The 278,271-nt window shown below is 35.2% G+C and overlaps 1 protein-coding gene across 6 annotated transcripts; it reads left to right on the top strand.

The window, feature by feature from the left end:
* Positions 1–21,817: 21,817 nt before the first annotated feature.
* On the top strand, positions 21,818–209,582 carry LOC143235442 (transcription factor AP-2-epsilon-like). 6 transcript variants are annotated; one of them, XM_076473615.1, is made up of 7 exons: positions 21,818–21,932; positions 160,179–160,688; positions 178,724–178,787; positions 180,037–180,286; positions 190,940–191,058; positions 203,461–203,602; positions 209,096–209,582. In XM_076473615.1, the coding sequence occupies exons 1-7, from the start codon at positions 21,894–21,896 to the stop codon at positions 209,388–209,390; spliced, it is 1,419 nt and encodes a 472-aa protein (XP_076329730.1). In that variant the 5' UTR covers positions 21,818–21,893; the 3' UTR covers positions 209,391–209,582. The 6 variants fall into 6 exon arrangements, with proteins under 6 accessions (XP_076329730.1, XP_076329731.1, XP_076329726.1 ...); XM_076473616.1 differs by lacking the exon at positions 21,818–21,932 and adding an exon at positions 82,687–83,216; XM_076473611.1 differs by lacking the exon at positions 21,818–21,932 and adding an exon at positions 151,054–151,805.
* The last annotated feature ends 68,689 nt before the right edge of the window (positions 209,583–278,271 follow it).

A 278,271-nucleotide genomic window follows, 5' to 3' on the forward strand; every position in this document is an offset into this window, starting at 1 on the left:
TATGACATCACACATATACATACCAAGGTTGTATCCACCGAGATGTTGGCCATCTCCTAATTGTTAATGTTTTTTGCTTTGTAGCCATTCAAATTCTATGCTAATGTATTTTGGTGGGATAGGAAGTTTGATATCCATTAAGAACTCAGAAACCTAAATATTTCAACGCTGATAAAACACTAAGATTAGAAAACAGCTGTGGCTACATAGTAATTTGTTCTGTGTACTCTGCCTTCCCAGTTAAATATTTATAAAATACCGGGATTACAAGTGAACAGTGGCTAGAAATAATTATTCCTGTTTATTCTTTTTATTCAGTAACATACTGATGGGATACTGGTTTCAGATAACTGTGGCAACATGGTAGAGATTATTCTGTAAGCTCTTTCTACTCAGTTAAATACTTATAAGATACTGAGATTAGATGTCAGCTGTGGCTATATTACAGAGTTTGTTCTGTGTGTTCTGTCTGGTCAATTAAATGCTTATAAGATACTGAGATTAGATGTCAGCTGTGGCTATATTACAGAGTTTGTTCTGTGTGTTCTGTCTGGTCAATTAAATACTTATAAGATACTGAGATTAGATGTCAGCTGTGGCTATATTACAGAGTTTGTTCTGTGTGTTCTGTCTGGTCAGTTAAGTACTTATAAGATACTGAGATTAGATGTCAGCTGTGGCTATATTGTAGAGTTCTATGTATTCTGTCTCGTCAGTTCAATACTTATATGATACTTGGACTAGATTTTAACTGTGGCTACATGATTACACGGCTTAGTACTGGAAATGATGTCCTTTAAGGACGTATGTGTTGCATCTTGCAACTTAAAAGCTGGTAAGAAACTTGGCCCTGGACATGAACTGTAGCGATGTGATGGACAATTAGATTTATGTTTAACATTCGGTTAAGTAAACACGAATAGAAAAAATATCTAGAACTGGTATATAATAGAAACTGAATCCTGGGCTCAATTATATTATCTTAATAAACTTTAATATTGAAACACAGATAACAAGGAAAAGTTTGATACTAAAAGGTTGCCGAAGGGAATGAATTTCACTAATAGTTAGCTCTAAGGAAAATAAAGCGAAATTATCTGAAACTGTAGGAAAACTGGAATATGTTTCAGCTTCTGAAGGAGTTTGTGCATCACTTAAAGTTATTCCCTTCATTACCGTACGCATGCCGGGAAATGGGAGGAAACTGGTTCCCAGTGATAAAGTAATTGATCCTCCTCATTCAGTATTGCTTGAAAGAGGCTGCAGGCAAATAATATTGATTGATTTCGAATAGTTTTATTGAGCTTCGTCCACCTGTGTTGCTCGAGATAGAGACGTTTCGAACTGCCAGGGGAGATCTTCATCAGTTGAATGAAACTTCCACAGGTGACGAAGTTAGTGTAGAATATCTAAAATTAAATCTTTATAAAGTTACCTGAAATATCGATAGATATCTGATGACTGACATAAATAAAGTCAAACACGCATCCTCAACATCATTGTGGATTTCTTGAACTAGTATTATAAAAAAGAAAAAAATCTTAGCGCCACATTTATAAACACTTTTCAACTCTTTGTATATCATTAGAGTTATGAACACAAAATAGTCCTGGCTCCACAGTTAGAGTTATAAGTGAACTCTTTGTACACCATTAGAGTTATGAACACAAAATATTCCTGGCTCCACAGTTAGAGTTATAAGTGAACTCTTTGTACACCATTAGAGTTATGAACACAAAATATTCCTGGCTCTACAGTTGTAGTTACTATTCAACTCTTTGTACACCATTAGAGTTATGAACACAAAATATTCCTGGCACCACAGTTGTAGTTACTATTCAACTCTTTGTACACCATTAGAGTTATGAACACAAAATATTCCTGGCACCACAGTTGTAGTTACTATTCAACTCTTTGTACACCATTAGAGTTATGAACACAAAATATTCCTGGCTCTACAGTTGTAGTTACTATTCAACTCTTTGTACACCATTAGAGTTATGAACACAAAATATTCCTGGCACCACAGTTGTAGTTACTATTCAACTCTTTGTACACCATTAGAGTTATGAACACAAAATATTCCTGGCACCACAGTTGTAGTTACTATTCAACTCTTTGTACACCATTAGAGTTATGAACACAAAATATTCCTGGCACTACAGTTGTAGTTACTATTCAACTCTTTGTACACCATTAGAGTTATGAACACAAAATATTCCTGGCACCTACAGTTGTAGTTACTATTCAACTCTTTGTACACCATTAGAGTTATGAACACAAAATATTCCTGGCACCACAGTTGTAGTTACTATTCAACTCTTTGTACACCATTAGAGTTATGAACACAAAATATTCCTGGCACCACAGTTGTAGTTACTATTCAACTCTTTGTACACCATTAGAGTTATGAACACAAAATATTCCTGGCTCTACAGTTGTAGTTACTATTCAACTCTTTGTACACCATTAGAGTTATGAACACAAAATATTCCTGGCACCACAGTTGTAGTTACTATTCAACTCTTTGTACACCATTAGAGTTATGAACACAAAATATTCCTGGCACTACAGTTGTAGTTACTATTCAACTCTTTGTACACCATTAGAGTTATGAACACAAAATATTCCTGGCACCACAGTTGTAGTTACTATTCAACTCTTTGTACACCATTAGAGTTATGAACACAAAATATTCCTGGCGCCACAGTTGTAGTTACTATTCAACTCTTTGTACACCATTAGAGTTATGAACACAAAATATTCCTGGCGCTACAGTTGTAGTTACTATTCAACTCTTTGTACACCATTAGAGTTATGAACACAAAATATTCCTGGCACCACAGTTGTAGTTACTATTCAACTCTTTGTACTATTCAATTCTGTATAGATTATGGACTTTATTATAAAATATTCTGAATGGGTTATTATGGCATAGGATATTATTAACCCCTTTATATAATGCTGCATTTATTATTATGGATTTCATGTACAATGTGAAGATTATTAGTATGGACTTTCTGTTTTATTAGTATGGACTATCTGTTTTAATATATTGAATGTTACCTTCACCTCAGTGACTCAGCGAAAAGTCTAAATACTCGTAACGTTAACAATCTGTGTGGTGGAAACAACATAGAAGCCTGTTGTGTAGCTTTATGTTTAACAACACACAAACTAGCGCTACAGAGTTCTTCTAGACCTTGTCATAAGGTTATAATCTGTTTCAAATGCTTTCCATGCCTTGTACCCCATGGCGATCCAAATTCACAACAATCTATTTAACATCAAGTTAACGGATTTTTTTCTCTTATTATTTTCTTACAATAAAAAAAAATTGTCTAGAGTGAATTTTCTATTGTTATCTTCAAATTGAGGCTCGTGTATATGTATATTAAATGTGTAGTTGCTACGAAAATTGGTGGTAAGCATTTAGCCTTTGTGTATTTTTCATCCTGAGTAATATAAAAAAAAATATTTAAGTATATTTTTAAGCCTCTCAACTAAAAATACCTGAAAATTACAATAAAAACTGCTTATGAAACGTGAGACCTGCTTAGTATTTATGAAAAGAAAGGATGTGGAATATGAGCGGTGAAAAATAGAGAGAAGAAAACAGATAGCGAGATAAGGGTATAGTGTGATGTGGGAAGAGAGATGGGGTACTTAACGACTATGTAGTATCATTCTATAAGAGGATTTGAACCCTCTTTCACTGGGGACCCGTCCATCCGTCTTTTTCTTCTATGATCCGCTGTGATAGCCGCCTTGTGGTGACATATTCACGCCTTAGCGTGGCACTTGGCGTAAATCGCAAGTTCGCTATCGTAGTAAGCTTTTAGCGTGACGGGTGACATACTAATGGAGTCTTTAATTCGCTGCAGCCTGTGTGACGTATAAAACTCCAAGAGTGGTAACTTCATCTTTACGTGTATTCGCACTTCATGTAGTACAGCTGAAACTTCAATCGGTAGATATAAAGAAAAGAAAAACCTGAATACTCCGATGAAAGCCCGAAAGCTTCCGATATCAGTTCGAATGTTTTCGATAAAATCTCGAATGTTTCCAGAGAAGGATAGATTGTGTCCGACATTGAATTACTTTTAATATCAAAGTGCATGAGGATACCTGAACGTCAATGAATCAGTTTATTATCTTTATATCACGTCAAATATGTCCATATTATAGGGAGCAAGTGAAGTGTTATTTTCATGTGGTTAGTACTATACTGCTAAGTTTTATATTTTGTTTTTCTCCAAGTCCGAATGTGATCTAATGATCACAATGTCGAATTACGGATCAAAAAGTCAAGTGCTCGAGACATAATGCTGCTTAACGCGCTTGGCATTTTCAATTGTGGATACGAGATAAACGACATCAACAACAGAAAATTCTGTGGCAGTGTGTGCTTCTGACTGGCCGTCTCCTTCTGGGCAGTATTTCAAAATTAAGAACGACTGACTATATCCGGACTCTAGGGGTCTCTTTCTTAGCCCTTCAGTCCATGCGTATATAAAATGCCTCAGGCTGAAAAGTTCAATTTTTCATGAACGAAATATTAAATGATCACACCTGTCTCAGCCCTGTATGGCCAGGTGGTTAAGGCATTCGACTCGTCGGATTCGAACCCCAATAATACCAAACATGATCGCCCTTTCAGCTGTGGGTGTGTTATAATGTGACGGTCAATCCCACTATTCGTTGATAAAAGAGTATCCCAAGAGTTGGCGGTGGTTGGTGATGATTAGCTGCCTTCCCTCTGGGCTTACACTGCTAAATTAGGGACGGCTAGCGCAGATAGTCCTCGTGTAGCTTCGCGCGACAATTCAAAACAAAGCAAACCCTAGAACAAAAATCAGTTATACACGATTACAAATATGTAGCCTCATGTGCAAAAAAACAACATTATTAAGTGGAATGATACAGTTTATTTTTAAATGATAGTTATATTTTTATAACATATTTCCAAAATATGGAAAATAATGCGTACATAAAATATAAAACCCATATAGTGAGTGGTATATTACATAACTTCAAATCGTGAAGTGCGGCGTATTAGTGTATATATATATAATTGCTGATATTTTACTGAGCAGAAGAAGCTATAATATTATTTATTGTAAAACTTACATATAAATAAATAAAGCCAAAATATTTTAAGACTTAATGTACTATTAACAAAACGAAATAGAAAAAGAGGGAAAAAGATATCGAGGAAATAATAAAGGATAGCACATTATCTATAGCTAAACATCTACCAGTACAAATACTGTGAAATATTTAGCTATATGTAATATGTATGCTTACTCATACATAAACTGGTAGATGTTTAGATATAGCTATAATTAACATGCATGCTGACCAATACATAAACTAGTCGATGTTTAACTATAGCTATAAGCAATGTTCTTGCTGACCAGTACATAAACTAGCAGGTGTTTAACAACAGCAAATGTTTAATTGTACAAGTACATAAACTAGTAGGCATTTAACTATAGGTAATGTGTAATAGTACAAGTACATAAACCAGTAGGTGTTTAACTATAGACGATGTGTAATGTTCATGTTGACCAGTACATAAATTAGCAGATGGTTAACTATAGGAAATGTGTAATCGTACAAGTACATAAACTAGTAGGTGTTTAACTACAGGTAATGTGTAATCGTACAAGTACATAAACCAGTAGTTATTTAACTATAGGTGATGTGTATGCTCATTAATGCATAGACTAGTAGAAGTTTCGCAATTAGCCCACCTGTGGCTCAGCGGTAAATCTGAGGAAATAAATAAAACTAAACATCTGGTTTTGATATGCTCATCGGCCATAGCATAGATAGTTCATTGAGTAGCTATGTACTGCCCCTGCATGGCCAAGAGTGTTAAGGCGTTCGACTCGTAATCCGAGGGTCGCGGGTCCGAATCTCGGTCGCACCGAACATGCTCACCCTTTCAGCCGTGGGGGCGTTATAATGTTTCGACCAATCCCACTATTTGTTTGGTAAATGAGTAGCCCAAGAGTTGACGGTGGGTGGTGATGACTAGCTGCCTTCCCTCTAGTTTTACACTGCTAAATTAGGGACGGCTAGCGCAGCTAGCCCTCGAGTAGCTTTGCGCGAAATTCAAAACAAACAAACGAACAGCTATGTACTTAACAACAAAAATCAAACAAAGTTTAAAACCTCGTAAACAGACGTACAGTTTACAAAGAAAATTCTGTTTACAAAGTTGTTTTATTACATGAAACAAAGGATTTAATACCTCAAACAAAAAATGACATTGGTGGAAGGATATGTTTCTTTGTTTTATTGCTTATGCTTGGATGTTTATATGAACCTCCATTGTAACACCGTGTGTATTTGAGACAACGCTCAGATTTTGTCCGTTTTAACCTGGTTATTTGCATTCGGATTTCTACATAGAACAATTGCTTTAGGATATCTGAAAGAGACACATGAGTATTATGTTTCTTGTATTGAAACAGTGTAAAAATGGTTTTTAGCGATTTTTTTTTTCCTTTTACAAAGTGTTTCAGGGTTAAATTTTGTTTCTGAGAAAATTGCCTATTTCTGTAGATGTCACTTTACTCGTATAATATTTTAAATGGATTTCATTTTATGTTTTCTTATTTGTCAAATACGCCAAGGGAGAACACTAATAAAATCTAAAACAGTCCCTTTAGTTCAGTAGAATAAAATGAAAAGCCACCAGAGGGCCTGCCCGAGGGGTAAAATAGTCTACAGTTTTGTAACCAAGGCAATCGAAGCAGTAGCGAAGGGTTTAATAAACTATGCAGGCTCTGTAGCTGCTGAAAGGCGAGGTGTGGACGCCGGGCACGTAATTCGTGGGGCGGGAGATGTTTGCATAGGAAATTGTCTGCTTTCCTTTTCTTCCTTAGGCAAAAAATCTTAAAATATTTCCATACGATTTCCTTCTAATTACAGAGTGACGTTTGATAACAAAGTTCCAATGGAATATGAACCTTTAGTATTGAACTTATAAATTTTCCCGCCCCAAGCAAAAATTTCTCTCCATGCCTGGCATTCGAAACGAATCAGGACCATCGTGGCTTCCATAAATGTATGAATTGGTGATTGAACTTTTGACTTGTTATTTCTCTAATACTAATAACTTTCCAATTTTTCTTTTCCGTGTATTAGTACCTAAAGGTATTGTAATGGTAAAACTGTTTACGTTTAGACAAGTTGCTATTGTAATGGTAAAACTGTTTACGTTTAGACAAGTTGCAAAGCATAGGAAAACTCGTAATTCCTTAGAAGAGGTGAAAAAAACTCAAAACTTTTCTTACAAAGGTATCACGTGTTTTAGCTCAGGCTAAGAATAGCTTAGTGGTTAGTGTGTCTGGTCTGTGAGTCCAAGGTTTCTTGATTTTCTGCGACCTATTAATATAAAATTGCGCTTCGTACTTTGTGGCTTTGGATGCATAAGAGTCATCATGGTTGAATCTGATTATTTAATGAGAGAAGCTCAAGATTTGACGGTGGGTTATGTCGATTACTTGCCTTCTTTCTAGTCTATCAGTACAGGATCAGGAAGTGAATCAGGCACAGTGCAAGTGCACCGAATTAGACACCTTTGGAATGAACTGATTCAGATGTGAAATACGCACAGTGGAATTGCACCGAGTTATAAAGTAAATTGAAGAAGGGATAATCGAAGTGAACCGTGTAAAGTGGAAGACACTAAGAGAAAGAAACCCGAATGAATTTCTTTGTTTCTTCGTTTCATACCAAAGCCCCGTTGGGCTATCTGCTGTGTCTACTTCGGGGAATCGAACCCCGAACTTAAGTGTTGTAAGTCGACAAGCGCACCTCTTTGTAAAATCCACTTTGGTTTTTGCTCAATGAGTAACGACATTGTGTAAGTTACTTTTCCTGAAAGTAAAATTATTTCTCTAACGTCCTTCCCCAGTGGCTCAGTGTAAGGCTTGAGAGCTTATAACACATACATACACACACAAAAATCGAGAGCACAGCGTAGATAGTTTACGATAGTTCTTCGTGCTTAGAACCAACAAGACAAACAAGTCTTCTGAAGTGTTTACTTTCTATTATTTATATTAACAATGTTTTGTGCATACTTAATCTTACGTTTGAAAGGAAATACGAATTGAAATTTAAATATTTCATTTATACAAAGTTGTTTAAACAGTAAAATATTTAAAAGGGTTTTATATACAAAAGAGAATTAAGTTGTACTCGTCCCAATATACTGTTAAGCTTTCCGGGTGAAGTTAATGTAGTGTGCTCTTGAGAAAACATTTTCTCTCCATAAAAATAAAATAATCTCATAAAAATTGTACAAGAAATGTGAAAAATTCTGATCTGTTAAATAATAGCTCGTAATCGCCTATATTTCTGAATTGCCATAAGCTAAAGCCTATTAAGTTTGCATTTTCTTGAATGGTCTTTAATAAATTATTTACGTAAAGTTGGGTTTACTTTCTGATTTTGTACATTTATTCAAACACAACTTTTAGTTGCTGTCGGCAAGATATTCGTGCTTGTTTCTTTTACCAAAGGTCCATGACACTTTCGAGTTTATCTGAATTTCGATAACCAATCCATTATTTATTTATATACAGATGTTTAAGCGAGAAAACGTTAGTGCAGCGAACTCTTCTTTAAAACATTATTATAAAAATATAATGTTTTAAAACTATTTCTAAAATAACTTTGCTCCAAACATGTTCTTTAGATAAAAGGCTGTAAGATCTAACTATCTGATTTCTTTTCGAGAATGCTTGAAATAATTCGATCAGAATTGACGTGGAAAACATCACTAAAACTAAAAAATTAATTAGTTGATAAACATATTGAATACTTAAATTATTGACCTAACGAGGAAAGAACGTATATGAATTATAGTAATTTAAAATGCCGTCATGAATGTAGAATTTTAGAGAGAGGGAAAAATGGAATAATCAGTTACTCCTCAGAAAAGGTAGAACTGAAGTCATTCATTCTGCACTCATTGTTCCAGATGGAACAGGTCTGGATTTAATTAGTGTTCCAGAAAGAGTAAGATTGCAGTCTCGGGATCTTTCACAGAGACTAGGGCTAGAGTCACTCACTATTCAAAATAAACTTGGAAGGGAATCACTCATTATCACAAAGACATTTGGGCTAAAATCTCTATGTGTTACAGAAAGAGAGACTGGAGCCAGTATTCCAGAGAAAGCAGAGGATTGTAGTCAGCTGGGGCTCCAGAAAGAATAGAACTAGAGTCACCAGTATTTCATAGAAAGTTGGATCGAAGTTACTAAGTGTTCCAGAGAGAGCAGGACTAGAGTCACCAGTATTCCAGAGAATGTGAATATGATATTATAACACCTGTTCAAGCCTTGTCGTTAAGGTTTAAAAATATTATTTATGCATTTTAAATTAGTCTACCCTAAACTCAGAAACGAAAATATGACACGTTTTTAAGTAAGTGTAATTTACTACAGATTCCTTAAAGAACAAGCTTTAAAATTACTCAGAATGTGACCTTTGGTCTGCATGTATGAACGTTCTTCCTGCAACTATATTAGTGCTAATAAAGATAAGTAAATACGTCACTGTCTCTCTATACAGCACCTTTTAACACTGGTGCTATCGTTTTTTTAGGACTGCTTTCTGACGACACTGAACACGTGGTGTCAGCAACCTGAATGATATTGGCCTCGAAGTACGCAGGAAATTGTACCTAATCGGATGGACTATATGAGAAGTTCCGTTCCCGAAACTAATTAACTAAGTAAAACTTAATCTGAATATACTGGATCATATTCAGCATGAGTTTTAGGCAGGGTAATATAGCAAACTTGAACTAAGCTGCTATATATATATATATATATAGAAACTGTGATGTGCGAATATACATACAAATACACGTGCATCAAACAAAATAATCGGATATTAGCCATTTGTTACTTAATAAAAATGAAGTTTCTGTTGCAGGTAACCAGACTGTTGCACATGAAGCTGGGACAAGTTTCGTCAAATCTAGTCATTTTAATGATTACTCTTAATACAAAGGATTATAAAGTAGCGACAAGATTCTTATGACATTTGGATTTTCATTTTCATTGGTATAAACTTGAATTATGTCGTTAAAATGTTCTGCCAGCATCCATCAAATTAAAAAGAAATGAAAAAGATATCTTTGAATTTTGGCTGAATTTTGACAAAATAAAATTTCAGATCAGAAATTAGTATAGAAGGTAACAGAGGCAAGTTATCGAGATTTTTTTATTTTGTTTTACTTTAATACAACTGTACAGCTATCGTATTCCACGAAGTTATCCCCATCTCATTTGTAGGTTCGGATATGTATTTTTCTGAATCCAATTACTAGACCTCAATTCCCCCCCCCCCCATTTCTGTTCTGGATTGACCTTACTTGTTAATGCTCGATTATTTTCTTACCCTCTCCCAAACTAATGAACAGAGTTACACACACTGATAACTTCTGACGTGTTTCAATAAATTTATAGAATAAGTAAACGTCAACATGTCTGTGTGTGTGTATCTGTTCCTTATAAGTTTCCAAATATTTTAACTCATCAGCACCAAACTTGACACAGTGACACAGGATAACATTAGAAAGGTCATAAAAGTGGTTGGACTCAACCATTAAATTTCTTGTGGATATAATTATTGAAAACAGTACACCTTTCGTTTCACTATTGGTACCCTAATTGCACTAAGGTTTATTATGCTAACAAAAACCTAGAAGTATTACTGTCTTTCCTATGCTACAAACGAGTATCTATGAAAATAAAATTCGGAATGATACAAAATGTAAGAGAGGTAAATACCATATTGGAAAAGTTACATGTGGAGTATTATATAGTTTATAACTGAGGAAACTGAAAATGAGGGACACTATATAATAGTAATTCATTAAAAAAGGTCAATCTAGTATCAGAATGTAAGTAATCATTCCGTACTTTGAGTGCTCAGGTAAGATTCGAACACTAGACTCCTTAAATCATGGAACGGTAGCTCCCTCTGTGGGCCTTATCGTTACATGTTTCATTATACAAGAGTCTTGTTTGTTTTTAAGGGCAAACAAAGCTACTCAACGGGGTGTTTACACTCCGCTCAACGCGTGTATCGAAACCCGACTTTTAACCCTCAGACTTACCACTGTGTCTTCGGGAGGGCAAAAAGAGTCGAGTTTTAACGGAAGGAGGGAATCGCATGATGACATGAATCTGTCTGGTTAATTTTCTGTGGCTCTTCGAGTGTAAAGAGGATAGACAGCTTTAGCTTAACGCTCACCACTAGGTGTTATTTTATCCGTATAAATGACTTTATAAAAACCCTATTTAGTAGTGAGTGTAGGATATGCTTCGTGTGAAAACCCAACTCGTGTCTGTGCGGCTCAGTATTATGTGTAAAATCATCTAGAAAAGCCCACCGGATCACATTAGTAACCATCCTTCTCAGACGATTTCAAAATTCCTGTCAGTCTATTGACGTTATGTGTAGTATATTCTTTTGAAAACGAGAAAAATAAAGCTTCGCTTTAGTTGTAGCTTCATTATTGTCCTTTCTGTGTATTTCCACAAGCTGTCTATTATGTGGTCCTCCAAGTTTTATTTTTAAGAGGTGGGAAGGGAAACAATCGCACATAAGGAAAAGAGGAAACGCGCCCAAGAGTTCGTTTCTCCCCGCCTTCTTCAGCCCGCACATGGGTCGGTTATCTTTTGTGCAACCAGGGTGTTTAAGCTCGGTTTAAACGCAACGAGATGGAAGTAATTGCTCTTCTCATAAACGTGTCAGGCTTCACGCCTAAGATTTTTTTTATTCTCCTAATAGCCCCTGGGACGACCAGGAAAAATTGTAACCTGACGTCATGTGGTCTTCGACACAATACGTAAAGAAGCATATTAACGCTTAGTGGCTTCCCTGTAAAGCAGGTGGTTTGTTTCTTCCTACAAATAAAAGATGGAACGTTTACCGAAGCTGTGAGTGGTAATGTTAACTACGGTATTTACACATACCACAGAGAAGGATGGTTTTATAACGGTTGATGCATTTACTCATCACTTTCTGGCTGGTTAAGCGAGGTAAGCCCATATCCTGTATCAAATTTAGTACCTAATTATTTCTTCTTCTCTAACTCTTATGATATTTATTGAAATGTCACTTCATACATTTACACGACATACGTTTCTTTAAGCATAGGCCCCACGCTAGTACAGCAATAAGTATACGGATTTACAAGGCTAAAATCAGGGGTTCGTTCCCCTCGGTAAGCTCAGCAGATAGCCCGATGTGGCTTTGCTATAAGTGTGTGTGTTTTCTTGTTGTAAAGCCACATTGGGCTATCTGCTGAGCCCACCAAGGGAATCGAACCCCTGATGTTAGTCTTGTGAATCCGTAGACTTACCGCTGTACTAGCGAGGGGCTTTATTATAAGAAAACAAACACATACACACATTTTAAACATAAAAAAAAAATAGACGCAACGAACAGACTAGTGGGTTAATTGAAACAAAACAAACACCGATTTCTTATCTCCAACGTAGGTCATATCATGTTATAGCTGCGTATTTAATAAACATGACAGGTGGTAGGTGACCTTATTGTTTCTCTGATCTCTTTCTGTGGTTCCTGCTAATCTAAGTTTTTGTTCCTGGAGATAATTATTGTTCTGTTGCAGTGTGACATATTTCTTTTGAGTTAACCTAATTGTAATAATCTGTTATTATGTAAAGTGTTGAGCTGCGTTGACGTGGAACAATTTCTTACTGATTTTATATCATCTTTCAAAAGCGGCAGTCGTGAATGAAATCCATTTTATTTTATCAACTGAACTTCAGGTTTACAAAGAATGTGAAAAGCAGTTGACATTAACTCTGTTTTTAGCACAACGCTACAGGATGGACAATTTGCGCTGTGTCCACTTAAAGGATCGAAACTCTTATTTTAGCGTTATATGCTCACTAGCTTACCGTTAAGGATATTTTTGAACAGAATAAACAGTAAAACATGATAAATTACTTTTATACCAGGCAAATCTAGTTAGTATGAACAATAAATTTATCTTATTAGTGGATTTCAGCATCTTAAAAAACAAAAACGCACACTAAGAATGAACAATTATCCGCCAATGTGTAATATCGTATTTTAACACGGGAACAATCCCAATATACTTGATTTTTAGAAAATAGACGATTTGTAGCAGTAATTTTAAAGTTTACAAGTATACAAACATATATATAACAGTAAAAATACTTGCATGCCACTAAGAAATGCTTATGTCAGTTTTCATCAGCCAGCTGTATCATTAAATCTTAGTGGAGGTCAGTTAGGTTTTTTTTTTTTTTTTCTGTTCAAACTTTTAGAGTCGTTCAATATAGGATAGATTTCAAAAATGCTCATTTTTCTAACTAGGCTTAACACTTGGAATTTCTTTACCTGTTTTGATTTCATTTGCAAATTCAACTACACTTAACGGTCGGGTTTTCTTCACCTTGTTCTAATGTCACCTTTAAGTTCAACTAGGCTTAACGCTCGGGTTTTCTTCACCTTATTCTAATGTGAGCTTTAAGTTCAACTAGGCTTAACGCTCGGGTTTTCTTCACCTTATTCTAATGTGAGCTTTAAATTAAACTAGGCTTAACGCTCGGGTCTTCTTCACCTTGTTCTAATATCAACTTTAAATTCAACTAGACTTAACGCTCGGATTTTCTTCACCTTATTCTAATGTGAGCTTTAAATTCAACTAGGCTTAACGCTCGGGTCTTCTTCACCTTGTTCTAATGTCAGCTTTAAATTCAACTAAACTTAACGCTCGGGTCTTCTTCACCTTCGTCTAATGTCAGCTTCCAATTCAACTACACTTAACGCTCGGGTTTTCTTTATCTTGTTCTAATATCAACTTTAAATTCAACTAGGCTTAACGCTCGGATTTTCTTCACCTTGTTCTAATGTCAATGGTAAATCCGACTAGGCTTAAAATGTCAACTTTATTTCTGCTATGATCGCTAATACCTCTCTAGTTACCTTGTTTGTTCTTCGAGATGGAAAAATATTCTAAGATATTATGCAATACATTGTTTAATACTAATACTATACTGCATTTACGCCTGTACATTAAATAAATAATTCCAATATTTTATGAACATAATTTAATTAAACTGTCTCTAGGAATTTGGATTTAGAAGTACAAGAACGTAAACAGCGGTTACAGATCGTAACTCCTCTATAACATAATGTGAAATAAATGATAAGAATAGTTAAATATCTACAACAGCTTTGTTCTATAAATTTAACATACAACAGTCCGTTTGTAACTAATATGTAACTTATTTCAACATACGAGTTAACACTAACTTGATCATTTTCATGAAGAATGTGTGTGTGCGTGTTTTCTTATGGGAAAGCCACATCGGGCGGCTATCTGCTGAGTCCACTAAGAGGAATCGAATCCCATGAAGAATGTGTAGTCTTAAAGGATTGGCCTACAGTGGCACAGCGGCGTGTCTGCGGACTTACAGTGCTAGAAACTGGGTTTCGATGCCCGTAGTGGGCAGAGCACAGATCGCCCGTTGTGCAGTTTTGTGTTTAGTGAAAATCAATGAAACGAACTTAAAAAAATTGTACGAGCACCGACTCAAATTGTATATTGTAAATTGTATATCAAATGCGTATCTGTTCTACAATAACTTTTGTAATATTTCAAAGCTATTAGTTTCTTTTCAGAATTTATTTATACTGGTGTTTGAGCTTAGAATTTGTTTTTCCCATTTCTATCATATCAAGAAATAAAATAGAGTAATTCTGTAGGCTCTATCTTCCTCTTATCATTTGATGGGATGTTTGTTTCTCAGCGACAAGTCTGAAAACTGATAACACCAAAAAAAATCAGATTTCCTTACTCATGGTGGGCACAGCACAGTAGTTCACTGTTTAGCTTCGTGCTCAAGATTTAACAAAATATATATTGGGTTGTTTTTAAATGCCCCAATAGCATAACAGTATGTCTGTGGACTTATAACACGAGAATTGGGTTACGATACCCGAGGTAGGCAAAGCACAGATAGCCCATTGTATAGCTTTGTACTCAACTACAAACAAATTGTTTTTAAGTGAGTAACTAAAATTTACTGAATTTTAAATGTGAAACAAAACAAAGTTTACGAACATGTGCAAGTCTAATCGCATTCCTTTTCATATTAGGCCCACATTTGTTGCCACGAGCGATTAAAGAAAAATAGCACACCAAAGGTGTATTAAAGTATTAATTATAGTTCTGTATATTTGATTGTGCTGAATAACACTTTGAAAATTTCATATGACAACAAATTTACTGTAAATTAATAAGGTGCTGATCAGAACCCAAACACCTCTGAATTGGGCGTGGCCTAGTTGTTAGCGTGTTGGGCTGCGTATTGTGAGGTTGGGAGCTAGAAACGTAATGCCTCATCAACATATCGCGAGGAGTACTGTTGTCTGGCCATTACGAGTCGCAAAAAATTAGAGACTGCAATAGCTGGACTGTAGTGGTCTTTTTGTTCTTCCCTTTTAGTACGTAAAACAGGGCGCTTTGCAGATTTGGTTTGGTTTCTTTTGAATTTTACGCATAAGCTACACAAGGGCTATCCGTGCTAGCCGTCCCTTATTTAGCAGTGTAAGTCTAGAAAGAAGGCAACTAGTCGTCACCACCCACCGCCAACTCTTGGACCACTCTGTTAGCAACTAACAGTGGGATTAACCATCACATTAAAACGCCCCCAGGGCGAGCATATTTGGTGTGACGGGGATTCGAACCTGCGACCCTCGGATTACGAGTCGAGTGCCTTAAGCACCTGACGATACGCTAGTCGTCCCTAATTTAGTAGTGTAAGACTAAAGGGAAGGCAGCTAGTCATCATCACCTACCGCCAACTCTTGGGTTACTCTTTTACCAACGAAGAATGGTATTGGCCGTCGCATTATAACGCTCCCACGACTGAAAGGGCGAGCATGTTTGGTGTGACGGGGATTCAAACCCACGATCCTCGGATTACAAGTCGAGTACCTTAACCACCTGACCATACTGGGCCCGCTTTGCACATGTATAATTCCAGTTACATTTCCGAACATCATTTCACAGAATTTTAGTTCTAAACTCTTTACTTTCTAAGTAGATCTTAAGCCTAATAACGGTAAAAATCAGGTTCTTATACCCGTGACGAGCAGACAAACAAAATTATTCTTTAATGCTTATAGTATTACATTTTTATTAAATTGGGTATAGTCTTATCTAAGGACTGCACATATGAAAATATTCTATCGAAAACTATACAATGGGCGAACTGTGCTGTGCTCACGACGGGTTTGGAAACCCACTTTTTGGTGTTGTAAGCTTTCATGCTTACTTTTTAGACACTAGAGGGCTTTTACGTGTTATATAACTTGGTCTTGTAATAGAAACTACAGTATTTCTTTCTTCTTCAACCTTTCAAAAAATTTATCATTGTATAACAATGGGATTGACAATCACTCTTATAACGTACCCAGAGCTAGAAGTGGAGAGCGATATTTTCAGTATTATAATCCGTAGCCCGATATCCTACCATAAGGTCAAACCCGACTATTTAAGTTCTGAAAATCAAGCAGTTTCGAATACCAATAACACATTATAAGTAGTAGGTACGTTGTAGGAGTGACGATCAGGCCCTACTGGTTGATTGGGATAGCATCCGATGTAGCTGTGGGTGTTGTGTTGTAGTAGTGACGATCAGGCCCTACTGGTTGATTGGGATGGCATCCGATGTAGCTGTGGGTGTTGTTAATTCTAATCTATTGGGTCAAAATTATGGACGGCTAGTGAAGGTATCTCTGAGAAGCTTTACACACATGTCCGAAACAAACAACAATTGATAGAGAACTAACTCATAACGTACTAGTTACTAAGTGGTAGAAAATGTTATACTGTCACATTATCCCAGAAATGGCGTATGTACTACAATAACTATTTTCTTTCTATTGTAACACACTGTTTCAAACCATCCTCCAGCTTCTCCATTTGTTGTTATTCACTGTTTCAAACCATTCTCCAGCTTCTCTATTTGTTGTTATTCACTGTTTCAAGTCATCCTCCAGCTTCTCTATTTGTTGTTATTCACTGTTTCAAACCATCCTCCAGCTTCTCTATTTGTTGTTATTCACTGTTTCAAACCATCCTTCAGCTTCTCTATCTGTTGTCATTCACTGTTTCAAGTCATCCTTCAGCTTCTCTATCTGTTGTTATTCACTGTTTCAAACCATCCTCCAGCTTCTCTATTTGTTGTTATTCACTGTTTCAAGTCATCCTCCAGCTTCTCCATTTGTTGTTATTCACTGTTTCAAACCATTCTTCAGCTTCTCTATTTGTTGTTATTCACTGTTTCAAACCATCCTTCAGCTTCTCTATCTGTTGTTATTCACTGTTTCAAACCATCCTCCAGCTTTTCTATTTGTTGTTATTCACTGTTTCAAGTCATCCTCCAGCTTCTCTATTTGTTGTCATTCACTGTTTCAAGTCATCCTTCAGCTTCTCTATCTGTTGTTATTCACTGTTTCAAACCATCCTCCAGCTTCACTATCTGTTGTTATTCACTGTTTCAAACCATCATCCAGCTTCTCTATTTCTTGTTATCCACTGTTTCAAGTCATCTTCCAGCTTCCCTTCCTGTTGCAATATACTATTTTAAACCATACTCCAAGCAGCTTTTTCCACGTCCTTATTTGACTTATTCTGCTTTCATTTACTTAATTTCAGTTTTATCCCTTCACAGAAATCGTATACTTTACACCAAGACGTGGTTCCAAACTTTCTACCTGGAACACGTGACTTCCATTAACATCGTGATTTTGTATTACCCACCAATACCTCAATTAAAATAAGATTTTCTTTCTTATATAGGTTTTCTTCTCACCATCGTTGAAGTGTTCTTGACCTTAAATTATTTAACTTATTAATATTTAAGTATATATTTTTTCTACTATAGAAAAGAAAGATGAATTACAAAACACCAATAGAGAAAAACGCACCCTTTGGACAAGAAATAGAAACTGAATTTTTTTATTTTTTCTGCGTAATAGTTTTACTAAAACTGCCTCAGATATTTTTTGTATTGAAATGGGTTTATTAAGGGCGACAAGTAAAAATGAATAAACTGCAAATGTTAATACATCAAAATAAACCAAAACTCTGTTGCTATACACCGGCCTGGCATGGCCAAGCGTGTAAGGCGTGCGACTCGTAATCCGAGGGTCGCGGGTTCGCGCCCGCGTCGCGCTAAACATGCTCGCCCTCCCAGCCGTGGGGGTGTATAATGTGACGGTCAATCCCACTATTCGTTGGTAAAAGAGTAGCCCAAGAGTTGGCGGTGGGTGGTGATGACTAGCTGCCTTCCCTCTAGTCTTACACTACTAAATTAGGGACGGCTAGCACAGATAGCCCTCGAGTAGCTTTGTGCGAAATTCCAAAAACAAAAAACTGTTGCTATAGAAACATTATACATAAATACAGTTTTTCCCTTTTATAATCTAACAATTTATTTTATGGATGTCCAAAGTTAAGTTGAACATATGAGAGAGAGGAACAAAAGATCCTCACATAAGTGTGTCTGTAATTATGATAACCGTATGAAGTGTTAATATAATTGCAGTCCTTTTAAAGACAAAATTAAAAGATTTGTAATCATAACCCTATAAGCTCAGTAACGCAGTCTGCTCTCGAAGAAGCGGCATCTATCTTCTGAAAAACCTAAATTCACCCTTGAAGAAGGAAGGTCGACATTCCCTTCCGAAGTTTCACACTTCAACTCTGTTGAAAGAAGGTTTGCACTCTGATCATTCTCTGTATAATAGAAACTTGTATTCAACAGTTTTTTTTTACGTTGCTATTTCAGCGCAAAACTACACTATGGGCTGTCTGCGTTCTTGCCATCGCGGGGAATCAAACCTTGAATTTTGGCAGTGTGAGTTTGTAAACTTACCTCTCAACTACTGGCGGAATTTAAACAGATAAAGAAAATGACCTGTAAGTACGTCTATATGCCAGTCTGCGACTTTCATTACAATGAAAGAATTGTAATATTAACCTATTTCTCTTTGATATCGTGTTGAGACGGACCACAAATTACTTGTTTTGTTTAGTGCAAAATTTTCGTTCAAAGTCGCAGAAAGAGCTATGTGCTTATAACGGATTTTAATTTAGAGATGATGGTCTAGAAGGAAGCAGTTAGTCAACAGTTCTAGCCGCAAGCTGTTCTTTTGTGAACAAATATAAATATCTAGTTGTCACTATTATAATGTTCCCCGGCTGGTACAGCGGTATGTCTACAGATTTATAACGCTGAAATCAGTGGTTCGATTCCTCGTGGTGGACTCAGCAGATAGCTCAATGTGGATTTGCTATAAGAAAAACAAACACTCACTACTATAATGCATTCAAGTCCCCCAAATTTAGGGAGTTTTTGGCGACAATGGGACGTTAACAATAAATCATCAGAAGTTACTATGTTTACAATTAAAATAATTACTTTATTTTGTGGAAATAGTATTTAAAAACATTATTTATCAGTTCTTTTAATCTTATCACACATAAAGAGCTAGCCAGCCTCTAATAACTTGCATTATAACTTTAAAATGCTAGCAATTTAGAAAACTTCTTTATGTCAAGATGTAGCACATTTACGTATTTACAATTAAGTATTATAACTTTTAAATTACTTTATATTCTAGATTTAAATATTCTTTTTGTTGTTGTCAAGCGTAAAGTGGGCTACCTGTGATGTGCCCTCTTACGTATTAATATTTCAAATAGTCAGAAATCTAAATTTAGAAGTTAATTAAATTATGAAATTTATTAAAGTTATGAGATTTGCCAACAAGATTGAAACACGCAGTTTTCTTTCTTAATATAAATATATTTTAATATACACAAACAACAATTTATAATAACGGTCATTACAAATAATTATTTATATACAAAAAAAAATTGCAAACTCACAAACAATATTCTGTCTTTTATCTGGACTGGAGCTGAATATTTTATCGAAGATTCAAGTCCAAGAGGTGCAAAGTACTTTTATGTTGATGCACAGATACCTTTCACTTGACGGGAATGCTAACTAGCTCTATTTTCCATACCTGAATTTTTTTTTTCTGCGAACGGTATGCCATGAATTCGTAAAATACTAAGGTTCGAAATTAAGTTACTGATGTTGAACTGTTCTTAAATCTAAAAACGTTTCTTGTCAAATTTTGTAGCTTTCCTATTAATAATCGTTAATCACAATTATAACTTCCGAGGCTTATAGTATACTGACCTGCGACCAAACAATATTCCCTCTCTGTCTCTAGGCACGTCAATTTATATACTTTAAGGCAAGATTCTCGAAAGTTGAACAATATTCGAAGACACACTAGTATTTTTGTAAAACATATATTGTGTATTCTTAATCTCGAGAATCTTTCACAAGTTTAGAGAACAGGCGGGACTTGTGCAATACACATTTAACAATATACGTTACATGCATTAAACTGAAAGAAAGTTATTAAAATAAATGTACAAAAGTAAATCCATTACAGCCCACTGCGGGTATCGAAACTCGATTTGTAACGATATAAGCCCTCGTTCCTCTCGCTCATTCAAGTATAAGTCACGTTAAAGTAATGTTTCACCGAAAGGGGACCAAAGACCACATGTAGGAGTCAGCTGTTTTAAACAGTCACATCGCTAAACAGTAGTGTATTTTTGTCAGTAGATACTAAAATGAAGTCACATAATGGATGTGTAACGTATTTCATTACGTCAGTAAACCGCGCGTATGCCATGTATCATGAAAACAGTTATTCGCTCTTTAGGTTACAACATGGCATGACATAAGAACTTGAAAGGCAAAGTAGAAAAATACTTGTTATTGTTAATTTTGTTTTATTCACTCTTGAGACAGGACCCTGCGGAATTACATCTAGTAAATAAATAAATATATTTATATCTTTATGAACATATATATACATTTTCATGAAGAACTGATGATAGTAAAATGTAAAACTGACCTTAAAATAAAAACCATTTATGCGTTCAAGTCATTTTAAACTGTCTTTATATGTGCATTAATGTACTTGAGTTTTTACGTGGAAGAAAAGTGTTAATATGTCATTTTTTGTACGTGTTAATGTATAAGTAGTGTCTAAACTTTTTGTTACAAGGTTTATCTTTTCGAACGGACTTTGCACGTCTTTGAAAGAAAAGAGAGGAACATATTTCATCTTGTCTTCATTAGATAATTATCAACTGTATGAACTTCTCTATATTACCATATATTTCCTGTATGTAAAATACACCTGGAAGCAGTATCTACTCACCTTCATCTTAAAACACTTCACTCAAGTTCTTTTTCTCTCTCTACCCAGTGCTGACGTGTCATGGCTTCTGCTGGCGCGTGCCCGGGAACCGCCCCCCTTGGCGGCTTGTGCGAATGAAAGTCTGCGTCCAATCACAGTAGAGCACCCGAATCTGTTGTTCCTGCGATGTCTGTAGTGTTACTATCAAGTACTGTTCTTTTAATCTGAGAAAACTGGTAAGAAACATCAGTTTACTTATTCTCTGATATCATCGTACTCGGGACAGGTATCAACACTTCGGGTTATCTGTTCAACCCGCTACTTTGGAAAACCCCTACGGCTAGATCAATCGTCTTCTTTATATCATCAGCTGCCCGCTTCCTCTGCATCCGTTTGGCCTTGAGCCACGCCCCGCGAGCAGGCGGCGCAACAATACTGAACGAACCATCAAATATCCTCCTACCAGTGCTCTCCGTGACCGTCGTTCAGAATCTGTTTATCCAGTGATCCGACACGTTCACTCTTAACTGTCGCCGGAAGCAAGGTCAAGTTACATGATGTCCTTTCTAGCTCTGGACTCCTGTGCCTGGCAGGTAAGTAGCATTTTATTCACTGTGTTACATCCTAGAGCTCTTCGTAGTCGGGAAGAAGTTCCGATATCTACCTTCGGTAATAACGTAAACCACAGTCGAACTTAAGATTATTTAATGTGGTTATGTAGTTTTATCTTCTCTTGTTTCCCAAACCATAAGCTCATCCTTAAAGCTATTGCTTGAAACTAATACTTGGAGAAGACGGTATCTCTAGTGGCGTAAACTAAATCTTCCTAGATCATACCCCTTAGCTTAAGAGTCACTCTACTGTATCCATTTCAAGCTGTTCTGTCTTCATTACCATCTTTCCTCAGGGTACAGAGGGATTTGGTAGGATAAGCGTGTTGTTTATAGCTGTGCACTGCCGATCCACACATACGTAGAGATGTCAGAAACATAATAAAACAATTCCAATCTTCCAAGCACTCGCGGAAGACCGCAGGTCAGTAACTGTTTGCTGGCAGCTCTGTTTTTAAGGGCTATTTACTTAAAGTAAACACGCAGAGACTTTGGGTTTGCTTTTTCCCTGTTAAAACTCATAATGGTTTCCCAGGAGTACAAAAGTATTTTGATGGAATCAGTGTATTGTGTGATGCGCCCTACTTGGAGATGTGCGGAGTTTATGAGTAGCACCGCGGATACCATGGCGCAGAGACGACCGTTGTTCTGTCCAGTTGGTCCACGTGGAAGTTTCGTCAACAATATTGGTCACTTCTATAAAACAGAGTCTGCCAAAGTTATTACCCAGGTTTCATGATGACGTTTAACTGTAATCATATTCGGTAGGTTAAACCGCAACCTTTCTTCTCCGGTTTATCAAGGTTTACTTGTTTGAGACTTACACGCAGCATCGGCTATTTTGGGGTGTAAACTATGATTACAGAAGACAGTTTAACGCTAAGAAACGCATAAAAGTGCGTTTTGACTTTTCATATCTATTTAATACAATTGTTACTGCAAGTACAAGAAGAAATTTATCATATATGGTCCCCATTTCTTGCTCTAAATATATATCTTTAAACTATAATTCATTCGATAGCTTAGTGTTAATAATAAATTTTGTTTATTCTTCGTTACAGTTTAGTTTTAGTTCTAGATTTTTTGAAAGTGACTTTTCATTGTGAATTATAGTTTGTTGCTTTTTGGAAAGTCACTATTTATAAGAACTTTTTCTTAATGTCACTGTTAGTCCTAACTTCTTTATATATTACTGTTAACTACAATTTCTGACATAACAGTCACTTTATGACAAAAGTTCCTGTTTTAATATTACTGTGTAACCAAAGTAGAAGTCTGTTTTCAAGTTCACCGTTCTACAGATTTAAAATGCGAAAATCTGAAACTCGATTCTCCACGAAAGACATAGCAGATACCCAGTGTGTATCTATTCTCAAAAGACAAACCAAACCTTTGTATTCAAAGTCCCTGTATTAATGCTATTATTATTATTATTTTTTGACAAAATGTTTTTCTTGTACAAAACTACGCTCGCGCTGTTAAATAACTGAACTGAAAATTTATTTACGAGTATTACTTAATAACTATTCAGTCGGTGAAAATTTTTTCTCTCAGTATACACTTTAATATTACTCAGTAAAATAACAGTAAAATTTTTTTTCTCTATGAAAGTGTAAGTGTTTGTAATTCGTGGTTTTCCTTCTGAGTCGAGCGTATCTCAGACTTTACGGATCTCTTAGTCCGGCACGCTAATCCCTTTAGCGCAAAAAACAAATAAAATTATGTTCCTAATTTTGAAGCCATTGGTGCGTTATAAAATAACCATTAACTAGCCTTGCGTGAATATTCAATAACAAACAAACTACTTGTACATATTCAGATCAATTAATAACAAGAGAACGATGTAGGCCCGGCATGGCCAGGTGGGTTAAAGCGTTTGACTCTTAATCCGAGGGTCCCTGGTTCGAATCCCAGTCGCACCAAACATGCTCGCCCTTTCAGCCGTGAGGGCGTTATAATGTGACGGTCAATCTGACTGTTCGTTGGTAAAGGAGTAGCCCAAGAGTTGGCGGTGAGTGGTGATGACTAGCTGCCTTTCCTCTAGTCTTACACTAATATATTAGGGACGGCTAGCGCCGGTAGTTCTCGTGTAGCTTTGCGCAAAATTCAGAACAAATAAACAAACTAGAACGATGTGAGTTTCTATAGTTTTGATTCCTTTCACTTGATCATTTAGTAATTTAGAAACGCCACTGAACCACGTGTGGTTTAATATTCAGTGTGCTGGACTGTCAACCTGAGGATCCATGGTTCGTGTCATCTCATCGCTAAAATTCGCTCGAACTACGTTATAAGCGTGACTTTCAAATCTCACTGTTCTGTTATAGTATCTCTAGAGCTAACGATGGGTGTTGTTGACTGCATGTCTATCCTCTAGTCTATCATTACAAAATTAGGGACGATAAGCGAAAAAAACTCTGGTGTAGCTTTGTTCAAATTTCCAAAACTAACACTGTTAAGATGTTAGAAAGTCAGAACTTCACACAAGACATGTAATTTATTTTATATTGATATTAAAAAATGCCAATTTCATTTAAAATCACGGTAACCTTCAAGTTTTCTTTGCCAGAGTGGTTAGACCTTTTTGATAAACATATCTTTTGTCTAGATTTGTAGGTAACCACCCAATCGATAATGAACTTAAACAATGCAAAATTTTAGGTTTCAGACCGACGGTAGCACACAACCTTTATATGGGTGGCTCAGATTAATTATTTAAATGGTATTTTAAATATCTCCTCAATAGATCAAAACTGTTTAAACCTATTGAGAAATGGCTGGGATTTTAGACAAAAATATCGTCATAGGTGTATATAAATCAATATATTCAAATTATTAGATTTTTTAAAATTTTCTAAGGGGCTTGATTTATGTATCGTAATAATAATGTGGTTATTATTAATCTGACTTTAAAAATTTGATAACGCCTTCTAATACGAACTATGTACTAACTATACCTATAACAGCAAACTATATAATACATGCGTACCAACTAATTTTCAATAACCTTAAAGAATCTGGTAAATTAACCCTAGAATTTCCGAAGAGGTCTATACGTCGGCATTTCAAACTCGTATTTCTGAACTATTTAGACCTGGCATGGGCTCATCGTTGGGGCTTGGATAGCAATTTGAGGGTCACGGTCTCGAACTGCTTTTCGAACATGATCGTGGAGGTCTTATAATGTTTCGGCCAATCCCACTATTTATTAGTGAAGAGTAACTCAACTGTTGGTGGTGGGTGCTGTTGAATAGCTGCCTTCTCTTTTGTCTACCACTTCGAAATTAAAGGCGGCTCATATAGATAGCCCTCGAGTTGTTTTGAACGAAATTTAAAAGAAATAAACTGTTTATGCAACAAATTACGAAATTACGCGTGGGTTCATTACTTCTTTTTTTTACTGTAGAATCTCTAATAAAATATAAATTACCACGCACTACGTAGTGGGGTTTCGGCTGAAACACCTACTTTTGTAATGTAACAAAATTGTCCTTATATAGTTATAGAACAGCTGCTTATAGTTTTTAATGTTTTCTATGTTTTTATATCGAGAAACAAAGTTAGTTAATACGTACATGTAAAGAAATAGGTAATTTTAGGTTAATATTACAGAATATCAACACGATCATTTATTTACAACTTTTTAACTTGGAATAATTATGTGTAGGAGCTATTAATAATTACATGTTTTTTTTTAGTTGTAAGAATTATTAATAATTTCATTGTTTCTTACCTGTAACAGTTAATAGTAATTATTATAGTTCCATGTTTCAAACCGTTGTTAACCTATTTATCTCAGAACGGCTGGTATGGGTATTAACACTTTCATTGATAAGCAGAGAACAACGTTTCAACCTTCCTAAGTCATCTTCAGGTTTGTTTGTTTTTTGTTAACCTGAAGATGACCTGGAAGGTTGAAACGTTGTTCTCTGCTTATCAATAAAAGTGTTAATACCCATATCAGCCGTTCTGAGATACATTCTTATTTCAAGTGGGTTTCTCGTTGTTCACCTAATTTCAGACTGGGAATTAGTGTTTTTCTACAGTGCAACATTTTGATTCTTAACGAAAATTTCTTGTAAATTTAAGATGGTTTACTGAACTAGTGAGTTCAATACAGGCTAGCCCAAAAATGCTAAAGTCAGGTGATAATTTAAAAACTTATTATATTGCATTATGACTTCGAGTATCCGTGCAAGCAAGGGGTTTTTATCTACTTGTTTATTTGTGCGTGTAAATAACGCCATGAATGCTATGCTATATATCTGCTCACCAACTTTCATGATAAGTAATCTCCGAAAGGAAATCAGGAACAGTTATACTTAATATAGTCCTTGGAATTTTCCTCCTTCAACACCCAACTTACGTTTCTATAGAAATGTGTCAGTGTAAAAGAGGTGTGTAATGATGACGTTAATCCAGGAACATGTTTAATGTATGGATGTCAGGCAAATTAAGAGGCAAACTAATGAAGCCCCACAAATAAATGTAATGATAGCAAAGGTATAAACGTGATTTGAGTTATATATAAACATATTTATTACTGTGGTTGTTGTATCCAATAACATTTTAAGTTAAGATTAAGTTCTTCAAGTATGGTTCTTCCTCATTATATGTATATATCTATGTATGTGTTTATCTTGGAGCTATAACTTCTTCAGTGTTACTTTTTGTTCATTGGGGCTCCACTTAAAAGTCATTGTTAGTTCCAACTTTTTTGTAAGTCATTGTTCATTACAAGTTCCTATAAGTTCATTGTTGTTTCCAGCTTCTTCTGAGTTCTCGTTTTTGAGATAGGTTCTTGAGTTTACTGGTAATTTTATCTTATTTTAAAACATCACAGAAATGAGTAATACTTCCTAAACACATAACACTGTTAAGACTCAGAATACTAGTTTTTAGTGGAATTTACAGAGAGAATAAATATATTTATTAGCTGATTGTAACGCTTAAATTAATAGGCTCTGACCAGCTTTAGCCACTTATATTTCGTTCCTTATCATATATGATTTAAACACTACAGTTTCCTAGTTAGAGCTAACTAAGCCTAACATCTGTACATGACATGGTGTTAGTAGGCGTGACGTGCTTTCACTTTTCATTCTGGTTCACGTGCTGAGCATTAATGTATTAGGACAGTTTTGTTTTTTGTTTGTTTCTAAGAACAATATCTTAAATCCTAGATTGTACTACGAATATTTCAAGCAACAGAAAACGACCTAAGACAATGTACATTACAACGCTTTCATACAAATGTAGTATGTCATCTACTGTCCTTTCGTATATTTAGCATTGTGTTTTTTTGTATATCTTATCGCAGTAAGCCCAGTGTATTGTGATCTATATAATTTAATGTACACTATAGCGTGGTAATTTCATTTCCTAAACTACAATTGCTCATCCGTAACCAAACGATAAGCAGCTTATGGTCTTATAACGTTAAAATTAGTGGCTTGATTCCCACAATGGCCATATCATCGATATCCTATTGTGTGGCTAAGTTTTAGTCGACAAGAAACATCATTTTTAAAGTATATAATAGAATGGAAAAGTAGAATATATGCACTATGAATTAATGAATGTTTATTATCCATACAATATCAGTTTGTTGTTCAATGTGATGAATATGAGATAGTATTATGTATATACAAGCCATGAGTTAATTGTTTTCTGTGACAAAGATGTGGCCGTATTATATTCATGCTATGAGTTGATTGTTTATTGTAATAAAGACGTAACCGTGTTATATGTTTGCTATGAGTTGATTGTTTACTGTGATAAAAACGTAACCGTTTTATATGTATGCTATGAGTTGATTGTTTATTGTGATAAAGACGTAACCGTGTTATATTTATACTCTGAGTTGATTGTTTATTGTGATAAAGATGTAACCATGTTATATGTTTGCTGTGAGTTGATTGTTAACTGTGATAAAGACGTAACCGTTTTATATGTTTGCTATGAGTTGATTGTTTATTGTGATAAAAACGTAACCGTGTTATATGTATGCTATGAGTTGATTGTTTATTGTGATAAAGACGTAACCGTGTTATATGTATACTATGAGTTATTTGTTTACTGTGACAAAGACATGATCATGTTATACGTATGTTATGAGTCGTATGTTTACTTTGATAAAAATGTGATCGTATTATGTACACACTACGAGTTAATTGTTTACTGTGGGAAAGGTATGGTCGTATTATACGTACACTGTGAGTTAATTTTTTGATGTAGTAAACTTGGTGTAATATTATATATAAACTGAATTAATTACTTGTTTTTTTGGTTTTTTTTAATTTTTGTGCAAAGCTACTCGAGGGCTATTTGCTCTAGCCGTCCCTAATTTAGCAGTGTAAGACTGGAGGGAAAGCAGCTAGTCATCACGACTCACCGCCAACTCTTGGGCTACTCTTTTACCAACGAAAAGTGGGATTGACCGTCGCATTGTAACGCCCCCACGGCTGAAAGGGCGAGCATGTTTGGTGCGACGGGGATTTGAACCCGCGACCCTCAGATTACGAGCCGAACGCCTTAACCTACCTGGCCATGCCGGGCATAATTACTTGGCATGGTGAAAGTTTTGATTGAGGCCAGTTGTTCATATAGGTGAACATTTTGTTCGACAGTAATGTTGAGGCAGGACCAGAACAACGTTTATGTCATAGAAAAATGATCACACCTGCATCGTCACATGAACCACTTATCAGACGTTTCGTTTTTACGCAAACTCAATGGTCAATATATTTGCTGGTACACGAAAGAAATAGCAAAGCATGTGAAATATTTAATGCTATGTATAAACGCCTAAAAGTTGCGTGATACTGTAATCTAATAGGCCTAATATATATGATACAAATAACGCTCCATCTGAAATCTTTAATTTTGTCACTAATATCAGGTTTTACTTCTACTTCATTGATTTTAACAAGTAAGGTAGAGGTGATATTTAACATTCTTAGAAGTAGGGAAATACCTCTGCATGTTTATCGTTGATTTTGCATGATGCCAGAATGAGGAAAATATTTCGTCATGAATTCAATTTCTCTCATACAATGCTAGTCATAGTGAAGAGGTTTTTCACTGTTTTCTTCCTTCTTTTATTGCTATGAACATGAAATCTGATAGGAGCCAGTGGAGCCATCTTTATAAACATTGTTTCATTAGCACATTGCTAAAAGTTGTTCCTTCATCCGTACGGTTTCTTTTTAAACCATACAAGAAGTTGAGGTCATGAAGTTACCCAGACATTACTAGCATGTTTTTACTTTGTTGTCTGATAGAGTGAGAACTGTCCAGAGTTTGACTAGTCTTTATATATAATTCTAATGTTACTACGTAGGTGCGCACTTTAAGAAGACTCCAGCGTAGGAAGATTTACAGCTACTAAACGCATAAATGTAAAAGCTATGAAGCGTGAAAATTGCGCACTCGTCTAAATACAGTCTTCAAGTCTTTCATGCAGGCATTGACCAATGGTACCTTGAATTTAGTTTCAGGTTCTAAAGTCTGATATGGTAATATTGATTGACAAACGCTGGTATTTATTTTCTAAAACGTTCGAGCAGAGGCACTAGGTTCAACATACATTTTTACAATTAAAAATATATAGACAAATTTACGTCTCTTTTCGTTCTGCAAACTGAAACATAGGAACCAATGGAGTCGAGATTAAGAAAAATAGCTAACAGTAGAATGGCATACTTCAGTTAGGAAACATATTCTGCTAATATAATGATTAGACACAATTATACATTTACAAAAGTAGCATTCCTTGATTTGGTTTGTTTTGAATTTCGTGCAAAGCTACATGAGGGCTATCTTCACTGGTCGTTCCTAATTTATCAGTGTAAGACTAGAGGGAAAGTAGCTAGTCATGACCACCCACTGCCAACTCTTGAGCTACTCTTTTACCAACGAATAGTGGGTTTGACCGTCACATTATAACGCCTTCACGGTTGAAAGGGCGAGCACGTTTGGTGTGATAGGGATTCGAACCTGCAACCATTAGATTATGAGTCGAGTTTCTTAACTACCTAGACATGCCGGACTGACGTTCCTTGAAGACCTGTAATAAGTATCCAATGTAGATTCACCGTTACAAAATTTTGCTAAATTATTCGTTAAGAAATTAAACCTTCTAATTTCAAACCAACTCGCACTCTCTCAAAATTTTTGTAGCTTTTGTTAATAAAATAAAAAAATGTAACTAAATCAAGAAGATATATTATTATATTTTGACGTAAAATCTTTATTTATCTCATAACCTGCTGAACAAGCCATACAGTGTTTAAAAGAAAACTAAAGACAATCCTGTTACATACAGCGTTTAAAAGACAATCCTGTTACATACAGTGTTTAAAAGACAATCCTGTAACATAACACCTTATTAACCTCACAGAACTGTGCATAAACAACACTTATTTTACATACGAAGCCAACTTTACAGCAAATATAATTAATTAGGGATAAAATTACTATTTCTTCTCTACATATTGACCTCTGCATGTCTGTTCTGGACGAAGAACTGTTAGCAAAGAAATTCTGACGTACCAAGAAACTTGAAATATGGTTGAGATACGAAAACGATATCTCCAGTATGTGACAACATGTGAAAGAGACGCTACTCAATTCCATTGTATTGTTAAACATATTAAACCAATGTCATAGACGGCCCAGCAAGGCCACGTGGTTAAGGCGCTTTGACACGTAATCTGAGGATCGCGGGTTCGGATCCCTGTCACATCAAACATGATCGCCCTTCCAGCTGTGGGGGCGTTATAACGTGAAAGTCAATCCCACTATTCGTTAGTAAAAGAGTATCCCAAGAGTTGGCGGCGATGACTAACTGCCTTCCCTCTAGTCTTCCACTGCTAAATTAGGGACGGATAGCGCATATAGCCTTCATGTAGCTTTGCGCGAAATTCACAAACAAAAACAAAACACACCAGTGTCATAATTTTCACACTTGAAATATAATCCAGTAGTTGTCTTCATTATTTTAGATATGAATTTAAAAAGAGAATATAATAAAGTGGTCCCCAGCATATAGAGAAAAGCATTTTCATTACGATGTCACCACGTATAAGATCTAATCACCACCTAGCACAGACAGTATCCTTCTACTTCACCTATTAGATCGTGCTATAGAACTGTCCACCCACAAAGAAGACTTACTTATTGAATTGAACTACCTACAGAACATAACACCATCTAGAAGTTTCCATCCAAACATAATAGATAGGGTTGTAATAAATAAATATGCGTTTTCTATTTACACAATTTAAAACTTCAATGAAGCCGTACGTATCCAATTTAAAACGTATCCATTTTATCACGTTTCGACGTGATCTACGTCATCCTTGTAATTGTTTTGCTGTAAATTCCCGTTGTTAGGTTCGGAAATATGAATTATCAGCACTTGCGTAATATTTTAAATTATATTAAATAAGTAAAATAAATGTTTCATATTTAACACATTTTAAAATTGTATTGAAGCTCTTAGGCTTGTACTTTAAAATGACACTTCACATGTACAAGTTTCGACGTGATCTAAAACTTTTGCTTCATGTTGAGTGTCATTTTAAAATGTAAGCCGTACCTACATTTTCAATATTGCTTTAAATTGTGTAAACAGAAAACGTTGATTTTAATTAATTATTAGAAATTAACTATTACACAAGTGCCAGTTTGTTTCTTTTTTATTTGTTTTTTTTTTAATTTCGCGCAAAGCTACTCGAGGGCTATCTGCGCTAGCCGTCCCTAATTTAACAGTGTAAGACTAGAGGGAGCTAGTCATCACCAGCAACCGCCAACTCTTGGGCTACTCTTTTACCAACGAATAGTGGGATTGACTGTAACTTTATAACGCCCCTACGGCTGCTCGGGATCCGAACGCGCGACCCTCGGATTACGAGTCGAACGTCTTAACACACTTAGCCATGCCGGACCCAAAAGCTAGTAATTCATATCGTGGATAAAACTTGTATTAAAGTTACACCTTCTTAATTCTAATTACAAGCTCTGTGATGCGTGCGTAGTGGGACAACGGTAAGTCTCCGGTTTTACAACGATGAAAGTTGGATTCTCCTCGATGAACACAGCAGATATCCCGATGTGGCTTTACTATAAGAAAAACAGCGAAAAATATTATTTTAACTCCAAACTTTTACTTCTCAACAACATACAACAAAGTAAATTTGTTTCTTTCTCTTTTGTGCCAAAATTTACTAATGAAATTAATAGCCCAGTTAACAATTTGAGTATTGATATAAAAGCTGTATTCACACTTTAACGTAAAATCATTATCTTTCTACCTAACACGAAAGAATCTGTACTAAAAGAACAAAACAAGGCATGTACACTATCCCATGTTACTGTGGAAAGAGACATAAGAGACATAGGAGAACGTCACGTTTCTTAGAAATAAGACGCAAAGAACACCAAGCCCACAGACATATATATGAGTCCTGTATCATCAGTATGAAAGAGGTCATGAAATACTTTGGGATGACATTTTTCTCTTACACCAACCCAAAACTAAAAAGAAGAGGTCAAGACATATGACCTCTCACTAAACCGTGATTATGGCCCTACCAATATCAGTCGTATTTGGTAAGGTCTGGCCACCGTTCATATACTTGACCAGCCTTGACCTTTACCTATATCCTAATATTGTTTTTGTCACATTTAATCGCCGTGTCTTTTGTCTTTCTAGAATTATATAAACTTAGCATTGATGATACATGAAGCTGGAGAAGACAGACCATGTAGTATGGTCCACCATCAATAACATTCTTTCTTGTACTTATAAATGGTTGTTTAGCTACCGATTATTGGTACAATAGCATAGATTGTGTTAGAATAGCATGATAAATTGTCCACAATTAATATCAATCACCGAAACTTTGTTAGTGTGTTTCAGATGCATTGAGATGTAATTTATATACCAAGCCTACCTTGTCCAGATGCTGGGTGTTAAAGTTATTACTAAACTTTTTTAGTTTAGTTGTTATTTTGTAGGGTAATTACTGCGTTTTTCAAGATTATAAGGTTACTAGTAAACCATTCTTGTCCAAATATTAGGTTATAGAGTAGTTACTAAGTTTATCAAGTCTAGTTACTAAGGTGTTTTTAATTACTAACCTTACTTGTCTTGGTGGTAGGTTATAAGGTTATTACTAAGTCTACTAACCCTAGTTGCTAAGATTTTTGGTATTTACTAAGCCTACCTTTTCTAGTTTTTGGATTATAGGTCTCACCATTTTCTTAGAGCTGTTTCACCAAATGTTGCCCAAAATTTACCGTATGGCGTCACATACGTTAAATATTTTCATATATTATATAATCTCTCCAGAGGCGGGATCTCACCACTGTGTAAAAACGCTGAAAGAACTGAGAGTCAAAAGTTTTTGTCAACGTAGAAGATATAAACAACAAACCTTAGCAATCTGTAAAAAGAACTTGGCTGGTGTTTTGTAACGCTGTTTGAATAAATTTAACACACACTTTAAGGCCTTTTATGTATTGCAACGATTTGGTTATTGCTACAAAAAAAGTCGATAGTGCCAAATATTTTTGTCCTGATGTGTTGTTTTTTTTTTCCCAATGGAATAATTGTTAATAAAGTTCTATTCTATTCTTTCTTTAGAATTAGTTCCGTTAACAATATTAATTTCTTTAACTATTAGTTATTATTCATACTACTGCGGGGATCATTATTGCACTGTTACCTTATTGTATGGATTTACGTTAGTTGTTCTTACGCTGTCGCAAAGAATTGAACTCCACATTTTAGCGTTGTAACTCTACAAACCTATCGCTAACTCTCGAAAGAACATGGATTTAAGAGTAATTTATATCTCCTTAATTGTTCGACATTGTGCCCAACTGATGAATTACTACATTTTAATCAGTATAAAAGTTTTTGTTTTATGACATTACATCACTTAATTAGACCGATATATCAAATAAGATACATCAGTTACACGTTGTTGTTGTTCTGATCTATATAAGCAGCTTGATCAGAAGTTATTGATAATTACAAAGGAACACATAATAGAATATACAGCATTCATGAATCATTTCCAAATGATGATACTATTACATTGCCTGGAGTAAGCACGATAGAACGCACGTAGAATATTAAGACCTGAAACCAGTGGAAGATGATCTGTTACTGCAAACTGTTTTTATTAAACATTTCATAAACTTCTTGATATTCAATTAAAATGGTAAAATCGTGATATCTTATACCAGTTCTTGTTTTCGTAGACTATTCATTAGCGTATCGTATTACAGATCGAAATATCCTGAGTTCGAGGTGTGATGCCACTATACTCGTTGTAAAAGTGGCAGTCAATCCCATTATTTGACTCAAAGTACCAGATAAAGCCTTCTTGGTAACCAATGCTTCTGACTGGCAGCCTTCCCTCCGTCAGTAATTTAAATTAGGAATGCAATAATAAAACCTCAGGGAACTTTTGACGTGACCATTCAGAGTCCCTCAATGGTTAAAATTTCCAATTCTCAAACTTCTTGAAAAATTTCTGTGTTTACAAGAAGCCACAAAATTTCTCAGCCCACCGAGGGAATAAACCCCTGATTTTATCCGGAGACATACCGCTATACTGGAAATGAAATGAGCAATAGTTGATGATTTGAATTAAGCACAAAGCTATCTATGCTCTGTCTACGACGGGCATCGAAACCCGGACCTTACCGTTGTAAGTTTGCAGATATACCGCTGAGCCACTGGGGGACTAATAAGGGGGTATAAGTCGAAATATATTTATATTAATATGTACAAGATTAATCGGATTTAATATTTGTTTGTTGCTGTTATATTTAATGTATAATATATTAATATATATTGTGAGAATTTTAAAATATTCAATTGAAATTTTAATTACTATAAATCACTTAATTTATAGTAATATCCATAATTTATAATAACACAATTTTCAACATATAATGCAGTTTCTGTTTCCACTGCTTTTTGATAATACTTTTTATTGTTCTGTGTTTAAGCCTATTTTATAACTTTTATTTCTGTTACTTTGAACCAAGAAAAAAGTAGAACTCCTGAAACTGAACTTATGTCTTTTATTTTATCCCAAACTTCTTATAAAACACAAGCCTCCCGCTAGTACAACGGTAAGTCTACGGATTTACAACCCTTGAATTAGAGGTTCGACTCCCCTTGGTGGGCTCAGCAGATGTCCTGAGGTGGCTTTGTTATATAAAAAAAAAAAAAAAACACACACGAAATTAAAACTTTGATGTATTTTATAATTTGCTTCTAAACAATATCTCGTTGGACAGTTTGAAGATTTATAGGTTTAGAAAAAAACAAACGGAAAAAGTTTAATTTTGACAATGTCATTGCGAAAGAAGTGCTTCAGTGTCGCTTCAAATTCATAGAAAGGATCTAGAAAGTTCTTTAATAATCAAAACCCATTTAATCGTTTTCCATATAGAATTAATACCAGATTACCTACAATTTTTATTCTGTTTCTCGTACATTGATTCGTTCATCAGGAAACGTGCTTCTCATATTTCTAATACACTTTACCAGATCACATGTTTTTCTTCAACAGTGTCTAACACTTTAATGTAGAAGATGTCAATTTCTCTAATAAGTGATACACTTTTATATTCAGTAAAGCGAATGTTTTTGTACAGTAAGACGGCAAATCTGTACTGATCTATTTAAAACTTTCATCTTTCTGTTTCAAATAGACTAAATAAAGACAATTAGCATACTTTGAATACTTTAAAATTTATTACAAGTAGAAATGGTGGCTCATTTCACTAAGTAAAACCCGAATACAAGATACTCTAATTTTCTTTGCACTGCAGCATTGTAAGTTTTTCAGCAATGTTACAATTCACAAATATTTAAATGCTTACACTTGAATGAAAAATATAGTTCTCTCTTCTAGTTCATAGTTTCCATTTCACATGATTTGTACTAATGGTGGAAGTCAATCACGGACTCATAACTCCAGCAAACACTTTAAATAACATAATTTCAGCCAGTCCATTGAATCAGACGTAACTCTTGTGAAAACTTTCAATACGACATAATTCCAGCCAGTTCATTGAATAAGACGTAACTCCAACCAGACCATTGAATAAGATATAACTTCATTCTGTAGGACGTAACTCTTGGTAACATTAGGTGTTACATAACCACTGTCAACATTTTGGATGCGACATAACACCTCACAGTACTCTGAGTGTTACACAATCCGTGGAAATATTTAAAACAAGATCGAATTCCTTAGCCTTGATCTATTTCAAATGTTGGCAGGATATGTGACTTATCCAAAGGGTTGGCTGAAATTCTTTTCACATATATTTTCAGTCAGAAGTTATGTAATACCCTGCAGACAGTTTTGTTTTTGCCAAGCCATATAAAGATATTAATCACCATAAAGCCATGATACGATTGTTTCAATACGATTTTATATTTATATTTATACGATTTATGTATCTTCACCAAATTTAGCAAATTTTCAGTAAACATAATACGTCTTTCGTACGGAAAAAAATCAAAGTTTCTAATAAAGTATTTTTGCTTAAAATTAATGGCATAAACAAAGATGAGTGTTGAGTGCTACACGTTGTCTTCATTTCTTTTATCAAAAACATTAAATACAAATTAACTTAACAAATTAAACACAAATAGTTATTTATTTTACCTCTCTTCCCAGCTGCTATTTAGTTTATCAAAGCTAAGAATTTAATAAAGTACTATAAAGTGTGAAGCACTTGAATAAGACAATGTCAGTAATATAGATAATAAATTACAGACAAGACTGTTAAACTACGTAACAAGCAACTTGGTACAACCTCTGTATCCAGGTGCGTATAGAGTAGACTATAATAATAAAATACGCACCCCTACTTAATACTAACAGCTAAGAATGTAGAGAAGAATGCATAACTGCATGTTACCTCATCTGTCACATCCAATTCTGATGAGGTCATTCTCCCCACACCAGACTAATCAAACTAACTGGAACACACTAAACACAGTAGTGGTTCAGACGCCATGATAACTAGTCATACAGTGAAAGTTATTACCATAAAATGATCGTAACACGTGAACAACTGCAAATACATTAATTTCCTTGACAACCATATAATGTTTGCTCTTCTACTAAATAACTTCACTGTTAAGAGATCAGCAGAATGATTGTTTTCCCAAAATTACCTCAGTTCCATGTGCCTAAATGATTTTTTTCTCAGAGGTGACCTCTAAGTTCCTTATCTTCTCGTGATTGTTTTCTAAAAGACGACCGGTCAGTTTCCTCATGATTGTTTCATGACACGACATATTTCTACATCCCCAAGTGAATGTTTTCCAAGACACTACTTATCAGTTTCATATTCTCTAGTGTTTGTTTTCCCGAAAACCTGTCAGCTGTACATCCCCTAGCAACTGTTTTATTAAACACGGCTTCCTAGATATTTATTCTCTAGTGATCGTTTTCCCTGACATAAACAGTCAGTTTTACATCTCCTGGTGACTGTTTTCCAAGACACTACTTAGCAGTTCCATATTCGCAAGGTATTGTTTCCAGACACGACTTATCACTCTCATATCCCCTGCAAACTGTTTTCTCGGACAAAACCTTTCATATCTGCATTTGCTAATGATTATTTTCCCAGACATGATCTGTCAGTTTTACATAGCCTAGTGACTGTTTTCCCAGACAATACTTATCAGTTCTATATCCCCTAGTAATCGTTTCTCCAGACAAGACTTATCAGTTCTATATCCCCTAGTAATCGTTTTTCCAGACAAGACTTATCAGTTCTATATCCCCGAGTAATTGTTTTCCCAACACAACTTATCAGTTCCACATTCTCTTTTGATTGTTTTGCAAGACAAGACCTTTCAGATCTGTACTTTTAATGATGATTTTCCCAGACACGACCTGTCAGTTTTACACCTACAAGTAACTGTTTTACTAGACACGATCTGTCAGCTTATTTCCTCCAATGACTGTTTCCCAGAAACCACTTGTCAGTTCTACAACTACAAGTAGTGTTTTGGTTTTTTCACCAGAGACGACATACTATTTCTTTATCTCGTAGTGGTTTTTTCTACAGAGGACATGTCAGTTCTATATTTCCTAGTAATTGCTTTCCCAATTGACTGTATGTTACTGCAAAGCTTAACACACAATAGTCTTTTAAAGTGAAATATGAAAATAAAACACATTGATCATGTTCATTAATGAGTTATCCCTCCAATAATCTATTTTTAAAGGATTTCCAAATACTTTCCATCTGAATATCTAAGCATAATGAAACCAAGTACAGTGGAAGTTGTAATTCATTTGATTATGACAGTATTTTTCTAGTTTTGATATAGTTAATGGTTTGTGATAAAATTTTGTAACGATCAAAGTTACTTTGTCTAAACGAATTGTTTTAGTTTCATCCAAAAGGCGGCTTGATGTCTTCACAGTGCAGAGGAAGCTTTAATGTTTAGACACCAGGTGACATAAATTCTGGCACAAATAATAAATAACAAGTATTCTAGTTTTTGTATTTTTAATCATCTTCCTCGTAAACTTCCTGTATTAACCTTACTTTTCTCACTAGGTATTGAATTGATTACTATGTGTAGATATTGTAATGCGCGTGACAAAACGTGAAATTGATCTAACTTCTTCAGTAAAGCGCGAAGCCTGATTCAGAACAAGTCCCTTGTCATTCATTTGTTTTATTAACTAAGACAAGCCAGTAATCGCTTACTCGAGAAACTGTCAGAGTTAATGTTTCACAGGCTCCGCGGGGATAGCCTGTCTAATACTTACCGTATAATCACTTTTTCATTATATTCACGAGTCTCTTGTGCTCCTTTCGCTTTTCTTTTTTTTTTTCTTTTACGTTACTGCGTCATCTTTCGTCGAATTAATTTAGAATTTGATGAGATGAATAGGTAAAGAGACACAGTAATGTTTTGGCGAAGTACTTTGTAGTTTATATGTTGCTATCACAACTCTGAGTTGTCACCCGAAGTAACATATTTTTAAAAAAGGTTGTATTTAACTTCAATATGAATGGATTTCTTAACCCTAATATTATTGCTATTTAATCCTGTTTTACACCAGATTGCTCACTTAGAATCATGATTTTATTAGTTATATTGTTCCTAATAATATACGAATCACGCACAATGGTTCTACAGATACATACCGTCAATAGTAAAATTAATCTTGCTATTTATGGCAGGAAATACCAGAGTAATTTTTTATATCGTAGATGGACGATTTCACCCAATGTTTGGTCTTTATATTGACTGTTGTGACAACAAAAACATGTAATTAATTAATTGGATGTATATGTGTGTGTGTGTGTTTTCTTATAGGAAAGCCACATCGGCCTATCTGCTGAGTCCACCAAGGGGAATCGACCCCCACCCTCCCTGGTTTTGGTGTTGTAAATCCGTAGGCTTACCGCTGTACCAGCGGGTGTCTAGCTGGATTTAGTATGCTAACGTTGCCGATAGTAAACGATAAACAAACATGTCAGTGATTCGAGGGTTAACACCCTACCTCGTTACAAGGTGTCCAAGTACGCAGAGTAATATTACCCCTTAACTTATTGGCGTTGCTTAGAGAATTTTACACCTATCTTTTTTTTTTTTTTACTTTCACTGATAATGGTGGAAGAAGAAAAACTACCACATCACATACTTTTGTATTTCTGTAAACTTGGATTTATATATTACTGCACAAAATAGTTACCCTTATAAAATTAGTTTTCACCATTTGCTCATATGACTGCATAAAATTAGTTTGTAAATTTGAACCTATAAAGCTAGTTTTCACGACTGTTGCTCGTGTTTTTTGTGTTTTTCTTATAGCAAAGCCATATCGGGCTATCTGCTGAGCCCCTCGCGGGGAATCGCACCCGTGATATTAGTATTGTAAATCCGCAGACTTACCACTGTGCTAGCGGAGGACGGTACTGTCGCATTGTAGTACCTGTTTGGATGTTTCTTAACCGATTTAAGTTTTATTACTAAATCAACAAAGCTGACAGTTACTTACAAAATTCGCTCAGAGGCTCCAAAAGCAGTAGCACACCTTTAAAGTTGAAATAACTGTTAGCCACTGTTTAGATTCATCTTAATTGTTTATTTTATTAGACCTGACGACACACAAATAGAACAATCTAAAGCTGATGCGTTAGGCCTGTCCAGTTTTCTTGAACTGTACATCTTGTTACTTTGAAACAAAGTACTCTTAACGACAGTGAATTATACGATAATAATACTAATTTCATTACCTAATAATAATTAATATAGAGCTGAACTAAAAGATATAAAAATATTGTTTTAAGTTCGTTAGATTGTTTTTGTTTGTTTGTTTTTTGAATTTCGCACAAAGCTACTCGAGGGCTATCTGTGCTAGCTGTCCCTAATTTAGCAGTGTAAGACTAGAGGGAAGGCAGCGAGTCATCACCACTCACTGCCGACTCTCAGGCTACTATTTTACCAACGAATAGTGGGATTGACCGTAACATTATAACGCCCCCACGGCTGAAAGGGCGAACATGTATGCCGCGACGGGGATGCGAACCCGTGACCCTCAGATTACGAGTCGCACGCCTTAACACGCTTGGCAATGCCGGGCCAGTTCGTTAGATATTGTAAATTACTCTATTGCTAATAACCAACAATAATAATAATCGTTTATAAATTCTCATCGTAAATGATATTCGCATATCTTTAGTTGGTACTGACCATATAACTTCTTTTCACATCTAACCTGTATCACTTCAGTAGTCAAGTTGGAAATGACTATAGAATCACTTCTTGTCATTTTTAGTATGCATCACTTCAGTGATCAAGTCGGAACTGACCATATAACTTTTTGTCATGTCTAAACTGCATCACTTCAGTGGTCAACTTGGAACTGATTATAAAACTTTTTGTCAGATCGAACACGTATCAATTCAGTGGTCAAGTTGGGACTGATAATGCCGTGAAACTTTCTAAAAAGAGTCTCTTGTCAATGAGCCCTGCATGGCCAGGTGGTTAGGGCACTTAACTCGCAACTCGAGGGTCGTGGGCTCGAATCTCTTTCCTAACAAACATGCACGCCCTTCCAGTTGTGAGGGCGTTATAATGTTTCAGTCAATCCCACCATTTGTTGGTAAAAAAAGTAGCCCAAGTGTTGGCGGTAGGTGGTGATGACTAGTTGTCTTCTCTCTAGTCTTCCAATGCTAAATTACGGAAGGCTAGTTAAGATAACCCTCGTGTAGCTTTGCGCGAAATTCAAAACAAATCCTTAAATTGCTCTTAATTTACTGGTTTTAATAAAAAGAACAAATTCCGCAAAAGTTGTGTTCAGGAATTTCAAGCACCGGGAGTTCTGGACTGTGGATCCAACGTTCGCATCCTTGACCACGGAATAAAAACTCAAGTATCGTGCTTTGGACGTTGATGCGTTATAACATTGGGAATCAATCCACCCGTTATACTAGGTCCCCCACTGCGGTAAGTCTAGGGATTCACAACGCTTAAAACAGGGGCTCGATTCTCCTCTGTAGTCTCAGCAGATAGCTCGATGTGGCTTTGCTCTAAAAAGAAAAGAACACACACAAGTAGTTCTAATGTACAAGAGTAGACAAAGAGATGGCTGTGGATGCTGGTTACTAGCTACTTACCCTTTATTCTATTTATTCAAAATTAGAGACAGCTAGCGCAGATAGCCCTTAAGTAGTGTTGTGGGAATACTCGAAGCAAATAAATGATACTTTCTACCATATTATTTCGTGGAATATTAATAATTTTAAATAAATAAGACATGCTGAATCGAATACGTTAGACAGAGTTTGATTTCACATGGTAAAAGGTAATCTTCAAAATAAAAATTCAATCCCAAAAATAAAATATTTACCTAACCTTTGGCGTGAGCTAGATGAGTTCAAAAGTCTAAGAACGAATCATCCAATAATATCAAACAATTATCCCTTCTCACTCCAAGACATGTTTTTCATGCTCATATACACGTATATACCTATTCCAGATTTAATTCTTGTTTGATCAATGTATCACTTTGTGCATGTCTTCTAGTAACCTGTTGTCCGTAGGGTTTTCGCATCGCATGATTCTCTTTAACTTTTTCTCTGAATGCAGAAACCCTAATCGGCTTATTTACGCTTTCTAAAGTCTTTCCCTTCACTGCTGCAGGCAGAAATAACATGCAAAAATTGATTCTTCCATCTCTGTGTGCAACTTTTGCGGCAATACGTCGTAGCAGATTAATTCTCTTATTTGTCTTAGAACAGGCGATACCAGTTTGATTCTATAAACAGTTTATGTGACGATCTTACTGAAAAAAACAAAAACAATACTACGACCGAAAAGATACGGTAATCCTTAAATATAATAAAACGCAATGTTTCAGGCTAGATTAAATAAAAACGATAATTCGTAGAAAGTTCAATAACAAGATATTAACAGAACTATAGAGAAAGATATATCGATTGTTAACTTGGAGAAAATTTAATAAAATATTCAAATCATTTTCAGTAACATTAATATTCACTGGAAAGAACAACACAATTAGAGATTATGGAAAAACAAACCCGAAGACAATTTGGTAATGATTGTCAAATTGCATTTGAAAAACAAAACAAGAAAAAATCACTTAAAAAAAAAACAATTACAAGAAAAATTTGTTTTTTGGAATTTCGCACAGAGCAACTCGAGGGCTATCTGTGCTAGCCGTCCCTAATTTAGCAGTGTAAGACTAGAGGGAAGGCAGCTAGTCATCACCACCCACCGCCAACTCTTGGGCTACTCTTTTACCAACGAATAGTGGGATTGACCGTCACATTATAACGCCCCCACGGCTAGGAGGGCAAGCATGTTTTGGCGCGACTCGGGCGCGAACCCGCGACCCTCAGATTACAAAGCAAACGCCTTAACGCGCTAGGCCATGCCAGGCCTTAAAAGAAAAAAGGAGTATAGTAAATGGCATCACGTGCGTTTTATAAACAGTTATATATACACACACATAAGCACGATGATGCTGCTAATCTGCGTGATACGTTTCTTAAATATACAAATATTACTTTTATTTGTATTGTTTCAGCGACATATTTACAAAACAAATACCACTGAATTTGAAAACCAGACACTCTCTTAAAGTTGTAAAGCCTCGATGAGTCACTTGACCAGAATTACTTAGTTTCTCAAATAACTTGGTTCGAGTTCTCTGTACGTTTTGTGCAACTACATATGAAAATTTCAATAAACGTTTCCTCTTCCCCCCTAAAAGGGGGGTGTAGTTGGTTTTATTTGATTTAGCGCTTTTAATGAAAGTACCACTTTTTTTTTTTGGTTTGGGGGAGGTTTATTTTCATATCAAATGTAACGGCTTATAATAAAAGTGCTATATTTTTTGAGAGAGGTAGTTTATTTTTGGTAGGTGTTACTTAACAGGCTATTATAAGCGTATTGTATTTTTCAATGTCAGCTGATCAGTCGACGAACAAGGTAGATTTGACCTCGAGGAAAGTTCATAAGACATAAACTTCGCTACATATGTTAATTTTAATTTAATATTTCCTTTGAGATAGGTCAACCACAAAGCAAATTACTGTCGCTTGTATAACTTCTAACCGTGTGTAAGCCTAATTAATAATCAACTACTCATTTTTATAGCAACTAATTGTTAATTAGTTTTTATCTGACGTTTTGGTTGCTGATTTGCTGTTGCCATCAGTGCAATTATTACCGGCAATATTTGTTTTTTGTTTGTTTGTTAGATTTTGTGCAAAACTACTCGAAGTCTTTGTTCGTTTGTTTGTTTGTTCTTGAAATTCGTGCAAAGCTACTCGAGGGCTATCTGCGCTAGCCGTCACTAATTTAGCAGTATAAGACTATAGAGAAGGCAGCTAGTCATCACCACCCACCGCCAACTCTTGGGCTACTCTTTTAGCACCACCTACTATCAGTTCTTTTCAGGCCGAATAATGGGATTTGACTATCGATTTTCTAATGCAGTCAGAGTCGTAAAATACAAAACATGATATTCTTTTTCTTTCTTTTTTTGTGAAGTTGCGGAACGTAAACCATGGAGCCTCATAAAAAAAAGAGGGCTAAGCGTTGCCCCGTGGTTATCGTGATAAAGTACACCTATTAACAGGCATCTATCTCGATAGTGCTAAAACAAATTGCGTTCCGCATTTTAGGTCACGAATGAGTTGTAAAAGTAACAGTCAAATTCCAGTGTTCGATTAGAATTACCATCGAGGTGGCGGTGAATGGTGGCGCTGCCTTCCTTCTGGTCTATTACTAGTGCAAATAGTCGGGGCCTGGCATGGCCAAGCGTGTTTAGGCATGCGACTCGTAATCTGAGGGCCGCGGGTTTGCATTCCCGTCGCGCCGAACATGCTCGCCCTTTCAGCCGTGGGGGCGTTATAATGTACGGTCAATCCCACTATTTGTTGGTAAAAGAGTAGCCCAAGAGTTGGCGGTGGGTGGTGATGACTAGCTGCCTTCCCTCTAGTCTTACACTGCTAAATTAGGGACGGCTAGCACAGATAGTCCTCGAGTAGCTTTGTGCGAAATTAAAAAAAAAAACAAAAAAACAAAGCAAATAGTCTTCGAAAATTTTAACGCAAAATTCGATAAAAATAAGTTTAAAAAACAATTTCACTGTTCGAGATGCAGCAGATGAGCAACTGAAATATCTCTAAAAGCATTTATATTTCAAATTCTGTTTGTTCGTTTTAGCTTAAAAGCACGCTATACAATGAGCTTTTGTGCTCTGCCCATATCGTTGGATCTAGCCCTGAATTTTAGCGTTATAAACCATAGGCTTCAAATCTCTAAAAATAATTCGAAGAGGCGGTTATAAATCAAAATTTGAAAATAATGAGCATTTAGAAAAGTAAATAAAGTTGAATTTCTTGTATCAAGTGGGTCTGCTATTATCATAGCCAAAGATAGATCTGACGTTTTTGCACAGATGAAGACAGGCTCACTTCTCGAAACACTAATATTTCATTGTTTCTTTATTTGGTTGTTCTTGTGTTAATGTGACGATTTGCTATTTTTTTGTTGTTGTTTTCTATAAATGAAAAGATAGCCTGTTATAAGAAAGCAAAAGATGGCCAAGTGCATATTCCTAAACTACAAAGTGGTTAACACCTCAAATTCACACAAGTAATATCCCACTTATTTTCTTTCTTTTTTTTTTTTTTGGTCGTTGTTGACGCCAAATGGTACCGATATGGCATTCGAGAGTTATTGGATTTGTTTGGTCCTAGCGGCTTCCCACTTTTGAGGTGGTTTGTTTACAGATGAAATTACGGTAACCTCTGAGGACTTTCAGCACCTCTATCCTGTCTCCATTCCAAGCCCTTGGCACGTTTGATTATGTGTCTCGCGCCTAGTTGAACGTCACGACCAGTGAAGCGCGTGAAAGATGTCACGCGCCGGTTCTGTCCATTGGGATCTAAAATAGGGAGCGTCATTGTAGTGGTCCCCGCGGGAGACTTTCGTTTCGTGTAGCAATAATTAGCGCAGCAAAGTCTTGGATACTCAGTGTTAATTTACTACAGTGGTTAACCTGCTAACAGATGGGTGTATGACATAACTTGTCTCTCTGTTATTACGTTATTGCCAATTATAAAGGGTAACACGTGGGTGTGAATACGGTTTCAGTAATTAAGCTGGCGGACCGCTGTTTCAGCTTGTTGTTTAAATATGCATCATGTATTTACATGCGACGTAGGACGTTTAAGAGTGTAGACCTGTAAGTCAGTTTTTACATGCGTGTAATGTATGAACCCTGTCGTAAACTTTAAATAACACCGAAACAATATGCTATGATGGTTTCGTGCTACAGCTCAGTTAAATTTCATAGGTAATTACTATTAGAGAACAAGTCTTAAAACAACTAATTTTATTCCCTATGTTTCCTGTCTAGCAGTTTAAGTAAGATAAAAGTATTATTTCTATTAATAAAGTTATCTAGCAGATGATTATTGAATTGTAATAACACGAGCTGTGCCTAGCCTATAGCGTATTGGATTGTGAATCTGAGAGTCTACGCTTCAAGTCCCTTTGCCGCAAAATAGCGCTTCGCACTACGGGGCAGTGGATACGTAAAACACTAGTAGTCAAATCTCACTATTCGATTAAAGTAGTCAAAGAGTTGACGATGTAAACTGTTGACTGGCAGCATTGTTCCTAGTCCATTATCTCAAAATTAGTGACTGCCAGCGCAGAAGTGTCCTTATGTAGATTTCCAACAATAATCCGATACAAACAAACGTAACTGAAATATGGATCCCTGGTTGGTTAACAGGACTTATAGTCGAACAAAACCATCGGAGAGGTGGGATATCTCGCTAAAGTTACACAATTCCAACCCTAAAATGTGGGGCTCGATTTGCATTGTGTTCGAAGAGCAGACATCACATTTTGGTACTTTGTACAACAATCAAGAAACAGTCGAACAAACGTTTTTTAGTAAGCACTACAACTTTCACATAATTTGTGAAATTTAAATTTCAAGGGTCTCGTTTGTGAATATTTTCTACATTTAAAAGTGATCTTTATAGGTATTTCCGTATTACCAGCAATACGTGATTCTAGAGTTACTTTACTCCCTCTGTGTTTTATCCACCGTGAATGTCGAACTCAGATATATTTGCATTATAAGGCCTCAAACTTAACATTGAGTCACTAGGGGCCTTGGACAGTCCCCACCCCCGTGAATATAGAAACAAGTGTGAGAGTATAGGTTTTGTTTGTTTTGTTTGTTTTTGAATTTCGCACAAAGCTACTCGAGGGCTATCTGTGCTAGCCGTCCCTAATTTAGCAGTGTAAGATTAGAGGGAAGGTAGCTAGTCATCACCACCCACCGCCAAATCTTGGGCTAATCTTTTACCAACGAAAAGTGGGATTGACCGTCACATTATAACGCCCCCACGGCTGAGAGGGCGAGCATGTTTGATAGGTTTTGAAACTTCTATTTTTGTACAGTATTTATGTTGTAATAAAGCTTTTTTTGATCAAACTTTACATCAAATATATGAATCGCTTATATATATGAATATATATAAGACATAGCTACATAATGGCTTACTTGTGCGTTTTTCACCACGGATATCGAAATCCGGTTTCTAGCGTTCTAAGTCCATAGCCATACCACTGTGCCACTGGAGGTTATTTTAAAATAAGATATATTAATGACCATTAAAAATAAAGAAATTTCGAAGTTAATACAATTCGAATTTCCTGCAGGCACGAAAGTTGGAGATTCTTTAAAAATGACTTTTAACTTTAGTGTTTATCTCGAAGCGTTAGGTATGCTGAAACTACGGAGTTATTATGTAATTAATAAAATACGTTAACAATTCTAGAAACAAAGTTGGTTATTCATTTATTTTGATTTGTTTGTTGTTGTTTTTTTTATTCACAATAAGAAGTAAATTTTTTCAGATACAATTTTTTTCTAAACTAAAATCACCTTCTCGCACAGAGATAATATTTTGTTAGGTTTGGTTTGAATTACGCGCAAAAGCTACACGAGGGCTATCTGCGCTAGCTTTCCTTAATTTAGCAGAGTAAGACTAGAGGGAAGGCAGCTAGTCATCACCACCCACCGCCAACTCTTAGACTATTGTTATACCAAAGAAGAGTAGGATTGACCTTCACATTATAACGCCCCGAGAACCGAGCGGGCGAGCATATTTGGTGTGACGGAAATTCGAATCCGGGACCCTCGGATTACGAGTCGAGTGCCTTAACCACCTAGTCATGCCGGACCTGCCTGCTTTTGTTATAAACTGCAGTTTATGTTATTCTCGACTTGCAATCTCTGTGTCGCAGAATTGAATCCTGTCTCCGAACATGCTCACCCTTCTTTCCGCGATTGGGGCATTATAAGTGATGCTCAATTCCGTCATTTGTTTGTAAAGTGTATCCCGAGAGCAGGCGGCGTGAAGTTTGATTAGCTGCATCCTCTCTAGTAGCACTTAAAAGTAAAGGACGGCTTAATGCAAACATCTCTCAGGTAATTTTCTTCTTCTTTTTTTATAAACTGATGAATATCTGAGCTGGGAGCTTCAAACGTCTTTGGGTGCAGTCCACTAACAACGTCTTTCATGAATAATTAACTTTTCTTTGTTCTCAGTTGCAATCAGAATACAGTTAGTAAAATATCTCCTTGTAACAGAAGACTAAATAATAATTTTGTACCGATGTAATATTTTCCTTTTGGACGAGCTAACAATTCAAATAGGTATTCTTATGAAGGCCCGGCATGGCCAGGTGGTTAAGGCACTCGACTCGTAATCTGAAGGTCGCGGGTTCGAAACCCTGTCACCTCAAACATGCTCGCCCTTTCAGCTTTGGGCGCATTATAATGGTACGGTCAATCCCACTATTCGTTGGTAAAGGAGTAGCTCAATAGTTGGCGGTGGGTGGTGATGACTTAGCTGCCTTCCCTCTCGTCTTACAGTGACAAACTAGAGACGGCTAGCGCAGATAGCCCTAGTGTAGCTTTGCGCGAAATTCACAAACAAAACAACAATTCTCACGAAACTTGTCAAATTTTCTTTCTCGTCAACTTTTAAAAAAATCGTATTAAAATATATTTCTGTTATTAAAGTCATTGAAATATAATTATTAGTCGAAGTACTAATCTTATTTTGTTGAGTGGTTTCTAGTAATAAAACTAGAACTAGCCTGCTAGAAACATCGTTCAAAGTCACTTTCTTTCAAGTTTGTGGTTCTTTGTTTCTTTAGTTGCTAATTTTTTGCAACATTCCAATCTTTTAAAACCAAACTTTCGCTTTCTGCAGCTCCATGAACTTGTCGACACGTTCTAGTTGTCTTCACAGCGCCCTATTCAGGAAGAACGTCGCTGGTGGTTAGATCGATAGGGCCACGTCGCCTCGGGGAAGAGTTCGGGGCCGTTGTTTGCTGATCTTCTCTGTCTTACGACCAGATATTTTAATCATGTGCTTCTAGGAGGCGCATGAGCGATCGAAACATAAATATTCCATTGGATTTTTTTTTTCCCTTTGTATGATTTTTATACAGCACTACGTGTTCTTCACTCTGAAAACAAAAGCAAAACAAAAAATAACTGGAGTCTTACACTACATGAGAAACTGCGTACGAATCGAAGCTTTGGATATCAATAGAAGTGGTAAAACTTCAATTCAGTCTGTCGCAAGCTAAACGTACCTCGTCATAAAACGGAAACTTAAAATTTTATCAGTCAGACATAGATTGGAGGTTTAAAAACAGTAGTGTCAAAATTTCTGTATTCATAAGCGTTGTCTATTTTGTAGAGACTGGAAAACTATTGAAGTCACAAACTGCTTGCTTTATAATTTCACAACTTATTTCATATTCAGGTTTAGGCACGCGACTCGTAATCTGAAGGTCGCAGGTTCGAAGCCCTATCACACTAAACATGCTTACGTTTTCAGCCGTGAGGGCATTAAAATGTTATGGTCAATTCCACTATTCATTGGCAAAAGAATAGTCCAAAAGTTGGTGGTGGGTGGTGATGACTAGCTTCCTTTTCTCTGGCCTTACATTGCTACATTAGGAACGGCTAGCGCAGATAGCCCTCGAATAGCTTTGCGCGAACTTCAAAACAAACAAACAATATTTCACATTCAACTTTAGCGAAGATAACCCTCGTGTAGCTTTGCGCGAAACTCAAACCAACCCATTCAACCTTACCTGTCAATATTAAATTAAATGTATTTGAAAAATAATGCTTCTAAAAATGTTCAATCCTTGAAGCACTCTTATTAAACTTTTTAATTCTTTTTCTAATCTTAACCTATATAGTCTCTTTTTGTGTTTAGTTTCTGGAACTTTTACACTTATGAGCGCCATCTAGTGGCTTAGAGCATTAAACTATTCATATTTTATGTTGTTTTTTTGCAGATTGGCACAGCCCTAGCGCTCAACATTCAAAACGATATTCTCAAATTCATCTATGAATCTGATTTGTAATCGTGAATTGGCATTTTTACCCATAAATCCCTTGCGTTGTAAAGTATGTCTTCTTTGAAAGAAGAGAGGATGTAATCACGATGTTGGAATATTTTCGAGTTCAAGATGCATTTTTAAGGTCTTAGTTCTACCCAGAGTTGCGAGATTCATCGTTGCTCTAGTAGTTTTGTTATATCTATAAAACCATATGTGAAAAGTGCAATAAATAATATATATATTTATATAACTTGCTTTGCTGTTGTGATTAACCAATACCAACTATGTCCGAGTGCAAAACAACCTTTGCTATCAATGATTGCCCATTGAACGCTGCTGTAGTCATTTGAAGAACAATAACCATGTATATGTGTATGTATGTATCTACTGGACTGAATTGGATATATCTAATATATTTTATCCGTGTGAAAACCCCAAGCCTAATTGTCCACTAGGAAAAAGTGGTGTTTTAGAAATAACCTTTATCGTTCATGCACAACTTGTCTTGTTGGACGATTCTATATATCAATTCATTAACTCTTTAAAGATGATAGAAAAAATCTGAAGTTTCGGGGGTCACTTTACTTGAACAGTGAATTTCTCTGATAATTATACATAAATATCTATCCCTTATTAAAAGGGGCACTTCACTACTGGATCAAAAGTTGGGAGCACGTTCCCCCAGAGTTCCTTTGTCTCGTACAACGGCTACGTATATGGCAGAGAAGAAAGGAACATGTTGAGACGGGTCTTTTTGTCTCAAGTGAATTCTACGATTCCAAAGAAATATATTATCTCTCTCCTGGAAATCCTAGTTCATAAAACGTTAAATTATCAGGTTATATGATTTCAGATAGTAGTTTGTATATCAAACAGTCTTAATACTTGTGAGGTAGTGGAACTTTAGAAATAAGAGAATACTAGGATGTCAAATAACAATGCTTGTGTAAGTGATATATGGTCAAGGAATTTTAAAATTAATAACAATAAAAAATTAACTTTAGGAAATCGTACATCATACGAGTTTTTAACGGATAATGTACTATGAGTCATGTTAAGACTGATTCTATGATGGCTTGGCAGTAAACTTGTAGGCTTATAACCATAAAGTTGGGGTTTCGATCCCTGTTACGAGATAACACAGTTTTCTAATATTTATCTCAGTATTACCCCAAAAAACTAAGGTTTTGCTATTCATAATATGTATTTTTTGTTGACTCGAGTACTCCAAACAAAAAGAGATACTATGTTTGTAAGTTTATTAACATTTCAAAGACGTAGGATTATGCCTCTGTCATAACAATAATAATGCGTGAAGAAAAATAATAATAAAGTGTTTATGTCGTTGCGAATTGCTCTTCAATTTTCAAAAAAAGAAAAGTGTAATTTGTTTCTTTGTGGTTTTAATTTTTAACTTAATTTCAAAGTTGCTTATCAGAATCAAAATCTCGAAGTGACTCCGAAAATCAAGTTATGTCAAGTGCTGTTTACTGATGGTCTGGTAAGAAACCAATGGAATGTTCGATAGCCATCCTGATGAAAGGGGCTGTTTTGAAGACCTGTGGTGGATTTTTCAATCGATCATAATATTTTGGATGAAAGATTTTTTTACGTTTATTTTTGGCAATTTACACATTACAGTCGATCCAGACCACTTCCACTTTCCATTCATGAAGAAGTCCATAACTGATCCAAGAAAGCAGTTAAGTATAATGCTCTACCACTCGTAGCTCTGCTTTTCTCTTTATTTCTGAAAGAGGGGTTCAGGCCCCTTAGACCTCCCACCTGGATTCATTAGTGTTTGGAGAAAAAATGAGAGTCGTAAAGTCGACATATTAGGGAGATATATGTATATATATATACATGTATGCGTGTATCCATTTTAGTAAAGTAAATACTGTCCAGAAGACAAAGAGTAATTAATCAGTGAAATGGCATAATGTGCTTAAAATATAGACATTCATATGTCAAGACTTGCAAAACTAAAAACCATAGGAACCACATGAGTGAAGATTCTTCTGAGAATATACGAAATAACTTTTGACGAATAAACGTTGTTTTTGGATACTAGCGCAAACTAAACAAGGATTATCGCGCCATCCATCTAACAGATTGGTGGAAAGGGGGACACGTCAACAGCACCCTCCGCCAATTCTTGAGGTTACTCTAAACAATGAGATTTCATTCATTGTTCAAATAACGAATCAGGATTTTGTGGCAAACATCGACTCACAGACTCACAAGCCGGAACGCTATGCTCAAGACGACGCCTGTCTATTGGAATTGTCTCTTCACATGAAGAGTTGGTGTAGATGCCTTTTTATACATTAAGCTCTAGTTAATAGAAGTTTTAATTCTCAGTTCTTCTATTAGTAGCTGCTGATATCCATTGCACAATTTATTTATGAATGTTACTTACTTAATATACTTCATGCCATTACAGTTGATGTAATACACCATGTCTGTCGTATCCCAGCCGGTCCAATGAGCTCTGATATTGAGCGAAAGACCTCCTTCTCGCCGGCTCAAAACAGAACAGATAAGTGTGGTTGACAAATCATTAAATATTTTTATTTGCTCATAGTGAAAAGTTCTCTGCAATTCTGCCAAGCACAGTTGGATTTGTCGCATTGTGAACATTTTTACATTGGCAAAGTAAAAACAAATGCATTTGAAACATGTTCAAAAACCTCTGTTTATATATTTTTAGTAATAAATTATTGCACCATTCTCGCCACTTGATCAACCTAACACTAATTTTAGCAATAATGCTGTTGTTAAACTGATAACAGCCATAACTTTTAGCAATTGTAGCATGTCGTTAGGTCCTCAACAATACCAGAAAGACACAAACTAATGTTACAATCCATAAAATAGTGCTAGATTCTTCAAATAGCCACGAACTCATGTATTCACTTTTCTTTTTAATAAACAGTTTTACTAGTTAATATCTGGATTTCATAGAAATAATGGATAATTTTTCTATATATATATGTATCACAGTGAATAAAGTTGAGTTACATAATATTAGTTCAAACGCGTTTATCCTAAAATATAATAAAAAGAGCTGAAAGTAATTCATCCTTACGTTCGTCGTGCATGTTTTGTTTCTTACTCAATCATTGAATCACAATATGTATGGTAATCAAAACTGGGTGTCTACTGAAAGTGTTTTTTAAAAAAAAAAAAGGCATTTTTATAGCATTGTTTTTAACGTCTAACAATAGATGGCGTTGCAATATCAGGACAATTCGTCATATTTCCAGCATAATTTAGCATATCACTTCATCCTAAAATGTTCTTTGGTTTACGTAAAAAAAAAAGAAAGAGAAAGAATAGAAAAGAAAAGCGTTCTAATAGATACTCTATAAATCAAACTAGTTTTTCACAGCACTTATCGACGTATCATTACTTGTATCAGATGATTTTAAAATTAGAACACATACATGTTAATGACGGTTTTGCCCTATTCTTGATGGAATTTACACACACAGCCTTAGTTTTTTCATGTAAGCGTAAAAAAACTGCTGAAAAATGAAGTACATAAAATATGTAAACTAGGTGATAACTACATGTGTATTCACCGTTCTGCCTGGTAATTCATGGATGGGCGTGAGTTGACCGTTTTAGTAATGGCAGTTTGAAACGGGTTAGAGCAAGTGACTAATTCGAGCTTTACATAGCAGATTTTAGGGTTAAGAGAAAATGTTATGAGTTTCGTTCCAAGCCTTTTGTTCCACTTGCTTTTACGCCTTTTTTTTTTGCCTCACATGTTTCATTGCTGTTACTTATACTTTTTTGTTTGTTTTGGAATTTCGCACAAAGCTACTCGAGGGCTATCTGTGCTAGCCGTCCCTAATTTAGCAGTGTAAGACTAGAGGGAAGGCAGCTAGTCATCACGACCCACTGCCAACTCTTGGGCTACTCTTTTACCAACGAATCTAGTCATCACGACCCACTGCCAACTCTTGGGCTACTCTTTTACCAACGAATAGAGGGATTGACCGTCACATTATACGCCCCCACGGCTGGGAGGGCAAGCATGTTTAGCGCGACGCGGGCGCGAACCCGCAACCCTCGGATTACGAGTCGCACGTCGTACGCGCTTGGCCATGCCAGGCCTCGTTACTTATACTAAAAGACGATTCAAACAAGTTAAAGAAGTTAAAATAGTAGATTTCACACAAAGATAGCTCTGAACTTGTTTGCTACTAATTAACTCAACATTGGTTGATGACAATACTTAAGAAGTTTTGGTTAAAAACCGAAATCCGGTGAAACATTAGAAAAAAAGGCCTAAAATTTATGATACAAAAATAATGTATACTACATCTTCACTGCATACTAAAATTGATAGACATGTAAAAAAATTATATTTCAGATTTATATTATATTAAGCAATCCAACTGTCAAGTTCTGGTATAGTATATTGGCTATTGGCTTTTAGGCCTACTGATAAATGATAATGTTTGTCGCTGTTATGAAGTGCTCGAATTAAAGGAAAACACTCTTCGAATAATTGCAATAACTATATATTTCGCGCATTTCATCTTCTGGGGTAACTTTTCGACAATAATAGTAAAATGACTGGCCTATCTCTGTTGGGAACATTAGAGAATAAACAGTTGCAGTTGTGAGGGTTTTCCTTGTGACAAACGTTATAGCCATCAATTACTGGTAAATATGATTTTTTTTAGCTGTTCTTAATGTTTGTTTTATTCGTTTTTCTTTTGCTAAGTCTCAGTTTTGACGTAATTAGTGATTGACCAATGAGATGATTAAATCCGCAGTATATGGGGATATCAGTGTAATATAAATTTTTGATTCGACAAGTGATACAAATAAAGTTTGATTTTAAACTAATAAAACATTTTTGCTGAGGCTGACTATCTGTGGTTCTCACTAAAAACACTACATCTTTCAAAGATTTCCCGCTGGTACAGCGGCAAGTCTACGGATTTACAATGCTAAAATTAAGGGTTTGATTCCTCTCGGTGGATTCAGCAGATAGCCTAAATGTGGCTTTGCTATACGAAAATACACATACACACTTTCATGTGAATAGGTTTTCTTGAAGGTTTTGTACTGTTCACGGTAAAGACATGCCATTTTTTTTTAAACTCATAGATTGATTGGTTTCGGTGTGGGTAGTGGATTTGTTTGTTTATTTGTTGCTAAGCGCAAGTGGGATATTTGTTTTGTTCACACTGCAGGCATTGTAACTCGAATTTTGGCATAATAAGTCTTAAAGTTAAACCATTGTGAAAGTGGATCGAATCTCACCAGAAATTGTTTTAAAAATCCAATCGTTGGTCATGTTATTTTTAGATTATAGTATATATTTCTTCATAAATTTACTGGAGTTTTCCTTGTGAATTATGTACAGTTCTACCAATGGTGTTACGACCATGAACCTCACATGTAATTCAAAATTGATTCAATATTCAAAACAAACTAACAAAATCAATATCTTAAGATAACTCTTAAAGAACAGAAGACAAACTTGAAAATGAGTTATTTCGATAAAATAAGATACCTCTATTTTCGTGCTATCTATCTTCATCGTTCTTTTGTTTAAATAACTATAAATAACTATTAATAACTATTAAATAGCTATTGATAAAATAATTATTATAAAGTACGAATAAACTTATTCTCTCCGTCGATAAGGCGAATTTTTTTATTTCACGATCATCCCTTTATCCATCACTCCTTCTTCTATGAAACTATCTAGTAGTTATCTGATTATCTCACCATATATCATTATCTATGACTCTCGTTGATTGTTTAAATCTCTTACTATCTGCTTGTATCTTTAATAAACTTTCCGTGCCAGATATATATAGAAAATCATGTGAAACGGTAATGCAACAAATGCATAATAGCATTTGATATTTCTATATCCTATTATATGCACCTTCGTCTATCTATATATTATCTAGATCTGTACATAGGTACAAATGTGTATGTATTTTATAACGTTTCATAACTTTCATATATATTTAATCCTTGTGTCTGTTTGCCTGTTTATAAACCTTTCTATCTATCTTTCTGTCTGTCCACACGCTTATCTGAGCCAAACACAGAGGTCGAGTATCATCAGAGTGACCCAGTCCCCTATCAAGACGGGCCGCAGCGCTGCTGTTGTGTAGGGTCTCTAGGGTGTCCGTGCACGGTGCTGATGGAAAGCGTGACAATTAAATTACACCAGGCACTGGGAGTTTAATTTTCCCACCACAATTTCCTAGATGCTCTTCGTGCGTAAAACTTAAAATCCAATCAACCAAGACGTGAAATTAAAGTCAAGGTCCAGACTGTTGTTTCACTGATTACCCACCCGTACGTAGGTGGATTACGTCGCCGTGAATTATTATATTGAAGTAATTTGAGTTACACGCGTACGCTTAGGAACTACATAATGTTTTTACATATATTACACGTTTGGGAACGGAAAATGTTGAGACTATTCAGTAGTCCTCGCAATGAATATTACAGATTTGTGTCTTCCAAATAATAAGCGTGTTACGTAAAACCCTTGGTGTAGAACAAGTAACTCTAAAATATTGTCTGGTTCAGGATTTTAATACTGGATTCATGATACGTTAAACCTTGTATCTTTTGTCCTGATAATGACTGATAATTGGAAATAGTCAATGCTGAAACAAAACACTTTTTTATATGTGCGTATTGAGTACAAAAATATGAATTATTTTGCTTAGAAATAAAAACAAAAACATTGTATTGCTTTGTGCTTACAAAAAAAAAAACTATTATACTCAATATTAGATATCCATGTAAACTGTTACTCTAATAAACTCAAATATTTATATGTGTCATAACGTCATGGAAGGAAATGTCAAGTTAAACAGACCCAAAATATAATAGGATTTGTTCTTTGTTTTGTTTTTTTTAATTTCGCGCAAAGTTATTCAGGGGCTATCTGCGTTAGCGGTCCCTAATTTAGTAGTGTAAGACCAGAAGGAAAGCAGCTAATCATCACTACCCACCGCCAACTCTTGGGCTACTCTTTTACCAACGAATAGTGGGATTGACCGTGAAATTATAACGCCCCTACGGCTAAAAGGGCTAGCAGATGTTTGGTGTGACGGGGATTCGAACTCACGACCCTCAGCTCACGAGTCGAACGCCTTAACCCACCTGACCATGCCGGGCTATATAAGAGGAAGGACCCCTCGTAAGCCAACAATATTTTAAGGACTTCCAATGTTAAAATCCTGGGCTAGGTTCTTTGTGATGGACAGAGTACAGTTAACACATTGTGTAGTTTTGAATTACAAACAACAATAAAATAACACGGTAATCAAATGTAGTGATTTTCACACCTCTGTTAACTCCCTTATAACTTAGAAAAAATAAACGCTTTACATACCCACTATAATAAAATATTAAATTTGAGGTTTATTTCAGTTTGTGTATATATAGCAAATCTGTATGTATTTTAGTTCCTTCTCATGTTTACACGCATATATATTAAATTGACAGCTATTTCAAGTTCCTGCTGATGTTTATACATGCATATACGTTGACAGTTACTTCAATTCCTGTTTACGTTTACATATACATATTAAACTGTATATAGTTGTCTAGCCCATGTACCATCATTTACATATACGACAATTTAAAAGGTTTGTATTGGGTAAGCAAATTAATTTTATATAATTATTAGTTTTAAGTAACAAATAAATCAGATTATTTTAGCTAAGAATTAACAACACAACATTTTCTATTTAGTTTTATTTCAGCACTGTTTATTCGTTTATTATTTTGAAGGTAGAGAGAGGCCCGGCATAGTAGGTAGTTAAAGCACTCGACTTAAAATCCGAGGGTTGCGGGTTCTAATCCCCGTCACACTAAACATGCTCGCCCTTTCAGCCATGGGTGTGTTATAATGTGACGGTCAATCCTACTATTCGTTGGTAAAATAATAGTTTAAGAGTTCGCTATGGTTAGTGATGACTAGATGCCTTCCTCTAGTCTTACTCTATTAAATTACTGACGGCCAGCGCAGATAGCCTTCGTGTAACATTGCGCGAAATTCGAAACAAACCAAATCACAAGAGCTGGCGTGCCAACAAACTATTCTTCTTCTAACGTTATCAAATCTATAGCAGACATATTGAAAGGATCTGTTGAAAAGCTTTTAAAATTGACATTGTTTTAAGCTTAGTGGTGGATAATTCATTCAGACGAATGGAATTAGATTAAAAAATTTTAATAAGCTATGCAAAATTGTAAATCTAGTTTATAAACATACATTTATTTGTCTATATGTTTCAGCACTCTTTTTACAGTTGGTCTTTTGTTTTAATTAGAATAAGTTAAGAGTCGCGGGTTTGAATCCTCGTCTCACCAAACATGCTCACCCTTTCAGCTGTGAGAGTGTTGTAATGTTACGGTCAATCCCACTATTCGTTGGTAAACGAGTAGCCCAATAGTTGGCAGTGGGTGGTGATCACTAGCTGTCTTTCCTCTAGTCTTACACTGCTAAATTAGAGACGGTTAACGCAGATAGCCGTCGAGTAGCTTTGTGCGAAATTCACAAAACAAACAAACAAATTAGAACAAGTGAAACAGTTTTTTTTTAATTACTTACCAGACTTGAACACAAAATAATGAATGCCCTATCATTTATCCTCCTGTGATACTTTTGAAGTTACACCATGACTGCTGCTTCCTATTGCTCGTGTAAAGAGAGTAGTTTTAACATTTTTAATCATTGATGATTTACTTATAGCTGTATCTTTAATAGGTTTGTCTCTCGATTACTTTCTTTCTCTATTTCTGTCTGAATTTTCTAGTGGCCATCGTTTTCCTCTATTAGAATGTTTTAATTGTTCAGTGGTTTCTTATGTCTTGTTCTTTCTTTGCTTCTTAAATGATTTTTATTTCATGTTTTGTTGTTGTTCAATTATTATTTAATGTTTTTTGTAACCTTGTTCTGTTACTCTTTGGTTGGGTTTTCCAGAGGTTGTGTCCTTCAGTTCATTTAGTTCATAATATTTGTTTTATTTGTTGATTGACTTCTTGTTATTGTTGCTGTTTTTGTTTTATGTTGCTGTTTAAATTGTTTACCATCAAATAAAATAAATTAGAGTTTTGTGCACACTGAAAATTTTCCTCCATCCTTAAATTAGACATGGTATGTGGTATACAACTTGTGAATATCAGACCTTCTCAAGATATCATTATTATTTATGGTAAAATGGTTAAATCTTTCTCAGCAGAATGCACACGAGACATTCTGAGAGTGCAAGGATCTTGTGTTCATACTCTAATAACGTATTATTAAATACAAGCTGAAATACCCATCAACCGACGGGGAATGTTTAAACTTCATTAAAACAATGTAGCAACATTCATATATTTCAAAATTGTAACTTGAACATAAACTTTATCTCAAAGTTTTAAAATTATACAAAAGCCTCTTCATAAACACTTGCCGTTTGCTTTTCATCTACCAACAAATAAAGATTTTGAGGTGATCCCGCCCTTGAACACCCGACGTCTCACTGACCATGAGAAAAACATGGTTGTTTGAGAAACAATCCAGCAACTTTCACAGTTTTATCTTAAGTCTCTTTACAACATTCAACAATGTTTTAAACGTCAATATGCCAAACAGACTGGAAGTAATTCACCAACATTCTACATAGTTCAAATTTTGGTTGAGATTGGCTCAATAGGCTTCAAAATTAATTTAAAAAATTCTTGTACCCTGTCCTTGTTAAGTAATAGATAGGCTGAGAAAGTATTATGGTCGCTGTAGAATATGAAAAAAATAATAATTTTATATTTTAAAGAAGTCTAGATCTATATTTTGCACCAAATCACTTTCAATGGACATGAAAGAATCTAGACGTTACCTCTAAATTGATCCATGGTTGAATGCTCAAAGGTTTTAATTCTCCTTATTCTAAATATAATGGATTACCTTTATTCAGTATTGTAAGGTAAATACAAAGCAGAATGTTTACCTATGGAAAAGTAAATTGTAGATGGCGACACTCGAGTTGCTGTAGAAGCTTAAAGCTTTATTTTCCATGAAATATTAAAACAATTCAAAGCTACTTGAGACGAATATTTTGAATATTAGGCTATAGCTGTAAAACAAGTCTCTTTAAGAGTCATATTGCCAAAGTTGGTTAGGAAGTCAAAATCTTTTTTCTGAACGACTAAACAATTCCAGACGATGTTTTGCAAAACAGCAGAACCAGGACTGGGCTTTAATTTATAAAATGAGCAATCAGTTTATTGAAGTCATTGAAGGAATCCAATGACGGAACAGCTAGAAGTGCACGAGCTTACAATACTAAGTTCGATGCTCGATTCTATGCGATGGACACACTAGGCAGCCAAATGTTGCTTTAAAACAAACATATAAATCATTGGAGAGAACGACTCCATGATTCTGACTTGGAGAATGTAAGTCCAAGAACGTCCATCTTGTCTCACGGTACCGGAGCTTCTATTTATCTAGCCTCACTTTCGGTAGTGTCTTCGTTAAGCTTATGTAGGGCGTCTGGTATATTTATGTAATTACGACATAAGGCTATTGAGGATTTAGTATAGCAAAGTCATAATACACTGAACAGAGATTTTAGCACAATGCATAATACGATTACATTAATTTTAAGTCCGTATTTTCCAGCGATATATTGAACCCACGCAGAAACAGGAAGCACTCAACGAATCTAACTCTTGGAAACAATGCTAGCTTAAAATTATATAAGATTAAGAGAAAGTGTAGCACCGAAGGAACAATCTCCTGAAACATTAATTTCTCTAATATGTGTGTATGAAGACAGCCATCTTTTCCTGACAAGCTGGTAATATTATCAGTCCAGTGTATCAAAACCTAAATCGTTTAAAGTGAAGAATAAATTATCCGCTCGTTCCTGAACGACCGGAAGTGGGTAGACATTTTAGAAAGACTTCAGTAAACTTTGCGTTTTCGTTAAAAAACGAGCAACAAACACCAATTGATCGACATATACTGGTTGTGTGAACTTCCATACACCTTTCCTTCATTGTTTGTATAAAATATGCTGAGATTTTCACTGTGACTTGCGAATACTTTTTCGAACTTGGGAGTCAGCTCCAAATCTCCAAAAGAAATTCTCTCTGTGAAGAAATAAAAAATCAGTTCATTGTTACTGCCAAGAAAGAATCATCTTTCGGCAAGAAATTTGATTACCTCCAGAACTTTCTTTATCCTTCTTTGAAGCGCACTATTAACATAAATATTTCACTCGGTTAATATAAGTGATCAGTGATAAATGCCACTCTCTAATCCGAAAAGCAGAACAATACCAGTCATTGAACTTATCATAAAAAACACGCTTCTTGCCTGTACAAGGAGCTCACTGAACTTATAATAAAAACACGCTTCTTGCCTGTACAAGGAGCTCACTGAACTTATCATAAAAAATACACTTCTTGCCTGTACAAGGAGCTCACTGAACTTATCATAAAAAACATGCTTCTTGCCTGTACAAGGAGCTCACTGAACTTATCATAAAAACACGCTTCTTGCCTGTACAAAAAGCTCACTGAACTTATCATAAAAAACATGCTTCTTGCCTGTACAAGGAGCTCACTGAACTTATCATAAAAAACACACTTCTTGCCTGTACAAGGAGCTCACTGAACTTATAATAAAAACACGCTTCTTGCCTGTACAAGGAGCTCACTGAACTTATCATAAAAAACATGCTTCTTGCCTGTACAAGGAGCTCACTGAACTTATCATAAAAAACACACTTCTTGCCTGTACAAGGAGCTCACTGAACTTATCATAAAAACACACTTCTTGCCTGTACAAGGAGCTCACTGAACTTATCGTAAAAAACACACTTCTTGCCTGTACAAGGAGCTCACTGAACTTATCATAAAAACACACTTCTTGCCTGTACAAGGAGCTCACTGAACTTATCATAAAAAACACGCTTCTTGCCTGTACAAGGAGCTCACTGAACTTATCATAAAAACAGACTTCTTGCCTGTACAAGGAGCTCACTGAACTTATCATAAAAACAGACGTCTTGCCTGTACAAGGAGCTCACTGAACTTATAATAAAAAAAAAACATGCTTCTTGCCTGTACAAGGAGCTCACTGAACTTATCATAAAAACATGCTTCTTGCCTGTACAAGGAGCTCACTGAACTTATCATAAAAAACACGCTTCTTGCCTGTACAAGGAGCTCACTGAACTTATCATAAAAAACACACTTCTTGCCTGTACAAGGAGCTCACTGAACTTATCATAAAAAACATGCTTCTTGCCTGTACAAGGAGCTCACTCAACTTATCATAAAAAACATGCTTCTTGCCTGTACAAGGAGCTCACTGAACTTATCATAAAAAACACACTTCTTGCCTGTACAAGGAGCTCACTGAACTTATCATAAAAACACACTTCTTGCCTGTACAAGGAGCTCACTGAACTTATCATAAAAACACACTTCTTGCCTGTACAAGGAGCTCACTGAACTTATCATAAAAAACACGCTTCTTGCCTGTACAAGGAGCTCACTGAACTTATCATAAAAAACACGCTTCTTGCCTGTACAAGGAGCTCACTGAACTTATCATAAAAAACATGCTTCTTGCCTGTACAAGGAGCTCACTGAACTTATCATAAAAAACACACTTCTTGCCTGTACAAGGAGCTCACTGAACTTATCATAAAAACACACTTCTTGCCTGTACAAGGAGCTCACTGAACTTATCATAAAAACAGACTTCTTGCCTGTACAAGGAGCTCACTGAACTTATCATAAAAACATGCTTCTTGCCTGTACAAGGAGCTCACTCAACTTATCATAAAAAACATGCTTCTTGCCTGTACAAGGAGCTCACTGAACTTATCATAAAAACACACTTCTTGCCTGTACAAGGAGCTCACTGAACTTATCATAAAAAACACACTTCTTGCCTGTACAAGGAGCTCACTCAACTTATCATAAAAAACATGCTTCTTGCCTGTACAAGGAGCTCACTGAACTTATCATAAAAACAGACGTCTTGCCTGTACAAGGAGCTCACTGAACTTATAATAAAAAAAAACATGCTTCTTGCCTGTACAAGGAGCTCACTGAACTTATCATAAAAACAGACGTCTTGCCTGTACAAGGAGCTCACTGAACTTATAATAAAAAAAAAAAACATGCTTCTTGCCTGTAGAAGGAGCGTAACCTGACCGTTCTCGCTTAACTGTCGCCCCCTGGGTTAACGTTTGAGTAAAAATGTCTTCGAACAATTATTGAGTGTAAAACAACTGACCAACCATACATATCTACTTCCGATCAGATGTTTAGCGATCCGCATTCATATTTTGGTCACAGAAAGACTGGTGATCATTCCAGTACTTTTGGACATTGACATCAATTTCTAACTAGTCAGTTGGACATGACGATAAAGACTCTCCATGTAGCTTAATGATATGTTTGATGGTCTGTATCGCTACAAAATAGGTTTTGATACTGTAGTGAACAGGGTCCATTGTATATTTTTGTACTTACCAATAAAGAAACCGGGGATAAAGAGACAAAAATGGTTTTTGAGAAAAGTATTTTGTGTAATAGGATCTACGATCTGTGTTTCACATTCATATATCCTTAGCTGAAGTTCTACTTTATTATATTCCACTTTCAAATTCAGATATGTCTATGTGGGACTGGTTCTACTTTAGACTGTACTGGACCTGAAATTGAGATTCTTTTCACCATAAGCACATGTGTATAATGATGAGGGGTCAGCATCATCTCTCGCTTACGATACATTTCAATTAGTTTTCATTTGAGCAGAATTAGAAGTAGAAGATGTGGTTATTCGGGTAATTTTTGTCGACATATGTGAAAATATGGGAGCAAACGTTTCTTATTCATAACCTTATTTATGCAAGAACTATCCTATCCTACCTCTGAAAAATCACCCGTGTATATATGACTATCAGTTTCAGAAATGTCTAGCTGAAGTCCTACTTCAGACTGTACTTGGACTTAACTTGAAATTCCTCCCACTATTAGATTCAAATGTGTCTCACTGGGGTTGTATTTCAAACTTTACTAGATCAGAACTTGAAATTTCTTTGACTGACAGATTCAGATGTTGTAATAGATCAGCAGCTGAAATTTCTTTCACTGTCAGATACAAATGTGTGGTGGCTCTACTCTAGATTGGCTACCTCTTTGTTTTAAAAAAGTCATTTTTGATATTCTTTTATTTGGAGCAAACTCTAATGAATCAGCTGCAGTATATTATTGTGTGTTTTTAATGTGTGTGTTTTTTTTACATTGTTTCATATTGTATAAAGTTAAGATTGAACCACGGTAGCATCAAAGGGGCCAACATTAAAGAGCTTGAATGCTCCAAGACGCAAACGAAAGCAGAAAAATGCCCTGTTTTTTATTTTTAATTATAAAACACGACATTTACGTGTACATTGTCTATTAAGACCTGTTCTGTGTGTTATATACGCATGTTGTTTTTACCTGTTGTTGGGACCTAGTACACATTAACCAACTCGGGACTGTATTTAGTGATCATTGTACCTTTCTTTGCGATCTTTGTTTTGAAACTGGAGTAGCCAATGGTTATCCTTTTCTTATTATGTTTCTTTAGTTAAATAGCTCAGTGGTTATCTTTCACTTCTTATGTTTCTTCGGTTGGATTGTTTAGTTGTTACGTTTTTTTCCTTTGACTTGTCTCGTGTATTTTGTATCGCTTATTCTTTTATTTTATTTTTTTTAGAAGGCGAGATTGTTTATTAGCTATTATTTCCTTCGTTTGATATGTTTTTCAATTGGCTTGTTTAGTAACTCTAATGATTTTTGTATCCTTCTTTTGTGATGTCATTTTGGTTGAATTGTCCTTCTTTTGCACTGTCTTGTGTTTCAATCATTCAGCTACTGGCTGATGTGTCTTTTTCTTGTTATATTTTTCATTTGAATTATATAATTATTTTTCTATCCTTTACTTACTATCTTTTTCAGTTGGATTGACTAATAATTATTTTACTTTCTCTTATGTATTCTGTTAAATTGTCCACTGTTCATTGAATTCTTCTCTTATGTCTCCTGTTTGAATTGACCAGTATTTATCAGTTCTTTTTCTTTTAGTGTTATTTCATTATTCAGTAGCTATCATATTTTTTTCTTGTGTTTTTTACTTGTATTGTCTGTTAGTTATTTTACAATCCTCTCTTGTATTTTCTATTATTTTTTTGTTGTTGTCTAGACCCTTCTCTTCTTAAGTTTTTATTTGTTTGGATTATCTAGGGATTACTCTATTCTTTGGTCATGCTGTTTGTTTTGATTGTGATTTTGTTTTTTTTGCTTGTTTCACCAAAAATATTATCGTTCATGTTTTATTTCTCAGTGTAATGTATCGAGCTAATTTAACTCTAACATTTTTATACTGCACACAACAACTGCTTAGGGATTATCTCCATGTTATCTATTGTACGATTGATTTGGGAATACCGTGTTCTTCCATTTACTCAAATTTTGTTTCTTAGGCAATAAAATCTACTTAGAAGACTTGAAACGTTCTTCAGGTTGGCTGGTGTTTATTGGCGCAAAGCAAAGGGACTATCTTCTCCAAACAACCCTTTATAAAAAACGTCAAAGTAAAATCGTTATAAAATGTAAAAATTAATAAAAAAAAAACTAAAAAAACTTGAAAAAGCAGATAAAAACTTAAATAAAATTAAAATGGCCAATGGCTCTTAAAAATTTAAAAATACGAGTAAGGCGAACGATATCACCATCTCCAATGACACTGTCCAGCATCAGGGGTAAACCCATGCTAGAAACATATCTAAAATGGTGCAGTCGTTCAGAGTTGTAACGACGGCTCTACGGTAAAACATGGGCTATTGTGACTTAAATTATATATTGAAAAGGAAAAACCGTTTGCTGTGATTCACTTCAATAAATGATTGAGGGTGATCTGAAGCTGCTGCTCAAAAAGACTCATGGTCGATAACTGACACAAGATGTGGAAGTCTTTGACACAGAGCCTGTTTGCAACGGTAGAAGGAAGTTGTGCAGTGATAGCACTGAAAAATGTAACTCTTAAGACACGTACTTAAAATTCTTGTAGAAAACAACGGGAAAGCGTTGAGCCCACACGGACGTGGAATCGCCAGTCCATTAAGAAGTTTGGGATAAAAGTGGGTAAATGGTCATTTAACCCAAATGTGTGGAGGTCTCGCAAAATGATGTACCTGCATATGGTATCGTAAGCCTTCTCAGGGTCAAAGAATATGAAAAAAAATGTGGCTTGAGAAAGGCTTCTCTGATCGACGATTCAAGTCGGATCAGGTGTCCCACGGTGGAGTGCTGTCATCAGAACCCACACTGGGTGGGCGAGAAAGGTTGTTTGTTCGAGGAATCAAACAAGACGAGCATTAACCACCCTCTCAAAGACCTTACAGAGACATGTCGTCAAAACAATTGGATGATAATTTGAAGGAATCTTGGGATCTTTCTCAGTTTAAGAAAGAGGAAGAACAGTATCCAGGCGCTGAGTATCAGGAAAACATTTTCCTGTCAGATGTGGTTTAAAACAACCAGAATAATAGCAGAAGAAAGATGGCACAGCAGCTCGTAGTGAATTTCATCAGGTCCGACTGATGTCCTGCCAGATCGATGAAGAGCAAGCTCGAATTGCACTAGGTTAGAGGGGCAATTATAGTCATAGAGGGGATCGCCCTGCCTGGGACTTGATAGTAAAGAAGGTGGGGGGAAGAAACAAAAGGGCTAGATGCACGAAAAGAACCTCTGCTAAGTGGACCAACAACTTCCTGGCGATCAGAGAGCAGGATCGAAGGGGGAAAGGAAGTATTATGCTCACTGACCTTTCGATTACTGCCCATATGATTTTGAAACTGGTGATAGAAAAGATGCCAGTTGTGAACTTAATCCAAGATTTCTTTTGGTCTTCACGTCTTACCTGCCGAATATGGACATAGGCCTGCTGAAAATCAATGCTGTTTGAAAGTGTAGGATACATATGAACGGTGTCCCAGGCCAGTATTTGAGCCTTTTATTCTATTTAGCACGCAGAACTCCACCACAAACCAGAATACCGTGGAAAACGTGTCGAGGTTTTAGGATATATTGAGCAGACGCCTAAACAATACAGTCAGTCAGTGCTGCTACACAGTAGTCTATCGATGTCATGCGAATGACGACAGAATCAAATTTTGAGAAAGCACTGAAAGAGAGTCAGTTGGCCTGATCTAACCTCCACTGATGCATGCGAATCTGGTGGCACAGACCACGATCAGTCAGTCTCCCTCAAAGTGATATGAAATGATCACTGCCCCATGGGTCACTGTCTACCCTCCAAAAAAAGTTAAGGGGAAGCAAATAGAGAGATTAATAGCAACAAAAGACTGACTAGGTGCATGAAAACAAGTATAAGATCCACTATTGAAGAGAGACAGGTTGTGGTCCAAAAGTATACGAGGGCTGTTCAAAAAATACGCGGACTGTTTGAATTGCGCGGCCCCAGTTGGTTCCAGGGGAATCCGCTTGGTGTCGCTAGGTTTGCACAGATCAGTTGATTACGACGCCATTTCCCGATTGCAGATATCTTCATTTGTGTATTAGCTACGCGGTTTTAAGTGAAGTGCGATTTTATCGTTTGGCGGATTTCAGAATGAATGACCTGAAGGAGCAACGACTTGCTGTAAAATTTTGTGTTAAACTTGGAAAATCTGTGACTGAAACTTTTGCTATGCTTAACACGGCTTACGGTAATGTTGCTATGAAGCGTACGGCATGTTTTAAGTGGCATGAACGTTTTAAGGATGGTCGACAGTCCATTGAAGATGATGAGCGTCCTGGACGTCCTTCCACGTCAACTGACGACCCACACGTCGACAAAATCAACACCCTGTTGCGGGCAAATCGACGTCTGACTGTCAGGGAGCTTGCTGAAGAGTGTGGGATATCAGTTGGATCTTGTTACGAGATTTTGACCGAAACATTGAAGATGCACCGCATTGCTGCGAAATTTGTGCCTCAGAACGCGTGAGTTTTTGGCCAAACACTCGATCACTGTTCTTCCCCACCCCCCTACTCACCTGACCTTGCTCCGTGCGATTTTTTTCTTGTTCCCCAAACTCAAAAGACCCTTGAAAGGAAGAAGATTTGAGACGATTCCCGAGATTAAGGCAAATGCGACGAAGGAGCTGGAGGACATTACAAAAGAAGCGTACCAGGACTGTTTCAACAAGTGGAAACACTGTTGGGACAATTAACACAATTCATACTCGTAGGCATCATGGTCTTTGCGTCCCCAATAAGCACATGTCAGGGAACCACGACGTGATGTGTTTGAGTGACAAAACTGCTGACGGTCGAAACATCTGAGAGGGTTAGGAATATATTACTGTACCTTATAGTTCAAATAATCTGTCACAGTGACAGGTAGACGAGGTGATGTAAATGTCAAAATTAGAACATTGGTAGGCAATATAATTCCGTCCTTGGAAGTGGAGATACGTCTCACTGTATTAACTCCTTGGATGAAGAAACCAGCGAGGATCTCAGACTAGGGAATGTTCTTTAAATCCCTCTCAACAATAATGCCTTGTGAGAAATTCAAAGTAACGTGGGGAGTAACCTCAATGGGTTTATCATATCCCCAATGGTCTTTGATTGCAAGAAGAGTTCACTGAATTTTGGGGTGACCGTTTCCACTAAGATGGCTCAAGAACGTAGCTTCTTGACTGACTTAGAACAGCCAATAATCCTCCCTACTCCTTTCTAAATAAAAACGGGAGACATTTGCCTTAAAGGTTTGTCTGACAATGAATGAAGTATGAGTAAAGGAAGTGCAAGTGTAGAGGAAGATGAAGACAGCTATTTAGAGTCTTCAAAAAGCGGTCGTTTATCAATGAGCTGTTTTTTATTATTAATTTATTTTTATTTGGATTTGGGGGATCCATAATAAAAGAAGAAAGATTCAGTTCTCATTAACTCCGCCCACAATGGAGCCTTACCCAGGAGATGTACTACAATGCCAAACAAGAATACTGCAGCAACGTCAGGGTTTTGTGAGCACTATACTTAAACACCAGCGTCAGACTCAATATCTACAACACCCGTTGAGGACGTCCAACACTGATATTCTGTTGACCCTAGCCTAAGAGGGCTAGCCGATTAACGCTGAGGGCTACCCCAAGAACACCCGTTTACATGAACTCAAGGCTAGAGTGGCGTGTTGGAGTTGTACCCCTCAACCATCAGGATTCTCTCCTCCCCTTCATGGGCTTCCATGCACGGCAAACACGAGGATGGATATTTAGATCACGGAGAAGGTAAACTAAAATTACAGAACCTTCTCTAGGAAGTGTCCTCACCACATACGGGAATTTACCTCGAGGGGTACGTTCTTCAGTTTCTATGAACTTTAATTAGCTTTTTTTTTTAAAAAAAAGCTTTCCTCATTTGTCCATGCTTAGAGTTGATCCAATATTACCATGATTAATTACAAAATATACTACACGTTTCTATTTTAATTCCAAGTTCAGAAATAGTTTCTCATTCTCTTAGTCATTATTTTTCAATTCTTTTTCTCTCTTGAGTAATTCAAACATCGTTTCACGACTCTTTTCTCTAAAACATTTAGTTTTAGGTCGATAGATAAAACTGTCACATATTCAGGATATAAAAATTGTACATGACTTTTCAGATATAGTTAATTTCTCCCGATAGGACAGTAGTAAGTCTATGAATTTACGACACTAAAATATGTGGTCGAAGTTCTATTTCCCACGTGGTTACAGGTGATAACCTATTGTGGCTTTTCTCTCATCCAAACAAAAGCTTGATTCATTTTTACTATTGTTTCTGTGTCATTCAGTTTGTTTGTGTTTTTTGTCTCTTTTTTTTTTAGTCGCTCGGTAGGTCAGGGACAAGAGTTGGTACTTTATTACACTGAAGTAAGACTTCGAACACTGCAATGGAAGTGCATAGTTTGCAAGATTTCATTACAAACAGACTTAATTTGTGTCGATTTGATAAAGCATTGTTCCATATAGTTTGCAGGTGTCGTTCCTTTAAGTGCTTATAACTCTAATATTATAGATTCGAACCCTGCGATATCGCAGATCATTTTGTAGTTTTGCACTATATAAAGAAAGAGACTCCACATGGGTTGTTACCAAAAATAAACGTTTTCCGTGCAATTTATATGTTATTTCTTCATGAATAGAATATAAATCTATATTGTTTGTAAACTTCTCTCACTTCGTTGACGTATCCCGCTGGTACAACAGTAAGTCTACGGATTTACAACGTTAAAATCAGCGGTTCGATTCCCTTTCGGTGGACAGAGTTTTCTGCGTTGAAAGAAAGCATAGACATACATTGTCATCATGCTTAAGGTTTTAGTGATAACTTCACTAAAGCTCATTGAAATACTTTAATCAAACAAAGATAGTTAACTTTTGTATAACTGTTAAAAAAGACGTTCAACTGTGCTTTAAATCATTCCTGATAGAAAAGTTTCAAATCTCTGAATTTTGCAAATAACGCAAGCTATTGTCAATGTTAACGATAAGGCACTGTAACAGAAGCATTGACATACTTGACCAAAACTAATCTCCTAGACAGGATCTCGTTGAAAAGCCAGTTAGAGCTGGGGACTATTATGTCTTCTGTTTCTCTAAGCCAGTTAGTTCAATTGCCGTTACTCGCGTATTCTGAAAACACACCACTCGCAACTCCTGCAAAGATAAGTAGCGCCATTGTTATTTATACGTCTTTATGAAAGGTGTTTCCATAATATATGTACATACGAATTAATCTATTACCACAGTATGCCATTTCCTTTCCAAATGTATTGACGATGACGTCAGAAGTGTCACATCTGGATCAAGAAACGATAATAGCATTATGAACTCTAGACCGAACAATGTCATAATATCGTCATGTGCTCTGCCGTTACGTCAACAATGACATAATAATTTACTCATTTGCTTTCCTTACACAGCTGTGAATAATTAATGAAAAGAGAAAATGTAATGTTAATTCGTTGTAGAAAGGACTGAATATGTTAATAATTCATATTATAGTAAAATAATAAACGTTTTTTTTTTTTTTTACACGTAAAAGTTCTAAACGAATATGTGGGTAGTATACAAATTAGAAAAAGAAATCTTACATTATCGGCATAACCACTACCATATCGGATACCGAAAGGCCCGAGCATGGCTTCATGTTAATGTGTGGAGTGCACATCAAAGGGTCTAAAGTGAGCTGCTGAATATGTTCCACACTTTCAGCTGTGGGAGATTTATAAAAGCGCCAGCCAATCCAGTTGTTCAGTTCCAGTTATATAGGCCCGGCATGGCCAGGTGGTTAATACACTCGACTCGTAATCTAAGGGTCGCGGGTTCGAATCCCAGACGCACCAAACATGCTCGCCCTTTCAGACGTGGATGCGTCATAATGTTACGGTCAATCCCACTATTCGTTGATAAAAGAATAGCCCAAGAGTTGGCGGTGGGTGGTGATGACTATCTGCCTTCCCTTTAGTCTTACACTGTTAAATTAGGAACGGCTAGCGCAGATAGCCCTCGAGACGTTTTGCGCGAAATTCAAACCAATTAAACCAAAATCCAGGAAATATTTAATGATAAACTAGTTTCATTTTGCAAGGCAACCGAAAAATTCAGGCAATTTTTTTTTTGCAATTTCAAACAAGTTGTTGTTGTTAAGAAAAAAAAGAAATAATACTAATTATAATACCAAAACACAATATTTAATAATCATTTTACGACACTTTCTTCCAGTATCTCAGCGGTAAACCCGAGGGCTTATAACGTTAGAATTCGTGGCTCGATTCTTGCAACAACAATAATTGTCAGCTATGCGAATTTGTACTTAAGGATGAACAAACATGTTTCACAAACACGTTATTAATTCTCATTGTTTCTCGAGCATTTCAGTTTATCCGTTACTTGACGTCGCTAGAAATTACAAATATACGGAACTAGTTTTCAGTAACTCACTCAAAACACTACACTCAACCAAGCGTAAGATTAATAAGGACGTAAACATTCGGTTACCTATTTTCAATCGGTTAGGTGGAACAAACTTACAGCAAAATTGAAAACAATCAAAGCGTTAAATATACTCATTACATGAGATTTTCCACTCCAGCGCAGTTTAATTTTCCAATTTAGAAATAATAACTCCCGTTTCCTCAAAGTTTCTAACACTTGACTATCTACCAGAATTTCACTCCGATTTGTCGATTTAAATTTTCTTTACTTCAGGATTCCGAGATTTATATCATGTACATATTGATAATTTGAAACCTCTGAGTATCATAAAATAATATCTTTCTTATCTTCAGTTAGGGTCTGGACACCATCGGTTTTGAAGCATTTTCTAACGCTGTTTATGCATCAGATAACTAACACTATTTATGCATCAGATTGCAGTTTTGTGGATCCAAGAGTTTGTTGGATACAGGGTTACTAATCTATAACTCTGTCAGTCTTTGTCTGACACGCGTTTTGAATAATGGCTTTTATATTATGTTGCTTAGCAACAAGAGTATTACTTGATATTTTTGTTTTTCGTGCCCTCTAGTGGCATTTTACGGACTTACAACACTAGAAACCGGGTTTCGATACCCTTGGAGGGCTGAGGAAAGTTAGCCAATTGTTTAGTTTTGTAATTAATTACAAACAATAACGAAAACAATTGTTATTTGTATACTGAAAGTGTGAAATAAAATATCTAGACAGTTAAACTGGAAAAATATTTGTAGTTTTCTTAGTATCTCGGTTGATTAGAAAGGTATATGTGGTATGCATTTTTGAGAAGCGGAATGTTTGAAAGGTAGGTTTAAAAGTTATATTTTGGCCTATCATATATATGTGTTAGGCAGTAGAATAACATTATAAGTTTATATATGACAGTATTAAGCACGACAAAGGTTAGCCCTAACTAAATTAAAAATTTTCTCTTTATCGAAGTGGTTTCCAAGCTGTGCGTCTCAGCAAGTTGTTAGGCGTGTAATAAGTTTTAGCAAACTTAGTGTAATTAATAACGTAAAAAACAAATTTTACAATATGCAGTGGCATATTTAGGTAGGAACTAGAAAGGGCTCAGCCTCAGGACCCATGGTGTTAATGGGAGCTCATTGATAATTTTATTCTATGTAGAATTACCTGGGACCCATAAAAAGTATTACTCCATGGGCCCACACAACATTAAATCTGCCACTGAAATATATATATATTATATGTGGCAGTAAGGTTGTCGAGCGAATCAAGATAAGTCTGTGAAGGTGGTAATCGCCCAGTATTTTGAAGTCTGATATTCAATGAATAAAGACATTTGTAGGTCCATAATAGATTAATATACTCTAAACTAAAAAGTTTAAAGATTATTTTCGAGGATTCGGGTGAACCAGTCGACCCTGACGGTTTGCCTTCATTTTAAATACAAACACGAGAAATATTGGAATGTATAGCTCATTCAGTATCCAGACAATTTTACGGACTGAAAGCTTTCACCATGTTTAATGAGCTAGGAATATAACATTCGTTATCACAGCACTATGGAATAAGAACATTGAATGTTTATTTTCTCAGAAGAGTAAGATTCCAAAATCCATCCCTGATGCGTAAATGTATGATTTGTGTAGCTAGCACTTTTAGGTTATATCCTAGGGTATTTTTTTACAATATTTCAGAAATTTAACAAAACAGACATTTAACATTTTGACTGTTATAAAATAATTAGATGTTGGGACTATCGATCCTTTGGAATAACAGGCTGTAGGACTAACGGATCGTCACCGCTAGAATGTCGCCTGTAAAAAAAAAATCAGAAACCACTGCTTCGTCGAATATAAGCCGTACTTAACAAAGATTTAAGTAATATTAGGCCTAAGACAAGTGTAGTTATAGGTTTTGGTGTCTGTGATTGGAATTATTTTATATTGTTTTGAAACTGAAACTTCTCGTACATCAGCTCAATTACCATTCGTTTGCTTCTTGTTAAATTGGTTAACTGGAAATGTAATTGATCATAGATTAGGCTTACGATCTTGTATTTAAAGTAATGTTGCAGTAGAGATACTAATTTGGTTGCAAATGTTTTGGAGCTCTGCGTTAGTCAATATATATAAAAACCAAGAGGTTTTGTCAGTCAGACAGTAACACTCGATCCCTCCGAATTCGCTAAAGTACAGGTAAATAAATTCTAAATTTTGGCAGGACCAGATCAGGCATGGCGTTATGTGTGTGACGCCACATCATCCACATCATTATTACGTCAAGCTGGCTAGGATCCAAATAGAAAAGTTGAGAAGACTCCTGTGAAAATAAGTAAACAAATTTAGCGCAAATCTATGCTTGGGAATTATTACAATAAAACCTTTGCTAAAACAGACTGAAGATGCCAACTGTATTGTGTCTGTTCAAGGGCAGCAAAGTTGCAAATGCACATTGATGTTTTCAAATTCGATAAGCCTTTGTTTTCCTTTATTTTTACGGTGTTTTATACTGAAGAAATATAAATGACGTAAAAAACGTGAACCAAATATCATCATTATTCCACTTAATACCATTAATTACTGATAGATTACTCTCCTGTAATAAGTAATTTCAGCCAGAATTAATTACTCAGTATGACGCAATATGTTGACCCCACAGGAAATGAATAATATAAAAGTAAGTTGATAATTTGAGAATTAATGTGTGCATATGTACTTGGAATTAGAGACACTCAGTTGAAGGAATATCCCACAGTGTTGTAGATATTAAGATAAATGGAGAGAACAAAAGAAAAATATTTTAATTAAAATTTCAAAGTGTTAAAGCCCCGGCATGATCAGGTGGTTAAGGCGATCAACTCGTAATCCGAGGGTCGCGGGTTCGAATCCCTGTCACACTAAACATGCTTGCCCCTTCAGCCGTGGGAGCGTTATATAATATGACAGTCAATCCCACTATACATTGGTAAAAGAGTAGCCCAAAAGTTGGCGGTGGGTGGTGATGACTAGCTGCCTTCCCTCTAGTCTTACTTTGTAAAATTAGAGATGGCAAGCGCAGATAGCCCTCGTGTAGCTTTGCGCGAAATTAAAAAAAACAACAAACCAAAATGTTAAGCAATGTTTTGTTGTTTGTTTGTTTTTTATATACCGGTGTTAAACGTCTCAGTCATGTTTCTAACGTTTTAGTATACATATCGGTGTCAATTCTGCCAGTCATGTTTCTGACGTATTATTCTGAAAAATCGTCACCAGACAGCTAGCTCTGTGTTGGGTAGTGTTTAACTTTCCGTAAAGCTTGGTATTGAATTCAGGGTACATACTTACAGGGTATTGAATTCAGGGTACAAACATACAGGGGGTACATTTCTCCACCTCTACACACAAATCCCCCCCCCAAAGATTTCGGTATCTTCCAATTTTTCGTATTTGAATTCATTTTCACAGAGCCCGCTAAAATCTGGGTTTCGATACCCGTGATCGAAGAAGCACAGCGAATTGTGTAGGTTTATAGTTAACTTCAAAACAAACACACATTTCGCCAAGTTCACATCTTACTGCTCCCAACATAGAAAGGTCTTAATTCAATACTGGCAAAGTTACGCTAAGAATAAAGCTTGCAAAATCACGTCATGTTTAGTTCATGAGCCAACATGCCTATTTTTTTCAAGGATTCGGGGTTTGCGTCTCGGTGCGTTATTAGAGAGACTGTCAAATATCATTATGCTCTTAGTGTAGATCAGAAGTTGTTTAAATAATTCCTACATGTGCGTTTATTAGCTTCTCATTCTATAATTCAGTCAACTCGTTTCCAAAACAAACAACTTTAACCTTTTATAAACCTTACTTTTGTCAACTCGTCTTTTTTGTTGCCTTCAGAATATCACAGGAATTTATCCTATCGATAATCTTTTAAACCTTCATATGGTCAACTCTTATCCATATATCCTTAACTTAAATTATCTTAAACTATTAGAATAAGAACAACTCATCTCTAGTATCATCCTAGTAAATATCCTCTTAACTGTGTCAAGTAAGTCAAAATCAGTAAAATATCCTGGTTTTCAACATAATTTACTTTGATATATTTTGCGAGGAAAGAAATAGGTACAATAAATTTATTCTTTTATTAATATTTTTGAATCTCTTTCGTGTTACAACATTGATTTCTTAGTATTTATGAAATGGATAATGTCACAGCAAAGATTTCTTGATAATTCTAATTTGGATTTCCATTTTATTTTAAATCGGATTATGTAACGACTTAAGTTTATTAAACCATTTAGTTTATTTGCAGTTTTAACGTGGATCCTGTTAGTTTTTACTTGAACCAAGTTACTACTTGGGTTTCTTGGTAGTTTTAACTTAGATCATGTTTCAGCTTGGGTTTATTAGTAGTTTCAAATTGGTTCATGTTACAACAGATTTGTTGGTAGCTTTAACTTAGTTCAGGTTTTAACTCTAATTTCATAATACTTTTCACTCGATCACGTTGGATCTTGGGTTTCTTGGTATTTTTAACTTTGATCATGACAGATCTTGTTCTTTTTGTTCGTTTCTGAGTCGGATGAGAATTATGTGTCATAATTTGCATTTCTTGTTAATTTTAGCTTGGATCATATCATAACATAACATTCTTGGTACTTTTAGCTTATATCATGTAAATTTGGATTTTTTGGTGAGTTTAATTTTGATAATATCACAACTTGGGATTCATCGAGGGTTTAACTTGGATCATGTCAGAACATTGATTTTTTTAGTATTAGGTTGTCTGGAAATAAATCTCATTCTTGAACTGCAAAGTTTGGAAAAGTATAAATCAGTGTTGTAAAACATGCTTTAATCAGAGTAAGCACCATTTGCTTCAAAACGCTTTTGCTGACGTGTAACGTTGCTGTTTATGCCGCTGCTGTAGAAATCAGAGTTTCTATGGTCAATGCTCTGCCTGAAAGCTTCTTTTACAGCTACCTGATTTTGAAAGCGTTTATTGTTCAAAATGTTCTCAAAGTGCTCGAAAAAATTGAAATCTCTAAGAGAAAAGTCTGGGGAATAAGATGGATGAGGCAGAACCTCGATTCCCAATTCGTTCGATTTTTCTAGCGTCATCCCTAACCGGTCTTATTAGAATAATGTTGTTGATCTTCAGTCAGATCATGCGGAACCCACTTATCCAACTTTTTCACCTTTCCAATCACACTCAGGTGATTGGAAATGCTTGATTTGCTTGTGCCTATCTTTTCTGCAAGCTCACGTACTGTTGTGTGAGGGTCTGTCTCAACTGCTCCTCTTAATGCGTTTTCATCTAAGGATGACTTCCTTTCACGATCTTCGTGGTCTTCAAGACTTTCATCTCCATGTCAAAACCTTTGGAACCAACGCTGAACCATACGTTCAGTAAATGATCCATGACAAAATGCCTGGTTAGTGTTCCATGTAGTTTTGGTAATTTTATGTCCACGTTTGAAGTCGTAGTGGAAAATCAGACCATTCTACCTTTGGTGTTGCGAAACTTACTTTGAGTAGAGTTGAAACAGTAGAGAATTAAGACACCTTGTAAGCGACAAACGTTGGATTAAACTAACCAACCAATGATAAGTTACTCAATATTCAACTTCTAAATGTCATCGTGAGAATTCCAACATTTATTTCTGGACAACCAAATAGCTTCAACGTAGGCCATGTTGCAGTTTAGGTTTCTTTGTAGTCTTGACTTGGATTATTTCACAACTTGAATTTATTCATAGATTTAACTTTGACGATGTCAGAACTTAGATTTTTTGGTGTTTTTAACTTTGATCATGATCATGTCGCAACTTAGGTTTCTTGGTAGTTTTGACTCGGTTCATGTTACAACTTTGAACTCGTAGTAGTTTCCACTGCGATCATGTGACATATAGAGTGTCTTAGTAGTATTCATTCTAATTAATTCACAACTTTAATTTCTTTTTCATTTCAACTTGGATCGCGACACAACTTGGATTTCTTAGTAGTTTTAGCTAAGATCATGCCAGAACTTCAATTCACAGGTAGTTTTAACTAAAATTTAATGTCTTGAACTTTTTGGTAGTTTTAAATTGGGTCATTTTACAACTTGGATTTCTTAGTGGTTTTAACATGGATTATGTCAAAATATTGATTTCTTAGTAGTTTTAAGCTGGGTCTTGTCAATACTTGGACTTGATAATTTCAAGTTGGATCTTGTCACAAGGTTTGTTCCTTGATACTTCTAACTAACCTTTAACTTCTATCATGTGACTACTTGCATTCCTTTGTAGTTAAAGCCTGTACCATGTCACAACTTGGAGTTCTCTGTAGTTTTAGCATTTCACTACTTTAATTTTAACTTGTATCATGTGAGAAGTTGAATTTCATGGTAGCTTTAACTCTGATAGTGTCACAACTTGATGTTCTTCTTACTTTTAACTTTGATCATATCGTAACTCGGAATTTTTATAGTTTTAACTTGGATTATGTCATCACTTGTATTTCTCCTTAGATTTAATATGGATCATGTAGTAATATGGGTTTCCTGGAACTATTAATTTGGGCCATGTCACAACTTGAATTTGTTGGTAGATTTATCTTGGATTATGTCACAACTCCTATTTCTTTGTAGTTTTAATTTCAATAGTGTCCTGACTTGAATTTTTTGGATGTTTTAACATGGATAATGACATAACTTTTGACAGCTTTAACTTGGATAATGACATAACTTTTGACAGCTTTAACCTGTACCATGTCACAACCTATATGTCTAAGTAGTTTTAACCTGTACCATGTCAGGACTTTATTATCTTGGTAATTTTAATTCGGATCATTTTATAACTTGAATTTTTTCAAGGGTTTAACATGGATCATGTCACAACTTGGTTTCCTCAAAGTTTTAACTTGCATTATTGTAATGTCAACTTGGATCAAGTCATAACTTGTATCTTTTTGCAGTTTAAACATAGATCATCTCCCAACTTGAATTCCTTGATTGTTTCAACTTGGATCATGTTTCAACTTGGATTTCTTTGTATTTTCAAATTGAAAGACGTCAAAATCGTGATTTCTCGGTGAGCTTAAGCCACATCTCTAATTTATTAGTGGGTTTAATTTGGATCATGTCACTACTTGGGATTCTTGGAAGTTCCAACTTAGATCATGTTATAACATGGGTTTCTTGGTACTTTTAGCTTGGATTACGTTGCAGGTTGAGTTGAGTTTCTTTGTTATTTAATTTGAATTATTTCACAACGTCAGTTTATTGGTAGTTTTATCTTGGATCATTTCGTAATTTAGATTTCCTGTCGGTTTTAAATTAGAACATGTCACAGAAGCTGCATTTCCTGGTTGTATTTATTTGGATCATGTCGCAGCTAGGGTGTCTTGGTTCTTTTAACTTGGATCATGTCAGAATTTGGGTTCTTTTTTAGTTTTAACTTGGCCCATTCCGCAACTTGGTTTGGTTGTCAGTTTAACTTGAATTATGTCACAACTTGGATTTCATGGTAGTTTTATTTGAATCATGTCACAGCTTGGGCTTTTCAGTGGTTTGAACTTTAATTATGTCGCAAGTTGAGTTCCTTGATAGTTTGAACTTCTATCAAGTTACAACTTGGATTTATTGGTAGGTTCACCTAGATAATACAACAACCTGAAAGTCTAGATTGTTTTAACTCTTATCATGTCTTAGTAGTTTTAATTTGCACCATGTCACAACTTTGATTTCTTCGTATTTTTAACTTGTATCATTTTGTAAGTTGGATTTCTGGAAAGTTTCTACCTGGCTCAAGTCGAATCTATGGTTTATTGGTAGTTTTAACTTGGATCATGTCACAACTTGGATTTCTTGGTATTTTCAACTGGATCGTATCAAAATATGGGATCCTTGATTGTTTTAACTTCGATCATGCCACAACTTGTATTTGTTGTACTTTTAACTCGGATCAACATCTTATCATAACTTTATAGTTTTAACTTGGATCATCTCAACATCTTTATTTCTTTGTAATTTTATGTTGGACCATTGAATTTATTGGCAGTTTTAATTCAAATAATATCACAACTTAGTTTTCTTGGCAGTTTTAATTACAGTAGAATCCCTCAAAGCGGCCACCTCTCAGATTTGGTCACCCCTTGAAAGCGATCATTCGATCACAGTCCCTTTTTTGTTTACATAATCCCTAATTATGTACAGTGGAATCCCTCTATTCAGGCCAGTTTTTCTCAGTCCTGAAGGTGGCTGCTTTAGAAGGGTTCAACTGTATATTATGCCATAACTTAGGTTTCTTGCCAATTTTAATTCAGATAACGCGAGAATTTTTCTTGGTAATTTTTACTCGAATCATGTGTCATGTCTCAAATGTGTTACAGTTGACTAGAGCAAGTAGCTCTTAATAAGATTTTTCATTTATTTGTGTGTGTTTTCTTATAGCAAAGCCACATCGGACTTTCTGTTGTATCCACCGAGAGGTATCGAACTCTGATTTTAGCCTTATAAATCAGTATATTTACCGCTGTCCCAGCGGAGAACTTTGATTATCTGAAACACACTGAAATAGTGGCGAAACTTTTCTGGAAGAGTCACCACTCGCACCAGTATGGAGTAGTATGTTATCTGTCAGTCAGTCAGTAGACACTAAAATGACGTCAAATAAGGGATGCTCAACGTTGCAGTTTGTACTGTGTGACGTTAGTAAAACGTGCACATACAATGAATCACAAGAAGATTATGCACAGACACACGAACTTGAAAAGCAAGGAATTGTGTATTCTTAATTTTGGTTTAACTTTCTCTTGGATCAGAACATTTTCAGGGGTTCTGTGGAAGTACATTTAATCTATATAAGTTCACCTGAATAGATATGTGACGGATTTAAACAACCCTGAAATGAACTTAGTTTCCTTTCTAGCGCTAAGCCACATAAGGGACTTTCTGCTATTTGTCCACTGAATTTATGATTTTAGTTTTGCACATTCATAAGCTTACTGTCAACTCACCAAGGGATCTTTAGATTAGTGATTTTGCTTAAGAGGTTCTTCTGTGTATCTTTATCATGCGCTTTATTCACGGGCTCAAAACTTTCGTGATTTTGTACTTTTGAACGTTCTCTGAAAATGTGTCTGAGAAGTTAGGTCTTCGGGGTGCACATTGAAAGGTTCAAGGTTCGAGCTAATAAAACCTAACTGAAGACGCTCCACATATTCATCTGTTATTGCATTATAAAGTGGCAGCCAGTCTAGTTACTCAGTTAAGAGCAACCATGTTAACGGCAGGTACGGCTGACTTATACCATCCTTTTCGTTAGCAGATTTCCTATTACGGGCCATTATGTCTGAACCTGGAGGTCATCTACACAGCCATTTAACCCATGTGTCGAATAAGATTCCGCTGTAGTTGAAAATGCTATACCCGTTTCGTCTGTTTGAAATAGACCCGGCAAGACCAGATGGTAAGAGCGATTGATTCGTAATCTGAGTGTCGCGGGTTCGAATCTCCATCACACCAAGCATGCTCTCTCTTTTAGTCGTAAGGGCGTTAATGCTACAATCAATCCCACTTGATAAAAGAGTAGCCCAAAAATTGACGGTGGGTAGTAATGACTAACTGTCTTCCTTCTAGTCTTACACTGTTAAATTGGACACGGTTAGCGCAGATAGCCCTTTTGTAGCTTTGCGCGAAATTCCAAAAATAACAACTATTTAAAGTCGCTTGGAGACTGTGGTTTAGGCAATAAAAGATACGTTTTCAGTATTTAGTATGTTAGAAAGTAATTCAAAACTGAATGGAAGTGTTTTCATTATTATGACGGTCTGGCATAGTACTTGACTTGCAAATATACACATATAGTACCTGGGCATTGTTACTCAACAAAACCCACCGCCGTCTTTTGAGTTGGTCTCCAGTGGGTAAGCAGTTCACGGACTTATAGAACTAAAATCTGGGGTTCTATTCCCCACGTCGGATAGAGTGTACATATATTCTCAATGAATAATTGGATTTGGCCATTATTTATACGGTACACCTGAGGCCCCAAAGTGTAGCAACAGGGCAAGGACCCTGAAATAATATCATATGTGACCACAGTGTTCTTATTCTTGTATTTTAAAGTATTTATTCATCGAGTATTTGACAGCTAGTCCCTAAAATTAAAGATAAGATGTTGGTTATTATAAATTGATTAGAGGAATTGGATCCGGAAATTACTGAATGGAATTCTCAAATTTGTTAGTTTTTTTCCTTCCTTGTTTTTGCAAGGTATTTGATAACTAAACCAGGATCTTGTTTGCTCTAGTTTAGTGTTTTGTGCCTTCAGTAAATTTACTTGGATTTAAATAGAACACAATAAAGTTATCTTGGCTCTTTTCTCAACAGTCATATCGTAATGTGAGTCAATATTGACTATTACATGATTACGTACAAAGACTGTGCCCGTGTAATTATGTGTGATTCGGTAAAGAAGGTGTAGGCGAGAGGTAGGGCGCTGTATAGGAAAAGGCATTGTATTAGAAGTTGGAGATTGCACGTTGAGCCTTAGGCAGTCGGTAGCCGGAAAGTCATCGCTACCTCTACGCACATTAGCTCACGACGTGAGAGCATCACAGCAAGTGAATCCACGATCTGCGCACACTCCTGTGGAGAGTATGCGATTGCCCGCGGCCGCTTGAACACCCGCCTCCAGGCTCTTTGAGAAATACTCCATTTCGTAGGCAGTAACGAGAGTTTTCACTATAGGGCAAGGCAGAAACCATCCCTATTCGATATTACTAACTTCGTCTTGGCCGTCACGGCTGTAAGCACAGGCCACTGGACGATTTGTGTTTTCATAAAGCGTCAGCCGAGCACGTATCAAGAACTAAAGAACTTTGCTTCTTCTTGACCATAAAGAACGGCAGACAATAACCCGTGTCAACTATCCATGATAGTGCCTACAGTTTAACGAAACCAATACGACATTTGGAATTGGACAAATCTCGCGATAAAGTAACTGTAAAGGAACGCGATACACACCACCTCCACTGACGTGCCACGAAATCTAAACACGTGCCGTTACACGAGGCTAGTGGTGACCGCTGTCGACAGTTCCTGCAGAGCGAGCACAGTGTGAAGCCGCTACCTTCCCGCCGTCAAAAAGTTTGACCCGCGTTTAACTTGGTGAAAAACTCACACACAAAAAGCAATTAAAAGTAACCATTCTCTATGCTGGCTGCCGAGTTAGCTATGGTAAGTGTTCCTTTTTCTCTCTCTTCTGTAAACAACAGAGTACTTGTAAAACTTTACTCCAGGCTTAACAAATTAAAGAGCAGTAACCGGTAATGCGATCGACAGGAACACTAAATATTTTCCGTTTAGACTTTATTAACATGTTTTTCTGAACTACTGCAAGGTTTAGAATATCAAATTATTCCCTCATTCAGTTATACTGTTATACAACTCAGGTGATTTATACACGTATTAACATTCCATTGTGGTTTAAAAAAAAAAGGCTATATATCTTTTCAAACTGATACTTAGCATTTGTTGGCTGGTACATAACTGAAAAAATTCGAGTTTCTGATAATCAGTATACAATATTTCAGCCATTTAGAATTTTATGATCAACACATAATACTAACAAATTCCTAGTTTCTATTGATCAGTATGTAACATTTCAAATGTTTATTGTATTTTGATCAATATATAATACAAAAATTCTCGATGTTTGTTGTTCGGTAAATAACAAAAAAAATGAAATCCTAATGTCTATTCATTGCTATTTGATACAAAAAATCCTAGTATCTGTTGATCAGGACATAACACAAAAATGATTGTGTCTTTGATCGGTACGTAACATAAAAATTCTAGTGTCTATTAATTGCTACGTAAAAATTCCTACTGTCTGTTGATTGGTATGTAAAAATTCATACTGTTTGATGATTGGTACATAACATAAAAAAAAAATTGTTTGTTGATCCGTACGCAACACAAAATATCCTGGTTTTTGTTAATAGGTATACATAACGCAAAACATCCTAATGTCTTTGATAGGTGCATAACACAAAATACGGTAAGTCCTAGAATCTGTTGATTGGTACATAAAAGTTCCTAGTGCCTGTTAGTCGACACATGACACAATAAATCCTATGTCTGTTCATCGTTACAGAGTGGTACAAAAATTCCTAATTTCTATTGATCAGTAATACACAATGCATTCTGATCATTATAAGTAAGAACAAAATAATATTATATTAAGTTACACATACTCATCACGATGTTAATATTTAGTTTTGATCTACGTAGGTTTTATTTTTTTACTTTTACAGTTAACATCTTTACTTTTACAGGTGACTTTCTTACTTGTTTAATTTACCCTAACTGAAACATTTCATTCTCGTATTTGGTACAGTTAACACTTTATTTTTAGTTAATCATTTTACTTTACAGTTACCTATGACGCTTTTACGTCACTATAAATAATACAAGAAACTAAATGAAGAAAAATAACAAGAAATAAAACTACACCTTTAAAAGTGTTATCTGTTCGAAATACGTTTTGTGGGTAAGAAATGTTTCAATCATGTTAATGTGTATGACAAAGTTGAATCCAAATTATTTGTGCACCAAAAAAATGTTCTTAGTTTCAAAACTTTAGAACTCCACGTTTCACAAAACGTTATGGAGGGCCTCAGGCATCGGCCGGACGAGTGCTTGTTGGAAGTGGCTTCTCGTTTCTCGGGAGTTCGGACGATTATTTTAGCGGAAGAAAAAGTAGGCTTGTCTGCGTCTACCAGCTGCGATCAGGGCTGTTTTCAAGCTGTCTTACCCGATTTTACTAAAGCGTGGGTTATGCTTCATTTACTTTGAAATAGGCTAAATATAATAACTAATAGGCCACAACAATCCTATGAGTTTAAAGTAGGAAGTGGTAAGTGCACAAACACTATTAATGTTGTGATCTAAGAATAAACAAGTAATTCAACAACCGAATTGTTGACTATACAAGTCCCAGAGTCAAAATAGGGTGCGACAAGTACTGATCACAATTACATGTCATCAAAAAATCAGACTCCATGATTTGTAGCCTTGGGTGCGTTATAAGAATAAAGGTCAAATCCCACTATTCTCCTAGAGTATCTCAAGAATTAGCAACGGGTGTCGTAAACTAGCTGGCTTTCTTCTAATCTGTGACTTCAAAATTAGGAATGCGAGCGCAGGTAGTCGTTTTGTACAGTGTGCGGACGTGCGAAGAAAAAAGCAAACAAAGGATAAACAAATCGTTAAACAATGATAAAAAAAGAAGCCTTTAAAATGCTAATGCTAAGAATAAGCTACGTTCTTGGAGGAAATGAAACATACATCGTAAACATCCCTGAAAATATATGATTGACTCTGAACTTTTAACTGTATAGATATAGAATCCATGATGAAAGAATTTTACCGTAGATTTCAAAAGACCTAACAACTCCAGCGCCCTCACTAGTTGCTTGTTCTTATTGTAGATTAAAATGATGTAATAAGTGGTGATCACAAACACATTGTAAAAGTAAATACATATAACAGAGTGATCTAAGGAGGAAAATGGAAATATAAGCCTCATATTGGGGGATTTCATTGTTTGTGCTTATTCCAATATTTTACATAAAGAACTAACCAAGACAATAAGCTGTATTTTATTTAGACAACCAGAGTAGTCGAGCAATAATTAGTGGGACTAGCTGTAACATTGGTGGTATTTTGTGTATTTACGTATTATATGACTCGCATCTTATCAAGAACCCTTTAAGAAAAAAAGTCAAGGAACCGACAAGTAATATGGGAACGCATGGGCTGTGGGAACATTATAAGGGTGGTGGTCAACTCCCAATATTCGGCCAAATAAGAGTACATCAAGAATTGTTGTGGCCCGGCATGGCCAGGTGGATAAAGCACAAGACTCGTAATCCGCGGGTTCGAATCCTCATCATACTAAACACGCTCCCCCTTTCAGCCGTGGGGGCGTTAAAAGGTGACGGTCAATCGCACTATTCGTTGGTAAAATAATAACCATAGAGTTGGCGGTGGGTGGTGATGACCAGCTGTCTTCCCTCTAGTCTTACATTGCTAAATTATGGACGGCTAGCGCAGATAGCCCCTGAGTAGTTTTGCGTGAAACTCAAAACAAGAATTGTCGTTAAGTAACTGACTTTCGTCTAATTTATTGGTTCGAAAAGTAGAGACATGACTAAGGCAGAACGATGTACAGACTAAAAAAATCACGCTGTCAAAATATTATTAGTTCGATTGCTTTTTTGTTTCCATACATTTTAAAAGTGTGGTTAATATTTAGAGTTCGCAAAAAACTAATTTTATTTGCAACATTTCACTGACTTAACTGAGGTTCATAAACAGAACAAACAGATCATAATTAACTTTACTGAAGAATGTACGTAAAACAACATAACTTTAACTCAGTGAATTGTAGAAAATAAGAGTAGTTTATCTCAACCCTAAATTATAGCTGTATTTAAGTTTCAATTTGTTCTATAGGGTATATTTTTTTACCTGATGTTCATTCATGTCGCTTGAGCTTCCACTAAAGTTTTTTTTTAGTTTCTTTCTTTTATACTGTTCAGTATAAAGCTACACAATCACAACGGTCTATTTGTTCTTAGTCCACTGTGAGTACCACAAATTTTTTTGTTATAAATTCACAGACGTACCGTTGAACCACGGTGTCCGTAAGCAAAGCGAAAATATTAGAATAGTAATATAAATCAGATTCATTCGATAATTTGCTGATGAATGATTTGAGTTTTTACAGTAATAATAATAATAAAAGCAAATTACCGGAAAGGAAATTCAGTGTCACTTTAAATCAAGGGCATTCCACCGCTTGGTTAGGCTCTTAATGAAGCGACACCGCCGGCACTGCCATCATCAAGCTTAGCCCGTCACCATACATAACACAGTGGCCGCAATGGGGCGTGTACTAGTTATTCCGGGTGGCGAAACAGTTAAGGACAACGGATAGTGAGGTAAACAGTGGAAGATACAGAGAATGTTTTCCGTAAACTTCTGTAAAACTCACCCCGAAAAGCCCACTTTCAGGCCTGACTGTTGTTGAAATGTTAATCTGTTTTCATTTATTTTGATGAAATACCTTGCATTTCATAGGCTATTCGTTGGATCGCTCTTTTTCTGAGCAATTCGTGAACGTAAAGTGTGTGTGATAAATCGATTCATTTTCTCTTTTTCTTTTTTTTTTTTTTTAATAAGAAGGATAACTTTAGTTTAACATCACATAGATCTAAAAAAAGTAATGGAGAAACTCGGTAACTTGGTGCCATATTTTTACTATCGGACTACACGTGCAGGTATTATTTAATTCAACTTTTAAGAGTTTTCTTTTCTTGTTTCTAGTTGACCAGTTTTAGGCTTTTAATGACATAATATTAATATTTGTTTTCAACTGGCTTGACTAATCATATGGCTTTACTCTGTAAAATAAAGTAGGTATATATTGTTTGTTTCTCTCAGAGCAAAATATGGTAAATAATCAGTCAAGTTTTGGATTTCAGGTTTCAGTATTCCATTACTTTATTAGTGGATGTAATTAATTGATATTTGAAGTACATTTTTTCTAATGTTATTGTTTCTTGTTAACTGCAAAACTGCATAAGCACGCAGATTAAAACCCGGTTTTTAGCGTTATAGACCATTAGAGTTGTCGATGAGCACTGAGAAGCAACCCTACTAAAGTTCATTTTGTTTCATTTGTTTGTTTGCTGTAAAGCACAAAGATAAACAATGAGCTGTCTGTATAGTGCTCACTACCAGTATCGAAACCCGTTTTTAGCGTTGTGAGTCTTCAGACTTACCACTGAGCCACTGGAGGAAACCCTACTAATGGAGAAGGTTATGATTGGTGTTTTATTGAAGTTCCTGACACAAATAGCGCTATTATTGTCTATTTATTTGAATTGAAAAATATGCAAACAAAATAATTAAAAAGCAAAGCAAAGAGGGTTAAGAAAGCAAGGAATAAGAAGGGCTTGAAATGTTCTAAGTAAACATTAACTTTTTACAACTTTAAACGTTTATGTTCTCTACCCGTAGATAAATGTTTATAAAGTTTAGCTTTAAAAATAATGAAACATATTTTGTTCATATTTTAAAAGTAAATATATAAATATATATAAAAGGGTCTTCGTGTATACAAGACCCATAGCTTGATAAATAGTGTTTGATAAAGAAATACAATAGGTAATTCAGTCAAGGTGAAGGTTTGGCCACCTGGCGGTGAGGGTTTCGTGTTACAATTCTGAGAGTGATAGAGCTAAGCGTCAATCAGTACTCAAAAACGCTATAACCAAAACTTCACTCAGTTAAACAGACGAATTTTATACCGTTCCTTACCGGGAGAGCTCACATATTTTATTGTATTTGAGTATTGTTTTTGCTTGTTACAATACTGAGTGTGAAGAATTGATCAAGAACAACTTGAGTATTGTTTTTTGCTTGTTACAACACTCAGTGTCAGAGATCTGACCAAATACCTGGGTGCAAACTTTACATATAAAATATAAGAGAGATTTCATGAGTAACTAATGGGATGAACTAAGTTATTGATAGCGTTTTTGTTGTTGTTGTTTTTATACAATGGGACTTATATGCCATTAGGAAACTAAACTTACCTAACATGTAACAAACCTACATACAATTTGGTGTATAACTAGTTTGGAAAACTGTTAAAAAAACGATTGGGTTTGCACTTCATTTGTAATTCAAGGGTTAATAAAGTTAATTGAAACTGAGAAAAGCAAGAAGTGTGATTTTAGTCCAAGTTGTTGATTGATAAGCAAAAAAAAAAAAAAAAGTACCATGAGTTATCTGGTACTATGCTCACTATAGAGATTAAATCTCGAATTTGTGTTATAAATCCTCAAGCTTACTTGAGACTCTATTTTGGAAATAGGTCTCTATACACATATATATTTATTTAGATTGTTTGTTTACATACGTATTCATTGCCCACATGTACATTTATTAATATTTTTTTATCAAGTTAAATATGAAATTCTAAAACTGTGAACGTTTCACAAAATAATGTGTATTTATTTGTTAGGACCTTATCTCACTTTGTGTTTAATTGTCGGGCTCAGTAGCAAAGGTAAAACATTTAAAACTTATATTAATTAATCAACGTAAACTGAACCTTCAAGTATACTATATTTCGATGGTTTTGTCGGCTATAAATCCAAATAACGTGTTTGAAAAGACATGACTTGCATTTTTGTAGTATTATACCTTTTCGATTTTTATCCAAACCTCAGTTTCAGGTAATAATGTGATGTGTGGTTCTTTCTCTTTCTGTCTTTTTTTTTCCTTTGAGAACCAACATGATATTGCATTAAGGAAAAGAGCTGAATATTTGCGAAAAACAAAAGAGATAAAATTAAGTTGTATCATATCTTTTTAACTGATGTTCGTCCCCAGTGTTTCAGCAATAACTCAGAAGAGGTTTATAACGCCAAAAAAACCGATACCTGTGATGGGCACGTCACAGATAGTAACACATTGCTTTATGCTTAACAAGTAAAAATATGAAACGAATGTTTGGTTTCTATTTTATTTTCACAGTTATAATGTTATAAAATGTGATGTTGAATATGTTTTTCATAGTTTTAATGTCATAAAACATTATATTTGTTGTTAGGTTATTCATCTTATGCATACACTGGGCTAAAAACAATAGAGGTTAGAGGTGCTTACCTCTCCGTTCATCACGGTTTAGACGTAGTCGTTTCACGTTTCGGCTACTGTTAATCTATTTGTCTGTCTCTCTTATAACACATCTACAACTGAAAGTGCAAAGTGAACTCAAGACCTTCCAGTCTTCAGTCCGATAGTCTGACTATTATTAGATTACGCTTTGGTTTTCATTAAATGTAATTTACCAGTCTTGTATCGATTGGGTATGTCTTCCTTTGTCTTTCCTTTTATTAAAGCTACTTACGTTTTTCTGTGTATTTTAGTTCGGTTTTTCGACAGTTTGTCATAACCACTTTATACCAATGTTTAATACTATTGAACATACTTATAAAAAGTTTTCCGTACTTCCAATCTATCTAAAGGTTTGAAGAATGAATATGGACCATTAGAAATCGCTCTTATAAGAACGCCAGTTAAACACCACATTTTTTCAATGTCTTAAATATCACTTTCACTAAAACCTATATGGTTGTTGTACGACACAATCGGTTAAATCATACATTATCTTTTATGGCCTTTAAACGAACACAAGTCCAGAAACAAGTGTAGATGTGAACACTGTGGAAAAGGATATAAGATATTTTCTGTAGCTTTTATTAATCTCTAACAAAAACATTAATGCATTGTTCGAACTGAAACTTCTTTCTTACCGCCTTAAACCTACAATTTTATAGATTTTAAAAATGAAAATAAATGAAATATATAGCGTCTCATTGGTTTCTTACGTGTTCTTCTTTTTCGTTATTTGTTAGTGTTGATAGTTTTAATAAACTAAAATTAAACATTATTACTCTTTCGTGTCTGTAAATAACAGCAGATTTCATTACTTTTCATATACAAATAAGTCAGTCTTTAAATTACAAAGTCTGTATGTTATAGAGTTAGGCTTAAAGAGTGATTGAAAGCGGTTCACTGTGATGAGAGGCCATTACTAAATTCATGGAACTTACAGTTACCAGTTTCAGATTCATAACTCTTTATTTCATATCTTCTGTTTATAGTTCAAACCGAAGCTCAACTCTCTCTCTCTCTCTATATATATATATATAATATTCTCTGTTGGATTCCATATTTGATGACTCAGCTGTAAGACTGAGAACTTTAATCAATACAAATTCTAAGGTTAAATCTCTGAGGTAGAAACAGTGCCCATGGTAAAGTTTTGCGCTTAACTAAAAGACAAAACGCTAGATCGGTATTTTAAATAACAAGTAGGACAAAACAAGTTTTACAATTAGTATATTTCCAGTTCTCTGAGTCTAATGTTGAGCAAACTTTCAGAATCATATTACACTATTGTGTCAATAGAGTTTAACATTGAAGATAACTCGGAGTCATTCTTCCAGGGAAGCCCGATAGGAAATATAAGGCTCACATTTATTACGCGATTCGTTTCTTTTAGTTTAGATGGACTAAGTTTGATAATTATTCTTAAAAAAAAAACCAAGATGAAGGCTGGGATCCTCCATTGTTTGTAAAATATTTTAACGAGTTCTTCTCAACATAAGTAATTAAAAAATAAAATCAAATTTTTAAAACAAATAGAACAAAACACGCACGGGCTATGAGTCGTAGAAACTTTTGTCCATTAGCTGAGAATAAAGTAGCGACATTGCTCAATTTATATTTAGATATGTTTTAAAGTTGAACTGGCAACTTAAAGATTACGGGCAATAAACGAAGTTACGTCACAGTAAAGTTTTTATGCCAAGGTTTATATGTAATTTTTAATGACGTTTTGGCCGCACAGAAGCAATTATTTGTTGATGGAGCAAATAAAAATGAGAGACATTCATTACTAGATATGGCTTTCGTCAAATTCCAGAAATTTCTTCTCCTATGCGCTGAGCACAAATCACCATCTTCATTAACATTACAAGTGACTTATGACGTCAGAGCTCTCAGTAGTTTCTGAAGGTCAAATTTCAGTCTTGTTGAGTTCTGCCATTTTTATTAAGTTCTCTAAAAATCAAGCATCTGTTCCACCTTTACACCTGAGAAGTTTAGCCTTCGTGACTATGTAGCTCAATTAATACGAGAATTATGTTGCGGGTTTGAACCTTGCCTAATCTGTGTTTACGCATCTTTATAGATATACTGTTATCTACAAAGTTGACAAAGGTGGTTGCGTGTAGCTTCTTAAATAAAGCTAAATGTCTCTTTAGACAATGGAATTTCGGGGGCTTATGTGTTTAAATATTTTGAAAAGGTAACCTACAACTTAGGATATTAATTAGGGTTGTCTGTATGCCCCATTGTAGTAAATTTTGTAAAACGTTTCATTTGTGTATGCATGAGTGAAATATGTATGTTTTAGTTCTGTTTATGTTTACATATACTGTATTTGGAGCCAGTGTTATCCTTTCCGATCTGAAAACTGCACTAATTGTGTTTATGGCTTGAAATTACAGGGAAAGGGAAAAGATTAAGTGGTACTTTAATATTTTGAGTTTATTCGTAATTTGGTTTGTTTTCAAACATTTAATGGGTCGAATGCTGCCCAGTAGTTAGTGTGCGGATTATGGATCTGTGGGTCCATGCTACCAAAAACAAAATAAAACTGCGCTCCGCAATTTGGGAGTTCTTATTAGTTATTCTGTCAGAGAGCAGAATTCCAAGAGCTGGAGATGGGTGATAGCTACCTTCCCTTAAGTATATCATTTCAAAATTAGGGACGGCAAGCGTAGAAAACAGTTTTCGCGAATATCCGATGCCACTTGTTTCATCTTATAAAATATGGAGTTTTGGTACCTCGTTATTTTTATTTTCACCCCAATCTTTACACTTTGTACATCTTGTTCTTAAAATATTGCACTTAAAATGATTGTTCAGATATACATTTAGCCCCACTGTGGAGATGAGGCTGGACCTGAATTTTAAAAAAAATAAAGATAATAATCTACTTAAATGAAAAGCAGAAATGACTCTATAAAAAATCATTAACAAACTATAACTCTAAAGATAAAATCTGTTCGTAGAAAAGAAAGAATGAATTATTGACGAAAATGTTAATCGACTGAAAAGTAAACATATGTGGCTTTAATCCCGTACTAAATTCGTCTTCGAGTGAGAGCTATGCTTGTTTCTTTACTGATATGTAATGCAAAAGAGGATACTTGAATTATATCCTACTAGCAATAAATTCAGCACGAAACAGGTTTTATTTAATGAAAAGCTTTGGACCAAAGGAAAGCAAACTGGCTCTAGAATATTTATTGCTTTAGCTAAGATATGGGCGACCTATTTTGCATGACACGATACAGTATACGTCCTTTCAGTTGGTACAGAATTTTAAATTTTCGTGTCGGCCTGTTTTTGTTTATAACAAACTAACATTAGTCAGAGGTCTGGATTTGCTGTTTTTAACGCAGTTCCTCATTTTGATTTTGTTTTATTTTAGTTTACTTAACGTTTCAGTGTTAATATTCTATATATATATATATATATATATACACACACTGTGCCTTAATGAGGAAAATCAAAGATAAAACAGGTTTGACATGAAAGGTTAGTGTACTTCGATATAATAGTCATCATTTTTGTTTGATGCAGGTAACATTATACATAACATAGAAATTGTGGAGTTGTATTTCTTGGTGTGCTAGGCTGCGGATTTTCAGCGATGTACTCGTTAAAAAAGCGACTGTGACCATTATTCGATATCTGGAGTCGGATAGATCCGTTGTAGTAGCTTGAGTTACTGGCTAGCTGTTTTGTGGTCAGCAGTCCTTATTTATAGAGGAAGCTATATCTGAAACCTAGGCGCCCTTGTATGCATAAGATGTCTTTCAGTTTCAAAATACCGTTCGTTATCAATAGCAGTTTCGCACATCATAAAATTAAATTTGATAAAAAATAAATTGTCGACTTAGAGACTGAGATATGAGACATTCTTATCACATGATGAACAAAGAGCGAGTTTTAGACGCCAAAAGAGCAGCCAGAAAGACACATGGTCAAATATTTTAATGTTAACCTGCAGAATTCTGATTATCACTTTCAGAGACCATATCGCTTTTTCTTGAACGCTGTTAATAATACCACTAACAATATCTCAGCCCTAAGTAGATAAGATTATGAGAGAACAATATCAGAGAGTTAAAGTATTCTGATAATGTGGATAGTGAATTTCGAATATAACGTGTTTAAGAACAATAAATAAATATTCAGAGAAAACCCAATATTTGTGAAGGTGAAAAAAATGTGTTATAAAAAACACATAGGACTATCTGCTGTGTCATAGAAAGGAATTGAACCCCTGATTTAAACGTTATAAATCCGAAGACTTATCACTGTTCAACTGAGGGACAAAAAACACCTGGATAAAATAAAACATGACAGGAATATGTGTCAAAGGACAATAAAATAGGATATGTATATATTAATCCAAAACATATAAATTTTCATCTCATGATACAAAGTGTAAAATATATACATATTTAATTCAAGTTATTTAAACCTAGTTGGAAAGAAGTTTTATTATTTTACTATCTCCATAATTAGGTACTGAAAAGTGATTCTGAAGTCACAAAACCTGTTGAAGAAATGTATAAAAAAGGGAAAAATTGAAAAGCTTAAAAATTGCAGCATTTTGTTATATATAAATATATATTAGATTTATTCATGATGCTGAAGATAGACAGAAAGAGAAAAAGAGAACTTGAGGACAAATGTGTGTACGCACGCCAAAAGTTCATTTGTATATTCCCCCTGAATAAGAAGAGGACAAGTCAGGTTTTCCATGAAATAAACTACACGCATATATATGTATATATATATATACAGTACAATTCCTTTTTTGTTCACTCCTGATTCATGATTAAACTAACGACTTTTCTTTAAATAATTATGGTTTAAGGCTTAGTTTCATTCAAATGTATGTTACACCCTGCCATGATATATTTTCTTTTGTATGGCTATCGTTTCCATAAGAAGCGAATTATTTAAGTTTCATATTTTAAAGGGATGTTTTATGATGTACAACATAGTAAATGAGAAATAGTTTTGTCTCAATGTCTATCTATCGACACATCTATCTGCTCTTCTGAATATTATAGCACGTGATTAAAGTGGATTTTTCAGATCTCGAGCTAATTAAGGTGTATGGTAAGTAGATATAGATGTTTTGTGGCTGCTCTCTGTATCTACACTTTACGTACTAGAAAAATTAATAAATCTGAACAGTGTGTCGTTACGTTAACAGAAATTTCTTGTACAAGATCCTAATGCATTGGCTTCGCGGTAACACGTAATCTTGAAACGCTAAAAATTGGATTTCGATACCCGTCGTTGGCAAAGCATAGATAACTCATTGTATAGTTTTGCGCTTAGCAATAAACAAACTCTCAGAGAAAAGTTTCTTCATAAAAAATGCCGTTTAAACAAGGAATCTTAACTTGTAATAGCGTTCAGACATTTTGAAAAAGGCTCGGTCGACAAAAGAGAGCATTTTGTATGTAAGCTTTCTTTAAATATGCATCTTAAGTAGGCTTGAGATCAGGTGTTTGGCATTGACTGTACCTGCTTATAAAAATCATGTTACTCGTATACTAGTCTAAAGCGAATAAATACGCTGCTTCTCGGGGAATGTGTACAGTATTTCAGAAGGAAAAATGATAAATTATCCAATCTTCGTAATAAATATTTATAACTTAGTTGAGCATTTGCTCAATGTTTATGATACTAAGTGGAAAAAGATCAATGTTTTGAATATTGTTTGAAAAAAAGACATTTGAAATAGATTTTATCATACGTATTTAAATAAGTAGCAAAATGTTTACTTTTCATTTTTGAGTTTACTTAAGCCTAACTTCTTATATCTTACATACAATTTGTTCTCCTCTTTGGGTCATAATATGAGCACCCGCTGTGGTACTCAGTGCTGGTGGTACTCTGTTACTTTTAGTTTTGTTTTCCAATTTACATAATTAAGAACCATAAACATGTTTAACTTGAGTGCTAGTTACATTTTCTGGAATTTACATTTAAATCAAATATTCTTTTTTCCTAAAAAACTATCTTTAAATAAAATGGTGAATGACATCGTGTACATTACGTGTTTCACTCCATCTGAATCGTCATGGCTTGTTTGAAAGGGAAAGATATCAATTTATTTGAAAATCATTCAGTTCCAGACGAATTTAGTTCACTAGCATTGTTTTTAAATTGGCTCAGCCGTAAGTCAGAAAACTGCTTCAAGCAAACATTTTAGATGCCTGATTTCAGATATATTCAGTTCTTGACGAATATAATCTGTTTCACAAACTGTGTTTTTAAATATGTAATGATTCGAGATAAGAAAATCTCAGAAGCAAAGATATCAGGTTTGCGTAAACAATAACGTAGGAAGAGTTTGTGTTATTTCATATTATTTATTGAATTCAAGGCTTAAAATGTAAGACATTCAATAAATGACTAGTTAAAGAAATTGGTTTGGTTTGTTTTGAATTTCACGCAAAGCTGATCGAAAGCCATCTGCGCTAGCCGTCCTTAATTCAGTAGTGTAGGACTAGAGGGAAGGCAAATAGTCATTCCCACCCTCAGCCAACTCTTGGGGCTACTCTTTTACCAACCAATAGTGGAAATGACCGTCACATTATAACGCCCCCGTAGCTGAAAGAGCGATCATGTTTAGTGTGACGGGGATTCGAGCCCGCGACCCTCAGATTAAGAGTTGAGGTTGTTAACCTGGCCATGCCGGGCCCTTGAAGAAATTCTTAAGTTTTTTATTTAAGAAACATTAAATTTTGCCTACACTTTCTATTGCATAACACGGCTCTATGGTTCATCGAGCTTGTGTCAGACAATACAAAACGTTGGCGGTAGGTGGTGATGACCAGTTGTATTCCCTCTAGTCTTACACTGCTAAATTAGAGATGGCTAGAGATAGCCCTCGTGTAACTTTGCACGAAGTTCAAAACAAAACAAACCACCGTCCAAACGAAGGCAACGAGTAGCAGTGACTTTTATTTTTTTATTGTTTCTTACTGTGCTTTTTACTACTATTATTTTTATTTCTAATACTCAGTATCCAATGTAAGTAACATGGTTTAGTGCTCTCTACTACTATTCTTACATGCTCAAGAAGTTTGGCTCCTGCCTTGGCACAGGCTGTCTTCTCTCTTTTATTATATTCGTTATCCTTGAAATAAGAATGATCAGTTCGATTTAACTTAAGCAGCATCTTTTCCTTCCACTTTTTTGGAAGAGAAGGAAAACTTAATACATTGACCGTTTGAATATGTTTAGAATTTTAGGAACATACCACTCGTTTACTAGGTGTGTTTCTTAAGGTGACTATCTTTCAAGAAGGCCACAGAACAAAATATGTTAATATGTATTTGTAGTTCTATTTCAAATCTCACTTAGGGTTCACAGTTTGCTTCTCGTTAAAGAAAAAAATAGATTCCACACTTTTGGTCGTGGGTGCATTATAAGTGTGATTGTCAGTTACAACAACTCAGTAGTTGGCAGTTGGGATCGTTGATTAACTACATTCCCTTTATTTTGTCGGTTCAAAATTAGGAATGGCACGAGTAATGTATTTAGCAACGCTAATGCGGAAACTATAACCAAAATATGAATTTATGTAGTTTAGTTAAAGCAGCTAAGAAATTTGGTAGTTAAAAAAAAGTAATAAGTCTGCGGATTTACAACGCTAAAATTCGAAGTTTGATCTCCCGCGTTGGACACAGCAGATAGTCTAATGTGGTTTTCCTTACTCAACAGCATTGACTGAACACACATGCTACAAGATTTGAGTCAATCATAGATCACCCATTATGACACTATCGTCTCCATGGCAACTAAATTTGGGTCAACTTTAGGCCTCGATAATTTTCCACATACCACCATTTACATGGACCAAAGACACAATTGTAAACTGTAGTTGGATCTGAACAAAGCGACTTGACCTTAAAGGTAGCCTGAGGTTCTACTGAGATTTAGTTCTTATACCCTGAAAACCTAGTTTGCTTCTCTTGTAACAAATATCATCAAGTGATTTGTTGAACACCACACAAGTCCAATCTTTTCTCCTTTTCCAAGCTATGATGCTGTACTTGACGGTTTGATATTTCGAGTCATTAAGTAAGTTGTTTTCAAAACCATAGCCTCATATATACAGATAAGGATATTTCTTGAGATTGACTTGGTACGGTTTCAGAGTTCGTTACTGTTCTAAATGCTATGTTGAGATCATTTTTGTCACTTCCGCGGAAAATACTGAAGAGTCATTTAACGGCGTCGCTATGCAAATATCATTCCTCAGAAAGCTGTAACATTTAAACCAAGTCATACCTTTACCCGTGATGGTATTGCACGTCGGACTGTCTGAAATTTGCTGATAATAAAAAAATATAAGTACTAATCTATTACCTGCAACGCTCCATCAAGCACCTGCGAAATACGTCGCTCCTTTAATCTACAAATTATTTTAATAAAATGCAAATCTTCGATTTAAAAAAAAAAGACTTACCAACAGAAGATGTTATGAACCTTTCATAATTTTATGTAACATTACAAAAACTGTAATTTTTATAACTTATTTTAAACTGTTTCTCACTGTAAAGGCTTTAATTTGCGAAGACAAAACATTTTAATCAGAATTAACTCAAATGAAACGTATCATTTAACCAGAAACTTAAACAAGTAAGTTTGTTAAAAATCCACTTTATACTTGATTTCTAAGACAAGTAATATGCCCTCACTTGCATGGTCTGTAGACTTATTTCGCTTAAACCCGGGTTTTGATACTTGTGTTGGCAGAATACAGATAGTCCATTGTGTAGCTTTAGGATTAACAACAAACAAACAAAATAAATTCAGGTAGAAATGTTAAAATATTTTAACACGTTTATTACTCATACAATTGTGAAAGAGTTTCTGCCTCAGATTTATAAATCCTGTAAAGTTTTATAAACTTTTCACTTTACAACTTCAATCGATTCACTTTATCTTTGGTTGAACAAAATCCTTTATTAGTCCAGGTTCTATAGGATCTTTAACCAACTCGTACATAGGTTACCTCATTTTAATTACTAAAATCATCTTGTCAATTTTTTTTTTGGAATGAGATAATCAGAGATTTCTCCTTTGGGGTGAGTGAAATTCTCTAATAACTTACAAACAAGACCTACTGACCTCTCAGTTGGGGGTCATCTCAAGATTCTTCAGCACCAACTTTTAAGTTGGCCATAGTATTTTGAAAACTAAATATTTGTACGGGTAGCTTTAACAGTTAGTACCAAAAAACAAGTTTGCATAGTATTTCGAAAACTAAGTATTTGTACGGCTAGCTTTAACAGTTAGTACCAAAAAACAAGTTTGCATAGTATTTCGAAAACTAAGTATTTGTACGGCTAGCTTTAACAGTTAGTACCAAAAATCAAGTTTGCATAGTATTCGTATCGCTTACTTCCCTGTTTTCTCTTTATTTTTATAATAACGTTAAACGTTTTTGTTATTGTTGCAGTTTTTTTTTTTTTTGCATTTGAAAATGGATCAGGACACCTTGGATCCACCACGTTTTGTCCGCCTCTACGTACATTCATAATTAATATGGAGATCACTAAGTCGAGGGTTAAATTTTATCAACAGAAATTCTAAGTAAAATAAAACCATAGCGGTGAGAATATCGTTTTTAGGTGAAAATTTATTTAAGCCCTCGTTTTGTGGATTCTTAACAATGAGTATAGTATGAAACCTCTAATTATCATAAATTATAAGACGTTACCATTATCAAGCAAATTTATAATCAATACGCTCTTAAGCCTTTTTACTGTTTATTCGCAGCACATTTTAAAATTATAGAATCATTAAGGTATATATATATATAACACTATATTCATATTTTTACCCAAAAAACTTTTTAAACAAAACTTTCGACATTCACATAATTAATAACCACTGATTCTCATACAGAAAACTACAAGAAATTGGATAAATTAGGACTTTCATACATAAAGAGTTGTGTGAAACATTGTTTGTTTGGAGTTAAGCACAGAGCTACACAAGCTATCTGTAATCTGCCCACCGCGGGTGTGGAAACCTGGTTTCTAGCTGTGTGAGTCTGCATACATACCATTGTGTCACGAGAGAGGCGTGAAACAAATATACAAAACTAATATTAAAAGCTTGAATTCTTAGCTAAAGCTATGTCAGGGCTATATGCGCATTTCAAATTTTAAAACAGCTAATTATCATAAAATATTAGCAGTTATCCTTGTGCTACCTTTGTCTGAACGACTAGTTAGATTTGACTGTTACTCCTGTAATGCACCCACTGCCCCAAAGAATGGAGCGCGATTTTGTGGTTTGCAAACCATGAACTCTAGGATTCCAGTTCGAAAACCTTAACCATCAAAATATGCCTGGACAAATTTTGTTTCAGTGAATGGTACCTCTCAAATACTTATCATTGCAGCTAGTCGCTCTTGTAAGTGGTGACCACAAATTTTGTTTCAGTGAATGGTACCTCTCAAATACTTATCATTGCAGCTAGTCGCTCTTGTAAGTGGTGACCACTAGTACTAGGAAGTGTCCTGTCAATGAGACTTGACTTCCAGCATTTTTACACCTGAGGCATTTGGTGGACAGGTAAATTGTAGGTTTAGACAAAAGAAGAAGATGGCCTAATCTAACGATGTGAATGCCTCGCCTGGTTCCGGTTTATATACGTCTTTCTTGGTAGTTGTTATGAATGTTGTGTAGAGCGCCATCTTGTTCCTTCTGAACAAAGAACTGGAAGTTTTCACATCAAGATGAACTTTGCAATTTCTAATGACCTTTCTAGTTATAAACAGTGAAACTTAACTGTCCTCAGCCAGAAAATTATAAAACATATGAAATTACCTCTTCATTTCTTTTATAAAGCATCCTTTGGAAGTTCAGTCACAACTTTAATATTATGTCTTCAGGCCAGGTTTAAAATTCTTAAGAAATGTCTTATATAGTAAGACAAATTAACTCAAACTTCAGAGGTTTCCCCATAATCCACCATAAAGATACTGAGTTTCTGAAACCAAACGCTCTTACTATAAAAGTTAACACTGAATATCAGAAAGTGTCCTGGTGCTAAAACGTCTTACCATAATTAATTATTATACGGCGCTGGACCAAAATGATTGTTTCTTGCTTGAATTTCGCGCAAAGCTACATGAAAGCTATCTGTGCTGGCCGTTCGTAATTTAGCACTGTAAGGCTAGAGTGAAGACAGCTAATCATCACCACTCACCACCACCTCTTAGGATACTCTTTTACCAACGAATAGTGGGACTGACCGTTATATGATAACGCTCCCACGGCTGAAAGACCGAGCTTGTTTGGTGCGACGGGATTCGAATAAGCGACCCTCGGATTACGAGTCGAGTACCTTAAACACCTGGTCATGTCGGGCCCAACTATAAGTACACGTGTGTTTGGACAAAAATCATCTATTTTCATCCATTCTAGTTCTTTATTTATGTGACCAACGAAATTCCGAAGTTGTATATGTGCAACTCATAAACTTCAGTGTTTTCGAACTTTTCCCATGTAGAGTTTTTTTTATAATTATTACTTTTGTCACCAATATATTTAATGTTATTTATTAAATAAAGTGTACACAGATAAAATCAACTTAATGAATCAAAATTGTTCACAGTTCGGTTACTGCTATTAAAACCAGTTTTATAACTAGGTCTTCTGCACGTTTAAGTAACCTTAGAATTGCCGAAAATCTTTTTGAAACTGTTTGTATATCAGATTACTCGTAGGTCCGTTACGTTTTTAATTACAGATGATCTAATAAGATACAAATCAAACAAATAAAAATATAATCTATTTTACAATTAAACCTATTAATTGAAGTCCCTACGTATTTCGGTTAAATAAATTACTGTTTTCGCTTTTTTTTTTGGTCACTTATTTATGCATAGTTTTGTAATAGGCAGAAATATAAAGTTATTCAAAATGATGCAATTTGTGGCTACCACTGGTAGTGAACAGCGTAAAATCAAATCGGAAATTTGACGAAAAATTGTTAAAATAAAACATCTTACTTCGACAGTTAACTTAGTTTCTTTTTAATCCTGTACTTCCCATGGTTTTATTCAAGTATATTTATATTATATATAGTTTTTGATCCTCCTTTAGCAATAATGTTGTACCAATAAAAGTAATGTTATCCATTACTTACAATCTTCCTACGGTAGTACTGTTGCACTGATGAAGGCTATGTTATCCTTAACTTATGATCTTCCGTAGTAATGTTGTATTATTCACGTGTGGTTATGTTATACATAATTTACGATATTCCCATTGCAATACTGTTGTATTAATTAGGGTAACGTTAACTACAAGTTATGATCAATGCCAAGCGTTAATCCATATATTAACATAAATTCAATATAGTGATCTCAGTAGTGGTATATAGTATTAATAAACAAAGCATTATTACGATTAGCCGAGTTTTACTCGTGTGATACCACAATGTATTCCCCACAATTTAAACTGCTGGTGCATTATGAGAGTGACAGTCAGTTCGTTTAGCGTGGATGGTGAGCGATAAGATACTGTTGACTGGATGACTTTAGAGACAGCAAAATGGATCTTCAGTAGCCTTACCGTACATACGAAATACAAAGTATAAAAATCAGAATTTGTTGATTAATCAGTTAGAGTCCTTCATTATTGAGGATATTTTCGGTAAGAATCAAAATAATCGGAAAACTTAGTAGATTTATGTTAGTCCTAAATCCATATATATAAAGACAAAATTACGAAATAATCTGAATACAAATTGTATATATAATAAATAAACGAAACAAATAAATACGCATTTCTAAACATTTTAACTAGTACTGCTAATAGAAGTCTTCCTATCGCTCGTCCTCCTGTAAGTCAGCGGTTAATTTACAGACTCACAATGCTTAAAATCTAGGTACGATATCTCCTGATGGACAAACAGCGTAAGCCACACAAAACAAAGAAATATTCTCACTTGATTAATACGTTTAAACCTTAGGTATTCTTTTGATAGGCTTCGAACTTATTTTTTGCAGTGAAGGCTTCAGTCGCTCATAACTTCATGAAAATAATAATAATAAAAAAAAAGAGGAAAACACACGCTAAAGAACGTATTACGTGGTAGCAAAAGTTCTCTATAAAAGCGTGTGCGGCACTTTGAAGCCCTTACAGACATTCCTCAACTTCCTCAAGTATCCTTCATTTGCCATAATTCAGAAAAGAAAAATAATAGTAATGGTGAGATTGGTCTCAGCCTTATTTGCGATTTCTAGTAGATTTGGGAGATTCGTCGAAGTTGTGCAATTTACCTCTGATTTATTTTTCTTCGTTACTAGCTTTTCCACTAACCTGCTAGAAAGCGGCTGTGTCAGCATTCCGGAGTACAGCGGCAGGTGTATATATGGGTTCTATTAGCACTAAATCTTTATGGTTGTCGAAAGAAGACAACCTACTGCTAAACGACCGTGATAATCATCTGAATTTATTTTTTGTTGTTGTTTTTGTTTTATTATTATTATTGTTTGCAAAGAAAAACAGCTGTAAAGTTGTTTATAAAACGGGCAATATGACGTTCGTTGATTCAAAAGCATTAAAACATGTTGTGGATTTAATACATATTAAAACAAAGTCAGAGATACGTAATTGAATTATTTGTTTGATTTACTTTTATCATGTGGCATTTCATCTCTCCCGCCAATTCACTTGCCTAGCGTTATTTGAGCTTCTTGGAAAGTCCTGTAATTTTTCTCTTTGTCTGGTTGTGTATACAACTTGTACCTTTGTGCAAATTTGCGAAATAAACTTTTTTTTTTTATTATCTGACATGTGAATAAAATGAACAAATCGTGTTCTTCTTTTATTTTCTCCATTATCTGTTCATGTTTAACATAAGCAGCAAGTTATATGCTGAGCAGACCTGGTTTCAAGTACCTGTCTGAGTTCAGCATGTAAATTGCTGCTTATGTTAATAAAAATGAAAAAAAAGTATATTCGTTTAATTATCTTTTGGCTAGCTTTATGTGATTATCATATCATTGCAGAGTGTCAGCTGTAAGTTATAGAAAAGTAAGAAGGTCTCAGAATTATGATCACGTGATAAAGAGGCGTCTGTCCGGCATAAGAAAATAAACTGTACCGACCTAGCCTGTGTAAAGCCTCCAAAACTTGATTCATAGTTAAAGGGGCAGGAGACCGCTTCTTCAAAAGATAAATATTCATACAGCAAAATTGTTAAACGATGTAAAGTGAAACGACACGCACTGATAGTCAATGTTATCCATGGTAACGAACAAACACACAGAAGAACGTGAAGAACAGGAACGATTTCAAAAATTACGCCCCAAACCAGCCATGACCAACGCCCTCATTTGCAGTGTTAAGGTTATGGTTTCGAAATGAAACCCTAAAAGAATCCATTGTAAGGAAATGGGGTATATTTCCTAGTTAATAAAATAACCAAACAGGACTTGACACTGGCGAAGCCGCTTCTTGAAATTAACGACTGTTTCCATTGGACAGAAATATCATTCCTAAAGATTTTGTTCGATACATTATGCACAACCTCCAAGCGAACTGATGCTCACGCCCGAAAGTCATTTTTTGATTTTTGAAAAACTGCATAAAAGGTGTGACTTGTAAAGAATGGAAGACTTTAATAATATGTTAATGACACTATACCCAGGTTTGACAATTAATTTCGTTCAGCAGGGATACAATAAACGTACACAGAGATATAGAAATATAGTCTGTACTGTGACATTGGTGTATCAGAAGAATTAAGATGGTTATTGTAAGTAGAAGCCAGATCTCTTGAAAATACCATTGTACGACCACTTTTAAGAATCACTTAACATACATTATTCAGTACTAATAGTATCCAAGTGTTATCCAAATGGTGTTTTTTAACATAGCGCAATTCTCATTGTTATATTTTGTTATCTAGATACTTAAGACTTGCACTGCGTGGAACTGATATATACCATTGAACTGCATCATTAAACCCAGTCTCAGTTGTTCTCTATTGTGTTCATAATATCCACGTTTAATTCGACCAGTCATCTGGCAGCAAGGTGTTTGATCAGGTTTTTACGTTGGAATGAGGCCTACTTCTGTTTTACTTACTTATATAGACAAAGACATTACTAATAAGTAGTATTCTGTATTGTGATTTGTACAGTCTTTTAGTTTGTACTTATATTTATTGAAGTACATTCATAGGCTTAGCCAACAGTGGGTTTTATTTTCGTTCCATTATAAGTTGCACTGAGGGGCATTGCAAGTTTATGGTCAAATGTGATTGCTTTAGTTCTAGTTCTAGTTTCTTGGGTAGTTATTCTCATGAAAACAGCCAACAATTTTGAGGTGTGGCATGTGAAATTTTGGAGTGTGAGCCTTCTTTGACTTCGGATCTTTTATTATCTCGTTAAGGGTACCAGGAGATGTTATCAGTTTTACAGTGGATCTTGAGGGTCAGAGGATTCTCTTTCATAACCATAGCCTTCATTTAGCGAATAAGGGTGTTACACCGGAATAGCTTAGGGGTGTGGTTTTGGAAGTTCTATGGTTTTGGTGCATTCATTGTGAACCTGAAGTCTTTCTTCTTCGATACGTTTTGATTCCAAGCTTCAAATCGTTTAACGAGACCAAAAAATAGATATGTTTTTATCATAGGTCTTCCGTCTTATTACCATAACTCCCAACTGCGACGAGTCACCACCGCATTAGCACATGCCATTAAACACTGAAACAGTGATAAAATTATTTATGATGATATCAAGTGTTTAACTTTAGCTAACAGTTTTAACGGCGGATATTTAGTCTGAAATTCAACTACTTAAATTAATTTCTTCGGTATATCTATGAAATTTTGGGTTAGAACAGCAGATGAGGACATTTGACAGCTTTATTATCAGTAAACATGAAAGAACGAACATTTGTTTTAAGTGAAGCCAACGATTCGAATTTACTGCAAATGTGTTCATTGTTGTGCGAGCTAATGAAGTAGCTTATTTGTGTTTCTTAGATAATTATGTGCCTGTGAAATAACGATATCTGCACATTAGGCGTGAACTCCGCATTATCATAACAACATAATGCCACATGAAGTGTAAAACTTTTGAAATATATTAATTCCCCATTATTCTCTTAATATCTTATTGTGAACTAAGACTTTACCCTCAGGATATTTCTATTATAACATGTTATCTTAACTTCGTGTTTCTTGAATGAAAATGTCACAGGAAGTAACCTTTATATTAAACTCTATTCAGGTAACAAAAATTATTGGGTTGAGCGTAGCCAGTACTTTAGAGACGATGTCCGTTAAAAGAATAACAGTCAAATCCCACTAATAGAATAGAGTAACTCACGAGCTGGTGATGGCAGCTGCTGACGAGATCCCTTCTCCGTAGTCTATCGGTTCGAAACTATGGATAGCGAGCGTAGATTTGCGCGAATATTCGAAACGAGATAATAAATAATCGCTATGATTTTAGAATTTTGAACATACTACTACTACCGTATATGACCCTTTAGTCACAGCTGGTGTCTCTTTTTATATCTCCAAGTTTTGTCCGAATCAGAATGTGTGTGTGTGTGTGTGTACAATAAAAATGCATATCTAACATTACTTAAAAGAGATCCACTAAAACTGGCATGGCCAAGTAGCTAAGGCACGCGACTCGTAATCCAAGGGTCGCAGGTTCGAATCTCCGTCGTACCAAACATGCTCACTCTTTCAGCCGTGGGAGCGTTTTAACGTGACTGCGAATCCTACTGTTCGTGGGTAAAAGAGTAGCCCAAGAGTTGGCGGTGGATGGTGTGATGACTAGCGTCCTTCCCTCTGGTCTTACACTGTTAAATTAGGAAAGGCTAATGCAGACAACCCTCGTGTAGCTTTGCGCGAAATTCAAATCAAACCATTATAACATTCACTTTGACTGGCGAGGGATAAACTTTCTATTTTGAAATCCTTAATAACATATGCATTTCTCAAACAACGTGTTTTTGTTTCCTTTCGGCACGTAGCCAGGCGGTGCCAATAATCACATTCTTATTTCACTTGCAAATAAGATCCTTGCTATTCCCATCAATTAGAAAACACTGAAGGCCCTTGACCAATAAAGGATACGTTCCCAGCAGACCGCAGGGAGAAAGAGGTCATTGAGATATGCACTGTGGACTCACATTAGCCCTAAGTCATGCATTATCTCAAATATTTGAATAATCCAAATTTTGGATGACGTGCAAGCTCTCCACGTGCACCAGCCAGTTTGTTCTTTGCCTTTTCACTAATATATCTTGGTCAGAAGCTCATTGGCTTAGCGGTAAGCTTGGGGGTGTATGACGCTAAAATTCAACGGATGCCCCATTCTGACGTTTTATGTTGAAACAACATAAACAATGGTTAGGTTCAGAAGGATAGCGACAATTTCATCTGCAGACTGACACCAACAGCGTGAATATGTGGAGGTCAAGAGGCTATATATGTTTGTTGTTAAACTGCACAACGGGCTATCTGCGATTTTTCCACCGTAGATATATAACTACAAATTTCAGCGTTATAAGGCCTTCAGCTTACCACTGAGCCATCTAGCTCGAAGCTAGAAGACAAAACAAGCTTAATGCTGTATTTCAACACTTTCAGATTGTAAAAATTGTGTTATTTTCAACAAATCTTTCAACATTGCACTGATTTATTACCCGTCTTCTCTTTATAAAACTCACAGAGGCCCAGCATGGCTAAATAGTTAGAGCGTTCGACTCACAATCAAAAGGTTGCGGGTTCTAATCTCTATCACACCAAACGTGCTCGCCCTTTCAGCCGTGGGGGCGTTATAAAATTATGGTCAATCCCACTATTCGTTGGTAAAAGAGTAGCCCAAGAGTTGGCGGTAGGCGGTGACGATTAGCTAATTTCTCTCTAGTCTTACACCGCTAAATTAGAGACGGGTGGCGCAGATAGCCCTCGTGTAGCTTTTCGCGAAATTCAAAACCAATCAAATCACAGTACGATCCTTGTTTTGTTTCAGCTGTTTGACAGTCAGTCTTGCATGTTTTGTGGTGTTTATCAAGATGAACTCGTGACTTGTTTGTATTTACAGATTTAGGTTTTTTTGTGGTTATCTTAAAGCACAATCTTTTAGAATATAAGCCATCATTATTCTTTTCACCCGTAATTTACGGACTTGACCTAATGAATTATGTAGTTTAGCTTCTACCAACTTTTCCAAATACTGCTTGAGGCGGAGAGCATACAAAAGATAAGAAACTTTAGTACCCACAATTAATTTTAGTGCGAAATCAATTACTTTCCGATTAATTGATGCGAAGACGCTGACCTGTGTTGGTAAAGGTCGTTCATGACTAAAAGAAGTTGGATGCCTTAATAGTTTATATAATAAAATAAACTCTTAGCAGATTAGGCGTATTTCAACGTATATTTGTTTGGTATTATCAGAACCCCAGGTCTTGGGAAAAGTTGTTTGATAATTTCCAGGTTTTTCTTGTTATTTTACGCTGATTTCTATCACCATAATTTTCTTCTTGGAAATGTTTATCGTGATGTTTTATGGAATATTAAAAAGCAAATTAGAACTGTGTATAACACCTATGTTGGCGTGAGCAATGCTTATCTGAAGGGCCAAGGTGAGAAAGTTGATATCGTTTGAATATGGCCCCCAATTTCGGTTGTGGAAACCTAATGAAACCTAATTCTTTATTTGGTTCAAAGGGTTGTTTGTTTGTTTTGAAATTCGCACAAAGCTACTCGAGGGCTATCTGTGCTAGCCGTCCCTAATTTAGTAGTGTAAGACTAGAGGGAAGGCAGCTAGTCATCACCACCCACCGCCAACTCTTGGGCTACTCTTTTACCAACGAAAAGTGGGATTGACCGTCACATTATAACGCCCCCACGGCTGGGAGGGCGAGCATGTTTAGCACGACTCGGATGCGAACCCGCGACCCTCAGATTACGAGCGCATGCCTTAACGCGCTCGGCCATGCCAGGCCTCAAAGGGTGGAACATATTTTAGTACCTAACGTTAAACTGAGCTTCGATCCCGTGGTAAGCACAGCACACATAGCTTATGAGTATCTTTGCACTTAGCAACCAAATCCAACTAATTACAACGACGCTATGCAGTATAAAATGTAGTTTACGGATTAATCAAACAAAGTTCACCTAAATGCAAGATTTTGGAAAATAAATACAATTTTTTACTGAAACTTTAGGTCTTTCATTGTTGCTAAATTATACATAATTGAATTTTTGTATTTTTATTCGAAAATATTCCATTACTTGAACTTATTGATCATCGAAACGCAGTAACTTTTTTAACAATGCAACTTCTAAAAGATGAACACTACGCAAGGTGACGGAAGTTGTGTTTTCATCCTTGTGTGTGTATTTGTTAGCGAGATTTCTCAAACACGGTTAAATTGATCTGGACGAAAGTTGGTATAGATGTGGAATATGACACAAAATAGAACGGGTTAGTTTTTGAAGAGCACAGGTCACAGCAGGATACAAATATCCATGAAACCCTCATCACTTAACATACGAACCGATTTTCACATTGTTTATGGTCTATAACTCAATCAAAAATGAATTTTGATCAAACTTGATGGGCACTATGTAGAATATTATTCTGCATTTTTTTGTAAAAATGGTGCTTATCTATTGATAACGACAAACATACAGGTACATTTTTGTCACTTTTGGTAGCCGAATATGATCATTGCTGCCGAGCAAAGGTTTGTACTCTGCTGAGTGCCCCTCTAGTTGCAGTCGTTTTTATTGCATTTACTAAGTGTGTATTTTAGTGCACTGATTACCATAACGAATACATTACGTAACCACAGTTCATTAGGTTACATTATGTGGCGGCATGGAATTATTACGGTCTAGGCCCATCATGGCCAGGTGGTTCAGGCACTCGACTAGTAATCCGAGGATCGCGGGTTCGAATCCTCGTCACATCAAACATGCTCGCCCTTTCAGCCGCGGGGGCGTTATCATGCGACGGTCAATCCTACTATTCGTTGGTAAAAGAGTAGTCCAAGAGTTGACGGTAAGTGGTGATGATTAGTTGCCTTCCCTCTAGTCTTACATTGCTAAATTAGGGACGGCTAGCACAGATAGCCCTCGAGTAGCTTTGTGCGAAATTCCAAAACAAACAAACAAAAGCCTTACAATAATTAATTAATTAAAACTTAATCGTAAGATTATATTATTTTACACGGATTAGTTGAGACATATATAAATCATGTTGTCCATATCCTGATATTTTAATTCCACAGTCCGTCATGATAGCCACGTGACCACGCCTGACCCACAACGAACAGGAAGTGATAAGTTTAACCTGTTTCGTGTGTACTTTGAAAATTGTTTGGCATTTGTGTTTTAACACTGATACTAAATTTCAACCCAGTCTTATGGAACAACATTGAAACTGCCTGGCAATTTTCATAATAGCTCCAGAGAAATGCCCTCCAACAAAACTGTTACCTTGTTTTAACCAGGTACGCGTGAAGATAAATTTTTTAACGAGAAACTTTTCCCGAAGTTTATAAACATGACCTGGTTCTAACAGTACACTGAATGTGAAGGAACAACCACTGAATAAAAGGTTAATTGATTAGCTTGGGATAATTGGTAGTCTGTAATTAGCAAGGAGATACAAATCTAATCATCTGGCTGTGCTAACAACGAACGAAGGAGAACAAACGTGGTACCCTCAAGTCTACACTACCTCAAGGATTTTATGCTGGTCAGAAATAAGTATGATTTAAAACTCTTCTAAGTAAAAATTCGTGAAACCTTTTAACAAAACCTAGCCTGCAGTCGTGCTGAAGTTAGAAACGATTTAAGCTAAACTTTCTAGTAAAACTTACTCTGTAGGCGTGATGAAGCTAAAAAAGATTTAAGAGGAACTTGGCCTGTAGGCGTGCTGAAACTAGAAATGACTAAATTGAGTGAAGTTTTGGGAGTAATACTTCGTGAATTCAAATATCTATACGACTTCTTATTTACTTTTATAATCGTCATTCTGTGCGTGTGACTGTATTATATCAAGTCTAAGTACAACACGTCGAAGATAACAGACGACCAGTTATGATTACATGTTACTGTGCTCGAAAACTGAGGAAAACGTGAACTGCTTAGGAGTTATCCAATCTCATTGTATTAAAAACATATTTTTCCCTCACATTAGAAAGTAAAATCTGATACCATCACCTTTTACTATCCAAATCAGTGGTTCCCAAACAACTGTATGCAACCAAAACCATGATGGTGGTGGTGGACGAGAATACAAGACGGTCTCAGGGACCCTTGACACGTATAGAAATATCTTTAAGGCTTCCCTGGCACAAGACAAAGCAGTGTTTTTATCGAGAGCTTTATTTACTGCGATAAATATGACTGCACAACGTTGTTTAAACCAGAGATTTTTTTTCAAAGAACAAAGTGACTATTATTTAAATTTTCTGTTTGATTATTAGGTGAGGGTCTTCAACCAGTTTTAATGTCTTCGAAGCCTGAAGCTAAAGAGTTTTGGAACTCTTGGCCTACGTCATCATTTTTTCGTGATGTTTATTGTTTCACGTAGTTGGACAGTAAAGAAATGGAGATTTAGCCCTTTCCCGTACACTAGGGTTTGCCGAACCTATTAATTTATCTGTTCTGTTTGGATCAAATATCTGAACAGAGCTTTCAGTTTTGTCACTTTTCATTCAACACAGGAAATGCCAGGTCTTAACAACATGAAATTTACAATGTGACATGAATGACTAATTAGTGTACTTGGAGCATGATTTCGAGGATTCGTGGTTAACAGCTCGTTGTCTTCAAAGCGCTCTCTGCGGTTTAAGGTTTTGGTGCTTTATAAGAGTGACGGTCAAATCCTAATATTTTGTCAGACAAGAGGTGCTGTCGACTGTCTCAATAGGTATTTATGGTAAATTTAGTAATATCTAACAACTAACAAGGCTCCCCAGTGGCTCAGCCGTATGTCTACGGACTTACAACGCTAAAAAGCGGGTTTCGATACCCCTGGTGGGCGGAGCACAGATAACACTTTATGTAGCTTTGTGCTTAATTCACAACAATAACGAATATCTATCAGCATCATTATTCCGGCTTAAAATAATTATTTTCAAACTTTTATATGATATTAAAAAGCCATTAAACTTGATTTCGGCTCATTCTTTTTCTGCTAATGGGTCAAAGTTTTTATATTTGTGTATTATATATTATATTATATATAAATTTCCGCTAGAACAATTTGATCAGGCTCTCATTTTTGTATTTTAATAATAATCGAAAGTAACACATTTTTGTTTTTTATAAACACGTGTGACATTAGTTTCTTAAGTAAAGTTAACAGATATATACATATATCAACCACAAAACTGGAAATTGGCGATGTGGTCTTTGACTTCTTATGTATATTTCATATAGCAAAATGAATGATTTCTTCCAATCTTTTGGACTGTTTGTTTACCCAAATCACAAGTTATGCCCACAATGTGCTTAAGTACTTATCCAGAAAACCGTGTTTCAGACATAGCCAAATGCCCGGCATGTTCAGATGGTTAAGGTACTCGACTCGTAATCCGAGGGTCGCGGGTTCGCATCCCCGTCGCGCCAAACATGCTCGCCCTTTCAGCCGTGGGGACGTTATAATGTTACGGTCAGTCCTACTATTCGTTGGTAAAAGAGTAGCCCAAGAGTTGGCGGTGGGTGGTAATGCCTAGCGTTCTTCCCTCTAGTCTTACACTGTTAAATTAGGAAAGGCTAGTGCAGACAGCCCTCGTGTAGCTTTGCGCGAAATTCAAAAAACAAACAAACAGACATAGCCATCATTTAATTTTGAGCTACAAACCAACGGGAACGACACTAAATGACAGAACTCACCGCCTTATGGACTACTTTTACCAGTGTAGTAGAAATTACTATCACTCTTATAACGCACCCACAACTAATTTATGTAAAACAAGAAACATTAGAGTACATTTTATTATTTTATTTCAACACTACAAACAAGTAACAAAACAAAATCATGTTCACGATGTTATAGTAAAAAGAAAAGACTCGCCTTGTTATGGTTTCTATGAAAAATTAGAAATTTGTTCGTGAAAAGCATGGTTGGCATAATAACTTTAACGAATCATTGATGCATGCTGGCATTTTATTTCATTTGTGTGTGTGTCTGTATGTGTATGAGATCATGGCTGCTGAACATTTTAGAAAATGTTTATATCACGTGGACTTTAAACTTAATGGTACTAGATCCGTATAAGCATCCTATCAGTTGACTGGTTAGGCGCCATTTAAAAATAGTTTTTTTTTTCTCCATTAAAAAAAATCGTCTTCCCTGGGGTTCCATCTAGGAACTCATGAAATGATAAGCAATAAATGATCTTCTACTTAGTACCTTACACAAAAGCTTACGTGCTTTATTAGCTGTGCTGGTTGTTGGCTGTACTGGCTGGGTGAGGTTGGCTCTTTGTGAGGTGCTGTGTTATCCTGATTTAATATCTGTTCAGGTTTGTGACGTAACGTTCGTTTCGTCATTACATGGTGTCGACAAAATCACCAGTTAATTTTTTTGGTGAGGCCTATCGGAAAATATATATATATATATATACGTACGTAGACTCCATAAAAAATGGGGTTTTATCATTGCATAAGGAAATGCGGCTTTTTTCTTCAATAGTAGCTTCCGGGCGAGCTCTCTGCCTGCACGCGCTTACTAAGAACTACCGAATACCTTTATCCATTTGAAGTGCATTACAACACCAGGCTTTTATCCTCCTCTCCCCCTGGTCTACCACATTTCTGTTTCGCGACTTCTCGATGTCTGAGCTGGAAAAAAATCATTTCCTGAACTGGACCACTAACGAGATGGCCCCACGTTATCGGATCTTTTATTTCTCTCTCTCTTTATTTTTGAAAGCCCGTGCGACCACACCAGTATTATGTCTTACTGACAAGAAGGGACGGACATGTTTAGGCTACAGTATAACCGTGTAAACGTAACGACTGCCCAGTCTACATATAATGATGCTTATAAGTATGGACCAAATCATTCTCCAAAGCTATACACTAGGGTAAAGGAGCAATTGACTGAAACGTCACAAACTGAAAGGTCTCATAAGACTCAAAGACGCAAGCTCACAACTCAAGCCCATACTTTACCAACATAAAGCTTTCCTTGGGATTACTTGTACTTAACTTCTCGAGCTTATCGGATACATGTTCTGCTTCGTATGTCTTACGAAGTCAGAGGATAGCGATTTGTTGTTCAAGTGTGTTTTACCGCGTAAGATAAGTAATTAGTCATTATGCGTTTGCTTATTTTGCCAAGTAGTAAAAACTAAAAAGAGTAGCTATTCTAAAACTTGACTTAAACTGTCTATTCACGTTTGCGCACACTAATAGATGTACTTAACATCAAATTCGACTTACTTCTATAGCATTCACTGCCGTTTGGGTCCACGATTGTATCATATCAAGTAATTTTATGTTTTTACCTATTATAGCACCCAAAATTGTTTAAGACAAATCGATTGAAATCGTTTTCTATGTGAAATACGTAACTTATCCCAATAATTAGTGAATTTAATTGCAGTTCTGACTGTATTCGTGTTTACGTTTTTTACTGCGTGGCTTGTATATTACTAGAGGTCCTGTACATAACAAAGTCATGGACTGCTGTTTGGTGCTTAAGTACGTTAGAGATACGTGTTTAAAATGCTAATGACATAGGGACCCCAGCGGTAACTAATGTGTTGGAAGAATTTTTGTATAACTTGCTAGAATACATAAACATCAGTATTTGAATTGTGTATTTAGTATTGTAATCTGGTATTTTACAAAGTATTACGGTGATGTGCTATCAGTATTTATAAATGTATTTTCATTTATAATGTTTTGGAATAAACGAAGAGAAAATAAAAGGAATTAAAATGGATTATTTTTATTCTATCTTACAAAAGATATTGTGAAGTTTATTGTCTCTACCAACCTGAATCTAAAAGTCTAATTGAAAGTTTCTATCACGTATAAATCTCTATAGACCAAACATTCAGTTCTGTCTATGTAGAAAGTCATTTTGCTTGGTTATTCCATGATTATATCGAAACAAAATTACAAATAAAGTAGTCTTGGACAAACAATCTATTGATTATATTGCAAAGTACAAACAAAATTCATTTTGACTACCTTTGTTTGTACGGTGTACATTGAAGCAGGTACGTATTGTTGGAGCGAATTCAGTTCATAAAATTAAAATCAGTGTCGTTCTTTGAAAACCCTGTATATTAGTACAAAATGTTAGTCTGTTTTACAAGTGTAATATGTTTTATTACCAGTTTTTTATTGGCTATACTGCCAGTATTATGTGTGCGTTGAGTATAGTAAACAAACAATATATCTTATAATCTCTTGCATTTCTTAAAGATCTTCTCAGACCTGAAAAGATTTAGTTAATTTTTCTTGAGAGACAATGTTATTTACTGATCGAATACAAAAGAAAATAATAAACATGCCTTTAAAATATACGTCAATCAAATTGTTTAAAACCATTTCTCATCGAACTAGAACGCGTTCAAGTGAAACAATTGTAACATTTTGGATAACAATAGATCGCTTTAGTCACCCTAATCACCTTGGCCATCTTCCACAGAAAGTGGACTTTTACTATTTTTACCTTTTGCGATTATAGTTCGGGTAAAGATACGAGTTCATGGCGCCAGACCCCCTGCTTGTGCTAGTTCTAGGGCAAAATTTACAACCACTCACAACGGCTGTGGATTTGAAGGATGGTTATTTGTCTTGATGGTTACTTTAAGCTTTCTGAAATTGATGACTTATTCAAAATTATTCAAAATTAGCCAATCACGTTTTTAGAAGAACAAATTGTATTTTAAAACGTTACACTTGTTTGTTTGTATTTATTCTCAAAGATACACAGTGACATAGCTGTAAATAAACATTGTGAATCCTCACAATTCGTATTAAAACCCTATTTTTTTTTTACTTATAAGTCCACGGACTTACCACTCTGTCACGAGGGGGCCACATTATAACTGTCAAGTTATTTAATTACAGCAAAGATTAAATTAAACCGTTTATCTATACTTTATTTCTTGCGAGTACTTTTACTGAATTTGAAAAATAAATGATATGGAACGGTTATCAGCTCTGATGTGTTCTACGATTTAGGTTCGTTTAGTAAGTTGAAAAATATTTAATAAACGTATGAGCTCTGGCTAATTTTTTCGAGTTAGATTTTTGTCTTGTAACGATTTTCAATTGGTTCATCTTCTGCACAAACACAAATCCTTAATACAATTTAGAAGGGCCCAAAGTTTGTTATGATTACATTTTGGTAAAGCGAAATTTTGTAACTAAAAATTCAAATTTTTGAGTTCAAAAATTGGTGTGCGGCATATCCAAGGTACTAGTTTTACGCTTAGCATCAAACATTACTTATGTTTGCTGTAAGCTTTATCTATCTTATAATCGCAGCATTTAGGTTTAAATTTAAAATGACTGCCAAAGTACAACCGTTTGTCTCATTGTTTAACCATTTCATCAAAATTACTTCCAATTTTTTTATAATAGCTCACGCCACGAAACAGAGGACAATATTTCTTTATATATATATATATGTGTGTGTGTGTGTGTATGTGCAACAAAATGAAGTAAAAACTATCGAAAAAAGTATGTACACAATGTACACATCCACTCAATAGTGTTCGGTTATACCAGTACCGTGTATTAGTGCATCCTTCCTTTCCTTTGTGTATTTTGTGAAGTGCGTCTTAGTGTTGGCTGTGGTTTATCCAATACAATTTCTTTCATACTTTCAAAAAGAAGTCGACTAGGAGGAATATTAATCTTTATTAGTTTATACATTAATTTTATCTTACTAACAAACGAAATATGTAAGTATTTACTAAAATCATTTATCCAACGTCCCTTATTACTTGACGAACTGGTGACTCAAGGTACACAGTTTACCCTCTATACAAATACCTTAACAAGAGGGTTAAAGTGGGCGGCTTTCCCCCTTACCTAACACACGCATTCTTCCAACATGTGTTTTGTGAGATCTAAAAATGAACTATAGATATAATGACGCATCTGTTTAGACACTTAGAGATATGTCATGGAGTTACAAAGATGGTTTGATGGAAAACTGAATGAATAAATGCTGTGCTTGGAATAAAATGGTTGTTTACATGAACAGATATTATAAAATCAGTGGACTTTATTATATTTCCTTATTTACCGACATACTGGCTGTAAACGAGACAAGAAGCGATAACTGTAAGTACGTATTCAATAGATGTAAAAACATGTTTCTTTACATTCATGTTTGTTATCTCCCTTTGCAGTTTTATCCTAAATAAACTGTAGAATGCAGAAGTATGGACACGGAGCAATATTACGGTGGTCTAACTGGCGCGTATGTGTGTATGTGGACAGTGCCGCAAAAAACTGGGGGAGCAATAGCCCCCCTCTAGATTTGTAAAAGAAGCAAGCAGAAGAATTCGTATGAGGATTGAAACAACAATGATACCTCTATTTGAAAATGGTAATTTTTCATTTGTTAAAATTTTCATAACCATATATATATATATATTGTAAAGTTTTATTTGGCTGGCTAGTTAATAACAATATTCTTGTTGTGTAAGCAACATCTGACTATTTCAGGTTCGTTGAAAGCTGTCTTCCGCTGGCTTTTCCCCATTATATATGTGGAGTGTTTTCAATAACAAGATTAGTTGGTGGATGAATAGTCAGGTTCATGCATGTTCTTAATACACCTGTTTCATTGTCATAGCTGGGTGGCCACGTGAGCGTGATGTAATTACAATTACAGCTGCTCGTGAACCCATATGGGATTGTTAAACATATGAATCCTCGAGTTGTGATACTTAATAACTTTTTTACTTTGATCCTACAAGTGCTTGTATTGCTGCGGATGAGCGTTTGTTGTTAACTTGCTAGAAAAACAACTGAGTAAAAGCTATTCCTGCTCTCTTGGCGTTAATAGTTAGCTAGTAAATCAGGCATCTGGACTAGCTAGTTGCAATGCCGCGAAAGAGTTTACAAAGGAATAGGCTGGTACGTTCTATATGCCTTTGCTGGTAATTAGTTATTTTTGTTTTATTTTCCCTGACAGATTTTAATAATGGAAATTTCGAAACCTTCATTCAAAGCTCTCGATAAATCTAAATCGAACGTGGTACTGTTTTTCCAAATCAGAGAAAACGTCATAAAGATAAAATACATAGACCTGAATATCACCGTGGTCAGTTTTAAGGGGTCAGCACTAATATCATACAGTTTCATATACTACTTCAATTGGATAGTACTAAAAATACTAATATTCTTCAATGGTGGAAAGACCTTGGAAGAAAATGATTTTGTAACCCAGTAATATTTGCTGTACGATCGTACAGAGGGAGGACTTCAATACAGATCCTTAAACACAGTGGGAGGTTGGGAAACGCTTTCTCTCATTTATCAAGTACGAGAACGGGTTTCTTGCCATTACCAACATGTCAGGACTTTCCTGAAAGTTGACCACGGTGGTCAGTTCTCTGAAATTTACAACCAGTCATATGGCCATAAAGAGGTCTCTATTGGCTTTCAATTGCTTCCATTTAATAGTTAGTCGGTTTCAAGATTTCTTTAGTTTCGTTTGACTGTTCTTTTCTTGTCAACGAAGTTGACTGCAGTACTTCCAGGTAACATTATCTATACATCTCCATTTATAAACTTGTCTAGAAAAATAATAATATATTAAATAAATATACTTTTTTTAAAAAAAAATAGTAGGAAATAAATGCGAAATTTGAACTCTTAAGTTAACATTCCTAAAAATCCTCATCCAGAAAATTTGTTTTAGTGTAGAGAGAATTAAAATATCACTTCTGTATAACACCAACTGGAATATTTGGTTTTAGTATATAGAAGAAATGACATATCTGTATAACACTAGCTGGAATATTTGGTTTTAGTATATAGAAGAAATGACATCTGTATAACACCAAGTGGAATATTTGGTTTTAGTATATAGAAGAAATGACATATCTGTATAACACTAGCTGGAATATTTGGTTTTAGTATATAGAAGAAATGACATCTGTATAACACCAAGTGGAATATTTGGTTTTAGTATATAGAAGAAATGACATATCTGTATAACACTAGCTGGAATATTTGGTTTTAGTATATAGAAGAAATGACATATCTGTATAACACTAGCTGGAATATTTGGTTTTAGTATATAGAAGAAATGACATATCTGTATAACACCAAGTGGAATATTTGGTTTTAGTATATAGAAGAAATGACATATCTGTATAACACTAGCTGGAATATTTGGTTTTAGTATATAGAAGAAATGACATATCTGTATAACACCAACTGGAATATTTAGTTTTAGTATATAGAAGAAATGACATATCTGTATAACACTAGCTGGAATATTTGGTTTTAGTATATAGAAGAAATGACATATCTGTATAACACTAGCTGGAATATTTGGTTTTAGTATATAGAAGAAATGACATATCTGTATAACACTAGCTGGAATATTTGGTTTTAGTATATAGAAGAAATGACATATCTGTATAACACCAACTGGAATATTTAGTTTTAGTATATAGAAGAAATGACATATCTGTATAACACTAGCTGGAATATTTGGTTTTAGTATATAGAAGAAATCACATATCTGTATAACACTAGCTGGAATATTTGGTTTTAGTATATAGAAGAAATGACATATCTGCATAACACCAACTGGAATATTTAGTTTTAGTATATAGAAGAAATGACATATCTGTATAACACTAGCTGGAATATTTGGTTTTAGTGTATAGAAGAAATGATGTATCTGTATAACACCAACTGGAATATTTGGTTTTAATGTATAGAAGAAATGACATATCTGTATAACACTAGCTGGAATATTAGGCTTTAGTGTGTATAAGCTAGCATATTTTAGCTTTAGTATTTAAAAATAGAATATATTTACTGTGATTTTTCTCTGAACTCAGCAGTTTTTAATTTCTTACTTAGATAAAATATTTTAATCAAGTTACCAATAAAACTGTGATCACATGTGTCTGTAAACATGTTACAGTGACTTCAAGGTGAACTGCAGATAATGATTGTAATGTCATCTCTATCAAAGTATTGTGTCTGTAGGCTCTTCCTGTTGTTTGTAATTATTATTATTACCACTTGCAAACAAATAACGTCTGCAGCCTTATTACTCATGCCTATGTATAAAGTAGTTCCATGTAACTACAGTGTGTGCTGACTCTAATGTAATAGACGTTAAACGTTTTGTAGTCTCTAAATAACAATGTAATTCTGTATCTTAAAAGGGGGACTTATGAACCTCCAAATGTCGCGTTTCAGTCTGCAGCCAAGTGCTTTACTGTCAACCTTTATTCAAATCGTCAGCAATGAGCACATTTATTAGAATACTCCATTGCTTTGCTTAGATATGATGTCCCTATGAAGTAAAACCATTTCAGTGTAAAATGCTTGTAAAACCTCCGAAATAAGAACCTACTTTATTTTCTCACTTCATCTATGACTTTACACGAAATTACTTTAACATTATAAGAGAAAAGCAACAAATAACCACAAACGATTAGGTAAGTGCATCGTAGTTTTTAAAAGTTATTCAAAGTGTCCAGTCTAAATAGAGAGTGGTTCAAAATTGTCACAAATTATTGCCTTTAGTTTCTGTATCAGTCACCTGCGGCCAAAATGTGAGATTTTCATATTCTCAGTTTTAAACGCAAGGCAGAGAAAAAATATTTTGTTGACTTCAAAAACTTCGTCTACTACAATTAACATAGCGTAGAATTGTCATTAAAATGCCAAATTGGAGAAACTTACCATCCTCTGACAGTCTGAGTTAAATATTTACATTATTGTGATTCAAGTTTAATAACAATTGCCAAAGATCGATTTCGACTGATCGACCTTTAGAGGTAATTCTTGTCGTTTGTCATTAGTCATAAAGTTGAACAGCACCAAAAAGAGATTCAATCTAATTCTGAACTGCCAGCTAAAGGAAAGTCAATCAAATGGCACCACGTGCCACCTGAAACAGATGCTCCTAACCGAAGAGCGGGAATGAGTTTCATTTTGTTTGTTTGTAGTTAAGCACAAAGCTACACAATGGGCTATTGTGCTCTGCCAATCACGGGTATCGAAACCCGGTTTCTAGCGTTTTATATCCGCAGAAATACTGCTATGTCATGGGGTCTGGATTGTTGGTATTATAACACAGGTAAAAGCCCGAAGCATGTATATTATCACCACATCTCGAAGTTCTTCCAGTACCAGTGCAGGACACTTCACCAGACTCAGGGTCATATGTCTCGTAAAGTATACTTTCCAGTATTTATTTGTCATTTTATATCAAACGGCATCGAATACAAAAAGTACATTATTCATAAAGTCATTCGAGTCACTAATAATTTTCAATTAGGCTCAGGCAGGGGATTCCATTTTACATGATAAGTTATAGTTTACTGGAATACCTTGTAAGGAGTAAACGTGTAAGTTAATATTCGGTATAGTTTGTATTAATTCGAATCAGAGAAAAGTACTGCATAGATCAAAACTAAACCTGTTAATGTATATAGTTAATTAAATATACTTATATTATGAAGATTAGAATGCATTATCTCATCATTTGAGTACACTCACTGTTAACAATAATTCCAATAGTTTAAACAGCTAAGAAAAATACACACAAATCCCAACTGAAGGGGCTTTATCGTTTCTGTTATAGACTCTTGTCGTGCTCTGCTTAAATTGGTCTTTTGAAATGTCACGTGTGCAACTGAAAATGAGCGGGAACGGAAATGTTATGAGAAATTGAAATATTGAAAACGTTAAATTGACGGACAGTCTTTTATAAAAGCAAGAAATCATCAAGACTCTTGTTCGGTTTTACATTGTTCACAAGATTAGCTAGGAAAATATATAAAAGGCCAGCCGCCCAAAGAGCACAGAATTAAGACAGGTAGATATAGCATATATTCAACATGTTGGCTCGGGACTTCAAGGTATTCGTAAACTGTTAACATACATAGAAGAAGGAAGGGGGGTGTATAGACCCACAAGTAATAGGGATATTATTGTGGGAGGCCCTGTTGAACATAATTACAAATAGCGGACTGAGATGTGATGGTTAATTTTTACGGAGCGTGAAGATTCTGGCTTTTGACTGGTCAGTTGAGGAAGCATTACCGTAGCGTGGTGATTTGCAACTTACACTTGTCATGCACAAGCCTCAGACTTTTACTCTTAGAATAGCCAGGGTCGGCACAGCGGGGTAGTCTAGTGGTTCACTGCGGGAGGTTGAAATTAACTTTCTATCTCTTTGCCGTGTAATTGTTGCCGACTCAGTAAGTCGTACATATATATTCGGAGAGGGCATCTAAATAAAATGGTAGGGTCACCTAGATGTGCAGAACTCACTCGCTGGGGTCAATGAACAAGTACGTAATCAAAAGAAATGTAAGAATCGTGTGCAGTTATACTGTTGCCACCTAGCGGTTACTTTCTTTAAAATTGTTGCCATGGAAGCTACGAAGACGTCCACCACCAACTGTGAAGACAGTTCGTCCAATGTGAGAATCACAAGTTGTTACAAAAAGCAGAGCCCGTGGGTAACAGTTACAATAAAAACAAAGTGTGAAACAAGAAAGGTAAAAGCATCAGTAGGTTTAATATTTTCATCACGTGAATAAGGTTAAAAGTTCAAAACTAAGAACCGCCATGTTGAAATCTTGAAGAATCACACTTTTGTTCACGTGTCGAAACGTCATTCATTTCATACTACACGTGCGTCGAAACTTCGTCTCTCAGCAAATCATTAACCAGGTTATTGTTTAACTGATTATTTACTGAGTAAAATAACGCTCGTTTCACACCTTTTCTTGAGCTGTTATAAAAGTAATCTCTACAAGTGTGTTTTCTCGTCATCACTAATCGTAAATAAATTCCTAGCTTTCTGTTGGTTGCTTGCACTTAAGCACAAAGCTACACAATGGGTTATCTGTGCTCTACCCACCATGGGTATCGAAATCCATTTTTTAGCGGCGTGAGTCCACAGACATAGCGCTGTGCCACTGAGGAGCTATCTTTCTGTATATATATAGTTTTCTAGCTGTGAGAATGCCTCCAAGTGGCACAGCGGTATTTCTGTGGACTCTTACTGCTAAAATCCGGATTTCGATACCCGTAGTGGACAGAGCACAGATAACCCATTGTGTATGTAGCTTTGTGCTTAGTTCCAAACAAACAAACAAATACTGTGAAAGTTAACCTTGCTATTCGATTAATAGCAGCCGCGTAGATGACTACTGCTCCTGCCAGATTGTTCCTCTTCGGGTCGACAGTTCTAACTTAAGGATGAAAAGGTTTCTTGGCCTGACTTTAGCCCTTGTATCACGTAAGATAGCACTGATTTAACATTACCAACTGTGCTATTAAAATGCATAAAATTAAGTCACTTCAACCTGTCTCCAGGTCGCTCAGTGGCAAACTTGACTGCTTGTAACTCTCAGATTTGTTGATTGAACTTTGTAGTAGGTAGGGCCCAGATAGTCCATAATACAGTTTGTGCCTAGTCTTAAAGCTTGCTTGTGATCGGCAATCAGAACTGTTTTTCTTTTCTCGGCATGTAATACCCACATATTACATTATCAGCGTGAGAAATGTTTATTATGCCCAAACTCTCTTCTCTCCTCCTAACATAACAAGGCCCAGCATGACCAGGTGGTTGAGACACTCGACTCGTAATCTGAAGATCGCGGGTTCGAATCCCCGTCACACCAAACATGCTCACCCTTTCAGCCGTGGAGGCGTTATAAAGTGACGGTCAATCTCACTATTCGTTAGTAAAAGAGTAGCCCAAGAGTTAGCGGAGGGTAGTAATGACTAGCTGCCTTTCCTCTAATTCTACACTGCTAAATTACGAACGGCTAGCGCAGATAATCCTCGTGTAGCTTTGCGCAAAATTCAAAACAAATCAAACTTAAAATGAAGCGAACGAACACCAGTTTATTTTTGCAAAATTTCGCGGCTTCAACTTATTCTGTATAAAAGTTAGTTTTATTTTCCCTAGACATGACAGCGTTTGATGGATTATTATTTTGATAGCGCCAAGACGGTACTTATCTATATAAAATAAACATAGATTTTTTCACGTTATTTCTATTTGAATCGGTCCGCCTTTTGTGGAAAAATGAGATCTTAAAGTGTTCATTGATGTTACAGAAAATAAAACCCGAATACGCTTATCCTATATCTTTATAGACCTGCTATTTTGGGACTAAAAGATGCGAGCAAACAGAACAAACTTAGCTTCAATGTTTTTAAGGTCAGCTTTATCTGTTTTACTTGTCGCTGCAAATGTAATAACGACTCCTATTAAAAAGATTTTTATTAATTGGAAAATTAGTAGTTTTATTTGTTCAAACACACTCACTGATCAAACGCAAGAATGCCATTTTTACTACAACTATTTTGATCGATAGAATATATAAGTCGATTTTTTTCTACATAAACTTTTATTTGAAATAATAAACATACAATAGAATTCCTTAACCTCGCACACAAATTATGAAAACAGTTTTTAAATAAACGAACAAACGTGTAAATATAATCATTTCTGTCGTTAATACGAATTATAACTATAATTATAACGAATTTTTATACGTGTAGACCCGGCAAGGCCAAGCGTGTCAAGGCGTGCGACTCGTAATCCTAGGGTTGCGGGTTCGCATCTCCGTCGCACCAAACATGCTCGCCCTTTCAGCCGTGAGAGCGTTATAATGTTATGGTCAATCCCATTATTTGTTGGTAAAATAGTAGCCCAATAGTTGGCTTCCCTCTAGTCTTACACTGCTAAATTAGGGACGGCTAGCACAGATAGCCCTCGAGTAGCTTTGTGCGAAATTCAAAAACAAACAAACAAATTTATACGTGATTTTAATACCTCTTGTTACACTATTAGCATGAATGATGACATGAATCCTGACTCTTGCATTCATGTTTTTTTTTTTAAATAAAACATTGCATGGATTAAACCTCAAACGTCTATTCATCCCTAGATTTAACAATCACTCACTCGGCTAGCCAAACCACTTCATATTACCTTGTGTTGTAAAATCAAAGACAATATTTAGAAACTTACATAAACAAAGTATTTATATGGTTTGCTCTGTAATTAAATCATTAATATTACAATGTATTATTTGAAGAACGAATAGCCCTTTCTCTAGATAATACTCATTATTATGTTTTCCTTATGCGTATTGTGTCGAAGCGATCAATTTATGTTCTGTATTTATCATAACTTTGTATTTGTGTTATTTTTACATAGACTGTTACCTAGATACCTTTTTTAAAGAGAGTTTTATCGCCCAGTACGTTATTGCCCAAAGAATGATCCGGTAAAAGACAACCATAAGCTCACAAATAAAAAGGTATTTGAACGTTGAAAAAAGTACTTGTATAATAGAAATAATACCCTCAGAATCCTTCTAGTACCTGTGCAAAGTGCCAGGACTCTAGTTTCTCTCCTCTTTGAGTCATAGCGCTGACTGACTGACGCATAAACACGTAGGATTTTTTACTAGTACAAAGAGAATAGGGATGTTGTAGGCAGCTGCTGAAATCCATTCTGAAATCTCTGTGTTGTCCTCAGTGGTTTAAGGGTGGGTCTAAAGGCTTATAACGCTAAAAATCGGGTTTCGTTACCATTGGTGGAAACAATACTTATAGTCCATTGTGTACTTTCAGTTTAATAATAAACAGATTGGCCCGGCATGGCCAGGTGGGTTAAGACGTGCGACTCGTAATCTGAGGGTCGCGGGTTCGAATCCCCTTCGCACCAAACATGCTCGCCTTTTCAGCCGTGGGGGCATTATAATGTGACGGTCAATCCCACTATACGTTGGTAAAAGAGTAGTTCAAGAGTTGGCAATGGATGGTGATGACTAGCTGCCTTCTAGTCTTACACTACTAAATTAGGTACAGCTAGCGCAGATAGCACTCGAGTAGGTTTGCGCGAAATTCATAAACAAACAAACAATAAACAGATTTGCTATATCAAAATATATTATTGAAACAGAATAACACAAAAGGTACAGGAAAAAAGTGATACCATATGAAGTGATGTCATGATGTTTCTATAATAAAGTGGATGAAAGAACAAACTGTCAATCTAACTTTCAGGAAGCTGTACATCGCTAAAAGAAAACGCCAACTAAGTAATAAACTTTAATTTTAAAAACGACCTAAAGTTTTGAGAGATTACCAGCTCCCACCATCAGATGCTGGATAACATTACCTTTAGATGTTAAGCTGTAGATCATCCACAGCGCTCTGCGTGATTCCAGCTCCGTGCCCCTTGAGATAAGAATTATCAGATGTTACAACACCATTCTACTTATTATGGGGGAGACCAGCGATAGGACTCGGGCTGCTTAAAATGATATTCATGAAAAATGTGACTGTCGCTGGAAATGGAAGATGGCATATGGTACATTAATCAGTCTTAGAATGAATGAGTTTTGTCACCTGAACAGCTGGACGTTCTTACTCAATATTTGTTAGGCAGATAATCAAAGTTTTCACGACCAGGTCTTCCTTCTTTGGATATTTATAGGATCTGTTTGTAATCTTATCTGCTGTTTTATTAGAGTCCGAATACATCTCCATGTTGTGTATATTTATAACAGAGCCCCTCCTCAATTGTTAGGACCTTTTCTATTAACCCACTATCCTTGATTTGGAAACTAGACATTTTTATAGTTGTTCTTTAACTAAGGTGCTGAATAAAAAAATCCTATTTTGCAAGGCAACACTGCGTATTTGAAAGTGAAGCTAAACAAACGAAACAACTTTGGTGAGACCCTGCTTTTATTGACGATGCTCGCGTACAATGCTTTAACTGCTGTTTCCATGGCTATTTCAAATATTTGATTATGTTTCGACATTCAGATAAATGTGTTCGCCCTTTCAGCCGAGGGGGTGTTATAATTTTACAGTCAATTCCACTATTTGTTGGTAAAAAGAGTAGCTCAAGAGTTTTTGGTGGGTGGTGATGACTACCTGCCTTCCCTCTAGTCTTACACTGCTAAATTAGTGACGGCTAGTGCTGATAACCCTCGTATAGCTTAGCGCAAACTTCAAAGTAAACAACCAAACATAAATATGAGAACAGAGAAAATTATGTATCACCGGCCAATAACTACACGGGGTTTCTATATATCGAAGTTTTTAGTCTGTTACTATGGGAATCTATTCTGAAGTTTCTTGCTGGAGAAATGTAAAAATTCTATAGGTTGCTTCTATTAGATTGTATTTCGAAGTCTATTACTATGAAAACAAGAAGCCAGACTTAACTTATTCCATGCTTGCCGTGTGAACAAAGGATTTTTAACGTAGAAGTTGCATATTGTTATGAACCTCACCGATGTTTTAACACATTTTCTTAATTATTTTTACACCAAATTGATTGTGGATCGACCACTTTATTAATTACAGTTAATAGCATACGAGTTACACAAACGTAAAAAAAAAAAAAAATACCGCTAGTACCACAGTTAAACAATTGTTGTTTCCTGTTTACGTAATTGTTGGAAGAAATAATACGTAAAATTACTCAGTATCATATACTATGTAGATCTAACCAGCAATGGTTGGTATAATTTGTTTTTGAATTTCGCGCAAAGCTACACGAGGGCTATCTGCGCTAGCCCTCCCTAATTTAGCAGTGTAAGACTGGAGAGAAAGCAGCTAGTCATCTCCACCCACTACCAACTCTTGGGTTACTCTTTTACCAACGAATATTGGGACTGACCGTTACATTATAACGCCCCCACAGCTGAAAGGGCAAGCATGTTTGGTGTGACGGGGATTCGAACCCGCAACTCTCGGATTACGAATCGAGTTCCTTAATCACCTGGCCATGCCAGGCCGTCAGTATTTGAAGGTTAAATGTTGACAGCTGAGGCGTGAACTGAGTTTTAATAGAAAAATCTGTTGAACTCCATTGGTAATTGAAAAGTTAATTCAGTTAAAAAATCTGTGTTTTAAAATATCTTTAAATAAAATAGCCTGAAACAAATAGAAATTCAAACGTAATAATATTTGCTTTTTTAATTATCTCATAATATGCGCAAGTATATAAAAATATTAGTCCAAACCAATCGTTTCTTATATCAATTTTTGAATCACCTTTCTTATAAACGTATCTTTAGTCTTTGGATTTCTTATTGCTTTGGATAGCCGTCCCTACTTTAGCAGTATAAGACTAAAGGAAAGGCAGCTAGTTAGTCATCGGCACCCATCGCTAACTCTTGTGCTACTCTTTTACCAAGAATAGTGGGATTGAGCGTAACATTACAATGCCCCAAGGCTGAAAGGACGAGCATGTTTGGTGTGACAGGGATTCGAACCCGTGACCTTTAGATTACGAGTCGAGTGCCCTAACCACCTGGCCATGTATAAGAAAAGAAAGATAACCTTAAAGCATATTTAATCATTCTGCTTTTCATCTATGACAATATTCAATGTAAATAATTATCTAAGAAACTGGAGAAAACTTTCCATATAATAAAGTACAGCTTGTCTTCCCACACATTTTTAATTCCAAATTAGAGATGACTGTATTCAGATAACGTTTGTATATTTTTGCGAGAAATTCAGAAGCAAAAAACAAACATTGATTGCATTAACGACAGCTATATTTCTTACACGGCGTTTCTATAATCAGAACATGATGTTTAGGGGACTTCACTGCGGGTCGCGGGTTCAATCCCCGTCACCGAGCATGCTCCTTTCAACCATGGGGGTGTTGTAATATGAGGTTGAATCCTACTGTTCGTTGGTAGAAGGGTATAGCTCATGAGTTGGCGGTGTACGATGATGAATAACTGCCTTCTCTCTCGTCTTACACTGCTAAATTAGGGACGGCTAGCGCAGATGGTCCTTGCGCTTCTTTGTTTGAAATTCAGCAAAGAGTTTTTTAAATGTTGTAATTTTATACAAAGAGATTTAAAAAGTCTTAAATTTTCGTGACGAAGGAAAGTCGGGACATGGTACAGTGTTTCTTGCGAATTATCATTATTTTTATTTCCCTTCTATTGGTGTTTCTAACAATACAAGATTAGTGATTTGGTTAAAAACGCATCAGTATTCAAAGTATTGGAAAGACCAATGATCACTGTCCAGACCAAATGATGCTTCCAGTACTTTATTGAGAGGTAACTTAAGTTTAATTTAGGATGTTTGAAACTCTGGTGAATAAAACTTAAAACTGTTAATGTATCTCTAGTGAAATTTATTTTTCAGCGTTTTTCAACATAAAATAATTTTAATTATGTTCTTTAATACAGTCTTTCTTAATATTATAATTATATTGGTTGTGTCTTAAGTACGTCGCAACTGTATAAATAAATTACATAAGAAATGTTGTAATTACATACAACTTTGGCACGTAAAAGAGATGCAGTGGAATTACATTTTTGATAATGTTTACTGATGGTTAGCAGGAAGGTAAAATCCGTATTTCTGTTCCGGTGGATAGAACGCAAAAAGACCTTTCAGTAGCTTTGTATTAAAACGAAACAAAATAAAACAGTGTTCTACCCTAACGCAAAAACAGATGTTGAGAACAAATAGAATTTCTACCTTCTGACGTTTTCTGTTATTCAGTAGAGCTTATGAAATCTGAGAGAAGGATAGAAGTGTACGTTATTAGCTATACAGGCTAATCTGAACTAGAAACGTTGGGGAAAGTTAACACCATATTTACAGTTCACCATGGGTTCTTTGAAATCATGTGATAGAGATGGCACTTTTTACTTTTATTTATATGTGCATATTATGCAAGTGTTCCAAGGCTACAAACTATGGCAGTGGGAGGTGAATTGTCCTAACTGTAGCCCGTCTCTTAAGAACCGCCTTCTCAGTGTACAAGTAACCGCCGGGCCTTTTCGCTGGTACTTGTTCACTGTCACTCTTCACAATGGCTCGAGTGTCTAGTCTTTGTCTTCATTGTAGTCAGAAGCGACCGGGAAATGAATAGGTAGATATTTTTCTACCTGAGAGTCAGCTACAATGGCAGCAGTACCCTAAAAGTCGCTGACGCTCTGGTAATTGCTGAACCTTTCTTTGTCACTTATTGAATGTTAAGAGCATAGTTTCTTTTAGACAGTAGTACGTATTGAATGAGTTTTTTTATTTGCTATACCTTACTTATGTATTTTCTGATCCACAACTTATCACGAATATGAGAGGATAATATTATATCTTTCTTAAATGACATAACGCATTAAACCCAAACAATCTATGTGCAAAATACAAAATGTTACTAATTTTTCAATTAGCATTGTTGCAACAGTTGAAAACAGAAATCCATACCATAAGAATGATGTGAAGTTATGTCAAACTACATTATTAAATAACAACTGTTGTATAATCAGCTGAAAAGGCAAAAAAAAAAAAAAGTGTGTTGAAAATGATTGAGAGGTGATTAAGTTTATGTTGAAGTGTAATCAGATTTGATTGGTGGTTCCAAGGTTCGAGAGACTCTGCAGTTTCAGCTGTGGGCATGTAATAAAAGTAGCAGTCAATCCAGTTATTATATTAAAATTTCCGAACAAAGCGGGTGCTGCTGACCAGCCACTGTCTTTTTTTGGTCATTATTTAAAATCAGGAACGACTCTGTGTAAACCTAGAGACATTTGACCTGGCCGTCAAGCTCAAATATACATAAGGTGTTGATCTTAAAGCCAAAAATTCTAATTCAACTGAAACGCTTAGTACAAATAACTTTTAAAAAATGAAATTTAGAGAGAACATTGATTTTAAACAAAAATAGCTCATTATCGGAGTGGTGATAACAAATAAAATTAGCTTGTAGAGAAGGAAGTAGAAGTCACTGCTAAAGTTAATTAGTATCTGAAACAATTGTTGAGAGTTTGTTTTGTTTGTTTTGAATTTCGCGCAAAGCTAGTCAAGGGCTATCTACACTAGCCGTCCCTAATTTGGCAGTGTAAAACTAGAGGGAAGACAGCTAGTCATCACCACGCACCGCCAACTTTAGGGCTACACTTTTACCAATGAATAGTGGGATTGACCGTCACATTATAATGCCCCGTACGACTGAAAGGGCGAGCGTGTTTGGTGCGATGGGGATTCAAACCCGCGACCCTGAGATTACGAGTCGAACGCCCTAACCCACCTGGCCATGCCGGACCCAGTTGTTGAGAGAACATGTCTTCTTAAAACGATGTAAACAACTTATGTAAAAGGAACAATTAAGAAAATAAGTAGATTCAAATGCTCGTTATTTAAATACAAACAGCTCAGTTGAAACATTACAGAAAGAATGAATTTCATGTCCCTAGAGTTATTGATGGCGTATGAAAATCTTACGGCGTTTTAAACTATTTATGCTTGATTTTTGTTCATTTCGGATTTTCGCACAAAGTTACTCAAAATCGCGTTTCTAGTCTTAACTTCGAAGTGATAGACTGAGGAAAGAGAAGGCACCTAGTCAATGAAAATCACCCACCGCCAACTCCTGGCCTGTTCTTCTCTGACCAAATAGTAGGAGTTTACTGCACGATTAAAGAGCATCCATGGCGCCAAAGTGTGGGTCGAAATTTGTTTTTCCAGTAATGAGACTCATATTTTGGACCTTTAGAGCCATACTTCGGGATCCTAACCATTGAAGCCCACTATTTATGAACCAAATTGCTTGGGGGACGATGGAATTATTGGGCCCTTTATAACATTTGAACTTTCAGTCGTGATAGTGTTATAATGTGACGGTCAATCCCACTATTCGTTGATAAAAGAGTAACCTAACAGTTGACGATGAGTGGTGATGACTAGTAGCCTTCCCTCTAGTCTTACACTACTAAATTAGGGACGGCTAGCACAGATAGCTCTCGTGTAGCTTTGCTCAAAATTCAAAAACAAACAACATTTGAATCACACAAGAGATGTAAATAAAAATTCCGCCAGTGTCACATTTAATTCCATTAATTACTACAAAGAATCCATTTATTTTGCACAGGAATAGTAATCTAACTCAGGTGTTTCGGTTTAGTTTTCTTCACACTTAGGCAAGAAAAAAATATGTAGCAATATAATGGATACTACCTACAATGAAAGGTATAAATCCATATAAATGTGGGGAATAAAACAAGTGAGAAGGATTGCGTGAACTGAGATCTTGGGACTTTATCGTTTCGTGTCTGAAAACCGTTTCTCTAGCAAGTCTCAGTAATACTAATATCTTATTATTTGGTTCTATGGAAAGTTTTTGTTATCATTTTTTTTGCTTTTTAATGTTTGTCTGACAAGATACAAATTATAATCTGATGCTGCTATTAAAATCACAATATTACCAAACAAGGGAAAGGGCGGTGTGGACACAAAGCAACACAAAATAATTCAAACACTTAAAGCGAATGAGGGATTGGTTAATAGCCTAAACTGAATATTTATATTATTAAGAATTAATTATAGTGTGTAGCAATTACATGTCTACCTATATTGCATTTGCATGAATAGTGGAAATATTGATAATTGTTTGAAGGTTTTTTTTCCCTATGAAGGTGTATATCATTACAGAATATTAAGTTAATGTCCTATATTTTGCACGTGTTTTTTTAATATATATATACGTGTGTATATACAGCGCAGAATAATTACAATGGCTGAGAATTTTAACTCGCAAATATGAAGAGAGTGCAAACAAAAAACAAAGTAGACGAGTCTTTCCTTGTCCTATTTTCGGAAGTAATTATTGACGAGTTGGCTTTGGATGAAAGTAACTTAGCCCTGAGGGCTAAGGAAGAACAAAACAGGTTCTTGTCCTGTTTTATAACAGCTTTCCGAAAAATAACGCCCCACGTGACACAGTATTGGAAAGGTAACGAGGCTCCCGCACGTGCAGGAAGATCTGTAGAAGGTAGATGTGATTGGGTTTAACTGACGAGTTAGCGTCGCAAATAATTGGACGACTTGAGTGATCCTCCTTCATTGTAGCCGTGCTGTACTAATGAGCATCTATTAAAGTCGTTCTTTTGCTTCCAGAAGACGTATCTGTTTAAACAAACAAAGCTTTCGTCTTCTGTCGGAACCACATCTGTTGAAGTGCTGTTGGCCCTGTCTCCTTCTATAGACCTTATATATATCTAAACATTTCGAGTTATCTTCCTTTAGAGACTATCTATCTAAATTAAATACTGAATAATTGTTTTCCGTTTTAGACTGTGTATGTATCTAGATAATGTCCAGTTGTCTTCGTATAACTAAAGTGTATGTATGTATCTAGATATTGTCAAGTTGTCTTCTAGAGAATGTGTATGTATCTAGACAATGTGAAGTTGTTTTCCTCTGTAAACTATGTATGTATCTAGACAATGTGAAGTTGTCTTCCTCTAGAGACTGTGTATGTACCTAGATAATGTCAAGTTGTCTTCTAGAGAATGTATGTATCTAGACAATGTGAAGTTGTTTTCCTCTGTAAACTGTGTATGTACCTAGACAATGTGAAGTTGTCTTCCTCTAGAGACTGTGTATGTACCTAGACAATGTGAAGTTGTTTTCCTCTATAAACTGTGTATGTACCTAGACAATGTGAAGTTGTTTTCCTCTATAAACTGTGTATGTACCTAGATAATGTCGAGTTTTCTTTCTTTAAAGACAGTTTACATTTCTATAAAACTAACCATTTGTATTCCTCTAGATGCTGAATGGGACTATATTTTGTTAAATTACGTGAACCTAAAAACAATAGACGAACAGTATTTCTTCCTATGAAAATAAATCCTTCGGTACTATTTAGCTGATGCTACACTATACACTTGTGATCCATAGGTGGCTCCAGTTCTAAAATTAATTTAACTTTAGCATTAACTTATACGTTGACAGAGTTTATATGTCATTTGCTTGTGTTTCTGTCTACATTATCAGTTCTGTGAACAAACGAATGTGAGTTTGTTTTTCTTCTAAGTTACACTCTATTCAGAGTTGTCTACAAATGTTAATTGAAAATTTGTTTGCTTGTGGTTAAAATAGTAAAACATTGATTCAGTTTAGTTGGTCTATTTGTTGACTCATTTTAGTTTGTTTTTCTTCTGCTTCTTTGGAAGCAGCTTGTTAAGCTATTTAAGACTGGGTTTACTTTAAAACACTTTTATTAAGTAAATAATGTTTGAAAAGGTTTAATTTTTAGCTTTCAGAACAACTGATATCATGATTTTTGGTTAGAATGCACAACATCTGATCCCATTTGGTTCTGTCAGTTTTTGTTGAGTGTGGTCTGATCCCATTTGGTTTAGCTTTGATTTAGTTGGGTGTGGTCTGATTCCATTTGGTTTAGCTTTGATTTAGTTGGGTGTGGTCTGATCCCATTTCATTTAGCTTGATTTAGTTGGGTGTGGTCTGATCCCATTTCATTTAGCTTTGATTTAGTTGGGTGTGGTCTGATCCCATTTCATTTAGCTTTGATTTAGTTGGGTGTGGAGAAGTTGCTTGCTTTGATTTTCTTTCTAAATTTTATTTAAAGTAGTGCAATCATATAAAACGAATTTCACCCATTTGATTGGTTATGTTTTGAAGTAGTTGAATTTTCGTCCGTTTGATTGGTTGTATTTTGAGCTTTCGTCTATTTAGTTTATCGTGATAAATCAGCTCTGTTTTGAAATGATTTGACTAAAGTAAGAGTTAATTGATTTTGAAGGACTAGATAAGTTAGTGACCTCTGGGATAAATTACGTTTTATTTGATGGGGGTAATATGGAAGAGAGTGGAATATAGTTATGCAGTTTGGTTATAACAGGTTTTAAATGCATTGAAACGTAAATAAAGTTTGGAGACAAGTTGAATGGATTTTGAAAAACTTTATTACAAATGACCAACGTTTTGACAAGAGTATCACATGATCGAGTACATGATGCTACAACCTTATCGAAATGTTTTACATTTGTAACAAAGTTTTTACCACTAATTCAAGTCGTCTTCAAACTTTATTTTCTAAAACATTGGTTCATCGTCATCACAGTGAAATGTAACTACAGTAAGCAAGGTAATAATTAAATATTTTACCAGTTCACATGGCTGATAGTGATAAAACATTCATAGTTGACAATGACAATAAATAGTCCTAAGCAAGATTCTTTTAAAACTATTTGTTTCTGAAAGATTAAAAAATATTTGTGATTTAATTCCAGCGGTGGAAACAGCACAGATAGTCCATTTTGTTGTTTTGTGTTAAAACAAACAATGGTTTAAAACACAATTGACATTATCTTAAACTATGGAAGAACACAAAATATTATCGACAAGGTTCAGGTTGTGAGTTCAGAATGATAAAACCGTTTTTCCACATGGGTTATGTTTCTGTTTTGATTAAGTCTTCTCTGTGTCATAGAAATATGATAACATTATAGGATTTTCCACGTTAGGTATAGACTTTTTTTTCTCCTAAACCCTTTGCTGCAATTGATTGCACACCAGACACTGAGCACGAGCACCATCTGTCGGTGGAACATGACACGCATTCCACCTGAGTGGTTGTCAATTGCTGCATTTCGTTCACAGTTGTACTTTTTCATGAGTTTTCTGATTCTTCCCAGTGTTGCTAATAAATTTAAATAATTCTATTTAACACACATGTCTATGTTTCACTCTCGAAATTATAAAAATAACAAAAAACATTCAACATTGTCATAGTGAAGTGACCTTATTCTTGGACTGAACTCCGTTTGCTCAGTGCTTTAAAGCACACCCTTCTCTAATCACCTTCATCTTCTGGCGGGTCAGCAGTAAGTTTACCGACTTACAATGCTATAATCCGGGGTTTAATTTCCCACGGTGGACATAAAACTCCAAAATGGGCTAAAACTAGCGATTAGCGTTCTCGGCTACGGATTGAAGTGGCTAAGGTTCGAGATATGATGCCACAGAACTCCGTTGTCAGTGTTTTATAAGAATACCAGTTAAATCTATTGTTCCATTTAAAGATTTGGAGCAAGAATTTATGAAGGCATGTGTTGCCAAATGGCTGTCTTCACTGTGGTCAGTAGAACAAAGTCCAGGGTAATTAAAAATTCATTTGAACTTTAGGAGTCTCTAACCCAGTCGTTTGGCCCATGTACGCCTAATAGACCTTTCTGTTTGAAGATACGATAACATTAAATTGTGTTTTCAGTTGTTCATCAAGCTGGTGAAAACTGTTGCAGCACGTTGATGATGGGGTAGTTTTGTCAGCCAGTGTAAACTTATACGAGTACTTTTACAACCATTGATGTTAAAACACATTGATTGTGTGTGGGTTTGTAATCCATTGTAAGATTATACATGTACTTTTACAACTAGTGTTTAGTTCGTATGTTAATTAAGATCAAGCGAAAATCTTAGTATACTGAATCAAAAAACACATGTAACAACCGAACCAACTATTTTCCAACTTTTTTTTGTTTTTTGTATATTGGTAATAACAAACAATGAAAAAAGTCACGTCTAGGGCATTTTTCATATTTCTGAGGGGTTTGAAAATGTCAGAAAACCATTGTTAAGAAGTTTATTGTGTGCATAAATCAGCCGAACAATAAACATCTCACAGAGACCGATATAAGTGAAAGCTGCGTATTTACACGTTAGTAGTACCTAAAGTCTCAATTACTACACGTGGAAGACGTTTACTGGATTTTATAATTTACCACTCTCAAATTTATGTTGTTCACGTGCTTAATTTTGTGTCGTTCGTTCCAAAGATTTTTTTTCCTTTATTTAAAGCCGTTTTTTTTTAAAAAAATGGTTTATAGTATAAATGTAGAAATAAAGTAATTACTAGCTTGGTTTTATTTGCGACTGAATTATAAAGAGAGAATATGTGGTTGAAAGTGAGTCATCTGTAGGCGTGTTTGTTTTTATTGCATATACCTTGAGATTACATTTATACTACGAATTAAGAAATGATTTACTTTCTTGCTTTTATAATTACTTACAAAGGAAAACTATAAGATATAATCCAGATATATCGTGTATAATAAATCCTTCAAAGGTTAGAACTTAAAAACAATTTCAAACTGTATTTACGTCGTTCAAGGAAAATAAAAAAGCCTCCCTTCCTTAAATAAGTTTTTTTTTTAGCGCAACGTTATACAACGTGCTCTGAGCCAACCGTAGGGATAAAGTCCCTACATCTATCGTTATAAGTTCCCGACTTTACCGCCGAGTTACCAGTATGTTATTACAAAACTGATTTGACTGGGCATGACTTAATAGTTAGTGTGCCGAGACTGTGAATCTTATAGTTAACGGATCGCGTCCCATTACTATTGAAACAAGCACAGTTTCTTGGACGCTATAACACTGATAGTTAAATCCTACTGTCCTGTAAGACAAGATTAACCTACTCGTATTACTTGTTAACTAGTGAGCTATCTTCCCTCTAGTCTATCAGTTTAAAATTAGGAACAGCTATGTACAACAACTTTAAGTAGCTTTGCGCGAATATTTTAAGCCAAATGACAATGTAAGTACTCGCAAATTTTTGAAAAAGTTAGCGAGAACATTAAAAAAGAAACACATTAAAGTATTAAAATAATGTATTGTTAAGGTTATATCGAAACTACATTTTAACGAATTCAGAATTCGATCCCTGCTACATATACAGACAGCCCAAGCAGTATTTGGAGAAATAGAATAGAATAATCCAAAAAAAAAGATAAAGAAGTGACGTTAGATCGTAAAGGACAATACTAGTCTATTATTTACTTCATTATTTATTTTCTATATGTTTATGTTATTATACTTTTAACGTAACATAGTTGAAATTTATCTCTAATTTTTACAGAGTTACAACAAAAAGTATTTTACATTTCCGTTCCTGAAAGCCATTTATCGTGACATTATAATGCTCCCACGGCTGATAGGGCGAGATGTTTGGTGTGACGGGGATTCGAACCCGCGACCCTCGGATTGTAAAGACTCCATTGATGGTCGTTTGTTCACAAATGTGATAAAGGAGGATAAATTGATAAATAGTTTCGTTCTACAAAATGTACAATAGCACAGTTAAGATACTCGATTTAGTTACATTTAATGTGTATCACTCCATTTCGTTTGTTGTTGTTGTTATTGAATTTTTGCTCGACCTACGTCTATCAACATTTTATCGGATAGCATTTTAACTTCTATGCCGTGTAGACGAGATAAAATCTTTAAGAAATAAACGATTCTAATCTTTTGTTTTAAAACTCGAACCAAGAGGGACAATAGAAATACTACAGATAAGAAGGACAATAGACGCTCCTAAACAACAAGGTAAAGTGCATGCTCTAAGAAGTGTCACCAAGTCCGTCGCGTACGTTCTTTTCCGTGAGGAGATCGTTAAAATCGTAGAGAATGCCCTCAAAAAATCTGTAATGGGGTAATTTTGGTCAGCGCCATGTAAATACTAGTTAGGCTTAGCAAAGAAGATAACGTGACTTCCCGTCAGGGTGTGTACAGTTAAGCACCTGCGTTCCGTCAAAAAAAAGGCAGTGCAAGTGGTCACCTGTTCCTCACTTCAACCACTTCTTCGTGCAGTTAGACCATCTATAGATACGATCGAACGTATTTTGGGGTTTAAGTTGCCTGTAAACTTCGAAAATATAGTTGGCTGCACTATTTTGTCCTTGGAAGGTCGCCAGCTCTTGGAAGAACCGCTGCTTTATTGGATCTCGTACACACCCACAGAGAGGCTAACTTACAAGACTAGTTCTACATCTATCACATGGTTCACGGGGTGTGCCCTCAAGTTAATGAATCAACTCGGGCGGACCTAGTCGGTTTTTCCGGTAAGATGCTAAGGCGGGAATTTTTGGTTTATGAAGGGAGAGAAAAGTGGGAGGGGGACTCATAGAGGAAATAGCTAAGTTTAAATGCTATAAAAACAGGTTTTAACAATAGTAATATTATATACTTTTCAACCTCGACTGGTGTTGTAATACCTTCTTGAGCAGACGTTAACTTATTCCCTTGTGTCTATCAAATTCTGAAGCTTGGAAGATGAAACGAACATTTCCGATGACTCTGCTTCTAGATTATTTTTCAGAACGTTAAAGCTCATCCCGCTGTGTTTCAAGAAACGTTTAACTCGGTGGCTTTTCGAGGTCGTTACTATTGGTCACCTTCACCCGTTTTCTTTGAAAGTAGAAATATTTTCGTTCTTGCGTGACCAAAGTTTGTGTTGAGAAATATAAACATAGTTTAAAAGTGCAAGAATTATAAAAAATTATTAAACATTCGTCATTTCTTTTTATTTCTCCGTTACAGCCACGTGAGTTTTGTTTGTTTTTTACTGAGCTCAAAGCTACCCAATGGACTTTCAAAAAAATCTGTTTTTGTGTTACATACCTTCAGATTTGCCAATGAGCCACTGTGATTTTCTTTTTCTTTTAAAGAGCAATTGTACACAATAGGCTATCTGTATTATGTGTATTACGGTAAATCGAACCCTAGATTTTAACGTTCAAAGTTCGTAAGCTTACCACTGACACACGAAGCAGGTTGCTTGTGAGAGTACATATAAATACAATATTAAATAATATGTAATATTATTACATATTACGTGTAATATTAAATATTACTATTTGTTTCGTTAATACTTAGTAAACTAAATCAATTGACGCACTAATGTCAAACTTACGTTACATTATAGGAACAAAGAACTATTAAATGTCACGTGTTTACTTATCCCGTTTTACTTAACTGTTAGAAATATTCTGTATTTTGAACATTTTCTCATTCATCAACAGAGAACATTGAAGTAAATTATTGAATTTTTTAATTTTTTAATTATTGGAAACACGGGATTCTTTTGCATGTTGTATATCATTCTAAAGCATCATCGTTTATCATTAAACTGGTTGAACGATTAAAAGATAAGTCCTGTATTTATTATTTAGTATTTACCTAATCATTTTGTAGATCTGTGTATGTTTAAGGACGAAATTTGCAACAATTGTACGTTTAGAGAAGTAATTCGTGATGATGAGGAACCCACTTAAAGTTAAAATGTATTCTCTCAAAGGCTGATATGGGTGTTAACACTTTAATTAAAGTAAGATACATATTAACCTGAAGATGACCAAAGAAGGTCGAAAAGTTGTTTTGTACTTTATTTTAATTAAAAGTGCAAAATCCCATACCAGCAGTCTTGAGAATACAATCAGAGAAATTGCTAATGCAACAAGGACTAAAATATTGTTTTGTTTGTTGTTTTTTTATCTTGCGCAAAACTACACGAGGGCTATCTGCGCTAGCCGTCCCTAATTTAGCAGTGTAAGACTAAAGGGAAGGCAGCTAGTCATCACCACCCACCGCCAACTCTTTGGTTATCTTTTACCAACGAATAGTGGGATTGACCTCACATTATAACACCCTCACGGCCTAAAGGGCGAGCATGTTTGGTGTGACTGGGAATCGAAGACGCGACCCTCGGACAACGAGTCGACCGCCTTAACGATCTGCCCATGCCGGACCGGACTGAAAGAATTCAATTGACAAGGACTAGCAGAATCAAAGTAACAAGGACTGAAATAATTCAATTTCTTATTTTCAGTCAGTCGTCTGATTCTTATTATGAAATAGAAACGAATAATATTATTAACATTTTATTAAAGTAACTTACTTATATCGGCCAAAACGTAAAAACAACAATAAGAAAACAGAAAACAACACGTAATCAGTATACCAAATTAAATGTGATGTTATAATTATATTAAAATTATTATAATGCATTACTTCGTCATTTAGGTTATCATAGCTGTCAACGATATTTTCAGCCTCAGAACCAAAAATATTTGTTATCCTGCCTAGCGGAAGCATCATTAATTATTTTCCTTGTTGTTAAACGAATAATCTTTTGAACAATTTAGTTTAGAGGGAAGACCTAGCATGAACCACATTGCTTGGCTTGTCTGGAGGTTTTGATGATCTTTTCAATAGCTTTGTTTGTTTTTTTTAATTTAGCGCAAAGCTACACGAGGACTATCTGCTCTAGCCATCCGTAATTTAGCAGTGTAAGACTAGAGGGAAGGCAGCTAGTCATCACCACCCATCGCTAACTCTTTGGCTACTCTTTTATTAAAGAATAATGGGATTAATCGATACATTATAACGCCCCCACGACTGAATGGGTGAACATGTTTGGTGTGACGGGAATTCAAGCCCACGACCCTTAGATTACGAGTCGAACGCCTTAACCCACCTAGCCATGCCGGGCCGTCCATCTTTAATAGCATACTAGATTATGGCTCATATGGTCCAAGATTCGAACCCACAATATACCGCTGAATACGCTCTGCGCTTTCAGCTGTGGGCGTGTTATAAAAGTGACAGTTATTTTTTTTAAATTAAGAATAATTCTATCTGATTGTTCTCCGATTCGAATTAATGTCGGCTGTGCGCGAACCTTGGGGTTCTTTGATCTGGCCATTTAACCAATACATTCAGAATGAAAAGACCAATTCACACTGGCTGGATTTGTGACTAAACATTTAAAGTGTAAAAAAAGAAACTTAAGAGGACTAATAAATATTAATAAACTTATATCAGAATACATATACCTAATTATATCAGTTATGGTGCCACTAGTCGCTTTCTCGATGTAACCAACTCGCACCTATAAGCGTCTTCGTAGCTTTTACATCTGGTTTTATGCAGTTTACTCCGACATAATTTTATACGTCAGTCTATTAGTTGTAATTTATTAGCTGAGTGTTAACAGTCCTGGTATATATTTATATAAGATCTGTATATTTAAGTAAAACAAAACTAACCATTAAAGATAATAAAAACGAAACGTTAGCACAGTTAATCATGCAACCAGACCCAGATTAACCAATGTGCATTTGATGATCGTGCATAGAGCGTTCCTCCCAGCTCCAAGCAACGTGAAAAAACAAAAAAACATAAAAATATTCAAGTATCAGACACAGTGACTGTAAAGAACGTTCATACCAAGTATATGTTTAATACTTTTACTATAATATAGCTCCAGCTTATTTCTCTTTGGTTAACTTATGCTGATGAGGAGTAGAATTCTCCAAAACTAGTAGAACCTAATAACCCACGTTAATCAAAGTGTGGATGATCGAATTAGACCTCTCTTGAACTTCGACTTTGAGATTAAACAGTTTTCAGAATGAGAAGTTTATTTAGCAGTAATGTGTTGTCTGTCAGTCGGTCAGTAGGCAATAAAATTACATCACATAAGGGACACTTAACGTCAGCAAAACGTGCGCATGCTATTAAGCACAAAAAGAGAATTATGCATTCTGTAGGCTGTAACACAGTATAACATATGAACATGAAAAACAAAAAGAAAACTTTTTCAGGGAATCTGTGGAAATACAACTGGTATATCTGTTTACTGATAATAGTGATAACCAAATAGTGCACAAGAAAATGATACAATAAGCTCCATAGTAAAAGGGGCGATTCTTTTCTTTTCTGTCTGTTATTTATACAAATAAAATATTCAGGTAAAACTAAGGATACGACAACCACGATATTCTTACGTTTAAGAGAATGTCACATTAAATTTTAGGATCTGTAACAATCAAATATCAGTCCGTTTATCTATCTATCTACCGATATATCACCTGAATTATTTTTCTTTAATCAAAACACAAAACAGATTAAGTAAAGAAACTGTCATGAATAATCAAGACAACTTATAATTGCTGAGAAGAAAACAAGTCTTATAATCTATAAAATGTGAGAAAGCCACAATTCTGTGACGTATAAAAACTACAAGATCTTTGCCTTTCTAAACGGCCCGGCATGGCCAGGTGGTTAGGGCATTCGATTCGTTACCCGAAGGTCGGGGTTTGAATCCCCGTTACATCAAACATGCTCGCCCTTTCACCCATGGAGGCGTTATAATGTAACAGTCAATCCCACTATTTGTTGGTAAAAGAGTATCCCAAGAGTTGGCGGTGGGTGATGATTATTAGCTGCCTTCCCTCTCGTCTTACACTACTAAATTACGGACGACTAGCGCAGATAGCCCTCGCGTAGCTTTGCGCGAAATTCAAACAAAAAACATTTATTTTGGTCTAGTGCTTTACAATAATGAAATAAAACTGAATCGTAAGATTATATTATTTTACACGGATTAGTTGAGGCATATATAAAGCATGTTGTCCATATCCTGATATTTTAATTCCACAGTCCGCCACGATAACCACCTGACCACGCCTGGCTCACAACGTTTCGTGTGTACTTTGAAAATTGTTTAGCATTTGTGTTTTAACACTGATACTAAATTTCAGCCCAGTCTTATGGAACCACAATGAAATTGCCTTCCATTTTTGACAGGACAGTGAGGGATATTATTTTACACATGTCCATCAAGTTCCATCAAAACCCTATCATTATTGACCGAGTTAAAGAGCATAAAATTTAAAATAGTGTGAAAAATCGGTTCCTATGTTAACAGAGAGGGATTGTTTGATTTTTGTTATCTTGAAACTCCAGAAGCTAATCCACATGTACACCAACTTCCGTCCAAATCCATTCAACCGTTTTCGAGAAATCTTAGTGACAAACATACGAACACACATACACATGGTAAAAACATAATCTCTGTCCATCTCAAATGGTGGAGGAAAAACCTAATGTTTTTATAGAAATGCAAACTATATCAAAATTGTATCTATATATACACACACGCACACAAATACATATATTCTTAAGTTTAATGGACTTTATGCTGTGAAATATCCAACCAGAGACAATAATGGCAATCCACTCCCTCTCCAGTGGCAGCGGTTTGTTTTTTGTTTTTTTTTTAATTTCGCGCAGGTAAATATCCTTCTAGTTAGTTCTTGCAATACTTAAGAATATATATATATCATTAAGTTTAATAGAGTACAGGCTGTGAAATATCCAGCTTCTGATTAAATGTCCTTCTGATTAATTTTTTGCAATACAGAAGTGATGCTTCAAAAATACCCTTGTAGATAAAATATGGTAAAACAAGATTTAAATCTAACAGACATTTATCAACTCTACCTCATACATGGAAATCACTGAAAACGTACGATTGTATCGTTTGAAGAAGGGTGATCGCAGCTGAAGCGTCATTTGTAGATATCCTATTAACAGAGAAAATAATAATTGAATCATTTTTTCATAAGTTATTTCTATTACTGTTTAGTGATTGATTTTGTGAACTTTGTTCCAAATTTCTTTATTTTAAAACAAAACTTGAAACATCAATGAAAGGCCTTAAAAGAATCAAACGATACTACTGGTAACAATTGATGAAAACAGAAATAAGTTCATAGTTTTGTTCATGATGTTCAGAGAAATTCGTAGATTCAAAAAGTGTGAATATAAAACGATAAAAATCCCTATGGCCCAAATGCTTGCAAACCTTGAAAAGCGCTCGGGTTGTAGGTTTTTTTTATAATTTGTATAAATATAACAGCTCTGTCTGTTACCTGTCCGTGTAACTACTTCGCAGGGTGTGGATGGACCTTCACCAAAATTGGTATGGAGATTCATTACACCTATGCGGAGGAACATATAAATTTTCAGTTCTGCGTTTTTTACCACGACTTAGCTTTCTTTTAATGGATCTTAGCTAAATATGGCGTGAGAGTTTGTTTGGTCGATACGGATACATACAAGTTTGCAGCATCACAGTTAGTGTTTTGCTATTTTTATGGGTGTTTTTGCGTTTTTTACGATTACAAATAAGGGAAATAACCTTTTAGTGTCCCTATGAATTTACGTAATTTCCCTTCATGACACAAGTAATCCATCTAGTTTTAAAGAATTTGGTTTATATTTCATACTTTTGGTGTAAAAATATGTGTTAGAAGGTAATTCGTAAAGTTCTACCTTACTCAAAGAGTTTGTTTATTATTAAACATAAACGTTACACGGGCCATCTGTGCTATGCATATCGTAAGGTTTAAACCGCGAACTTTAACATTATAAATCCTCAGTCTTTCCCATAACACACTGAAAGAAACGATTTTATAAGCTTCCGTTCTTACTGTGTTAGCCCTCAGTGGCTCAGCCGTTAGCATCAGTACTTATAACGCAAAAGTCGGTGGGCAAAAAAAAAAAAAAAGTCCATTATGTTTTAAAATATATGTTGTTTGTCCCAGTCTAATTTTGTTTGTCTCTGTCATCAAATGGTTGGTTAAAAGTAGATCAAAGTATGACTTTATTTTCCTAATTTTATATTGTAGCTTTGTGAAGAGAAAGAACTTTATTATTCTATTAGACTTGTAATAAAATATGCTCAATTGTCTAGATGGCGCCACCTGTGGGAATCAAGAGTTTATGATGTGTTGTTACATAAATTAACTAAGCCAGGTAATAAATTCCAATTCACGTTATAATCTTGTGAAAAGGAGAGTTATGAATTTATGGACACTGACAGTACCACTGGAGGACATACGCTGCAGTTGCTTGCATGTGTAATTGTCTTTAGCCCAATTGTTTTTTCAGTACCCTAATTTACGAGTTTGTTTTCAGATTATAAGAAATTTGCATGTATGACTTTTCAAATTTCCCTAGGCCATGAGATGAATTAGCTTTGTCATGAAAATAGAGTTCCCTCCCATAAAACAACCAGGATGACTGTAAAAATCTGGCACGAGATAGATTTTTACATTTTTTGTTTGCTTCCTGTCCTTTAGCATTTCTCAAAATAGTTAGACAATATTAAAATTAGTAAATAACAGAATCATAGTTACGACTAAAACGATAACTAAGTGCCACACTGATATTTTGTTTGTTTGCACCTCTCGTCACACGTGACGGATTTGTTTAACGAGAAAGGTATATGGTTCATTGAATTAGCAAGATATTATTCCCGGATTTATATCAATGTTCACGGTAGAGCCTTTGATGACGTAGCTGTATGACACCAACAAGTATTTCTGTACGTTAAGCTGTGGGTGCGATATAAGAGTAACAGTGGATTCCTTTACGCGGATGGTGAGCAGTAGTGTCCTGCTAATTGAAGGTCCTTTCCTCTGGTCAAGATCTCAAAATTAAAGAATCCGTTAGATAGTTTTATAGTTTTTATATAAATTAAACTGTGAATCAGCATTATTAAAGATTGTTGATGAGACTCAGAACTTTTTGTTAAGTGTGCTCAGAATTTATTTAGTATTTATTCGGTAACCCTGTACACACATCTCTTAACAGAAAACAAAAGAAAAAAATTGTTATATTTTAAACCTATAATTAAACCTCTAACAGTGAAAAAAAGTTATAATTTAAAAACATAATGCGAACCACTTCAAAGGAGCCACGTTTTAACACGATAAAGAATTTAAAATAAATTAATAATGAAGCCCCGTTTTACCCCTTTTTAGGGAGCTGAACTTCTATAACAAAAACGAGCATAAATATTTCGTTATTATCACTCCATTTGGTCGAAAAGCGTGTCAAAACTGCAGTTGACATACAAACAAAAAGTAGGACAATAGAATGTTAACTTCTGTTTCTCGAAATATCGACTAAAGCCTTACGGGAAAGCAGAGTCGCGATAAAAACCAAAACTATCGTTTTTTTTCTATAAAATCAGTCATCCAGTGACCGAAAACACGCAATACGTTTCAACTGATCCTTCTGGTATGCTAAAATAATCGGAATATAATTTTAGTATAATGACAAAAATGCATCACTTTTTAGTCTGATTAAGATTACCAGATTTCTAGTGTGGAAAATTGGGATATTTGTCAATATTGAATGACACGCTCACAGTCTCGAAACAGCCGTAGTTTTAAACCGCGAGGCAATACACATCAGATTATTTACTAAAAGTGTGCTATTGAAATTTAAACTTACTAAAATAAAGGCTTAAATATATAAATAAAAATTAAAATGTTGCTTTTTAGTTTTCAGTCATGGTTGGGGAGGTCTTACGAGAAACTGTTGCAGAGATGGAAGGGATATTCCCACCGTGTCAGGTGATTCTACAAGTAAAATCTAAACAGCTGTGTATAATAAATACCAAACCGTGCATATCAAACTCACGTAACACAGAAAGTGGGTTGATCTAAGAGTCTTTTCTGATCGGGACAAAAACATGATGTTAATAACTGGCACTCCTGTTAACCCCTTGTTTGATAATGCATCATTTTGAAGGAAATTACATGAAGGAAACCGGATGTTATTTATAACTTAGCGCATCGGGCTGTGGAGTAGAAACATAATGTCTCTAAACACACTTTCAGCTGTGTACTCGTTATAAAAGTGACGGGTCATCAACTGTGTTATTCTCAAGACGGTTAACCTGAAGATGACCTAAGAAGGTTGAAGCGTTGTTCTGTATTGTAGTTCAATTAACGTGCTAATACCCATACCAACCGTCTTTAGAATACATTTTTACTTCAAGTAGACTTCTAGTCATCACGAGAGTGAGTGCAACTGTTTGACTGGTCAGTGGTTCAAAATTGGGAACGATTGTACCAGACCCCTAGGTTAAAAAGTCTATTTTTCTTTACAGCTTTATCCATTGTTTGGTTAAGATTTAGAAATATTATTTACTGTGGATCTTAACCGTCTAATTACTGTTTGCTACAAGAAGTTTTTATATTAAGAATAGCTTATTTAAGGTCCGAGAGTGGCTCAGTGGTTAACATGGTAGACTTCCTGTTGGAGGACTTACGGGTAAGTAAAGGGGAGATGATACCCCTCCAAGTTTTGTTCTTTTCTGTGGGATATAGTATATTGTATATTCGTGACATCCACAATAATTAAGTCAAATGTTTACACACAGTTTGGGGCCAAATACCGCCCATGGATCTACGAGTCCAGCGTACGCATACAGCAAGAAAGATGTTTACATGTCAATCGCGATCTTTACTTTAGAGTCGTGAATGCGTTATGAATGTAACAGTCAAAACCACTATTCTGCGAGAAGTGTGCACGGTACTTCTTTTGCTAATTACCAAGTATAGATGTGTCCGTTTTCTCCTTGAGAGAAAACTACATGTATCGTATATTTGTCAACCTATCTTATAAAAGAGAACAGTTTCAATAGATGCCAGTTCAGTTCTTTATTTTTAGAAGCATTGTTTTCTTTCGCTTCTTCTTTATGGATATTTGGGTATGTTGGAAGTTTTGATACCTAGGAGGGTCAGGTGCAAAAAACCTCTTCCTCCATCCCTAACTTTCATTTTCAGCTACTACTATATCGTAGTTGTAGTGCTTGAGGGCCAGAGTATCCCACAGTGCTCCAGTTATTTTCAGGGCAATGTCCATATATTGTCTTGAATTCCTTCGTTTTACATTTTTTATTTATTAAAATTTATTTAAATAGAAATATTTATAAACTAGGTGCTTGTAGTAATTCTAAACGTCTAGTGCATGATGGCTAGCTTGATTTCTATTTCTTAAATATATATTCATTGGAGAGAGGTACTTAGGACTATGTTCATCATGTACGTGGTATCTATTGAGAACACACAACAAATCATTTTTATGCCAATTTTTATTAAAATAATCTAGTGCATTATGTAAGAGTCTGAGGTTATGATTTAATTTTGTATTTTCTACAGTTTGTGTAATTGTTTTTGTGATATGTTTAACCAGGCTGGACATGCGTATTCTGTGATGGGTCTAATGTATGTTTTATAATTATTATATTATCAGGAAAAGTGCTTTGATTTTTACCCGATAGGCTTCTTGCATAATTTGCTCGTTTCCAGATTCTAGTCACGATATTGTTAGTATGCTGTATCCACGTTAATTTGGTATCATAAGTTAATCCTAAAAATTTAGCCGAGTCTATAAAAGTGATCCATTCATGTATAATTTCGGTGAATCGTTTTATCAGTTTATTTAATCTGGTGAATGGTATTATTTGGTTTTTTGGAATGTTTGTTTGTTTGCTTTCTTTTCTGTGAACAAAAGTGTCATTCAAAATCAAAAGAACTGTTTGTTATTGTACTTAAAACGCATGGGTTATTTGCATATTGATCTTGAACTAGGCTTAGGAGAAGCTGAAAACTTAAACACAGACACTTTTAAATACTATTTTTAAATACTAACTATGTGGACTTGTTAATGAACTTTACGTCTTGTGTATTATTTCTGTCACGTGTATATGTGAACATGTGTGGAGCTTCGGTTATCAAGCTCGGAATGTCTTTGTTATGTACGTATTACTACAGCAAACTCTTTCTTAACAGAACGCTACCAATGGAAAAGGTCGTTCTTAAGGAGAGCCATGCTGCATTTTTAAACTTAAGGCGTGGTTTGTTGACGTCAGCATAAAATCTATTGGATAGAACTGAGCTGGAAGCGTAATTATATGAGGCTGCAGCCGTAGGCTTTTCTTAACCCTTAGTTGTGATTGAGTGATGCGATCTCTGTATAATAATAGCACTAAATAAAGTTTTCTATGTATTTTCAGGAAACGGCTTTATGCTTTTGTATATTATTTCCATTTAGTTGTGTGTTTGAAAGAAAATTCCTTATATTGCCTTTTGTAAAGAAAAATGTATAATTCTGTTAATTTCACTTTCAACAGCACAGAGCCCATTGTGTAGCTTTGTGCTTAATTCCACACAGTTTTAGCATCTAATATAAAACAAGATTCCTCCAATATTTCTTGACCAAAATCCTATAAAAATAACTTTTGAGTTTCCTCATCATCCCAAATAGCCGTACGTTTCTACTAAAATAGCCCATCCTAAGTTCATTAAATATACCGTAGTAATAATGCAAATGTTTTAAGAATATATCTTTTATGTAAATACCAAATACGTATATAATAAAATAATATCGTCTATAATACACTGGCTATCCGGAGAGAGAGTATCATGGCTCCTCTTACCAACTGGTGATAACAAAGACAAGGGTTTGGTTTGGTTTGTTTTGAATTTCGCGCAAACCTACAGGCTATCTGTGCTAGCCGCCCTTAATTTAGCAGCGTAAGACAAGAGGGAAGACAGTCATTACCACCCACTGTTAACTCTTAGGCAACTCTTTTAACAACGAATAGTGGAATTAACCATCACAGTATAACACCTGAAAGGGCGAGCATGTTAGGTGTGACAGGGATTCGAACCCGTGACCCTCGGATTACGAGTCGAGTGCCTTAACCACCTAGTCATGCCGGGCCAAGACAAGGGTAAATAATACGATGGAAAAGAATACAATGAACGAATAAAAAAATTAATTCGATATAAGACAATTTTACAGAAGTGGTGAGCAAAAGCAGGAAGTCATCGATTAGAAAACTGCGTAAATAACAACTTAATTATTAATTCAGTTCGTTCGCATGGTTTCAATAACTCGCTAAGGCTTGACTTAGCTGTTATTGATACTGTTTTTCCAAAACACATACGTTTTGAATTTTTTACCTGTTCCATTTTTGTCTTTTTTTTTTTTTTTACTTTTTCTTTATTACCTAAATTCCCTTTTATTAGGCCCGGCATGGCTAGGTGGATAAGACACTTGACTCGTAATCCGAGAGTTTCGGGTTCGAATCCCCATCGCGCCAAACATGCTCGCCCTTTCATCCTTGGAGCGTTATAATGTAATGAATGGTCAATCCCTCTAATCGTTGGTAAAAGAGTAGCCTAAGAGTTGGCGATGGGTAGTGATGACTAGCTGTCTTGCATCTAACGCAGATAGCCTTCGTGTAGCTTTGCGCAAAATTAAAAAAAAACAAACAGTGTGATGGAGGTAGGCGTGGCTTACTAGTTAGTGTCCGAACTGTGAATCAGAGCTGTTGACTCTCGTTCCGTTGCTACAGAAATGCTTTATGTAACTTGGGGGTGATTCACGATTCAGACAAAAGTATCTCAAAAGTTGGCAGTTCATGCTGTTGTTATTCATTTAGTTGATTATTTTAAAATTAATAAAAGGTATGCGTGTAGCTCTTGGCGAAAATTCTAAAACAGAAAACTGCTTTTTAATGGTAAATTGCTTTACTTTGACAGAAAGCATCAAAAACCTGTATGTCGACGATTAGAATATTTACGAAAGTGTTCATACTGTATTTGTAAGAATAAGAAAAAAAAACGTACTATTTCTGTGTTTGACATTGTCACTTTTCTTATATGGGGCGGAGCTACGTTGGTCAAGCACAAACTATTATAGTTTTCAGGTTATTTAATAAGTTCGGAGGGGCAAATTCATAGAACTGGTTTCTTAGAATGAAATGGGCTTACCCCGTTTCGAAGAACATTCGACGAGAGATAAGGGGTGTTGAAAGGGGTGTCTTGCTCAACAGGTATATTGCCATGAAATAGATGGAAGTAGGCAGTCTTACTAATTTATGCGTCCAACCGGGACGCTGTAGTCCTTGGCTGTGCTTTCACAAAAGGAAGACTGTAAAATCTTTGGCGTCACTCATGCGTGAACTTGATACTTATTGCTAACTCTAACGCTCGGATATCCTGGGGCTATTTAGGCACTTCAATCTTGCGGCAGGTAGTCTAGCAGGCCTTGCAGTCTTGACCGTTTGTTCCATTCATTTCCCTCTTCCCTTTTTCCCCTGTTCAATCTAGTTCTCCCTACCTGCTGTGGCGTGTAAGAGCTTCAACTGGTCTACAACCTGTCCTATACGTGGCACAGACGTACAGGTAGTGTATCAGCCCAGAAGGGCTAGAAGACTGGTGTCTGTTGTTGGAAGAGTTTCAAACGTGTATATACGAATCTCCTAAGTTCTGCATTTTAATATCGTTTGTATGAAACGAGTGTTACTTGAATGCAGCGTTGGCTGCAGATAGTGAAAAATAACTGTATAGATTACATTGTTTTTGTTTTGAATCGGGTGCTCAACTAGCAAAATGGCGCAACTTAGCCCTCTGGCACAAGCAAGTAGCCCCACAGGGCAGAAGAGAGAAGCCCCGGAAGACAACGATCAGGTTGCTGGTCAACTTTCTCCCTCTCAAGACATTAAGAACGACATACCATCGGCATTCGAGCTTATGGAATCTTCTGAGGTGTGTTTGTGGTAATGTAGACTAAAGCCTCTGCTATTGGTTTAATATGTCGTTGAATTTTATTATTATCGTTTAGTGAAGAAGAAAGATAACAGAATATTGAATTTGTTAGATATAAGAAAGTATACTGAATTTGTTAAGTTTACAGAAAGCCAATTTGAAATGTCGTGTAATGTTTATTCGCAATTTTACGTACACGTGTTACATTGATTAGTAAAACCAGGTCTAAACTATGGTCAACATACTAAGGTAAAACGTTCTGGTTCCTTTAGATATAAGAAAAAGATTAGGTTTAAACTAGTTAATTTTACCACAGACATTTTAGAAAATCGAACTAGAGAAAGTCTTCCAATGTAGTTCTGTAATTGGTAAATATTCACTTGGAAAATATGTCACGCTTGTTTCTTGCATCATATTTATTTGTTAGACAAGCAATGCACTTCATCTGTGCGACTTGATCGACCTAGCCCTCGGCGTTAGGTTGAAGATTGTGACGTTTATGTTTGTACACTTATAATACCGGATGATTTACCGTGAAAGATTTGTCCTTAACGATTTTATTTTTGAAACTGTGATTTGTGTGTTTTTTTTTTATTAAATGGTAAGTTGACATAAGAATCGAAAATGATCCCATATTTAACTTGTAAGGTTGAAGTAATTTATTTCCCTTCCGATTGGTAAACGAATAATAATAGTTCAACATTAAGGAAAACTGTGGGGCGTGTTATGCTTATGATTATTCAGTTATTTATGTGATATTACTCCTTTACCTGAGGGTATGGCAGCGGAGCCACAAAAAAGAAAACAAAACCCTTTTTAAGGTAAATTATTATCTTCGTGGGGAAACGATGTAAATATTTTATATTATGTTAAAATATTCTCCCTTCATGAATATCTAAAATATTTACAGAAAATTGTAAAAGATGTTTAATATAGTTAAATTTCAGTTTAATGATTTGTCACATGAAGCCTAAAACCCTCGATCTCATGATATCGATTGTAACTGACCAATCACAAAGTCGGAAGAGAAATAAGAATCCAACTATGAAAAATGGGAGTGGGACCTTGCAGAAGTTCTAATTTATGATTTACAAATAAGATAAGGACTTTGCAAAAATCATAACTTCATTTTAGAAACGCGAAAACTTTCCCAGAATAAGGACTCGTAAGTTTCAAAAGCGAGTGGAATCTAAAGTAAATCAGAACTCGTGAATTAGAAACTGTGACACTGCAGTTATGTGGAATAAATAACAGTTTCTACCTACAATTAAACGTTTTCTAATATGGAAACTTTGTAGTAAAAATAAATTCAGACATGTTGGTTTAAGTGTCCACAAAACTATGCGCTATATTTGCTTAGAAGTCAAAAATGCCCTCTACATATTAAAGGCTATAGAGAGAAAATCGCTAACAATTCTTGTTACCCAGAATGTACATTATTACATATAGTAACTTCTAGACATATAGACTGTCTGAAGCTTTTTTGCCAAGTTGTGCATTTCAAGGCTGAAGAGTATTTGCTCGAAAAGAAGTGACAGCGAGGATTGGGCGAGACTTGAACACGAGAGGCAACGCGAAACACTCTGGTTCGAAAGTCTGTGTAATTCCGAGTTGTTACCTCGGAAAGAACGCGAGAGGGATCTTGAACTACGACAATATGTTTGCTGAGCTCAAAACCCATGGTTTCCGCCCACTTTAATTGTTCACTTCTAAAACAAATAATTTAATAATATGGCGTGATATTCTAAATGTATATATTAGCCCACACGTATTCTTATTAGAAGCACATTTAGCTAATTATTACTTAAGATGATACAGGTTAAGAGTATTAATAATGCACGTGATCGATCTTCGAAGAAGATTCCATTCTGTATGAGGGGAGATAATTTTTTCAGTGATTCGTGCTTAGTGTCATTTTAAGAAATTTCTGGGATTGGAAAGGTATGATTACAATAAACATGATTATATTGTTTCGGTTATTTCTTATTCAATTCTATCTTCCTCAAATCCTGGAATCTTAAAGGTATGATACTAAATATTGAGGGGATCGTAAGAGGCTATAATATGGTTTCGACTGTTTCCTGTTTAAATAGTTTTCCCCGATACCCAGATTAACGGCTTATTTATACGTTCTTAATATTTAAAATTTCGTTTTCTAAATATATAAATATGATTTTGATATTACTTTCATTTAAATTAATATGGACAGTGAATTATGCTTCAAGAGCATAATATTATGTAAAGAATGACGTCACTTTCACAAGCACCAAGTAGTTAGCCAATCGTCCCTGATTGTGACCTGTCCCTCCTCGCTCCCGAAATCTTGGGCTATGAGTACTCCTTACAGGTGATGGCTAAATCCCACTATTCGGCCAGACGACAGTTTTTGATAAATGGTATTGAATAGTTGCCTTCTCTTTAGTCTATCGCTTCAAAATTGGGGACGCCTAGTGCTAATAGTCCTCGGGTAACTTTGCATAAACTTCAACAAACACTACAGTAATTACCAGGTTTCGTCGCAGGCTTCAGTTAATGTTCTTACAATGAAAATACAGAATGCAGATGTAGTTAATAATCTGTTTTCAGAAGTGTCTGTATCTAACCTGATGCCAAAAGAAGTGGCTGTGAAACGCGTCCTGACCAATTGGAACATTACGATTTTCCACGAGTCAATCTTGTGTATAAACAGGGGTGAATCAATTAAATGAGGTTTAAAATAATGCTCAAGTTATAACAGAACTGGACTAGCCAATGATGACAGAGAAATTTGTAGCAAATTGTATGTTCAAAACTTGAAGAGTGTTAAGTGAAGTTATTTTACACATAGTATTGGCTGTCTGGCCTAAAAGTTCGTTGGGAATCAATGTTTCCTACTTTTTGTTTTATTATGTGTGAAGTTCTACTATGATATTTTAAAATATTTACACAAAAATGTATTATACGACTGTTTCCTATAGATACACATTTAAGTCATTTATAGGCCTAAGGCTGGAAAATGTTTACAATTTCCGTTGATACGAGGCTTATAAGAGCGAAATATTGTTAATTTTTGACAATTATTTTCGTACCATATGTCAGTGGGTTTTGTTGGATAAATACTATTGCCGTGTTTGTATAAAATGAATTTTTTTTGTCGTGTTTCAATAGATATTCTTATTTATGGAACATGTTATATACTATTTAAATAATTAATTACATTTGGCCCTATGTAAGAGCCCTGGATGTTGTAGCTAGTGAGCTGGGCTCAAATGCATGGGATACCACAAAATATTCCCTTCACACGCACACTTTAAACTGTGTGTACACTATAAGAGTGACATATCACTTTTCTTTTTGTCAGTAGTTCAAAATTAGGGATGGCAGTAGATAGCCTTAAGTTTCGTAATGAATACAAATGCATTATTTTCTGTACTTCATCAAATCATACGATACTGTCAGTACTATGATAAAGGTGAAAAGTGCCCTTCAGTTTCAACAATTCAGCCAAGACAACAACAACAACAACTAATAATTTGTTCTGCTCTTTCATTTATACACCAGCCAAGTTTTCTACCTTTTCCGAACCAATTTCGCAGCCTAAAGGCACAAAGGTTACATTACGCGTTTTCTGTCGAACGTCCAGTACAATATATTAAATTTATTTGTTCGTCGCTTTGAATTTGACCGCTACACAAGAAAAAATACATTAATCGTTGTTCAATTAGAGGTGGTAAGTTGTATATCGTTTTATTTTGCTCATTATTTGTTAGTTATTTGCCGATTTACATGACGAATAGTGACGTGGCTGATATATTTTATGGAGATCACCTGTTTATGAAAAGATAGTGTGTTTAGATCAAGTGTTTAAGCCGGTCATTGATTGAAGTAAACAAAGAACAAAATCAATTGAAACCATATTTCATATCGAGTCGGTCGTAGCCCAGTTATTAACGTACCAAACTGTGAATCCGAGGTTCAGGTAGGCACCTCGTTGCCACAAAACCACGTTTCACACCTAGAGACCGTGGATGCATTAAAGTCAAATTATAGTATTCGATTAGCGTCGCCCAAAAGTTGGTGATAGGTGTTACTGACTAACCGCTCTCATTCTAGCCTATCAATTCAAAATTATCGGTGGTTAACGCAGATAACCCTTGTATATCTTTTACACAAATACTCGAAACAAACTGAGAAATGAAAGTGTATTATTGTGTTTTGTTCGAACAAGAAAGATACCTACAGGCCGAACTCAACAACTGAAACTATCAAGACCTAAGCCTAACGTAAGTAAGAATACGTTACTCCTTCGTTTCTATTTGTGTATTTTCTCGATTTTCGTAATAACAGCAATACTTGGAACGACTAGTTATTTGGATAACTGGTTTAACAATGTACATATGTACAGTTTTATGGACTGGACATGTATGTAATTACAGTCAGGGTTGTCATTTTTTTCTGTTTGCCGCTTATGTTCTTTAGCACACAAAAACCGCAGCAGTATTGAATTTAATGGTTTATCCCTGTGCAGAAGAAAAAATCCCTATGAAGTACAATAATTTTGACTCGTCCTGCCCCCAGCTTCGCTCCAACCCGTGGCCTTTGGCACTCCGCTACAAAACCAGAGGAATTCTACAATCTTCCTACGTCACCAGTGGAAATGTCTGGATTCGATATTGAACAGCAGATAATTTGAGTAGAAAACGGGGCTATCAGTTGTAATACACTTCCCGTCTTTCTTATTAGTACAATGAGCCTAAAGTGAGATGAAGTGGAAACTATGTTCCTCATTGTATGATACTTCTCTGTTCAACCTGTATGACGTATCAGTTGTGTCAGAAATATCACCATGGCAACGTACAGCTTTAACCTAATAGATGTCAAGTATTTCAGAAAGTGATTCGTTTTGTTTTGTTACGGGTAGAAATGATAGTTTAAAATATGAGACAAAAAGTATGAAGTAAGTGATAAGTAATAATTAATATTGCTTCACTTCTTCCCACTCTTCTAGTTCCGTGGTAAGCGTGTCAGCATATGATACTAAAATTCAAGATTTCTACTAGACGAAGAAACAGATACAATTTGTTTTTTATTGAAGTTATAGCGAAAGAACTGTTTAATTGCTTAACGTAAACATTTTCTGTTCATTTTTAGAGGGAACCTAAACAAAAAAGAAGCTTGTCTGACATAAATTTTCTAGTTAAACGGTATGCCTGAAGGCTTATATGCTACAATTCGGGATTCGATTCCTGTGATGTGAAGGCACACATGACCAACCATGCAGGTTGATGTTTAACCTTTAAAAAAACGCGGCCTTTTAAGTTCCACATTTTTATTTCAGAGTTAGTAATAAATAACAGAAAACTTCTAAATTCACCTTCAACATTTGTTTCATCTTAAAGGACGGCCTTGGTGGGCCGTTTTTATAAAATGAGAATCCAGTCCAGAAAGAAACGCTTGTCTTGTATTCATGATTGTCATGTTGAACAAATTGAGCACGATGCTGTAATTATACTTCTATTCGAAGCTGATTGGTTGTTCAAGAAGATTACGCAAAGCTACAAAATGGTTGCCTACATTAGTTGTTTTTTTCTTTTGAATTTCGTGCGAAGCCACTCTCGTGTTATCTACACTATTCGTCCCTACTTTAGAAGCAACAGATTAGAAGGACGTCAGCTTTTCAACACCAAACAAACACCAGCTCTTGGACTACTGTAATCGAATAGTCACTCTTTTAGCGCACCCTCAGCTCCAAAGACCAGAGCGAGATTTTACGACAATGATTCGTGAATCACGAACCCTTGAATTTATAGTCCGGCATGATAATCATAAGCCTATGCTCAGCTTCACTGACTTCTGACTATGTAGGTCATCGAGAATTAATCCTCTAATTCTTGTTGTTCCTTAAACCTGTTATGTGGATAATCCAGAGATTATAGTAATTCACGTGAAAAGCAAAGAGCTGGAACTCGAATTTGTAAATTGTGCTAACGAAAAAGTAACGTGTGTCGCTTATCTGTAATAATGTGTCTTAAAAATACTTTCAATTTCCAATAGATTTTTATTGTAATTATATATGAGCAGGAAAACGATGTCCGATACTTAAATAATTTTGGGTGATTGGGGGGGCGGATTGTGTTTTGGACTGTAATGAATTTTGATCATAACAAAATGAATCTGTCATACGCTCGTGAAAGCCCGCTGCGACTCGACGCGTTAATTTTAATTTAAAGTAAGTGCTCCATCTCAGCAGTACGTCTGACATTTGTGTCAACTGTAATTGTGATAATTTTTGGTTTTGATCAGACTTACAGCAGATTTTTTTTCTTCGTATTTTGCCAGATTACACTTGTTTGGCAAGTTTAATATGCAGCACTTTCCATACTCGAAATTTGTTCTTACGTCGTAAGTCTGATTAGGATTTAATGTATAGAAAACAGTTATCACGTCGAGAAATAAGACTTGTAGTAACATCAACAGTCAAAACTAAACTTTCAGCCTGAACTATATTATTCAGCGTTATAAAACAACAAGGAAAAGAAAACCGAACTGACGTCAAATCTATTAAGAAGTGCTTTAGTAATTAGCATGTCAGGTTGCGGATCAAGGGTTTATAATTCGAGGCATTGCTGAACTGTACTCTTAGCTGTGGACGCGTTACAAAAGTGGCAGTTAGTTTTTCTCTAAAAGAAAGATGAAGTCCTTGTATCGGCAAGTGCCTTTAGCTATCTTCTATTTCATTAGTAGTTTAGAAGTTCTAATGAAATCTGACCTTACCATTTAACGTAATTGTAAAATGCCTTTTAGGATAGAAAATTTCAATTCCAATTATAAGATTCAAATTTTCGTTTGAACTTCTTACAGATAGTACAATTATGGCAAATTGTTTAAAAAATTATTTAGGAGAGAGTCGAAATAATAAATACCATTGCGAAGGCTAATTGTATTATTTTAGAAGAATGATTGAGGTACAGTTAATTCTGTAAGCTTACTTTTAACCCTAGGTGTGTGGAGTGGTCATGGACTTTTTCTACTCTTTAAACCCATTTTGTTAAACTGTTAATACATTAACTTGTTTGTAAATCCGTTGTTTTAATAGTTTCACTGATCCTTAGAAAAATCAAAGTCTAAACAAAATATTGGAAATACTTTTCATTACTGATAAATTTACATCGATATTTCAACCTTCTTTTAGTCAGCTCTTTACGCTGGGTGTTGGGACTTGTAAAAAGATAAATTTGCTCATTGTGATGCAACATGTAGAGTCCACCGGTAATGAACGCTGTAAAAACAAGTCGGTAATTTGATGATTAACATGTGTCTTATCAAAATCATATAAACAAAACGTGAGAAAGAGATAAGTGTTACATGTCGTTCTGTTATTAATGTTGAATGTGCATTAGTCGTACAGTCTTGTTGGTCACAATGAGAGTTTTTATTATTAATTTATAACATACATAGGTTTGTGTGCTCTATTTTACTATTACTGACGAGATAGTGTTTTTGTAATATGTATAGGTTCGCGTGATCTGGTTTCCGTTAAATGATCAGACCGTTTTACGTATCTAAATTTATGTGATATGATTACTGGTTATTAATTAGATTTAGGCTTAGCATGGCTTTATGGTTAGGGCGCTTGACATACTACATGAAGGTTCGAACCTCCATTGCCGAACATGTTGCCCTTTTAGCCGTGGAGCGTTATACAGTTACGGTCAATCCTACTATTGATAAAATCGTATCCCAACAGTTGGAAGTGGAGAGTGATGGCCAACTAGTTATCATTCCTCTAGTATATCAGTGCTAAATAGGGACGACTTAGGACAATCAGCCTTCGAGTAGTTTGCGTGAAATTAAAGATCAAACCAAACTGATTTTGTTTGATTTTTTGTGATGTGTGATCTGGTTTGTGGTGAGTGATAGGTTGATAACGCACTAAAAATACTATTTTTTACTCTTGTAGATCAAATTGTGTTCACACTCTTTTTACCACACAGAATGCTCATTAATCTTATTTTTCTCATCATATTCCATTTCATAAATGTTTGTAGAACGATCGAAGGCGAAAGGAAATTGTGTATTATGTGAATGGATAACTTTTAAAACAAAGTCTTTACTAATCTTGTTGGAATGCTTACTTTATTATGTTACTTTGCAAAGAAGGAAGGCTTATTTTCTTGACTCTTCCCAGGGGTATGACGGGGATTTCGATACCCGTGGTGAGTAGGTCACAGTGAATCTTTACGCTGAACTTCAAACAAATCCTTCCTTGGGGGGGGGGATGTAATTTTCAGTAATAAATATTTTGTTTTCTAAATACAAGTTTTTAACAACCATATCAGTCATTTTTACTATGAAATAGATATGTGTGTGTAACTTTTTATCTTGTTTTTCTAGGAACGTCGAGACTTGGTAGGGGGTCACGCCGCCAATCTAGTCCCCATTTCAAGCATCGGCAGCGTAGGCTCTACAGCCACCTTCAGCTCCACCCCTCGACTCACCCACACCCCCACCTCGGCCGATTTCCAGCCGCCCTATTTCCCGCCACCATATAGTATGCCACAACAACATTTGGAGTTTCACCACCCTCACGTGAACGCCGACCCTTATACTCACTTGAATAGTCTTGCGGCCGCACAACATCCTCAACAGTACCACCAACTTCACCCTCCACAGAGAACCCACAACGTTTTTGGAGCTCGACGAGAGGATGAACCTCTCCACCTTCAACCCAATGTCCATCCCGGACTCGCTGGATCCTATGACTTGGCCCGTCGGACAGATCCCACTTACGCCAGCGTTCGACGTCCGGACGTTGCAATGCATACTGGTCATCACGGTCTGAGTGAACAAGACCTCATCAACCTTCATAATGCGGGGACACTGCCAACAATTGAAGATAGTCAGGTAAGATTAATTGTAGATGGAACCACACAAAAAAATAAATCTAAACCACGATTTCTATACAGAACATTTGTACAAAAATAAGCTAATAACGCATGACCAAGCCTACAATTAAATCCATTACATTAGGCTAAACATTGTGCATCAGAAAGCTTATATTACCACGTTAATTAATATAATCAAGTAACTGTTTGTAATTCAATACTTGAGTTTATATATCCAAATAACTGCCGATTTTACAAAACTAGGTCTACAATTAAATGTTGAAAAGGAGTGATGTTATCACAAGTCTAAACTTAATTCAAATATCGGAACTGATGATACTTTAAAGGTAGTCAGATGAGTAACCAAATAACCCCTGATTTTATTTGACCATACTGGTAATTTTTAATGAAGATGATGAACAATTAATAGAAATAATCATATTTTATTACAGAGAAAAAGGTTCCTAAAAGAATTCACTACTGAAATTGTACATTCACAATAAAGAAATCGTTCGATTAACAAGAGATCTTAGATGGTTGATGAACATTATTTATATAACTAACATAATTATGATGATATCAGTTACTAGTTAAATGTTGAAATAATGTGAATAGTTATTATTGCAGCTATGTTGACAAGTAATATGTGTGACTCTCTCCGCCCTCTTTCCCATTAACATTTCCAAACATTTTTCCGTTATTTGCCCCGCAAGCATCAATATGAGAATTTTGGCAAATAGAAAAGATAAGGAAGTATTGGTTTTTGGTTGAAATTGCTCAAAAGAAGGCTGGTGTTAAACAAAATGAGGACGTTTATCGATCTCGTTGGGTCAGTTTGAAAATATTAAGTGAACCACAAGATACGTTTTCCTTTTTCTCCTTTAGTATCAGGCAAAATGACCATGGTTTGTTTCAAAACTTAATCAGAAAAAAAACGTTTCTCGTAACGAACAACGAAGTATAAACCAGTCTTAAAAGATGTAAAACTGATTCTGATGGCAACAGTCGTCATTCGAATAACGAAATAACCTTAACTTCCATGTGTTCTCGAGAAGGTTAAACCAGATACTTGCGCATCTTGTTTAATTGTGACACAATAATGCCCAAAAGAGTATTAAGCGTTAGCTTAGGGCGCATTAAATATACAATTAATAAATACAATAATATCGTTATATCAGATATTTAGTTTGATGGTGTTACCTGTAATATATGTTACCCAGAGGCAAAATGTATAACAAATACTGCAAAGACGAAACATTGCAGTAGGCTAAGCGAGGGACGTCAAATTAGAAATATCTGATCAAGTGGCCTTACTGATAATATCGTCAAGGAAATGTCACGTAATAATTGACAAAAACTAGATTTTTTTTCCATAAAGAAATTATGATTATCTTCAAGCAAGCCAAGATTCATCAATAATGGCTATTGTCTTTTTTTTTTCTTTTAATTTCTGGAACCCACACGTATGTACAAATCTTGAAGATCTCAACCGTTAGTCAGAAAATTTTATTATTAAAAATAAAAACTCTCGAAATGGATTTTATTGTGTTTTACAGAGGTAAAAAAATTGGTTCTAACTGCAGAAAACTGGCTAGGAAACGACAGTTTCCAGGTCTACCACCTTTACAACCATAGTAGAGTTCAATGTTTGATCATCGCGACGATAATGGTGCAAGTAGCCCCTTTTGTAACTTATGATAAAACCGAAAGAGTTTTTTGCTTTTTCCACAGAAGACGACCGGACATGGCCAGGTGGTTAAAGCACTCTACTCGTAATCTTTGGGTCTCGAGTTCGAACCAAACATTTTCGCCCTTTATCCGTGGGGGCGTTATAATATTACCGTGAATCCCACTATTCGTTAGTGAGAGTAGCCCAAGAGTTGGCGGTGGGTGGTGATGACTAGTTGTCTTCTCGCTAGTCTGACACTGCTAAATTTGAAATGGTTAGCGCTTGTAGCCCTCGAGTAGCTTTGCGCGAAATTCAAATCAAACCACACAATTTCTTCACTGTAACATTCGTGCCTATTTGCAGAAATTTGCAAGACAATTCAGGTAGTCAGTACCAAAACTTGTAAGATCAGATTTAGAACTTGGAAGATATTAGATAGTTACGACTAAAATCCGTAAGAAAAATCGGATAATCAGATTAAGTCCTTTAAGAATAGTGTTTGTTAACGTTGAGTCCTTTCCAAATTAGAATAAGGATTAATAACACAGTATTATATAATAGTGCTTGTCAAAAATGGTTATGCAAGTACTAACACCCACACTCCATTGTCTACCCTAACCTCACATTTCATAGGTAAGTCGACAAAAAATTTGCGAAATGAAGCCAAAGGAGGCAGAGAAGTTGAGCTAATCAAAACTAAAATAATTCATGTAATAAATTCGTGGCTTGTTAATTGAACAATTATTGGTAAAAGTCCGTTAACTTAACAGTTTCTAGTATATACAAAAGTTACTGAGTTTTGGTAACGGTACGTTCCAACAATGGCTGTCATGTGGCCAAACAACGACAAAATAATATTGTTAGGCTATGATTTTGTGTACTGAAAGTGTAATATGAAACGAAATACATAAACAATAAAACAAAATATTTGTAGATTATTGAGGTTTGTTTTTTTATTTAAAATGTTGGAGATATAATAAAAACGACTTAAGTTTAAAATTAAATCGTTATTTTTACTTTCATGATGAATGTTAAATACTTGGATCTAGCCTGGGTAATTGAACACCACATCCTTAAGTTTTTTGTACTAACACTCGCTACACCTATAAGGTTTTACGGCCCACTTTTACTGCTGTCACTAAAATCGTAATGGGTGGACAGTAATCTAACTATTCAATCTGAATAAAATATATTTTGGCTTTTATGACTTCTCGTGTTTCGAGAAATCAAACGTGACGTTATACGCATTGGCTTTTATACAGGTTAAATATCTTTTTTATTCATTTAAAATTAGTCATAATTCAGAAGTACTAGCGACCTAAGAAACTGGTCTTGTTTAGTAAAGTTTAAATCTGTTTCGATAATACTTCTGAATCAACCTGTTTTATTGTTCCAAGCTAAATTTTTAACATCATTCTTTGAACGATTGATTTCCTCTACCTAATTTTTATCGTATCTCTCGACTAGAGATACAGAATGTGGACGATATTGCGTCTGTGTTGGCTACTGCTCCTTGAACACAGTTTCTAAAATTTATTTGTTTACATTTAACGCCAGACTTAGAGCGAAATCCTCTATAATACTTAATACTTTTCGACCCGTTTTCCCCTTGTTTTTTCATGTGTAACCAAGCGTAGATGTCAACACAGGACTGCATTGAAATTGGCAGATAATAGATGCTTGACTCGTTTGAAAGCTCTGTGTTATAGTCAGTGAGTCCAAAGACATGTTATAGAGAAAATAATATGGAAAACTTAGCGCTACGAGCCAGGAATGTAAACATCGGCCAAAAACAAGTGGAAGTAACGTACGAAATGACAGCGGCGTCGAGACGTTAAGGTAATAACCGTTATGTGACATGACTTAGACATGCTCAGTCAAGCCTAGAGCTGTTGTGGAGAACATTTTAAATGTATAAAATGTAGCAAAACTCGGAAGTACTGTAGTAGTTATTAACTCTTGAATATGTAACTGTTTGTGCAAGGTAAACATCTCTTGAATAGATGTTAATGGTAAAATGTGCAACATTGAGGTCACATCTCCTTAAATAGGCGTCGGCTGTAAAATGTGCAACCTCAGTGTAAAGTCAACTAGGAGTACATATCTCATCATAGTCTGTACAATACATATCTATATATTGATGCCGCGATACGATACGTATCCAGATACAAACCCTTGGTGAAACTTCTGTTACAAGGTTTGAGTCTTATCTAATTTATTATCTTTATTACTGACATTGTGTTATTCAAGTACTTCACACTTTATAGTACTTTATTAAATTCTTAGGTTTGATAAACTAAATAGCAGCTGGCAAGAGAGATAAAATAAATAACTATTTGTGTTTAATTTGTTTTTCATGTTTTTGATAAAAGAAATTAAAACTTGTAGTACCTGATGCCTCTCTTCCTTTATGGAATCATTAATTTTAGCAAAAATACTTTATTATGAATTCTGATTTTTCTGTACATAAGTCTTGTAATGCTTATGAAATTTGTCAAATTGTTCATGAAGATACATAAATCGTATCGTATCAGACGAAGTATCGATACAGTCATATCGAGCTTTCCGATACGATACTCGTATCGCTTCATATTTACATAAGCCATAATATTTCGTTGCATAGAATCCTTCTACGTCAACCTTTTCAAAGATACATTAGGTATATTGAAATGGATATGATTTTTAAAGGCCTGATATGTATTCCAGGTTAGCGTAAAAAGCCTGTTTATATGTTTCACGTAAATTTAGAAAACATTCTATATTCATTATTAATTTTTACGTTTTGAAGCTGGTTAAGTATTTTCTGTATTTCATATGTAGTTAAGAAATATTAAACGTTTGGAATTATACTTATTGGTATGTTTAACAGCTGTAAATTCATCCATTTCTAAATATCAATAAAAACTAACGAGAAGAAACTATACAGCAAAATAAACGAAACAAGAAACAAAGATTGATATAAAATGTTTTTTGTTTTCCACCTCCCCATAATTTTTCATTAAATAAGGTGGTAAAAATTTGTGGTAATTTGTTTTATTCATGAGATGTCACTCCAGACGTATCTTTACAAGAGAAAAAAGTATGTTGAATCGCCTTAATATCCTTCCGTTGGGAAGCTGTTAGCATATGAAATGGAACTTTTCTCTCTTTGAAGTGCAACTCTGTAACAAATTCGACTGAGTGTACAGAGCCCGTTCATTTCCGTGAGGCGGGTTTGTGGGTTGCCTCTAGTATTTGAACACATAAGCTAGTCATTCACGCAAGTAATAAAGAGTCGATTGTCACATGCTACCACTATTACGTTGTTGAGTCAATAAAGTATTATTGACGTAAGGTCTTGCCTAATTCAAAGCCAGATTGGAACCTCTTTACAAGTGGTATACGTTTGGTGATACGCTTGTTACGCCTTCATGTGTGTGTATACATAAACCCTGGTGTATATTAGGCGATAGCTATCAACTGTCTTTTGAACATTGCTAGTCTGAGGAGAGAGACATTGAATAACGTGCGTTTAGTTGCTGCAGTAATCCCAAGTGATGAGTAATGGCTAAATGGTGGATTACACTACACAGTAGTACGTGGGTAGTGGAGCAGTCGGTTATTATATCCGGTTTTTAAGAGGTGTTAAACAAAAAGCTGGAATGCACAAATTTAGCTGTGGATTGATGTTGCAACTTGCAGAAAACTACAAAGCGCTTACCAAGTGCGATGAGGTATATGCGAAATAAAAACAACTTTGGAAAGTTTTGGTAACGAATTATTTTATTTTAGTCAGTTTACGGAATCTTTGAGGAAAGAATTCTAAATGTGCAAAACAATTTACAAAACCTAAATTTTAATTGTCTTAAAAACCTAAACGATTGAACGTTCCAGAATGTAACATATTTAAAATTAAACGTCATTCTTTAATTCTCAATTGACATCTTAACCTTAAATGTCAGAATTTCAAAGTCAACTCCAAGGATTTTCCCACAAACAGTACATAAAACAAAGGAACAAGACCTGTCAATTTCAGACTGATACTAGCGTCACTGTTTGTATATCTGGTTACAAACTACAAATATGCATTTTGAACTAACTTTTGTTAAGTTCTGATCTACAAATAGTTTGTTAGATGTTTGCACACAGATTGTTACAGCCTACTCATAGTTTATAGTCTACACACCGTTCGCGTCGAATTGTTTACAAGCACTTTATTTTGTCGTCTACATGTGGTTTTTGTCGAATTGTCGTATGTTAAGGTAGTTATATTTGCTAATTGTTAATTAAAAACTTTTATTTCGTGCATGCATATATACTGTGTTGTTGTTGGGCTTGGGATGTTTCAACAGTAGGTGTCTAACTTGTTGGCGATAAATTCAACAGTAAATGAATAGCTTGCTTTCCATTTGTTTGCAAAATCATACATTTTTGAAATTAGCTTGTTTCCCTCAAAGAGATCATAAGGATATCATAAATCATATGGTTCTTCTTTTTTTATATTCCACTTGAACCTATTCAGTTATTTTAGAATTTTAATTGACAAGCCGAATTACCTTTCTACTTCTATTGCATTAGTATTCTCTGTATAATTCACTTTCAATGTGACTCAAGTTAGCGTAGCCCCTATATTGTTCTTCCAGTAATCGTTTGGTCTATTTTCAATCAAAGTACTTTCAAACCACGCTTCGATGGGATACATTATTCTTTCTCTATCTTTTTTTCTCTTGTTAGTGTTAACTTTAATGCATACAAAATTAGGCCTATGCTAATCGACAAATCTATTACTTCTACAGCAGTGAACTTCACATCCAACATTAACTTGGCCACGACTTTACCCTAGAGCTTCTAATATTGTCTTTGTACGTCTGTCTGTTTTCCGTTCATTTCGCACTTTTTATATTATGTTTATTACCAAATCGTCTGATCGCTATATTCTCGAAATCAATGAGTTTCAAATATATCTGAAATGAAATTACCGTTGTACATTTTAGTGCTTACACTTGTTTCAATACAGTTCTCTTTTTGTATGACATTATTCTTGACTGTGTATTGCGCAATTCCCGCCTGTTTTCGAAATTTGTAGGGAATTTTTGGAAGTGTAAAACCAACAACACTTGCGGTGAGTCGAAGGAAAGAAAGAGTATTTATTGGACAGCTACAGCCAGTGTGCGATAGGCCTAGGAAGTTATAATTGTGATTCGCGTCTATTACTCGGAAAACTACAGAATTTGACCAGGAACGTTTATAAATTTCGAACATTACCAACCGTTCAACGTTAGTGAATTACTTCGGACCTTATTTCTATAAGGATATTACATATCTTTGCTGGAAGGAGTGAACATCTAACCGGTGTGAAGCTAGCTATAACAGATATCGTTAGCTTAAGCGAGGTGCAACTGTATAAATTCGAAATTACTTTATTCGTCGTGGACCTAGACCATTGATCAAATATTCAGTTCTAGACCAGATAGACTTAGTGTTGACTGTTTGTATATTAACCATCATATGTAATAATTATTAGTAATAACCGTTATTATAAATGGTATCATATTTTATATTAAAATATTTTATGTTAACAAAAGGAAATTGTGTATCAATTTTGTTGACAAATAACAAAAATTTGATACATGTTAACAACTAAAAGCTGAGCTCAAATTGAAATTTTTGGTTATTTAAGATAGTAATACGTAACGAACATAACATAAATCGGAGACTCGTCAGAAATAAAATTATACGTAACATATCCAATAATCGTCTGTTTTTAGCTCTTACAATGATGATAATAAAAATAAAAAATATATTAAGTTTATGCATAGTCTATACACACCTTGTGTTTGTTGTTTACAAACACTGTTTTCAGTCTGTACATAGTTTGTGTACGAGAGAATTCACTCATTTTAAATTAAAACCTACTTCGTTATAAAAATTCTTTGTCTGGACCTTTTTCTTTCTTAGCTTTACTTCATTATTATTTACATCTGTCAGCAAACATTTTTTAAAACCCATACTGCTTTGACTTAAATAGATTTGTGGCGCGGCATGGCCAGGTGGGTTAAGGCATTCGACTCGTAATCTGAGGGTTGCGGGTTCGAATCTCCATCGCACTAAACATGCTCGCCCTTTCAGCTGTGGGTGCGTTATAATATGACGGTCAATAAAACTATTCTTTGGTAAAAGAGTAGCCCAAGAGTTGGTGGTGGGTGGTGGTGACCTAGCTGTCTTCCCTCTAGTCTTACACTGCTAAATTAGGGACGACTAAGACATTTCAAGTGTCATCTGCAAAATAAATGAACTTGCCCAAATAATTCTTTGATAGATTGTTCAGGTAGAGTATTCATGATGAAACTTTCTAAAATGGACGGCAACTGTTGTAAAGACCCAAAGTGTAGAGGACGAGCTTTCAGAAAGTCTTCCGCCTTTCGTCTTTAGGTCAGTCACTTGTGTCCTCACAACAGGCAGCTGCCGTTCATTCTTCAATTTTTCATCTTGCTCAAATAATATTGCATGGTTGACTATAGCTGGAATATTATGAGGTTTTCTTGTTGTCGTTGGAATGTTAAGGACTATTTTAGCTGTCACTCGAACAGTAAGGACTATTCTGATTCTTACTGGAACATGAAAGAGTTATTTTGACTGTCATCGGAATCAGTGGAACAATAAATGGTATTTTACTTTGGTCAGCGACGATTCGGCGTCTCTAACATCACTGAACGAACTCGAGTCTTAACTAAAAGAAACTATTAGAAATTATCACCAATAACCCTGGATATTACGTCATCATATTGTGTGTATGTGAAGAGGTGGATATTGGACTATTAACCATGAGTACATTCGTTATTCTTCTGTACACCAGGGCGAAAAACTGTGCAACTTTGTGTGATGAAGCAGTGTCGCCACGTTATTGTATTTTTAGTCTATATAAATTGGTTGGATATTAACATTCTAGCATGAGAATCTCTGAAAGATATATTATAACCACTACGGCTTATCTTTGGGGGTTTCCCCTTCCTGTAAAATTCTGGTCAAGTATTTCCGTAGTCATGTTTCAACGAAACCTGTTGAATGTATTCTGTATGCATCCATTTGGTGGGTATAGACGTAGAAAAACTTCTGAGAATACTAACGTTGAAAAATTAAAGAATAAAAATGAAAGAGATATTTTAGTGTAAATATTTGGATTGCTAACGCTCGAATATTATTTTGTTAAAAGTGAAAAGACCTGATACAAAATTAAACGGACGTTTGTTACATTAATTAATTAATTTCTTGTACTTTAATTTACTCCAGTTTAACCCCCTCCTACAGTGAGTCAGCGGTAAATGTGTAGGTTTATGACACTAAAATCGGGTTTCGATACCCGTAGTAGGGAGAACAAAGATAATCGGTCCTGTAGTTTTGCGTTTAACAATAAATTTGTGTGACCAATCAAATTTAGTTGTAATAAACTGAAAACGAATAGGATTTTACCTCTGAGGAATGTTTTTATTTTATTTTATGAAGTTCAATCTTTATATTAAATCAACAGAATATTTTTATAACTCCGTTTCTTGGTAGCTACATGAAGTAAGTACTGTAACCTTATTTCTTCCTCATTGCAAATTACATTGACCATGTTATGGAAATATATTAAGCCATGAATTCAGAATAAATGAATGTCTTACAAAAAAAAAAAGGCTTTGTTTTCGTTGCAGATTTGTCATTTGTTTTATGTGTGATGGCTATAACTATTGATTCAGTGTCGTCTGTCAGAAAACCTCGAAGCTAAGGCGAGGCATATGTAACCTCAAACCCAGGAGAGATACGTTTAGCCTAGAGAGCAACGTCTTCTCTGGTATGTGAAGATGAACACTGTTCCAATCGGTTAAACCCAGGTACAGCAAGTAGGATGAAAGAGATAAAATAGCCTTTGTAACCTTGTTATGGTCTACTTATTAAAAGTGTACTGATCGCCAAGCCACAGAAAATAGGGGCGTACTCTGGCGGCTTGAACTTAAGTTAGAGTTCAATGCCACGGATGCAGTTCAGCAATATTTTTGTATTTTGTTGTTTAATAATACCTGTTTATATATAGTTGTATATATTAGATATTAACTAGAACCCAGAAATGTTTGTTGTTGTTAAGCCCAAAGCTATACAAGGAGCAATAAGCACTGTCTTCTGCAAATATCGAAACCTGACTTATGACGTTATAAGCCTTCATACTTTCTCCCAATTTAAGGGTGGGGGCTTCTTGATGGAAATAAGTAGCATTTGGTACATAGTGAACTGTTCTTTCTAACCATACTATAGATCGACTAGATTCTAGATTGAAATATCTACTATATAATACTCAGTCGAATATCGACAATAAGGACACCGTTCCGGCTAGTTTCAAATGTCTTCCTATAATTAAAAAAAAAATGTTTTCTAATTTCGCACGAAGCTACACGAGGGCTATCTGCGTTAACCGTTCCTAATTTAGCACTGTAAGACTAGAGGGAAGGCAGCTGTCCTCACCACCCACCGCCAATCTTGGGCTACTCATTTATCAACAAATAGTGGGCATGACCGTGACATCATAACGTCTCCACGGCTGAAAGGACGAAGATGTTCGGTGTGACAGGGATGTGAACCTGCGACCCTCACATTGCGAGTCGAGCGTCCTAACCATCCGACCGGTCTGGGCCTAATATATATCAGTAAAATATGTAAAAAGAGCTACACAAAGCAGGATTCCATATCGAACTTGCTAAATTTCTGAATTTTAAGGCCCTTCTTGTTTGCTGTATGCAGGACACAAGTATTAGAGAGTTGCAGGTCACCATGAGGTCTCGTGGGGTTGATTAGCTGTACCCTCATTTCTTCATTGATCACAAAGTTTCAAAATACTTCTCTTCGGAGTTTAAATTGCTAAGGACTTCGCATTTATTTTCTGTTTATTTTAGACTGAAATAGAAATCTACTAAAAGTAAAAGTAACAAATTACTTCCTGTGTCATTATACCTTTTACGTGACGCTGTAATACAATACTCTCGAGAGCAACAAAGCACAAGCACAGAAATAAACAGACTTGACCCTATCTCGGAGAAGAATGTGTAAATTGGTAGCTTTCGTATCCCACAGTGTTTACAACGAGAATTCCCCACAGTAATAAGATTGTACTTTGAATTTCTGGAAACTTTTATTACAGTATATGGATTGGAGGCGATACAATAAACATCGTTAGTGTTTTCAATATTGGTCACAATTCTGGGATGTTTTGAATTTATCAGTATGCTGAAATTATTGCCGCCTAATCGAGGGTCCTTATAGAGAACGAGACTAAAGACACTCCCCTTGATCCGGAATATCAGGGTGCCCGTTATTATAATAAGATTTGTTTGTTTGTAACTAGTGGGAGAAAAACAGTAACTGAAAACGTCTGCTCTTAATGGCTCGGTGCCTGTTACTTCGAGGTGCTGCCCGTTAACTGAGGTTAATGGAGTGAATTACCCTTTCTAACCATATTAAGGATTCACTAGATGTTACATAGAGATAACTACTATGTTATGTAGAATGAATTACTATTTTAACTGTCAAGATTAAATTATATTTTATATCAATACTTCCACTTTATTATAGATTAACAAGGAAATGAAACAATAGATCGGAGCACAAGACAAATCTCTGAAATTTTGTAAAATCATAAAGTTTTTAAACTTGTAAAATTACGCCAATTAAAATGTAATTCATTGTGAAAACTAAAAGGAATTTAAACATTCAAAAGCCCGTTAGGTAAGATAAAACTCGGAGATTGTAAAAGAGATTTAAACACTTAATATCAGCTAATGCATATTTAAATGTGTTAGAGGACCAATGAAAAACTAACATAATTTCTGTTGCTTGGCTGCCTTGTTTGTTTAGAATTAAGCACAAAACCACAGAATGGGCTATCTGTGTTCTGCCCACCAAGGAATTCGAAACCCGGTCCGCAGACATACCGCTGTGCCACTGGTGGGCACTTGACTGTTATTTAACTGTAACGATTTCATGCTTAAGACCATTATTAGAACGTTCTCAAGGATTATATACTTGAAATTTATTTTAATATTTAACGTGCGTGTGCGAGAGTTTGAAACGTATTCATTCTCCTGAATTTATGGATAGTTTGGCCTCTACGTAACTTTTGTTTGGTCTCCCCGTGAGGATTATAACTTCATTCTTTTGATAAGCTAGTTGCCGATCAGCGTGTAAACTCTTTGTAAGGTACCCTAAGGATGTTTTAGTTTGTTTTAAATACGAGATAGGAAAATATTGGGCAACAGTATTAACACAGTTACTGTTATTATCTATTTCTTTGGATTTCAATAAAGTTCTCATTGGGCGAAAATCGTTCTTTTTGGATTAAACTCAGAATATATTTTGGTTATACAGCTTTACTATTATATATGGGCTATATTTCAACTCATTGTGGATAAAATCATACTGTTGTTGTGTAGGAGGTACACTTTAGCTCGTTCTGCGTTATCGATTTTAGTGTGTCTGAGCCATGTTCTATCTTAATATTTTCGAATAATGAAAGACTTCACAACACTGAATGCAAGTGCTAATAGAGCATGGCAAAATATACTCGTATATAATCATTTACTAGCGCCTGAGACAGAAGAAGCTTCTTCATTATGGTTGGTCGTAAATGATATCTCTCGCACGCACACACACGGATTTGTTTTAAATTAAGAATCACTGGCACGCATGGAGACCGATCCTCTTCTTGGAACACCTGTCTGTAGCGACGCTTGAGCTTTGCGCGGCCCGTCCTCCCTCCCTTTCGCGGTCCTAGCTGTTTGAAGAGGCGAACGTGCTCGGCATGAACTATTTTCATGCAGGAAAGATCATTTCTTCAGCAATGTGAACGGCCTAAGATGGAAACTCGTATAACATGTTCTTCTGCAATGCCTGTTTAATAAACAGAGGTTAATTTTTAGGAACCGAAGTTGCAGGACATGGTGATCTTAAATGGATTTGAATCGTCTTCTTAGTGAAGAAGTACTGTCAGTAACAAGAGGCCGAACTCTTAAAATTACTGACCCTAGTGAGAGTGTTTCAAACATACCCAGCTGCGCGTGGATGTACGAGTTTGTTGGTCACAGGTTCTCTAAGTGTTATCAATGTTACAGATGATCTTTCTACTTATTTCTAGAGAGTACTTTATATATTTTACATAAAAATGTAAAGCTTAAAATGTTTGTGTTCAGTAATTAGCACTGACAGTAGTGGCAGAGTAAAATATCGGTCAGTATCAAAGATATGTAGCAGTAGAATAAATAAGAACAAATATGTAATTTGAGAGTTAAACGCTCCAGATGATACAATATACAGCAATAGAAGATGTGAGAACCCAACAGTAATTTGAAGGTTAAATTAGTGTGATGCAAGATATGGCAGTGGGTGATGTAAGAACAAGCCGGTAATTTAAGGGTCAAAATTCCATATTGTTTGCTAGCCATTTCTCTCATTGCTGTCTTGAGAAGACGAAATCTAGACACTAACTTGTTGCTATAATCTGTATCACACATTCAGAATGAGTTGACCTTGTAGTAGAACCGTAGATCTGTAAACTGACGAATGGGATTTGAATAAGTTACTTCACAAAATATTAACCACAATGTTGCAAAAGTCCCAATCAATCCCATTGTACTTTCTGATGTGAACATCTCTGTTAGAATTAAAGTTAATTAGAAGTTTCGAGCTTCTTACTTTTCAACAGTAAATTGTCCTTAATGTGAGGTATCGAACCCCGAAATGTAGCGTTGAAATTTCTTAGTTTCAATCCAAGTTTGTATTCCGTTCTTAAAAATAACTGAATCTTTTTTAACTCTGCCCCGCCCACCGCGGGCATCAAAATTTTTTTTTTTTTAACCTTGTAAGTTCCCTTTAAAGGGAAGGGTCACGATTCAAAGCCTCGCACTTTAGTTTTAAAAAGCTATTTCAGAAAGCAGAATCACGAGAGCTCGAATCTCTCTTTCGGGTGCATCAAATGTTTTTATACTTTATTATTAAAGAACCTTGTGTGACGTAACAAGAAAAAATGGTTTTATAAAGACAAGTTTTTAATTTATGTTACAAAATGTTTTGAAAACATTGCCCCAGACGCTTCGGGTAACATAATAACTGTACGGATTGCCCTGCAATCTGGGTTTCATTTTACACATTTTTCAACGTTGCCAGTTTTGAGTGTCAAAACCTCAAAGTGGCTGCACTTCGGAAAGGGCTTAATTTGAATCTATGGGATATTGGTATATTTGGTTCTACACCGAATGAGAACAGTACTTTGTGTCACGAGGTGTAAATTAGTGTTCAGAAAATTTTATTTTTACTTTAGTGAACTTTCGTTGTTAGATACTGCCGCAAGGGGCCTTACCACTGCTAATAAACAAACTTTTCCCTCCCATTTCGTTTGTGAATCAAAACATTTTCTCTGACTGAAAAAAAAATGCATTAGTGGTCTAGTTTGCATGTATAGTAATTCTATTTTTGCGTATTCTTGGTAAAGGACCGATCTCCAGATCACTCTCGCTTGGAATATACTGGTTTGTAAAATGCTAGAGAACTTTTTTGTAAGTATAAAATACACCACTCTTACAAGATAGGTTCAGGCGATGGTGCATATACAGCTTTCTGCTTTGTTACGGTTGTGTGAAAAATAAAAATGCTGGAACGTTTAAGTACAAAAACGAACATAACTTTCTCTGAAAGGTGACTTGTATATATATTTTTTATTGCTCGACTTTATTACGAACTGTACTAAAGTGCGAGTTTGTCAGGCCTCATTCACTCTCAGATTAGTATGACCGTTAACATTTCATCGTTTTTAACCTTTGTTGATCGGTAGAATTGTTAACGTTTGAAGATAAAATAATACATTTACTGATTAGTAGGACTGTTTACACTTGAACATAAAATCATATTCAGCATCAACGTTCTACATCATACGTTCCCATTCCTCAAGACTTCTGGAGCCTTTGTATTGATATTATTATTGTCTTTTCATGAATTTGATAAGCTGTGTATTATATGATTCTCTCGCAACTTCTACGTCTGTACCTAATTCTGTACAATAAGTTTATCTGCAATCGAAAATTGTTTAAGTATATTTTATTTTGAAACGGTCTCGCGAACTGTTTGGAGACGAAATGTTGAGATAACAGAGTATTATCTTATGAAAACGACTTTGTTTTCTTTGCTTTAACGCGAGGCTGTTTAATGAGCTTTGATCATTGCAGGGATCGAAATCCAAATATTAACATAATAATCCCTCAAGATTACATTTTAACGACGTAGAGTATGCAAGTTGAACAGTGTAATCAACTATTTGGTCTTCGTTTCGCTATTTGTAATTCAGAATACATTGCTTAAATAGGTTGTTTGTCAATGTTTCCTATCGAATTAAGTTGATCATGCGCACTCTGTCGGCTAAATGACCGTGTTTTAAATTTTGTATTGTAAAGCTAAGGCAAACCTATATGCATAAATTAAAGCGCAATGGTTATAATTTTCTGGCTTTCCGCCCACGTTTCAATGTCTTTGAAGTGAGTACAATAAAGGTCGAATTGTGCACTGAGCATCTATATGAAGGCACGGTACTTCTTAACTCAAGATTTATTGAGGAATAAGTTGGCTACGAGAACAGCAGGGGTCTTTGGCAAAATCAAGAGCTAACTGAGATAATGAGGGCAATATATAAACCGCTTCTGTGGTTCAGTGAATTCGGATTCCCTAATCATCACTTTCTCTCTTGGACTATTTTCATAATGATTTATAAGCTGTGCCAATCTTAATGTATCATATATCACTTCACGTAGTCCTATTTATATCACCATAAGTATTACTCTTGACTTAACTTAAGACTTTTGAATTACTTGCACAAAGTCAAGTATCGAAGGTAAATGTACGACGGTTGCATGCATGCATTCTCATGATCCTTTGCTCTAGCTAGAATTGGCTTAAATGGTGCTGTACATTTCTAGACCACGTGTAAAAACCCTCGTCAACAATCATGCGACAGTCCTTGCCCTTTTCTCATATTTTGTTTTATTCTGTTTCCTTCAGTCTGACTGGATGCCCGTCACATCAAACATGCTCGCTCTTTCAGCCGTGGGGACGTTATAATATTATGGTCAATCCCACTATTCGTTGGTAAAAAGGGTAGTCCAAGAGTTGGCGATGGGTGGTAATAATTAGCTGCCTTTCCTCTAGCCTTACACTGCTAAATTAGGGACGACTAGCGCATATAAGCCCTCTTGTAACTGTGCGCGAAAGTCAAAACAGACTGACTGGATGGCTTTAGTTTATCTGTTGAATTTTGTTGCGGATAAGTAACAACAGACGTTCATACATTCTACTTCCGCTGGAAAGAAACAATTTTACAACAGTTCATGGTCAACGAGGTAAATCTAAATTTTTCACTTACACAGTCAAAACGTGAACAATTCGATTGTAAATCATATGGTTTCTGAAGAAAAAAAACATGTAATTTTATCAATGAGAACCATAGATGTAGTTACTAGGAAGTGTTGTCACTGAGAATCATAGTTGTAGTTACTGAGAGTTGTTACGATTATTGGTAATTATAGTTGTGGTTATTTGGAGCTGTCTATGATCACCGAAATTCATAGCTGTGATTACTGTGAATTGTTGTAGTTAATGAGAGATGTTCCGATTATTGAAAATCATTGTTACTAACAATTATACAACATAATTGTTACTGGTAACTTTATCTGTAATCACTGAAAGCCATAGTTGTGGTTACTGGTAGCTGTTTCTATGATCACTAGGAACCATTGCTGTGGTTACTGGGAACTATCGAGATCATCTTGATTCTTAACCGTAGTTATTTGAAGTTGTTGCGATTGAGAATTACTGTTATGGTTATTTGCAGCTGTCTTTATGATTACTGAAATCTGTAGCTGTGGATACTGGGAACTGTTGTAGTCACCGATATCCATAATTGTCAACACTTTCCTTGGTTTTATGACAGAAATAGAAACATGCTGTTGTGCATTTATATCTCTAAACATTTTATAATAATTTGTCTTGAAGATTTAAAAATACAGATACGTCTTTTGATCTTTTTCTGTTAACTTACAAATAGTGAGATAATTGTAAAGTTGTGCGATGTTAATCCTGTCGTTTATAAATATTTAAAAATATCTACCATACAAGGAAACAGTGAATCAATACATAAATCACATTTACAAACAATTCTGTTTTATTTCCCAAATTATTTCATTGTTTTCTTTTTTGTTGTAGTTGATAAAAATAAAATAAGTTGTTGAAATATTGAACATCAAGTCTCATTTAGATCTGTATTGTTTTTCAAGACAAAGTTCAGAAGTTGTACCCAGTCTAGGTTAACGTTCGTTTTTTGAAGTTTATTCCTGCATGATATAAAGATAAGTATTTTCTATATAGAAAAAACTCTGCACAAAACAAGAGGATAAGTATTATAGCTACGGCAAGGTAAAGAAATTGTTAAAATCTTTGGTTCACTTTTAGGAACCATGCAGCTAAAGCAAGCTAAAACTAGTAGTTAACTGTCATCTGCTTGTGTTGTGGATGATGGCATATATTTTATAAGTGTCCAATAATTTGTTCATTGATTTAGAATCAGTTCCACATCTTGATAATGACACTTAAGATACCCTTAAAGCCAATTAACAAGATGTTCGAGCAACTGTGGTGTTGGTTTGGAAGCAGTTCCAAAGCGTGATAATGTTCCTTTTGAAATGCTTGAATTCAATGCACGAGGCATCTGAGGAAGTGTGACATTTGTTTTGGAAGCGATTTCACATCTGATAACGACACTTTGAGAGTTTTGAAGCCAACTTACAATTTATCTGACCAACTGTAGCTTTGAGTTGAGCGGTTCCACATTTTGATAATGATGCTTTGGATCATTTTTACCAGTTCCTAACAGCCTGCTGTGATTAACAGGCTTCCACTTGTTGGATAACGCTCCACATTAGTGAAATATATTAAATAATTTGGAGCATTTCTATCTTTTTAATTGACAGCTAAGACGATGTCGTACGTGTTTTGAGAGATCTCTTAAATAATGGATAGGCTGAATGATCACGCATTTGCATTTTATATCCCATGAGTGCAACTGAAATGTCTGATTTGCATAAAAATTGACCGACGTGGTTGATATTATTTTCTAATAGCGAATTTTCCGTTGCCATAGATTTGATAATCAGTTGTTTGCGAATTTTGCATTGTCATAGATATAATTTTACAAATTCCGATTATCGATTATTTGTGGTTTGGCCGTGCCATGGATATGTTTTACTAATTATGAACGTTTAATTCTCAGTACGTTTTGTTTGGAAATGGTTATTACTTCACAATGTATTTTTAATTATTTGTTTTTTTTTCTCTTACCTTAGACCACAGGAGTTGAAGATGCGAACAACATATTCGGAGGCGACCACAACAGTGTTATAAGAAAAGGTACGTTACAGTATGTGTTCCCTACAGTCAGTTTTCACTGTGTCAGAGTTTTAAAATTGGACATTCCTAACATTAGTGATCTTTTGATATAGTACAGTAAGACCAAACATTGAATACTGTAATAGTTTTATTGCAATGTATTGCCCTTTTTTACAAAGGTAACGTGCTCTGGGTAATCAGTAAATAATATAGATAACTTTTGGACCTTCAGCGTATTGTCGTCTAAACTTCCATATAATTTTGGATATTGATATTTGAACTTATGTACACAAAGGCTATCTAAACTAGCCGGTCCAGAATTTTGAATTTTTAGATCAGTAGAAAGGTAGTTGTACAGTAACTCATTAGACTTATCAGCTCTTGGACTACCTATAATCGAATAAAGCATTCACGGCCTCAAAATGTGGGGCACAATTTTGTGATCATGGGATGCAAACCATGGACCCTTCAGATTCGCAATCGAGCTCACTACACACTCAGTCCCACCAGACTAATTTATTTTAAAGTGACGGACTTAACCGGACCGTTTAAGATATTTTTAATAAAAGAAAATCAAAACTGATAACAGGCTTTGGGTAAACATTTCATTTGAAACTTATGTATCAGACATTTACCGACGCTTTTCTTAAAGCCCTTGTTTTGGAGAGCGTGCTCGTATTGTGAATCCGAGAGTCCAATGTTCACGGCTCATTGCTGTGAAAATGCTCTTCATATTTTATACAGTGGGTGCTCTAAAACAGTGGCGGTTAAACCCCAAAATTCAGTTAAAAGTTGACAGTGGTTTTTGTTGACTAAATGTATTCTTCCTAATTTGTTGGTTCAAAGTTGGGTACGGTTATGCGTAGATAGCTTTGTGTATATTTTTGCAAAAATAAAAAATTATGAAGCAGACGAACAAACAATGTTTTATTCCACATTTACATCCAGATCTTTCTGGACCATTACCCTTAAAAACAAATTTAAAGGAAGACCTATTTTCAGTTGGAGATTTCAGTGTGACACTTTATGGCCAAATTTGCCCTTTCACAATGAGTATTGATAAAGTTTGGTCGATTACGTCACATGGAAATTGAGACTGAAGGTAAAATTGACAGTTTTTCTCCAAAATTGCTTCTATTAACACTGATGATAACTATTACTTCCCTTTCTTTCACTTCCTTCCGGTTCTGGTGTTCTCTTATCTCTAATATTCGGTTACTTGGAACTTTCTTTCCTGCTCTTCCTCTGAAATATTGGGGGATTCACTCAGGTCGGTTGACGTACCCCGTGTTCCCTCCGTCTCTCCTTCTAACAGGCATCAAACCGAGACACAGTGACAACTGCAGGGAAATGGTCATTACAGGTGTCACCTCACCCACGGATGTGTTCTGCTCGGTGCCAGGCCGCTTGTCCTTGCTCAGCTCAACATCCAAGTACAAAGTGACTGTTGGAGAGGTCCAACGCCGATTATCTCCACCGGAGTGCCTCAACGCTTCGTTATTAGGAGGAGTTTTGAGAAGGTGAGTCATTATTTTCAAACGTGTTAAGTAAACGCCGTACTATTAATATACATATGTTAGAATACCATTTAATACAAGCAGCTGTGAATAAAATGCCTTTTAAACACCATTAAATGTAAATAAAACATTAGTAAACACCTGCAATGTGACTTAATACCTATAAACACCAACAAGTTTTATTGGAAACTGGCTAGACGAAAATGTACTTAAAGCACTATTAAAGAGCAGGATATTTGTATGGACACCACTAAACACCGTAAATGTGATTAGGAGGCCAGTTAGGACTACAAATTTTGATTAGAAGAATACCATACACCAAAAATATTTTCGAAACCCCATTTAAACATAAGGACATTAGTTTAAAACTTCGATTAAGCTGGTATCGCTTTTTTTCTATCAGTTTTGTTTTTGTCTTCACAACTATCTGAAGTCTAATTCTTTGTGGTTTGCATGGGTTTCTTTATATACTAAACATACTGGTGAAAAGTACTCAATGGTATGTGCGCTGTCAGAATATTTTCTGAATGTGTTATGTTAAAAAAAACACTTTAGTAACGTTAGCCCTAAAACTATCAACGAGAGATGGACATATTAGATTTCTTAACACATTTTTATGAATTTGTTTCTGCACCTACTTGATTGTGAGTCCACGTCTTCGTTGCTTTTATGGTTCCAAAAGTAATACCATTTGCTGTTTTCATTTAAATGCAAAGACAACCAATGGGCTATCTGTACTCTGTTCATCGCGGAAAATCAAACTCCCTAATTTTGGTACTGACTAACCGAAGAACTCGTACGAGTCACTCAGAACATTGTAAGAAAGATACCATTACTACTGTAATTAATCTAACTAATTAGTGGTGAAGTTTTGATAGCTGAGACAAAGGTAGAAAGAACTTTACAGAGGAGGCCATCTTGTTACAGTGACGTTAATAACTGACGTTTCCTTGAACTGTACCTTTTTTATTAGTTGCAAGTTGAATGAAAAATATTCATATCAGTTCACTTAAACACACAATCCAATATAAAACATAATGTATATTTGTGTGAAACACTGCCTTGAGGAATCAAAAGGACCACAAAAATACAGGACCAGGGATAATGCAGGGGTTAACGTACCGGTTTGGGAATCGAAAGGCTCGACTTTTATTTAACATTCTCTGCAGTTTCATCTTGGGCGTAGGTGACTTTAAGAGTGACAGTCAAATCTGTTATTCAATTCCAAACTTTTGCAGCAGTGGGTGCTACTAACTGGCTGTCTTCCCTGAAATCACTAGCTTACAAGTAGAGGTCTCCCCCGCGCCGGGACAGCGGTAAGCATTCGGATTTACAGCGCTCCATTGAGGGGTTCGATCCCCTCGGTGGACACAGCACATAGCTCGATGTAATTTTGCTATAAGAGAAACGCCCACAACCACATACAAGTAAAGTATAACAGCACCCTGAGGTTTTGTGAACGAGGTAAATTTATCTCGTAAATATGAGGTGCATTATCAGGTTTAGGATATTTAATTACATCACAGAGCTAGAAACTGCACTTTAAAAGCAAACAATACCATTGACTGGAACTTCTAGAAAACAAGGCCATATTTATTAGGAATGATGAAAAACGAACAGACTGATAGGCGGATGGATGTTTGAATACCATTGACTGAGATTTACAGTTTTAAAATACAATTAACTGATTTAGTACGAAAACCGTGCAGTTTAGTTATAGACAACTGTGCAACTCGGAACATGTGCAACTGCACAAAGGAAATTTTGTGTGAAGTCAGCGATTAAAATTGCTTAAACTCTAAATATTTTCATTCGAATAGTGACTCTGGGTGTATGCATGCACTTGCATGCTTTCTGGTGATTGCTAATCACTGTTAATTAATTGATGACTAACGAATAGCATCAAAAGGGCGGTAAGAAATTGGGCTATCATGCTCATTTGACCTTTTTTCGTGTTAAATAAGCCCATGCGTGACTTAGTCCTACCGAATACCTGCTTCGGTGAACCGTGTGTGCTCCATAATATAAAATTTTCCTGCTCGTACTTTCGTGTTATTACTTGAAATATGAAAGACGAGACTGGTTAATAATTTGAAAATTGTGCCTTTTAATAAGCCGCTACCGTATGTCTCGCGCGTAAAGATGGACTACCCCACATTGTTTTTTTTTTTTCACATGTAGCACTATTTGTACCTTATTGTGAAAATGTTTTTGTTTTTGCCTGATTGAATTGTTGGGTTGTTGCATGTGATTTGTAAGGGGAGTGAGGATAAGGTTGAAACCCTAAAGTGCACTCATAAATGATTTTACAGTAGCTCGGTTATTAAAAACTCCAGTTCTACGTTAGACCCAGTGTGTGAGCGGGGGATTACTACTTTAGCTAATACTGTCTTTTATCGTGTTTCTGGTATTTTATTGAAAGTGATTTTAGCCATATGGGATTAGAGAGTGATCCTGTTCACAGATTATGAAGCATTATCGTACATAATTTACATTCACTATTTCTGGCTCTGGTCACACCAGTTCTGAGAGATTAACTACCTTCCAGTTGCTGATATCTTATCCCTTTTCAGCATAAAGTCATAACTGAACAGTCAGCGAGAAGACTTTGTTTATTACTTTGGACAAGTCTTCCATGTAGCCACAGGTCAAGTTTTTGAGCCGCACCCGTTCAATTTTTCTTGTTTATCGTGTCGTGCGTGAATAAATAAACAATTTGGGCATGTATGTAAAAACGTATTTAGAATCAGTTTTAGCTCATGAGATTCGACTTCTGATAAAAAAAAAAAAATTCCGAAGTTCCTGGGAGACACAAGTAGCAACTAAACAAACCTGGATATTGTCGTCGTCTTAGTTAAAAGAAACTAAAAAATGACCGATGCGCATTTCTTTTAGTGGTCTTGGAAATTAAATTTGACGACAATTTCCATGTTTCAAATAAAGATGGCTTTATAAACTATATTAAATCCAGTGCTTCATCTGAAAGTTTAGACTTGTAACGCAAAAAATTGTTTCGTTAACCCACGGTGGGCACAGCATAGGAAGCCCATTGTGTAGCTTCATAACAATCAAAAACAACGACGTTCAGTAGTGATAGACCTGTCTTTCATTACCATCGCATTTCTATAAATGTTCCTCAAAACGATATTCCTACTTAATGTGCAAGCAAACATTAAATATCAGGTCATCATGCTGTTTCGTTTCAGAAATTGCCTTTATTTTGTACATATAGGTGGACAAACATATTAGTTCCTTACTTTATTAATACCTTGCCTCAGCTATCACCACACATCCGTTAGCGCACATACGATTACGCACGAAAAGTCTTCAGATGTTTTATATTGCAGTTTAAGTAAACGAAGAAGATAAAATGGAGTCGCACAAAATGTCTGTTCACAATTTTGTCTTTACTCCATCTTGTCCTCCTTTAGTGGTTCAGCAAGAACATTCAAGGTCTTCTAACGTAGAAAATCTGGGCTAGAACACACGCAGACAACCCACTGAACAAACAAATATTACCATTTTTTGCTCTAACAAAAACCCGATTATAGGTAGAAACTTGAGTGTCATTAGATGTGAAAAGACATTTTACATCCATAGCCTAGTTAGTCAGTTTGTATTAAGATCGTAGATAAGACGTTAACATGAAAATGAACCTTTTAACCCTCTTTTTCCCAGAATATCATACTTGTTTCTTTTGATAATAAAAACTTTTTAGTCTATAAACGTGTGGTGTGAAACTTGAGTTCTTCCCTTAAATAATCTTTCTAAGGGCGGAAATTGGCAGGATTCTTTGTTGGCTAAAACATCTGCTAGGTCACCAGAGTCGCGTGCCGCCCGGTTTCATTTCCTCGGAAAAAATTCCTCGGGTCATAATAACCGGGTTGTCAGTTTTCCGTTCCTCTAACCCTGTGTTTATCATCTCAAGTAGAGAAGGCGAAGAAACGTCCCTTCGAGTTCTTTTTATTCCGTTTCGTAAAACCTTATCGGTATTCTTCTCACGTTTTTAAAACCCTTTAATTTTCTACACTTTTCACACCTTAACGAAACGTTGAAAGGCCTACTGTACAATTCCCGCATCTAGGTAGCTTCATGACTGACATATTGCATGAATAATTAGAAACTTAGGCTCATTTATAAGAAATGTATTCAATGTACATCTTATAAAACCACCCCTTTTCTCTGTTTTAGTTATTATTTATTACCAGGTGAGGTACACGTCGGTTGGACGAATAAAATCAAATCGCATTTGTAACAAAGCATAGAAAATTGTGCTTGTTTTTTCTTAACATAATAAACATTAAAAATGAAGTAAAAATGCATAAAGGTACCAATACTGTAAAGAATGATAACTGTTTTCCAGAATTTTACAACAGTGGTTACATAGTTCATTCCAATGCTGAGGAATATAAAACATTGGTAGTTTCTCCGAAAGTAGTTATGAAATTAGAGGGAAACAAGCTCCTATGACCTTCCTCGTGTTATTCTGTAACACTGTGTCAAATCTGGTTCTGATTGATCAAGAAATATGCTCCCCCTCCCCCTAGTGGCACAGTCGTAAATCTGCGGATTTATAATGCTAGAAACCGGTTTTTGATACTCGTGTTAAGCAGAGCACAGATAGCCAGTTGTGTAGCTTTATACGCAATTCCAAACAATCAAGAAATGTGGAAATGTGTAAGTAACAAACATACATACACACATTTATGTTTTTTTTATTTAGATTATTGTACAATTCAGTCTTTATGAATAAATTTAAAATTATTAGTTATTTCGCTTCAACATTTTTCTTTTACATTTTCCGTCACCAGAAATTTTCTGAATATCCAGTCCTTTAGGGTTTTTTGGAGGGTGATCATAAAATCTCTGCAGTAATCGGTGGTTAACAAAGCGTACCAACTATAAACAACTAAATATTAAAGCAGCTTTGTTTGTCTGTCATTGTTTAACCATCCAGTATTTTTGTTTGAAAGGTTCTTTTTTACTGTTCCAAATAGTATCCACGTTAGAAGAAACACGAGATTTACTGCCTTACTAAACAGCAGATCGGGTTATAGAAGATAATTTGTTTTATTTGCGTGGAGACCTGGGAGTGTTTTATTTCCGCTCAAATGTCGTCCTGCTTTACTGCTACACCACGTAACATAATCACTACGCAGACATTTATTGCCGTGTGACAGGTATTCCACATAGATAACATGTTCTTTCATTTTAGGGCCGAGAATGAACTAGTGGTATGCGTCTATTAACGCAAAATCGCGCTTAGTTCTTAGGGAAAGAGTGTATTATAAGAATGACAAATAAATCCTACCATTCAGCCTGACAAAGTGACCCAAGAAAACTAGTGGTTGGTATTGTTGGCTAGCTGCCTTTCCTCTAGTATTTTAGTTTCAAATTAGGGACGACTATTCTCAGAAGATGGCGCTTACGAAACACCCACTCCGCCACCCTTCAGTGTTTCTGCAGCAAGTTTTATAGTTTATAAGGCTAAAAGTCTGGTTTCTGTGGAGGTCAGAACATAGGTGGCTTATTATGCAGCTGGGAACTTGATAACAAACATACAATGTAATGAAGCTTCGAATAAATATTTAACACAAACGTTGCAGCATTCAATAAAGAAACTACAGAACAGCAAAATCCATTCAAAAACAAATGAACAACAACATTTCGACTTCAAGTATCGACGAATAATCAACAGCACTCACATTCATCGCTTAGGGTTTTTTTTTTTTTTTTGAACAAATGGTAAAATTTCACTTTTATTCTTATAACGCACCGTTGGCTTTAAAGTATTAAATACGTTTTCCCAACAATTGAACTCTAATTATAAATAACGGCCCTTTATTATCGGTCGAAACATTACTGTAAACGTTGTTGCTACTGGATATGTAAAACAAACGTTTTGTTTTATTTATCAGAACCTACAACTCTTGTATCCCAAAAAGAAAGAAAACCTAATGGATGGTCATTAAACTTAAAATCTCTCTTATCAAATATGATTGGAAGTTCCAATTAGTCATTAGTTCTGTTGCTTAGGTACGTCATCACTGAAGCTGGGCTTTCATCAACATCCAAGGTCAAACATGACTAATAATAGGATATAGGATGTTCCTTTGGTTGACTGATACAAATATCCGTATCCGTTTTGAATTAAACAAGTTTACGTTTCAATAAACACTAAAGGTATGACTTTCCAACCGTTCCAGTGTTTTTAAAGAGAAATTTATCTTGACTCGTCATTTTTCCCTGTACAGGAGTTTCAATATGACGTTTCTGTCTCCTAACAACAATTTCAGTCATTTTTGTCTCGATTCGATACTTTCACCATAATGTTTTTACTGAACACTTTTCGAAGAAGGATTGACGTATTTTAACTTTGTCATAAGTAAAGAAAAGTAGCAGGACATAATTAGTACTTAATAAATTAATTATATTGTGCTATAGAAATTATAAAAATGGCACTCTGTCACATAAAATGTATTGATGTTTCTAAAGAAAATGTTGAGACCGAACAAGATACGAACCTAAGACTCGCCAAGTAAATAGAGAGAGAGAGAGAGAAATTAATGTTGTTGTTTTTCTAATGCAAAGCTATACAATAGGTTCTCTGTCCCTTGCGGGAAATCGAACTCTGGATTTTAGCGTTGCATATCCATATACTTACTGGTATACTGGGAAACGAAAATAACAATCATGCCTTTCACTTCTATAGCCACGGATGCGTTATAAGGGCCACTGTTTACTAGCTAGTTGTTTCATTTTTATTCTGTCAATTCGAGACTGGAGACTACTAGTTCACACAGTTCTCTAGCATCTTAGCTCAGGAATACAAAAAGAAAATTTGAACACCCACTATTTTGAAATGAAAACTGCCTTTGCGGACTAATTGATACGGTTTCTATGCAGTTTTCCTCTTCTGCTCTATCGATTTAAAGTAATCGTACAATCTTAACATTTCGTTAATAAGTTTATAAAAAAAAAAAAGAAAGTCTCTACTATGAAAGGCTCTTACATCTCTTTGTTTTCGTGAGACAAAACTCGGGACTGATTGAAGAGATTTGAAGTCAGTTATGCTGTTACTAACGCTTGTCCTGCTTTGTGGTACAAGGTTACAATAAAAATGTGTGGTGGTTCTGAGATTTTATCACGTTTCACGTCGCTTTTCAAGTTAACTGGACGGGATGTAGAGCATCTGATAAATGGGTAAATACAATTGGGGAAGAAAACGAGAAGTGTGAAGGAGAAAACAAAAGGCAACAAGTAAACAGAGACGATAAACACGTAGTTTAAAATATGAAATTTGGAAACGTAAGGGAATAAAGGAAATAATCCATATTCCGAGAAAATATTTGAAGTAAAAAAAAAATAGTATTGAAGCGGACAGATGAAAGGGGTAATTTGGAATATCTTACTAAGACTACAACTAGAGAAAGTAAGAGAAGGATGGACAGATTTATAAATAATATAAACATGTACACGTGAGGCTTGCAGAATAGTATTAAATATATATATATATATATATAAAGGTGTATCCCTACTGTTATACAAGCCCGAACTTATCATGTACTTTAAGAACAAAGATGCATTGTATATGTACCTGTATGTAGGCTGTACTTTGGTGGTACTTGTTTCTTTGTTTTGCTCAATAACTAATATACATCGTAATGAACTTCGGTAGAAATGTGTAACCGGTTTTGTGTAACTTTCAGGATGTATGAAATAACACTGCATCTTCCGGGCACGATTGTTCACGTACGTTTTAGTGTGTGTTTGTGACCTAAGAGTAAGTTAGAGCGTTGAGCAAGTTGCATATAAAACAAACCTCCCCCTGAAAAAAAAAAAAATCGTTAGGAACTTCAGAAAAACTGCAAATAACCTGAGATAGGAGGGAGAAAATGCACGAGCTTTATAGCAGGCTGCGTCTATTATAACATGAAGGGCCTCACAACTCTGCCGATACTATACCTGTTGCCTAGGTGATGCAACTTAAGAAGCTTGCAGGTGTGGCTAGCGGTAATATTGCCTCGAGCAAATTCCTCTGCAGCGAAAACCAGCAGTGGTGAGTGGTACACGGGTAAACTTGTAAAGCTTGTGGCGCCAGGAAGTCTCTCTGCGGCTACCGAAAGAACAACTGGCCGGCTTTCGTGAAATAAACACATTTTCACACGCCATTAAAGTTGATCCAAGTTTTTATTTTCATGAACGAACAGATTAAGCAAAATCCGCGTGTCCCACTTATGAAACATTTTCTAATAAGACACTAAAAATCTGTCTTATTGGGTTGCAATAAGATTAGTGATTACCTGAAGATAACATTTTAAGGGTATATCAAAATTAATTGTTGTATTAAATTAACTTTGAATATGATTTTATAACTGAAAGACAGTAACGTCAGTCATTAATTTTTTTTAAATCTTCGTTTGTTCAACGGCAGGTTTAAAGGGGGGCTATAACGATGAAAATAGGGTTTCGATACCGGTAGTTGTCTCAGCCTATTGTGTAATTTTGTGTTATAATAACAAACGAACAATATGTATAATTAAACTCGTATACGACATCGAAAACGGGTAAAACAACTTGTATCCCTCATAGATGGTAAAATTTTATAAAGATGGCTTTGGTCATATCACATAAGATTTGGAAATATCTCTTCTCAATAATTATCTTTTCAGCGAAGGTGAAATCTAGTCATGGGTAAACCTCTGGTTGTTAGTTCGGGCGGTCATTGTCTTCCGTCCGTTATTTTGGAGCCACCCTGCGAATTTCATAGAATTTTTTGTGGAAAACTCGTGTGTATTTTATGTTTCAAGAATAGATAAGAACTTCATGTTATTTCAAGTTTTAAATGATAATTAGAGACGTATTTTTCTCGTATTTTCTTTTCTTCTTCCACCTATTTTGTAAACACTCGGTTCATCTAGTAACGTGTGATTGGGGCCTGACTAGATTTTTAACCTGAGGGTCGAGGATTTAAATCTTGTCCCCAAACATATTCACTCCTTTTAGCTGTGGGGGTATTATAAGGCTACGGTAAATCCTACTATTCCTTAGTAAAGTAGCTGGTAGCGGGCGGTACTGACAAGCTAGATTCCCTCTTGCCTCTTATTTCAAAATAAGAGATGGCTAGTGCAGATGGTGTTCAAGTAGCTTAGCATAAAAATCAGACAAACACAAAATATTTATAAGCACCTGACGTTTCCAAGTCTAGAATAACATGACGATACAGTGATCCATAGAGATTGTTATTTTGATATCAACAATGAAGTATTTGTAATTATGATATTAATGATTAGATTTATATAATTTTCAGGTGATCAGAAATGTTGTTCGCCCACATTTTTGTATTTGAAATTGTTATGAGTGAGCCAGGTGTGGCTTAGTAGTTATTATGCCCAGACTATCTATCCAAACTCCTGGTTGTCGTTGCTCTAAAATTACGCTACGTTGTTTGTTGCGTTGGATTCACTAAAGAGTGACAGTAAGTCTCGCAGTTCGACCAGACTGTTGACTGGCTTCCTTTCCTCACTCTATTAGTTCAAAACTATTGATGGTTATGAACAGATAGCCTTAATTAACTATGTGCAAAAAGTTCTAAAACGATCGGAAGATAAATTTGAGTTAGAATTAACTACATCCAACCAACAAGTCACTCGGTGCCATATTGTAATTATTAGACCATGGGTTCAGTCGTGACTCTTTTTATCTTTAGTATATGACAGTACGAGCTACAGTGCGGACCTTGGCCCAAACCAGTTTGTTCGTGTAAAGAAAAATTATTGTGATTTTTTTTTTAAGTATATGTAGTCAGTTCATCATGATTAAGTTCATATTTTTTCTTTAAACACTTTCAGAACACAACTAAACGGAATCTAAACATAATAATATTACGCATATTCTTTGCACGAAACATCGGGGATTAAACACGCATTCTGTCCGGTCTCCTTCTGCCTCATTAGTTAAGTACCTACATAGACTGTTCTGGTTGCAAAACCCAACCTAACGAATGCTTCTGTCGTTGATTGGTTCAGATTTGAACGTTGTTAGCTGAATATTATTATTATTATTATTATAGAATTGTAATTTCGTTGTGGCGGGTACTTTTAAATTTTCTGGTGAAAATAATTCGAACTGTAGTGTGCGTCACGATAACAAATGAGTGTATTTCTTTCGTAGCCTTTGCTACAAGGTATTTTAACTTGTACACAGTTGTAGGTCAACGTTACCAAATGACGTCCAGACAGAAATACCTTGCTAGTGGTACTACAAATAAACTTGTACAGTTTCACGGAATCATTAACGTCTATCCAAATACGTCGTTGAACTGTAATGACTTGCGCCATACTCTCGATGCTTCCGTCTTTTCGTATATATAATCTACTCTCGTCTCTTGGTAGTCCTCGAATTTCCTAGGCCCTTGGTATCGAGCGAAGAACATTCCAGAACGACTCCTACAAAGTAACTTCGTTTTAACATAATGCGACTTTTAGCTAACATTCAAATTATAACATTAGATTAGAAGGTCGAATTTTAGTGTTTGTTTTCTCTCCAAAACATTTTTTTGTAGTCCAATATAAGAATACATAAACTTCTATTTCATGTTTATCTGATATAATTTGTATCTTCACGTTTGTTGATGATCGATTTTATATATGTCAGGGCTAAATCCAAAAATGGCGGGAAATGTCTTCGTGAGAAACTCGAGAAAATTGGTTTAAATCTTCCAGCTGGAAGACGGAAAGCCGCCAACGTCACTCTTCTGACATCTTTAGTAGAAGGTGAGAGCTCCACTTATCTTTCTCGTGTGTAAGAGTCACATTAATACATATTTATTTTAGTGTTGTTCTTTATTTTCAGAATTATTTATATTGCTTAATAATAAAGATTCACATGTGATGTTTCATGACAACTGACTTTATAAACGTAAGTGGTACGAGATGAAAACCTGTTTTGTGTAATTCGTTAATTACAGCAGCTCATGGAACTTAATATGCATTTTTTAGCAGTTCTTAAACTAAGCATCTTAAAGGCTTTATTGCACGGATTGATAAGTTACTGTTAGGAGGAACTACACGTTCTGCTTATTGCTATCTTCCTTGCATGTATTTTTTCTTTTTCGGTTCAACTTTATAGATAAAGACTGAACGCTGCCCCAGACAACTTAGTCATTAGAATCAATGGATAATTATTACTGTATTCTGTTTGTTTTCTAATGTTATTGATAAGCCTTTTAAATGAGGTAAGAATTGAACCATGGTATCCCTTTCCGATATCACAGTTTGGTTAGTAGGTCTTTCGGAAAATAACGCAATGCGATACAATACATTCTAAATACAGGCCTGTTCAATATGTTTCAAAAGCTTCTCTTACAAAATGTATTCTTTGAAAAATTAGAGGCGTTGTAATGGAATCTAGGTAGGAAATAAAAACAACGGTGAAAAAGAAAATGGAAGAAAAAAAAATCAATCGGAAGAGAGACCGATACAAAACGTCGAAGTATTTTGGTCAGTATTGATAATAGCTAAGCCTAAGTCAATTATTAAAACCATGTAAAGTTTGTAAACTGACTGAATATATTATTACGGCCAGTTTAACTTGTGATGGAATGTCTTTAACTATAACATTTTAGTTTAGATTGAACAATTAGTTAAACAATTTCTGTAGTTACAGCATTAACGAACTATTAATTCATAACCTTTTTATTTATCACATACATTCATTAAATAAAGTAAAATGCTCATTCGATAATTTGTCACTTAATACCATTCTATAGTATGGGATTTTTTTTACCGTTTTAATCTGTTTACGTAATTTTGTTTGTCCTTGTTATCGCCACTGGTAGTAATGAAAATAACTCGAATTTACTTTAAGTGCTTGTAGGTTAATCGTTTTCCGTGACTGTTTGGACAACAAAAATTATTTACGATAAAAAAAACCACTTACATCTGCAGATTAGAAAGAGTTGATTTTTGGAAAGCTACCAATTAAATGTTGGCCAAACATTTCAATTTCTTTGTGTCGGCGCCACATGGCCAGGTGGTGTTAGGGCACTCGACTCGTATTCCGAGGGTCGCGGGGTTCGAATCCCCTTTACACCAAACATGCTCGCTCTTTCAGCCGTGGAGGCGTTGTAATGTGACGGTCAATCCCACTATTCGTTGGTAAGAGTAGCCTAAAAGTTGACGGTAGGTGGTGATGACTAGTTGCCTTCCCTCTAGCCTTACACTGCTAAATTAGGGACGGCTAGCGCAGATAGTGCTTGTGTAGCTTTGCGCGAAATTCAAACCAAACAATTTGTTTAATGTGTTATACTGCTTTATTTTGAATATTTTGTTATAAATGAATAATTTGTACTCGGCAAGACCAGTGTTGTTATTGGTTAAAACCTAAGAAATAGTTCATTGGTGGGTATATCAGTATGGCGTCTAACTTTAAAAATGTTTAGAATCCGGTCAGACGAATAGCGCGATTCGTAACACAAGCTGATTAATTAACGTTTCTTTTGTCATAGCTTTGAGGTTCTGTATGAAGTGTTAACCCATACCACATGGTCGCGATGACTTTTGATCGAACATGGTTACAAAAGAACATCAATAGCAGCAGATGGGAAATATTTTCGTTTAATATTCTAAAGTTCTTGCGTGAATAGTTATTAGAAAAAATATGCATATGTTTGGTATCATAAACAACCGTTGTTATGAGGAAATTCGAGTTTAACTTTTAATAGATTATATTTCTAATTTTGTACAACATTTTATATAAAACTCAATTGGTTCAGAAACCAAGTTACCCACCTTCCCCTCCAGTGGCACAGCGGAATGCTCCAGAAACTGTGTTCTCTCTATCTCTCACTAGCGCGCACACAAAATGTGCTGGGTCACTCTTACTAAGCTGTGTGAGAGTATCACAGTAAGGTAATGGTTGTTAAAGTAATAAAGGGCTAATAAACAAGGGTTAAGGTTTACCATTCAGCGCGTGTAGCGTAACTCGTAGTGGAGCATCTAACAGGAATTATTCTAAGCAACAATTTTTTAGTAACAATATTAGATGAGATACGTGTTTTGAGCTAAACACTACACAGTGGGCTGACTGAGCATTGTTCAACGAAGAGAATTCAACCACAGCTTTCAGCACAGGGTTTTACACGTCTGAAACATAAAGTGATACTTCCCGAAATGAATTTTGTTCCGCCTGATACTAGAATTTGAGCCTAGAAACAAAATTTGCGGACCTTTTATAACAAAAAAAATACGGTTTAAGTAATGTTATTTGCTGAATACTTACAAGCTTCAAACTTCTTTTGTTGGGACCAGTGACACATTAGTGATTAGCTCACTGAACTGTAGATTAGAAGGTCCAAGATTGAAGCCTGCGATACGCTCCTAAGCATGATGCGTGTTGTTGTTTTTTTTCAACTGGGTGGCACGTTATAAAAGTAAAAGTCAAACTAGTTATTCAGTTAAGAAAATCCTCGTAGGCGGTGGGTGCTACTAATTAGTTTTATTAACTTTGCTCACTGTTCAGTGTTGATGGCTATTCCTGAACCTGGAGTTCTCTGAAACGGAAATTGTGGTCACAGTTTCTCGAATACTCTTTGAAATGGTAGATCTGTGATAACGCAGTGCTTCAATAATAGGACAAACAAGACTGTTTCATTTAGATGAAACATCACTAACAAACAACTCGCGGATCAAGATCTTTACACTTTCTGATTACCTCATGGTGTCACATGACTTAGAATTATAAGCCACTGTGTACCTTGCTCCAGGGTGTCACATGACTAGAATAGTACGCCTCACTACATCTTTCAACGTTATCTGTTCCACCCCCACTGTGCAACCAAAGTGCGAGATGCAAATTTATCCTCAAGCGGTGGAGAACTATTAAGAGGAATGAATCGTCTGAAAAAAAACAACAAAAAAACCGAAACTAGTTGCACAAGAATCCTCTTTCTAGAATTCACCTCGCCGCTAGGTGATGTAAAGTTGTAGAGATTAGTTTGGTTTGAGTTCGCACAAAGCTACACGAGGGCTGTCTGCGCTAGCCATCCCTAATTTAGCAGTGTAAGATTGAGGGAAGGCAGCTAGTCATCACCACCCACAGCCAACTGTTGGGCTACTTTTTTACCAACGCATAATTGGACTGATCGTCACATTATGACGCCACCACGGCTGAAAGGGCAAGCATGTTTGTAACGAAGTTTTGAACCCGCGACCCTCAGATAACGAGTCGAGTATCTTAACCACCTGGTCATCTAGAGATGATGAAACTGGTAATGTTCGGAAATAGCTCACATGGGTCTATTTGCTGAGTCCACTGGGGGAGATCGAGACGCTGATTTTAGCGTTGTATACGCTACGAAAGCCAAATAAAACCGTATCTGTGATTGATAAAATATTAATAATTCTCAATTCACAGAATTGATACATATGGATAAAAAAATTGTCCAACTTTTACACAAAGGTAGGCATACACAACGTGTATTTCAAAATGCGTCTTCGATCCAATTATTAGGTTAAAGCTTCGAATCGCAAAACGTTCGCGAGAAAATACAAATGCTATTTCTTCGTGATGACGAGAAACCCACTTGAAGTAAATATGTATTCTCAAGACGGTTGGTATGGGTATTATTAGCACAGCAACTGAAATAAAGTGCAGAACAACGTCCGTTTTATTTTTGCATGCTTTATAGCTAGCAACTGTAATGATATTTGTTATGATTATAATATTAACTGTTGCATTACGAAAAAGGAGGGTCTAAGGATTTTAATAAGTTTTGTTTGGAATTTCGGGCAAAGCTACTCGAGGGCTATTTGCGCATTTGATTAGTAAAACAGTAACACCAATGTGTATCACGAACTAAGCCTCACCAGTAAGAAATTGCAAATATCATATTTAAATAATTTTTGATCACACGATTCACTAAAATATCGAGTTTCATAGAACTAAATAACTAAAGTAGAAAATGGTTACGTTTATAACGTTCCAAGCCACTGATCCACGGACTACGTTTATGTATTCAAAATACACACAATACAATAAATATATCGTTAACATTTCCTTCAGAAAATTATCTATATTTTGATCTGTGCTTTTATATTATACATAGTCTTCATTAATATTCAAGAAACAAAATTTTATTTAAATGCTGAGTTGATGTTTTTGTTTAACAGTGATCTTATTTCGGTTGGAATATTGTATAATTTTAGTTTTATAAATATTTTCCTTGTTTACTTTAGAAAGTTTTTTAATTTCTCATGCACTTCACCTCTTGTTTCGTATATTGATATAATTTTTCCGAGTTTTGAATATCTTTACTAAATCTATTTATTTTATATATATATATATATATATAACTTGCGCAATGTTAGTATATGTTTTTCATTTGTAATTTACTATGATCGTGTTGTGATAATGCATCTCAATATTATTTTGTAACTGTATTACAACTATTAAGTTTCTCAGACGGTTACGTCCGAAACAAGTGATACCATATTGTATAATTGAATCAAACCAAGCATAACATTTTTTTTCTATATAAAAAATTTTATTGCTAAAATTTTAATTTTTCCCCTTATTTCTGTTTTTTTCCAGTTTAACCTATAATCTGATATTACACCAAGATAATTGACACTTTTATTGACTTTTATATAATTGAATTACTATTCTTATCGTTTTTAACAGATAAATGTCCGAGAATTTGATTATTATAAATTATTTCCTTGTTTAAAATAATTCGACTAAATGTTTTAGAGAAAATCTAATGTCGGCCATTTTACTTATATTTAAGCATAATGAATTTTCATCAAACCACCTTCTTACGTATTTTGAATCATTGTTAATTTTTTATCAGTTCATCATCAGAATTTCCATTACAAATTAATTCCGAGTCATCTGTAAAACTCGCTTCTCCATTACATACATTAAAAATATTAATACTGATGCCTGAGGTACTTTAAATGTTAGCTATTTCATCACTTGTAACATTACTTTTAACTATTTGTTTTCTATTCAACATACATATGGCTTAAACGACTGTAAAACTATACCTCTTATTCCAATTTTAACTTTTTACTAAAAGCTTTTGATGTATCATTAATCGCTTGATTTTAATTTATCAAACACTATAATAACTGCATCTTCTGTTTTCATATTTTCACAATATCCAAATTGACAATATGAGACAAAATATATTAAATCTAACAAGTAAATCATTCGTTTTTAACAAACTCTCAATAATCGTAGATATAACTTACAATAGAGCAATTGTTCCGTAATAATTAAAGTCCTTCTTCATTCATCCTTCCAGTTTCGATATAATGACAGCAATATTTAAAATACCTTGTCAAACTCCTTTTCATATTGACATATTAACTAGCTATATTATCACTGGTGTCAGGCTTCCAGTATTATTTTAATAATATTTATTATAAGTTTATCATTTCTTGAAGGTTTTTTCATTTTAAAACTGTAGTTTATGATTTGTTGTTTTTCATATTCATCACTTGGTGTAAATTACATTTGAAGAAGCAGATGTATTATTTTTATACATTGTTTCATCTGATTGGTTGATATTAAAAGTTATAACATTTTTTTTTATTAAAGTTCCTCTTTAATATCTGCCAAAAAAAATCGGTAAATGAATTCACATGTAATTTGGGTTCCGAACTTACTGCACTTGTTCTGTGATGGAGGACATGGATATGCTAGCATACTTCTCGATTACAATACGAACATGTAGAGATGTCATACTTTTCAGGTTTTGTTTGTTTGGAATTTCGCTCAAAACTACACGAGGACCATCTGTACTAGCTGTCTCTAATTTAGCAGTGTAAGGCGAGAGGGAAGGCAGGTAGTCAGCGCCACCCACCATTAACTCTTGGGCTACTCTTTTGCCAACGAACAGTAGGATTGATCGTGACTTTATAACACCCCACGGCTGAAAGGGCGGGCATCTTTGGTGAGATGGAGATTGAAATCAAGACCTTCAGATTGTGTCAAGCTTGTTTCAGACTATACGGTTAATTTTTGATTACTAAAGGGTAAAGTGACTGAGTAATGTAAATGATTCTGTCAACAAACTAAGAATACAACTTATAAGGCACCAGAATCTAAGTAGGAAAGCTTTGGAAATTCAGTTAAATATTTTATTATTCGGTTTCCTTTCATGTCAGGATTTATTAAATGCATTCTTTGTATATTTAACGTGTTTCGTGATTATTGTTTTTACTGGGTAACACGTATTTTGAAAGTAACTAAATTACACATCACGTTTCGCGATCATTTTTCTTTTACGTGTGGGGTTCCTGTTTGAAAGATAAACTCGAGAAGGTGTTATTGTCCAGTGATGGTCTTTTTGTTCGTTGACCACCTGTTTCTTGGTCGCTGTGCAGCCGGAACTAAGAGGGAGGCGAGGTGTAGGGGGGGGGACTCAGAACCAGTTCTTTATCGAGACCTTGGCAAATAAACACAGCGTGGGTTTCCTTGTTCTTTGGAAAGCAAGATTACTCATTTGTAGTTAGGAAAGAAAGTTCAAAGTAGTAGCTTCTTGATGAATACAATAACAATAAATGTTACCTGACCAGTATGATGTTCGTAATAACGGCGACCCCGGAGTTTAAACGCCTAATTTCCAAACCTTTATTTGCATATGATTATTAAAATGTTTTATATTAACTTGTGAAACTGATATAGAAATCTGAAACATTCAGTTGTAATGTATACTTTAGCTTACTTATATTAATCCGAAATAATAAAGAAAAAAGCTCTATTACTCTCCACCTTTTACTGTTATTGGCTCAAATTAATTGAAAAGATAGTGAAATTTTTTTCATAGTTGTATTTTTTTTTTTACACACCAAATCAAATTTATCTCCTCTCTTTTAAAATGTGCTAACACATACATGCGCCCGAGTGTGCGCGCGCACACATAAAAAAAAAAGCCACTGGTAATTCCCCCAGCACTGTGATTCTTTTCTAAATAATATTTCGTAAGGTCGTTGTAGAACCTGTTTTGTTTTTATGAATTCACTGTGAAACCACGTTTCAATTACAAGATTTCGGTTTTATCACTTCAAGATCCATTTGACGTAATAATGCACTTCAGTGATGAATTTATGCTATTTTAGCTTTTTATATTCTATTCGGGAAAATCACATAAAATGAAAATATTGAATCATTAGAAATATGATTTGTTTTATGGTAAGTAAATTTGAGTATAGTTGATCTTAGCTTCTCTTGAGCCCTACTTCTGTTTAGCTTAAGCCAGTGTAGATAACTAATTACTGGTAATAATGTTTGTGTTCATGTTCTTTCATGTATGATCCATAAGTGATTAGTGTCGAATTGTGAAAGCGAGAGTCCATGGTTCGCGTTTCGTTACCGCAAGATCGCAGTTCATATTCTAAAGATATGAGTGCTTCATAAAGTGATGGTCAAATCCCACTATTCATTCAGTAAGAGTAGTTCGACACCTGGCCGTTGACTATTTATTTTAATTAGTTGTCTTCTCTCTACTCTATCCGTCTGATATGACCATCTTTTGGGACGCTCAGCTCGAACCCTGTGGGTCGCGAGATCGTAAACATTCGCCCTTGTGGGGACACTTTAACGTGACGATCAATCCCACTATTTGTTGCTAGAGTTAATTGTAGAGGGTATTGCCTAGCTGCTTTCCTTGTAGTCTATCACTTCTAAATTAGGAACCGCCAGCGCAAGTTGCCCTCGAGTGGTTTTATGTGAACTTCAACAAACCACCTAAGCTTTCAGTTCCACAATAATCGATGAGTATTGCAGATAACAAATAGTGAAGCTTTGAAGTCTATCAGTTCTAAAGTAAGGGATGACTAGCTCAGATAAGCAGCAGTGAAGCTTTGCGCGAATATCCGAAATAAACAAAGCAAGAAATGGAACAGCAGCTAGCCTAACACATTGTGATCACCCTGTCTGACGCCATACACAATGAAATCAAACCAAGACCTCACACCTGCTTGGCTGGTGAATAAAATGAGTTAGCAGGTGCTGGAAGTCTTTAGTCTTAACAACAACAGGATTTATAATAATGATGACTTATGAACGTAGTTTTTTAGTTCTATATCTGTAGTTTTAAACTCCGTGCCATCACCGAAACCGTCGTTTCCTGTTTGTCCAAAAGCTAAAGCGAAAAGAATGATAACAATAAAAAGAGCAAAAAATATTGATTAGAAGCAGATGGATCGTGTATATTAACTACATATCGCAGGTGTTTATCTATATTTATTTACGTTTTGCGGGTATGATTCTTGGAAATAAACATACCCCGAAGTAACATGAAACAACTAACGTTTTTAAGATGGCGCGTCGAGAAGTGAATGACTGAAAGTCCTCATCTGCCTTCATTGTTCTTGTAAGTGTGTGTGTGTGTGTGTATGTGTTACTTATCAAAAGAGTCGAATCGTGTATCAAGTTATCGACCTTTTTTTTTTTTTTTTTGAAGTCGAATTTGGCCACAAAACTTGTGGATGAGACGGAATTTATTATATGTAGTGATGCACTTTTTCAATGATTCTTACTTCTACGGCCAATAATTAATTGAAAAATAAAATTTCTGTTGAACGTTTTAGCCATGATTATAAACGACTTGGAGAAGTAGTTCTGAAACTCACTTGCGATGCGACCATACGTCTAGAAATGCAATATTTAACATAGCTTTACTGTAAGAAAAAGTGTAGTAATAATAATGCTTTCTTAATATTTTTGTTACTAAAAGTTGTGAATACAAAACGTCGAGTTATTAAATTATATTACATCTATTGAAAGATACAAGGTTAACTGACTGTTTTGTTTGAATTTCGCGCAAAGCTACACGAGGGCTACCTGCGTTAGCCGTCCATAATTTTGCACTGTGAGGCTAGAAGGAAGGCAGTTAGTCATCACCATAAACGGCCAAATTTTGGGCTATTCTTTTACCAACGAATAGTCGGATTGATCGTCACTTTATAACGCCCCCACGGCTGAAAGGGCACGCATGTTTGGGGGCGCGCATGTTTGGCCATGACGTCCCTCCAACTGTGACTTAACACTCGTAAGGATAGTTTGTTTTAAGCAAGTTTAGTTTCTGTACACGTGGTAGTAGGCTTATTAGTCGTACTACTTTTCATTTCGTCATATTTCAATTGATTATTTCCACGTTCATATGTTAGGAAAATCCCGATTTCATGAGACGTTTCGTTTGAATTCGCGTAATGCTCACGAAGGCTAGAGAAGGTAGGCAGTTAACTCCACACACCGCTAACTCTTGGGCTTTTTTTTTTTTACTAACGAACAGTGGGATTGACCGTAACGTTATATAACACCTTCACGGTTGAAAGAGTGCATGTGTAGGTCGGGACAGGCATTCTTACCAGTGACCCACAATTTGTGGGTGAAGCGCACTGACCACCAGGTTATGTTGGGCACCGCAGATGTGTTGCTTTATAAATAACAGAAATACTTCTATTTCTGTTAGTTAAGATTTTATACAAATGTGTGTGTGTGTGTGTGTGTTTACAGAAAGAAAATTCCAGCCGCCAGTGTACTCCGTCCTCAAGCCAAGGTCTGGCTCACTTCACTTTTGCTGCTCTCGTCCAGTTCTCCCGTCCTTCCTCTCACTCACAAATACCCCACTCCATTTTTGAAATATTAAAAAGAAATAAAGTAAAAATTCCACGGATATTTTAAACATTTCTCATGTAAGGGGACCAAGAGGAACTACAACGTTCCTGAACACTCCAGTTGGAGAGAGAACTCTTCTGATTTCTCTCTCTCTAAACTAAACCCCTGCCACGTTAGTTTGCGTTTGCAGAAAGAAAATGTTTCTCTTGACTCGAGAGCAACATTTTTGGAAACCATGATTCAGACCTTAACAAACATTCTCAATTTGTGAGTGTCAAACAAGATTTCTATACAGTAGGTTATTTTGAATAAAGGCGAACAAAGAGTTGCTATAAATAATTATATAGAAACTTTGTTGTTTAATTAGGTTAAAAATAAAGTTAACTTCAGGATGGACATTATTTCTAAATATTCTAGTACTTTTGAGAGTTATTAATACGTAATTCCAAAAATATATAAAACTTCAATATGAACTTGAATTAATTACTGCAGTAGTCCTAACTGTTGCAAGATAGTAAGCCATTCTGTTGAACAAAATTTTGAAATTATTTATGATTTAAAATGAGATATGTGACTAGTCTTATGCACCATTATTAGATATTAGACTGTTTAGGAGCGTAAAAGCAAAAGTGCTCGTTTATTCGTTTGATTTTATGATCCTTTAGTGCAGTGGGGGACAAACTTCCTAAATATGCGTTTGTTGCCCCTCGCCACACCCTGCATAATCTATTTGTGTATATACTTCATCATTTCCTCGTGTTAATTGTTGTTGTTATAATGCTCAATAGTAGTAATACGTGTATAAGGAGCTCTTAAAACTTTGTTTAAATATGGACTTTGGAATATAATTTACAGGTTCTTAGTCATATCTGCACACCTTCTTTGGGAGTGGGGCACAGTTTGCGTACCATGAATTTAGAAGAAACTTGCTTTGAATGTCTTGTTTATAAGTTTAAACTTTAATCGCCTACGAAATATTGTTATGGTAAAAGACGGAATATCCTATGAATTACTGTATTTTTAACAATCATTTATTTTAAACATATTTTGTAAGCCCCTGGTGTTTATATGTGTGGTAATTAATTGTTCTTCTGATATTGATAATTTCGTGTAAGTGCGTTGACTAAACGCTCCTAAAATTAACACTTAATTTATTTTGACAAATAGATAAATTGATAATTAATTATAGTAATAATGCAGTTAAACTTATGTTATTATTGAGTGTTTTTGTTGGGGGAAGGGTGATCTTACATTACTACCACGTGTAATTGAATGTCTTTTGTTGCAAGTTCGCGCCGCGTAATTTGGAACCTTGTGTGTATTAAAACCGTGAGGGCAAAATTCTACTATTTAATTAAAGTTGCTTAAGAGTTGGCGATGGATGATGTTAGCTCGCTGTCTTCCCACTAATCTACGAGTTCAACGTCAGGGACGACTATCATAGGTATAGTAGTCTTTGCATGAATTTTTGAAAGATGACTCCAACTGCATATAACCAGGTGCTCGACTTGAAATCTGCAGGTTGCGGATTCGAATACCCGTCCTACCTAACATGTTTGCCTTTTCGGTTGTCGGGGTCGTTATGATGTTTCGGTCAGTTCCACTCTTCGTAGGTAAAAGAGTAGCCAAAGAATGGCGGTGAGTGGTGATGACTAGTCAATCATTGCTAAATGAGGGACGGTTACAACAGATAGCCCTCGCGTGGTTGTGCGCGAAATTCTAAACAAACGAACTTCAACTACGTATATTAGTATCCAAACAACCGCATTTAAATTAATGAAGTGAAAACTTTACTGCCGACGAGGCCGAAAGGGCTTAAAATCTACAGGCCTGTAGTCTAATTAGAAATGCTCTGACTACTTCAGAATTTTGAACAAAACACGCCAATATGATTACTACATTTTGAACAAAACACGCCAATATGATTACTACATTTTGAACAAAACACGCCAATATGATTACTACATTTTGAACAAAACACGCCAATATGATTACTACATTTTGAACAAAACACACCAATATGATTACTACATTTTGAACAAAACATGCTTAAAGACAAGAGCCAGCAATCTCTAAAAGGGGGTCATAGTTGCAGTCACTAAAACCCATAACTTGGGGGCAGTTTAAAAGCTTCGACGCTTATAAAAAGAAAATGGATTTACGCCGTGAACAGAAGGCTTCCAAAATGAATAAACTAATTAAGACCAAAATATTTGGTAAGGTGGCTTTACTATTAAGAATAGAGGGTTTCCAAGAGATACCGAGCCATTGTTGTTTAATTGGTGTTTAAAAATAAAATCTTCTGTATTTGTTACTACTTGACAATTTAAGTTGCATAACTTTTGTAATGTTTTAACTTAAATATTACGTAATAAAAAAACAAAACTGTAAAATATTATTATAAAGATGAATTGTGTTCATAAAACTATTTTGAGATTTTGTATAACTTACCGCTGATAAAATTGGATTGGAAATTTTAAAATTGTTGTATTACACGTTTGTGCATGTGTGCTTAATTTCGTTGTTTTGTTTTTTTTTAACAATTTCAGGTGAGGCAATTCACCTGGCACGGGACTTCGGCTACGTGTGCGAGACTGAGTTTCCCTCCCGCCAGGTGGCAGAGTTTTTAAGCCGAAATCATAGTGACCCAACAGAAATGTACAGAAGGAAAGAGCTTCTTTTGGCTTCCAAGTACGTATCATTCTACTGTATATATAGATGTACAGCAAGTGCTCTTTTGAAGTTGGACGAAACTGAAACATTTACGGATGAAGTCGGATGTATTTTACTGTTCAACAACTGCGAAATGTACGAAGAAGAATTCCATGAATGAAAACAAATATCGAATTACAAAAACCATCAAAGTAGAATTAACGGTAACTCGCAGTAGGAAGTGTATTTTTTATACAATATTTATTCCAAACTTTTGAAGACGAATTCATTTCAGAAGTCGCTTGATGGGCTCAGCAGATAGCCCGATGTGGCTTTGCTATAGGAAAACCCACACTCGTTTCAGTAGTGTGTATGCCTTGTCTCTCTCTCACTTTTACTTAAGTCTCTAGCCTGAAAGCGCTAAAAGCGAACAATAGTGTGCGTGCGTGCCTGCTTTAAGTTCTATCTTAAAAGATAATATTTACTAAATACACCCGGGAAAACTAGCGTTTGGTTTTTGTTCTCGTATTATTTTCTAAAACAATTATAGTTTTTGTTTAATAAAATATTTTAATGTTGCTGTTTATTTATTAAAATATTATATTAATAGAATCGTTACTGTATGAAAACGGATAATTAACACTAGTTTCTTCAACAATTTAAATTAAGAAAAATAAATGATTATGGAGGGGACATTCCTCACGTTCTTCGGTGCCTTGTCGAAGTACCCGTGTACCAGTCACTGCCCTAGTTAAGCATAACTAGGAAAAGGAATTCACGTGGGATGATATCAGTATTAATTTTAATTTTGTTCCCCGCGTTTAAAACGAAAGGCAGTTTCGCGTGAGAGGTGAATATTTGCGAGCAGTAGCGTTTCTAATTTACTGTTACCAATAATTCATCTCAAATTATTTCAAGCATAAAATATTTAGAAAATGTTTGTTACTCTTTTGTTCTGGATGATCTGTGGTCGAAGTATTTCGTTGCCACAGCTTCTTGACGTGTTTAAGGCCTAGGCCTTTTTATTATTATTACTGAGCAGTCGGCGTTGATCAAATCAACAATGTCATATCAGTCTGTAGTCGAAGCACCCCTTCCCCCTCATACCGAGTAAAGTTAGTTTGTGTGTGTGTTAATAAAACGGTCATGCAGCTGCAACTTGAGCTACTGTAATTTGTCAGAGGAAGTAAATGGGCTGAGATCCTTTTACCTAAGAGTTTGGTATTGTGTCTGCTTGTGTTTAACTGTCAATGCAAACCTCAACTATTGTTTCACGCACCTGACCATCTTGTTAGGTTAAGTACAACCGTTTTATTGTTGTTCCCAGTTGTCTGTAACGCCACCTAAATACACCTATTTCGTTGTATCAGTTTTTCGTAGCACTACCCTAAATACGATCATTTGTTGTTTCTCCCAGTTGATGGTGGCGCTAGAGTATTCTAAATACCACCTTAATCTCTATTATTTCCTCTGTGTTCTGGTGTAAGTGCACCATTCTCTCCGTTCCCCCAGTAACCACCATGTTTCTCACAGACTCAAGTTTCGACCGAATAGGACTGGATTTTTATGTCCACGCAATTTGTTTTCATTCTTTTTTTTTTGCGTAACAGTAATATCGTAACTTTTGGTTTGTTTTTTTAATTATTTTTTTCCGAAACATTATTTTACCGAATTGAAATCGGTAACAACCCAAACGGTCTCCAACCCGGATCTCGTTGCTCATCGTAATCGTTAGAGAAGTCAATGACATATTCACACTAGCATACCGACAGAGTTACAGTGATAAATCACAGAAACCTGTAGTTTGGTGCTAATTATAAGCTTCAACTGAGAGCAGCAGCAAATCATCCTGTCCTTTCGTCCGTTCTGTGCGTGGTAGACATTAAAAAAATGGCATAGCCAAAGCGCCCGAAGTGCTTAGTCTCTGATGACGATTGACATGTCTGGAATTTACAAGTTGCTTGAATATTTACGTTGTCTGAGTAGAAAAAACAGTGGAATAAAAATAATCGCCCTCCGCCGTTATACTCTCTCCTGCAACTCAGCAGAAGGTCTGAGAGCTTATAACGCCAAAAAAAAACAAAACAGAAAACAAACTTAGGTAGCTGCAATGGGCAGAACATATAGCCTATTATGCGACTTTTATATACCTCCTATTTTCTTCAACATATCGATGTTCAGTTAAAAAGTGAACGCCACCAAATGTCCATAAATAAATGAGCGCTCATATTAAAATTTGACATCATCTGTTGTTACTTCTAAACGGTATTCCTGTTAAAATAAATGCATAAAATTATTAATTGTATCTGAGTATACGATGTTCGGTTTCACAAGCTTTCTGAAGTGCATGAGATATTTGTAGACGTCATCAGTCTTTCCACCGTTTTCCATCACCCGTCGCACCTTTTGAAGACAGTTCATGTAACGGTTAGTGGCCCCTCTAAATTGTGTAATAACAACAAGTTTAACCAAGTTAGTGCAACGTATAAAAGGACTTGCGCAGTGAAATTGTAGCTTTGTTCGAAGACTGTTTTTGAGCAGGGTGTGACGCATCGAACAGCGGTTCAAATGATAAGGTACTCGAGACGTGTTGATGAACTGATTCCATATCTTCAGGGCCTATTATCAATTAAAAATTAGTTTGCACAATTTGCTCAAAGAGCTGACCAAAGTCCTTATGACTCCAAGTGCTGTTAGATTGTTCTTTCTCTGGTCATTAGCTCAAAATTGGGAAGAGTTATGCCTGAATTAATCATAGGTCGTTTTCGAACCAATGGTTTCCAACCGCCAGTTCATTGGAGAGATTTATCCTTTCTTCGATATAATTGAAAGAAGAAAAATCGTTTTGCACAAAAGTAATTAAGTATACTGTTTTATAATTCAATAAATAATTATTTAAATAATTTAATATTATTATACGAAGTGGTCTCTGAAATCTTTGGATCAGAATTATGTGGTCCTCAGCTATTAAAAGGTCTTTCCCTGACACACATTCTTTTATGTTTATATGTCAGAGTAATTTAAATGTGTGGCTACTCGTAATGTAAATTAATACACCCATTTTTAAAGCAAGAATGAGAATGATCGACGCTTAAACATTTATTTCTGTGGAAAAGAAATCTGACGCTTAGCAGAATTAGATTCGACAAAATACAGTAACCGTCTTGACTATCATTTCTCAAAAAAATGAAAATCTCAGCTCTAATTTTATTGGTTATTATCACTACTCTCGGCTTCAATTTGATTGGCTATTCCAAACTTACGAGTCTTAGCTTTAAGCAGATCTGTTATTATCAATTTGCGGCAGCAGAACATGTCAGATACGCTGTTTATTGTTTTATAGTGACGTCAAGTGTGGCAAAAATTTTGGCGGATCTCCGCCACAGAAAACTAAACTTATCGCTACAGAACTTCTATAGATTCACTCTTCTGAATGAAAGTGAACAAGATTGTATTATAATATGATGCATGTAATATATTTAACCTGCATCTGCTATAAAAAGTGACGAGGAGGCTTTTCGTAAATACTGTACCAGAAATATCTATTAGAGTTGCTGAAACGCGATATGTATAGGAAATGAGATTTATTAATTTGTTGTAAACACTAGTTAGGTGGACTATATGATTCATTTTGAATAGGGCCATATTCGTTTTTGTTTGCGACAATACAAGTTCAGAATTGCTTGAGGAGATTGAAAGATACTGATTGTTACTAGGTTGTTACATTGTTACCAGACATAGAAATATTTAGACGTTACATTGCTCTTCTTTCAGGTTCCGGTAAGTTTCTAAACTGCTGAGGTAAATGGCGGATGTGGTTTCTTGCTATATAATTGACTTTGAAAATCGAATTCAACTTTGCTTTCGTTTTGTTTGTTTTGCGCAAAGCTACACGAGGGTTATTTGCGCTAGCCGTCCCTAATTTCGTAGTGTAAGATTAGATGGAAGGCAGCTATCATCACCACCCACCGCCAACTCTTGAGCTACTCTTTTACCAACGAATAATATTATTGACCGTAACATTATAACGCCCCCACGGCTGAAAGGGCGAGCATGTTTGGTGCGACGGGGATTCGAACCCTTGACCCTCAGATTACGAGTCGAATGCCTTAACCACCTGGCCATGTCGGGGTTCTCTACTTTGCATTATAGTCTATATTAGATCCAGTGATTCTGGCAAAGAACCAGGAAGATGCATTGGGTAACAGGATTTGTAGTGTTAAAACTGATCGACGCTTCACACCAAATATAGACTAAATAATCAGGTTTGAGGCTCTAATAGCCAAACATACGCATTCCTAGTTTTTGGTCTGTTGACCAGAGACTTCTAGTTAATAACACTATCCGCCTTCATGCTACTCTTAACTTGATGACGAAGAAAATGATACGGTTTTAGTGACTTCGATTGTGAGCTTCCTCAGTGGAATATCACATCTCGAACCTAAGACCTGCAGTTTAACACCTTAACTGGTAAGCCATTTTTGGATACCAAATGTAAAATGACTATGCCCAAGATGTGTAGCCCGACGTATTGAAAGCAAGCTGAAAAAATAGAAAACTCTAACCGCAGTTTTCATATGCTTAAACTTACAAGTCCTTATTATTTGTTGTGCTGCTTTATTTCATAAGAACGAGTCTGTCGTATATTTTACGAGTTCTCATGAAATGTAAAGTATTAGTAACAGCAACAAACGTTAAGAGAAAACCTTAAATGTGCATTAAAAAAAACTCAATTGTCCAGTAACACAAGTCATGTTTTTACAACGTGTCCTTCCCATCTTTACATACCTGGAAATGACAACATTTCGTAATAGTCAGTTGTTCGTACGTATCACATTAAAGGAAAATTATTAAAGAAGTAAGTTGACGTTTTCACTTATCGGGTAAATGTATTCGATAAAAACTTGGACATTTAAAAAAAAAACAATTAAACCTAACGTGTAGCTCTTTCCTCAGCCACGCATGCGTGGGAATTGTTTGTTCTGGTGGATTAAACTACCGATGTAATTTATTTACGTCATGGTAAAATCAGAGAGGAAAAAATGATTTTTTTTTATATATATAAAACCGACGATTTCGTTTTGTTTTGTGACCATCGAGTGACCCGAGTTCCTTTTAACCTTCTATTCATTGTGTTTTAGTTTACAAAAGAATGACGTAATTGAGACCATGAGTAACAGTTTATAACTGTCATATTTCCAAGAAGGAAAACTAAAAAGATACCGCCATATACGGTACATATGATTGCTTTATATATAAAAATATGTGCTTTGTACTGTTGCGTTATGAACATGTTTTCCTGAAACTAGTATATACTCAAGTTTTTATTTCATCTATCTATATGTATATAGCTATATATATTTTTATCCTAAAATACGTTTAACCTCACAATCTCTCAATCTTTGAATGTCAGATGAAGTGAGTACTATTAACGGTTGACATATTCTGTATATTTTATTATTCAAATTCTCATGAATTACCATATTTGTTTCTTCTGATAAATTAACATATTTGTTTCTTTTTTTCTTTTAGACAAACATTGAAAGAGTTCTCCGATCTTCTAAATCAGGATAGGTCTCCTTTGTGCAATACTAGGCCTCAAAGCATTTTGGATCCCAGTATTCAGCGCCATCTGACGCATTTCTCCCTCATTACTCACGGGTTTGGCAGTCCTGCAGTAGTTGCAGCCCTCACCGCTGTTCAGAACTTTCTCACAGAGTCGCTCAAATACATAGAGAAGCAATTGAACAACTACCAGACACCATCCGCCGTCCATGTTAGTGCTGCGGGAAACGGTGTTGACACTAAAAAAGAAGACAAGAAATAATAAGTAGGCTTAGAAACTTTTTATACATATATAAAAATGTATAATCCTTGTCTCTTGGTTCTGAGAGATGAAAGATCCTTCAAATGCTCAAAAAAAAACAAATTTAAGAAAGATAAAGAAGGCTATGTTATGTAGTACGACTTCAGTCTGTAATTTAGTGTATTCATGGGAATAGAAACCTTGGTTATTGGAGTAATGGACGTTTGTTTGTATTTGGAGAAAACAAAGGCACGGAAGTGCGCTCAATTTGTTCACCGTGCTTTTGTGCTACCAATTTGGTTCCCTTAGAACGCCAAAGTTGCAATAATAATAATAAAACAAACTCATCAAATAAAGTTTTGCCAAATCGTTTCTCATCATAGCATATCTGTTGCCATAAGCAGTTACGGCCGACTTGTATGTTGGAAGAGAAAATCCGTATTGGTTGTGCTAGGACAAGGGTGTTCATTTTTAATGCGCTATAATTAGCCACCAGTGTGTTAAATGGAAAACAAATCGGAAAAAAAATATAATGGAAAAAAAATTGTTTCTTCTCAGCGTGGATACGATTTGATGGTATTGTAGCTCTTGATATGCCAAATTAACGTATTATTATTACCTGCCATAATCTTATAGAACTGAAAATGCTCATTAACTGTAGGGGCATAAACGTATATGGTTAATGTAGTTTGTTGTATTGATACAACAAACACAAAATCTCGCCAAAATAATATTAGAAGATTAGAAGAGTGCCACAAAATAGAAATAGATTTATCAAATATTTGATATAACACATGTTACCCATATGTTTTATTATATAATCTTAGTTCCAGTAAGCCACTTTTAAAAAGTTAAAATGGAAATGACATTTTGTGTTGAAGTATCCTTTAATTTGTACGATGGAAGGAACAATTTATCTTGGAATATTTCTTATTACAAAGCGTAAGTTCCAGAGGGTACGTGAAGTCCTGATAACAGAGACAAGTTAAGAATTACGTCTTTTTGCGGGAACACTTGTTTTACTTGAACATTTGTAGTAATAGGAAAGAAACAGGATTAACTAATTTGAAAACGGCAGGTACAAAATTTGGAAGACATCATGAGTAACTTTGAACAGAATAGAATCGATAAATGTGCAAAAATTGTTTTCACCTCAGGATTCTGGTAATCATGCTCGAGTATGTTTTGTTTTTGTTACATTTTCATTTTGTTTTCGATCTGGTATTGTACATAGACTAAAAATAAGTGTTTTTTGTTGTTGTTGATTTTTACACTAAAGAATGGTTGTGACCAATATTATGGATATAGACCCCCCCACTGGAAGAAACACACACACACACACACACACACAATGTATGTAATATATCGATACGTTATTTTCATTTTTTAAAAGAAAGTAAAATAAGCCAGTATTCGAAACACTTTTTTAATTCCATTTTTTAAATAAAAAAACGTTGTTTTCTTTGTCTAACTTCCCCGCCTTTCGTTGTCCACTTCCCACACCATTTACACATTCAATACAAAAACAAAGTAAAAAAAGTACCAACCGGATAATTTAGAAAACAATTGATTCGTTTATTTTGTTTTTTCTAAGAGACTGATTGTCTAATTAAATAAATATTAGAGCCAATGGTTCCAGTAACAAACTAAGTTTTCAAACCTTTTTTATATACGTAAATTATGGAAATGTAAACATGGCCGACTGTTTTGTTTTTGTTTTTTTTTTTTCGGAAAGAAGCGTTTATTTAAACCTCAGCATTGAGCATTCCTACTTTATTAGATAGCTTAAAATAACCCTGTGTTTATCGTTCATTTTTTGTTTTAAGGGTGACCTCATGCATTCGAGCATTATAAGTCTAAGTATAAACATATTACAGATGTTCCAGGTAAAATATTCCACGTGATTTGTCGTATTGTTGCTTTTGAATAAAATAATGTATTTGTAATAGTTTAAGAATTATAGATAAGCCCTATTTCAACAGTATTGTTTCTTAAACGTACATATAAAAACAATATATTATTCATTTACTTTGGAGGTTTAATCAATTTATTCTCAGTGTGAAATATTTTAATAGTATAATTTTCATACAGTTTGTTTGAGGACCATTTTTCGAAATGACAATGCACTTCTCCAACTAGCCCTGAATACAGTCATTTTCAAATAAGTTGGAACGAATGGATAAGTACGTCAAATCCTATCAGCTTAACGAGAATTGTTCTGTCAAGGATTATGTAAACATTTTTTTGTAAGTTTTAAAGCTGTAACTTGCATAATATTTTGAAATTAATACAGCTTTTAGTTCGCGTGATACTTTCTTACGAAGCTTGACAAACCTCACTTTCTTAATTCATTAAAATTATAAAATATCGTTAACATGAAAAAAAGGCACGACTGCTCAATAAGGGAATTGTATCTTTTACAATAGTATGGATTGGATTGGAATTCTGTTTAATCTTTTATATGCAAAAACAACAACAACAAACGTATGACTGCTTAGTTTGAAATCTACCTGGTGTAATAATTATGTTCGCTCGACACTTGGGAGAACCTACATAACGAATATTTTTAATTTATTTTTTTTTACAATAGTTGGATTGGGCCGGATTGTTTTGTTAGATTGCTCGCCGCATAGGTCTAGTCCTACAAATAAATGGTCAGTCTCATTTCAAATCTGTACGTATTGCAAAGACCTAGTTATTCTTTAGTTCCTCTTTTAGTTTCAGGGCAGGCCCTTCAAAGTACCATGAGTAAAACTTGTCTGGCATGTGTTGCATGCCAAGTGGATTAAAACCCAAGACTCCAATTACAAAGGCAGAAATCGTAAGCTTGAGACGGGTCCCTGGAATAAGTATTATGTATTTCTTAGTTAATCTTGTACAGTATAAGAAATATCCAATCTTAATGTTCGTGTAAAACAATGAATATTAACACGTTATCGCTGTAGTGTACATTTTGTCCAGTTATATGTTGATGTTCGTAACTCCGCGCGGCAGGAACTCGCTATGTATATGGCTTCTATATGTATAGGTCATGCATATCTATATATAGATATAGATTTATATACATGTACATTCATGACCCATGAGTGCCACCTGTCTTGTTGCGATGCCATATGCTACCAGTTGAATTTTGGACTTCGTTTAGTTATCCTCTTTTAGAACAATGTGGTGTATTTAATTTGCTGTCTAAGTTATGTAAGTGAAATCAGATGTTCCATGAAAGGACAATATTAATAAAAGTGGTTAATTACAACCAATCAACATGTGGATTGATTTATTTTTTTTAGCGTGTATGTACCAGAAATCAATCAAGTAAAACAATTATTCAACATTTCAACATAATAATTAACAAAAATAAAACAACGACCTCTACATACATTTAGTATGTATTTCAATATTTCCACTTTATAGCTTTTCTAGTAGCAGATTATAAACTACAAGTTACCAGAGTTAAATTTGGACAGAACAGTTCGGGACTCTGTTCTGTTTTCTCTAAGTTTTAAATCATGTTCTTAGTGTCTGATTGTACTATGCTGTGCATCACGTGTTGATAGAGGTCGTTATTTAGAAGTTACATCTTATATAAAATTTATTTACCGTTTCAAAAGCTAGAAGTAATAATATCTACATAAAACGTATTTATAAAAGTTCTACAAATTGAAACTGACTTTCAGTGTTTGTGTTATAGTCACGTGGTATAAAAACACCAAACTCTTGAAGGAATGAACATTAGTTTCAACAACAAAAAACTTCAAATCGTTAAAACAAACATCCCATCGCGTTATGTTTGAAGGCTAATCTATGGTCTTTTTGTTGTATTTATCGGCCCACTAGACTACATATTACTTGCCTTCTATGAATGACTTATTTGCTGTTGCTTTAGTACACTAAATGTTCCTACAACCAACAAATTTTTCCATTTAAAAAGTTTAGAACTAATAGTTCCAAGTAGTGTTTAAAGGACTCGAACGTGATTTTCAGTGAATTTTCTATCGATAATATTCTTAGCTCGCTGCTATGTCAACAAAAGCACGTTGTTTGCTTTTTACAATGTGTAAAACAGGTTTTTGTTAGCTTGCTGCTTTGTTAACTATGTATTTTTTTATTTAGTTGGCTATTGAGTAAATAAAGTGACTACTTCTCGTGTTTTGAACATAAGATATCAAAAGATATGATTTTTACCCAGCTACAGAGGTTTGTTATACACCTAATTTATCCCTTAAGGGTATTAACTAAAAATATGTAAAGAAAGAAAGTATATACCACTAATGACTTATTTGTTAGTCCAATCTGAGGTCCACCTTTGGTTGAAAATTATTCACCTGAAATGGTGTTTTTATACCGTACCTGAAATTCCGAGTTTAGGCGTAATTATGTTTCTACCAAATGTCTGTTATTAACAACGTAACATCTGTTACCATGACTGTTAGTATTCTGATCACAACTGTTAATAAAATAATGGTGATACGTCCGTTCATCATAATGCTCGACTAATTTGGTGTTGAGTCAACCGAGAGAAAAACTTCAGTTTTCGAATGTAATATAAAAAGTGATTTGATCTAGTGTTAATCTCACAAGTACGTTATTGAGTCGACTGGTTTCATAATTTATTTGTCTAATGAAAAAAAGATACTTCAATGTACTTTTGTTATGCTCGGTGATGACTGACTGTGCGTAACCTAGATCTCAACGGTCGAAGCTGCGAATTTTACGGCCCGTGTTCGCGTCCCGTTGTCGCAAAATCATGCTCCGTTTTACGAAGTGGTTGCGTTATAGGCGAAGACCAGTTCTCGTTATTCGATTGTAGTTGCTTAAGAGTTTGCAGTATATGTTGTTGATTAGCCCTTTGTAATTATGGACTGTCAGCACATATTAACCTTGTGCAGTTTTTCACGAATATCCACGCATTGACACAACGGCATATCTGCGGACTTGCAACACTAAAAATCAAGTTTAAGACACCTGCAGTGGGCAGAGCACAGATAGCACAATGTGTAGTAGCTTTGTGCTTAACTACAAACAAACATAAATGAATATCCGGAACAAAGTTTCATGACTGGCATTCTACCTGTCTTATTCAAAATAATTAATATATAATTCAAGGTACGTTAAATATAATCAAGTTTTAATTAATGAAAAACGCAATTTAAAACTTGTATTTAAGCAACTGTTGTGCAGAAATGTTGGAGAATAAAACTATAAATAAATGTGAAACAAAAGTGAAAAAACAAACAACTGATCTACTTTATTACTTAACACCCGTTTTAACGTGTTCATATCATTGAATATTATATAGCGTATTAGGATCTGCATGGCCAGGTGGGTTAAGGCACTCAACTCGTAATCTGAGGGTCGTTGGTTCGAATCCCCATCACACCAAACATGCTCGCCCTTTGAGCCGTGAGGACATTATAATGTAACCAGTGATGACGAAACCCACTATTGACGGCTCGTTTGGGCTGAGAAAAGATGTAAAGTGTTTTCAGGACATTATAATGTAACGATCAATCCCACTATTCGTTGGTAAAAGAGTAGCCCAAGAGTTGGTGGTGGGTGGTGATGACTAGCTGCCTTCCTTCTAATCTTACACTGCTAAATTAAGGACGGCTAGCGCAGATAGTCCTCGTGTAGCTTTGCGCGAAATTCTAAAACAAACATAGCGTATTTCCTTATGTAAATTTTATTCATATATTTATTAGCAGGGAATCTTGATGTATTATTCTAGCGGGTTTTTACCGAAAATGAATAAGGTTTCTTCAAAGAAACTAAATGGTAAATTTTATTTTAATACATATGGAAATTATACTAACATTACCTTTATAATCAGTTTCCCACGTATTTTTATGTTCGTTTATTATAAATATAAATCGTATTTAAACAAAAACGCAGTATAAGAAACCAATCAATAAATGAGCCTGCCTATGTATATTTAAGAAACAGGATTTCATTGGATTATTTGTATTTAAATACTTAGTTTTAATTAGCTGAAAAACGTGATTTAAATTACCTTTGAAATTAGTATTCCTTTTCGTTCAGCAAAAAAAAAAAAAAAAACATTCTGTCTGCAAACTTAAAACGCCAGAAAGCAGGTTTCTATACCTGTGGCGGGCACAGTTCAGATAGTCCATTGTAGCTTTGTGCTTAACTTCAGACAAATAATGAAAATCCTAATCCGTGTCAAAAGACATCGATTTATAATTTAAATTAAGTGTTTTGTTACTATGTTGTTTAAATAAATAGATAATTTACATCCACGTTTACTTTCGTATAAAGAGTAAAAGTAAAAAGACGCATCCATTAATATTTCATTTATTATACAAGATAATAAAATTTAGGGATGTATCTTTTCATTATCATGATACAAAAATCCAAACTAGCACACCAAACTTCTAGAACATCCGATTTAAATTTTATGAGAAATTTTGCCCCTTAAGGTTTAGGAAATTAAACAGCCAAATCAGAGACCCCTAGGGATTAGAAACATCTGACTTTTAGTTTGACTACTGAATACTCCAAGAGTACCGTCTAGCTTTAAGTAGAACTCTTCAATTCACTGCCATTTCAATGGTCTACAGTATGTAGCGTGATTAGTGGCTTCGCGACGCAAACCTTTGACGTTTCGATACAAAGCTTGACACGCCCCACCACTTGGCCATGCAAAACTTTAATTTGTGAGTAATGGCCACCAGGTTAGAATTGTACAAAGTTAAGTCCGCCACCTAATGAAGTAACTGTTTCAAACTCCTTTCCAGCATAATACAATTTACATATATTATTTGGTCGTGGAACGATGAAAATACGAGGTTCGAGTGTTATTCGAATTCGTGGTTATATGAGTAAAATGCTGTTGTAGGCTGAGGATACCGAAACGAGTTAGACATAATGAAGAACGTTTAATAAAGAACTATCATTTATATTAATTGAAAAATAAAAAAGAACTACTTACAAAATAGGTTTATCTGGGTGGACTCACCAGATAGCCCGATGTGCTTTGCTATAAGAAAACACACACACAGATTGTTTAACAATCTGAATAACCAGTTCTTATTTCTTTTCAAATGACAAGAATAGGGTTCAGTTGTTGCTGTTTCTTGGCGAGAAAATTGGTTTAAATGGAATATTAAATATCATTGGCGTTTATGGAACCAGACTCGTTCCATCAACGTCAGACATTTTATTCACCTGCTTCACAAGTAAAGAGTGAAGCTTTGTCTATTCTGAATATGTTCATGTAAAATTACCACTTTCAGACAGTTTTCTTGCTGCGACGTTCTATCAATAAAACGTACAAATTGTAGTTACAAAATTAGCCAGATAAACTTGAATGAACATTATTGTTACTGTGTGTTTAATTGTATTAACAAAGGTAAATCTCAGGTATACGAAAATATCACATTTACTACAGTAACTACAGGAGTGGTAATAAGTCTGAGCGATATACGTTAGAACCCGAGCATGGCCAGGTGGGTTAAGGCGTTCGATTCGTAACCTGAGGGTCGTGGGTTCGAATCCCCGTCGTCCCAAATATGCTTGCACTTTTAGCCGTGATGGAGTTATAATTCTATGATCAATCCCACTATTCGTTAGTAAAAGTGTTGGCGGTGGGTGGTGATGACTAGCTGCCTTTCCTCTAGTCTTACACTGCTAAATTAGGGAGGGCTAGCACATCATTTCCTAGGTTTGATTTTACTTATGTAAAGTTTTTTTCTAAATAACTTCAAAATATACAGCACCTAATTCTTTTTCAGTAAAGAACAAAAGTTGTTGCAAATATTCGTTGTTTTAGTGACATACTTGAACACGAAGGTGAAAACTAATTGTATACACTTTTGGAAAGTTTGGTTCTTATAAAAGTGCAAAATTTGCTTAAAATGGATTTAAAGGTAACCTGTATTTCGTTATTATTCGCTCTTAAGAAAGTCAACTCCAATTTACGAACACGAAGCAAACCTTGGGCTGAGCGCTTGCACTGTGATCACCTAAAGACCACAGCCAGCGGATCCTTACTTGAAGTGCTATAGTCATGAAACAATAAATTTAATAAGCGTCTACTTAGCCGAGACTGCTACTTTTCTTTATTTGTAAATAAATATTATTGAAATTATGTCAAGTAAGTAGTGAATAAGAAATACAAAATCAGTTAATTAACCGAAAATACCTTAATCTCGAACCCACAATTTATTTTATATAGCTCAGCGGGTAGTGTGAATAGCATTGGTGTCGTTCCTACTTCAGGCTTTTGCTCACACGTCATTCTTTCTTATGTCACCCATGCAATCTAAAGACGGTTGGTATGGGTATTAAAACTTTAATTGAAATAAGGGTAACGTTTCGACCTTAGGTCATTTTCAGGTTAACTAACAAGGAAAGTTTGCAGCTGACAGAGGCCGGGCACGTCTCAGAGACGAGAATGTAGAGGGCAAAGCCACACCGGGCTATCTGCTGAGTCCACCATGGGGAATCGAACCCCTGATTTTAGTGTTGTAAATCCATAGACTTACCGCTGTGCCAGTGGTGGACAGAGGGTGTTGCAATTAGATGTTAATTTATTAATTAATAGCGATTCTAACGAAACTAAGAAACTTAAATAAAAAATTGTCAATAGAAGAAATTACATTTCTCTCGTCCAACAATGAAAATGACCTAAGGTCGAAACGTTGTTCTGTACTTTATTTTAATTAAAGTTTCAATACCTACACACGTTTTTACTTCAAGTGAGTTTCTCGTCATCATGAATCTTATCCATGTAATTTACTTGATCAGGCAATATTTTCATCCACATATTACTTCCCAACATGAGTTACTTCCCTTGATGTAACACACAAAAATAAGTCAAATCCATTCAAGACGCTTAAGAAAAAAAATTGCTTTATTCCATACAATAGGTGATATATAATAGACAACAAAATAAAGCAGCTTGGGATTACTTACGTTTGATAATCTTATTTATGTGTTGTAAATCTAAATTCAAATTCATCTGTATTCTAATTCACTGAAGAATTATCATTTAGACAGAAAAAATATATTTGCACACTAAAATCATAAAAAATATGTTCAAATCGGGATTTAAAATTTCCGAGACGGGGATATGTGTGCCTGGTACACAGATCTTTCCCAGGAAAGTTAGTTACGACCTCTGACAGGAAATTGATGAATATTGTATTGCAGAATATGGGTCAATTAGTTTCAGAAATACTCACAGAGGTCGTCGTGAAGAAGTAGTCAACGCACAACAATGTGAAACAATGTTTTGTTTTGTTTTGTTTTTGAATTTCGCGCAAAGCTACACGAGGGCTATCTGCGCTAGCCGTCCCTAATTTAGCAGTGTAAGACTAGAGGGAAGGCAGCTAGTCATTACCACCCATCGCCAACTCTTGGACTACTCTTTTACCAACGAATAGTGGGATTGATCGTTACTTTATCACGCCCCCACGGCTGGGAGGCCGAGCATGTTTGGTGCGACAGGGATTCAAACCCGCGACCCTCAGATTACGAGTCGAGTGCTTTAACCCACCTGGTCATGCCGGGCCGTAAAACAATGTAAATCTTTAATGTAAAAAAAAAGTTATCATGATTTCTTTTTTTCTCCAAAATGAACTAAAATAAAAATATGTTTTTAAAAAATTAAATAGTAACTAATGGGGTAGAAAACGCATGTTATCATCCTGTATTACATATTTAATGGCATTATCAACTTGGGGTACCAAAATCGTACAGAAAGAGACTTTCAGTAAGTCATATTCAAACCATAGTAAGCAAAAATACCGTGCTTTCTAATAAGTGAGAACCTACAAACACAGAGGTCAATAGCAAAAGCCATCCACGTAGCACACAGAAAGGTACGCAACCAACATAATCAAGAAAGATAACCATCTCGTAACGAGGTCAACATATTATGTGTTCACCAAAGTAATGGTTTCAATCATAACTCCCGTTCGACCATTATATACATAAAGTAACTAGAGAAAGAAACCCGTGTTCATGTTGTTCCATACGATAAAATACCAGGCAGGTCATTGTACACAATATCTATTGATTTCTATGCAACTGGACTGTTAAATGAGCGATGGGAAACTGTCGTTCTCGAACAGAAGATGGATTATGACAAGCAAATAGGGAGGAATTGTATGTTTCGGACCGGACATGATAGTGTTAATAGAACCTTTTGGAAAAAAAAACAAACTACAATGCAGGGCTCTTGTCAAATAACAGTTGTCATATAGAGCATGAACAGATGTGACATCATGGACTGTGGTGATACTGGGACGTTCAGAAATCGTTCTAACGTTAAAACGTTACATATATATCGACTTTTTTCACTTTCAACAGTCAATATATATATATAATCTGTTATAGTACCTAATAATCAAATACAAACTTATTATCCTTTTTTATTTTATAAAACTCTCCTATCAAGTATCTTGATATTACCTTTTTACCTGTCTATAACCAATTTCATAAGTATTCTCTTTTCAAGTTTCCTGTATATTGATTGCTCTCTTCCTCTTTACATTAAATATTTGGGTATCTCTTCATTGATGTCTTTTTAATCTTTACGATCAGTTGTTTGATATTTCAATCCAACTCGATCTGCTCTCCACGTGATATTTTCTCTACTAAATTCTTGCTTAACCAGTTTTTGACTCAGTTCTTGAGTAGAGCCGATGTGCTGTTGAGGAACTTTTCCTTAATGTAGTTGTTTGTCGTTTGTGTTTGAACTGATTTTGACCTATTGTTTAATAATGAAGATTTATCAGCAATGTCACGATGCAAATGCGAAATTTAAAAATCACTGGTATTTTTTGTTTAATTTCGCATAAAGCTACACGAGGGCTATCTGTGCTAGCCGTCTTTAATTTAGCAGTGTAAGACTAGAGGGAAGGCAGCTAGTCATCGCCACCCACCGCCAACTCTTAAACTACTCTTTTGCCAATGAATAGTGGGGGTTGACGGTAACATTATAACGCCCCCACGGCTGAAAGGGCGAGCATGTTTGGTGCGACGGGGGAATCGAACCCGCGACCCTCAGATTACGAGTCAAACACCTTAACCCACCTGGCCATGCCGGATTCAGTTAAGATGTACTACTCGGAATTATACAAGCAGCAGCAGTTTTAACTTTCTTAATCAAAATATTTTGTGGAAGTTTCAACTTTAATAATAACTAGCGAAAACAATTCGTTATTGCGTACTACAACTAACTAATTGAAAAAAAAATACAACCTTAAACCTTTTATTTGTCACAGAACTACGGTGCTTACAAAGTATAACAGTTTTATACAAATTTCCATTGCTGACAGTGGACGAAACTTAAGTGAGTGGGAAAAACGCTTAGAAAAGCATTTCTTGTCTGGGGCAGCACGAGAAATGTTTAAAATGTCTTCCATCAAATTCAAACGCTCTATAAATGATTATTGACTGTTACCTAAGTCAATATTAAGTTCAATAATCTTGCACTTGCTTTATAATCACAAACCTAATCTGATTTTTAATTAATTAACTCTATGAAATTCCTTAAATTAAAATAGTTGTAAACACGTTTTCAGCATTAAGTGCAATAATAGCTTAATCATACAGATGTAATCCTTCCTTTTTTGTCTCGCTTTATTTACTTTAGGTAAATATTGCTTTTTATTTAACCCCACGGTTCTTACTTATAAGTACAGGACGTGACCTAGTGGTTAGTGTGCTGGGTTGCCGACCGGAAGGCTCAAATATTAAAAATGCATGATACCGACGAAAACATTTTAAATTATAATTGCGTTCAAAGTGATATTCATCTTATTTGTCTCAAACCAGGAAGCAGTAGGTGTTGCCTTCCTATTTTTTGGTGTTATTATTTTTATTGTTTTCGTATTTTCTGAATGATATTTGAAGGCTGTAGAATATGATTTTGATATTCTTTGATATAGAATTTGTGGATCCCATTACAAACACGTGGTATAATTACGGATTACTAACATTTCTGAAGCTTTATATGAATTCTTTTAATTTTGTTTGTTTCGGATTCTTGGACAAATTTACACAATGACTGTCTTGCATTCATAGCTATGAAATTTTAGAGTGCAATTATCGGACAGCGGGACGCGAGCCAATGAATTTCTGATTCACAGTCAGGCACGTTAACCATTAAGGCCATCATTCCTAGCCATTTTACTATTGTTGTATCTAAAGGCATGCCTAACCATTTTACTTTGTTATTATTAAATGACGACATTGCAAGACTAAAATTCCATGTTTTTGTTTAGTATTGCATTCTGTGATAATTATTTTCGTGAGATTCTCCGAAAAATACTTATGGATAATTAATTGTATTACTCAGCGTTCAGTTCGTCAGTAATGAACTCGAAGGAAATCAAACTATAACAACGAGAAATTACTAAGGTTTTTGTGTTTACAAGTCACAAAACGACATTTCATTTTGATTTTATAAAATTTCAGCAGGTGATTGTTTTTTTTTTAGAGAAGTTCATTGTTATTGTTAGGTAAAACAATGCACAAAAATTGTTAAAATTCTGATGCAGTTTTACCCCTGGCGAATACAAATTCTTTAAAGGACTGTTTTCAATAATCATGTTTTTATTAGTTTGTTAATAGTTCCGTATCTGTATCGTGAGTTTTGTATATAATTATCCAAGATCATTTCTGTATTAAAAACAAACAACAACATATATCTCGTCAGAAAATCGAGAAATGATCCAGTTTCACGAGTTAAGTGCTGCACTTTAGACATTTTCCAAGCGTTAATTCGGTATTAAAAACCTGATCGGAGAACCCTTGCATTGTGTTGTGGTCATTATGTTCACATTACAGGCAGATGAATCCAAGAAATACCGTCAAAGAGACCACCTAAAGCACCTCAGAATAACTGCCCGTCCTCCTATAAACAAACACACCCCCAAAAAAAAAACAAAAGAAAAATTGGAGTCTATTATTAAACCAAGCAACAATTCATGAAGAGGGAGGTAGAAAAACCCCTAGCGGCGGAATTTATAGATCTAGCTTCAGCCATGTAATTTCATCTACCACCGGCCTGTGATTCACAGTCCAGCGTCGTAAACTTAACTAAAGCCGATTATTTGTTTGTGATCTTATTTAAACTTTTTGTTTTGGCTGTTTTTTTATTTATTTTTCTTTTAACTTCACATCTCGTGCCACACGCGAATCAGTTCCACATAGCTGGTTATTATCGAAGCTACGACGTTATTGGTGAAAATAGTAACCTCTGATTTGGGTGACTGAACTCTTGGTTGCAAATAAAACCAGAAGTTACAAAGATGACCTCGGGAGAAGCAAATTATATAGCACTTGTAGGATGGTTCATCGGTTTCAGTTTTGGTTTGTCTTTTATCTTTGGAGTACGCAATCACAGTTTGCTATGACACGTGTATCTATGGTAAATATATACGTGTGTTTGTGTAGATGGATATATATATTACTTACTGTCTAGTTATGATCTTCCTAAACACACATCTTACCTTATTATCATGCCACTCAAATAATCCTTGTGATTATGGGAATCTGGGCACACTTTGTCAGGTGGTGGACGCCCTGTGTTAGGTAGCGTAATGATTATCCGTGCATTACGAAATTTGATAGAATGAAGAGCAATGTCCGAAACTTTTCATGAAACTTGACAAGCTTTTGACGATTATTTTCAGTTTGAAAAGATGGTGGCGCCATCTTATTTTAAACTAATATTAATTCAAACCGCTCACTATGAAATTAAGTTACCTGATTTTAAGAGCTATTTGTATTTCACGTGACAGTCTGACTAATCGTTTTCAGAATTAATCATATCAAGAAGTTGAATGCAAACTGATTTACATTAGATATTATAGTTATGCTATAATACAAAAAGTATTCCATAAAACAGTAATAATGCTTAAAATATTTTAACAGTGATGTTGATTTACTTGTTGGTTTTATACTTTTTATATTAAAGTCAAAAGCAAGAAATTAAATAATGCAAAATAAATATGATCTAGAACACAAAATAATAGTAGTGGCGCTAAAACCTAAAAAAAACCTATTAAAAGGTAAAAAAAAAATCATTTGATCTTATAAGTCACCTAAATATTCACTAGTTTATTTGAATGCTTAAATCCATTAAATTTCTATCCAATAAGATCACTGAGTTACGTTATGTATCTGCTTTTATAAGCTGTATTATAATTGAAGCTGTTACACCTTTTCCAAATTTATAAATCTGCCTGCTTATATGAATTAAAACTTAATCCGACAAAACAAACAAATGGTCTCCTCAAAAAACAACACCAGCACAAAGTTCCGATTTACTGGTGCAGCTACTCACAAAGTTATTCAACTACTGACTAAAACTAGCCATTTTCCTAACACATCACCAATTTATCAGGAAATTGAGCTAGAAAATATGAAATTTTGTGCCAACGGTCCTGGCATGATTTAGTGGTCAAGGCGATCGACTTGTAGTTTAAGGGTCGCGCGATCAAAACCCGTGGTCGAACATTTTCAACTTTGCAGCTGTAGCATTGTTATAATGTGATGGCCAATCTCACCATTCGTTGGTAAATGAGTAACCAAAAGAGTTGGCGGTAGGTGGAGTTGACTAGTTGACTTACGAAGGTGGACATGGAGTAACTTTGCATAAAATAAAAAATCGTACGTGAACAAAATGTCATTGTGTGATTATCATAGGTTTTTACTCATGATCAGGGCAAGGGCAACTGTGTCTGCCTGTACATATGGCTAGTACACTAACTGCTTATTCACGACATTTGGCTTGCTGGATAGAGATGCAAGAATCACTGATCTCTCTCTTTCATTAAAGTGACGTTGAATTTTCTGGTGAATATAAGGTTCATTAAGCTGTTTGTCAGAATTGTCATCTAGTTCACTGTAGTTAGAATTTACCTTGGTCTTGTGTTCTTACCAGCACGATCCTTGTATTGCCACATATTTGATATATTGTCTATTTTTAATTTAGCAGTTTTCTTTATCTGTCAACAGAGTGTGGAAAATATCTCAACATTTTTTTGTTGGTGGAATTTTTGGTCGCGGCATAATGGCTGATAGAACGACTCTGAGGTTTTAAATTACAAACTTTTAGCTCATGGCTACGTAATCTTTTGACCGATTTGAGATCTAATTACAGTTTTGGACTCAGGAGCTCAAACTCTTTTCACTGATGTACTTGACCACGCTCAAGATTTCTTAGTTTACTTTACTCTAATCCTGCCTAAAATCAAATCACGTATACGCGTGGCCCATGCTTTAGGTTGGTGGTGCACAAAAATATAGCCAATAAAAAGGGAGAGGACTCTTATTAATTACTTTAATTCTGCCTAAAAGAATTTCAGTGCCGCGGCTATTCAAGATTCCTTTTTGTTTTGTCTTACGTCAGTAGTACATGGTTTATTAAGTACTACATAAACGTTAAGGTACTGAAAAAAATCATTAGAGTAAAGTAAAGTTATCGAACGAAGACAAGTCTTTTATTATATTCAATATTGTGTTACATCAGATAGGAAATTGTGGGGTAATAACCACTCATGATATATACATTAAGCGAAACAAAATATTTTATATTATAATATGACATAGGCTTAGAAGACAACGTATTTTATTCTATAATGGATATATGCGTAGGCGATACAAAATATAATATGATATATGCTTAGGTAACATGAAATATAATATTATATATGCTTAAGAGACAAAAATAACGCATGTTTAGGTGGTACAAAATAGTGTATTTAGTAACTAGCTGGAGCACCCGTTCCATTGACGGAAATTATGTAAATTCATGACTAATGAAAGATTAGCTTAAGACTTGAAGAGACACGTTCCCTACATGTATTTGTAAAAAATGCTCATAAAAACCTGAAAACACAACGAGTAAAAACCACAATTTTATACGTATCTCCTGATAAATCCAACAAATTTTCATGCCAAATTTGGTTAAAAATCCATTAACAAGAGCATAGAAAGTGGTAAAAACCGCAAAATATACCATAAAAACCGCAAAATGCGAAACTAAAAATTTTATGTATCTCCACATGGACCTAATGAACGACCACAGGGGAAAGCTCTATTCACATCCTATAGTTACATGGACATACAAAAGACAGTACAATTATATTTATGTTGGTAAACTTTGGCTTAAGGTACTTGGTATTAGTAATATCAATAATTACCATGGCCAGATGGTTAAGGCGCTCGACACGTAATCCGACGGTTGTGGGTTCGAATCTCCGTCACACAAAAACATGCGCGCTCTTTCAGCCGTGGGGACTTTATATAGTGTGGTCAATCCCACTCTTCGTTGATGAAAGAGTAGCCCCAGGGTTGGTGGTGGGTGGTGATGACTAGTTGCCCTCCCTCTAGTCTTACACTGCAAAATTAGAGACGGCTAGCGCATATAGCCCTCGTGTTGCTTTGCGCGAAATTCAAAAATAAAAAGAGAAACCTCTTTATGTTCAGAGCAATTACAAACAAGGCATGGAAAGGAGGGCCGTTGCAGATTTGACCGAGGAGTGACATCGATTTAAGCTATGTTGAATGTCTTCCAGGTTATTCATGTCAAGTCTGTTTATCAATAAGAGGATTTCTATGTGAATATATTTTTGTCAAATGTCGCTAAATGTAATCGAAGTATTTTCTGTTGTACTAACCACACACACACACACACAAAGATACATCTGTATTTGTTCTGACGATAGAACTTAGCGTAATTGGATAAATTCTATTTCTCGAGAATGGCTAAGCGCAAGTGACCCATGTTAAAATTTTATAAACAATCTGAAGGCACGTGAGTAAATATATATATACATTCATGTTACGTCAGTGAAACCTCTTTCACATTGATTTAAGTGAGATGATGCTGATATAGTTCGGAACTCTTCTTATTAACTGGTGTTATATTAGATGACTTGAACATGTTTCACACAACAGTTATGGCTCTCATTTTGACACAGAGATCTAGCAGTTAAAGTTTTAACGTTGAAATGCATATTCAGAGTTTATTTTTAAGTATCCTGGTGCGTTGAAAATACGTAGGATATTCTATAGTACTGAAGGATATTGAATGATTACAAGGTGGTTTTAAATGTGCTCACTCAAAGAAAGTAGTGTTAAAAGTCATACAAAACGTACATTGGGAGAAATGATGTACACACCCGGAGTTGGTTAGATACCCACTCTTAAAGGAATGCTTTTAACTTAAATTTTTAAGTTTGAAACAAAGAGAGTAACATTAACATTATTATTTAGTGGATCTGTTAGTTTTACTACCTAATAGAAAATCTGTTACATATTATATTTATGATACCTGAAATTTGAGCCTGCGAGCTTGTACCTGTGTCCTGGTGAAGAAACTTAAGGTGTCTCTAGAAGTTAGTTACTTGGTAAGGTTTTACAGGGAACGATCAAGGATGAACAATGCTTGTTTAGTGCTGTCCCTCTCTAGCAATTGAACATAAGAAAGTTGTAATGTCATAACTTTCAAGTCTTCATTTTGTGACTCAGGCTAAATAAGTAGGAGTTTAGTTACATTTAAAATACGTTGTGTGAGAAGATGTTCATCAGTGCTCGTGAATTGTGATATATCTAGAAGCAATGACTTTTTACACCACTAGCTGCCCAAATGACACCTCTACACAGTAACAGAAATATAGCCATATTTTGTATTGGTTTGTAGATGACTCATTGGAAATATTGGAGTATTAGTTGCTAGTTAGTTGTTTAACACGTTTAATGAACCATGCTATCTCGTTTTTTTAAAAAAAAAGTTTAATAAATCATGCTATCCTATTTTAACCAATTTAATGAACCATGCTGTCTCGTTAAACTTATTCTTTGATTCTGAGTTTAGAGGATCTGTATTTTAAAAACAGTCAATTATACTTTAGAGTTATATCCATCTGGAGATATCCAAATACTCAGGCTCTAGCGAAACTAATAACATTCCTCTTTTTTTACTGCGCAGAATGTGTTTATTTTGCTTAAATGTCCCAGAGACCACGTGGAATGGACTGTCAGAACTCTGTTATTAGTCCACATCAAAAAAGGTATAAGGACAGAGTGATTTACTTTTTTTTTTTTTAAATTCAATAACGTATAAATATATGAAACCTAACTGTAAAACAGCTTCTGTTTAATTTTCCACAGTGCAACCTATAATCTGAAACTACAGAAACAGTTGCATAAAAAGTCGGTAAATGCTGTGGAATGTTATAACTTGTTTTTTTTTAAAAAACAAAACAAGTCTATTTACTGTAAAATAAATATTAATCAGACCAAAAAATGATAACATCACAGCGATGGGGAATATTTGTAGCATTGTACAGATACAAACCCAGGTAGCTAGCTTCGAAAACCAGGTCTTGTCAAAAGAGCAAATTCATACCTTTTAAGAGCTTAAAATGTTCATCTGTTTGAGATTAATTGCAGTGTAAAATTAAATTTTTATTCAAAGTATTCATTGTAACCTTCGGCCCGGCATGGCCAGGTGGTCAGGTCACTGGACTCGTAATCCGAGGGTCACGGGTTCGAATCCCCGTCACATCAAACCTACTCGCCCCTTTAGCTGTTGGGGCATTATAATGTGACCATCAATCCAACTATGTGATGCTAAAAGAGTAGCCCAAGAGTTGGCGCTGGGTAGTGATGACCTGCCTTCCCTCTACTCTTAAACAGCTAAATTATGGACGGCTAGCGCAGATAGCCCATGTGTGGCTTTGCGCGAAATCTAAAGAAAAAACAAACCAAACAATTCTAACCTTAGAAGAATGCATAGCACGTGATACGATAAATTGAACGGTACAGTGTAAACTATTGATATGGAAACGCGTAGCACCAATAAAAGTAACACATGCCTTCTTTCATTGCCAGCAACACGTTTGTAAAATGAAAACAAGGGTGCGAAAATGAACAACATATTAGTCATATTTGTGTTTGAAAATGATAATTTGATATAAAATATTTATCAAACATCTTAAGGTATAAAGCTTTTGGAGTGTCATTTAAGGCCTAGTTGGCCTTTCATCAAATCAGCTCTCTATATAAACTTAATTGTTTTCTTTCCAGAATATAAGAGAGTTAAATATTTTTATTTATTGATTCAACTTAAACACGCTTAAGTGCCATTATTAGGTTTCTACAGGGGCGGATTCTTTACATTTGGTATCTGTGGTTGTTGGCGATAAATTTCAGTAATAAACGGACAGCACACAATCTACTTGTTTCAAAATAATATTTTCAAAACTAGTCAAAGATATCTAAAAAAAAACTTTGTTACTCCATTGGTTATCATAGCTGTATCCAGAGCTTTAAATAATTGTCGCCTTTTTGTCAAAATCCACACAGACGGATTAAATTACTTTATATTACTCTTTGGCAAGACAAATTTTCTTCTTTATCTATGTTATTACAATACAAGCTGTGAAACTAAATTTACATGTTGTTCGTTAAGACTAAGCTATCAATCAAGCGTTCTTACTTCACTTTTCACATTTACTTTCACTTACAATAACCTTATAATTTACTTAACTTTTACAAACGTTATAGACTACATACATATATGTTGTCCAACTGAGGCCTAGGACTTTCTACAAACTACAAGAGATTATGAAGTTACAATAGTTACTTAAAAGCAACAAAAAAAACAAAACAAACTTAGAAGGTTCGAGTCACGTAATATCAATTCACCACATAACAAATCATTAGTAAACGTAAATCTGCGGTTAAGTATTATTTCTAAAACAAAATTTAAATACTCAATACTAAAATTTGTATTTTACAAATAGGTGATTTTTTTTACTTTTTGGATTAGTGTATAAATTACAATTTAGTTTGAATTGATTTATTGTAAGAATAAAACATTGTACAACATACATCAATACGAAGTTCGTTTTTGCTTACATTTTTATTTATTCATGGCTGAATAAACCTGGCTTAATCCTTGTTTTGTTTGTGGGAACTTCTGTCGTTCACTAGCCTTATGCAGAATGCTATTGCTTCATGAAGAAATGAATACCAAACTAGCTCCCTCACTATCTTTACTGTAGGAATTTGCTGTGACAATGGCTAATGGTGTCGTTTACCTTCCTGACAGACTCATTTACTTCTTTCTCTGTCTGTCATGTCTTTATATTTTCTACCGAGTGCCCAAAAATATCTGGAACCATAGATGATTTGTAGCTTTTCTTAATTTCAGATACATAACTGATCAATGCACTGTCTAAACTGCCCTGCATGGCCAGGTGGGTTAAGGCGTTCGACTCGTAATCTGAAGGTCGAGTGTTCGCATCCCCGTGACACCAAACATGCTCGCCTTTTCAACCGTGGGAGCGTTATAATGTGGCAGTCATTCCAACTATTCGTTGGTACAAGAATAGGCCAAGAGTTAATAAGAGTTAATGGTAGGTGGTGATGACTAGCTGCTTTTCCTCTAATCTTATATTTGTCCAAAATTCAAGAAACAAACAAACAAACACTGTCAAAATATGAAAAAATGGAGTCATTTCTGCCGTTAATCGAAACTTGTTTCAAATTACAAGAACAAAATGTGGTTCGCATTCTATAATATTCGTGGAAGTGCCTTGGATTCCAGACTTTTCAGACACACTTTGTATATATATATCAATTTCCACTAACCTCCAGTAGTGCCACATATTTATTTCACACGGGAACATTGATATCAGTCAGTGAACAATTATCTCAAACGTATCTGTCTGGCATCCGTGCACGCATGTCTTTTGGTAAACTCCATGCTTCGTTGGTGTATGTTGGATCACTATGGAGCAGCATTATGCCAGTTTAAAACCATAATGTCTTGGTAATGGAGTGCACGATATTTACACAAGTCCCTAGTTAATAAGCTTGCCTGCTCTTAGTATTCTGTGATGATACTGAGACTTGTGATGTGTAATAAGGATTTCATGAAGGCAACTGAAGTACATCCCGTGACCAGGTTTAAACAAATGTTTATATCTTTTCAGCCCTATCTAGCTGTGTAACACACACTTATCATTGACAATACATAACCCTGGATAGATTAGACAGGAATATGATAGAGCACGTAATGTTATTCAACTCCATTTTCTCCTACAATTTTCAGTGCTTTGATATTTCTGGTAAAAACAGTGCTAATGTCTAACATATAGAGAAAGGTATGCCTGAATAAAGACCAGAAAATACAAACAGCTGTGTTACGAACGAAAGGATATGGAGAGTTAATTGAATTTTGGAGAGGTGACATATCTAGATGATTTCAGGGAGGTGAAAGCTAGAAAAAAATCAAATTTCTTTGTATAAAGATGCAAGATAGATTTCATCTTTACTTCATAGTTCGGTTATTAATGCATATGCTTGCATTCAGAGTTTTGTCATTAGCCATTAGTTTGTATGTAACCTGACTTCCCTCTATCTAGTTTTTCCTTCTGAAGCATACATTGTAGGTGGCAGTGCAATTTGGAAAGAGTAGTCAGTAATAAAAGAATTAGGCCTATGTGTGTTATTTCCAATACTAGAATAATGTGAACTTAAATATTTATATATACAGTAATTAAGACTATTTTCTTCAATATTAACAGATATTAGTAGTTTATTAATTACTGACTTCAAGTTTAAGATTTTTACTTTTCAACCGTTCCATACTTTTGTCAAAGTGTTAACTATAGAAATATGCTGACAGTGTTCAAGATGACCGCACATTGCTATTCTTAAAACATTTTCTTTAGAACTCTGAAGTGGTTAAGGCGGCTTGACAAGAGTTCAGTGGGTGGTAATGACTAGCTGCCTCTCCAGTCTTACACTGCTAAATTATGGTAATCTGAGGGTCGCGGGTTCTGCTAAAATTTCCGTCATACTGAACCTGCTTAGCACCCTTTCAGCCATGAAGGCGTTATAATGTGGTTACTATATTTAACGGTCAATCCCACTATTCGTTGGTCGCACCGAAAGAATAGCCCAAGAGTTGGCGGTGGGTGGTGATGACTAGCTGCCTTCCCTCTAGTCTTACACTGCTAAATTAGGGACGGCTAGCACAGATAGCCCTCGAGTAGCTTTGTGCGAAATTCAAAAACAAACAAAACAAACTCTTATATATCTCTTGTACCTTAACGATAAGCTTCAGGGCTTACTATACTAAATTTCAAGGTTCGATCCCTACGTTGGAGGCTTTAGAAAAACAAAAATGTTCAATTACTTGAACTAAAAAGCGTTAAACTGAGCACAGTCAAACCATATCTATCGGTACATAACTGATACAGACTATAGTTAGTTAAGAGTTGGCCTAAAAACAATGTCGAATTAAAAGGTCTTCCACACAAAATAAATCGATTTGGTTTATTTCGTTGTGTTAAATTTAATATATTAAAATACTCTAGTGTTAAACAATGAGGTCGCTTGTGTTTGCTGAACGGAACTTTTCTAGCAAAAGTTTCTAACGCAGACGACAAATGTTCTATTGTTCTTAGAAAAGTATCCGAGAATTCCGGATTGCACATTGATTAATTCAATTTAAAATAACCGTACCTGTTTTTTGCTTAGTCAAACATTTTGATACAACGAGTGTGCTGCATAACAGCACAACGTCGTTGTCATCACGTGACGACTGGTTTCGATTTCTGATTTAGTTAGTTTTTTTTTGTAATATATTTCACACAAACAACACTTAACTCGCACGTAACTTCCCCTAAAAAAGACAACAAAAAATTACACTAAGTACAATTTATGTGGGCTTTCTCGACTTATTTAAGCCTAAAATATGGATGCGCAGTTCATTCAAAACCATGTGCTTTTCACTTTGTGAACACGCGTTAAGAAGTTTTTATAAACTCAGATGTTTCCTTTCATCACAATTTTGTATTCACGTTGTAATAACGTCGGTTTGTTTGGTAAACTGCTGTAAACAACTTTTAACTACATTTTTATTTATTGCGGGTTTTATTCTTTGTTTTGTGAATTTCTTTGTTTGAACTCACAAAAGTATGTTATACAGTGAACATTTCATAACTGTTTCATACTCTGTATTCTATTATAAGTTATTGTTTGCTTTGCTTGCGTGTTATTAAACAAAATTATGTCTACGTGAGTTTGTTTGACTAAATAAATTACATTTTTTTCAAATAGATTAGGATTTATCGATCCAAGACAATGCGTAGCTGTAATTAATAGCGTGCGTGAAAATAATATAATAAGGAAAATTCAGGTGAATGACATGAAAACTATTACAAATGTTTAGCGAGTCGCAGCTAGTCCGTATATAAAAGCTTTACTCAAAGCTGCACAATGGAGAATCGAACTCCAAATTTTAGAGTGTAAGGAGACTCATATACGCGTGTATGTGTGAATAAAACAAGGTAGTAAAATATTAAATTTTTTTCGAAGTTGATTCGCCTAGCAGTATCTTAGTTATTATATTTGTAATTGTCTATCTAATGTTGGATTAATATACATTATCAAGTGATATTATGGAATTGAATTTACGTTTTGTCCGATACATCTGCTTCTTAAAAAAAAAAAAGGTATTTCTTATGCGAAGGGAAGTTTTTATTTCGCTATTGGGGGTATGCACTCTTTCTGATTTGTCGTACCATCTCGTTACCAGTGTTTTCAGCGGCTCCTTTGTTCTCTATTCACGTTCCGCGCATTCAATGTTCGCTACCGCTGTAACCGTTGGCGGGGTACGTAAAACAGAGAATTAAAAACAAAAGATTCAAACATAACTTTTTGAACTGTTAGAAAAAGCATTTTTAAATTTCAGAGGGAACTTCGAAAAAAGCCCTCTTCCCAAAGAAAAAAGTTTAATCAAGACTTTTACTGTATTTCTTATTTTTACCGCAGTTTTTGTTCGTTTTGATATCCTATTGGGTTTGATGCCAGAGGAGAGAAAGAAGTCTATTTTAAATGTTAGTGCCTTAAAAGGTCGTATTTTGCATCGTGATTTCTAATGGTGTGTTCTTGACGGCCGGAGAAGAGTTATAAATGAGTGAAAAGTTCACGACTGCTTGGGAGGAATCTAACATGAATGAGTTGCTCTGAATGTCCTTGAAAAACAAAAACTAAACTTCTTAGGTACAATGCCGCCTACCATCGTGTTATGATTGTCTTTCCTTCTTTTGTTCACTGTTCTTAAATTCTCAAAGTTGCGTTTCTACTAAAGCATCTTTTCTTTAGGGTTAAAAGATAGAAAATAAAATAAATTTAATAAAAGTGACAGTTACAACAAATCGTCTCTTCTAGTCTTAGCATTTCAAACTTAGAGACGGCTACAAAAAATAAACGTCCATCGCTGGTACACCGGTAAGTTTACGGATTGACAACGTTAAAATCAGGGTTCGATTCCCCTCGGAGGCTTCAGCAGATAATCTGATGGTGCTTTGCTACAAGAAAATACACGCTAACATAAATTGAACTTTTGTACCTTTACGAGAATATTCGAAACAAAATAATATTACCAGTAAAAGTGAAGTTCAAATTCACAAAGGCGTTGAAACAGAAATCTTAATTGAACCAATTATCCTTAAACCAGTTGATCTTAGCGTAACATTGTGTAATAATTTTCAGTAACAAAAATGCCTGTATTTCCCGGAACCAATCAAAATACATTACGGGTCGGACACACACTGACTCCGAATATTGAACTTTTAAAAAATACCGAGTTTCTTCCATACAGTTCTCTACCGATAAGATCACCATATTGCATTACTTTGAATTATGGGTGGAAAATATACAGAAACACAGTAAGTATTAATGAGATTCGCAATATTTTGTGTGTTTTTCTTAACACTTGTATTATTAAAATTATTAGCGTATGAGCACTTCGGTACATAAATAATTTACCATCGATTAACGCGATCAGAGAACAAGAAGCTGTTTGGATATCGTCTAAAACTTAATAACATAAAAATAATCAGCTTATTAATAATTCTTAGACTAAAGCGATACCATTACAACAATAATTTCATTTTTACGTATTCCACAACAAGACGTAATGGAAATACAGAAAAAAATCGCATTTCTCAACAAATCGTATTGCAAATATAGATAAATTTGTTTGTTTTTAAATTTCGCGCATAGCTACACAAGAGCTATCTCCGCTAGCTGTCCCTAATTTAGCAGTGTAAGACTAGAGGGACGGCAGCTAGTCATCATCACTGACCACCAACTCTTGGGATACTCTTTTACCAACCAATAGTGGGATTGACCATCACATAATAACACCCCCACGGCTGAAAGGGCAGGCATGTTTGATGCGATCGGGATTCGAACCCGCGATGATTACGAGTCGAACGCCTTAACCCACCTGACCATGCCGGGCCTAAAGAAATTTGACGTTCTTTATAGTGATATGACTAAAACGTAATGCGCCTAATGAATTTTATTTCAATTACGAGATGTTCTAATACTGTTTTATTTGTTTTAGCACTTATATGTTTTAGTTATTTTAAGCGGTAGGCAACAGCCAAATCCAAAAGAGACATCACTGGCAAGACAAAGCAGGTTTTATTCCCATCTGTTTATTATAAATATTTAAAAAACAAATATTGGACTTCCTAATCTCATAAAAACAAGCATTTCGTAACAGCTGTTTGAGATACAAACAACATTCATGACAAAACTGGAGATTTTAAGTTCATTATTCTTTCCTTCATACAAGAGAACAGCATTAAAACAATTATAAATAAGACGAAATCATGGTATGTCGCTTTATCTACAACAAGGAATTAATTATAACTTGTTGAAACACAACAGTTTCCATATCTCTAACCAAACCAAAATCGTTACCCCAATAAACAAGTTCAAAGTCCGTAGATTTCCACGTAATTATAAACCTTAGGAGAGATTCTAACTGGTGTCCCTGTTTGATCAGATAACAGGAGGTTTGACAAGCACTATTGTATATGTATATACATTCTTTTGCAACAACTGCTCCATTAATCATGTTTAATAATGCGTTAATCATCACGTAAACCATTCCAGGTATCCAAAGTTAGAAGATAATATTTTATAATACACAATTGTAAAGCTGCTAACGGATGAAGAAACTATATATGAAATCCCAGTTTTAAGGTAACGTTAATTGGAGCTTCCATTTTATAACCTTTTCCCTTACATTTTTTATTCGTTTAGTAGTACAAAAGTATTCTGTATAGTTAAGAGTATTCCATACTACTTACTAGTTATACGTTTAACTGAAGTAAATGTTAAACACAGATCTTCAGACTTTTAAGCTTAATTTCTTTGTAACACAAACACATGCACAACACATTTACTGGTGGCCCGGCATGGCCAAGTTGGTTAAGGCGTTCGACTCGTAATCCGAGGGTCGCGGGTTTGAATCCCGGTTGCACCAAACATGTTCGCCCTTTCAGCCGTGGGAGCGTTATAATGTAACCTTCAATCCCACTATTCGTTGGTAAAATAGTAGCCCAAGAGTTGGAGCTGGGTGGTGATGACTAGCTACCTTCCATCTACTCTTAAACAGCTAAATTAGGGACGGCTAGCACAGATAGCCCTCAAGTAGATTTGCGCGAAATTCAAAACAAACAAACATTTACTGGTGTGTACCTGAGAAGGTATTGTAAGATGGCATATATATTTGTTCTCAAAGAGATTCGTTTCCTGTTTATGGTTGTTACTGAGAGATGATTTAAATTTGTCAAATCCGGTTAGGATTTTAGTAGCTTTTATGTATATACTCTCAAATGTTACGGTCCAATTAAAATCTAGCCAAACCAGCTACTTTTTATTATATATTTAAGACTTTTGTAATTGCCAGTTACTTCAGACGTTATTACTCACCAAAAGAAACTCTTGGCTAATGAGAAAAAGTAAGAAATAAAAGAATAAGATGACAGAAGAGTGTACTTACTTACGTCATTGAAATCACTTCTTTGTTCACAGAACGGTCGACTAAAGCAACTGATCCGAGGAGGAATAGAGTCAATTTATTCCTTATATCTTGTGAATTGAAACATAACAGGTTGTAATATGTCATTAACCAAGTCATTTAACAAGTTTATTTTTTACAACAAAGATATTGTAATTGTTAAATTAGGGCAAAGCCACGCAAATGCTATCAGTGCTGTGTGCGCTGCGGGGATTAAACCTCGAACACTTACGTTATAGCTCTTAATCTCGCTGCTGAGCTAACGGGAGACCTCTAGCAGATAAATAAACTTACTGGCACAGCGGTATGTCTGCGGACTCACACTGCTAAAAACCGGATTTCAATACCCATGGTGGGCAGAGCTCATATAGCCCATTATTTAGCTTTGTGCTTGATTCTAAACAAACAAACAAAAATAGTTAAGGCTATAAATGCAGGGCTGTGGACTGGAAGCTCAAATTGTTCGTGTCTCAATACCACCAAAATAAAATTGCGTTTGACAATTTGGGACCGTGAACGCATTATAGAAATGATTGTCAAATTCCATTATTCTATTGATAAAAGCAGCCACAAAACTGGCGGTGGGTCATGCTGGTTAGCTTCCTTTACCTTCGGTCTGACATTTTGTACCCCGCTGGTACAGCGGTAAGTCTACGGATTTGCAACGCTAAAATCAAGGGTTCGATTTCCTTCGGTGGACTTAGCAGATAGCCCGATGCGGCTTTGCTATGAGAAAACACACACCTTCTGATATTTTAAAATGAAGGACAGCTGGCTTAGATAGTCCTCGAGTAAACTGCACGAAATTCAATGAAACTAAAAACATTAAGCGTGATAAAGGAAGAGTGTAACGATTCTTTAAGTTTCAGTTTCAGTTTTAAATGTCAGTTATTTAAATATTTCTATATTAAAATTCATTCAGTTTTAAACTCAGACACATGTAGTTATTGCGCATTTGGAAAAACTTCTGACCGTAGGGTGAAGCTCCAATAATAGTGAACTTAAATCTATGTGTTGTATTAGAGGTATTTGTGTCTGTCAAAGACGACTGTTAGAAAAATTAGTATTTAGAAAACGCCAATTTCACGTTCGGTTTGGTTCTTTAGGAAACTTTCACAATATGAAGCGTATAATTTATTATTGCAATAATTAATTAATTTCTACTAAAATTTGCTCACAACTTAGGTATTAAAGTGTTTGGCAACCATATCTACCAGTCTAGACTTTTAGTTTTCATATTTCTCGGCAGCAATCAACTCATAACTAGCTAAGTCAAATGCTAGAATTTCAGAAGAAAGAAAGTGGGAACTATTGGTTTTAATTTAGCATAAAAATAAATATTTCAGTTATTATAACGTTAAATGCAGTATGCATTTTGTTACGATTCATAACTTTATTGAGAAGCTGATGAGTACGAGTGGATATCTTTTATTCGAAACTCCAGGACATATCTGATACACCATTTCTATATTCACGCCGTTAACTTGGTTTCTACACCAATGTTAGCCATTCAGTTCAACAGAACACAAAATCCCTATGTGGCACAATTCTTCAACACTGGGAGTTTTATATTAGAAGATTTTCGGAACTTTAATCTTTGGTTTCAGTACAAGTACCTATTAACCTTGTGTTAAGTACTTGTGTATGGAAGCAGCTTATGTAAATAGCAGTCAATTGACAAACAACGATTTACGAGTTTAATGAAGTGTTTTTGTTTTGGGGAACATTCTTCCATCAAAATATGCAGTTTGTTCCCCAAAATAAAATCATTATTATTATAAATTGTTGTTTATCAGTTTAATATATAATCTTTCTTCAGCACCCAGGTGGTACATTGTTATGTCTGCGAACTTAAAGCATTAGAAATCGGGTTTCGATACTCGTCGTGGGAAGAGCATAGATAGCCTTTTGTGCAGCTTCATGCCTTAAAAAAAAAAAAAAACTTCTTTTAAGCACTTTTAAAGTCGTGGCTCCATCTGTTTGTTTGAAGTTAAACTATATTTATTCATCTAACTTGGGAGATGTGCAACTCGAATTGGCAGTTTACCTTCATGTGACAATTTAAACTAATGTTGAATTTCATATGTAATTAACCTTTGATCATGAACAAAACACTTAAGTGAGAGAGTAACAAAGAGAAACGTTTTACTTGTTATCTCATATTTTGGGTTAACTGATTAAAGATTTATATCCACCAAAAAGATAAACCAAGATTAATAAAACGATCAATTCAGATATGACTGTCTCGGAAGAAACACCAGTTTATATAATCGCAGGAAAATTATTCATAAAGTAACGAAGAAAAAGACCTTCCTGTATTTATATCTTTAACAAAACCATTAAAATATAGTAGCTGTAACATTTAAAAAGTGAAGTCGAATTGTTAGATTACCATAACGTACGAAAGACAGTCCTTATTAACCTTAATATTGAGATGAATGACTGGGTAATGTATGTCTAAAGATACTTTTATGCGATACAACAACAATTTTCACACTTCTTTACCGCTAGATGTCAGCCCCGTCAAACATGAGATCATCTGTAACAACCACTTGTGGCAGTTTTTGAAGAAATAGTTTTTCAGCCCAAACGCATATAAATTTCTCAACAAGTGGGTTTCTCGTCATCACTGATTAAGGTACACAATACCGAGAAACAATGTATAAATATGAACACCAATAGTTCACAAACCACATATATAATTACAGAGTACAGTCTGCTTTAACGGAGATTTTAATGAGAAAATACTGTCAATTGTGATTTAATATTCAAAATAGAAAAACATTTAAAAAAGAAATAAACATGCCACGTATGATAACTGCATAATTGATCATTTAAAATCATTTTAGAAATAACTATATTTTTACCCTAATCAAACAAAAACTATTGTATCTTTTATGTTAAATGGCGAGTAATATTTGGATGAATCCAAAATTGCTTCTCTCTGAGTTTCTTCTTTTTACCGTGTTTATTTTCATTTTCTGTGACTTGAATGCTCGACTGGTAAACAGTGGATCACAAGTACGAAACCCTTCAATAAACATGTATATCCTTTTAGCTGTAGGGGTGATATAAACTTCCAGTCAGTCTCATTTTTCGTTGGTTAAGAGTAGTTCAATAGCTGACGGTGGGTGAAGTTGACTGGCCTGTTTCACTCTAGTCTATCACTTCTAAATGAGAGACGATTAACGCACATTGCATTGCGCAAAATTCAACAAAACCTGCACTTTCTTGTTATGGCTGTTAAACTATGCTTATGTAACAGGTTAAAAAGCAGGATAATAATGATTATATTTTGCCCATCGTAGAAAATATTAATATATTTTCAGAATTAAAACCTTTCTTTTTATTTCTCGATAATATAAAGCTGCACAATGTAAGGTGTACTCACTGCGCGGATCAGTCTGTTTTTCGGATATTCGTATGAAGCTGCTAAAAGAGTATCTTCACAAGTAGTTTCTAGTTTTGAACTAAAAGTTTAGGGGGAATAGTTAGTCAACAGCACTCACTCTTAGCCCTTTTGGTCTGGTAAAATAGTATAGATCGCGACAGATTTTTTTAGCAATAACTATACTCTAACTGACCCCCGCTAGTATAGCAGTAAGTCTATGGATTTATAGCGCTAAAATCAGGGTTCGATTCCCTCGGTGGGCTCAGCAGATAGCCCGATGTGGCTTTGCTATAAGAAAAACGCAACGCAAAAACGATACTCTAACATGGGATTCACACATTCATAGTTCGACACGTTAACTACTAGACCACGATGATCTGAATTTTAGTGTTATAAGAATTTAATTTTATCGCGGAGCCACAAAAGAGCAATAAAGATTTCTCGATTTTAGCATTTATGCTAATTTTTATTTGCTAATTTAAATTCTATTTCATTGTCTAAAGTAATTTTGACAAAACGTTTGTAATTTATTGTTTTTTTCTGTTAGTTGTTAGGAGATTTAATCTGGTAGTGATGGTTATAAAGTAATTATCACCGAAAGTAACTTTTGACACAGTTTACTTCTTCATCAGTCCACTTTTTCTGTTGCTATCTTTGATCTAGACAAAACGTGATTCAGCAAACTTCTCAATGACCAATCAAAATTCACCACGATTGAAGTTCTCTTTTAGGGACGTGCTAATGCATTATGATTTCTCTTTGTTTTCAAAAAGAACAAAACCGAAATAAGGTTAATGAAAACTCTTTAGTCCTAAGCATTCTTCTGTTACACATAAAGTTATGCTTCAACTTAACTCGAAAAAGTGTTTTAAGATTTTTTTTTCACGTGGAAGTAGTTGCTATTATCAAAATTAAATTTTATAAACTTATTTTGATAACTCTAGAATTGCAGTTGGCATTAAGATCAGGAGGAGTTACCATTTATTGATGAAATAGTTTTGTAGTTTCATGTAGTAGGATAGACTACAATTAATCTTTAAACTACTTAGTAGTTTGTTAGATAATTTGTCCTTTAACCTGAGAAAGCGAACAACAATAACAAAGTCCTGCTAGTTTTTGTTAAATTTCCCGAAAAAGGCAAGAAGTATTTCTCTTTTTTAAAATGAGTTTCGCTGAAGTAGTTACCATTAAAATATGAAATTTGCTAAAAGGTTCATCTACTGTCGGTAATTTTCTGGTAGCTTTGCAATTTTTTAAAGTGTTTATTTTCGAATTTCGCGCAAAGTTACATGAGAACTATCTGCGTTAACCGTCCATAATTTAGCAGTGTTTGGTTTGGTTTGAATTTCGCGCTAAGCTACACAAGGGCTATCTGCGCTAGCCCTTCGTAATTTAGCAGTGTAATACTACAGGAAAGACAGCTAATCATCACCACCCACCAACAACTCTTGGGCTAGTCTTTTACCAACGAATAGTGGGATTGACCGTCACATTATAATGCTCCCACGGCTGAAAGGGCGAGCATTGGTGTGACGGGGATTCAAACCCGCGACCCGGGGATTAGGAGTCAAGTGCCTTAACCACCTCGCCATGCCGGGCCTTTTTAAATTGTGTCAGCCTTGATTTGATCGAGTTTTTAGGTATAGTGATATTTGGTTTCCAGAGTGCTTCTAATTCACCTTATTGAGAACGAGAGTAGTTTCTTAGGTGTGGAGATAAGAATATTGGCATTGACCTTCTATGGTTTTGAGCGTGAAACGACAATGATTTTATTCATGGGCTAACAGCTTGTAGAATATTGTATAAAGGAAGTTGTAAACACGTTTTCGTTGGTTCCACTATATAGAATGAACTGTTATTAATACAAGGTGTAAAATTCAGGAATGTGATCGAATTTTAGTATCTCAGTTTATAAAGACATTAGTGTACTAAGGAAATTCAAGGTTCAAATCCAGTTCGGCGTGGCTGTTTTGATTTTTACTATCATTTCGATCACACAGAAGTCATGATTCTGAGGTAGGAATAACTTAGTGAGTTGGACAAATGAGAATTTCCGGAGTTATTTAAAAATAATTTTTCTTAACAGTTCGAAACTTCGATCACTGATGTGAACCGAGAGCCCCAGTTCAAGTTCTTATAAAAGCAGATTTTTATGCGTTTCGAATATCATTGTTTTAACAACTAAAATGTATCAATGGAAAAAGGTTTTCTCTCTATAACGTACGCAATAAACTTTTTTGTTATTTGGAAAACACTGCTTTAGTGATATTAGAATTTTTTCTGACGACTGCTACCTCTAGAGAAAACTGAGGGTAGAAGGAATCACCTTAAAAGCATAGAAAACATAGAAATATGTAATGAAACCTTTAGCATATCCAGCCAACATACAGGACACAACATGGCGCCGTCACTAGCTCAGCTTAACACGTGTTCCTAATCAAACTTTATTATATGAAATTTCTATTAAATTTTCAGCTTATTCACCCACTGTATATGCACGTTTTTTGTTGTTTTTTTACCTTTTAATAGTGCATTACTACTTAAATTGGGGAAACAGCTTTGATATTAAACGTCTTGCCATTTGGGATTTAATTACAATGGAGCTATGGAAAACTCTTGGATTTATCTAAAGAGAAATTACAACAATAGATTATATATCTTTTGGTTACATTGTAACCACATAGCGCACGCAATAAAAGCTTAAAACAGACGTTTCATTGTAATCTGTGAACTGTTCCAGATAAAAGGCATCGAAAGATGAATCACAATACAAAGTTCTTCGTGTAAATCGTAAATAAATGTCAACGTTTACAATGAAGCTAACATTACTGAAACGTCTGTGAACACGTTATCGGCTTATGGTTTTTGCCACTACATTATATCGAATTCGAAACGTTAAGTAAACGTGAATGCTAGAACTAGATGGAAAGCTAGACAATCTTCAGTTGATTTTAACACATCGATAAATCATGTGGCAAACAATGTAAAAGTTTTTCATTCGAGATGTTTCTCAAATAAATGAACTGTTTTCAGCCATTAATATTTATGTTTAATAATTCCTGATCAAAATACAGATCAGAAACCCAAATTAATCAAGTAACCATTATTAGGGACTTAATCTACCATACTGACTAGGTGCATGAGATGTCTTAAAACCATAGTAGTTTTTTAAATCTGCACTGATAGACAAGGCATCTAGTCAATACTATTCACCAATACCTATCGAGTTACTCTTGCCTGATAAAATAATGAGATTTGATTATCACAGCACACTCACGACCCCATTGTACAAAGTGCATTTTTCGAAAATTTGGAAATTACCCAGAGTAGCCCCAAGATTTAGCAGTGGGTGGGAATGTCTCGCTGCTTTTCCCCTAATCTTACACTGCTAAATTAAGGACGGCGAGCGGAGATAGCAAACAATCTGTTTTGAATAGGGTTAGCTAGTTTCAAGTATGTAATAATATAACTGATTATTGCTTTAACATGATAGAAACTCGTCAGTTGTATGTATGCCAAAGAACATTAGTAATGTGTTAATTCGATTGTGTTCTTTAGTGGAAACTTGTTTATGTGAATATATATATTTGTCATATTAACTCTCAGTCAGGAACTGTTAGAGTGTTGTTCATATGAGACATTATAAGATGTTTTGAAATAATCACTTGCAGTTTCAAGTACATTTTGAGGGGTTAGTGTCCTTTGTATAACTATGTGCCAAATACTGGTAAATGGGGTCGTTGACCAAAGTCTTAATTATTTTCATTACTTCTGTTACGTTTCTGCCTGAGGTTTTAACTAAATATGAAAGTATTTATGGTCCCTAAACATCTTCTAAACATTGGATTATAAGCACATCACTAATATCTGTGTTCACTGCCGTTTTATGCATAAAAAACAACAAATACGTTGTTAAACCTGTTTTTGGCGATCATGCTATTTCTCCACGTTATCCATTATTTCTTTTGTCTGCCTTACAGTAGCCAGTTTTAACAAATTTGTATCGTCCAAAGTTTGAGGCTTATAATGATAAAATATGGATTTCGAGTGTTGCAATTGGTACAGCACAGATAATTCTTTGGCAGCTAGCTTTGAACATGACAACAAACAGGCATAATTAGTATTGTCTAAATATCCAAATATCGAAAAAAATCGACAAAGTACGAATGAATAGTGATTTGTGTAATCGCTAGATGGCGGAGCAAACGACAAAATAAGAAGGATTCAAATCATACAAACTAATGATAATCAACCCGCCTAGATGACGCTGCAAGAAGGTATATGAAATCAAACTTGTTTGTTTTATAATTTCGCGCAAAGCTACACAAGGGCTATTTAATTTAGCACTGTAAGACTAGAGGGAAGGCAGCTAGTCATCACAACCCACCGCCAACTCTTGGGATACTCTTTTCCCAACGAATAGTGGGATTGACCGTCACATAATTAACGGCCCAACGGCTGTAAGAGCAAGCATATTTGGTGCGACAATGATTCGAGCCCGCAACTTGAGCTCAGATCACGAAACGAACGCCTTAACCCACCTAGCCATGCCGGGTTTCACGAACTCAAATATTGTTTATTTTGTTTTGTTTTATAATTTTGCGATAAGCTACACGAGGGCTATCTGCGCAGCTGTCTTTTATTTAGCAATGTAAGACTAGTGAGAAGACAGCTAGTCATCACCCCTCATCGCCAACTCTTGGATTTCTCTTTTACCAACGAATAGTGGGTTTAATCATCACATTATAACGCCCACGGCTGAAAGGACGAGCATGTTTGGTGCGATAGGGATTCGAGCTCGCGACCCTCACATTATGAATCCAGTGCCTTGATAATCTGGCCATGCAGGGCCGAATCAAATATTACATACTGATTTTTTTTTTGTGGTTAAGCACAAAGCAGCACAATGGGCTATTTGTGCTCCGCCCACCAGAGTTTCTAGTGGTATAAATCCGCAGATATATCTTTGTATCACAAGGGAGCCACACATAGATTATCGTTTCCGTATCGTCTAAATGACAATTAAAGCAATACTTTGGCGAAAAATAAATTTATGTAAGGAATTTTGAAATATAAAGTAAAGGTGACATTAATTTCTTAATGTTTTTCTCAGAAGTAATAAAGTAATGAGGAAAGTTACTTCCGTAACAGTATCAGAGATGACACCAATGTCTTGCTTGATGGTATTCATTCATATACTCCTAAGTAATACACACACTTTTTAAACATTTGAAATAATTTATGAGAATACTGTTTTTTTTAGGGAAACTACCAATCTAATAAATTATGAACTGTAGTTTTATCCTTGTAAACTCTCGTGTAAATAATCAATACGTTTGGTAAATCTTTGATACTAGATATACCTTTTAGACCAGCGGTTCACACATTTTGGTGACCAAAGGACCACTTTAAATTCAGAAAACTTAACGATGATTTTGTTTTGAAGAAAAGATTATGTGTACATTTAAAAAATAATGTTTCAATCCATGTATAATAAGTTTACGAACACGTGTTATATTATTTGAATCGCATATTTTTTCAAATATTTTGAACTTAAATTTCGGATATGACTCGCTTACCCTAATTTTGAGAAACGCTGGGCTAGGATATTTACTATGTCGACTTTCAGCTGGTCTGATGAATTTTGGTGTTGAGTTATAGGCCTCATCGGCACGAGATATAGCACTTGCAACATATTTGCCACATTGCAATGTGTTATCCTGTGTTTTATTCGTATTCTTGGACTGTAACTGCAAACTACATATTTAAAGTGTGTGTTGTGTCCCTGGAAGGTAGTAGTACTTTTATGGACTTGCAACGCTAAAATTCTAGGTTCGGCTTCTCCTTGTGGACAGAGTGAGGACAGCTCATAAAGTAGGTTTACGCTAAGTCACAAAAACATGATTTGCTATATGCTTTCATAGTCTGTCTAGTCAAAGTAATAGGAATTAAAATGAACTGCGTTTGAACTGTTTATTCACTCTCACCAAAAAGCCTAATTCAGTAGCTTGTGGCCCGGCATGGCCACGTGGTTAGGGCGCTCGACTTGTAATCTTAGGATTGCGGGTTCGAATCCCTGTCGCATCAAACATGCTCGCCCTTTCAGCCGGGGGGCGTTATAATGCGACGGTCAATTCCACATATTCGTTGAGAAAAGAGTAGCCCAAGTGGTGGTGGGTGGTGATGACTAGCTGCCTTACCTCTAATCTGCTAAATTAGGGACGGTTAGCGTAATAGCTCTCGAGTAGCTTTGCGCGAAATTCAAAAACAAAACAACCAGTAAATTATTGTTTGCAAACTGATTGAAAGTATTCTGATCAATTATTTGCTACATGTTCCAATGTCTCAGCGTATTTGAGGGCTTATAAATAAAATTCGGGGTGTGATTCCTACTATGCGAACAATGCAGCAAACTCATTATGCAACGTTGCGCTTAAACAAAACAAACAACTTAAAGATACGACTAGACTTATAAGACGCTCTCCCGTTCTATTTAGGAAATCTTTATATTAACTATAATTAATAATGGTTTAACTGTAAAATGTCGTACAAGGATGTAACTCGTGAAGAACGTTAGCTTATGGTTAATGATGCCTTGTCTGTTTTCGGATTTGTAATCGGATAGATTACCACGTGATTTTTCTCCGTTAGTTTTTCAACACGTTCAAGAGTTATGGCTACTTTGTGATTTGTCTTATTTTTAGCTGCGCGCCACTGAAGGTGACAAAGGTTATATTCTCTCTCTAGAGGTGTTTACTTGTGTTTTTCAACAACAATTCTGAATGGGTTTGAATGAAAGTTGATATACATGTGGACTATAACTCGGCTTAGAAAATATTAGTTCTTTGAGGGTCAAGATCAGCGCAAATGTTTAGAAAATCCAAAATTTCTCTGTCTGTCAACACCGATTTTCACACAATTTTTTCTCTTTTACTCAATCAAAAAATAAACGGATTTTGATTAAATTCGCTGAATATATGTAGAATATTATTCCTCGTTGTTCTATCAGAAATGGTTTATGTTCATTGATAACGACGAACATAAGGACCGAATGTGATCAACATGCGCCTGGGAGATACGCGCTATAAGTGCTCATCTGACTTTTGTAAGCTATAAAGGTTTATGGTTCTAGTATGATTATTCCATAAAAGTAATTTTCACGTGGAATATGTCCCTCACACTTTTTTTGAGCAGAGAATATATTTTGATAGAATACGCTTCTGCATATTCTAGTGACATAAACTGTAAACTCATGGGGTAACCCACTAGTATTTAAGTTCCAATATTGGCATGTACCTTAGCAACCGACTATATGAAGATTCTAGGACGCTTGAATTCAGTGAGAGAAACGTTTGATAGAAATACGAATACAAATTCGTTTCGTTGTAAAGCTTGTCCATAAGACTGGATAGTATCATAACCTAACTTTTGTGAGATTATACTAAAAGTGTTAATTCCATTTGTGTTTATGAATTATTTTATGCTAATATGTGCGCCAATTAGTTAGAAAATAGTATAATTCCTGATAATCGTATATTTAAAAGTTTGCTATTTTCTGTGATTTTAGAAGCAAGATCTAATATCTCTAACAAATCTTTGCTCCAAAGCAACTTTTCTGCAGAAAAATGACATCTTAACGACTGTTAGTTTTGTTCTTTTGTTTAGCTGTCTTGGTGATAACAAACAGCCTTAACGAAATATCTTGTTACTGCCTTCTAACTCTGTGCTCGACTTACTAATTCAAAACAACTGTTCCAACAGAAAAACAACAACAAACGTCTGAGGAATTTTAATCCGCCCGCGTCCACATTCCTAATATCTGATGCAGATTCATGCTCTTCAGAAATACTGGATACGAGATCCGAAATAATTTACCAGCTGGCTTTCCACATTGATCGAAAGCCAGATATACGGGAACTTCAGAGATATTCAATTGTAATGACACCCTCCTGCACAATGCCTCCCGCTAGTACAGCGGTAAGTCTACGGATTTACGACGCTAAATTCAGGGGTTCGATTCTCCTCGGTGGGCTCAGCAGATAGCCCGATGTGGCTTTGCTAAAAACGAAAACACACAACCTCCTGCACGTTTGCCCTTCAGTTGTTGCGAGACATCAATGCAACAAACGTACTGGATTAACTTTTTAATATTTCAGGTAAATGCAAACCAAAAAGGTTTGTTGACATTTACCCAGGCATTCAGGATAACAGATTTACGCGGTATGAAATGTGTAATGCGTATACATTTTACGTTTTGATCCACTAGAACTTTTTGCGACTGATCGAAGAAAGCTGTATTGCAACAGAAATACTATACAAAAGTAACAGTTTTGAAACCTATATCCTCACACCTGTTTCTATATTCAGGAGGGGTGGACTACACAAGGTTTTCAGTGGTTCAGTGTTAACTTTGAGGCCTCATAATGCAAATATGTCTGGGATCGTAGTAAAGACTAGCAATACACTTGAATTATAGTAACCCAATATACTTACTCTTTTATTTGGAAGAAGTGTGCATGAATTGGATTTGTATATTTACTCTGATACTTGAAGGAAATGTTTTGTACATTTATATTGATATTTGGAGGAAAGTTTCAGGAACTGGGTTTTGTAAATTGATAGTAATGTTTGCAGGACGTATGTTTGAAACGAGTTCTGTATATCTGTGTTGACATTTGGAAAAAGCGTCTATGAATTAGGATCTGTATACTGATAGTGACATTTGAGAAAAGCGTCTATGAATTAGGATTTGTATACTGATAGTGACATTTGAAAAAAGCGTCTATGAATTAGGATCTGTATACTGATAGTGGCATTTGGAAAAGCGTCTATAAATTAGGATTTGTATACTGATAGTGACATTTGAAAAAAGCGTCTATGAATTAGGATCTGTATACTGATAGTGGCATTTGGAAAAAGCATCTATGAATTAGGATTTGTATACTGATAGTGGCATTTGGAAAAAGCATCTATGAATTAGGATTTGTATACTGATAGTGGCATTTGAAAAAAAGCGTTTGTAAATTAGGATGCGTATACTGATAGTGAGATTTGGAAAAAGCGTCTATGAATTAGGATCTTTATTCTGATAGTGGTATTTGGAAAAAGCATCTATGAATTAGAATCTGTATACTGATAGTGGCATTTGGAAAAGCGTCTATGATTTAGGATTTGTATACTGATAGTGACATTTGAAAAAAGCGTCTATGAATTAGGATCTGTATACTGATAGTGGCATTTGGAAAAAGCATCTATGAATTAGGATTTGTATACTGATAGTGGCATTTGGAAAAAGCGTCTATGAATTAGGATTTGTATACTGATAGTGGCATTTGGAAAAAAGCGTTTGTAAATTAGGATGTGTATACTGATAGTGAGATTTGGAAAAAGCGTCTATGAATTAGGATCTTTATTCTGATAGTGGTATTTGGAAAAAGCATCTATGAATTAGAATCTGTATGCTGATAGTGGCATTTGGAAAAGCGTCTATAAATTAGGATTTGTATACTGATAGTGACATTTGGAAAAATATCAATGAATTTAGTTCTCTATACGGACATTGATATATGAAAGTATACGAGTCAGTTGTTTTTTTTAATTTCATGTAAGATAACGACATAATTGCGAGGAATGAAACATTTTTATAGCGTGGTGAAATCCAGTATTACCTATAGTGTCCAGAGCCGGGTAATTCTCTTGCCATTGAACCTCATGTGAATACTGCCACTTTGCCGTTTGTTGCGTGCCTCCGCTAGCTACAACAAACCATATGCGTTATAAGAATGAGTTTGTGGCAAATCTATACGTCAAAGCGTAACCTGCCATGTTAAGTGACGGTCAACAGGAAGTACTGAAAATCGGGTCACCTGTCAAACTCCAGAAATAATTCACTACTGCTGAACAATAGTCTAATTAAGACTAAAGGTACGAAACCTGCATAATAACAAATGCCCCAGAATCCCGGAAGATATAATCCTTACCGCTAACTGGAGCCCCCTATGCATGAGATAAATCCATTTTGCCTTGGGCAACTGAGAACATTTATATGTTACACTGTGGAAAATAAAAATGTAGTTGTGTTAGTGAAAACAGTTTGTTGTTACATGTATCATTAAGTTAATAGATCACCAGTACTAATACTCAACATATTCAAAACGTTTGTTTTAATTACGTTTAGATGAAGAAAAGAAATTCTCAAATAAATGAAATATTCTAATTAAAGTTCTAAAAATGTATTGAATTTTTCAAAACTGAATAAAAATATAGTGTAAATAAATAAAATATTTCATAAGTTGGTAAATAAATTAATAATAATATTTAAGTTAAAATAAGTAACAACAAGCTTCGGAGACATTATATAGAGAACAAGTAATTTTCAAACTTTCCTAACCTCTACTTAATATTATTCCAATTTCGTCTTTGTGTTATTTCAATTTCTGGCTTAATTTATAACGGTATGCGAATCATATTATACTTGCAATATACAGCGCCGACGATTCTTTTTGCATAGGGTCAAGCGTGTTAAGACGTTCGACTCCTCATCTGAGGGTCGCGGGTTCGAATCCCGCCCGCACCAAACATACTCACTATTTCAGCTGTGAGGGCGTTCTAAAGTTACGGTCGATACCACAATTCGTTAGTCAAAGAGTAGCCCAAGAGTTGACGGTGGGGTGGGTTGTGATGACTAGCTGCCTTTCTCTAGCCTTACACTGCTAAATTAGGGACGGCTAGCGCAGATAGCCCTCGTGTAGCTTTGCGCGAAATTCAAAACAAACAAATATGTTTGCACAATACAAAGGCTCATCAGGGCAGTTAAGGTTTGACAAACATGGTAATAATTGAGACGCTATTAATTACATTGCACAAACAACAACTGTTATGGACTAAACCGATATTATGGTGGTGAAGTGAAAGCTTGGGTGTATATTGCAAATTAGCCTCCCACCAGGGCATTATATTAAAACATTATAACTTAATATTTGTCGTGTATAAATTAAGTGGCTCTTAACACTTTTTACTTTTTATTTCGGTCAGTATGAAGAACTCGTATAGTTGATCTTTATTGGGATATTGTTGTACACACTTCCAATGTCCCTTATGTATGTTGGGGACAAGTAACAAGGAGTATGAAGAGGTATAGCGTTTCGTCACGAAACGTCCTCTTCTTGTTACAGATTACTGCTGTGTTTATCGATGCACGTATTTCAATTGATATTAATATCAACACATTTAACACTGAGATGTCAATGATTCCTCTGCCACCCAACACTCACTACCCATTCCAGTCTCAAAAAAATAATAAATACACTGCTAAATTTGACGTGTTGAAAGCTAACTTACTAATTTTAAGAAGAGACAAGATAGACAATGTTAGCTCTACATTCACTACGATTAAAACTATCAATTAGATTGTGAAGTATTGAATTTGTACAGTGAATGTGAAAAGCTACATATAGGCCTACAACAATACTTTTCTTGTGATGCTAAAGTCTGTTTAATGTTTTAAAATAATAATCGCATCATGAAATACATATAAACATTTTCGCCTTACATTCTCATCGATTTCTCTGCCCGTATGGATGTATTTGCACAGGTTATAAACATAGTAGAGGTCATATCATGAGGAAAACGTGACCTCACAGTCTCGTTGTTTCTCTTTGCACGTGTAGGTAGATAGGTTTGCATACCGCGAATACAACAGAAGCCATGGTATAATGAAAACGTGCTGCGATTTCTAATTGTTTTGAAGCAAGTCACAAACACGAGTTGCCGTCTCTCAGTGAAGATGGTCGAATAATCTCTGCTATAGTACATGTTGGGAAGTGAAACTGAAACCCAAATGTAATGGCTTTGTTATTAATACTTTATTACAGTTATTGTGGCACCTGTTATGTAAGATAATTCATACTGAACCAAAAAAACAAACTAAAAACATCAAAGTATATTATATCATATAATATGTATGGTATATTTTGTTGCCTTTTATTTATCCCAGTGAACCTATACGTCCGTAGGATTTAAATAATAATTTTTTCATAAAGTCATTATTCTAGCCAACGAAATGTAAAATAAATCCTATTTTAACGGACTCTTATGCTCAAAATTTATATCAACAAGTCATTATTGTGTGTCTACCATCAGTGATGTAAAATTGCAATGGAACGGAATGTATCAGAACATACATAACACATCAGAACATAATACATAACAAATAGTGTGATGTCAACAGCGATTGATTACCTTGTAATAGCCCTTTCCAAGACAAGGTATTAATACACTCAGATCATAAAGGTATGTTCAGATCGGGGATTTACACTATTAAAGATGAGATATCCCTTGTCCTTCAGTAGTATGGATCAACTTGGGGTATCGTGATCACTCGAAACAGACTTGCAGTAAGTCGTAACCCATCTACAATAAGGTATTGACAAGAAAGTTTTTTTTACACTTTCTGTTCGTTTGCAGGTGCATTTAAGTTTCAATTTCACTTCTCAACATGTAAGACAGTACAGATGATTTGATAAAGTATTACTGAGAAACAACTCGTTTTGTGACTTCCTTCAAAACAAGTAGAAAAACACGTCACATCTTTGTTATAACAGTGCTGCAATGTTTTGAGTTGGTTTTATGAACAATGTTACAAAGTTAAATGTAACATGTATAAAATGTACGAAAAAGGTTCTCTGAAATCAGTGTTTTAAGTTGGTTTTATGAATGGTGTTAAATATAACGTTTGAAATGTACAAGACAAATTCTTTGAATACAGTGTTAAAACCTGATTTTATTTATAGGATTTGAATATTTAAATGTTAAATTATAAGCCTTAATTAAAAAAATGGCCTGGCATGGCCTATCGCTTAAGGCGTGCGACTCGTAATCCGAGGGTCGCGGGTTCACGCCCGCGTCGCGCCAAACATGCTCGCCCTCCCAGCCGTGGGGGCGTATAATGTGACGGTAAATCCCACTATTCGTTGGTAAAAGAGTAGCCCAAGAGTTGGCGGTGAGTGGTGATAACTAGCTGCCTTCCCTCTAGTCTTACACTGCTAAATTAGGGACGGCTCGGTGCAGTGGGTTAACAACCTGCTCACTTAAATATTTGTTGTAGAATTCGCAAGCGATTCCGGCCATATGTTTCTAGATGGAACCTAATGGTGATAACTTACTAACACACTAATTAAAGAAATAATGACAAAATGCAATTCAGCGAGACTATAAAATGTAATTATTTAAATCAAATGCAACAAGTGTATTACTCAGTGGTTCTACGACACGATGGATACAACTGGTAAGAGAAAGATAGAATTTCTAAAGGTTACGCAGAAAAGATCATAACGAGGGTCTAGTAACAGGTGGGATTCAAGCAAAATGGAAAGAATCACCTATCGCCAAATTTTGTTGGATGAACTAGTCGAATTCAGGTGTCACTCTTATAAAGCATCCATGGCCTCAAAGGTGTTTAGAACGATTAGAATTTTTAACAGTTCACATGTTATCTATTGAGCCATACTCATTTCAAGGACGTTGGTGAATTCCTTGTGCCCTTTTTTTACTCAAACAAATAAACAAGAGTTACTACTGACTTCGTTTAATTAACATATTTTAATACAAACTGAATTTGTGTTTTTCATCCTACAGAGGTCGTTATAATTTTGTTCATGGTCTTTATCCCCTTCGTTCCTTCCACCATTGTAGAAATTGTTCTTACGTTAATCCTTAAGTCTTACGATGCAGTTCTCTTAAATTACTTAGGCCGATGGTTTCCGTTTTTATTATAGGTCATGAAATTTGATTTTGTTGTAATCAACTGATTTTGGATGAAAATCGGCGCTACAAAATGGGCAACTAACAACTGACAGAGAACAAGCCAGTAGTTCTCCAGGCAACAATCAACGCCATTTCGAGAGCTTCAAAAAATCAAACGCTTTCAGGAGTTACAGAATTTAAATAAACCATGAACCAGAAAAAATCCATAAGGTGACAAAAAAATTGCAATATTTATAAACCATTTTTCTGGTGTTAGTCATGTTTAACACGTAAATAATGGTTTATCCACGCTAATCGACAAGCCCCCCACTAGTACAGCGGCATGTCTCCGGGTTACAACGCTAAAATCAGGGGTTCGATTTCTCTCGGTGGGCTGAGCAGATAGCCCGATGTGGCTTTGCTATAAGAAAAACACACAAACACACGCTAATCGACAAAAGTAAAATAATGTATAAACTAGGTTTATAACCTAAATCACGTTTAACACGTAAATATTAGTTTGTATAAAAATAAACATTTTTTTGATAGATTATTTATCATATGCTCTCTTTTCAGCTGTATTAGTTATTCATTCAGCAAATTTAAAAATAATGTTAAATAAACAGCACTAGGGGCTAATTTATCAGTTTTCGGCTCCAAAAAGATGGCTGAACAAAATATCAAAAGTACAGATAAACTCTTTGCCTCACTGTTGCAGCAACAAAACATGATTATTGAAGAGTATATTATCAAGTTAGAAAGTGGATGTAACACAAGCCCTCAATTAACGTACACTGGGACAGGAAGTGGGCTTTCCGCCAGGGTTTCTTGTGCACAGTATACATAAATTTGCCAAGTGAAATATCTGAACCTGTTTATTTTTGTGATACGCCACCACCGTAAAACTGACTGTTCGTCTTTAACAAGTGCTTCTAGAAAATATGGATTAAATGATTCTACGAGTTGTAAATAACGTTGAGGAATGAGCTGCATCAACTCAACACCAAGAACAGATGGACAATGATGAAGATGAGCTTTGAGGAACCTTTTAAGGAGTGAGTTGTACCAATTCAACAGCCAAACAAGATGGATAATGGTGAAAAGGAACTTTGAGGAACCTTCCAAGGAGTGAGTTGTACCAATTCAACAGCCCAAACAGATGGACAATGATGAAGACGAGCTTTGAGAAACCTTCCAAGGAGTGAGCAGCACAAATTCAGTTGTCAACACAAACATGGATAACGGTAAGTACGAGCTTTGAGGAATCTTCCAGAGTTTTGTTTGTTTTGTTTTGAATTTCGCGCAAAGCTACTCGAGGGCTATCTGCGCTAGCCGTCCCTAATTTAGCAGTGTAAAACTAGAGGGAAGATAGTTAGCCATCACCACCAACCGCCAACTCTTGGGCTACACTTTTACCAACGAATAGTGGGATTAACCGTCACTTTATAACGCCCCCAAGTATGAAATGGCGAGTATGTTTGGTGTGACAGGGATTCGAATCCGCGACCCTCAGATTACAAGTCGAGTGCCTTAACCAACTGGCCATGCCGAGCCCCCTTCCAGAGTAAATTTTTGACTGTGATATATATTTAAGTTGAAAATAAATACATTGTGTTACTTGTTTTGATAAAACGAAAAGTTTCCAGTTACAAACCCGTGCTGAATTTTCTAAGAAAAACTTTTTGGAAAACTCACACCGTGCCATTTTAATAATTATCATATTTATCGCCCTTTTAAAAAAAATCCCGGAACTCTGTCATTTTATACTTGGATATGTTCTACTACAATCCTTTTTAGTCCAAAGCAGTTTGGATGTTTTTTTATGGTTTTTGTTTACGACTGGGCAATTTCATTGTTATACCAACTAGTAGGTTCGGTACTTTTCCATGAGGTTAGGTCACTTCTGTATTAGGTTGACTGGACGATAGGGTGCGTCCATATTACTTTCTTACAATGTTGAAACATGCCGCAGTGTCTTTATTTATAGGCTTTAATTGCTATAAACTGTCATAACCAGAATATCTACTATTAACAAATTGTCGTTATTTATTCTGTCTACTATTTTCCTGTAATCTGCTATGAAGTTCTGAAAAGTATTCCGATTACTATGCAATCAGTGATGTACGACATTTATATTAAATGTGTGAGTTAGAAAAATATATCCGGACAATCAGTTGATGAGCAAATTAAAATACTACACAGTGTGTCATCTGATCGGATGTTGGTTTTGCTGCCATGCAACAATTAAACCTCTTGTTGTTGTTTATACAAACAATACACTGAACGTTCCATATGGCGCGTAAATGGGCATATATCATGGCAGGTGTCACAATTACGTGATTGTATGTTAAAGTATCTTCCCGTATTGTCTAGCAGCTCACCAGACTCTTGCTTCAACCTATATGTCCCAATGTTTACATATTAGTAGCTGGAACTGTGCGTCAGGTATTGTGAAAGACGCCCAACGGCGTGGCCGGCAGATGTTACCACCTGCCAGGGCATACGCACGCGCTTTTTCTCTGAAATCACTGTTGATTAAGTTTAAAGAAGTGCAGTGTAATACGGGTAGACGTGCAACAGGTGTGGTCAGATTAGCAGGGCTGGTCTTGTATTGGAAAGCAAGCTTTGTTTTCACTTCACCTGCTCAACATTTCGTTCTCAAACTAGTTTTTCTTGCCATCCATCCATTTCTTCAGTGCTAATCCACTACTTTAAAGGTTATAAACGTAGCACACAGAATCTATGCATAATTATCTGTTATGTATTTTAAAGACTACAAACACAATAAACAGAATCTATATGCAGTTAACCGATACGTGTTTTAAAGATTATAAACACAACACACATAACCTATATGGAATTATGTTACGTATTTTAAAGACTGTAAACACAATAAACAGAATCTATATACAATTATCCGCTACGTGTTTTAAATACTATAAACGCAGCACACAGAACCTATACGTAATTATCTACTAAGTGCTTTAACTGTTTAATTAGGGTTGACATCATATGATGCAAGCATTTTACGCGCAAAATTTTGAATGACCTGCTCACAAAAGTCGTAAATCTTTGCGTATGGTGGTGTTGGTAAACATACACAAGCCGTAAACGAAGGGTTAAAGATTTTAAACACAGTAAACAGAGTCGACAGAATTATATATAATCCAATAAATATATTAGGAGGTCGAATAACAAGGATTAAAAAGGAACACTCTCTGGTTGAAAAGTTTTATACCCACGGCGTTATGTGAAATCACACTTAAAAAAAACAACAGTTTTTAGTTTCTAAACAAAAAAATTCTGGCCACGAGCCAATCGGATCGCAAGACTCGACTTCGTATTGATCGAATTAAACCTGTTACTATTGCACACTTTATTTGTAATACTCTTTCCCACTTTTAAAAACTTAGACTATCCATCTGAGATTCGAACCACACATGATTTAAACTTCCTTCAGAAAGGCACGGCATGGCCAGGTGGTTAAGGCACTCGACTTGTAATCTGAAGGTCGCGGATTTGAATCCCCGTTACATCAAACATACTCGCCTTTTCAGCCGTTGGTGCGTTATGATGTGACAGTCAACCCCACTATTCGTTAGTAAAAAGAGTAGCCCAAGAGTTGGCGGCGAGTGGTGATGAGTAAATGCCTTCCCTCTAGTCTTACACTGCTAAATTAGAGACGGCTAACGCAGAGAGATTTTGTGTAGCTTTGCGAAAAATTCAAACCAAACAATCTTTCAGAAATATTTTTCCACTTTCACATTAGGAGTGTCATGCTCTTCCATTTCAGCTTAAAAAGCTGTTTATGTTTGTTTTTTTCTTGTTCTAGAGTCCCAGAGGGCAAAATACGGCTTTGCTAAGATAAGATTAATAAAAAATATACTCAATAAAAACTCATGAGGACAAACTAAAATAAAAAATATCTTACGATGCACTTCAAACTACTTAAACAAATATTTAGGCAGCAAGTATAAAGTCAAATACAAAGTTTTCGCAATCGCAAAGAAACATATTTTTTAGAAATAATTCTTAAAATTATATTTGAATTAAATAGTTAGGTGCTATAGTCTCCCCTGAATTACATAAATTATTCTAATGTTAGTTTATTTTATATCAATTAGATTGTTGTTGCAATAGATAAATTATACAGAAGTAACATAACATAAACCTGAACAAGTATACATTAAAACAGAAATGAAAATATCTGTTTTATCTTTAGGTATAAGCTAGTTTACTGTAACTAACAACCGATATTACAGCTGTGTTAAGGCGTGCGACTCGTAATCTGAGGGTCGCGGGTTCGCATCCCTGTCGCGCCAAACATGCTCGCCCTTTCAGCCGTGGGGGCGTTATAATGTGATGGTCAATCCCACTATTCGTTGGTAAAAGAGTAGCCCAAGAGTTGGCGGTAGCTGGTGATGACTAGCTGCCTTCCCTCTAGTCTTACACTTCTAAATTGGGGACTGCTAGCACAGATAACCCCCGAGTAGCTTTATGCGAAATTCAAAAACAAACAAACAAAACAAATACAGCTGTGTTAAGTCAAAATCTTTGTTATAAAGTAATTTCATCTCTCTCTACAAATCAGTCAACTAACAGTTAATTTATATAAACATAAACGCAAACAGACTACTGTTAATAGCTTCTAGCTCGCAGCAGTAATAAGGTATCTACTCTAACGTGTTCGCAGTTGTAACTCACCGCTGTGCCAGTATATATCATACACAGATTTCACATGGACGACGTGAATACTACGTGTATATCGAAAGGTACAAAGCTGCTCTTTTGCAAATCTGTAAAATGTACGTTAACTTAATCAATGTTTTAAGCATGCAACATTGATTCCAATTATATTTACGTTTGGCATCGGTTCTGATTAAATTAAAGTCTACTTTATAAATATCTTCTTTTACAATGTGATATAATACATTTATATTAACAACTGCTTAAGAAATAAGTCCCCTTATGGCACAACAGTATGTCTACGGACTTACAACACTAGCATTTGGGTTTCAATACTCGTAGTGGGCAGAGCACACATAACCCAATATCCAGTCTTGTACTTAACTAGAAACTAAGAAGTAAGGAGTGTTTCTGTGCTGAATGTTCACACTTAAATCCAGGTCCATAAGTGTTATGTTCACAGCTGAATGACCTAAGCAAATATTCGTTACTAAATCTTTCAACTTTATGATTTCCTTATTTTATTAAAGAGGCGATTAAAATCATACTTTTTTTGTTTTCAACGTTCTTTTCTTTATAAAAATTAAAATTTTTCAATGTTCTTTAAATTATCACTAGCGACATCTGGTAAAAGTCATTCACGAACTTAATAAACGGTTTTGAATGCCTAAACAAAGGTTTTTTTATCGTCTTTCTTGTCTCAGAACTAGAAATTATGTTGTAATGACAGTAAGACACCATATCTCGCAATTAGGCTTAGTACTACACAGAAACTAAAAATAGTATTTTAAATTTAGTGATAAATCGTAATTGTTGGAAAGATTTGGTATTATGAGGAGATAGGAAAAACTTCTGGGTAATTCATATAGTATACTTTAAGCATCTGAAGCTATAGTTGTGATAAACGCTTATTAATAGGAAAACTAGAGATATTTGACCAGGAACATTTATAGATTTCTAATACTATGAACCGTTTAATTTCATGAATTAATTTCAGACGTTAATATTTCTGCGAAGACATGACATTACTTCAGCAGAAAAATAATGTGTGAGAAGCGAGAGAGATACCTCACCCGTTAAGTGAACTGTACCAATACTAGCATTGAATTATTTGCTCGTCCAAACCAGATATGAGAATGATTGTTTGTGAGTGTGTACAACTTTTGCATATAAATCATTATTTGTAACAACCTTTGTTATAAATTGTATATTTTGTATATTAAATTATGTTTGTATGAGGATTGTTGTTTTGAATTAAGCACAAAGCTACACAATAGGCTATCTGTGCTCTGCCCACCACGGGTATCGAAACCCGTTTTTTTGCGTTGTAAGTCCGCAGACATACCGCTGAGCCACTGGGGAGCCTTGTATGAATTGTTTGTTTGTTTTTGAATTTCGCGCAAAGCTATCTGCGCTAGCCGTCCTTAATTTAGCAGTGTAAGACTAGAGGGAAGGCAGCTAGTCTTCACCACCCACCGCCAACTTTTGGGCTACTCTTTTACAACGAATAGTAGGATTAACCTAACATTATAATACCCCCCCACGGCCTTGTACTAGGTCACTGCAACAGTTAGAGACAGGCTCACTGGATAAACAAATGGTTACTATTGACACCCCGTGACTACTTGCATTTTCCCTCATGGCCTTATCTGGACTACCAAATATTCAAAATTACATCACAAAAAACGTGAAACTAATTTAACGCTTCACTTTTAGCTTGCAATAGTTATCTGTTATCGGTTCTAAATACAGTATTACATCATCATGAAACTGCTACTTTGAAAATCTTATTTAATCATTCAGGTAAGAGTTTGCATTAAAACAGAATAAAATTCAATAAAAAACAGAAGTGATTTTATATTAGAAATAATTTATTTATATAGCTATTTTGCACTACAGCTGAAAGGGCGGACATTAGACCCTCAGATTACGAGTCGAGCGCCTTAACCACTCGGCCATGCTGGGTCTTTGTGTGAAGAAAGATATTATGTATATCAATCTTGTTGGCAGATATCACAAGTTCAATACATGTCGACATTTAATCAACTTGTAACTTAAGATACAAATTTCCGGCTATTTGAAATCTCAATACGTAACAAAATAAATCAGAAACTAGTCTGAGATAAACTGTAATGTGTAACCCAGTGTATTTGGTAAGAAGGTTTTAGTAGAGCCAGAAACCTATTGAGTTTTGTCTTGGTAATTTTATTTTAGGTCGACATTACAGATGAGTGGACAGACAGGTTAAAAATAAATGATTTATTGAAATGGTATCTGGTAGTATCTGATAGAATATCGTTCCCGTTTTTTTAGTGAAGGTAATTACATTTTGAAACCTTCAGGATGCATTTGTTCCCTGGTGAAACGTGAAATCCATTGTTTAGCTAAAACACCACTTGTTATCTTGTTGCTCACATTCACGTCATCTCGTATAGTTTCCTGTAATATTTGAATAACATCGGAATAATAGTTTGAAAATCTGACAGATTGAAACATGTGGTCTTGTTAAAAACAGATGTTCCTTTTGCAGGTTTTAACAAAGACAAAAACAAACAAAAACATTTAGCTGTTTCATATTTGTGTTAATTTAGTAATGCATAACCTAACTATATGTTCTAAATATAATTGGAATGCATAAATGATCCACCTGGCTGTAAAACTTAAACAATTAATTAAAAACTTTAAAAAACATTATTTTTTGTTACAAAAAATTGATAACACCAAAGCAACACAATGGGTTATACATGCTGTACCTGCAACGATTACTGAAAACCTGATTTTAATGTTATAAACTTCCAAACGGATCAAGAACTATGAGAATGAGGGAGGATAAAAATCAAACCAACGAATACAACAGAACAAAAATGTGAGAAACTCCACTGAAATTACAGTAAACCCGAATAAACAATTAAATGATATACCTATTAAATTAAACGAGGCCTGCTATTATCCTAGAATAAGGTAGGTGTATTAATTTTTTAAACGTGTTAAATAACGCCTATCAACAATGTTTTGACGATCGTAGCATCTAGAGAGGTTGCCGATTTAGATAGGTTTGTTTGTTTTGAATTTCGCGCAAAGCTATATGAGGACTATCTGCTCTAGCGGTCCCTAACTTAGCAGTGTAAGACTACAGAGAAAGCAGCTATTCATTATCATCCAACGCTAACCCTTGAGCTACTATTTTACCAACGGATAGTGAGATTGACTGTAACATTATAATGTCCCCACGGCTGAAAGGACGAGCATGTTTGATGTGACAGGGATTCGAACCCGCGACCTTCGAATAACAAGTCGAGTTCCTTAACTCACCTGACCATGCCGGGCCTAGGTGATATTAGATTAAATTATCGTATGGAACTCCCTCCCCTTTGGCTATATTTTTATGAGCCAGCAACAACAAGCATGGGACGCTTGTAAACCCGATTCGATATTATTACCAATCAGGATCTCTAAGAGTCTGCTCTAAATTTGAAATTATTTTAGGCAAGAGATGAGATTTTAAGGGTGGTCAAATAAATCATTCGAAACGGTTTGAGCTCCAGAGCCCAAAGCTGTAATTAGATCTCAACTCTATTATGAGATGTTGTTGTTTTGAATCAAGCACACAGCTACACAATGGGCTATCTGTGTTCTGCCCACCACGGGTATCGAAACCCGGTTTGTACCATTCCAAGTCCACAAACATACCGCTGAGCCACTGGGGGACCTATCATGAGATAACGAAACTATGAGTTAAAAGTTTGTACTTGAAAAACTCAGTCATCCTATAAGCCGATATGCCGCGGCTAAATAAAAATGATTTAAAACTGATACTGATTCTCAATGCGCCTCTGGCTGTTAAACGTAATAAAACAAAAGTAATTATTTGACATTGATGCCATGCACAAGTAATTTTGTTTTAAGTATTTTTGTCGCTCAAAAATGCACATGGATCGAGCAACAGAAAGTAATAAATAGAGTTAAATCTTAAGTAAAAGCTGACAATGAAACGCAAAATGAATGAATTTGATTTTAAAAATGCGATAGCAGAAATCTCTTTTGTGAAACGGTAAAGTGAGCTTATGAACTCTGTCCAGAAACACACATTGTACTGTATCTGATAAGCTAAGAAACGATGTAACACAAAATTTATTTTAAATATTTGTATATGGGAATGGAAAATTTATAAATTCGCAAAGTTAAAGTATCCTATTTATTGACAACTTTAGGCTTAAATCTCTAGTAATGATTCTTGTATATAACTCTAGGTATTGAATTTCGTTAAGAGTGAAATAGTTTTGGTGGATAATTTTGTTCAGCTCTGTCAAAAAAACACTTGATATTTAGGTAAAAGTATGTCATCAGTAGTTATACGAGCACGGTGAATAAGATTTATAATGTTTAACAATTTAAGTACAAATGAAAATAGATTTACAGCTTGTGGGCTAAAGTTACCATATACTAGATTTCCATGTATCTGTTGGAAGACATATAGGCAAAAATTCGCAAATGTCAAATAAAAAAGATTCGTGATCTACAAGAATTTGTTTATTATGAAACAGTCGTAGTTTTTATGAATGACATTATAATAGAATTATTTGTACTTAATAACGCAATTTTTTCATTCCTGTTAATATCTTGAAAGTGTTTATTAAATATTCTGTTTAACATTATAGGAGGACGAGTGAGGATATTGCTAAAAGAAATTTTATTTTGTCGAATTTTTAGTTTTCTCTTACAACACATGTAGTTATCATTGATAAGAAACGTGGTACATTCTTTTTATAATCATTTGCTAACATTACAGTATCTCTTTAAATGTCATTTAGTGTTTTTCGGAACGGCTAACATAGTGTATAGAACTACATGTAACACATCAGCCAATTTTAAATGCATTCCAGTTGCTCAGTGGGATGTCTGCGGACTTACAACGTTTGAAACTGGGTTTTCATACCTGTTATGGACATATCACGGCCAGTTTATTATGCATTCTTGTGCTTTGGTATAAAGAAGCTCACCTTCCTCTTTCAAGACGAGTGTGCCTAAAAAAAATACTCAATATGTGGATTTGTATTTACAATACTTATACTACCTTTTATTGGTAACTTAAAAAGGAAAATAACTTCTTTAAGATTAATATCAATTTTTATTAATCATCAAACAGTTATCTTCTTCAGTTTAGTTTTAAGCTGGACATTTCATTGGACAGGAAATGCAAAATCGTTGAAAACACAATGGATAGCAGTTCAATAAAGAAAAATATTTTAGGTTATGGTCTGGTGCTTGGAAAATGCCCGCAGAAAATGAATTAGCTATAGCTATACATGATCGAATCCCGGAATGAACATGTATTTAAGAAATTCTTTGTTACGGATTCAAAGACACTGGAATGAACTGACAAAGAAAATTTGTAAACCAAGTACAATTTGAAAACGTTCTGAGCATTTTATTTTCATTAAAACGAAATTATTAATTTTATCCAAATTGTCAGTGGTAATATGTAGCATACGTTTTTGGTATTCAAACCTTCCAATACTTTTATAAATAATTTCCAAAATGCCCTTATACGGTTTGTTTGGAGAAGAGTTCACCAGATAAGTTGTTTGTTTATTTTTATGCACAAAGCTACACAAAAGACTGTCTGCGATCTGCCTACCACAGGCATCGAAACTAGATTTCGAGGAGTATAAGTCCGCGGACATACCACTGTACTACTGATAGGCACTACGAAAATAGAAACACTTTCTTTTTTATACTTTCGAAGAAGAACAGTTGAATCTTATATCCTGAATGACAAACCAACCATTCTTAGAATGCGGTATTTCTACAATGACCCGTCACTCAAACATGCTTGCTCATCCAGCCATGGGGGCATTATAATGTGACGGTAAATTCCACTATTCGTTGGTAACAGAGTAGCCCAAAAGTTGGCGGTGGGTGGTGATGACTAGCTGCCTTCCCTCTAGTTTTACACTGCTTAATTATGAACGAATAGCGCAGATAGCCCTCGAGTAGCTTTGCACGAAATTCAAAACACAAACAAAACAAACAATTTCTGCAATGCGTTTACAGATCAATCAGTTCGTCTACAGAAGTTATAACTGAAGCTATTTTAAAACAAGAACATCAGTGTTTATTTGTTTTTTTAAATATTTTAACTGCTCATATGGAACCACAAGAAGAGTTAGGAAATCTATATAGTCCTGCTTTAAAAAATGATTATATGGTGCCAATATATGAACAACAAATTACAATTACTAGAACATTTCTTAACGAATATATTTGATCTCGCCGATACATATGACTAGGTAATATGTAGAGGGCGTCTGAGCCATTTAACAAATATTGTTACAACACAGTTTAAACACATTGTTAGTCCTTTTGAATTAAGGCCTGGCATGGCCAAGCTCGTAAGGCGTGCGACTCGTAATTCGCGGGTTCGCGCCCGCGTCGCGCTAAACATGCTCGCCCTCCCAGCCGTGGGGGCGTATTATGTGACGGTCAATCCCACTATTCGTTGGTAAAAGAGTAGCCCAAGAGTTGGCGGTGGGTGGTGATGACTAACTGCCTTCCCTCTAGTCTTACACTGCTAAATTAGGGACGGCTAGCACAGATAGCCCTCGTGTAGTTTTGTGCAAAATTCCAAAACAAACAAACCTTTTGAATTAACCACTAGCAATTAATATACAGTCAACAATAAACATATCTATTATACAAACATTGGTAAAGAAATAGGACATTAAAACATTGTACAATAGCTTGGTAAAAAAGTAAACAGCGTTTTGAATGACTATTATTCTACGGTATCGTAAAACACATAGTGAACAATAGAGAGAAGAGTAGCGAACAACAACAACAAAGTAATGTGGATATATACAGTGAAAATTTCTGTATGAAACAATATCTTCTTTATTATGGTTAAAATAAATAAGTGTGACTGAACGTGAACCGTGTTCGATTGGATATAATAATTGGTAACGGCTAACTTACGTTTTGGCTGTGTTACAAATGAGCAGTTAATAAACATAATTTTTGAAGCATGTTCAACTATTTTAGGAAGAACGTGAGAATGGTAGGATTGCTTATATTTACACTCGTATAGAAATAAAGTTTCAGAATAAATTATAGAATAGTTTCACATTGTTTGAAGTCCATAATTTTGTTATGATCTTAAGCAAAATTAGCATGTAAATTTAACGAAACAACATAAAAACATGCTGTATAACTGTTTAAAACTAGGGAAGTTTTAACGCCATTATTACATTAATTGTCTGAATTTTTCGCGCAGAACTACACGAGGGCTACCTGCGCTAGCCGTTTCCTAATTTAGTGGTGTAAAACTGGAAGGAAAGTAGCTAGTCATCACCACCCACCGCTAACTATTGGGCTACTTTTTTACTAACGAATAGTGAGATGGAGCATGACATTATAACGCCCCCACAGCTGAAAGGACGAGTATGTTTGGTACGCGGGGGATTCGAACCCGCGACCCTAACATTATGAGTCGAGCGCTTTTACCATCTGGCCATGCCAGTCGGTTTCGTTAATTCAATGAAAACACCGATAATGTTAGAATATATGAGAGAAAAGCAAAATGGCATTTAGAACTCTTAATTATAATTTTTATGTTAAAAGAGTTCTAACTTAAAAATACATAAAACACAGAAAACATATTCCATATATTTTTAATTATTATTATCGTATATTGAATAATTTAACGATTATGGACAACAGTTCTTTGTTTCGTTGTTGTTAAGCGCAAAAGTATTACATGGGCTATATGTGCTATGCCCACTTCGGGTATCGAAATCAGAGTTTTAGCGTTGAAAGGCTTTATACTTCCCGTTGAGTTGCTGGGGAAGTGCTAGAGAAAACGTAAATTGTAACTTTGAAACCTACCAGTTTAAAATGGATTATATATATATATTTATATAAAACATTTACTTGTAATTACTATGTAAAATATTATATATTTAGAAACGGCTGGTATGAATAGAGAAAGCACTAGTAGAGGAGCAAACAACGTTTCGACCTTCTTTGGCCATTGTCAGGTTCACAAAGAAAGAAAGGGTTACTAACCGGTAGTTGACCACAAGTTTGAAAGCGGTTGTGTAATTGAGAGTAGTAATGTAGAGGGCGTGCTTAGATGTTGGATTATATTTATTAATATAGGTATAAAGGGCTCGAATTGTTGCATAAGTAAGGATTCTTTAATTTTGCATTTGTTTATGTTTGTTTCTTTATTTAGTATTATGGTGCTTTCTATGGTTATGTTGTGTTTATTTGACTTGCAGTGTTTGAAAACGTGTGAAGGTGGCTTTTTATGTTCTTTGAATCTGGTTTCCATTTTTCTACTTGTTTCTCCAATATAGAAGTCGTGGCAGTTATCACATTGTATTTTATAAATAATGTTGATGTTGTGTTTGTCAGTGTAGTTTTTACATAGTATATACCTTAGTTTTGTGCCGGGTTTTTGAATAAATTTGGTATGAACTGGAGTGTTATATTTTGTTACTAGTTTTTGACAAATGTTGGTTATTTTTGTGCTGATGTCAGGAATATATGGTATGCAGCAGTATATGGTTTCGTGATTTTTTAATTCGTGGGATATATTTACTTTTGGATGTTGATTTTGGTTTTTGTCTAGGTGTGTGCGTATAATGTTTACTACGGTTTGTGGAGGAAACTTACTGATGTTGATGAAGTATTGTTTTATTTTGTCTAATTCATCGTTAATTTTATCTAGGAACATAGTTTTATGGCTGCCTTTATTTGGTTTCTTAGTATGTTGATTTTTGTTTTGTTTCATGTGCTGAATCCCAAGGAGTGTATAGTCCAGTATGGGTGATTCCTGTTTTAAACTGTGTATCGGTTCTTGTAATTCCTACACTCAATTACGCAACCGCCTTCAAACATTTGGTCAGCTATCAATCAATAACCCTTTCTTTCTTTGTGAACCTGACGATGACCGAAGAAGGTTGAAACGTTGTTCTCTCCTCTACTAGTGCTTTCTCTACACATGCAGGCGTTTTTAAATATATAATTTTCTCTACAAATGGGTTTTCTCGTCATCACGGATTACGTAAGATATTATTGTTAGTGTAATATAGAATACGTTTTTCTTGTTAAAATAATTGTTTGTTTGTTTTGGTTGAGACTTGTAAAAACTAGTTTGGTAGTTTTTAATGAAAAGCATAACAAATGTAAAACTACTTATATATCTACGAAACGACCTCTGACAGAAGGTGGCGTAAACACTAAATCTTCCGAACAGAAAATGTACGTGTACCACATCAAAAATATCTTCATTAGTATCATCCCAGCGTCCCCCAACCATATGACATACGTTTTTATTCGTCAAAATTAGAAAGATGTTTTTATTATTTACTGTTCGTTTGTTTTTTAAGTTTCGCACATAGCTCCTCGAGAGCTATCTGTGCTAGCCGTCCCTAATTTACCAGTGTAAGACTAGAGGGAAGGCAGGTAGTCATCCCCACCTGCCGCCAACTCTTTTACTAACGAATAGTGGGATTGACCGTCATATTATAACGCCTCGACGCTTCAAAGAGCGAGCATGTTTGGCGCGACCGGGATGCGAACCCGCGACCCTCAGATTACGAGTCGCACGCCTTAACACGTTTGGCCATACCGAACCTGTTATTCACTCTCCATATAATATGTATACAGTAATGAAAGCTGTATAAATATTATAAACCAATTTTTTTTTTCTGCGAAATGATAAATTAAAGTGAACTCGAGAAGTTGGTTACCATGTGAGAGGGAAACAGTTTGCTTCATGATGATGGTATTATTACACTGATAACTAACTCATTATCAATGATATTATTTGTTATTCTCTTCATTCTCAAGTATTCTTCGCCTGGCATGGCCTGGTGGGTTAAGGCATTCGACGTGTAAATGCGAGATGTGCGGTTTCGAATCCCGATCGCACCAGCGACCCTCAGATTACGAGTCGAACGCCTTAACATGCCAGCCCATCTTTGTATGTGTAGTCTTTTTTGTCATTAATTGGTTTAAAGTTTGAGAATTATTGTTAATTAATAATTTATAATAAATAATTAATTTTCACATTAATTTTGAAGATGGAAATTCCTCTTTTCTGTTTGAGAGATATTTTCCAACTTCTGTTGATTTTCTCTCTAAATTTTTATCTTATTTGCTTCTAGTTAAGGTTTTAAGTAACTCATGATTAACAAACTAATATTTTCTATTCATGAAGTAGCAACTGAAGCTGTCTCCTGCTGTCCCTGAACATCCGACCAAAGGGAAAGCAGCCAGTCAGCAGCGACCTACCGCTCACGTTAAGCGATTTACTATAGCTGATGAACGCACCCACACATTAAAGTGCAAGAAAGATTTTATCGTATCGCATGAATTCAAACCCAGCTCTGATATTCGGAGGTACTCTGCAAGGTGGATCTACGCCTGTGATTAGTCAATAATCTTTATTGGAGAGGGTTAGACAAACACTCTTTAAGCAAATGAAGCCCAGAAATATTGCACTGTGCAAAAGTGAAGCATTTGTCATCAATAAAATATGTATCTATTAAACATGTTGCTCTTGGCGTCACGGCTCAAATCTTCAATTAACCTCTTTAGTCAAGCATGTATTATAAAAAAATATTTCAATTAACTCATTATAAATAAATTAGTATTTTGTATGATTCTGAAAATTTAAGGTATCCCACTGTTAAAAGCCCAGTATACTATACCATACAAAGAGGTTTTAATTAATAGTAGTGTTTAGAAACTACTATTTATTATAATACTAAAAACTTTAAATTAACTAAAGTGTTTACAGACAAGTTTTACTAAATAACAAGGCCTGGCGTGGCCAGGTGGTTAGTGAGATCGACTCGTAATTTGAAGGTCGCGGGTTCGAATCCCCATTTCATTAAACATGGTCGCCACTTTAGCTGTGGGAGCATTGTAATGCGACGGCCAATCCCACTGTTCGTTAAAGAGTATTCCAAGAGTTGGCGGTGGGTGGTGATGATTAGCTGTCTTCCCTCTAATCTTATACTGTTAAATGAAGGACAGCTAGCGCAGATAGTCCTCGTGTAGTTTTGCTCGAAATTCAAAACAAACCAACAAACAATAACAAGTTTCGTTGTGTTCTGTATAATATCTGTGAAACATTTTGTATCTTTCTAGTGTTACTTTTATTGATACTTTGACATCGAGCAAAACTTATCACAACACAATGAAAGTTTTAAGCAGTTATCAACGCAATAGCCAGTAATTAATTTAAGTTTTAATCTGCACCTGGTAAACGTTGCTGATAATAAACTTGTTAACGGTTTACTGACGTTTATTACAAATTTCCACAAAATATATAATCCAGTTCATGTTGCTGTTTGTAACTGGTGAATGGAAAATCAGTAATTGAACGATAGTTTATCAGTAAAACAAGAAAATAATATTAAAAGCTCAGTTTTGCACACACATACATACAGTGTGTATGTCTTAGACAGTCTTTGTTAAGTACAATAGGTTAATTTGCTTGTGTGCTGTTATGCATTGTCTTGTCAACATGGAAGGTTTGGCTTGTTTGAATTTCGCACAAAGCGACACGAGAGCTATCTGCGCTAGCTGTTCCTAATTTAGCAATGTAAAACTAGAGGGAAGACAGCTAGTAATCACCACCCACCGCCAACTCTTTGGCTACTCTTTTACCATCGAATAGTGGGATTGACCGTCACATTATAACGTCCAAACGGCTGAAAGGGCGAGCATGTTTGGTGTGACGGGGATTCGAACCCGCAACCCTCGAATTACGAGTTGAGTGCCTTAACTACATGGCCATGTCGGGCCTCGTGAGGTATGTCTAGAACCAGTGTACAAGGTGAGTCAAAAGTCCTGGTCTTCTCTATAGGCATAAAATATTGGGCATATGCGGACATGATGTCAGGATATAAAGGTGAAACCAAGATTATTCAAATGCCATATCTTGTTTACATAAGTTCGCATAATTTCATAACTCACCGTACATGAAAGAAAAATTAAGCAATCTTATGTACAACCCGTAAAGAATACAACTTTTTTGGGATAAACTAGTGGAGACTAGTAAAACGTTTGAAGTAAAAACTAATGTCTTTATCGTAATATTTTTTTTTTTTTAAATACAGGATAACTGGCCTAAACTATTATCGATATTAATACAGTTAACTAACCTAACACAAAACAAACGATTAACAACTATTAAACTGGTGTATCAGAACTTTCTAATTAAAAAAATACAAAAGAATTGTAATCGAAGACGTTGAAATGTGTAAGTCCATTTGTGTTTGGCTTAACATCAGTTAAGCCTTTATTAAGTGCGGCCTGTATTCGATAAAAATACAAGTTACTAATTCAGCTTGTGCACATTAATTAAACTCTAGTTTAGTTAGGGCTAAACAACAACAAACACTTCTGATTGTCCAAAATAAATATATATATATATATAAATATATATTAAACGTTTATCAAACAAATCTTTTTATGCAATTAAGAAATCAATAAATATTTTTCTCAATTTTGCTGTCCAGACATTTTATTTTTCTCAGACTAACAACAATATCAAGCTATACTTTTGTACATAACATAACATAAAAAACCATTGTTGAAAACGCACATCAAACAGAGTTTAATACTATAGGAATAATAGATAATGGAAGGCATATATAGTTTTGTGCTACAACTTTAGTTTTGACACATTTTACCTCATACTGATAATTTCATAGATATCATCTGATTGACATCATGTCAGGTAACAAATGGTTCCCTGTACTTCTAAATACTACATGTCTGCGATTTTTTGATATTCTATACTAACAAGATAATAAGAAAACTGGGAATTTCAGAACATGCGAAAAGGAATCTTTAAAAAGTAAGAAAACAAGGCTAGAGATACTGTAGACATTATTTACACAAACTACAAATCTCCATTTGCAGGTTTTTAAACTCTTCTATTTACTAATCTTGTTTTCTAGCTTTTTGTGCTGAACTATGGTTAAAGATTTAATTCATATGGTAGCTAACTTTATGCACTGTAATAATGATAAGCATAATTAGTAGATAGCTGACACGGTTCATGATGATTTACTGTAGTTATTGACTATTTGATCACATTAGTTTGTGATGTAAAGTGTCAAGTTACAGCTGATGACTGTCATGGAGATTTTTTCTGAGAATATAGTGAGCATTTACAATTTCTTTATTATTAAATTCAGTATACAGAAAATGCATAGCATTGGGCAAGTATCTACGTAGACCAAGACACAACCCTCAATAATTGTGTATAATATTTTACTTGTATAAAAGCAGCCTTTTCAAATAAAGCATATACTTCTAAAACATCTCTTTAAATCAACCTCTGTGTCTTTGAAGTAATTACTTTATAAATATGTGTAATAAAATTGAATAGTATATTTAATGATAATTTCTTATTACTGAACTTCATTCATTATATACAAGTTGGTTTCCTAAGGACCAGTTAGTAGCAGGTAATTCTTGTTTGATCCTGTACTTAAGATTTTTAAAAGAACACAGCTATCTTCTAGGGACACTGATAACATCAGTTATACTGCAATTATAATGTGTTTTTTTTTTTACTTTATGTACAATATATAAGAACCAAATCGAGCTCTCAATACCTCTACGATTTATGCATTGTTAAGTATTATACAAAATATGTGGGAGGAAAAGTTGTGTGTTAGTAAGATATAAGTAAAAAATAAGAATTAGAATTGGATCCGTTTAGAGCGTATTTACTTTAACTTGTTAGAGTATACTTTTTGTATGCGTACAGTCACAGCAGTAAGTAGTAAATGTTATAAAGCGGTACTAGAAAAGAATTTTAACCCTAAGATAACATAACCATTGAAGAGTTACACAACACTTAGATATCATAACAATGTATTGTTCACTAAATGATTTTTGTTACCGTAGGACAATAGTATTTCAAAACACTGTTTACTTTTTACCAAACTATTGTACAATGTTTCAATGTCCTATTTCTTTACCAATGTTTCTGTCATAGATAGGTTATCTTGTTCATTGTTGAATATGTATTTATTGTTACTGGTTGTAACCATATTTATTAAATGGTTCACATATGGTTCTCCACATATTACCTGGTAATATGTGTCGGCAAGATCAGTATAATATATTCATATCTATATTTCTGGTTATCTGTAATGTCTAACAGTACCATCACATTATCACCCATTATAAACAACGAAATCTTATCTTTTATTACCTAGTAATTAAAAACACAAGATATTCGTTAAGAAATGTTCTAATAATTGTAATTTTTTGTTCATTATTGACACCATATAGTCATTTTTCAAGCAAGACTGTAAAACATTCCTAACTTTCCTTGTATTTCCATATGATCAGATAAAAATTGTAAAGAAATCAAAACAAACGCTGATGTTCTTATTTTGAAACAGCTTCAGTTATAACTTCAATAGGCGAACTGATTGATTTGTACACGCATGGTAGAAATACTCACATTCTAAAAATGGTTGGTTTGTCATTCAGGATATAAAATTCAATTGTCCTTCTTCTAAAAAGAAAAGGATTTTATATTTCACTAGTGCCTCACAGTAGTACAATGGTATGCCTGCGGACTTATACTCATAGAAATCTAGTTTCGATCCCATGGTGGGCAGATCACAAAATGCTATCTGCGATCTGCCCACCACAGGCATCGAAACTATATTTCTAGGAGTATAAGTCCGCAGAATACCATTGTACTACTGTAGACACTAGGGAAACGTTTCTCAGCTCATTCTAATATCTTTGAATCCGTAACGAAGAATTTCTTAAATACATGTTAATTCCGGGTTTTGATCATGTATAGCTATAGCTAAATCATTTTCTGCGGGCATTTTACAAGCACCATACCATAACCTAAAATATTTCTCTTTATTAAACTGCTATCTACTGTGTTTTTTCCCCGTCGCACCAAACATGCTCGCCCTTTCAGCCGTGGGGGCGTTATAATGTTTCTATCAGTTCCACAATTCGCTGGTAAAAGAGTAGCCCAAGATTTGGCATTGGTGGTGATGACTAGCTGCCTTCACTCTTGTCTTACACTGCTAAATTGGGGACGACTAGCGCAGATAGCTCTCGAATTAGCTTTGCGCGAAATTCAAGACAAACCAAACCAACACAAATACTTGTATCCTAAGCTGAAGAAGATAAGAGTTTGATGAGTAATAAAAGTTGATATTAGTCTTAAAGAAGTTATTTTAATTTATCATCAATAAAAGGTAGTATAGCTATTATAAAGAGAAATCGACATATTGGATATCTTGAAAGGAACTGCTGAAGTTGAAACCGACCAATGAACTACACGTATTTTTTTGCTTTTCCGCAACTATTCTTTGAATATTCCCGCCAAAAACCAAGTTTTCTAAGTAAATATTTATGGTTTAAGAGGTCGAATGATTTTCTAAATCTAAATTTATAAATCTAAACATTCATTATTTTGGTTGGAAGGATTTACTGCATATTTTCATAAACGTATCAACTTGAAACTGAGTGAATCTGACTCTAGTGAATCAGTTTACTCATAGAAGATTTCATTATGTCTCATGGCTTTAGAAAACACTTTATAGCCAGTAAAAAGAAGTGACATTTTCAACCCAAATCTTTCTTTTTAAGTATTAGCTTTTTACTGTTTTTTCTTACTTCAATATTCACCTCCTTTTAAAGGGTTATTTGAAATATCGTTAGGGAACTATAAATTTTAGTCCCTAATCCATCAATTCCAGGGACTACTTTTTCACTAATGAATGACAAGCAGTAGTTACTTTTGTAAGCATAAATGAAGCGTCAAGTGACACTTCCCTACTTTCTGGTAAGATCAGTAAGATATTCATTGTGTAGCTTTCAATGATCTCGCTGTTTGAATAACAAGATATGCAAATATTGAAAGCAAACGTTTTGTATATACCAGTATGTTGAAGAAAGTTATTAGTAAAAATTACACATTATAAAATACGACTTTATTAGTATTATAAAATATCAAAAACTAATTATTTATTGCTGTTAATTTAGAATAAACAAGTAAAACCACACGTATACAGAAACACAAACACCGGTTTAATATGATCTAGGATACTTTTCAGTTTCTACAACAAAGCCTTCTCGATGTTTGTTTTTTGAATTTCGCGCAAAGCTACTCGAGAGCTATCTGTGCTAGCCGTCCCTAATTTAATAGTGTAAGACTAGAGGGAAGACAGCTAGTCATCACCGCTCACCGCCAACTCCTGGGATACTCTTTTACCAACGAATAGTGGGTTTGACCGTAACGTTCTCACGGCTGAAAGAGCGAGCATGTTTGGTGCGATAAGGATTCGAATCAACGATCCTATGTAACTCTGAGTATGGTTTTAATTTTTTGATAAATAATTTTCATAGCATAATTGTATTCTTTTCTAAGAATACTAAAATGGAACTATGTGTGGTTTTAGTTAAATTAACAGTAACAGATATTGATATTGAAACACGTAAAATTTTACTGAAACAAAACCCTAGCATGGCCAGGTTGTTAGGAAGCTCGACCCGCAAGTTGCTGATTCGAATCCTCGTCCCACAAAACATGTTCATCCTTTCAGACGTGAAGGCGTTATAACGTTACGATCAATCGCACTGCTCATTCGTAAGGTTGACGGTGATTGGTGATTGGGATATTACTGCTAAATTACCACTTTTTTGTAGCTTTACGTGCAATTCAAAACAAAACAGCTGAAGATGTATTTTCAGAATCAGGTTTAATAGTCGTTATGTGAATTACTCCTTTAACGGAACTTTCAGGTTTAACAATTGTTTGAATAAGTTAAGAAAAATTACTGTAGGAGATTTGATTTTGTTTTTGTTTTGTTTTTGAATTTCGCGCAAAGCTACTCGAGGGCTATCTGCGCTAGCCGTTTCTAATTTAGCAGTGTAAGACTAGAGGAAAGGCAACTAGTCATCACCACCCACCGCTAACTCTTGGGCTACTCTTTTACTAACGAATAGTGGAATTGACCGTCACTTAAAACGCCTCCACGCCTGGAAAAGGGAGCATGTTTGGTGCGACCGGGATTCGAACCCGCGACCGTCGTTTCAGGAGATTTGAATTAAATGTTTATTTCACTTTGTTATTCTTGGTGGTTGATAAGGAAGCTCTTGTAGCAAAAAATAAACGTTGTTTGTTGAGTTTCGCTCAAAGTTATTCGAGGTCTACCTAAATATACCGACCATAAGTTTGAAGTGATAGTCTACAAGGATGGCAGCTAGTTATCAACACCGAACACTAATTCTTAGTCTACTCTTCACCAGCGAACGATAGGATTGACCATCATATTACAACTGTCTCACAGCTGGTAGGGCGAGTATATTCGGTGAAAGACATAAATCACGTGATCCACTGCCCACAAAATTTAATAAAACAGTGAATTTCTGTAGTTTCCTTTTCTTAGGTAATAGTTCAAGTAAGTCCAACACAGCGCTTTCTCGATTGCGGTCACCACTGCTTTGTAAAACGTAGTGTTTAAGGTTTTTTTTGTGTGCTGCTGATGGATCATTGGTTTTCACACCAAAGATCGGGGCACAGCATTTCTTACACATAAATTAACAAAGTACTGTTATACACTTCACTTTAAGATGTTCATTCTTGTCATTTTGGTACAAATTTCTAAGGTTGTTTTTTTTCCCTAAGGTATTACTGAACATAAAGAGGTTTAAATTGTGAAAGACCGGATTTGGGAAAAACAAAAACACTATTCGATTTGCTTCCCACCTTAATGCAAACAGTATTTCACTCAACAACCAGGACATTGTTGAGTAGGTAACACTGGCAATCGTTAATCAGATATAGGTTGAATCGTTGTATACAATATTGTCAGTCGCTTGTCCAATATAGGTTTGGTCAGTGTAAGCAACATCGTCTTTCGTAATCTGATATAGTGTAGTTGGTTTAGACAATATTGCCATTTGTTAGTGTAATATAGTTTAGATTGGTGTAATAAACATTTATAATTTTTGGTCTGATGTAGCTTGACCAGTACAGATTTTGTTAGTTTGACATAGCTTGGACCAGAGTAGGCGCAACATTGTCTTTCATTTATCTTCTATAGTTTGGGTTGGTGTTGGCAGTATTGCCACTTGTTAGTTTTACCTAACTTACATTAATGTGGGTAATTTTACCGCGCGTTAGACTGACATGTCTTGGATCAGTATAGTTCTTATTAGCATGGCATGGCTTGGATCAGGTTCGTTCGGTGTTAAAAATGTGGACACGTTTGTGTATGGTTTTCTTCAAGGATATCTTTTCGATGGTGACATCTAATTTAATTTATGTTAGGTGAAAATAATAGTTTACTCTTTTATAAAATTACTGTATTTCCCGGCGTTGAAGACGCCGTTTTTCCCCAAAATAAGTCTCAAAACTTTACCCTGCGTCTTTCAGGCCGAAGGTTGAGTTGCCCATAGGCCTAAACCTAAGCCTAGACAAAGCGTTTCGACACTAGACAGTAATCCAAGCCCCTCTATATGACCCAGAATGAAATGAAGTTACTTACTATTAAATAACAAATAAATAAACAAGATAATCATAAATTATCACAAAATTCATTGACACTTCCGCAGTAGACTAATATAAACCAGTCGATGGTCTAATTTGTCCGTTTTTCATCAAATAATGACATTTTTTACTCACCTCAAAACGATCTCGATATTAAGGTAACATTATAAGAACATATGAAAAGTAAAATTCCGGAAACAGTAGTCAGTAACGGCAGCCATTTGCAAAATATCGTAAGTTTGTTTTGGTTCCGTTCAGACTATTCTGTTCAGTAGTTGTGTAGCAATATCAAACACAGACCTGTTCTTTCTCTGCAGGAATTCCGTGTAACAGTTTAGATAAATCAATTTTTTTAAATACAGCGCATATTATGATTTCTTAAAAAAAAGGCACTTTTGAAATAGGCTTAGAATAACGTTATTACTGGTAATAATACAGATATTCCAGTAGTAATATAAGGTATACACTTTCAAAGGTAGATATAATAAGCATGTAGCTCACAAAAAACGAAGAGTGAGCAAAAGGATTTATGTACAGTAAGTCACTAAATAATCCACAAAACATCTTGGTAAGAATGGTGTAAGTGCTGCGACTTTATTCTTATGTTTATCTTTTTTTTTTTTTTTCAAAATTTAATTAATCAAAATCGGGAAAACAATATATTCTAATAGTTTTTCTCTTTGTTTTTGCTCTTTTTTAGTCTGATGAGAAATTTGGACTTTTAATAACGAATGGAAATATGAGAAGATACACGAAACATTGCCACTTCTCATGCACGATAAAATGTCAGTTATACATGGAAGTGGTAAAATTACAATATCAATAATTATATTTTGACTTATAAATACCTGAAAAACCTGATTGGGTAATCACAGATATGTTTCCTTCTTTCGGCAGCCTTGAATAAGACGTTCCATTATTGCAAACGAAACGCAATCTACAACAAAAAGTAATTTTATGTTTCGTGACAGACACAAGCCTTTTTCAAGTGGATGTGGGAAGCTGAGATGGTCCAGGCAAATATCTTGCTGTTACAGGGTTAGGTTAGGCCCATTTTTATGTGAATATGAATATAAAAGCGAAACGTATTAAACAAATTCAATATCTATAAATTTAATCTTCAAGTTACGTTCCAAAATTGAAATTAGGCTTACTTTCAAATGTTACAAACCATCGCAAATCACTATTTATAAGGATTCGAAAACTTGGCCAATATAGAATACTTAAGCAATAAACGTGTTATAAAAAACAACAAAAACGTTGTATATCTTCGAATACAGAAGATGTTCTTATTGACAACTACGTGAAGAATTTATTTAAAATGGTTTATTTCAGCTAGAGTAAATGTATTCTCTTTCCTTTCTTATAGATGTACTTTTATCTTATAGTACTTAAAAATCTTACTTTGTGAAGCAAAAGAGAAAGGCTTAAATGTAATAGTCACTATACAGTACTCAGAATAATACATTGTAATTTATCATTCGCTTACAGAAGTAAGGTGATACCTTTTGTTTAGAGCAGGGTGTAGCCTAATAATAACGTGTGAAACTGTAAATGGAAAGATCCAGGGTTCGAGACATGATGTCCTTAAAAATACTCCGTATTTTAAACTTTGAGTGCGTTATATGAGTGTGTTATATGAGTT

Source organism: Tachypleus tridentatus, chromosome 12 (genome assembly GCF_004210375.1).
Source record: "Tachypleus tridentatus isolate NWPU-2018 chromosome 12, ASM421037v1, whole genome shotgun sequence".
NCBI classification, from domain to species: domain Eukaryota; kingdom Metazoa; phylum Arthropoda; class Merostomata; order Xiphosura; family Limulidae; genus Tachypleus; species Tachypleus tridentatus.

Bases quoted from the DNA above. Each gene is read 5' to 3' on its own strand.
- LOC143235442 (XM_076473611.1), top strand. From the start codon at position 151,650: ATGGCGCAACTTAGCCCTCTGGCACAAGCAAGTAGCCCCACAGGGCAG. The intron at 151,806-160,178 runs GTGTGTTTGTGG...TTGTTTTTCTAG, and splicing joins AGCTTATGGAATCTTCTGAG to GAACGTCGAGACTTGGTAGG. The intron at 191,059-203,460 runs GTGAGAGCTCCA...TAACAATTTCAG, and splicing joins TCTGACATCTTTAGTAGAAG to GTGAGGCAATTCACCTGGCA.